The sequence below is a fragment of the Saccopteryx leptura genome, chromosome 1 (assembly GCF_036850995.1).
Source record: "Saccopteryx leptura isolate mSacLep1 chromosome 1, mSacLep1_pri_phased_curated, whole genome shotgun sequence".
NCBI lineage: Eukaryota > Metazoa > Chordata > Mammalia > Chiroptera > Emballonuridae > Saccopteryx > Saccopteryx leptura.
The window spans coordinates 373,399,596-373,684,225 of record NC_089503.1 but is presented as its reverse complement, the minus strand read 5'-3'; the positions used below and the strand labels follow the sequence as shown (position 1 = coordinate 373,684,225).

The window sequence follows — 284,630 nt, the reverse complement described above, 5'->3', positions numbered from 1 at the left end:
TTTACCTCTTTTTTGCAGTTGAATTCTAGTTTCAAGGCTTTATGATCAGAGAATATGCTTGGTATAATCTCAATCTTTCTAAATTTGTTAATGTTATTTTTGTGGCCCAACATATGGTCAATTCTTGAGAATGTTCCATGTACACTAGAGAAAAATGTATACTCTGGCACTATGGAATGTAGATATCTATCATATTCAATTGTTCTAGTGTTTTGTTTAAGGCCAATATTTCTTTATTGAGTTTCTGTTGGGATGAATGATCTAGAGCCATCAGCAGTGTATTGAGGTCTCCAAGTATGATTGTATTTTTGTCAGTTTTTGTTTTTAGATCACTCAGTAGTTGTCTTATATATTTTGGTGCTCCTTGGTTTGGTGCATCTATATTAAGAAGTGTTATGTCTTCTTGATTCAATGTCCCCTTTATCATTATAAAATGACTGTTTTTGTCTCTGATTACCTTTGCTGTCTTGTAGTCAGCATTGTTAGATATGAGTATTGCTACACCTGCTTTTTTTGGATGTTAATTGCTTGGAGTATTGTTTTCTAGCCTTTCACTTTGAATTTGTTTTTATCCTTGTAGCTTAGATGGGTTTCATGTAGGCAGCATACAGTTGGATTTTCTTTTTTAATCCATTCTGCTACTCTGTGTCTTTTTATTAGTGAGTTTAATCCATTTACATTTAGTGTAATTATTGACACTTGAGGGTTTCCTATTGGCATTTTATATATTGCTTTCTCTTAGTTTTGTATCTTGTTTGATTCTTCTCTTTTGTTTTTTTATCATTTGTTTTTGTTTGGTTGTAATCCATACTTTTTTCCTCTGTTACTTCTTTTTTCAAGTCATGTGCTTCTGTGGTGGTTTTTTTCAGGGGTGGTTACCATTAAGTAATGGAAAGGATACCTATCATATTTGTTGTAGTACATTATCTCATGAGTGCTTCTGCACTCCATCCTTCTTTGCTACTGTTAATCTTCATCCTCTCCCCTTTTTTGTTTTTGTTGTCTCAGATTAAATTTGATTTTATTGTGTTCTTGATGGAGCCTTTACTTGTGGTTTTGTTTGTTTTGTTTTGGTCTTTGTATCTGGTTGGAAAACTTCCTTTAGTATTTCCTGAAGTGGGAGTTTTCTGGTGATAAATTCCCTCATCTTTTCTGTATCTGTTAATGTTTTTATTTCTCCTTCATATTTGAAGGATAGCTTTAATGAGTATAGTATTCTTGGCTGGAAGTTCCTCTCTTTCAGAAGTTTAAATATTGGGGTCCACTCTCTTGTAGCTTGTAGAGTTTCTGCTGAGAAATCTGATGATAATCTAATTGTCCTTCCTTTATATGTTGTATTCTTCTTTTTCCTGGCTGCCTTGAGAAGTTTTTCTTTGTCATTGTTTTGTGCCAATTTCATTATGATGTGCCTTAGAGTAGGTTTGTTAGGGTTAAGATAACTTGGTGTTCTGTTTGCTTCTTGAATTTGAGGCTTTAGTTTTTTCCACAGGCTTGGGAAGTTCTCGTCTATTATTTGTTTGAATATGCTCTCCATTTCATTTTCTTTCTCTTCTCCTTCTGATATACCTATTATTCTTATGTTGCTCTTCTTGATGGAGTCAGATAATTCCTGTAGGCTTCCTCATTTTTTTAAATTCGTGAGTCTCTCTCCTCTTTTCTTTGTTGTGCCTCTAGTTGCCTGTCTTATATGTCACTAATTCTTTCCTCTATCTGGCCTGTTTTATTAGCTAAGCTTGTTACCTTGTTTTTCAGTTCATGACTTGAGGTTGTTTTTTTTTTTTTTTTTATCTCTGTTGGATTCGTTTTCATAGTTTCAATTTCCTTGGTGATATATTCTTTCTGTTTGTTGAATTGTTTTTTTGAGCTCCCTAAATTGCCTTTCTATGCTTTCTTGTATATCCCTGTGTATTTTTAAGATTTCTGTTTTAAATTCTCTGTAATTTAACTCCAAGGTTTCCACGCTATTGAAATTTTTGTCTATAGATTTTTTCTCACCTTTCTGTGCTACATCTCTGTCTTTTGTATCCATAATATTTGATTTCTCTTCCCTTAATGGTATTTAAGGTTGTTTTTGTTAATATCACTAATAAGAATTGATAAAGAGTAAAATAAAAAATTAAAAAATAATTTTTTGAGAAAATACAGTGAAAAACTGAATATTATATTATGCTAAATGGAATAAAAACTACATAGAACAGAAAGCCTGAGTTGGGGAGAAGTGACAAAGAGGCAAAAAACGAGGTAAGGACACACAAAATGCTACTAGGATAAAATTTGGATCAAGAATAAAATAATTTGTTTGTAAATTATGGTAAAATGAGAGATATAGTGAAAGAGAAAAGAAGAAAAAATACTGTAAAAATTGAAAATTCTATTGTATTAAGTGAAACAAAAACTACATAGAATGGAGAGCCGAAGTTGGGTGGAATGCTAATGAGATTAAAAGCATAGTAAAAAGCACACAAAATGCCACAAAGAAAAAAAAAATTGAATCCAAAATAAAATAATTTGTTTGTGAGTGAGGATCAAATGAGAGGAAAAGTGAAAGAGACTAGAAGAAACCAAAAGAGGGGAGAAGTGAAAAATAAAAGGAGAGAGTTAAGGTTTTCAGAATATAACTCTCATAGAAAAAAAAAGAAAGGAAAATGTAACACCTATGGGTAATGAAGTTCAAAATGCAAAGAAAAGAAAAACCCGGAAAGAGGATAAAAGGACCAAGGTGGAAGAAAAAGAAGATAAAAAATGAAAGAAAAAAAGAATGGAGAAAGTTACAACAAAGACTGTGGATCTTTCTTGATTTTGAGAGGTTATCTTCTTCCTTTTTCTTTCTCTCTCTTTTTTGCCTGTGGTACTGTACCCCAGGTTCTGCCCCTGTGGCAATCTTAGGTAGAGATTTGCAGTTGATGTGTTGCTATGGCGATAACATAAACTAGGCCTCAGTCCCATTGGTAGTCGGGGCTTGTTAGCATTTGCAGGTTCCAACAATGAAAGAGTCCATTTTCCTGGAGCCTGTCCTCCAGTCTCTACTTGCTGAACCAGCAGCTTGGGGACCCAGCTGTGGAGTTGCCCCTGCCACTGCCTGGAGAGCAAGAGGCTCTAAGAACTGCCAAATTCTCCCTCCATCCCTACTCAGTGCAGGGTTCTGGGTAAGGCTTTACCAGCCAGAGCCGCCAGTGTAATCAGGCAGGCTGAAAGTCAGTTGCTCCTTAGGTGTCTTTCTATGAGCCTCCAGGCATGTCTAGTATGCCATAGCACTCCATGGGACCACTCTCTCCAGGTTTTTTGCACTTTGAAACCTGTAATGGCTGGTAGGAGAATGCCCCAGTCACTGCCTGCAGAACAAGAGGTCTTAAAAGCTGCCAAATCCCTCCTCCAGGTCCTTTTAAAGCACAACCCTGGGTATGAAAGCTCTGCTGACCAGAGCCACCAGCTTAAGCAGGCAGGGGGGCGAGCTGACTTCTGGTCAGGCTCCTTTCTAAGGTTCCTTGGGTGTGTCTGATTAAATTTGCCTTAGCACTCTGTGGGACAGCTCTCCACAGGCTTTTCCCTTGTTAGGAAGCCTACAGCCTAGCCTGTCCAACTTCTGCAGTATTCTCTGAGGTTTGTTCCATAGAAATGTGTTTTTTACCCTATACTGGCTGGCAGGAAGTTGCCCAAGCCACTGCCTACAGAGCAAGAGGCCCTAAAAACTATCAAGTCTCTCCTCCAGGTTCTCTAAAATCACAGACCTGGGAAAGAAGACCTTGTCAGCCAGAGCCGCTGCCAGCATAAGCTAGCCGGGCAGTGAGCAGACTGCGGGTTAGGCTCCTTTCAACTATCCAAACTGAGGGTCTGCTCTCTAGAGGCTGTCTGCAAGCTTCCTGTGAGCCCTTCCTCCCAGAACTTCTTATTTTTCTTCCCCAGGAATGTGCTTTGTTAGCCTGTATGGCTGGTGGAGGTGCCCTGCCGGCCCAGTGAGGTCCGGGCGCAGGGAAGCCATTTCGCATACTCCCCACGCGCTGTTGTTCCGGGAGCAGGATTACACAGAGACTCTGGTCACAGCCCATGCAGAAGGCCACTGCTGACAGGCTCCGACCCAGCCCCTCCATCCAGAATCATGGAAACCCACACCCAATGCTCCAGGAGGAACCACTTGTACACCACCTGCGCTTGCAGAACGGGAAACCGGTAGTAAACAAACACAGGCAAGCCACTCGCCCACCTCGGCCGGGGTTTGCTGTGGTGTTAGCTCCTCATGGGCTGAGCCATGGGATCACTGTCTCCTCAACTTGAACGTCTCTGCTCTAGCCAGCTTACTGTCTCCGCTCTAGCCCACCCTTCCTCTCAGTACCAAGTGAAAGCAGACCTTTTTTGGATCAGTGCAGAAAGTGGAATACTCCGTTCTCCATCCTATTTCCTTCAGATTGGTTTATACAGTGTGTCCATAAAGTCATAGTGCACTTTTGACCTGTCACAGGAAAGCAACAAAAGACAATAGAAATGTGAAATCTGCACCAAATAAAAGGAAAACTCTCCCAGTTTCATACCTATTCAGTGCAGTTCGATGTGGGCTCATGCACAGATTTTTTAGGGCTCCTTAGGTAGCTATCCCATATAGCCTCTACAGACTCATCATTGACTGATGGCTTACCGGAACAGGGTTTCTCCACCAAACTGCCGATTTCTTTCAACTGCTTATCCCACCAAGTAATGTTATTCCTATGTGGTGGCGCTTCATTATGAATGCGCCAATATTCACGTTGCACATTGGTCACGGATTTGAACTTAGCAAGCCACAGAACACACTGAACTTTCCTCTGTACCATACACATCGCGACTGGCATGGCCGTGGGCTGCTCCACTGTATACATGGTGTTACATCATCATCTGCTCATGTGCACATGCTGCCACATCATCCTACAGAAACTGGGAGGGTTTTCCTTTTATTTGATGCAGATTTCACATTTCTATCGTCTTTTGTTGCTTTCCTGTGACCGGTCAAAAGTGCACCATGACTTTATGGACACACTTTATATTCAGCCACCTTTTCACCCAATCATACCTTTGTTTGGTGTATGCGTATTTCAGATGCTCTTGGGATTGTTTTCCTGTCTCTGGTTGTTGGATTTGTTGAAATTTCGGGGAGAGGTATCGGGAGTCCCCCTCACAGCGCCACTTCTGTGAAGTCACTCATGTTTGTATTTTTTAAATAGTAATTTTTGAGGGATTTTTGTGGGCAGGAAATGGAACTGTAAATAAAATTGATTTTATTTTTATTCTGAGGACTCAGCAGGAAGAAGGCATGGGTAATATCTCTTTTCACCCGCTTATCAATTAATGCTTTTGAGGAGCCCTGAGGAGCCACTGCGCCACCTCACCCGCAGGTGTTATAAGGTACCAAAAACTACAGAATTAATATTAATATTTTAAGAGGCTTGAAGGACATTTATTAACTTGGGTTAAGGTGTGCAGAGAAATTGTGAGAATAGTCTCTGTACTGTGTGATTGGCATAACCAGGATGGCCCTTGTCATTGTATTGTAAATGCAAAGGGGAGGAAAACATGGATTTCCAGACATTCCACCACACCTATGGGGAAAGGGGTGAATGGCTAGCCAGGTGCAGGAAGAGAAAAGCCAAAATAAACCTTTTCTTATAGCAATGAGCCATTTGCGGGCATTTGTCCCCACGGAAACTACCTCTCCTATGTAAATGCATGTGGTTAATACGAGTGACTCTGGACAGAGAGATGGCGGATGAACACTAGAAAATATAGGAATGCCTTTTAATATGTAAAGAGACATCTTTCTACCATTGTGTTGATTTGTAAATTTTGTTTTCTCCAAAATGATGTATGGCGTGCACATTGAACATGGTCCTATCATGTTAAAGGACATATGACTATAACCAATAGTGGTAAAGGGCTCCTAATTACAATTTTTGCTTCTGTACTTCCCACTTACAAAACAATAAAAACTAGGTAAAACAAAGGACCAGCGCGCTCTCCCTCAGATTTCTGTCAGAGTTGCTGCCATTTGGCCAAGCTAGACAATAAAGCTTTGGTATGTAATCAATGGACCTTGTTCATGTCTTCAATGTTTCGGGTCCCCCCCCCCCCGGATTGGGCTTAACATCTTGGGGGCTCATCCGGGATCGAGGGACTGCTGTCGGTCTGCACACCGGAGCTTTCTTGTTCAAACCCGGGTAAGTAGAACAAGGCCGCGACTGTTTGCCATGCGAACCCTGGCTGACGAGCCGGGAAGGGGCCGGTGGCCATCTCCCCTCGGATGCGAGGTTAGGAGATTTGGGAGGGCATCCTGCTTTTAGGGAACCCCGTTTGAGTTTAGATATTCCGAGCTCAAGGGAAGTGTGGCACTTATTTGTCTATCTGTTTTTGCTGTTTGTCTATCTGTTTTTGCTGTTTGTCTATCTGTTTTTGTCACTGCATTCATCTTGGTTCTATTCTCCCCACAGCCAGACATGGGTGGCAGAAGCAGCAAAGGTCTGCAGTCCCCCCTTGAATGTATGATTTCTCATTTTAAACTGGTTTATGTTCCACAGGAGGATGTGTACGGGAAAAAATTCTCCAAGGGTCACCTTCGCACATTGTGTGAACATGAATGGCCCACATTTGGGGTAAGCTAGCCCACCGAAGGGTCGTTCGACTCAGTCCTGGCCCGGAGGGCATGGTCAGTAATAACAGGCAGGCCTGGGCATCTGGACCAATTCCCCTACATTGACATTTGGGTCGCTCTCTGTGAGCAACTCCCTCCGTGGATGCAGAAATGCTCCCTGAAAAGAAGTAGTAGGGTGTTAGTAACTAGAGTGGCCAGGCCCCTAGAGGAACCTAGGCTGGCAGTCCTGCCAAGTGCACCAGAAGATGAGCTCCTTTTGTAGCCCCCTCCATATCGGGAGCCTCCACCACAGGAAGAAACCCCGAATCCCCCAGATGAGCCAAAGAGGAATCTCCAACTGAGGAGAACAGGGAGCCTTGTCCCAAGCCCCTCTTTTCCCCCCGCGCACACTAGGCAGGGCACCCCTTACCAAGGGGAGGACAGGGACAGTGAGGCAAGCCCTGCCGGGAGGCAGGAGTCCACCCTCCTGCCCCTCAGAGGGGTACCCGGGGGTGCTTTTGTGTATGTGCCTTTCACCACTTCTGACCTGTACAACTGGAAGCACCAAAACCTTTCTTTTGACGAGAAACCCCAAGCATTAACTGCCCTTCTTGAGTCTATTTTTCACACACATAGACCAACATGGGACGATTGCCAGCAGTTGTTGCAGGTCCTGTTCACAACGGAACAGCGGGAGCATATCCGTGCTGAAGCAAGACGCGCTTTCCTGGCAGGCCAGGAAGCCCCAGATACCCCGGCGGGGCGGGCAGCCCTAGAAGCGGCACTCCCCACTGAGAGACCTAACTGGGACCCTAACAACGCAGGAGGTAGGGATGCGCTCACAGCTTACCGCCAGTATCTCCTGGTCCGGAGCCAGCGGCAGCTCGCAAACCCACAAATGACCAAAGTAAGTGAAGTAACGCAGGGACCGCAGGAATCCCCTGCCGCATTCTTAGAGCAGCTACTAGAGGCATACCACACCTGGACTCCCATCGGTCCCGATGCGGAACCCAATAGGCATGCGATTAACCTAGCATTTGTTATGCAGTCGGCCCCAGACATTAGAAAAAAGTTACAGAAATTAGAGGGATTTGATGGGGAAACTAGGGAAAAATTAGTAAGCATAGCCACTCGGGTGTATAACAATAGGGACACTGAAGCAATAAAAGCGGCGAAAGAGACAAGCCAGTCCCTAGTGATGGCCCTACAAGAACAAGGGATTGTAACAAAGCAGGGCAGCAGAAAGCAGCGTAGCCGCGGGAAAACGCATAGCCACCGAGAGCCCCTAGGAAAGGATCAATGTGCCTACTGCCGAGCACGGCCACTTCAAGAGGGATTGCCCCAAGTTGAAAGGAAAAGGAATGGGCAGCCAGGGACAAAAACCCAAAGCCCTTCTGTTTGAGGAAGAGGACCGATAGGGCCGGGGCTCAATTCTGCTAAACCTCCTTGAGCCCATGGTCACAGTCCAAGTAGGGGGAAAACCTGTATCCTTTCTTGTGGACTCGGGGGCGGAACACTCGGTCCTGAAAGAGCCCCTGGGGCCCTCTCCAAAAACACGATCTCCGTGCAAGGGGCGACAGGGAAAGCCGACAGATATCCCTGGACCACGGCCCGGACGGTGGACCTGGGAAGAGGGTTAGTCACTCATTCGTTCATAGTAATGGCCAACTGCCCCTACCCCCTCCTGGGACGAGACCCACTGCGGAAAGTGAGTGCCTCCATCACGTTCCAAGGGGGTACGGGAGCCATCGCTTTCAACAAACCGGAGACAATTGCATTCACCCTGCCGCTGGTGGAGAAGCACCGCCTGAATGAACCGGTAAGGGGGCCCGGACAGGTGGACAGCGGAGGACTCAATTCCCCAAAGTGTGGGCAGACGATAACCTGCCTGGGCTAGTGAACCACCACCCACCCGCCATTGTCATCGTGGCTCTAAAAGCCCAGGCGGTACCGGTGCGAGTACACCAATACCCGATTAGGCCTGAGGCCAGGCGGGGGATAGCCGTCCATATCCGCCAACTGAAAGAGGCGGGGATTTTAACTGAATGCCAATCCCCCTGGAACACTCCGCTGCTGCCAGTATGTAAAGGGGACACAAATGACTACAGGCCGGTCCAGGATCTTAGGGAAATAAATGCCCGGACAGAAACCATTCACCCGGTGGTGCCAAACCTGTACACCCTCCTGGGACAGTTGTCACCCAATTTAGCATGGTTCTCGGTCCTAGATTTAAAGGATGCTTTCTTCACCATAGCCCTGGCTCCACAGAGCCGGGCCCTGTTCGCCTTTGAGTCGGCAGATCCTGACACGGGTGACTCAGGTCAATTAACATGGACCCGGTTGCCTCAAGGGTTCAAGAATTCTTTCACCTTGTTTGGAGAGGCACTAGCGAAAGACTTGGTCCCGGTCCGGGTGGCACACCCTGAAACAATTGTCCTCCAGTATGTAGACGACCTGCTGGTAGCAGCAGCAAGCCTAGAGGGTGGCTACAGAGGGGCTACTGCAGGCCCTGCAGGACCTGGGATAAAGGGTCTCTTGGAAAAAGCCCAGATTTGCCAGAAAACTGTCCGATATTTAGGATAGGTAATCAGCCAAAGGATGCAGGCATTAGCTGAGTCAAGGGACGCGGGCGTTAGCTGAGTCAAGGACTCAAGTCATCCAGGCCCTCCAGGTCCCTGCGAGCAAGCGACAGCTTCGGGAATTCCTGGGCACAGTGGGGTACTGCAGAATCTGGATTCTTGGTTTTGCCCACATAGCAAAACCTCTGTACGAAGCCACGAAAGGGGATGGGCCTCTCCGGTAGAACCCAGAGTGTGCCCAGGCTTTCAAGGATCTGAAAACGGATCTGGTTAGCCCCCCCCCCCCCCCGCTTTGTCACTGCCTAACTTAGAAAAGCCTTTCAATCTCTATGTGACTGAAAAAGGAGGGTCCGCTGTTGGCATGCTTACCCAAAAGCTAGGACCCTGGAGGTATCCCATAGCCTACCTCTCAAAAATGCTCGACCCTGTCGCAAGAGGTTGGCCAACCTGCTTGCAGCATCTAGCCGCGGCGGCAGCCCTGGTGCGAGAGGCGGACAAGTTAACCTTAGGGCAGAGCCTCACAATCATCACTTCCCATTCGCTGGCACCAATTCTCACCCAGGCATCAGGGAAATGGCTCTCAAATTCCCGTCTCATTCATTATCAGGGCTTGCTCCTAGAAATGCCCCGGATCACCTTCGAGACTGTAGGAGGACTGAATCCGGCTACGTTGCTGCCAGAAAGAACAGTGAACCGACCAGAACATGACTGCATAGAGGTACTGAACGGGGCACAGGGAACCAGAGAGGACCTTAAAGATGAGGCTATCCCTGGGGGAAAGGACATTTATACGGATGGCAGCAGCTTTGTCTGGGAGGGCCATCGACTGGCAGGAGCGGCTGTGGTCTCGGGAGATGGGACAATCCTCTGGAGCTCAGCCCTACCCCAGGGTACCTCAGCCCAGAAGGCAGAATTAATTGCCCTGACCAAGGCCTTAGAACTATCACGAGGCAAGGTAGCCAATATCTACATGGACAGCTGACATGCCTTCGCCACAGCCCACGTCCACGGACAAATTTACCAGAACAGAGGGCTTCTCACCTCAGCAGGAAATCAAGAATAAAGAGGAAATCCTCAGCCTGTTAGAAGCCCTCTGGTTCCGAAGTGTGTGGCAATCATCCATTGCCCCGGGCATCAAAAAGGGGACTCCCCTTAAACTCGCGGAAACAGGTATGCAGACTCCGCCACCAGGGAGGTCACCGCTCAACTTCTCCCCCTCGCCGTAGAACCCACCATCCAGGAAAAGCCAGCTTACTCCAAAGAAGAACAAGAGACATACCAATGAGAGGGTTGGACTTTCTCAAGCGGATGGTGGAAGAACTCCCAAGGTAAGGTAGCCCTACCACAGCCCCTAGGTGAAAAGCTTCTCGAGGAAATCCACAGAGCAACGCACCTAAGTGGAAAGAAGCTGCAAACCCTGGTGTCACCCGGTTCCAGATTCCACATGTACGCAGACTGGCCGAACAAGTTGCTCGCCAATGTCAGGCCTGCCTACTGGTCAATGCTGGCAGAGGCCCTGGGACGTCTGGAATCAGGTATCGGGGAACAACCCCGGGGGAACACTGGGAAGAGGACTTTACTGAAATGAAGCCCAGCAAACACGGGTACCGCTACCTACTAGTGCTTACAGGATGGCCAGAAGCCTGCCCAACTCGGAGAGAGAATGCATCCACAGTAGCAAAGGCATTACTACAGGAAATAATCCCCAGATTTGGCCTTCCCTTTTCCTGGGGTCCGACAACGGCCCGGCCTTCACGGCTGAAATATCAAAAGTCCTTGCTAAGGTGTTAGGAATAGATTGGAAATTACACTGTGCATATAGGCCTCAGAGTTCAGGACAGGTAGAGAGGTGGAATAGGACCATAAAGGAAATGATCACAAAAATTCATCTGGAGACTGGCTTAGGTTGGGTGGAAGCGCTTCCCTACGCCCTCCTGAGGGCTCGGTGCACCCTGGGGACACATGGGTTTTCTCCCTACCAAATCCTCTTTGGCAGGGACCCCCCAATTGTCCCTCATATAGGCCTAGAGCTAACTCCAGCACTCACTAAATCACAACTTATTTCTCACTTGAAGGCCTTTGAAGAAGCCCTACAGGAAATCCATGACAAGGTGAGGCGAGCCCGCCCCCTAGGGGCCGCCTCCCGAGCCCATGCAATCCCGGGGATCTTGTCCTCGTCCGCAGGTATGCAGCTTCGAGCCTTGAACCTCGGTGGAAGGGCCCATTCCCGGTGGTCCTCAGTACCCCCACAGCTGTAAAGGTTGCTGGCCACGCAGCGTGGATTCATCAAGCTCACATCAAGCCAGTTCCTGATCAAACTGACACAGCTAAATGGAAGGCTCAACCAGACCCCCAAAATCCACTCAAGGTCAGATTTACTCGTGTCGCACCTACCACATCTGGGTCCTAGCCCTGCTGGTAGCAACAACAACAGGGAGCCCTCATCTCCCCGTCAGACGAGTATGGGAACTAGTAAATCTGGATACTAACCAGGTTGTGAGCTCCATCACCAAGGTGGCTCCAACTGGCCCACTTTTGTTTTTGACTTTTGTTCTCTAGAAGGGGGCAGAATCAGCGGGAAGTTCCAATTTGTTGACTGTGCTGTTGGCTGGAGCTGCACGCCTAACACTTGTGGGCAGAAGAGGCTACAGCACCACTCCTTTTACATTTGCCCTGGGTATGGGTCCCCCTTCCACAAGCTAGCCTGTGGAGGACCTGAGCAGTATTACTGTTATACTCCCAAATGCGCCACAATTGAGACTACCCCCTCCTCCGCCATAATTCATCAACCCGATGGCATAATGATCTGTCGGGGAGCCACCAACTCTGACTATAAGAACGGATGCAATTCCCTTACTCTTAGCATTTCTACAGAGGGGCAACAACTCTCGTGGGCCACACCAAAAACATGGGGTCTCCGAGTACGGCCTGAGAACACGTGGAGAACCATGGGTGGGAAAGGGCATCATTACGGATTCACCTCTAGCATCCGCATGACAGAAACGACTTATGCGCCCCCTTATAGCAATTGGACCAAGCTCTGGCTTGTACCCAGTGAAGCCAAAGCCCCACCCGAAAATAGGAACTCAACCTACTACAGGGCCATCAGCGGGGCCAAAAACAGCAATCCTTCCTTCCCCAGGACCCCTAGCTCCCCTGTCCATTACCCACCTGGCATATGAGGCTCTTAATAACTCCCTGACAAATCTCACCAGCGACTGTTGGCTATGCCTGTCTAGCAGGCCCCCATACTATGAAGGGGTAGGCCTCAATGCCTCCATCAGTACCAGCTCCACTGCAGACAGCTGCCAAGGGAACCCTGCCCGTCTCACCCTGCCTTTAGTCCAGGGACAGGGTACCTGCATTGGCTCTGAAACTGCCAAATTCTCGGAGACTCTTTGCACCAGCCGGCACCCCCTCCAGGAAGATAACTCAACCTACTATCTAGCCCCTACAGGGGCCTGGTGGGCCTGCCCGTAGGGTTTAACCTCCTGCTTGAACCCCCTCATCCTCAAAACCTTAAAGGAGGCTTGCGTTCTAGTCCATATCTTTCCCCGAGTCACCTACCTATCAGAGGAGGACCTAGAGGCTCTCTATGACCAGTCACACTCTGACTCCCCTCACCGAAAAAAAAGGGCTATAGGCCCCACGGCGGTAGTTTTGGCCAGCCTGTTGGGGGCCGCCTCACTAGGAACAGGTATCTCTGCCCTAGTTGTCCAGGACTCCAGTTTCAGGGCTCTTCAGGAACTCATTGACCAGGACATCACTGCCCTTGAGAGCTCAATCCGAGTTCTCGAGAAATCTTTGGGCTCCCTGGCAGAAGTTGCACTGCAGAACCGAAGGGGACTCGGCCTACTGTTCCTGCCCAAGGAGGACTGTGTGCAGCTCTCCAAGAGCAATGCTGTTTCTTCGCCAACCATTCCGGAGTCATCCGCCAATCTCTGGACCTCCTCAGAGACCGCCTGGAGAGACGCCGTTCGGACAGAGAAGCACATGGACTTTGGGTCCCAGGTTTACCTGGCCCTCATGGGCCACTACATTGCTCTCCTCCCTTGCAGGTCCCATTCTGGTGCTCCTTGCCATGCTCCTGATCGGCCCCTGTGTTCTACGCACAGTGGCCACCCTGGTCAAATGCCAGCTAGGGGCCGCCAACCTCCTGGTCCTTCGACCCACGCTTCAGCCCACCTACGAACCTCTCCCCTTGGTAGATACCGTGTCTTATCCTCCCATTCAGAGTGGGGAATGAGGAGCCCTGAGGAGCCACTGCGCCACTTCACCTGCAGGTGTTGTAAGGTACCAAAAACTACAGAATTAATATTAATATTTTAAGAGGCTTGAAGAACATTTTATTAATTTGGGTTAAGGTGTGCAGAGAAATTGTGAGAGTAGTCTCTGTACTATGTGATTGGCATAACCAGGATGGCCCTTGGCATTGTATTGTAAATGCAAAGGGGAAGAAAACATGGATTCCCAGACATTCCACCACACCTGTGGGGAAAGGGGTGAATGGCTAGCCAGGTAGAGGAAGAGAATAAACATTTTCTTATAGCAATGAGCCATTTGTGGGCATTTGTCCCCACGGAAACTACCTCTCCTATGTAAATGCATGTAGTTAACGTGTGACTCTGGACAGAGAGATAGCGGATAAACACTAGAAAATATAGGAATGCCTTTTAATATGTAAAGAGACATCTTTCTACCATTGTGTTGATTTGTAAATTTTGTTTTCTCCAAAATGATGTATGGCTTGCAAATTGAACATGGTCCTATCATGTTAGAGGACATATGACTATAACCAATAGTGGTAAAGGGCTCCTAATTACAATTTTTGCTTCTGTACTTCCCACTTACAAAACTATAAAAACTAGGTAAAACAAAGGGCCAGCGTGCGCTCTCCCTCAGATTTCTGTCGGAGTTGCTGCCGTTTGACCAAGCTAGACAATGAAGCTTTGGTGTGTAATCAACGGACCTTGTTCGTGTCTTCTATGTTTCGGGTCCCCCCGGATTGGGGTTAACATTTTGACCTTGGGTAAATTCTGCTTCTTAGTTTCCTCATCGCTAACACGGAGAGAGTCAAAGTACATTAGTCAGAGGCACCTTGTGAGGATAAGATGGAGATGCATGTGAAACACTTAGGGTGATCTTGGCTCATGGAAAACATTCAACACTGTTATGGAATGTTAATACCTATAAAGAAGCAGGGACTTATATATACCTAAAGGATAAAAAATTTATTACAGTAAAACCATATTAGCCTAATGACATTTTCCTGTACTACCTTAGATGAGCTCTTGTAAAACAAGTTGCCCAGACTATTAATTTAAAAGGGTATGCATAATCTAAAAGACTACCCACTTTTGTAGAATAAGAACATGTGAAAAGAAAGCCTTCACCAAGACAGTGGCTTTCAAGAATGAGTATGAGTTCCTCTGGGATGAAGAGAGGAAGAGACTGCCACAGAATGTGGAACTGCGTGAGCAAAGGCACAGGGACCTACAAGTGAGCCACATACCTTGGGCATGTCAAGCTCTCCATGTGACAGGAGCGTCGCGTATAGAGATAAGATGGGGCAGAAGGTCAGGATATACAGGTGAGCTGTGACTACGGCAGTCTTCTGAGTAAGACAGTAGTTTGTACCGTGAGCTTCTTGACAAGAACTACATCATTTTTATTAGCCAGCATCCAGGTAGGAACCTAGCACGCAGTAGTTGCCCAATAAAGATTTCCTGAATGAATGAAAAATATCTTCAGGGCAGTGAGGTGCCATCAAAAATTTTAAGCAGAGAAGTTGTGTGTCTTATTTTTGGAAGATGATTTTGTACTGAAAAAAGATGAATTGAGATTGGAGAAACCAAACGCAGGAATGGGTCAGGAGGCTGTTAGGAGGAAGGTGATGATGTAAAACAGGATAGTGACTGGGAATTGAGATCAGCACATCTACTCCAAAGATGTTAGCAAAGCAGACATGGGTGTCAGGATCAATAAAAGGAAGGAGTCCAAAATGGCCCTGAGATTTCTAGCTGGGGAAACCAAGTAGGTGATGGACCATTAATTGAGAAAGAGAAATAAGGACAAGAAACAGGTTGGAGAAGTGAGCTAATAAATGCAATTCTGTGTATATTGAGAGTGAAAGAGCTGAGGATAGCATTTTAAAAGTTGTGAGTTTGAAATAATTAATGGCTTATGAAATCTACTTGGTGAACTTAGACAAGTAGTTTTTAATGAAATGGAACATGATAAATTTTAAAGTGTTTCATACATGGTAAAGTTAAGTGTTGTTTCCTAGGTCTTTCATTTGCATATATATAGGTATGTATGTAACTGATGTAAAATATATTTTCACCATATGTCAAAAAAATATTTGAGCCTGACCAGGTGGACAGTGCAGTGGATAGAGCATCAAACTGAGATGCTGAGGACCCAGGTTCAAATCCCTGAGGTCACCAGCTTGAGCATGTGGTCAGTGGCTTGAGTGTGGGACTATAGACATGACCCCATGGTTGCTGGCTTGAGCCCAAAGGTCGCTGGTTTGAGCAAGGGGTCACTGGCTTGGCTAGAACCCCAGCTCAAGGAATATATGAGAAAGCAATCAATGAACAACTAAAGTGTCACAACAATGAGTTGAAGCTTCTCATCTTTCTCCCTTCCTGTCTATCTGTCTGTTTGTCTCTCTTTGTTTCTGTCTCTCTCTCTCTCTCACTTAAAAAAATATATTTGAGGCCCTGGCTGGTTGGCTCAGCAGTAGAGCGTCGGCCTGGCGTGCGGGGGACCCGGTTCGATTCCCGGCCAGGGCACATAGGAGAAGCACCCATTTGCTTCTCCACCCCCCCCCCTTCCTGTCTGTCTTTCTCTTCCCCTCCCGCAGCCGAGGCTCCATTGGAGCAAAGATGGCCCGGGCACTGGGGATGGCTCCTTGGCCTCTGCCCCAGGCGCTAGAGTGGCTCTGGTCACGGCAGAGCGACGCCCCCTGGTGGGCAGAGCGTCGCCCCTGGTGGGCGTGCCGGGTGGATCCCGGTTGGGCGCATGCGGGTGTCTGTCTGACTGTCTCTCCCTGTTTCCAGCTTCAGAAAAATACAATATATATATATAAATATATATATATTTGAGATCCTCTGCCCTTGGATACCAGGTGGAACAAGTGGTGTGTGGTGTAGCCTTATACCTGCTTGAGAGCCACCTGTGCACACTTCTTCCCAGCTCTATTCACATTGACAGCTAGAAATTCATCATTGTGAGGACTTTATGCCACAAAAATCAGCCCTTTCAGAAAATGGGACTTTTCCCCCTGCAATGAGTTGGTACATCTCTGGGTGTGACTATCTCATGGGCAGTTAGTTATGAAGGTCTGAAGTTCAGTATAGAGACCTGGGCGGATGTTATTTAAAAGTGAAAATGCCCAGAGTGCATGAAGTTGGCCATTCAGAGCTTCAGGGAGAGCAGAGTAGATGTCAGAATTCTAAAGAACATCACATCCGGGGAGAGAAGGAGGAAGAGGAGCCAGTGAATGATCGTGAAAGGTTGGTCAAAGTGATGATGGAGGATAGGAGAGGGAAGCCGTACAGAAGTCAAGGGGGAAGAGGAATTAAGTAGAATGCATGAAGGACAAGAGAAAGGGCTATAGGATTTAGCATTTAAGAAAGCAAAAAACCAATTTTAATTTGTAATCCCCCTAATCAATTTATTTCAGTATGATTGAAGGATAAAGGCAGGGAGTCCATAAAGAGTAGAGATGAGGATAAAAACTCTAAGGATAGATTACTTTGAAGACATTTTATGGAGAAGGAAAGGAAAGAGACATGGCTGCCACTTGAGTGAGAAAAAGCAGGGACGTGTGAAAATCTGGGGGGTGGTCATGAGATGTGCCTGAGGATGTCTGAAGCCCCTGAGCCCCATGGTGGCTGGAGTTCGCTCATTAGTAGTAGAGTCCGTCTCTCTGGTGATGTGATACCCGGGAGATGTTTGCCAGTCCGGACACAGGACCAGAGAGGAGAGTTACCTACGCTTGGGGATGAAGACAGTAGATTAGCCAAAGGCAAAACAGAGACAGGAACTGATAGTAATTTGAAAAGATAGATATATTTTTCTAGTTGAGATGTCACACATTTGTATTGTTACTGAACAAAAAAACAACAAAGAAATAAAGATAAAAATGGAAAGTGGGTTTGTTGTATGACCCTGGCCTCATAAGGCAAATAACTATTCAACAATGTGGTACATATCTTCTCGACACTTCTCCAGACTAAAGTATGATAATTAAAAGGGCTGAGTCAGGCAGACCTGGGCTTGCAGCTAGTATAAGTTTACTACCTCGAAGGCCTTGGGGAATTATATAGCATTTTAAACCTAGTTTCCTTATCTGTAAAATAGAAAAAATAATAGCATCTATGTCACAGGGTTGCAGTGAAGAGTAAAAGGATCATGCATGTAAACTGCTTAAAACAATATTTGGTAAGCAGAGTGAACACTTCAGACAGACAGACACACAAACAGACATATATATGTATACACAATCACACCTATGGGAAAGAGAAGTCATAAAAATACACATACATACATAAGATGAATAACCTGAAGAATAAGATAAGAGGAAGACCTGAAAAATATTGGTGATCTGAGTGGGTTGGAAGACCCTACCCTGGGCAGAGTGACAGAATTGGGAGGGTAGAGGGTAAAATGTCATGATCAGAGAGTGGCATTTGAAGTACAGGGCTTCAGAGGTGAAGTCTTCCAGAAGACAGCGGGTCCCACAGGGTCATGCCTCTACGTTTCTAAAGTGGAGAGAAGGTAAAGAATCTTCTAGTCAATATTATAGTCAATTTCAAAATTCATTATTGAGTGCCAGGCTTAGCCTTCATTCCTCTTTGGAATGAAGTCTTTGTGCCTTTTGGAAACTTGGTTTACAGGAAACTATGCGGATGTCGCAATCTACTTAACTGTGTGCATTCAGTACGTTGCTCCTAAGGTCTGGCCTGTCAAACCAGTCTCGAGGATGCTCCTTCTTGCTCAAGCCATTGATAACATCTCTGCTAACCTCAGTCAAGAGGTAGGAGGTTTTGTGCTACGTCCAGGACTCCCAGGTTTCTCTCAGGGGCTCCATGATTCATAGTCACCTGGCTCCTTAATCCAGTCATTCAGTTGTTGATTTCACCTGCACAATGTCATCAATTCCCTCTTCCCCTTCCTACCATTACCATGCCAATCAAGGTCCTCAAAAACTCTACCCTTGACATCTACCAATGTGTTTCTGGTCAGACGAGTTATGCATGCTCATTATAGGTAAAATGTTGTTTAGCTAATACAAATTCAATGTGCAGCCTTTTAAACTCTTCTCCATATAAACAGTTGCATGCATATATGCTAAAATTTTGTTCAGTTTGATAAAATTCTATTCTAATTTAGCAATATAATACAAGTTTTTGCCAAGCCAATAAGCACACATGTGCAGTATCAGTTTAAATGGCTCTACATTTTTGCTTATTAGTAGAAACTTAGGTTTATTTATTAGAAGTTTGGTTATTAACTTTTTTTAGCTTTTAAAAAATAGCACTTCAATGAATATCGTTGCTGTTAAATCTTTGTGGATATTTTAAATTACTTCTTTGTGATAAACCTCTAGAAATGGACTTTATCAGTACAAGTATATGCATTTTTATTGCCTTCTTAGTCTTTTTCTCTCCACCTTTTTCTCTCACGTATCTTCTTCCACCTGCCCCCCACCCCAGAGACTAGCGGTGTCATCTCCTTTCTTTCTCACTTTACCCAGGCCGGTCCCCTCCCTCCGCCCGGACTGCCTTCCCTAGCTCCTCAGAGGCCTGACTTTTCCTATGCCAGGTCTCAGCTCAAATGTTCCCACTTCAGGCATCCGCGTTCACCCTCCTCTCCCATTATTCTCCGCCGTCTCATATTGTCTGTTCACAGCACGTACAGACGCTGTAATTTCACGTGTATCCATTTATGTCTTTTCTTTTTGTCTGTCTTTCTCTCTGAATTTAAGATCAAAAAAGAGAAGAACAATGAGTGCCTTGTTCTCCACAGAGCCCGGTGTCTGGCAGATATAAAGCATTCAATAAATACAGGTGGGGAGAAAAGTAGAAAGAAAATAAAAACATGTGTGGGAGAGCCTGACCAGGCAGTGGTGCAGTGGATAGAGCATCGGACTGGGACACAAAGGACCCAGGTTCGAAACTTCAACGTCACTGGCTTGAGCACAGATTCACCAGCTTAGGCATGGGGTCACTGGCTTGAGCGTGGGTTCATAGACATGACCTCATGCTCACTGGCTTGAGCCCAAGGTCGCTGGCTTGAGCAAGGACTCACTGGCTCAGCGGAGTCCCCTGGTAAAGGCACGTATGAGAAAGCAATCAATGATCAACTAAAGTGCTGCAACTTAACTTGATGCTTCTCATCTCTCTCCCTTTCTATCTCTTGCTAATAATAATAATAATAATAATAATAATAATAATAATAATAGAATTTTAGAATATCTGTAGTAATGGAACCACAATTCTACCATTGGGGGAAACAGCAATATTAAATGTTAGCTCCATGTTTAGGCATTCAGCTGGTACTTTAAATGCATTTTCTTACTTAATCTTCAACTCTATGGTGCATATTAATATTATCTATATTTTATAGGTGACAAAATTGAAACTTTTTAGAGAGGTTAAGTAACTTGGCCAACATCAAAGAGCTAGAGATTTGATCAGACTGGACCTATCTAACATCAAAGTCCATGCTTTTAAAACATTGTTTTCCAATAGTTGGTGGTATGCAAAGTACACTCCTAGCCTAGGGACACAGATCTCATCTTAGTTATGTATTACTTACTATACATGTGACTTAGGCAGTTTACACAATAGAATGCCCTAGAGGCTTGATCTTCCTCATCTGTAAAATGTGGATAACAAAACCTTTCTTGCAGAGTTTTTGAGATTAGAAAGAATCATGGTAAGTGCCTGAAAAGGAGTAGGAATTCAATAAACATTTCCTGTTTCCTTGAACAATGCTCAGAGTGTGCACTAGGCTAGGTGCTTCTTCTTTCAACCTCAGCTCACGGGATCCTGTCAGCATTACCTTCTTTTTGCAGAGGAGGTGCCGCCAAGAAAAGGTGGTGAAGAGGTGCTATTGAACGGGGCATCCACACTTGAAGGGATTATCCATTTCTAAAATGAGGTTCGGTACGTGAGAGTGGGGAAGAGGAGATGTATGTGTAGGAAAAGTGATCAGACCAGTGAGAACTGCGAACCTTAAACTTTGGGTGTGATTTCAACAAGGAGAAAGGAGATGGTTTGTTTTTTTTTAATTATTTATTTATTCATCTTACAGAGGAGAGGGAGAGACAGAGAGAGAGAAGCGGGGAGGAGCTGGAAGCATCAACTCCCATATGTGCCTTGACCAGGCAAGCCCAGGGTTTCGAACCAGCGACCTCAGCATTTCCAGGTCGACGCTTTATCCACTGCGCCACCACAGGTCAGGCAGGAGATGGTTTTGCATTAAACGTAGTTGAGGTAGTAAATTTCTCATAATGAGTTATTTTTGCACGTTCAACATTAAAATAGGCCTGAAGGGCCATTTCAGAACAGTTACCTTATTAACTGGGCAGAAGAGACAGAAATGGAGCAGTCATAGTGCATTGAGCTTGCTTACCAAGTGCTGATTACCCTGTTCACACAGGCTTAATTCACTTAATTACAGAGAAGAGCAACAAGGCCACATTTAGACCACAGTATACTTAACTAATCTGTGGCATCACTTTTCTGTCCCTTGGAAACTTAAAAAACATTTTCCTTGATTCCTGATATATAAGTGCATACTTTTTTTCAGTGTATCTTTTCCCCTTCCATTTACTGTGGTATTGTACTTGCAGTACAACCTACAGAATTAAAAACATTCAGTAAATAAATCTACAGTGGTACTTTGAGATATGAACAGACCAACATACAAACTTTTTAAGATATGAGCTGCTACTCGGTCTGTATTTTTGTTCGAGATCCAAGCAAAATTCTGAGATACGAGTCATGATTCGGAGGCTGCCGCTAGTTGGCACGTTGGTGCATGGGTCCAGTATCGGCAGCTTGATATATGAGTTGACTGACTTACGACCTTGGTTACAGAACGAATTAAATTTGTATCTCAAGGTAACACTGTAATTAGAAAATAAAGCAGTTAAAAGTAATTCTGAATGTTTCCTTGTTGTCCAAGCCTCTGGGTGAATAGCTAATTTAAAATGTTAAATAACTGGAACTTCTGCCCTGTCTTATGCACTTTTCTTTAATAAGTAGAATCCACCAGAAATAAACCATTTAAGTAAATGCAAACAAATTACCCACTTTCTCTCATCTGCTTTAATCTGCTGTCCTTGCTCTGTCTTCAATTGTCTTTCCCTTGTAAACACTCCATTTAGTCATCACATTCAAATCGTATAGTATTGGCCCTGGCCAGTTGGCTCAATGATAGCGTGTCAGCCTGCCTTTGGATGTCTGGGTTCTATTCCTGGTCAGGGCACATAGGAGAAGTGCCCAACTGCTGCTCCACCCCTCTCCTCTCACTTCTCTCTCCCCCATCCTTACAGCCATGGCTCAATTGGAGTGAGTTAGCCCTGGGCTCTGAGGATGGCTCCATGACCTTGGCCTCAGGTGCTAATAAGAGCTTGATTGCTGAGCAATGGAGCAACACCTCAGATAGGCAGCGTATCACCCCCTAGTGGGATGGCTGGGTGGATACCTGTCAGGAGCACGTGGGAGTCTGTTTCTGCCTTCCCTCCTCTGGCTGAACAAATTCTAGTGTCGTTAAACCAGTGGTAAAGCCATGAATTTATTATCTGCTTAATGTAGTTTTTTTTTTACATGACCAAAGAGCAAAAGGAAATGCTGCCAAAATCAACTTAGACTACTATGTTGCCAAAACCCAATTCTGTTGCTCATGACAGAGAAATGAGGCAAGAAAATCTATTATATTTAAGGGAGTGTTATGTCATTGCATGTTTTCATTGGCATTGTGCCCATTTTAATATCATTGTTCATCAAAGTAATTTAGAAAACAGTTATTAAACGGACACTAAAAAAGGACCATTTTAGTAAAAAGTAGAATTATGGCTGGTATGAATTTTATATCCTGCAGTCTTTCTTTACATTTAAAAGAAAAAAAAATTTTAAATCCAAGCTTTAATCACTATTACGGTATAGTTTACAGTTTAAAATAAGACTTCATTTGAGAAAATGCATTAAAGTCATACCATACACACACTTTCAGACACTTCTTTAAAATAAGACTTAAAAAACCACTTTTAATCTAATTCTGTTTCTCTATTCCTGTAGAGTTGTGTAGAGTCACGTGTTGGTGGGTTGTGTCAATATTAGTCCCTGGGATAAGATGATCGTCTTCTCCTTCAACCAAACAATCCCACTTATCAAAATCCTTCTGAAGTCCTGTAAAATAGAAACGTGAATAAACATTCAACTTTCGAGAGCATCTAACAGTGGAGTGCCACTAGGTGGCACCATAGCATCATGAAATGAATTCCATCAGCTGTGTGATGATCAGGGAGGACAGGGTGCCCTGTGCCAGGGTGCCCTGTGCCCAGCCGCCCAGTGGCTACTGCAGCGGCTGCATCTGAGTGAGAAGGGACTGAGGCACACGCGCAGCATCCTCGGAGTGGATGTCCACCCCAGTCTTCTTTGGAAAACCGTTAGCTTTAACAAGTAGACCTACTGCCTAATATCTAGTATACAAAATTTCTCCCATTTTTGTTTCAAACTGACTTTCTGCTATGTTAAGTTGTAAACCACTGGAAACAGTTCACATGAGGTTAGTGCAATAGTAAGACAAGACAGTTTCATCCTAAGAATCAAACAGTTTATGTCTTGAAAAACTATTAATTTCTTACCTAAATGCTTTTGTAAGAATGCCAATGAAGCTTTGTTGGTAAGATCTATAGCCACATATGAATCTATTTCTCCTCTTAAGGTGAGTATGTATCCAGATATTTTACCAGTTGCAAAAGTGAAGTCAGCAAAATTCTGATGGACTGAACCCCTGAAAAATAAATGAGACATTGTTTGATAAGATTATATTTGTAGTTAGGGTGCAGAAATGACACTGGCCTGGATGACTTATTTACTGAAAACCGAGGACACAAAACTTACTGATTTCATCTCTCTAGAGATGAATTTGAGGGTCACAGACTGTTCATTTAGGGATCCTAGAGTATATATTTATCTTCCCTTCTAGATAAACAATTCAAAGATTATTGTTTTGCATGGCATCTTGTCTTTAGAAGAAATGAGTCCAGCTTTGTAGGGGACTAGAATACTCCCAACTAGAGTAGATGGAATGTGTTATACGTTGAACCAGCGCCAGAAGCTTGCTCCGTTACCACCACCATGTACCTTGACAGCTATTTCATGTTAATCAAAAACAATTTGGGTTTTGTAGATTAAGTCGATGAGAAAAACACTTTTTCTTATATTACTTATACTGTAAGCACCTTAGAAAAACCACTCTGCCTCACTTTAAATTTAGCAATAGCTGACCATCAAGTAGAATGACCTTGTTTGCTGTTCATTTTCTATTTCCTCCAGGATGCTTTGACATTTGATTGTCTTGCGGATTTTCTTCTTTCTTTCCCTGACATTGCATCAGTTTTATTTCCCTAAGGTCTGTTCTTTACTGGCTCTTCACCTAAATGTAGGCACTTCTTTTATTATTTGTTTATTTGTTTGTTTGTTTATTTATTTAGAAACCAGAAGGGAGAGGAGAAGCATCAACTCATAGTTGCAGCATTTTAGTTGTTCATTGATTGTTTTGCATATGTACCTTGATCCCGAGGCTCCAGCTGAGCCACTGACCACTTGTTCAAGCTGGCAACCTTGGGCTTCAAGCCAGCGACCACGGGATCATGTTAATGGTCCCACAGTTAAGCCAGTGACACTGCACACAAGCTAGTAAACCTGTGCTCAAGCTGGCGACCTCGGGGTTTTGAACCTGGGACCTCAGCATCCCAGGTTGATGCTCTATCCATTGAGTCTAAATGTAAGTCAGGCTAAATGTAAGCAGTTACCAAAGTTTTATTCTCTGACCAATTCTTTTTCTCACTGTATGGTCTCAACTACTCCAAAGTTTTCATGCATAACATACAAAGTCCACACATTTCCAGTTTGCGACCAGACATCTCTACCCAGATTTTCCAGTCTCAAGCTAAAAAATATCAAGGTCAAGATACATTATTACCAGCCTCACTTGGTGCAATTTTTTTTTTAACTTGGCTGCTGATTATAAGCAAAGCACCATCCTCTCAGTCTCCTCTCCTCAAAACAGCCCCTTGGCCCCAGCGTACTCTTCCCCTCATTCCAATCAGAACCTGAGAGTCAGACTCACAAAGAAGGTAGATAAGGGTCAGGAGAGAGCCGAGAGCAGCCGCCTGGGTGCTACTAACAGTAGAGGAGCGGCCCAGGGGAAGGAGAGGGTGGGGGAGAGGGAGCAGTCTGAATGGCAGGGGAAGCAGGAAAGAGTACGCTGGGGTAGCCAGAGGAAGAGAAATAAAGGCTGTCACCAATATCAAATGGCTGCACAGAGAAAGCATGACACTGCAAATGAGGCTGCCGGGCCTTTCACAGCCTCCGGAGGGCCAGCTTCAGCACACGGTGGGCGTTCAGGAAGCCAGACCACTGGGTTCAAGGGTCCATGGAAGTAAGGACATGAAATATTAAATACAAGTTATTCCTTCCGGGCTCCCAGCAGAGAAGAGAAGATACAGGTACAGAGACTAGTAAGGATGTAGGGTGGAGGAACGGTTAGGTGTTCTGTAGTATTTCTGTTTAGAGTTAAATTTGTACAAACAAATAAGCTAAACTGACATTCTTACCTTATCTAGATCTTTCCTTGCCATCTCTCTAAATGGTCTCGATCTTTCAAAACCCAATTCTACCCCCATCTCTTCCAAGCAGCCTTTTCTGACCACCTCAGCTGGAAGACCTCTCCCCGAATGATCCAAAAGTCTTTATTACCCATACTGTATATCTCTCTCCTGTGTCTCTTCAAAGGGGCGAGCGCTCTCTTTGCTTTGTAACATCCTATTGTGAGTTCAAAACCTTATTGGGATTTCTTTTTCATGTCCACGTATAAGCATATTGCCAACACTAACATGACCCCACTGTAGTTTTGGGAAGTAAATAAATTCATATTCTTTCCAAATAGGTAAACTTGTTGCCCATATCAGCAGATGATCTCATTTTTTTTTCTAAAGAGTGCTTAGTCCTAGCACTGCCTTTGGTAGCTCGCCTGACCAGGCGGTGGCACAGTGGCGAGAGTATCAAACTCTGATGCAGAGGACACAGGTTTGAAACCACTAGGTCGCCAGCTTGAGCACAAGTTGATCTGGCTTGAGCACGGGATCCTGGCTTTAGCAAGGGTTCATTCGGTCTGCTGTAGCCCCTTGTCCAAGGAACATATGGGAAAGCAGTAAATGAACAACTCAGGTGCCACAACAAAGAATTGATACTTCTCATCTCTCTCCCTGTCTGTCTGTTCCTATCTGTCCCTCTTTCTGTCACACACACACAAAAGTTCTTACCACTAGCCTGATGATGGAATACTTCTCCCTACCCCAGCACCCAAAATGTGCAAGCCTGGTCTTGCGTTTTCATGAAAGTGGCATGGATCCTTGTGCACGGTTTAAGTATTCATCTAGAGCAAATTTTAATGATCTATATAGGAGCTACAGATAGTAACACTATTCAAACGTTTGCATTTTAGAAGAGTAGGCCTAAAAGCACTTGGAACCCGAGATTCTCTAACATTCTCGCTTATAAAAAGTCTAAACCACAAATTTAATGATCCTTGCATCGCTGACCTCTGTTGCTGTTTATCCAAGTTCCAAGTTTCTGTTTTAAATGATGACAGTCAGTTACTGTTACCTGATTGTAATCATTTTTCTTTCTTTCCCAGGTAGGTAGCATTTTTTCATTTTTATGATATTCTCAGGGAATTGGAAGTGTTCAGAGTTGATAAAAAAGAGGGGCTGAGAAAACTTGGAATAGACGTCATCATCCAGTGGCAGCATCCACGCGTCCAGGGCAATGCCGCATCTGCAGGTGTTTGGGGACAATAAAAAACGGCTGGTTATGCGCGGCGAGCATATCATATAAGACTTCTGGGCACTAGGAATAATAGACACACACCATGCTGGTTGGTTATGGGTTATGTCACTGGTCTAATATTCATGTCAGAAGGGGATATGACTAGCTTTATAAGGTAGCAGATGTGGAATTATGTAATCCTTTCCTTTTAGAGGCATTTACAAACTGTGACCTTTAGAAGAGTATATAATTTCTTAAAATTTTTATTCCTTTTTATATTATTTTCAAAATAAATGTTTGAGAAGTAGTAATTTCTTCAAAATTGTGGATGTCTGAAACAATTCAGTCCAGGCACTATTACTCCCGTTTCCAGATCAGCCAGATACTCCATAGTCTATTTATTATTCCCTTTTCTAGAGTAACAGCTGGACTCATTGCTTTATATTCAGAGGTTCTTTACCTGCAGAAGTGGGCACTGGAGAAATATATATGGGGCCCATCATCCGAAAATATAACTAATTGTCTTTTTAAAAGTCAGTTGATCCTATGTTTGTTGACCTTTGGGGCACCGTTTTATGTGCCTAATGGACTGAAGAAGAGAATCCCATAAAATGAAACAGATTTTAAGAAACGTAAGATGAAGTTTCACCAATGGTCCTCCCCTTTCTATAGGGGTAAGCTCTATAAGAACGCATCACTCTGTAATGCGGTGATGCAAGAAAGAAAAAAGTAACTATGTAAATTCAGACATCGTTCCAAGTGAAAGATAACAGAAAAAATTAATTAAAAATACCCTGCTTATTAGGGAAATCTAGACTACAAGATGGCAATATTATTATCACAATCTTTATAACACAGATCAAATGTGTACATAAGGATACATTTCCAAGTGAAAATGTTAAGCCCTCAAGCAAATAAGAATGGTGAGGGGAAATTTACAGGGGCAGGGAGAGTTTTTAATGGCAATAAAGGTCAATGGTTTCTTCCTGTGAGAATTCACATAGTACTCAATGGGGGCAAAAGAATAAACTTGTAAGCCTCAAAGGATCCCTTCCTTACTAAGAGTTTGATCGGGTTGTACTTCACATGGGTGTCACTCCCCTGCTTCCAATAATGACTGTGTTCTCTCCGTGCCTCATTCTCTTACCTGAATCGCTGGTCATCATGAAGAGCCTGAATAACTGTGGCTCCACCAAAAGAATGTCCCATGACTGCTATTTTATTCCTATCGATAGAGTCCTATGTGAAAAAGCAAATGAACTCATAACTATCTCACACACTGTTATAAGAACAGACTAAGTGATTCTGTGAATCATAAAATTACCACTCAATTCGTTATGTACCTTGATTTCTTATAAAAAGAAATATACACATATGCAAATATACACATATATAATATACACAGTAAACATTATATACAAATAAATACACACAGAGATATGTTAAGCATTTGTAAAAGGTCAGAAGTGACCTTGATGGTCTTCATAGTTCCCCGCACTTGAAACATCAACATCAGTGCTGACTTGTCCCTCTCCCCAGTTCATATTTATTAGTTAGTTCACTCCATGAGTATTTATTGAGCACCTGCCCTGTACCAGGCACTGAATTCATTGTCAGAGAACTCAGAGTCTACCGGGGAAGAAAGAGATACAGGTGCATGATGCAAGTACAATGGAGTGGTACCAAAGAGTAGATATGATAGACAGCACAGCCCATCTAGGGCCGGGCCGTGGGGTCCAAGAAAGCCTCCCTTGGAGGAGGTGATGCCTGCCTGGAGTAGAAAATTAAGTACACTCAGTCAGGGTGAGGGGTGAGTCAGGCCAAGGGGACAACATACACAAAGGCATGGAGACAGGAGAGAGAGGGGCCCACTGAGGAACAACAAACACTCTTCTGTCTGGACACAGACCATCATCTACGCTTAACCTCCCTGCACTCTACCTTCCAGCCCACTTCGGAGTCTTTGTTTATGCTCTTTACTTGGTCCGATATTCTTCTACCAATTTTGTATCTAAAACTTTCAAACCAACTCTCCAGGATCAAGCTCAAAAACACGCAGAAGCCACCCAAGTAATTACAATACCTCTCCTGGAGGTATGAGGTTGAACCACGTGAAGCTGCTGTTTCTGTAGACTGACTGTTGGCAACTTTGTAGCACACAGAATTCAACCACATGCATCCCTCCTTGCTGTAATACCTTACCTGTAATTTCTTTTGCTGCCCTTGACCATGTCGTGCCTTGTATTACGGCAGAAAAGCAGACAGTGAAGAACAGTAAAGAGCTACGGGACAAGGGAAAGGCTTTGATAGCTCACCTTCAGAGGCTGCATATCAAACTCTAAATCTAGTACGTTCTTCACTGGCTTTCCAGAGAGGATCACATCCAGAGCTTGGGAACACTCCTTTGCTCTTTGCCGCACCTAGCGTTTTTATTAGAAGGGGAAATGAGAAAGTGAAAGTTGTAATACTCATGTTAAAGTCTGTGTAGAGCCTGCATGTGCCTATAAACGGGAAATGTCTAAGCAGTGAGTCATTAGAAGACAACCTTGCCTAACGACATAGGCACCAGCTTGCAGGGTTCCAATCCCAGCTCTACTGTCACCCACCATGTGACCTCAGATGATTTACTTAACCTCTCTGAGCTTTTATTATTGTGCAGTACTGCCTACCTCAGTGAAATGTGGGTGAGATTAAGTGCAATAACTTGTCGCCAATTTTCAACCTTTCTCATCTCATCGCACATTAACTAATTACTCAAATTCTGCTGCTCACCAAAAGATATATTTTCTGCTGATCTGACAGATAAAAAATTAGGTATAATTTTGATTCATTCACATTGGATAGCTCTTTTGTTGGCTGTTGTCATTTTTTTTTTTTTAATTTGACAATCTAAGTAAAAAGAGGACCCATGCTCTTGACTAAATGTTTAGGTACTTCATGTATTAAAATTATTGTGGCCTGACCAGGCGGTGGCGCAGTGGATAGAATGTCGGACTGGGATGCGAAGGACCCAGGTTCGAGACCCTGAGGTTGCCAGCTTGAGTGTGGGCTCATCTGGTTTGAGCAAAAAGCTCACCAGCGTGGAGCCAAGGTCGATGGCTCAAGCAAGGGGTTACTCGGTCTGCTGAAGGCCCATGGTCAAGGCACATGTGAGAAAGCAGTCAATGAGCAACTAAGGTGTCACAACAAAAAAAACTAATGATTGATGCTTCTCATCTCTCTCTGTTCCTGTCTTTCTGTCCCTATATCTATCCCTCTCTCTGACTCTCTCTCTCTGTCTCCGGAAAAAAAAAATTCTTGTGGCACATGGCATGCTGTTGAAAATCGCTGACTTGTGTAAAGCACCTACTAGAAAGCTGTCACAGGTGGAAGCCAGTGTGTCTTATTTCATTTAATGTCCCCAACAGTCCTGTGGGATGGTACTGTCGTTATTTTATTTTATTTTATTTTTTACAGAGACAACATGGAAATTAAACAAAGACAGCAAGTAACTTGTCCAAAGCCACCCCCCTACAAAGTGATAGAGCCAGAATTCACATGTAGAAAGTACGATTCTAAGGCCTAGACTCTTAATACTATTTCATACCCACTGAAAAGCAGTCTTTCTTATGGGACTAGAAATTTATCTTGCTATTTTTTAAATAAGAAGTTCTTTTTTTTTCCTTTTTTTTTTTTTTTTTTTATAGAGGCAGAGAGAGAGAACCAGACAGGAACAGAGAGAGATGAGAATCATCAATCATTAGTTTTTTGTTGTGACGCCTTAGTTGTTCATTGATTGCTTTCTCACATGTGCCTTGAACGTGGGGCTACAGCCCACCGAGTAACCCCTTGCTCAAGCCAGCGACCTTGGGTCCAAGCTGGTGAGCTTTGCTCAAACCAGAAAAGCCCGCGCTCAAGCTGGCAACCTCGGAGTCTCGAACCTGGGTCCTCCACATCCCAGTCTGACGCTCTATACACTGCGTCAGGCTAAAATAAGTTCTAATGCAAAAGAATTTTGAACCTTCACTGTTATCACCCAGAATTTTTGCTTGTCTTTGTTTTCGCTATGAACCCACGCATTTCATTAAGGGGATTTTATTACTCAGAATCTTCTGGCAGATCCTTCGGGAACGGGAAGTTGGAGCGCAAGGAGCATAGCTTGCCGTGGGTAAAATTAAATTAGCAAATGCCACCATGGTGCCTACGCGCATCCGTCACCACCCACCTCTCAGGTCTGAGGTACCTGCGCATTTCGTAGCGGCTTCTCCTCCTCCCCCCGTTGTTTCACGGTTTTCAGGTAGAGCCAAGATTTGTACCCTAGTTCTGCAGCAGCCTCGTCGTTGAAGTAGTAAGTCGCAGAGGCGGACCCATCTCTACAACACACACGGACCCAGTTACTCACACTTCCCCTCTCCCCCGAGCTCCTCATCCCCAGCCTGGACTCCGCTGCTCTTTGAGCTTCTGACTTCTCTTTCTTCCTCCACACTGTGCTTTTGTGTTTTTGTATTCTTTTTTTATCAAAGTGGGACTTCTAAGAAAAAGACCTCTTTGTGATAAACTCAGCCCATTCTATCGTCACAATTTCGAGGCCACGTTGAAAACTCACCCCTGGAATCAAATGCAGCGATGTCACCCCCCAGGCTGTGTGGCTTTGTCGGCCTCCTTCTCCTCCTTAAGACAGTGATCAAGGTAACCTTCTCCTGGGCATGTTATGAAGATCGTGTAATGGTGTGTGATTTTGGCACACAATAAACCCTCTAGAAGTGGAGCTGCTTTTAAAATTTTTATTAATTTAATGGGGTGACACTGGTTAGTAAAATTATAAAGGTTTTAGGGGTACAATTCTACATTACATCATCTGTCTATTGTATTGTGTGTCCACCTCCCCAAGTCAAGTCTCCCTCCATCACCTTTGATCTCCTCTCTGCCCTCCAAAACTTTTGACAATCTAACTCAGTCTTCTCTGTCATGTCGTAATCATAGTCGGCAATCCAACATTTTTCATAAACATTTCAGAAAGTTAGAGCCCAACTCTATGGGTGACATACCTGTGTTCTACGGTAGCAACTATAAACCCATGAGATGCCAACTCCATGCCAATAGCAGAATAAATAGTCCTTCAAACAAAGAGAAAAGCATTAGACTATACCAATGATTACAAGGTAAGGTTCACTAATATACTGGCTCACACTGAGGCCGTTACACACCTGCAGTCGTGCCCTGGGGTAAAACAAAGAGCTGGGTTCTCAGAGGAGGCACTTTTGCCCCTCAGGAGATGTATTGACAATGTCTGTCATCATTTGCATCATCAGGAGTTAGGAGAGGGTGCTACTGACATCTGCTGGGTAGGGTTGCTGCTAAACATGCTACACGCACAGGGCTACCTACCCTCCACAAGAATCACCCAGTGCAAAGCACCCTGGGGCCAAGGCTAAGGAACACAGGGCAATGATTATGAATATTGCCTTTGAGAGTTCTGAGTTTCAATCATGGCTCTGCCACTTACCACTTACATGACTTTAGGTAATTACATTGCTGAATTTTTGTCCTCACCTGTAAAGTGGGACTAATAAAGGCTTTGCTGTGGGAGAGTTACAAGGTTTTAATATGATAACATATGTAGGAAGGCAGAGCAGAGTGGTGCTTAAGAGAACAGGACCTGGAGTTGATCACTGTGTTAAAACCCTGGTTTCGCCTTGTTCTACTATCTACCTTGGGTAAGCCACCTATCTTGCCTCTGCCTTGCTTTCTTTTACTCTGTAAAAGGGTGATGCTATAACAGTATGCTACCTAGTAGGATTATTGTAAGGATTAGTAAGGTAATACATTTTCAGTGCTTTTAATCATGTATAAACCAGGGTCAGTACTATACATGTCAGCTGTTGTTTAAATGATCAGACAGGGTGCAATGTTTAAAAACCACTGGCAAAGCCACTGCATTTGTAACCCTCTTCCAGGTCTTCATCCTGCACAATCTTCTTATATCATGTATTTGGTATAAAGTCTCCATAAGAATAAAGAGGTAGGTAGGACCTATCTTTTCTACTCCTGAAGATGCAGGATCCAGGATCCACTCAGTAAGAGAGAGTAATCTAGTACAAGGATCAGCAAACCTGTCCTGTAAAAGGTCCGATAGTATATGTGTCTAGTTCTGTCGGCCATACATACGTATTGGTCACAACTACTCAACTCTTGTTATAACACAAAAGTAGCCACAATGTGAGAAACAAATGAACAGGACCATGTTCCCATATAACTTTATTTATAGAAATGGGCAGCAGGCTGGATTTGGCTCTTGGAATTCTAATTTGCCAAACACTGGTCTAGTGGGAATCAAGTCACTCTCTAGACTACAATTAAAGGTCCAAAAATAATTTCATGTTATAGTTGCTGCCCAACCCTTTTCTAGCTAAATTCTACCTTTTATACAATATTTTCTGCAAGTTGCATAACTCTCTGAGGTAGACGGAGGGAAAGATGGGAAGATGTGAGAAGACAGTGGAAAGGGGGTGGCGATCATGACAATATGTCCCCCAGAGGCCTTGCTGTAGGGACTGTACTTGACTGAAGAACCGCACACAGCTCCCAACCCTCAGATCCACCAGCCAGTGAAAGCTAAGCTTCCCGGAGGCCACTCCTCCTGACTGGCACAGTGTGGGTCTATGCAGGCCCTTCCTGTGCGATACAGGCTCCTGTGAGGAACCCCTGAGGGTCAAGCACCCCCCATCAGCCTGGCCCAATCTTGCTTAGAACTGGGCTGCAGGCAGCGCCTCTTCATACCCAGTGTTCTTCGTTTCTCATCTTCTTCCCCAGTGTCCACCTGCATCATCTCCCCACCTCTTCCTGACCCTTCTCCTCTCTCCTTCACAGGCACTTCTCTTCAGAAATGGCTTTCTAGGTTATCCCTCAAGGCTAAAGTTGTTCAACCTCTCAAACGTTACCGGAATGCTCCAAGACCATGAGAAAAGATGATTAGTGGGTATTTTTCATCAGTCCTCACAGGGGAATTCCAGCTAGCCGGAATTGTCAAAGAACCTGGACAATGACGGAAGATGATAATTAGTGTTTTCAGCTTGAATATTGCTGGTTAATTTCACCTACATCTCCTTAGTATAAAATCCTGACCCATAGAATTTATGCATTAATAGTAAATTCATCAAAACTTCTCCTATGAGACACTCGCCAACCAAGGACCTGAACCACGTGTTCTGTCCTAAGACCACAGGATTGTTACTTCTCACTTGTCTCTGCCAGCTCTGAGCTTTTGCTGAGACATTTTCCTTCTTACAGGTGTATTCAGGAAGGCTCTTCCTTACTACCAACCCCAGGTTTTGGCAAAACTTCAGAGAATGGTTTTGAAAACAAACTAAACCTCAGGAACATTCCATGGAAAGCCAGAATCTTCCAATAGGAGACTCCTCTTATTTTAACTAGGTCACAATCAAGAGAAAGGTGGAGGGACCATTGACTTCATAGTCAGATGTGGCTTGGGACTCCCTGTGCCACTCTCTAGCTATTGACTTTGGGTCAGTTAAGAGAATGCTCCATTTTCCATAACAGGAAGGAAATGCTATCTACCTCATAGGATTTTTGTGAGAATTCTATTTAAGTAGGTATCATACGTAAAGCACTTAATGCAGTCACTTAGTAAGGGGCACAGAAATGGAAGATGCTGTCTTCTCTCGTTTCACTTCTTAAATGTCACTGTCTTCATTTTCATCAATTATCTGTGTTTCATTTTCTCATCTATAAAATGGTGATGTGATCATGAAGACTGAATGTGATGATTGCTATGGAAGTGGCTTATAAGTTACTTAAGAACCATAAAGATTTATAGTTAAAAAACAAATAAACCAAACTCCAAGATGTTTAAAATAAATGCCAAAAACTATAGGTAGTGTTGAGGGCGAAATCTGAAGATATGGTTAACACCAGCCCGAGGGCAGTGTCTGGTCAAACAGATGAGGAAGGAAAAGTCTGTATTTGTGAAATGTAGACAAATTACGTGAGAATGCACATTGGACTGTCTTAGGAGGAGAGGCTGGTCCCTTGGGGGTGGGAGATGGGAACGAGAACAGTCTCCTCAGGTATGGTAAGGACATTAGCTTTTGCTCCTTTGTTCTGGTTTTGGAGAATCATCGTGGCTGTGCTTCCTGTCTCGTTTGCCTGACATTAGAAGCCATTTAGCACAGAGCACAGAGGACAGCATCCCATCAACGCCACTGCTGTTCTCACCACATCATCACTCCCCACCCTATGTAAGAAGAAAAACTAAACGCCAGCCCCTGAGAGAGGTACGAGCCAGGGTGAGGTCTGATTCTTCTGTTCCCCCCGCCCATCTTATCACATTCAGAACCAGGCAAATCGAGAGCCCTTGATTTGCTGCTAGTTACCTGGTCTTTGGCCTTTTAAGAAATACTCAATTTGTCTTATTACTAGAAGTTTAGACTGGTAAAAATCTACTTTGCTGTCTTCAAAAGTTTCTTATACTCTAGAACGTACAAAGAAGGATCAGCGGAAATCTTACCAAAGAATAAGCTCAGAATTTTGCCCATAAGCCAGTGTGTTCCAAGAAATTTACTAAGACCAAAAAAATACTCTTTGTTTGGGATCCAAATAGTGTCAGGGTGGTCAGCGTCCTTGGATGGGTAGTACAAACGCAGGAAGGTGCTCTGTGGGAAAGAAAGGCACGTGCTTTCAGTCCAGCCGCTTCTCAAACAGATTCCAACAGCTCCTTTAGAGGCACCCAAACGCCTCTGCTGTGCATGAAGGTCCAGAGAGCTCTCTACGCTGCTGTCATGGTTGAACACAGTCAGAAGAGAAGTGGAATAACACTAAGCTTTCTGATTGAAAAGTGAGCCTGGTTTCAGCCATTTAAGGAAGGGAAGAACATTGTGCAGTTATCGATAAGTTAATCAGATGACAGCAATAAGCTAGGGAATGACTCAATAGCAAAAGGCTTCCTATGAAATAATACAAATGGCAAAATGACTCATTCTTGCAGGAGGGCAAGGTCAAGTTTTAAAACCTCTAAGGATTCATCACAACAGTGAATATTACAATAAAAGCAGTGGTGAGATTCAGGTGTTTTGCACTGATTCAGTAGAACCGAGACCTAATTTTTTGTTGAGTTAGGCGACTGGTTGTTAAAATGGCATTGTCATCAGGGTTCTCTCTAGGTGGGCCCCTGGGCAACCGCCCAATGTGGAAATCACAAAATTCCTTACTCTTTTTTAACATTCATCTGTGCAATAGCGTATTCTAAGTGCCCGTAGTGATGTTCATTCCATCCATAGGTGAAAAAAATTGCAAGTGAGGACGCGAATCAAGAAGCAATATGGATACATCTTAAATAACAGTTTTATTGTGTTTTGTCAGTTATTATGTAATATTTTTCCATTAATATTTTAAAACTGTTTCGTACAACATAATCTAGTTTTGTGTACCTCTTTTATTATTCTTATTTAAGTACTGAATGCATGAAATAATAATCTACCTTTCATAATATCGTTTCTTTACACTTAAAACAGTCATTAGGGCAGAGAATCAGTTGTTAAATTATTTCAATCCCACCACTGGAAATAAAGATAAGTGGTATTAAAGCCTCACCTTGTTAGTATATTGAGACATCAAGTCCGTACAGCCGACAGAATAAGGTCCACTTCCTCGGGGGATTTTAGTTTGGCCAAAGACTACAGCAGATAATATGGCCTGTAATTTATTGATCCGTTCTGAAAAACAGGTAAACGTCATCTCACCTGTCATTCCTTACTCCTCAGACTCCGTTATGTAAAGAAATTCCAGTATGTTCCTGCTTCACAGTGTCTGGCCTCCTTCGTGTCTTTACTTCCTAGTAATACACACAGCAATGACTGCGGGCCTGCGGGACAGAAAGGGCTGAGCAGGGAAAGGATGCAGACACAGCCTCCCCGGGACACGGAGGGCTCTCCCCTCCTCACAGCCTCCCCCGGGACACGGAGGGCTCTCCCCTCCTCACAGCCTCCCCCGGGACACGGAGGGCTCTCCCCTCCTAACATGTTCAGCATGCTCTTACCTCCGGCGCCAATCCAGGGCGCATTGAAAACCACTTTCCAAATCTGCTTCGCCTAAACATGAGCTTTATCTCACATTTCTGATTTGTGCTTACACCTTCCCGCTGTGTGTCTTCGCCTGATGTCCTTCCCATGAGAACATCAAAGCCGGTGGTCCAAAGAGAAACTAGATGACCATCTCCCCAACTCCCCCTCCTCATCCTCCAACCAGAAACCTGGGGACCATCCTACACTCCTACCTCTTTCTCACCAGCTCCCAATATACCTGGAGCCTCTTGCTCACCTGCCTCACTTCTCCCTTCACAGTCGTTGACCAGCCAGTTGCCTTCTCTCCTCACTATTCTATTCAGCTTGGAACTTGGCCTTTTCAAGTGCATAGTTCACCCGACTCCTGGAGCGATTTGTAACACAAAGCTCACCAGGCAATTCTTTGTAGAATCCTTCAATGGCTTCCTATCACCACGTGGTTTGTCCTGGAGGGAAATGTACTGGAATCTTTCTGGAAGGCAGTTTGTATGTGGTATTTAAATATACATATACCTTCCTAAGTTATTCCCATCGCCCCTTGGGGCACAGCTGTGGCCTATCCTTCCAGCGTTCTGGGGTTAAAACATGCTCGTAGGCACACAGGTGAAACCCCCAGTTCCTGGCACTGGGAGAAGGACCCTCCTGGAGTTCCACCCTTCTGCTTTCCTTCTCTCCCTCCTGTCCCTGTGCCCCAGGGCTCCTGAACTACACACTGGGTGGTCTGCTGCCTCTGCCCCCACGTAAGTAAATAAACGTTAGTTCCTGGGTTTGAAATCCCCATAGGAAAATCCTATCAGCCTGTACCAGGGGTCCCCAAACTACGGCCCGCGGGCCACATGCGGCCCCCTGAGGCCATTTATCCGCCCCCCGCTGCACTTCTGGAAGGGGCACCTTTTTCATTCGTGGTCAGTGAGAGGAGCATAGTTCCCATTGAAATACTGGTCAGTTTGTTGATTTAAATTTACTTGTTCTTTATTTTAAATATTGTATTTGTTCCCATTTTGTTTTTTTACTTTAAAATAAGATATGTGTAGTGTGCATAGGGGTTTTTTCATAGTTTTTTTTATAGTCTGGCCCTCCAACGGTCTGAGGGATAGTGAACTGGCTCCCCGTGTAAAAAGTTTGGGGACCCCTGGCCTATACCATCTGGATCAGATGTCAGGTCTCAGAAGTCTTCCCCGATTCCCAGGACTTAACCATTTTATCCTCAGTATTAAATCAAATTCCCTGGGTATATTTTTTATCATTCTTCCTGTCATACTATATTAAAGTGGGAGTTCGCACACTCAGTCTCCCACGGTACGCCAGCTCCTAAGAGCGGTTTGTGTGTCCTCAGATCTGCATGGCCAGCGCTCAGTAAATATCTGTGGAAATGAGGTGAAGTGAGCTTTCAATTGCCACTGCTCAGTCACTTCCATCGGATGCCTCACGGCACGCACTCTTGTCTGCACCCACTACTGAAACTTTATCTCTCATTTCAAGACCCTTAAACACCTGCAGTTTCATCTCATCTGTTCTCCTTCTTTCTAAATCCCAATCACGACCCCATTTAATTTCAAGATGGCAGTCTGGCTTTAGCTCAGCGATTTCTTCAAGTTCCCTCATTAATTTTAAGATGGTGAGTCCGAATATCAGTATATCCAGGCTTTTACCTTTCTGGATGCAGCTTGCCCACTCCTTTCCTTCTGCTGGACTGTGAGTTGATTACTCGGCTAGACAGACACCTCAGGCTTTCCCTCACACTCGGCCTCTGCCACAGACACCTAGAACGATGTCAGGAATGGCACCTGCATTGCTATTGTAGGGAATCACCCAGAAACATTTTGAGTCCTAAGAAGAGGCCTATTTATACACTGTACCTTGGTGACTAATGTGGGAAGCACCTGGGCAGAGATGAGCCTTTCGGCACACAAGACCTTACTACTCAGAGTTGGTCCCTGGACCAGCATCGCTGGCATCACCTGGGAGCTTGGAAATGCAGGGCCTCAGGCCTCATCCCAGCTCTACTGAACCAGAAAAGCTGTGCCTATTAAAGTTTAAAGGAGCACTGGCCTAAGGTCCCAGGCAACCTCCCCAGGGAAGGTAGGGCTCAGAGGAATGGAGCCTGGGTCTAGGAGTCAGTGACCCTATTTTGGATTCCAACTGTCCTTCTTTTTTTTTTTTTTGTATTTTTTCGAAGCTGGAAACGGGGAGGCAGTCAGACAGACTCCTGCATGCACCCAACCGGGATCCACCCGGCATGCCCACCAGAGGGTGATGCTCTGCCCATCTTGGGGCGTCGCTCTGCTGCAATCAGAGCCATTCTAGCACCTGAGGCAGAGGCCACAGAGCCATCCTCAGCGCCTGGGCAAACTTTGCTCCAGTGGAGCCTTGGCTGCTGGAGGGGAAGAGAGAGACAGAGAGGGGGAGGGGTGGAGAAGCAGATGGGTGCTTCTCCTGTGTGCGCTGGCCGGGAATCGAACCTGGGACTCCTGCACGCCAGACGACGCTCTACCACTGAGCCAACTGGCCAGGGCCCCAACTGTCCCTCTTGTTAGCTGTGGTGCTCTGGACTAATTGATTTCCTCCCCTCTCTTATCATCACTTGTAAAATGGGGGGTAAAAGCATGTGACTAGCCTACAGGACAGTTGTGAGGATGCTGATTCTTACGTCCAGTACCTAGCACACAACACAACATGTAACAGGAGACAACTGATATCATCTCTGCCTTCCCTAGCGGTGGTTAACTCTGGGTGCCCAAACTCAACCCCCTGCCGGAGTCTTAGTGGATCTCAGGGAAAGCATACCATTGTCCCCTTGGGCAGGTTCAAACCCCAAGGCATGTCCTTAGAGATGTCTTAAGAACACACATAACTTTACCTGAAAGGCTAACATTTTAGGGTCGATTTAGAATGACAAAGGGGTCTTTCTCCTCCATTTGAGACAGTCCACTAAGACTGTGTGGTGTAATAGGGAGCCATCAGGTCCAGAGGACAGCAGGAGAAGCCGCACCAGCTTGTGCTGTTCTGGGCCCCTGCCCACAGGCAGCCATGGTGTGACTCCGCCTGGGCTGAGGGAAGGACTCCGGCTCACAGAGATGGTGAGGAGCCCCAGAGAACCACAGCTGGCTCGGAGCACCACCTCTGGAATTGGGAGTTCAGTCTAGAGCAGGGGTCCCCAAACTACGGCCCGCAGGCCAAATGCGGCCCCCTGAGGCCATTTATCCGGCCCCCGCTGCACTTCCAGAAGGGGCACCTCTTTCATTGGTGGTCAATGAAAGGAGCACATTGACCATCTCATTAGCCAAAAGCAGGCCCATAGTTCCCATTGAAATACTGGTCAGTTTCTTGATTTAAATTTACTTGTTCTTTATTTTAAATATTGTATTTGTTCCCGTTTTGTTTTTTTACTTTAAAATAAGATATGTGCAGTGTGCATAGGGATTTGTTCATAGTTTTTTTTATAGTCCGGCCCTCCAACGGTCTGAGGGACAGTGAACTGGCCCCCTGTGTAAAAGGTTTGGGGACCCCTGGTCTAGAGCCATGGGAGGGTTCCAGGTTACACAAGATTCCCCGTGAGATCTCAGTTCCACCTGTACCCGGGACTCGCTTCCAATCTTCAGGAGTGCCCTGGCTCTCTGTAACCTGTTCTGTCCCCAGACGTCCTCACGCAGCATTCAGGAGCCACAGGTCAAGGGGCAGCTACAGGCTCACTTATCCCAGGACACTGGGTCTCCGGGAAGGTTTTAGGAAACTTCGAACTGGCCCCCAGGTTTGGCTACAGGTCTAAGGGCCCTGCGGCTAGCCAGTGCCAGCAGCCTAATCTGGTCACAGTCCTGGATTTCTTGTTCCCTAACCATCTATGCGGACTCATCATGAAGAAATAGGCAGGGAAGGGGATTTTCAGGTTGAATGGCCACTCTGTAGATGACATCATTTTGGCAGTTCAGAATTTATGTGACTTCTTATTTTTTCAACTTTACTGTATAAAAGCATTGAAACTCTTTGTATGTTATTCATTCTATTTTTCATTTCTGGTGAAATTCACTTGTCCAGTACTCCTGATATTCATTCCTGGGTTTGGAGATGGACAATATACATGCTAGGAACACTGCATTCTCTTACGTGGCTTTATGTCCTCTGTTAGCAAATAGGATATCTCTAGCCCATACTTCTAAACCTTTTACCTACATAACTGTATCTCCTATGTATTTGTTTAGCAAGAAGAATATAAATAATCATCTTTTATTTAATAAGCCATTTCTAATAAATTGAAAAATACATGTGCATTCATTTTTGGAGCATTGAGAATGCGTGGAGCATTAGGTTCAAAGCTGGAACACAGAAACGAATAAGCACTGTTTCCAGGTTCTGCTGGTCCAACGACAGCTTTCCGATGGTTTTCAAACATGAGGGGATAGAACGCATGTTTTGAATTTGCCACCCTGTACCAATAAAAGGTACATGATGTTAATGTCTCCTAGGCGATAATCTGGTCATCATGCAAGATGTTACTTGTTTTCAATCCACGGGAAAGGTAATGGGAAAGCTAATTAGGCTGTAAGCTCCTTGAACTTGACGACAAACTCTTAGACTTAGTCACCAGTGTACCCTGGTGTGCTGTTCAATAGATGGACCTGTGAAATATTGTGCCATTTCCTATGCAAATGTAGATATAAGATGGAGTCCCACTCCCATTGATGCATTCATTTCCCCAACTATGAAGTAGGGAAAAATTGATCTACAAGGTGCTGGGTTATGAAAGGTCTTTTGTACACGCTCCAGCAATGAGTCACCCATCAAGCCTGAATGACTAGATCCAAAGGCACCGTATCTATCCAGGTGCACAGGTCTGTGGGTACGGACATTATGACACCATTCAAAAGCCACCTACCTACACGGCTCACCTGAGGACACTAGCTAATGTACTTCGTGCATCACAACCCTCTGGGATTAACAGGAACTCACAGAGCTCCAGAGGCATTCTCTTTGCAACGAAGGTCCTTCTTAGGAATGGTAGATGTATCTGCCTGGAGATGGCTGTCCCCCTCTGGCCACCCCTCCTGGGTTTGTCTGTGCCTTCCTCTCCTCTCCTTCCCTCCACCATTCCAGTGAACACGCAGTCCCTTCTCATCTGGGCTCCTTACGCAGTCCCTTCTCTTCTGGGCTCCTTAGCACCTACACCTCCCTATCATTGGGTGGGAAAGATTGTTGCCCTCTGGATCTCCACACCCGAAACTGCCATCTTCACGCATCACTGGGACCAGGACTACACCTGCTGAGCACAATGCCATCAGCAGGTTTCGAGGCTCCTTCTGGGGGAGTGGGAGGGGGGAGAGGGTGGTGAGGGAATGAACTTCTCCATGGAGGCTGCAAGCCGAGCCTCCAGTCCGTCCAGTTCTGTCCTGCAGTCATCATATTTGAAGCAGATGGAAGCTTGAAACGAGGAGAAAGTGAGGCCCTCTCCCCTGCCCCGGGAGAACAGAGGGCCTCCATCAGCATCCGCCTCATGAAACTTGCTCAGAGGCCAATGTCTCTGACGTCTCTTTGAGTCTGGCAACAAGTCAGTTGCTCAAGCCTGGAATGAAGGTAACTCTTACCTGAAGGTTTAATATGGGCAACAGGACTGAGGTCTTGACAGTTCAAAGGTCGGGCCAGGGCGAGGCAGCTGCAGAGGCAGAAGAGCGCGTGCCATTTGGGCGACAGCATCTTGGGAGCTGATCAGTGGGTTCAGCTTAACCTACTTCAGGGCAGGTTAGTAAAAAGAAAATAAAAGCATGCAATAAATAGGATTTAAATAGGTTGACATATCAGTGTTATTAGATACTAGTAACATGATTTTTGCTTGTATCAGGGAAGAAGACATTTGGAAAACATGGCATATGCATTTTCAGGGCTGGGATAGATTCTAGCATGACAAAATCCTTGGTGATCTGTTTGTAGAGCATGAATAATGCTTGTAGACTGTTGTGTTAGGTTTTAAGCCACCCGTTCTCTAACTTTGTAGCAGTCTCGTTCAATTATAAAGAAGAGCATCAACATGCAATGATTATAATAATCATCTATCATAATCATAATACTATCCACAGGCATGCCTAGCAAGGAGTAAACATTCAATAAGTTTTGGTTAATATTCCCATCATAACTATAGAATGGTTATATTGCTACAGTCATGGTTGTTTTTGGTGTTGACAATGTTATATTTTTGGTTATCTCTCTATTCCTACCACACTGAAACCTTCCCAAAGGCAGAGGTCAGGTCTTCCTTATTGTCCCCAGTGCCTGACAGAAGGCCTGCCATGCCATTGGTGTTGAATAAATGTTTGTGGAATCCATGAGTAAATGTCTGTGGTCCAACAGATAGGTCCAGGTTCATGGTACTTATAAAGGGTGTTACGACTGGGTTCATGTTAACATCTTAGTAGCAAAAACTATCCCGTATCGTGCAGCACCTCTCCCCTTTAAAAGATTCCCTCAACTTGTTGGGGTGATAGAAATGATCCAAGCCATCGCCGTATCACACTTGACCTTTAGCAATAACCTCTGACAGCTCTCTCTGCTTTTACCCTCGTCCCTATCGTTTATTCCCAACATAGCAGTCAGACTGAACACGTCACTCCTCTGCTCAAAACCCCCAGACGAGTTTACCACACGGAGCAGAAGCCACAGACCTAAAGTCACCGAGCAGGTCCCACAGTCTGTACTCACTGGACCCCAGCCCCGCTCGCATTCCCACTGCAACCACACTGGCCTCCTGGCTCTGCAGAAAATACATCAGGCACTCCCTGCCCACCACAGGGTCGTCACATGTCCCTTCTTCCGGGAAGGCCCTGTGGCCTGATCCTCCAGTGACTGGCTCCCTTGCCCCTAGGTTTTTGCTTCCACGTTTCCTTCTCCGTGAGACTTTCTTGATCAATTTACAATTACAATCCAACCTCCTTCTCCACAGCACTAGTTCCTGCCCTTCCCCCAGCCCCAGGCTTTCTTTATTTGTCTTTATAATGTTTATCACCAAGTGCTATGCGTACTCTGTACATTATTGTGAACTGGTTATCTGCCTCTGTTGGAAAGTCAGATCTGTGACTGTAGGGAATTCTGACTGGTTCTCCCCCTGCTGTGTTAGCAGGACCCAGAAGAGCCCTCGGCGCAGGGTAGGCACTGATACATTGCATGGTGAGTGAACACATTCTGAACCCTAGTAGTTTCTAACACGCCTGGTTACTAGCACAAACTGAGCCAAGTTGAAGGATGCGTGTGAGTGTTGGTCCCATTGACACCAATGGGGTACTAACTAGTTGGCATAGTTATTCTGCAGAAAGACAGAAACAGACAGTGGTGGCACACATGATTAGCTCTCCTGAGTAACAACGTGCTCCCTGACACTTCCTGGCTTTCCTGCGGCTGGACACGGCCCTGGGGCTGATTTCTGACAGATGGGAGTTTGAATGGAAGTGGTCTAGGACAGTGGTCCCCAACCCCCAGGCTGCAGACCAGTACCGGTCCATGGGCCATTTGGTTCCGGTCCACAGAGAAAGAATAAATACCTTACGTTATTTCCATTTTATTTATATTTAAGTCTGAGAGAGAGGGAGAGACAGGGAAAATAAAAATACACGTTATATTTAAGTCTGAACAATGTTTTATTTTTTTTAAATGACCAGATTCCCTCTGTTACATCCGTCTAAGACTCACTCTTGACGCTTGTCTCAGTCACGTGATACATTTATCCATCCCACCTTAAAGGCCGGTCCGTGAAAATATTTTCTGACATTAATCCGGTCCGTGGCCCAAAAACGGTTGGGGACCACTGGTCTAGGACATGTATGAGTCTTCTTTATCCCTTCTTGTCCCTGATACAGCAAACTTAGAAGCCACATGTGGTTCTCAAGAAGGAAGAAGCCTGGGTTCCTGTCACTGAACAGGGAAGAGCCCCTGCTGATTCACAGGGTCTTTCAGGAGAAGGAAATAAATCTCTGTCGAGTGAAGCCACTGAAATCTCCATGTTACACTGTTACTGCATTATCGCAGCCCAGCCTGGCCTATTCTGACTGAGAGCTGGTCTGCCGCCATTCTGTCACCAGGTATTAATTAGCCGAGACTGCATACCCTCTGCTAAGTCAACAACGGTGGACATACTTGAGAATGTGACACAATCCCTGCTCTGTAAGAGCTGATACCAGGTTTTCTGAGATAAGACTAGTCCATTTAAAATGATATGGTGCAAATTCTTAGGGCAACAGGAGTCCAGAGCGAAAGCCTTCATAGGAGATAGGGCTGTAGCAAGGTCCGCTCTTACCACACGGGTTACAAAACTCCAGCTGGGAGGCTGGGAAAACTGTCACTGGAACTGTAAGCTCCTTGGGCTACTTGTAGAATGACTATCCTTATTTTAGATATTATATATATGATCAGAAAAAGATTGCATAATATGACTCTAAATTATAATTTTGGTTGTTATGTTTTATCTTGTTTAAGTATTACTTTTAATTTTATATATGATTATATATGATTTCAAATCATGGTAATGCTTGTTAATACATGACTTCAAAAATCCAAACATGGCAGAATAATGTAAATAAAAAATTGAATTGTCTCTTCAGTTAGATTATTTCTGTATGTATTTCTATTCTTGAATACTGCACTTACATATAATATGCACACACACATACATACACATATATAAATGTACAGTTTAAAAATGTATTTACAAAATTTCATACTATATATTCCACATATATTTGATATTACATTGTAGATAACTTTTCATATGAATACATAGTGCTGGAATATGTCTTTTTATTTTAAAATGGCATGAATTGCTCCAGTAAAGTCTGTTTACTATTTGAATAATAAAACTGTTGACATCCAAAGGCTTCTTATGCCCCAAGCATTTTGCATAGTTTCTGGCACATTATCTTATTCAATCGTGACTAAAACAATCTGTGAGGGGATTTAATTATCCCCGTTCTATTGAGGATATTCAGGCAAGGACAGTTTAATTAATTTGTCCTAATCAGATAACTAGCAGGTGCTGGAGGCAAAGCTTGAACCCAGAATGTCTCAGTCTCTGCTTTAACCACAATGTACCAACTTTGTGTAGAATCAGTTCCTATTCAGTCAAAAACTATAACATTCCAAGTTAGTAAATAGAACAATACTTCCATGATGCTAAGGTGTTTGGGAACTTCTTGGATTGAGAAGATGACTCAACAAATACTTAGAAATTGCCCTCCAAAGAGATGAGACTCTGTCTCATTGTTTTTGCTCTGATATATGTTTGGAGCAACACGCTACAGAGCTGCACAGTACTGTGTATGATGAACCCAAGGAAATAGCTACTGATGTCTCAAGCACAGAGTAGAAGTTGAACTAATGTCAGGCTGTGTGCTGGCTGACTTCCACCACCACCCTTCATTCCTGTTGTCACCACTTGGTTCTTCATCATAGTTAACATCATCCACAGAAAGTATTTATAGGGTCATGAGCAGACAGCTTTAGAAAAGTCATCCCTGATGCTTACGGTCTATAACAGAATAGGGGAGTGTCTTTATCCCATTTGGAAAATTACTGGGGATGAAAACGAGAACAAAGGAAGGCAAAGTGCAATACATAAGGAGTGACTTTTTAGGGACATTCCACTGACCCAAAGAAGGTTAGGTTGCCCACAGCCCCTTGCTAGTGATCACATCTTCCCTGACAATAACCCCAGGAAGAATTAAAGACAGCCAGTTGCTGGCAGGCCTTCCCAAGTCCTCCAAGCAGGACGGGGGCGCTCTGCTCTCCCCATGTTTCCCTGTGGCATTCATGACCATCATCTTTGGCCCTCCGAATGGAACAGGGCACAACGAAGGCCAGATGAAACAGCAGGCGAGAGCTCCCGCCCTGACCACACCCACGCTGCAAAGTGCTCTTGGGGGACCTTTGAATGTACTGATCCCTGAGCCCCACCTCAGGCCTACTGTTTCCGAACCTCCAGGAGGCAAGTCCAGCCATCTGCATTTCAGCTTCCTAACAGTTTTGACAGGGCCAGTCCCAGGGTGTAGTGTTTAGAAACTACTGCAATAGAACAACATACACTAATTGTTGAGAGTTTTTCATCATCCTATCACACGTGCTGTCTTTGCTCATCCTCTCAATCACTTAATGACTGGCTGACTCATTCATTCATTCAGTTGTTTGTTTCCCTTTACTGGATTTTAAGAGGGCCTATGTGTCAGTCACTATGTTTGGACTAGAAATATACAGTGTGTCCGTAAAGTCATGGTGCACTTTTGACCGGTCACAGGAAAGCAACAAAAGACGATAGAAATGTGAAATCTGCACCAAATAAAAGGAAAACCCTCCCAGTTTCTGTAGGATGATGTGGCAGCATGTGCGCATGCGCAGATGATGACGTAATACAGTGTATACAGCGGAGCAGCCCCTGGCCATGCCAGTCAAGATGTGGACGGTACAGAGGAAAGTTCAGTGTGTTCTGTGGCTCACTAAATTCGAATCCATGACCAAAGTGCAACGTGAATATCAGCGCGTTTATAACGAAGCGCCATCACAAAGGAATAACATTACTCGGTGGGATAAGCAGTTGAAGGAAACCTCGTTCTGGCAGGCCATCAGTCAGTGACGAGTCTGTAGAGGCTATACGGGATAGCTACCTAAGGAGCCCTAAAAAATCTGTGCATGAGCCCACAGCGAACTGCACTGAATAGGTATGAAACTGGGCGAGTTTTCCTTTTATCTGGTGCAGATTTCACATTTCTATCGTCTTTTGTTGCTTTCCTGTGACTGGTCAAAAGTGCACCATGACTTTACGGACACACTGTATATATATTTTGCATGCTTAGAGTATTTTATTTAATTAAAAAAATTTAGCCTGACCTGTGGTGGCGCAGTGGATAAAGCGTTGACCTGTGTAAAGCCAGAAGGCACAGCCGTGGCCAGGGCCAGAGCCACCATCAGAGCAGCCCAGCCCATGCAGGTTCGCATTGGATTCGGACAGTCGGTAAAGAAACAATGGAGCCAAGAACTGATGGTCCATAGTCTTTAATTCTAGCTTGCACCCGGCGGGCAAGTAAAAATACACACTGGGCTCCAAAACCCACTCACATTCAGTGCTCACAAAGCCACTGACTTATCCGAGTTTCCTAGAATCAAAGGTTTCTAGCTCACCAGACTTATTCACCTCTGTTCCCCATCTCCTTCCTTATCCCAAATACAAACTCTACACAAACTGGCATCTCACTCAGCACTCCACCATCTTGGCTGCTTCTCCTGGCCTCCTCCACGTGGCCTTTCTCTGCTCTCCTCTGCTCTCTCTTCTAATGATAATCTCAGGAACCAAGAGAGAGCAAGCTCTCATTCCGTCCCCATTTTATAGTGTAGAAATCCAAACCCTTAATCCAATATATAAAATAGGGAAGTCTCTAATACAAAGTCACTTTCTGAGGCATGATTGGATTGTACCACCCCACATCAAAAAGGGTAGGAAAGGCTTAATCCCAAAACCAAGCCCCAGGCTACAAGGATTCTGCCTGCCTTTAGCCCAACCCAACACACATTAATATCACCTGGGCAATGGCCTCCTCGTGTTATCTTTAACAAAGTGAGCATAATACATTTTATCTGCCCAATAACCTGGAACGCTGAGGTCACCAGTTCAAAACCCTGGGCTTGCCTGGTCAAGGCACATATGGGAGTTGATACTTCCTGCTCCTCCCCCCTTTCTCTCTCTCTCTCTCTCTCTCTCTCTCTCTCTCTCTCACTCTAACTCTCCTCTCTAAAATGAATAAATGAATTAAAAACAATTTTTTTTTCAGTTACAGTTGACATACAATATTACATTAGTTTCAGGTATATAACACAATGGTTACACATTTACATAAAGGACGCGATCACCCCGAAAAGTCTAGTACACCCCGACACCGTACACAGTTGCTACCACGTCATTGGCCGTGTTCCCTGTGCTGTACTTCACATCCCCGGGACTGCTCTGTAACTACCACTCTGTACTTCTCTCTCCCTTCACCATCCACCCATCTGGCAAACATCAGTTTATTCTCTGTATCTACAAGTTTCTTTCTCTTCTGTTTGTTCACTTAATTTGTTTTTGGAATTTCACATATGTAAAGCCAGGAGCCAAGGCCAGGGCAACTATCACAGCAGCCTTCTGGCCTATGCAGGTTCACATTGGATTCGGACAGTCGGTAAAGAAACCATGGAGCCAAAAACTGGTGGGCCATAGTCTTTAATCTAGCTTGCACCCGGCGGGCAAGTAAAAATACACACTGGGCTCCAAAACCCAGTCACATTCAGTGCTCACAAAGCTACTGATTTATCCGAGTTTCCTAGAATCAAAGGTTTCTAGCTCACCAGCCTTATTTTCCTCAGTTCCCCATCTCCTTCCTTATCCCAGATACAAACTCTACACAAACTGGCATCTCACTCAGCACTCCACCATCTTGGCTGCTTTTCCTGGCCTCCTCCACGTGGCCGCCTTCTGCTGCTGGCTCTACTTTCTCTGCTCTCTCATGCTAATCTCAGGAACCAAGAGCCAAGTCCCGTTCTGCCCCCATTTTATAGTGTAGCTTCACAACCTTTAATTCAAAATACAAAATAGGGTAGTCTCTAATACAAAGACACTTCTGAGGCATGATTGGATTGTACCGCCCCACATCAGAAAGGGTGGGAAAGGCTTAATCCCAAAACCAAGCCCCAGGCTCCAACAATCCTGCCTGCCCCCAACACACATTAATATCACCTGGGCGATGGCCTCCTTGTGTCATCTTTAACAAAGTGAGCATAATACATTTTATCTGCCCAACAACATATAAATGAAATCACGGTATTTGCCTCTCCTTGTCTGAGTTATTCAAAACAGAGGTGATTATTGTCTTCAGAATCCCTCAGGAAAGAAACTTTTGAATAATCGTAATGAAGACCATAACAGATCATTTATAAGCCTTCGTAAAAATGAAGGTCTAGTGGGCATAAAAGAACGGAAGCAAACCTTAGCACCTCCATTTTTCAGTTTGGGGACTGAAGATCAATGAAGCACAGGAAGGCCTAGTGACCTGCCCGGTGTCACACACTGGGCCTCTGTGTGGGCAGGACCATAGCGGGTCTCCCTTCTTCCACCCCAGTGTACTGAGCGAGAGAAGCACCCAGACCGGGTCCCTCCCCTCTCTCCACCTTCCCAGCGCCTCAAAATGCTCTGCTCCCTGCACTGCCTCTGGGGTGCTCTGTGGATGGAAAGGAATGACAGGACTGTCCCCAGCTGACAGCAAGACAGCTGTGCCAAAGCAGTGGACAACCATCACCAAAGTGTCCCTGAGGTCAGGCAGGGAGGTCCACTGTTGGCCGGCTCCTCGGGAGCACGGAAGGAGGGGACACCTCCCTCCTCACTGAGCAGAGGCTCCCTGTCCGGCAGTCAGGGGCCTGTCGCAGAGCAGAAGGCTGCCTCCTGTCTGCCAGCAGCCTGCTGTCCAGGCCTCCACTCAGCCACTTCCTGCCTCCCCTGCAATGGATGCTCTGTCGCTGGCATTGCTTCAGCCAGGAGCCTGTGAGCTCCTGCAGGGCAGGGATGGGTCTCAGGAGCCTTTTCATTACTACTACTTAAGAAAGGGCTCAGCATATAACAAGCTAGTAAATGCTTCTTGAAGGAGGGTAAAGGATCCTGTCTTCTTTTTGGTGGGGGCTATCAGGTTGTCTAGAAACCCATTTCCAGATGATTTCACTCCAAGCTGTGACTTCTCAGTGTGCCACCGGGGAGGGTGGTGGTCCAGTGCCTGTGCTTTAGTGCCTGGAGCCCAAAGCTTGGTTCTGAACACCAGACTTGCCACCAGCCCTGTGACCTTCTGCAACTATGGAAATATTCTGTGCCTTATTTCCTGACCTGCAAAGTGAGGCAGAGTGAGAGTGATATCACCCAGGGCTAAATGATAAATATATGCAGAAGTGTTTTACATGTAGTTAAATATAAACAGTAGCATATACTCATCTTGCATTCTTAGCCTCACACATTGCTTATTGGTAAGTAGTTGCTCAATAAATGTTAACAAATAAAAGTAAGGTGTCAATCAAGATGGTGAGATAGAAACAGAAAGACTTTTTCTTTGCCCACTGAAGGCAGTTGTTCATTGCCTGCTTTGTCCTTGCTGGCTCTCCGGAATAGATCTGATGGGTTTCATTTCAGGCCTTCTCTTCCTTAACCATTAAGCACTAAAATTAGCACTTTGCCTGCATTCCCTGGGGGACTTTGTGTTCACTGCCCTTCCCTCTTCAGGCTGTTAGTGTCCTGGTAGTGCTGGGGGCATGCCTCCTGGTTTACCCCCAGGGCCTGCTGCTCCGCAACTCACCCAAGCTCCTCGCCCCAGTCTACCCTAGGCTGCCAAGCTCCTTCCTCTGAGCTCACAAGCCTTTCCTCAGTGACTCCCAGACAAGAGCCTGCTCTTTTTCTGTTTTAAGTGAGAGGAGGGGAGACAGTGAGACAGACCCCAGCATGCACCCCGACTGGAATTCATCCATTCTTTTAATCAAGGTCTCTTGTAGGTATCAAGGCCTAGAAAATTTACTCTAAAGCAAAGAATCACATGCTGTTGGAGAGAAATGTTGTGAAGAAAAGAGGGTTTTGAATGTCCTCCAAGTCAGATTCCAGGAGCAGGAATGTGTGACAAGCTTCAGGCACAGTGAGGGTGTGCTCTGTCATCGATGCAGAGTGTAAATGACTCAGAGTGTGGGTTGAGGAGTAGCTGCTGTGTCTGAGGGGGGAGGGGGCAGGTAACAGACCACACAGGGCGGCTGGAGAGGGAAGGAGGACTTCAGAGTCAATAGCTGTTCTTGGAATGCTGCCTGTCCTCATAATCTCAAACAAAAACGTGGCGACAGTTCTGAAAGAAATTTCTCTCTAACTTTGGGAACCACTGGCCTAGTGCCAAGGACAGTTCTGAACGAGAAGTCCTTCTGAAACTAAATTACTGATGCTGTGGCAAAGGCTAGAGAAGTTATCAGACTTAGATGTCAGCCTTTTGAGTACATTTTGAGCATTTTTTCTATCAGTTTGACATTTTCTAAAAACTCAAGTGAGAACTCCTTGGACCAGGAAGAGGACTTGATGAAGCATGCTTCTGGAAGAATCAATAAAATCTCCTGATTTACATATCGCAGGCATCTGAGGAGAGACCCAGGGACTGCTTCCAGAGTCTCGACTTGTTGATTTGGGTTTGGCTTTGCCTTAATACCATCAGAAACTTTTAAAGATAAGCAAAGAAGCACTTTGACAGCAACTCAGACCTTCTGAATCCAAACCTTGATGGCTGGTTTAGTTCAGTTGTTGGAGAAGACAGACCTTGTTGTCTCAGAGGGGACAGACCTCCTTCTTGTCGACCCTCAGGCTGGACCCGGTCCCCTGTCTGCCTCCCCTCACATTCCTGCCCAAAGGCACGTGCATTCTGCTCGCCTTCCTCGCAGCAGAAGCTGCCAACAGACGAGGCCTTAAGAGAGCTCCGTGTTGTTGGGACCATCTGGACAGTCTGTGGGAGGGAGCCCAGTGAAGGCCGCTACGGAAACTTTTAGATTCTTGTGGGCGGGGACTGAAACCTAATCATTTTGTGGCTGTCCAAGACAAACCTCGTATGTCAGCGCCCTGCTTCTCAAACTGCCACCTGCCACCCGGAGTGGGCGGCCTCACTCTTGGGTCTCCTCCCGCCCTCTGCCAGTGTGGGGCCCGGGGTTCAGATTCTACTTGGGAAGCTGTGGACGATGCAAACTAACAGAAAATTTAAAAGGTGATAAGAGGGTATGAGATGGGTACTAAACCTACCAGGGCAGTCACTTTGGAAGTTATATAAATATCTAGGAAAATATATAAGTGTACACCTGAAATGAATACAAGGTTGGGCAAAAGTAGGTTTACAGTTGTTAACATGGAAAATAATATGATAAGTAAATAATAATACAATAAGCTTGTTTCACAAACTCACAATGGTAAACCTACATACTTTTGCTCTACCTCATGTAAGATTGTATTTCAACTGTAGTTGAAAAATAAAATATTCAATCAATAAATAAATACAAATATAAAGGTGATCAGGAATAAATAACTTTTTTATTGACCACCTACTATGTGCAGGCACTGTCTAGCCAGGTGCTTTATGTAATGTCTAGACGTCACAGTAAGGAATAGAGTGGGGCAGGTATTATTACCTTCGTTTACAGTTAGAAACACTGAAGTTTTGAAAGATAGGCTGACTCCTGGCAACTGACAGGTTTCAAAGGCCTGATCCACAATCCCAGCTCTCTGGGGTAAATGAGAAAACCCAGCAGTTGGTATGCTCTTGTTTTTATTTAAATATATACATTTATACACAAATAGGATTAAAAAAATATAGATGAATGTAAAACCAGAATGTTCTCAGTGGTTATTATTTAAATGGTAAGATTATAGGTTATTTTATTTTTTACTGTACTACATTCAGACTCTGCTATTATTTTCTTTTATTTAGAAATTAAATTTAATGGTCTGACAATGGCCCATAAGAACACACAGGTTTCAGATCAACATTATATTTTTTATATTTTTAACAGCTACTTTTAAAATTTGTCAATAATGAACATGGGTCACTTGGGTAGGTAAAAGGGAAAAGAAACAAAACGCTAGCTCTTTTCTTGGACAACGAAATGTAAACAGATGGCTCCGTGTCAGAAAAAGCGAGACCCTGAGATATGGCAGGTCCACTTCAGGGCCAGTGCTAGACCTGAGGATTGGCGTGGGAGAGAGGGTGTCAGGCATCCCACACTCACCCTGCGTCTCATTCTGCAACTAATCTCGTGGGGCTTTCTGCCCTGACGCTCTTGCTAGTTTCAGAGCCAGAAGCATCTGCCCCTTCCCACAATGACCACAGCACTGTTTGTTCCTCTCTTAGAGCACTTACTTTTTTGCACAATACATTCTCCCACAACAGCCTGTACGCCAGACCATCTGATAACATATCCATCCACTCCAACATTTATGAAGCACCATCCATGTGCCACGTAGTGGGTGCTGAATGTATTGCTGGTTTCTACAATAAGCACACTCAGCCCCACGTAGGGAAACAGGGAAGCCCGGGCTCCAAAGCGGTGGGAACAGTTCAGTCTCAATGAATTTACTTAGAAATATTTCAATCACAAAATCTGGAAATGAACTAGTCTAATCAATATATATGAGCGTTTTATGTTGGCCTAGTGTGGGCTTGATCTTGAATTATGCGTAGAGCATGGGCATACTGCAGTATTTGTAGCACCTGTACCTTCTAAAGGTCTTAATTCTGGTTGGGCGAACTACCGAGGAGGCACAGACAGAGGCTCCGGTTTTATTTAATGGCATCTGGAGTTCGAGATGATTTGACAGATGTGACTTTAATGCGAGCACAAAGAATGATCAATTCCGGGGTGGATGGTGCTGGCAGGCATGGAAAGGTCACACTGGTGGTGACTCTCAAAGGAGGAGGAGCATTAGCTGACTGAGTTGCCCTGATGGGAAGAAGAAGGAAGATATGTCACACAAAGGAACGTGGTCTGGAGCCTCAGGCTGTTCGCTGAACCAGGGGTGCACCCAGTCTGTATTTCCACTAGACTTGTGCCCTGGTGACTTCACTGCGGCCCCTTGCTCCAATCCATAGTGCACCTCTGCCCATGACGTTCAAGTCCTCTGCCCTAAATCACCCACACCCACTCTCCTCCACCCTGTTCTCCTCTTTCTGGGGATCTGAAATCCTCAGAGGAGAACAGAGAATACCCGAACTACATTCCATTTGGAAGTCCCTCTCTTTGCCTTCAATTCAGTTTTGGATCACAGGTTACCCTGTGTCTTTATAACCATCTCTGTTCCCCAGGTCTTCAGCTTCACTCACCCTTCCTCAGTCCAGGGGAACATTAGCTTCCCCGGGTGCCTCCTCAGCGCCCATAAACCCTGCTCACTCCACATTATTACTCTGCAATTAATACATGGGTTGCATTTTAAGATTTAAAATATTTTCTTATTTATTTTCTTTCCCCAAATAGATTGAAGCTGCTCCTGAAAAAGATCCAATATTTTAGATTTCCCACCGTTCTACGCTGTACCTGCCGGCCCTTGACAATCCATTCCTCTGGTTTCAGATTCATTTCTCCAGCTCTATTTCTTACATACTCTGCTTTCTTGTCTTGTGATTTCATTATAAGTAACTACCAATCCTCTATGCAAGTATTATACACTTTAGGGGACTATGACCGAACATTTCCCATGTCACGAAAATGAACACAGTGCTTCTCGCTTTTCTGAACAAAGGACTACTAAGTATGGCCACAAGTCGCCATCTACCCTGGACACGAGTCTTTCACCCTCGGATGGTCACTGAGATCTCTGTGAGAATGACCACAAAGGATACTGCATCTGAACACCGGCAATAATTCATAAGAAGTCTTTTAACTCTCAACGTTCCTTTTCCATAGAAAAGTGCCTTTTATTCAACTGAGGGATATGAGTCAGCTAGAAATGTATTTATGTTTGAGACCTAAGACCCTGAAATGCCTAACATTTATTTTAGACATTTAATACTGGAGAATCCAAGGTGACCACACGAAAACCATTAATATAGCAATCTTCATTAACATAATGGATGAAAACCCATTATCGCCATAACCAGCGTATAAAAAATTCTCTAACTGGCCACACAGTGCAGTAATTGGTAACTCAAAGTCCAGAACACAGGACTCACCTATTCTCTCTTTCTGTCATTTTTTAAAAATTTTTAATTCCAGTATATTCAATATTATTTTGTATTAGTTTCAGGAATACAGCAAGTTGGTAGTGTTTATGTTTAATACTTAGTAAAATGTTACAAAGAGTTTTAAGAGAATTATCCACTATCCCAGATACATGAAAGAAAAGGGAAGAGAAAGGGACAAGAAAAGCAAGAACCAAAATAAAGAAATAACAAATATTTACAAAGTGTATCTTCTTTAGAGAGTTTGTATAGTTAAAAACTAAAGGAATTTTTTATCCTCCTTTCTACGTTTCTCTTCCAAAACTTTAAATCAGTGAGAATATGTACTCTTTAAAAAATGACAATTTTTAAATCCTAAAGCCTGAAATCATTTTCTTCGTCTTTGGCTCCTTGACCACTAGATAAAAAATCATCATGGCAGATCAACAAGACCTTTAAATGAGAGCTCAGAGAACACATCCTATTTCAATCCATTTAAAAGTAGGTACCTTTTTGCCTTCCTTCTGTGGACTTCGTATCTACCAATAAACCAGTTTCCTATTTGTGCTCTTTAAATCTCAGCTGAGATCTCCATCCATACTACCACGACCTCTGCTCATCCTGTTGTCCCCATTAGTCTGTCACTGGGAAATCCTCATCAGGCCTCAGTTCCCTTTTGAAATAAATGATGAACCAAGACAGTTGCTAAAATGTCCATTCTCAAGTCCAGAATTTCTGTCAAGAGCTAATACAGTGTCCTGAACTCCGTCCAGGCAACCTAGGGTGTGTGCCTCCACTCCTCTGTTCTTGGTAAAGGGAAGGAAAATGCTCTTGCTCAAGGATCAGTGCTTTCTGTCAAATTCTTCTTAATTAACTTCTGGAATGGGAGTATATGGTGGGCCGAATAATGACACTACTCCTCATCCCCACCCCCCACGAAAAGGTCAACATCCTAAACCCCAGTCCCTGTGAATATGTTAGGTTACAGGGCAAGGGGAAACTAAACTTGCTAATTAGTTGAATTTAGGGAGATTATCCTGGAATAGCCTTGATCAGGCAGGAGTAGGTTTTCCCAAACCCCAATACTGATACAGCTTGGTTGATGCAAACTCTACATATTGTTGCTTTGTGCTGTCTTTGTGACTCAAGGTTGAATCAAAAGCCTGCAAACTGCAAATTTGCTTTCAGTTGACTTGGAGCAAAAAGGTTTCTTTGTATCTAACAACATTCATTTGTGTCTCCTTTATTTTACCTTCAGTTTTAGACCAGGGAACATTAGTCTTTCACTTGTGGGTAAGAAGCAAGGTCCATTTTAGAGTAGTTGAAGAGAATGCATATTTAGTCCTACCATTTCTGTTTACTATATCTTGCTTTTTATTTAACATCTAAATGCTATTGTTTTTAAAACCTTAGGGTGGCTTTGTTCCAGCATGTCAATTACAAAGAACTAAGGTTTCACTACTGGTGTCTAGCCATTTCCTCTCCCACTAAGTGAGAGTTCTTTCCCCTCTGAAATAAGTTTTAGAAAATCCTAAAAGAGGTGTTGGTTTATGTCTTAATACTGGTAAACAGCAACTTTGGCACTGGATTTACTTGATTGCATTAAAATTGCATTGCTACAAAGATAGAAAAAAAATTGTGAAAAATGACACTAGTCTCATGCTGAGTACAAATAACAGTTAAGAGCATGTGAAGATATGATCATTTGTGATGTTACTTTTAAAAAAAAGTATGTATAAATATCTTTTGAAGTGTTGAAAAGAAAATAGTATTTCATATTCTTTTTTTTTTTTTTTTTTTTTTGTATTTTTCTGAAGCTGGAAACGGGGAGGCAGTCAGACAGACTCCCGCATGCACCTGACCGGGATCTACCCGGCACGCCCACCAGGAGGCGATGCTCTGCCCATCCAGGGCGTCGCTCTGTTGCGACCAGAGCCATTCTAGCACCTGAGGCAGAGGCCATGGAGCCATGCCCAGCGCCCAGGCCATCTTTGCTCCAGTGGAGCCTTGGCTGTGGGAGGGGAAGACAGAGACAGAGAGGAAGGAGAGGGGGAGGGGTGGAGAAGCAGATGGGCGCTTCTCCTGTGTGCCCTGGCCAGGAATCGAACCCGGGACTCCTGCATACCAGGCCGACGCTCTACCACTGAGCCAACCAGCCAGGGCACTTCATATTCTTATATCACTTTTCATAAGTGTTGATTATATTCTTGTTTCTTTTTCTATGTTCTGTTTTGTAGCCTTTAGAAGTGTTTCAAATATATCTGAATATATAAGAATAAATGCCCTACATGTTGTGATGCTGAATAATATATAAAACTGTGTGCATATATTAAATACTGTCTGTTGAGAAAGAAATCACAAAGGTTTTTAAAATGGTAGAGTCAATAGAAGAGGAAGTCAGTGATGAGATTTGAGAAATACTCAATCTACAAGTCTTGGTTTTGAAGATAAAAAAATGGGACTGTAAACCAAAGAACATAATATGGGTGGTCTCTGGAATCTAGAAAAGGTAAGGAGACAAAATCTCCCTTAGAGCCGCCAGAGAGAAATACAGCCCTGAGCCACCTGGATTTGAGCCCAGTGAGGCCATTTCAGAAATGTGACCCACAGAACCCTGGAACTGTAAATCTGTGTTGCTTTAAGCCAATAAACTTGTGTTAAGTTATTAGACCAACAGAAAACTAACAGAGAGCCTGGAAAGTGACAGAATGAGACGGAGACCAAATAAGAGACCAATTTACCTTCATCTAAAGTCAAAGAACGTGATTTTAAGCATCTTACAATTGACTGAATACCAACCTGAATGACTACGAACATAACATCTCTGCTTTGGATATTTGAAAATGGGATGATGGAAGGAGATTGTCAATCTTTCAGCCCTGGTTTCTAAACAATTTATCATTACTCCTTTTCTTATTGTAGCATCTTTTGTTATTTTATGTGTTCCATATTCATTGTTTAAAAATTAAAAAATTGCAGAAAGCTGTAACTCTGACGGTCCAAGTTTTTTTATAACTTTATACTCATTCTCTCTCCTAATCAGAAGCAGTTTTGTATTGTGGAAACTCCTGCTCATAATTAGATGTAAATGACCTCAGACATTTTTCTATAACAATATTTTTTTTAAAGCAACTATCTTATCCTTGCTTGATAAGGAAACAGTACTTCATTCTGAAACAGGCAATAGGGAGGCAGATGCCAGGTCAATACCAGGAAGAGCTTTTTGATAATCAGACCATTCGCAATGGATACCTCACTATGGAGAGAGAGTTCTCTGGCCTGACAAGGATTCAAACACTGCTCACGGGTCCCCTGCCAGGCGTGCTGAAAAAGGGATGGGCGCATGTGTCCTACTGGAGTCTGAGGTTCGATCTTTACTGAAGAAATAGGATTCCTTTTAAAAGCATCAACAAAAATGTCCCTTATTCCATACTTTTAACATTGAAGAGAACGAAGAGAAAAAATACCTACTCTCTTATAATAATGTTATTTTCTCTCTACCGTATGAGCTAAGGGATTCAAAATTTAGTCTGGACATTGTCTCAGATGCAAAGCCTTTCAGTGACTTCTGCAAAAGTGTCTTAACGCCTCTGATCTTGGGAAGCAGACACAACTCTTGTGAAATCCTTTCACAACCTAAGAAAAGTGATGAAGATCAAGAAAAAAAAATAGGAAGTAGCTCCCTATTGAGGAAGTAGTTTAACAAAACAGCCATTTATAAGTACAAGCACTTAACCATTGCAATTAAAATAAAATTGATGCATTCTACTCATCAGCATCCAGTCTGCAAATGTCCCGATGTCTGGTGCCCTGCCCAGCTTTAAGGCCATAGACGATAAGGAATTTCTAAGATCACTGAGCGGTTTGATGCCATACTTGGAAGCACACTGGGACCTTCCACACCAGTTCAACGACATCTTATGGAACTGTGGGGGCTTTAGAGCCTTTAACAAATGAAAGTGTAGTCAAGGAAACAATAACTCAACAATAACTAGACTGGTTGAGGGAACAAGGCAGCAAGTCACGTGAGGAGCGATTGAAGGAACCAGGGATGTGACTGGGGGTTGAAGAGGGGGATCCAGATAGTGCATGACAGTTACAGATTCATACAAAAGGGACCTGTTCTACTTGGATCCAGATGGCAGAACGTGGTCAGAAGGAGCTCTATAACAAGTACCATCTCCTGTAACAGCCAGCCAGACAACTTCTATGAGTTAACCACGATCTGCGTAACAGAAAAACCAGTGGTGGGGACAAATGGGAGCATCTAACAGGAGTCACACCACTCTTCAACTGATTGCTATCACGTAGTAATGACAGCTGCATGTTACAAAATCCTATAGTACATTTTTTTGCAGAAAAGCTAGGAAACTATATGTGTATGTAAAATCTACTGATCTATACAGGGTAGCAGCCAATTCAACATTTCAAAACAAATAACTCAAACAGAATAGGTCAGCAGCCTCCAGGAAGAACTTGAACCTCTTCCTTCAAAATGCCCCAACCACCCATAATCCTAAGAGCCTGGATGGGCAAGAAGGCAGAAAAGAAACCGTACAGATCTTGGAATTATTGTCACATTTTCTCTACAATTTGATTCACCAAACTGGCCACTCGATGCGGAAATTCAGACGCACTGACTGATAAATAATGAATGAGGTCTGGCAAGTGATGACCCCGAGAGACCAGTGAGTGAGTTGCTCAGCGCCAACCTTCCCGCACACTGTGGGATTGAGGAAGGGCCTCCATTCGCTTGTCAACAGAGCGTCTGGTGACTTGCATGTCAGAATGAGGCAGGAACAGAGAAATAGGGTTGCTTCACTGTGGCAGTTAGTGGCCCTGTTGCTGACGTCATCTCTCCCCTAGTTGGTAAACAACACTGAAACTCTTCCCTGGGCCTCTACAATCTAGTCAGTGATCAACTAGGGAACATGCCAGAGCTTCTTCTGAGAGCGAATGCTTCACTGAGGGAGGGAAACAGTTTAATTCAACCCTGGTTCACAGCCCTCTCCAGAAAGCCTGTTGTTCCACATACAGGTGTTCAATTATCGGAAGATCTTCTCCCAGCGGAGATCTGTGCACAGTCCTATCCGGAACAAAGGTGAAGCTGCTAACGCTTTCCTGCATTTTTTCCAACTTCCACCTTCAAATACTCTATTTGGATTTTACCTGATCACTTAGAACCTCAAACAAAAGCCGGCTATCAGTTTGGCATTAATATCACGGCATTCTATGATGCTGTGTTCTACAGGTAGCTCTCAGTTAAGGGTTCCCAACACTCTGAACAGAGCAGAACATTATCTTTAATGTATAACAAGTTATATTTATTAAACAAATAAGATAAAAATACATTAAAATTTATTATTAAAATTGTGAGAATGATGCACCAAGAATTCAAAGTAACACAATATTAGCAAATCATGTCACTAGCTTATTTGTTTTTATTAGATGAAGCCGTGCCACCACATTAGGTAGATAGGAAAACGAGAAACATCAGCTTCCCACTCTACCTCCAAAAATAGCTTCTGTCCATCTGCTGCTTCCACCCTGCACCAGACTGCTTCCAATAAACCAGAGCTGGTCTCCTCTCCTCTCCTCTTCCGCCCCGTCATCCATTCCTCACACAGCACCCAGTGCTGCCTCTGAAAACACGAAACTACCTTATCCCACCTCTGCTTCTGGTTTTTATTGCACTTGAGGCTCAGAAGGCTAATCTCAGCCTAGGAGGCTGTGCATGACCTGATCCCGGGCCCTCGACCTCACCTGGTTCTCCCCCTGCCCACACCTACTGCCAGCCACACTGCCTTCCACTGTGCATGTAACTCTCTGAGCTTGTTCCCGGAATTGTACACTTCTGGTTCCGTCCACTGGAACTGTCTGCTTATCTTCTGGGGGCTAATTTGGAGCCATGTCTCAGAAACCCCATCTCTTCAAAACCCAACCCAAAAAGCAGGGCCCTCTTCCACCTGTCTCTCTCTCTCTCTCTCTCTCTCTCTCTCTCTCTCTCTCTCACACACACACACACACACACACACACAAACATACACACACACACACACGGCACAATACTCTACCATAGCACTCTTGTTTTCTTCAAAACATATAGTACTCTCTGAATTTGTTATTCATCCCTCAATTCTAGAATATGAACTGCACGAGAATGGAGCCCTATCTGTCTTAATCACTCTGCTCTACACTCAGTTCCTGGCCCATAGTAGGTGCTCAATAAATAATTCTTGAAATCAGCAAAGGACTGAACAAAGCTTGTACTAGGAATCAACCAGCCACTTAATTCAATCAGTATCTATTCGTATACAAGATTTTTCTTTTCAGATTTTTCTTTCTCCTGAACTGCTAAGTTTGGTTCTTACAAGAAACAATAAGCTTATATATAACTGCTTCTATTAGTGCGTTCTATCTGTAAAATGGAGGCAGGTGGCAGTGAGGGTACCTGACAGGTGCTGGCTTCACAGACAAGGGCAGCCAGAACCCACTGCCCTCCCTTTCTAACCACAAAGCTGCCACAGGATTCCAGAACAAGATGGCTTGACCTCCATGTTTCCCCTTCAGTTCTCGTCACTCGATACCTTCTCTTCAATGCTTCCCTTTTATGGAAACTTCAGATTGTCTCAAGAGGTCAGTGAGGCCAATTATCATGGGTGTTAAAAAGAAATCAGGCTTAGGATGAAACCAAGGCATAAATAACCTGATGACCACCTTCCTTTGCAGGAAACACCCATGCTGGGGGGTATCAGGGAAAGGGATTCAGACAGATACCGAACCCCCAGCTCACTCTCCCAGGTCCCAGTCCAGGAGCACGGTACCCAGTCAGCACCTTCCTTATGCTCTGTGCCCAGAGCCTCCACTGTGTGGGTTCCCAAGTCTGACTGGGAGAGGGACTGTGTATTCCTCGCCACCAGCAGGTACAGGGCACAGACATTAAACGGAGAGGAAGAGGGGAAGCACCTGCCCGAACTTCTGTTTGCAGGGAAACCATCAGGGTGCTGGGCAAGCCCTTTCACACTCAGAAGGGATTTCTCAGCTGTGAGAGCCAGATCTACATCCCTCAGCACTCTGCTGCTCCCTCACTCCCAGGAGCTCTAGGACACTGACAGCCTGGGTGACAGTCTGTGGTGACAGACTGTAGTGTCAGCCTTGAGGACAAAGGACCCATTTCAATGAAGAGCATCCCCACACTGTGCACAGCAGCGTGCCTCACAAACTCCCGGGGAAAGGAGAGAGCCCTCTATGCCCAGGGGCAGTGAGTGGAAGCCTGAGGCATGCCTCACAAACTCCCGGGGAAGGGAGGGAGCCCTCTATGCCCAGGGGCAGTGAGTGGAAGCCTGAGGCATGCCTCACAAACTCCCGGGGAAGGGAGGGAGCCCTTTACGCCCAGGGGCAGTGAGTGGAAGCCTGAAGACTGGACAATGCTGAGCCCAAGGGCTCCCCCACCAGAGCCACCAGCATGCCCTCTGTGAGGAAACCTGTCAGGTCCTGGCAGCTCTCCAGTGCCCCGTGGTGCCCAGAAGGCCACCTCCTTCTTATAGATCAGGACAATACCTAAGGCCCTGATCTCTGACTTCAATGTGAACCCAAGATTTGGTCCTGAGTCTTTTGGGATTGTCAGCACCTTAAAGGACACATTTTCCAGCCCTTACTCCCAGACCAGTCTCCCAGCTCAGCATTCTCATTTGGGCCAAAGGCAATTGGTCAGACTGATTTGTTAACCCAAGTCCCTCCGGAACCTGAAGGGCTTCTGGCTCCCCCTAAAAGCACCCCCACCTCTCCCTCCTCCTGGCACCTCCTCTGCGGCAACCCCAAGAACCACAGGCCTGATGAGAAACCTGACCTTTCCGTGTGTGGAGATAGAAATTTCCAGTAGAAGCTCCAGGGGATGTTGGGGAAGAGATATTCTCTGCCTCCAGATATTCTCTGGGTGGCTGTGTTAGGACCAGAATTGCAGAAAGGAAGCAATGCCTCCGCTCCGCGCCTTACTCCTCCCATCCCAGAGCCTCCCCGCCCCCTCCTGCCCGCCAGCCCCGGGCGATCCCCGCTGTGCTACCCCCTGGAGGGGCTTGTTTGTAAAAGGACAGACACAGGTCAGACAATCTGCCCGCAGATACAGACTGTGGGACCCCAGGCCTGGGGAAGGAGCACCCTCGCGTGCTAAGCTGATTCTGCTTGTGGGAGGCAGGTGGCCACACGCTCCTCTCCATCTCTCCTCCTGTCCGCACCTGTCCCGGGCCCCGCACCTCTCCCCTGGGTCCCTCCTCACCCGGCGCTGCGCGGAGCTGCTTTCAGGAACCAGGGACTCTGAGCGCGATTCGAGGCGCCCGGACGCGACCCGAGCGTGTCAAACCCGACCGTCTTCTCACTGCCGGCAGCTGTCACCGTAGCCGCGGGGCTGCAGGACAAGTCATTGGTACTCAAGTATTCGGCCTTGGTCTGCGCCGCGCGGTCTTACCGCCCGCCCGCCCCGACCCTCCCCCGGAGGCAGGAGGAGGAGAGATGGGGAGGAGCGTGTGGCCACCTGCCTCCCACAAGCAGAATCAGCTTAGCACGCGAGGGTGCTCCTTCCCCAGGCCTGGGGTTCCACAATCTGTATCTGCGGGTACCTTATCCCGCCCTAGGATGGACCCAGACAGCGCCTGGGCCGGTGCTGTGCCCACTACTCCCTTCCATTTCTCAGACTCCATCTGATTCCTATCAGATCTGTTCCCTCTTTAATTCGCCCACATCAAGCCAACCTTGCTTGTTTCGCTGGATTCCCTCTGCTTGCATCTGTAGTCTGCCATACCCGGCGCATTCCGCATTTCAGTATATTGTAGGGTGGACACCAATTCAAAAATTGTGCTGACTGTGCTGTAGATTGGAAGGCCTGTCACCCCGTGGTTTCATTTCTCCGTGGAAATACAATGCAAGGCAGCCAGGAAGAGCGAGCATGACTTGGGGGGAAATGGTGTATGAAGGGCTTATCTCATAGCTTATTTTATTCCAATTATTTGGAGGTTAGTTGAAATTCTCTCCTCTATTTCACAATGCTTTCTCTTCAGTCCACTTTCCCTTTTATTTAATTTATTTATTTTTATGGGGGGGGGGGGAGAAGAGGGAGGGCCAGGAAGCATCAACTCGTAGTTGCTTCTTCTATGTGCCTTGACCTGGCAATTCAGGGGTTTTGAACAGGTGACCTCAGCATTCCAGGCCCACACTTTATGCACTGTGCCACCATGGGTCAGGTGGTCCATTATTCATTGAAAGTTTCAGTTAGAGACTCAGGGAATGTAGTTTGAAATTTATATCTGGTGTTATTAACGTTTGTATTTTTTTAAGTAGTGATTTTTGTGGGTTTTTTGTGGGCAGGTAATGGAACTGTAAATAAAATTGATTTTATTTTTATTCTGAAGACCCAGCAGGAAGAAGTCATGGATTATAGCTCATTTCTCCCACTTACCAATTAATGCTTTGACTTTGGGTAAATTCTGCTTCTCAGTTTCCTCATTACTAATATGGAAATAGTCAAAGTACATTAGTCGGAGTCACCTTGTTAAGATGAAATGGCGATGCATATGAAACACTTAGGGTGATCTTGGCTCATGGGAAACATTCAACACTGTTATGGAATATTAATACTTATAAAGGAGCAGTGACTTATATAAACCTAAAGGATAAAAATATTAAATACACTACAACCATATTAGCCTAATGACATTTTCCTGTACTACCTGAGATGAGCTCTTGTAAAACAAGTTGCCCAGACTATTAATTTAAAATGGTATGCATAATCTAAAAGACTACCCACTTTTGAATAATAAGAACTTGTGAAAAGAAAGCCTTCACCAAGACAGTGGCTTTCAAGAATGAGTATGAGGCCCTGGCCGGTTGGCTCAGCGGTAGTGCGTCGGCCTGGCATGCGGGGGACCCGGGTTCGATTCCCGGCCAGGGCACATAGGAGAAGCGCCCATTTGCTTCTCCACCCCTCCCCCTCTCTTTCCTCTCTGTCTCTCTCTTCCCCTCCCGCAGCCAAGATTCCATTGGAGCAAGGATGGCCTGGGCGCTGGGGATGGCTCCTTGGCCTCTGCCCCAGGCGCTAGAGTGGCTCTGGTCACGGCAGAGCGACGCCCCGGAGGGGCAGAGCATCGCCCCCTGGTGGGCAGAGCTTCGCCCCTGGTGGGCGTGCCGGGTGGATCCCGGTCGGGCGCATGCAGGAGTCTGTCTGACTGTCTCTCCCCTGTTTCCAGCTTCAGAAAAATGCAAAAAAAAAAAAAAAAAGAATGAGTACGAGTTCCTCTGGGATGAAGAGAGGAAGAGACTACCACAGAATGTGGAACTGCGTGAGCAAAGGCACAGGGACCTACAAGTGAGCCACATACCTTGGGCATGTCAAGTTCTCCATGTGGCAGGAGCGTCGCGTATAGAGATAAGATGGGGCAGAAGGTCAGGATATAAAGGTGAGCTGTGACTACGGCAGTCTTCTGAGTAAGACAGTAGTTTGTACCGTGAGCTTCTTGAGGACAAGAACTACATCATTTTTATTAGCCGGCATCCAAGTAGGAACCTAGCACACAGTAGTTGCCCAATAAAGATTTCCTGAATGAATGGAAAATATCTTTGGGGCAGTGAGGAGGCACCAAATTTTTAAGTAGAAGAGTCATGTTTCTTATTTTTGGAAGATAATTTTGTACGGAAAAAAGATGAATTGAGATTGGAGAAACCAAACACAGGAGTGGATCAGGAGGCTGTTAGGAGGAAGGTGATGATGTAAAACAGGATAGTGACTGGGAATTGAGATCAGCACATCTACTCCAAAGATGTTAGCAAAGCAGACATGGTGTCAGGATCAATAACAGGAAGGAGTCCAAAATGGTCCTGAGATTTCTAGCTGGGGAAACCAAGTAGGAGATGGACCATTAATTGAGAAAGAGAAATAGGACAAGAAACAGGTTGGAGAAGTGAGCTAATAAATGCAATTCTGTGTACACTGAGAGTGAAAGAGCTGAGGATAGTGTTTTAAAAATTGTGAGTCTGGAATAATTAATGGCTTATGAAATCTACTTAGTAAACTTAGACAAGTAGTTTTTAATGAAATGAAACATGATAAATTTTAAAGTGTTTCATACATGGTAAAGTTAAGTGTTGTTTACTAGGATTTTCATTTGCATATATATAGGTATGTATGTGACTGATGTAAAATAAATTTTCACCATATGTCAAAAAAATATTTGAGCCTGATCAGGTGGACAATTCGGTGGATAGAGCATCGACCTGAGATACTGAAGACCCATGTTCAAAACCCTGAGGTCACCAGCTTGAGCATGAGGTCAGTGCCTTGAATGTGGGATCATAGACATGACCTCATGGTTGCTGGCTTAAGTTCAAAAGTTGCTGGTTTGAGCAAGGAGTCACTCTGTCCTCTGTAGACGCTTGGTCAAGTCACATATGAGAAAGCAATCAATGAACAACTAAGGTGCTGCAACAAAGAATTGATGCTTCTCATCTCTCTCCCTTCTTGTCTGTCTGTCCCTATCTGTCCTTCTCTCTGTCTCTCTCTGACCATGTCGCAAAACAAACAAACAAAAACAAAACCCTAAATGTAGATTTCTTTGAAGACATTTTATGGAGAAGGAAAGGAAAAAAACATGGCTGCCACTTGAGTGAGAAAAAGCAGAGAAGAGTGACAATCTGGGGGGGGGGGGTGGTGGTCATGAGATGTGCCTGAGGATGTCTGAGGTCCCTGAGCCCCATGGTGGCTGGAATTCGCTCATCAGTGGTGGAGTCAATCTGTTTGGTGATGTGAGTTCCCGGGAGATGTTTGCCAGTCTGGACACAGGACCAGAGAGGAGCATTACCTACGCTTGGGGATGAAGACAGTAGATTGGCCAAAGGCAAAACAAATACAGGAACTGATAGTAATCTGAAAAGATAGACATATATTTTCTAGTTAAGATGTAATACATTTGTATTGTTAGTGATCAAAACAACAACAAAGAAATAAAAATAAAAATTGAAAAGTGGGGGTGCTGCTATCACCCTGGCCTCATAAGGTAATTATTCAACAGTGTGGTACATATCTTCCAGACACTGCTCCAGACTAAAGTATGATAATTAAAAAGAGCTGAGTCAGGCAGACCTGGGCTTGTAGCCAGTACAACTTTACTACCTTGAAGGCCTTCGGAAGTTACATCGCATTTTAACGCCTAGTTTCCTAATCTGTAAAATAGAAATAATAATAGCATCTATATCACAGGGTTGCAGTGAAGAGTAAATGGATCATGCATGTAAATTGCTTAAAACAATATTTGGTAAGCAGCCTGACCAGGCGGTGGCGCAGTGGATAGAGCATCGGACTAGGATGCGAAGAACCCAGGTTTGAGACCCTGAGGTCACCAGTTTGAGTGCGGGCTCATCTGGTTTGAGCAAAGCTCACCAGCTTGGACCCAAGGTCGCTGGCTCAAGCAAGGGGTTACTCTGTCTGCTGAAGGCCCACGGTCAAGGCACATATGAGAAAGCAATCAATGAACAACTAAGGTGTTGCAATGAAAAACTGATGATTGATGCTTCTCATCTCTCTTCGTTCCTGTCTGTCTGTCCCTACTTATCCCTCTCTCTGACTCTGTCTCTGTAAAAAAAAAAATTTGGTAAGCAGAGCGAACACTTGATATACCTCGGTTTTCGTTGACTTTGGTTATTGTCTGTTTCGATTTTCGTTGATTTCTTCTGTGAAAAATTTGTCTCCCTTTTTGTTGGTTACCCACATGACCTCGCTGCTATTTTTGCAAAAACAAAGGGCGACCCATGCATTCTCCTGCTCAGTGTGGAGTTGTTTCTCATTGTGGGAACATCATCCCACGCATCTAGCCAAACAATCCCATTGCTTTCCAGTCTTTTTGTGATTTTTGTATTGATTGCAAGTGCAAATACTACAATTACATGTAAGTAATTACTGCGTATATAGTATTTAGTGTAATGTGTTTTATGTATGTATTTTAGAATGTCTAGAACAAATTAATAGGATTTACATTTATTCATATAGTTTCAGATTTTGCCAATTGTTTTCAGACAGATTATTGATGAAAACCAATGTGTCACTGTGTGTTTATATACATACATATATATATACACACACACAGACACACACATACACACACATATATATACACACACACACTTATGGGAAAGAGAATTCATAGAAATACTCACATACATAACATAAATAAACAGGAAGAACTGAAAAATATTGGTGATCTGAGTGTGCTGGAAGAAACTACGTTTCTAAAGTGGAGAGAAAATAAAGAATCTTCTAGTCAATATTTTAGCCAATTCCAAAATTCATTATTGAGTGCCAGGCTTAGCCTTCATTCCTCTTTGGAAGGAAGTCTTTGTGCCTTTTGGAAACTTGGTTTACAAGAAACTCTGCGGATGTCGCAATCTACTTAACTGTGTGCATTCAGTACGTTGGCTCCTAAGGTCTGGCCTGTCAAACCAGTCTCGAGGATGCTCCTTCTTGCTCAAGCCATTGATAACATCTCTGCTAACCTCAGTCAAGAGGTAGGAGGTTTTGTGCTACGTCCAGGACTCCCAGGTTTCTCTCAGGGGCTCCATGATTCATAGTCACCTGGCTCCTTAATCCAGTCATTCAGTTGTTGATTTCACCTGCACAATGTCATCAATTCCCTCTTCCCCTTCCTACCATTACCATGCCAATCAAGGTCCTAAAAAACTCTACCCTTGACATCTACACAATGTGTTTCTGGTCAGACGAGTTATGCATGCTCATTATAGGAAAAATTCAGTTTAGCTAATACAAATTCCATGTGCAGCCTTTTAAACTCTTCTCCATATAAACAGGTGCATGCATATATGCTAAAATTTTGGTCAGTTTGATTAAATTCTATTTTAACTTAGCAATATAACACTAAGTTTTTGCTAAGCCAATAAGCACACATGTGCAGTATCAGTTTAAATCGCTCTACATTTTTGCTTATTAGTAGAAATTTAGGTTTATTTATTAGAAATTTGGATATTTAAAATTTTTAGTTTTTTTTTAATTTTTTTTTTTTACAGAGACCGAGAGAGTCAGAGAGAGGGATAGATAGGGACAGATAGACAGGAATGGAGAGAGATGAGAAGCATCAATCATCAGTTTTTCATTGCAACACCCTAGTTGTTCATTGATTGCTTTCTCATATGTGCCTTGACTGCGGGCATTCAGCAGACCGAGTGACCTCTTGCTTGAGCCAGTGACCTTGGATCCTAACTGGTGAGCTTTGCTTAAACCAGATGAGCTCAGGCTCAAGCTGGCGACCTCAGGGTCTCAAACCTGGGTCCTCCGCATCCCAGTTCGATGCTCTATCCACTGCACCACTGCCTGGTCAGGCTAAAATTTTTAGGTTTTAAAATAGCACTTCGGTGAATAACATTGCAGTTAAATCTTGGTGTATGTTTTTTTTGTTGTTGTTTGTTTGTTTTGTTTTTTTTTGTTTTTGTATTTTTCTGAAGTTGGAAACGGGGAGGCAGTCTGACAGACTCCTGCATGCGCCTGACCGGGATCCACTGGCATGCCCACCAGGGGGCAATGCTCTGCCCCTCTGGGGCGTTGCTCTGTTGCAACCAGAGGCATTCTAGCGCCTGAGGCAGAGGCCGTAGAGCCATCCTCAGTGCCTGGGCCAACTTTGCTCCAATGGAGCCCTGGCTGCAGGAGGGGAAGAGACAGACAGAGAGGAAGGAGAGGGGGAGGGGTGGAGAAGCAAATGGGTGCTTCTCCTGTGTGCCCTGGCCGGGAATCGAACCTGGGACTCCTGCATACCAGGCCGACGCTCTACCACTGAGCCAACCGGCCAGGGCAGACTTGGTGCATGTTTTAAATTACTTCTTTGTGATAAACCTCTAGAAATGAATTTTCTGAGTCTAAGTTTATGCATTTTTATTGCCTTCTTAGTCTTTTTCTCTCCAACATCAGTGTCCCTCACCCTTGTATAACTTCTTGTGGCAAATTACTCCTCTGAACATGGTGGACTTGTAACCATTTCACTTCCTCATTCAGAAACTGTCACAGGGAAAAATAAAGTTAGATATCTTGCAATGGCATCTGAGGCCTTAAGGATCTGGCCTCAACCTTTTCTAATTTAGATTTTCCCTGTTCAACTCACTCCACACTCATTCAGTCTGGACTCCATGCTGGGGTAGCCCCTTTTACTTATAAAGTTCCTACTTTGTCGTCCGATCCTGAGAAGGAGCATGTGGCATCCTCAAACTGGATGATTGAATGAGTGTTGGATTGGTTGATGACTGTTTACGAAGATGAGAGTAGAATTTAGTGAATCCCTCAAGGCATAGTGCAGTACCTCTGGGCAATGACACTAGGGACCCTTACTAGCCAGGGGGCCTGATGGAGCAAGGGGAGAGAGACAGCAGTGACTGGGCCCTGGTGATTATAATTCCATAGAGTGGGCCACCTGACAGGAGGTGTGACCTCTGCAGCAAGCCCCTGACAACCAGGCAGAAAATTGCAGGATTTAATACCCCAGCCCTACCTTCCATCCACCCACAGATGTCCTTCTGGGGACTGGCCAGGCCTCGCTGGAAGCCAGAGAGCACTGGAGCCCCTGGATACTGTCCCTGCAGGTAACCTTCCCTGATTAATAGTAGAGAACGGATCTGCTGGGACAAACAGCAGATTTCCAGCATCTTCTAAAGATTCCTACATGTTATGTTTGCAAGTAACAAGAAGCTTTAGTGCTCATTGCTGGACTTTTAACACAGCCTCCATTATATTTTATTTGTGCAAGATCTTATCTCTAAATGAGAACAATAACCCTTTAAGGATAGATATGGCCTTTTCACATGTGTGATCAGAGACTCAGGGAAATTTTGTTGTGAATTCATCCCCTGCAGAGGGACTTCCTTAAGGCAGTTGAGGCACAGGCAACACTCCACGGAAGAAAATAGAAAAGGTGAAATGTTTGGACACGGCTTCTACGTACAAGGGATATTAGACACAAAGACAGTAACACAGAGCCCAAACCAAATCCTAAAGTCAGCATGTGAGGGAGCTATGTAGACCTACCTTCAGGTTGTGCAGCACCCAGGGGCAGCTAAGAGAAGAACTGCAGCTGTGTGTCTGAAGGATACAAGATGACAAAGTAACACCTTAGGGAAAATGTGGCCACCTGGAAATCCTGACTCCCCAGAACAAGATTCCACAAGCCTCCGGCTGGACAGGCACACATCTCCCATTCGTGCTGCTCATCAGCGATGCTGGAATCCCAGCCCACCCTCCCTTTTCTCCTGTCTGATCCCAGGGATGGTCTGAGATGTCAACCAAAGTCCTCCTTCCTGAGTAGGAGGCCCAGTGAAAGCTGCCACAGATGTGTATGAGGAAGAAGGGAGCAGAAGACTCGGAAGTCACAAATGGAAGCGGACTCTCCCCTTCCCAGTCCCAGATGCGGGGACCGAGTGTGATCAGTTCTCCCACTCTCCACAGGAAGTAAGCATCCCTGGTCTAAGCAAGCTTAAGCCCTCAGCCTCCATTTCTTTGCTCATAAACTATCTATATCTGCAACTTAGGACTGATGAGTTAACACCCATAGAACACCTAGAACAATGCCCGGTGCACAAAGCATTCGACAAATATGTCATTCCCTTCTCACCACTCCCAGTTCCTATGTCACCATTCTGTCCACCTCACTGCCTTGCCTCTTTCACAAGTATTGGTTTGAAATTGAAACTATATTCTTTCCCAGGTGCAGAAGCCTTATTTTAATTACTCTTGCATGATGAATGGCTTTCATTTATCTCTGAAGAGGCAAAGCAGCAGAATAGATAAGATCATAGTAGTTACCGAAGGACCTGGGTTGTCTGGTGATTAGCTTTGCTACCTTAAGCCATACTTGATTCCTCTGTGCCTTACTTCACTCTTCTGTAAAGTAGGGATAATACTTGTACCTGCCCACATGATTAAACTTGTTAAAATATGTTAAAGCATTGAGAACAGAGCCTATATGGGCTTGTTATTATCACCTTCTTTAAAACTGAAGGGAGGTAGAAGAGAATCATTCAGTGTCCTGAGCAGGGCTCAACAGTAAACAATAAATATTCAAAGGAAGAGCAAAGCCGCCCAGCCCAGCTTGAACTTGCTATCACTGTTCAGCTACTCTGCATGCGGAGCTTACCCAGGGTGGGGGAAGTTGTACGAGATGAATTAAAACCCAGTAGCAGTGTGACTCATTAAGTAAGTTCATGTCAGTAGGTCTTAATATTCTCATCTAGTAAACAAATTTTGACTCATGATTTCTAGAGTTCTTTCCTGGTTTAAAAATGGCTTTGATTCTGTGGGGCAAAAGACTTTACCTATGTCACTTAGTCAAGAAGAGTGTTAGTCTCAGTGCTTGAGTCGATATGACAGAAGGTCACTGACCCCAGATGAAATGATTCACCAGCCACAAAGTTACACTGACAACATTGAAAAGCATTTACCACACAAATTCAGTATCGCATTATCTGCTCCTATTACTTGTAGTGTACAAAGAATTACTGGTTTTGTAAGATCAGAATTTATCTTTATCTTATGTTTATATAGCCTTGTTCAGGCCAAAAATTTAAATATTTTAGATAAAAATACTCCTTTTTAGTTATTTCTCCATCACTTTTCTCTTTACTCATCAGGAGTCCTGGGGCTTCTCCCTGTGACTGCTTCACTTCCTGGCCAGCTAATCACTTGTCAAGATCTGGGAGTCAGAAACCTATTATAGATTCCCCCACTATGCAAAACTAGTCCTTCCTATGAAACTTTTAATAAGCTGAAATGGCATAAAGCAAAGGCATAATTACCATTAATCTGTATAGAGAAAAATTTGAGCGTTCTCCGGCCCCAAAATAACCTACTAAGTCATAACAAATATGCTTAATTACATCTGGTTGTACACTAAACAACACTCTCACAGCTCTCTTAGGTTTTTCTGGTACCTTACAATTTATCTTGCTAACAGATGCACACAATACATTGCGATAACGCAGCAGCTCACAGACACAGCTCAGAGAGGCTTGATGCTGAGATGTGGGTGTGGTTGGCAGGGGCGGAGCTCGGTGGGGCTGCTCTCACTGTTTGGGACCTGCTCTGCCACTATAAAGGTTGCTGCAAAACCAATGCTGAACTATTTTCGCCTTTTGCCATAAAACTGAGAAGCGCCTTTGGATTTCTTTTGAGTAGCAAAAGATAGGTTCTAATAAACGTAAGTTTTCATAAGAGCGAAATGATAGAATGCGAACTTTCAAGAAGTGAGGGACACACGTATTAATAAAGGAACTCCTTAAGAATTGTGGCCCCCGACCCATGCAGTTTGCACGTGGCAACAGCTCCACTTGTCACCTGGATCCTTATTAGACCGCAGATTTCTTGAAAGTAGGGCTCTGTCCTTGTATCCCTGCATCATTCCACAGTTATTAGTTGCTTATCAAATATGTACTTGTTGAATAAAACCAAGCTGACCAGGAACTGTCCTGAAGTTTAGGATAGGTAATAAGACACTGAGCTCTCTGAGGGTGGGCGTGGGGTCGCTATTAAACTCAGGTATTTTCTCCCACCTGCCCCCCACCCCAGAGACCAGCGGTGTCATCTCCTTTCTTTCTCACTTTACCCAGGCCGGTCCCCTCCCTCCGCCCGGATGCCTTCCCTAGCTCCTCAGAGGCCTGGCTTCTCCTATGTCAGGTCTCAGCTCACATGTTCCCACTTCAGGGCATCTGCGTTCACCCTCCTCTCCCATTATTCTCCGACCTCGCATGTTGTCTGTTCACAACACGTACAGACGCTGTAATTTCACGTGTATCCATTTATGTCTTTTCTTTTTTTTTTGTCTTTATTTTTCTCTGAACTTAAAGCTCAAAGAAGAGAGGAAGAATGAATGCCTTGTTCTCCACAGAGCCCGGTGTCTGGCAGATATAAAGCACTCAATAAATACAGGTGGGGAGAAAGTTAGAAAGAAAATAAGAATATGTGTAGGAGAGCCTGACCAGGCAGTGGTACAGTGGATAGAGCGTTGAACTGGGACGTGGAGGACCCAGGTTCGAGACTCTAAGTCACAGGCTTGAGCACGGGGTTGCTGGCTTGAGCGTGGGATCATAGACATGACCCCATGGTCACTGGCTGAAGCTCAAGGTCTCTGACTTGAGCAAGGGGTCACTCGCTCTGCTGTAGCCCCCATCAAGGCACATATGAGAAAGCAATCAATGAACAACTAAGATGCCTCAACGAAGAACTGATTCTTTTCATCTCTTTCCCTTTCTGTCTGTCAATCCCTATATGTTCCTCTTTCTGACTCTATGTCTCTTTTAAAAAGAAAACATGTGGGGAGAAAGAAAACAGATACAGAAATACATGTAAGAAGGAAGAGGTAATAAGAAAGAAAGAGAAAGGAGGAGGAGGAAGAGGAGGAGGAGGAGAGAAGGGAGGAATAAAGTATGGGATAGAGGGATTAAAGGAAAGAGAGGAGGGAGGGAGGAAGGAGGAAAGAAGAAAGTCTTTCAGATCAGCATCGTAATAAAGATGGTAGATGCTTAGAGTAAGGGAGCAGAAAAACGAGGCAAGGAAAAAGCACCTCATTTTTCCTCCCTCCTTCCCTCCTCCTTCCCTCCTTCCCTCCCTTCCTCCCTTCCTCCCTCCCTCCTTCCTTCCCTCCTTCCCTCCCTTCTTCCCTCCCTCCCTCCCTCTCTCCTTCTCTCCCTCTCTCTACCTGTGCCAGGTGCTTCATATATTATATCAGCTACTCATCTTTCTCAGCCCCAGGGAAAGGTGTTGAAACTTCATGACACTGATGAGAAGAAAAAGAGGCTCGGCAGAGAGAAGAGCCTTGCCCACAATCTCCCAGCTGAGCGTGAGAGGAGCACCTTGTCCCCACGGCTCCGCGGGGTCTTGTGGACTATCATTGGCTTATTCCGTTTTCATGTACGTTTTTCCTTGAATGCTATTTGAAAGAAACCTGTTAGGGACCGTACTTGGACGACAGAAGCAGACCGGAGCTGCTGGCCAGTCTCACTGTGAATAGAGGGGCAGTCTCCGTCTACTAGCCAGTCACTGCCTAGTGAAGCTGAGGTTGGTTGACCAGCTTTGATCAGGAAGGAGGGGTTGGTTTCCATGGTGTGAAACAACAAGACTTTGGCAGCTCAGACTCCCTGTGGGCACCAAGCACCTCAGTTTCAAACAAGACAGTAAGTATTTTTATATTACCCTTGTTTTTAGATGTTTACTACAGTTATTTCCAAACATTCATGTTTGTGAGAGCTTATATTTACTGGCAAAATTTTTAAAAAAATATTTTATTGATTGATTTTACAAAGAGAGGGGAGAGGGAAGGAGAAGTATCAACTCATAGTTGCTTCACTTTAGTTGTTCATTGATTGCTTGTCCTATGTGCCTTGACCGGGCAAACTCAGGGCTTTGAACTGGCCACTTTATCAGTCCAGATCGACGCTTTATCCACTGTGGCATCGCAGGCCAGACTACTGGCGACATTTTTACATTGAGACACCTGTGCCAGGAAGGGAAATTCAAGTGCACTTAAATACACAGGGATTCATGGGAAGGAAAAGTTGCTAAATTTTAGTAGTCAGTGGTAGGCTAGTAAACTCTGTATGTTTTGTACAATAAATATTTGGGGTTATTTTTTAAAAGTAAGCATCTTATTTATAGTATTGTTTATTTTTCAAACAGCTTTGTTGAGATATAGTTTACATGCCATAAAATACACGTATTTAAAGTACACGACTCAGTGTGTTTTTTAATATAGTCAGAGTTGTGAAAGCATCACCCTCCGCTATTTAACTTTAGAATATTTCCTCACCACAAAGGGAGACTGTCTCCTTAGCAGTCACTTCCCATCCCCCCACCTCATTCCAGCCCCTGGCAACCAATAATCTACATTCTATCTTTATAGATTTGCCTATTCCGGACATTTCACGTAAATGGAATGACACAATATGTAGTCTTTTGTGACTGGCTTCTTTCGCTTAGCCTGTTTTCAGGCTTCATCAGCATTGTAGCATGTATCAGTCAGCACCTCATTTCTTTTTTATTGTCAAATAATGTTTCATTGTGTGAACGTCTCAGATTTTATTTATGCATGCATCATTAATAGACATGTGGATTGTTTCCACTCTGAGACTATTATGAGCAATACAGCTGTGAACATTTGCGTACTAGTTTTCATGTGGACATGTGTTTTCATTTTTTTAGGTAATCTTATACCTAAGATTGGAGTGACTGGTCATATAATAACAACTCTGTTTAACTTTTTGGAGAACAACCAAACTGCTTTCCAAAGTGTCTGCATCATTTTAATATTCCCACCGCAGGGTATGTGGGTTCCAATTTCTCCGCACCTTATTAACACTTGTTATTATTTGTCTTTTTAATTGTAGTTATTCTAGTGGATATGACGGGGTGTCTCATTGATTTTGATTGTCATTTCCCTAATGACTAATAAGGTTGAGCACCTGTTCAGGTGCTTATTGGCTATGTGCATATTTGTTTTGGAGAAACTTCTGTTTATATTCTTTGACCATTTTTGATTGAGTTATTATTATTTTTGCAAGACAGAGAGAGAGAGAGAAAACAGGAAGGGAGAGAAATGAGGAGTATCAACTTGTAGTTGTGGCACTGTTTTAAAGTTTATTTTTATTTATTTATTCATTTTTAGAGAGGAGAGAGAGGGGGAGAGAGAGAGACAGAGAGGGAGAGAGAGGAGACAGGAGGAACTGGAAGCATCAACTCCCATATGTGCCTTGACCAGGCAAGCCCAGGGTTTCAAACCGGCGACCTCAGCATTTCCAGGTCGACGCTTTATCCACTGCGCCACCACAGGTCAGGCCTGTGGCACTGTTTTAGTTGTTCATTGACTGCTTCTCATACGTGCCTTGATGGGGGTGGGGGGCTCAAACCAAGCCAGTGACCCCTTGCTCAAGACAACGACCTTGGGTTTCAAGCTGGCACACTAGCTGGTGAGCCTACGCTCAAGCCGGATGAGCCTGTGCTCAAGCTGGCGATCTTGGGGTCTCAAACCTGAGTTGTCAGCATCCTAGGTCAATGCTCTGTCCACTGTGCCACCACCAGTCAGGCTGTTTTTTGTGTTGTTTTTTTTAATTAAGTTGTAATAGTACTTTATATAATTTGGATGCAAATTTCTTATCACATATTTGATTTACAATTATTTTCTCTCATTCTGTAGTTGCTTTAAACTTTCTCAAAGGTATCATTTATAGAACAAAAGTTTTTAATTTTAGTGAAATATAATTTATTTAATGTTTTTTTGTTGCTTGTTGTTTTGTTGCCTAACCTAATGTGATAAAGATTTATCTTTATGCTTTCTCCTAACAGTTTTAGTTTTAGGACATATATTTAGGTGCGTGAAGTTAAGTTTTATATATGGGTGGGTAGAGCAGTGTTTCTCAACTACCAATTTGCAGACTGCTGGTGATCCACCAGAAATATCGTGCTGGTCAGCGAAAGGTTAATCACCCTGATGTTGAATGAAGACTCTAGGGACTGGCGGTTGAAAAACCCTGAGGTAGAGGACCAACTTCATTCTTTTGTATGTGGATATCCAATGTAGAGACTATTTATTCCCCATTGAATTTTCCTGGCATCTTTGAAGAAAATCAATTGACCAATGCGCTGGCTGGATGGTTCAGTTGGTTAGAGGATTGTCCCAATACACCAAGGTTGTGGGTTCGACCCTCAGACAGGTCACATAGAGTCAATCAATAAATACATAAATAAATGGAACAACAAATCGATCTCTCTCCCTCTCTTTTTCTCCCTTCTTCTCTTTCTAAAATCAGTCAATAAATTAAAAAATAATTTAAGAAAAAATTAATTGACCACAAATGTAAAGGCTTATTTCAGGACTCAGTTCTATTCTATTGCTCTGTGTGTGTATCTGTATGCCACACAGGGTGCCTTGTACCACACTGTCGTGATTACTGTATCTCTGCAGTGAATTCAGACGTCAGGAAGTGCGTATCCCACTTTGTTCTTCCTTCTCAATACTGCTGTGGTGATTCTGAGTCCCTTACATTTCCGTATGAATTTTTAGGATCGGTTCATCAATTTCTCTGCAAATATATGTATTTATACAGTAAGAAGATCTACTTAAACTACAATGTATCCATGGGAAGTTATGGAACTTCCTTGGTATGAACTCAAATGTGGATCGTATAGGGTTAATTTAAATGTAAACCTGCTTGAAGTTCTGTGTGAATGGCAAAGAGGCTTCCATGCCCTGATTCTATAAATTTTGTAATACCTGCAGGTGAGAAACCATCTAGGACCTTTTTTTTAACCACTTTATCATTGATTGAATGCTCCGGTATAAGGATTTTCTACTAAAACAAACAAGCCACAAAGATAACGTCCTGTGCCATGTTCTGTTACCTGCAAATACACTGAGCACCCACGTCGTGCACAAAGGCAGGTCCCCGTCCCACACACTCGGAGCTGCTCAACCACTTTGGGGTGAGACCCAGGCATCTGTTGTGTACGCTGCCCCTACCTTACTTCAGGGCTCTCCTCCACCTTGCTGCTAGCGACATCGCTGTTCAAAGTGTGGTCTGTAAACTAGTGGTTGCTGTGGGGACTCGTTACAGATGCAGGATCTCGGTGCTACTGAATAAGAATCTGCATTTTAACGAGATCCCAGATGCTTTATGTACACCAGAGGTTGTTAACTGTAACCTACGGGCCAAATCTGGCTCCCTTCCTGGTTTGGTTTGGTTTTTTTTTTTTTTTTGGTTCATGGTCAGCACTTGTGGAGGCAAGTACTGTGATGTTGTAGAGCCAGCTGTCGTCACTCTCTGCGTCCCCAGCCCCCAACCTGTTCCTAGCACTGGCCTCCTGAGCTCACTGCTGTGTCTGGCCCCTGCCCAGGGCCCTGCTGGTCACCACCAACGCCTTGAGGACTCCGCGGTTAGCAACTACAGGGCACTGAGCAGTGGAATCATAGTCCAGTCACATCACCTTGCCTCCTGCCAGCTGTCACCTTGTGAGAGCTGGGCTCTTAGAGAGGAGACAGAGCATGCTGGGACCTGGGTGTCACTGGGGCAGAGTGAAAGTGACCCCCCCCACGGGCTAGGCCCCTCCCACTCAGACAGGTTGCTCTTTGTTCCGGGGCTGAGGGCTACTGGTCAAAAGCAAACTCACCCACTCACCCACCATGGCAAGCCCTTTCTCCCCCAGCATGGTCCACCCCCACTAAGCAGGTGGGGGTTCTTGTCACAGAACGGCCATCATGTTGCCTCTTGACCCACAAAACCTAAAACATGTCCTATCCAGCCTTTGCGCCTTATGTTACCTCCTTCCCGTCTCTCCCAGTCTGGACGGCCCTCTGATGTTCACGTCTGTCGGACTCACGTGGAGGACTGACTGTAACACAGATTGCCCCTCCCACCTTAGCGTCTGATTCAGAGCCCGCTAGTTCGCATTTCTAACCTGTCCCGGGTGCTGCTGCTGTAGCTGGAGCTCCGTGTGCATGGTTGACCTCACTTCCTGAGATCTGAACCTCCCTGCTGAGATCAGAGCCATTTCCAATGGCCCCTTCCAATGCAGCTCTCTTCCTTTTTTCTGTATTTCAGCCCCTTTTCTGTTATATCAGGAATTCTCAAACTTTTCGGTCTCAGGGATCCTTTACTCTTCAAAATTACTGAGAATCCCAGAGAGAGAGATTTTAAAATCTGAATTATAGCTATTAATATTCACCCTATTAGAAATTAAAACTGAGAAAGTGGAAAAGTCTATATTAATTCATTTATAAAAATCACAATAAACCTAATAAACAATAATATGAATATTTTTAATAAACAATAACTATTTTTCTAAAACAAAAAAATGTGAGAAGAAGGGTGTTGTTTTAGTTTGTCGTCAAGTCTCTTTGATGTGTGACTTAACAGAAGACAGCTGAAGTCTCATACCTGCTTTTGCATTCAATTAGTTTTTCTGGTTGAGGTATATAAAGAAAATCTGGCTCTATATGTATATGAAGTTGGAAAAGGGAGTATTTTATACCTTTTTTCATATATTGTTAATAGTTTTCTTTGATACAACACCAACACTGGACAAGTGTTAGGGCTTTAAATGTTAGTCAGAATCTGAAATGATCGCAGTGTGCTTTTTCATACTCTAAATTAAAATTCATTAAACTAAAATCCATCGGCCTATTCTGAATGGATCCCTTTCCCTATGCATGATTTTGTAGCATCTTACACTTGTCATACAGAAAGTACTGGCTCACGGAGTTAGCCAGGCATTTCAAATATTGATATATTTCATTATTTTAAAATCCCTTTTACTAAGTCATGTAATCAAGGATAAAAATTTGATAAAAAGTAATCATTCTTACTGCTTTAGTTTTCTTATTAAAACTAGCTTTTTTTTTTTTTTCTTTTCATTGAGCATATGTGGTGGTTAAGGCTACCATGCCTGCTAGTCCAGTTTGGGGTCACTGCCCACACTGCTGCCTTTCTTCATATCAAATCACCAGCAGCTTTTCAACACCTTTGCTTGCGAACCATGAGGACATTATCAGCACAGTGTACAAGGCCAATGACATGTTAATATTATCAGGAATGCAGTTTGACCTCACAAATCTCCTGAAAGACTCTCAGGAATTCCTAAGCATCTATAGACTATGGTTTGGAAAATGGTTGATGTCTTAATGATGTACATAATTTTAAAGCCATTTCATCTGTGTGTTTATATTTTGTCCATCTCTTGTACTGATGTAGCAATAGTATTTCATTTCCATGACGTATATGTTCTCTATCCAGTATAAACTTTTCACGTGGTTTGCATTGTAGCCTCACAACACCCTGACAAATTATACCCATTCTACAGAAGGGAAACATAAGGCACAGCATCGCACAGCTGTCTCAGAGCCACACTGCTAGCACTGGAAAGTGGTTTGAGGCCAAATAACCAGTGCTGGCCCATGCCTATAGCCTGTTGTCCTGAAGGCAGAGGGGAGCCATTGAAAGACTCAGGGAGGCAACTGGCACGCACGGACCACAGTAGCTAAGATACAAATATACGCTGAGCAGAGCGCACACCTGAAGCAACCCGGATGCAGATTTCCAATGAAGAATCCTCACTAGGAATAAAGGGTGGTAGAGAATATCCTAAGTGACATGTTTTTTTTTTTCCCCACAGCTGGTTTTTGCCATGGAATTGGCCAAAATGTCAGACATGACAAAGCTCCATCAAGCTGTGGCCATAGGAAACCACCATTTAGTGAAAAAGATTTTAAAGAAAGGTCTCTGTGACCCAAACTACAAGGACGTGGACTGGAATGACCGGACCCCACTTCACTGGGCTGCAATCAAAGGTGAAGGGGCAAGGCCTAGGTAGACTCCATCCCCTCGAATCCATCATTCGTCAAGATAGCAGTTAGTAGTCTGTGAGGGGTGGAAAGAACATTTCTTGGGAGCCAGATGGATCATTACAATGCCAGCACCATCACTTACTGTTTGTAGCACCTTAATAAGTTATTTAATGTCTCTAGGCCTTAGTTTATTCACCTACATAATGGAAATAATAATGCTACCTCGGAGTCTTGTAGTGAGGACTCTGAAATATAATGGGTGTACAATGCCTAGCATATAGTCAGCTCTCAGTTAATATTAGTCTTCTGCCCTCTTGATCTTGAACGTGACTGGAGCATTATCACTGTAGTAGGAAGGGACTTTGTCTTGTTCATTGCTGTACCCCCCATGCCTAACATGGCTTAGTTATGGAATTGGAGGAAGATAGTGGCAAAAATTCAGCCAATGGATTTGCCAAGGCCTTTTGCAATAAAAGACCATTAAAGAATGTTAAGTAAGGCAGTGGAATAGTCCTTTGTTTTCTAAATCTTTGTTTTGGCTCCTGTATGGAGAATGGATTAGCAGGAAGCAAGATCGGCTGCAGAGAAATCAGCTGGGAAGAGTTTGCAGAAATTTAAGTACAGTGTCATGGACACTATTCTAGAGCACCTTTTAGTAAACATTTGCTATATGCTGGGTGCTATAACATGTGTTTTATTTCTCTGACTTATTTGGACTTCACAAGAACTCAGTGAGGTAAGTGATGACATCCTTAATTTACAAATGAGAAAACTGAGCCTTAGACATTTGTCCCTTGTCCGGGGTGCCATTAGTTAGCAAGTGGTATTTATTGTCAGGGATGAACCCCCATCTATCTGGCAAAAAGCCTGTGCAATTAAGCTTTGCTAGCTATCATGTAAATGGGACTTCACATATATATTTTTTCAATTGAGGTATAATTGACTTATTATATTAGTTTCAGATGTATAAGATAACAATTTGATTTTTGTATATGTTGTGAAATGATCACCACAAAAAGTCTAGTTAATATTCATCACCATACATAGTTAAAAATACTTTATTTATTTATTTATTTTTATTTTTAGATTTTATTTATTAATTTTAGAGAAAGGAGACAGAGAGAGAGAGAGAGAGAGAGAGAGAGAGAGAGAGAAGGGAGGGAGGAGCAGAAAGCATCAACTCCCATATGTGCCTTGACCAAGAAAGTCCAGGGTTTCGAACCGGCAACCTCAGTGTTCCAGGTCGATGCTTTTATCCACTGCGCCACCGCAGGTCAGGCTCTTATCATAACTTTTAAGATCAATTCTCATAGCAATTTTCAAATATGCAACACAGTATTATTAACTATAACCTCCATGCTGTACATTACATCCTCATGACTTATTTATTTTATGCCTGAAAGTTTGTGCCTTTTGACCAACCTCACGCATTTCACTCCCCCCACACCCCACCTCTAGAACCCACCAATGTAATCCGTTCTCTGTAGCTACGACCTTGGTTTTCATGTTTTGCATTCCACATGAAAGTGAGGTCATCCAGTATCTGTCTTTCTCTGTCTGACTTGGCTTCATGCCCTCAAAGTCCATCCATGCTGGAGCGAAATACTGTTTTTGAAATCAGCCTTGAGACTTGGGGGAGAGAGCCAGGTCTCCAGGCAGGGTTGAGGGAATGGACCTGGCCTCAGACCGCCAGACACATTTTATTTTTAGCCTTGTCCTGTGTTGTCTTTGATGCCTCTCAGGGCATATGCAGGTGCTGCAGCTACTTATACAGCACGGAGCCAGACCCTGCCTGGTAACCGATGTGGGCTGGACCCCAGCTCATTTTGCAGCTGAGTCAGGCCATCTGAACGTGCTCAAGACTCTCCATGCACTGCACGCCGCCATCGATGCCCCCGACTTCTTTGGAGACACCCCAAAGAGGATCGCACAGATCTACGGGCAGAAAGCCTGTGTGGCGTTCCTGGAGAAGTGAGTTCCATCTATGTCCACCTATAGAGCGGGCAGAGAAACAGGAGCCCGTGACCACGGTCTTTGCTGACTCAGGGATCTCAGGTCGATGAAAATGAAGTGAGGAAATCCAGGCAACGATCGTCAGAGTTTTTATTAGTTTTTCACTGAAATGACTAATTTGGTGTGGAAACTCTAGTGCATTAGGTTATGTACATTCTATTATTTTTAAATTATACAAAATTGTAACTTATAATTATATATTATTACAATTGTAATACCATAGCACATAATTATTATAATTATTGTTTTAGATTATACAAAAATGTTCTCAGATAAGAGAGTAGGACGCCAGGTCTGAAAATGGGACACGGTGTAAGATTTATCACTGTGTGGCATCAGCTCCCATCCAAGTTACCAGGGAGTCCTGTTGCAGAATCAATGGCCTTTTCTCAATTCACATCTCACCTCCACTTCATCTGATAGCTGACATTCTTGAAACTTCTCTCTTGCTTTGTCTGATACTACTCTCTTCTAATTCTCCTTCCAACCTGACTATTCCTTCTCATCATTTTGTCTAGGCTCCTATTTTTACATGCTTTGCGGATGTCGAAATTCCTCAGGGTCCTGTCCGTGGCTCTCGTCCACTGACTTGGAGTAATCCCAGCCCCTCCCCAGTGATCAGTGGGTGGCTGGGCATGAGAGGCACCCCAGAATAACTGACGTGGGGGAGGAGTGCTTCCCCCAAATAGTCTGGAGTGCTGTGACCAGGAGCAGTGGGCAGATCGTGCTGAGCAGGCAAAAAGCGCATCATGTGTAAGTAAGTCAGCTCTCCTTCCCACATCTCCCGTGAGGAACTTCCCTCTGATGGTCACGGGGATCAGAGAGAAAGAATCTGTTAAAGGGAAATTAATCTGGACCTTGAAGATGGGTAAGACCTGCCAAATGAAGGAAGAAGAAAGATAAAAAGATTCTTTTTTTCTTTTTTTTTTTTTTTTTTTTTGAGAGAGAAACAGAAAGGAAGAGAGATGAGAAGCATCAACTTGTAGTTGTGCCACTGTAGTTGTTCATTGATTGCTTCTCATATGTGCCTTGAGTGGGGAGGGGGAGGCTCAAGCTGAGCCAGTGACCCCTTGCTCAAGCCAGAGACCATGGGATCATGTCAGTAATTCCGTGTTCAAGCCAGCCACCCTGTGTTCAAGCTGGTGAGCCTGCGCTCTAGCCAGAGAGCTTAGGGTTTTGAACCTGGGACCTCAGCATCCCAGGTCCATGCTTTATCCACTGTACTATCACCGGTCAGGCTGGAGGAAGAGAGATTCTTCACTGGGAGGAAAGACACCAAATTGAAAATGTGCATAAGATGAGTGTATATGTGAGGAGGTGGAGGGATAGAGGAAAAATAAGTGGCCTGGCTACGTAGAGCATTACACTGGAGAGAAGTGGAGAATAAGGTCAGGTGGGCAGGTGGAGGACCATAGTGAGTTGGGAAAACCTATAAGTGTGAGCTCATTAGGGAACTGACAGGCTGAAACAGATGCTGCAGCAACGTAAATCCTGTCTGTAGTGGAAGAGGCAGGGCATTGTGCAGATAGGATTGGAGACACTTTGTCCATAGGCACAAAGATCACATAAAGAATTTCTTAAAAATTCATGTTGCAGGTAGGTGAGCTCCTAGGCGAAGACGATGTAGAGGAAGGTAAGAGTTTTGAAAGAAGCCTAGGCAGTAGTTGATAATTTTCTCAATATCCTAGGGATCCTAGTAGAACAATTCAACTTTTAATCCAGCTTCACTAAATAGTACATCTGTCATTCAGCAAACACATTGGAGCCCTACTATGTGCATCACATTGAACTGGATATGAAAAAGAAAGATAAATCAGGTACAGTGCTGGAACATCAAGCACTCCCTGTCCGGGAGAAGCAATAACTTGTTTACATAAATGACAGATAGGAAGTGACAAAGGCCATAAAAGCAGAGCAACAAGAGGGACACTGAATGTTGAGAGAGACACAGTGTGTGTGGTCAGCTTGTTGGGAGAATAGGGACTGAGGAACATGCAGATCTGTCCTCTGAACGAACTGTACTCTGTATAATGCTTAGCATTTAAAATCCTGTATGCCCGGCCTCTACCATCTATTTCCTCTCAGCTTTCAGTGGTCCTAGATTGGCTCAAATTTCATCTTTGTGAAGTGGCTTTCCCCAATGTCTTTAAGCAAGTCACATACTTACCTTTGGCCTCATGTACAAAATAGCATACATGTAGGCTTCTCATTGTCCATGTATATGTGTATGTGACTATCACCTATCCGTCTATTTGTCTATCTATCTGTCTCTCTATCTATCTATCTATCTATCTATCTATCTATCTGCCGACCTATCATCTATAACTATTCTTTACATGAATCCATCTATACATACAGTACATAAGCAATTCTGTCATTTTTATTTTCTTTCTTATGTGTTTCTATACTTTTCAACTTTTTGCCACGAACAGATATAGCTTTCCTAATTAGGAAACAATAAATCAGGGGAAACAGCGTCCTAATAATATGCTGGCTGCCGTATACATGTGAGCCCTTTGAGGACCAGCAGCTTTCCTTCCAGCTCAGTGTCTAATTGTCTGATGCTGTTAACCCCTCACTCCAGCTCACCGGTTTTCTCCACCTCTAAGGGGTCTCTTAGTGCCTGAGACCTTCCTCACTGTGTGCTTGGAAATTCTTGAACTCGGCCTCCTTCCTTTGGACTGAGGCTCGGAGGGGCCCAGGCTGAGTGCAGAGGGCGGGAGGAGGGGCGACCTGGAAGCCTAGCTAGGGCTCTCCCCTCTCTCTGACACCTGGTGCCCCCCCCACCCAGGGCCGAGCCCGAGTGCCGGAACCACCGCTGCACCGCCAGGCAGACGGGGCTGCCGCTGGACGAGCGGGACCCAGACTGGGACGCCAAGAAAAGGGAGATGGAGCTGTCTCTTCCTTCCTGGAATGAAAACACGAATAAGAAAAAGCATAATAAGAAAAGTCGAGGCCCCGCCAGGCTTAGCAATGCCAAGGAGATGACAGTGTAAGGAGGCGGGGCCAAAGGGACTGGGACCTCTGGGGCACTTTCCCTGGCACCGGATTAGAGCTTCTTAGGCGTGTGCTGTCTTTACCTGATTTCACTGAGAGACTGTGATCCAGATGGCTTCTACCAAGACCTGTCACTCAGCCTGGCAGTCTTGCCTCGGTGCACTCCACACGGACGATGGTCTCCGTGCTGATACCTGCTGTCCACAAGAATTACCAGCAGGAGACAATGGCAACTCCATGCGTTTTGTCATCAGTGATTTGCATTTGTCAGTGTGTCTTCACCCCACAGGCAATTATAGAATTTCAGAAGAGCCCCTCCCATAGAAACTGGACTGTTTATATGCAAAAAAAACAAAAACAAACAAACAGAAAACCCTCAAGAATCACCAAAATACTGTCTAGTCAGCTATGAAAAAAATTACTTGTTGTCACATAGACGAAGCAAAAAAGGTGAACAAATGTATCTTCCAGTTTTCAGCTGTTTGTTTTGTTGTTGGTGGGGCAGAGGCCCACAGTCTCAGCCTGGACACTTTAGTAATGATCACTTTGGGAGGAACAGTCAAGCAATAGACCAGCTCAGTGGGAAAAGCCCGACACAGATGGATTTTGTCCTATGTAATTAGGGAGAGAGAGTATAAAATAATGGAACGTGATTACAACTCACGCTTATTTAACTGTGTGTTTTAGGAAGTCTATAAAGATCAGGTATTTTCAATGAAATTGTATCCAAATTGAGATGTGCTATAAATATAAAATCCACATCAGATTTTTGAAGACTTAATACAAAAATGTAGAATAGCTCGTTAATATTATTAAATATTGATTACATGTTGAAAGGATAATATGTTGGATATTGGGTTAAATAAGAGATATTATTAACATGAATTTACCTCATTTATTTCACTTTTTAAAAAAGGTGGCTACTAGGCCCTGGCTGGTAGCTCAATGGATAGTGCATTGGCCCAGCGTATGGACATCCTGGGTTCGATTCCCGGCCAGGGCATACAAGAAAAGTGACAATCGGCCCTGGCCGGTTGGTTCAGTGGTAGAGCGTCGGCCTGGCGTGCAGAAGTCCCGGGTTCGATTCCCGGCCAGGGCACACAGGGGAGGCCCCTCCCCCTCTCCCTCCTCTCTGTCTCTCTCTTCCCCTCCCGCAGCCGTGGCTCCACTGGAGCAGGGTTGGCCCAGGCACTGGAGATGGCTCCTTGGCCTCTGCCTCAGGCGCTAGAGTGGCTCTGGTCGCAACAGAGCGACGCCCCCTGGTGGGCGTGCCGGGTGGATCCCAGTCGGGCGCATGCGGGAGTCTGTCTGACTGCCTCCCCATTTCCAGCTTCAGAAAAAAAAAAAAAAAAGAAAGAAAAGTGACAATCTGCTTCCCCCTACCCCTTTCTCTCCCTCTTCCACTCCTGAAGTCAGTGGCTCAATTGGATAGAGCATGGCCTCAGGCGCTGAGGATGGCTCAATTGATTCAAGCATTGGCCCCAGATGGGGTTGCTGGGTGGTTCCTGGTCTGGGCAAATGCAGGAGTCTGCCTCACTATCTCTCCTCCTCTCACCTGAAGAAAATAAAAATAAAAAAGACATGTGTTGGAAAAAAAAAAGGTGCCTACTAAAATGTTTAAAATATGTATGTGGCTCACTTTTCCCCACATCATACAGCACTGCCATAGAAGCCAAAAATATTTAAGTCTGGCAACTGGCCTGGTGGACGTTAATCGGCTACCCCACATTCTATGTTTGCTAATTTCTCTGCATAAAGCAATTGTCTTTGGGTACCTAACAGTTTTATTACGCATTCCTCAATTAATGCTTGTAATAATACAGGACATGTTAGGTTTCAATTTTCTTACATGAATAAATGCTTGACTATCTTATTAGAAAGTAGTATAGCTAGGAGGATACCTTCTCAGTGTTCACCCACCCTGGGCATCAATCTGCTTTCTCTCTGCCCTGCATTTCCCAGGGGTGGTTCCTGCTTGCCATGTTTGTACTGGTCCCCAACCAGCACACACATTAGAAGACACCCAACTCAAGCTGGACCAGTATGATTCTCCTGGGAACTTGAAAAGGGTCCTCGTAAGAAAATGGGTCAGAAGTATGGAGCGGCTGATTCCACAATAGGACCAAAGAAGTGGAAACACATTCTGCAAAGAGAAAGAGAAGACTGAGGGCAGAGATGAAGAGAGAGAGAGAGAGAAAGAGAGAGAACAACTTTCTGGTTTCCACTTATGTTTCCCCACTCAGGAAATCTGAAATATACTTTTGCTTTTTTTCTCCCTTGCAATCAGTCGTTTCTAATAAGTACAGTTTTAAGATCATGGGGTTAAGGGTCAAGCAGACTTAGGTTTGTATCCTCATCTATAGAATAAGCAAAATAATCCTTCCCCTGGCATTGTCGGGAGGGTGAGACGAGAGGGTGTGTGGGGTGCCGGCGTTGGCATTCTGTAACTGGTGCGTGGCATGGCTATTGTCTTACTACAGAAGTGAGCTCGCGTTCTCACTGGGAATCCCAGAGGGGCCCAGGAATAATTCCTTTTACTTAATCAAGTAAGGCTTGCCATTGTTCAGTTCAGAAATATCCCGTCTCATTTTATGACATGGATAATAGCCTGTCTTCCATTGACCCTCAGGCTTAGACTAAACTATAATAATATTCTTAGGGTCCTCTACTGTGTCCATAACCCCACGGCCTTCCAGGATTGTTCTCACTGAGTCCTCTTATTCCTATTCTCATCGAAGCATTAAGAGAAGGAATATGCTTATTCTCCCATGAGTTTTTGTATAACAAACAAGAACAACAGGAAGAGGGCACTAAAATCCTTTCTTTCTTTCTTTTTATTTTACAGAGACAGAGAGAGAGTCAGAGAGAGGGATAGATAGGGACAGACAGACAGGAACAGAGAGAGATGAGAAGCATCAATCATTAGTTTTTCGTTGCGACACCCTAGCTGTTCATTGATTGCTTTCTCATATGTGCCTTGACCGTGGGGCTACAGCAGACTGAGTGACCCCTTGCTCAAGCCAGTGATCCTGGGTCCAAGCTGGTGAGCTTTGCTCAAACCGGATGAGCCCACGCTCAAGCTGGCGACCTCGGGGTCTCAAACCTGGGTCCTTTGCATCCCAGTCTGACGCTCTATCCACTGCGCCACTGCCTGCTCAGGCAAATCCTTTCTTGTTTGAAGAATTTGTTATACCTAATCTGCATGACATACCTGCGAGGCAAGTATCACGATCCCCTGCTGACACCCCAAACTGAAGTCCTGAGAGGTGAGTGACTTGCCCTAGGCCACCAGGCTGATGCTCCTACGACCTCAGAAGCCTGCCTGGATGAGATGGAGCTCTGGTTCCTTTGACTGTGGGACCTTGGGTGGGGTGCTTTATTTGTCTAGTTTTCCCATCTGTAAATTGGGGAGACTGCCAGAGCCTCTGCCACAGAGTCATGGTGAGAACTAACTAAATGAGGTAATGCGTGTCAAGCATTTAGGACAATACCCTCCACATGGTAATGTCAGTTGTTGGGACGGTTATTGTTTTCAGGGTCTTAGATAGGTAACAAAGAAGAATGGCTTGCTAGCAAGCATTAGCAACAGCAGTCCAGAGGAGGAATTTGAGGAAAGTGTTCTCTCTAAGCCCTGAATGAAGACACCTATTTTCTAGTCCCTAAGGTTAAGATCTCAACCAAGTAGCCTCATGACTGAGGTTACTTCACGCTCACCATAGGCTCATCCCTCACGAGGTATGTGGATCACAATAAATGAACTTCACTTGTCCTGTAACCCGAGGTGACACCCAGTCTATTTCAGTGAGACCTATGTCAGGATTTGCAATATTGGGAGGGTCTGGTATTTGGAGTATTCATTTGCTTTCTCCTACCTTTATTGGTAGGGAAGAGCTAGCAATTTATGTTATTGTGTAAAAAGCAGGGGCAGCATCATGATACAATGAGGACAGGGGAAGAGGGAGAAGCTTGATCTATCAGGGAACCGGCTGTGTGACTGTGGGCGGGGCCTCTTATCTGTAAACCGACAGGGTAGAGCCAGATCTCCAAGATCACATCTCATGCTTGTAAACCAAAGTTCCACGGGGCTCTTCTAAGAAATTAAGCAGTGTTTTATTCTGATATGATTTGTAAATCAAAGAACGTAGCCTTCAGCATGAATTGAAAACAGACTCTGAGGTGGACGGAATCAGGAGAGGATTTTAAAAGCAGGAATCAAAGGGATGGGTTGCTGGGGAAACTAGAACACAAACTTACATCACTCATTTTCTGATTGGTGGGGACAACTGGACTCTTAGGAGTCCGCTGACCCAGTGGTCAGCAAGTGGAATTGTGAGATAAGAACCTTGGCTCTGGTAGAGCGTTGGCCTGGCGTGCAGGAGTCCCGGGTTTGATTCCCAGCCAGGGCACACAGGAGAAGTGCCCATCTGCTTCTCCACCCCTCCCCCTCTCCTTCCTCTCTGTCTCTCTCTTCCCCTCCCGCAGCCAAGGCTCCATTGGAGCAAAGTTGGCCCGGGTGCTGAGGATGGCTCTGTGGCCTCTGCCTCAGGCGCTAGAATTGCTCTGATTGCAACAAAGCGACGCCCCAGATGGGCAGAGCATCGCCCCCTGGTGGGCATGCCGGGTGGATCCCGGTAGGGCGCATGCGGGAGTCTGTCTGACTGCCTCCCTGTTTCCAACTTCAGAAAAATACAAAAACAAAAAACAAACAAAAAACCACCCAAAAACAAAAAAAAAGAACCATGGGTAGTTCTGGTTGACTCATGCGCAGCGGGTAGAGTCATGGGATTTGGCCAACAGTTGGAGCCATCATACGTGGTCAGCAGTGCAGGAGGGATCACAAGGAATGAGCCAACACATCAGTTCCCCTTGGAGTCTGCAAAATAAACTAGTAACACTGAGACAGAATAGTGAGATGCTAGGAAAATTTCATGGCCAGTAGAAAGGGGAAACTGAGACAAACGGCTCAATGAACTGGCTGAGCAATTTACAGCTAGATCCAGAAGATCACCTCCTTAAATATAACATCTAGGCCTCAGTTATATTTAAGCTCCAGGCCCAGGTAGACTACGGCAGGATCCGCTACAAGACTAATGACCCCTGTCCTGGGGCTGACAAATCAACCCTGAAAGAGCACACCTGGAAAGGCTAATGAATATTCTCTTGAAATCTTCCCCTAAACTCCCAGTCTTTTTTTTGTATTTTTCTGAAGCTGGAAACGGGGAGAGACAGTCAGACAGACTCCCGCATGCGCCCGACCGGGATCCACCCGGCACGCCCACCAGGGGCAACGCTCTGCCCACCAGGGGGCGATGCTCTGCCCCTCCGGAGTGTCGCTCTGCCGCGACCAGAGCCACTCTAGCACCTGGGGCAGAGGCCAAGGAGCCATCCTCAGCGCCCGGGCCATCTTTGCTCCAATGGAGCCTTGGCTGTGGGAGGGGAAGAGAGAGACAGAGAGGAAGGAGGGGGGGGGGTGGAGAAGCAAATGGGCGCTTCTCCTATGTGCCCTGGCCGGGAATCGAACCCGGGTCCCCCGCATGCCAGGTCGACGCTCTACCGCTGAGCCAACAGGCCAGGGCCAAAACTCCCAGTCTTTAAAACACTCGAAACAAAGGACCCAGAGTGCTCTGCCTCCTGGAAACACCCCCTTCCCCTCCCATTTCCCCTCTTCTTCCCCCACATGCGTGCATCTCCTAAACTCTAAGGCTCCTCACCAGACTTGCAACCAGGGGAGCAGTGGGCAGAGGCAGCTCGTCGCAGGCTGACCCTGAACCCGTCTCCAGGGCCCCCTGTCCTCTGACCCCAGTACAGGCTCGTTTCTTTCCCACGAGGTTGCTAGGGAACCATGGCAGCCCTGCCCAGGCTCCCCCGTTGCTTTTTCTTTTCTAGTCGAGGCCCTTCCTTGTTTCACTGTCCCCTGCTTTAATAAACTTACTTTCAAAATCACCTGACACCCACACACTACCAGCATGTCCTAGGCCGACGGGAAGGGCCAGGACCCTGTCCGTTACCAAAATAAGTTTTGTGGTGAAACGGACAATGCAGGTAGACAGAGAAGTTAGACAGCAAAATGACTGTGTCCAGCAAGGTCGGAGACCAAAGTAAAAAAGGGCCTGGATGTTTAGTCACAAAATGATGATATTAGAATCCTCATGCTGGCCTGATCAGGCGGTGGTGCAATGGATAGAGCACCGGACTGGGATGCAGAGGACCCAGGTTCAAAACCCTGAGGTCTCCAGCTTGAGTGCAGGCTCATCCAATTTGAGAATGCACCCACCAGCTTGAGTGTGGGGTCACTGGCTTGAGCATGGGATCATAGACATGACCTCATGGTCTCTGGCTTGAGCTCAAAGGTCACTGGCTTGAAGCCCAAGGTCTCTGGATTGAACAAGGGGTCACTCGCTCTGCTGTAGCCCCCCAGTTAAGGCACTTATGAGAAAGCGATCAATGAATAACTAAGGTGCTGCAGTGAAGAATTGATGCTTCTCATCTCTCTCCCTTCCTGTCTGTGTGTCCCTATCAGTCCCTCTCTCTGTCTCTGTCACTTACACAAAAAAACCTAATACAAAAATCCAAGTTATGAAGAATAATAGAATGTTTATTATCTGACTCTTTCTCCTGGTACAGCCCTGGTGCCGGCCAAGCTGGGCTGCTTTCTGCCTGGTGGTCCCGACACTATGTACTAACCAATGGCCCAGACCTGGTGCTATGTCCACTCAATAATTCTTTGAAGTAGATATTATTACAAGTGAGGACACAGAGGCTGACAGAGGTTAGGTAATCTGTCCAGGTCCAATAGCTAGCAGGGCTGAAACTGGGACTTAAGCAAGGTAGCTTCCAGCCTGGCTTCATGCCCGCTGCTCTAACCTCCCTCTGTGCATGGGGCCCTGGTTCTTGTCTCTGCTAGATACCATCCATGTTCCCTCCTGTCTCTCCAGATCTTGTTCCTTCCTCAGTGTCTATCCCCACCAGGAAACTGTCTCAGGTGATAAGGGCCATACCATCCAGCCCTTTGAGTTTCAATTGAATTGATAATAGTATAGTTTTCTTTTTGTCTTAATTGGTTCATGGATATCACTTTCCTCTACTTTAATCTTGTTTCTACTTTAAACTCTAAAAAGCAAGGGCTCAGCATATGCTTATTTGGTTCCCCCTACAGGCCTAAACACGGTGCTAGTTACATGCACTGCTCAGGCTAAATTGGAGTCACTGGTATTTCCTAGATGAGAGTACAGAATTCCCCACAAACACTGAAAATGACTTCAAAGAAGCTAGGCTGGAGTATGTAAGAAATTAAGGATGGTTTTCCCCGTGACATAGAGGAACTTGCCCTGTCTTCTACACCTAATCTTTAGAAACTGGCGCAAGTTTAATGTTAATCCACATTATGGAGCTGGTTGCCATGGCAACCAATAGACGCTTCTGTTTAGTGGGCCTTGACCGTGAGCCAGATGTTTCGTGTCAGTCTCTTCAAAACGTCACACTGACTCAACGAGTTAAGTATTTTTAGAGCTAAAGAAAGGAAAATTTAGGAAAGTTATTTGTCTAAACTCCAACAACAATAAATAAATGACTAGCGGAGAGTCGCAAACCGTAGCTGCTACACTTGAACCTTTCAGCCGCTCTATTAGAGTTCTCCCAGCTGCCATTCATGGATTTAGCTAAGTTCTTGGTTTTTAACCTTCATCCAAACTGCTCCTTGGCAAACTGTTTAGCATGGCCGATCTCAGTTTTCTCTTTGATAAAGATGGCATTCATAGTTGACATAATCATTTACTCAGAAAATGTCAAAGAATCTGGAAAAAAGCTATAGAGCTGATAAGGTCACTGGATTGAAAACATGCTAATGAGGACGCTAAAAGAGCAATATTTCAAAATGGCTAACAGAAATCAATTTTCCTTACAAATAAGACAGACCTACCTAGTTCAAACATCCAATTTTGCTTTGGTTTGGAATTATGTCAATTAAGTGAGATAACCCTAGTTTCTTTACGCTGGACCAATCATGTAACTGAAAATTTGATAGTTTTTAATTAATGAAAAGGGGATAACCCTATAGAATTTTAAAATTTTATGCAATGCTTGATATTTCTATACAAAAGTGAATGTGGCTTTGGGTTGAACAAATACACATTACATGTGACAGTGAAAACATGATTTATAATAGAAAATATAGCATGTTAGAAATTCTACTATTCAAAAAATACTAGTTTATTCAAACTTGGAGAAGGTCCTTGCAAAATATATATGTGATCAAAGATTTGAAGCTAGAATATTTTTTTTAAAGTCTCAAATTCAGCAATATAAAAACAACCCAATATACAAAATGGGCAAAGGATGTGAATAGGTAACTCACCAAAGGAAACACACAGATGAAAAACAAACACATGAAAAGGTGTCTGGCCTCATTAGCTAAAAGAAAAACGCCAATTAAAACCACAATCAGCCCTGGCCGGTTGGCTCAGCGGTAAAGCATCGGCCTGGCGTGCGGGGGACCCAGGTTCGATTCCCGGCCAGGGCATATAGGAGAAGCGCCCATTTGCTTCTCCCCCCCCCTTCCTCTCTGTCTCACTCTTCCCCTCCCGCAGCCAAGGCTCCATTGGAGCAAAGATGGCCCGGGCGCTGGGGATGGCTCCTTGGCCTCTGCCCCAGGCGCTGGAGTGGCTCTTGTCGTGGCAGAGCGACACCCCGGAGGGGCAGAGCATCGCCCCCTGGTGGGCAGAACGTCGCCCCTGGTGGGCGTGCCAGGTGGATCCTGGTCGGGCGCATGTGGGAGTCTGTCTGACTGTCTCTCCCCGTTTCCAGCTTCAGAAAACAAACAAACAAACAAACAAAAAAACCACAATCAGATACATTACACAACTATTAGAAAAGAAGAAAAAATGTAAAGAGATAATACCAAGTGATGACAAAGAACACAGCACAACTAGAATTCTCATTCATTGCTCACGGGAGTGCAAAATGGTCCAGACTCTTTGGAAAATCATTGGGCAGTTTCTTATATAGTTAAGGATACACTTACTGTATGACCTCCACTCCTAGCTATATACCAAATGAAATGAATCTTTCATAAAAATTCCTGTTTATGAATATTCACAGCAGTTTTATTCACAATTGCCAAAGATCATGAAAACAATCCAAATGTCCTCGACTGGTGAATGAATAAACAAACAACACATCAATACCGTGAAATAAATATTTCTTAGAAATAAAAGAAATGAACTACTGATATACCCAACAATATGCACAAATCTCAAACACATTACGCTAAAAACTACAAATTTTATTATATGTAAATTATACCTTAAGTACCTTTTATAAGAGGAAAAAATGAGTAATTACTTAACTCATACACTGAGACAAAGCCTTTCAAATGACCAGGTTCATGAGAGTTAAGGGTGAGAAAGGAACTATACCCCAGAATTTATTGGAGTAATTTTTTGGAAATACTAGGAGTTAGTGAATTCCCTAATTGGCTGTGCATCAAAATCACATTTGGAATTTGTCAAATTACACAGATTTTATCTCAGAGATTCTAGTTCATTAAGTCATGGCTACCTCCCAAGAATTTCTATTTTTCCAGTATTCACTATATTATTTTGAAGCCCATTCAGGTTTAGAACCCATAGACACGTACTGGCTGAATTTCTTTCCAAACTAAACATTCATGTGCCTGTCAACTTCTCTGGGAGAAAAAGAAATCTACTTTTATTAACCCAAACTGAAATTTAGCATTTCCTTCAACTATAAATTTGAGTAACAAAACTCAGAAATATTAGCAGTTCCTGTGACTCTGGGACACACAGAAATATTTTGATCATAAATTTTAGATATCTTGAGAAATATTAATATTAATCATTAGCTGGAAGTTATGGTAACTATTGGAATTATTCTTGTGTCTAGTTATATAATACATTAATAAACATAAATATATCATAAATGGTTATTTTTAACATTTTGATTATCTCTTTTTAATAAAATCGGTTTCCTATGTAATCTTTTGCATTTTATTTTGTTAATTTAAAAACACTTTCTCTAGAAGAGGTCCAGTGCTTCACTAGATGGCCAGAGATGCCAATGGGACAAAAACATTTAAGCCCGTTCATGGTAAGTCTCCTTGGTTTGAAATACAGGGGCTCCCCATACTGCAGACATGCGCATATTTAAGAGAATACGGAGGGGAGAAAACTAGTCTAAAATACAAATGGTGACTGGGTTTTGGATCATCTGTAGTTCTGGTGAACAGTACCCCTCTACTCAATCAGGTTTGAGCTGGGCTGATAGGTAGAGGGTAATAAGCTTGGGTCTAGAGAGAAAGGTCGATTAATAATGTGTGTGTGTGTGTGTGTGTGTGTGTGTGTGTGTGTGGGTGTGTGTGTGTATGTGTGTGTGTAATGAGCAATACCATATCACACACACAATGCACCCTGGTGTAACTTCCTCCTATTATTTCAAGAGCATGACAAACAAAATAAAACAAAACAAAAAATAAAAAGAAAAAAGAAACAGCCAACGTTGTGAACTGAGTTCAAAGGCATTGGTTTGTAAAAAGAACAGATATTATGAAATACACACAAGTACACACACACACACACACACACACACGCAAAAACACATGCTCAAAACCAAACCATAAATGTTAAGCCCTACAGCAGAAGGGCCACATAATTTAGGTATTCTCTTCTAAGATAACTGTATTTGATGTTCTGGTCATAGCAGAGTGAATAAACCCTGAGCTGTCTTTGTTTTGTTTCATTGGGCTGTGAAAGATGTCAGTTGCCTGTGGAAAAAGTGCCCAGTAGAAATAAAGGAAGATTGGTCAAAGTGAAGGCATAATGCCTGTGCTTTGGAAAAGGGCCAAGTCAGAGGGCAGGGGAGCACAGGGGTGAGAGTCTAGGCTGTAGCCCGAGAGGAATACAGTGGGATCTCATGCTTCCCAGCAATGGACATAAGCCAGCTGCTGGCCTTTGTGAGCCTGTTTCTTCATCCATAAGGCAAGATCCCACCTATGGCAATGGCATGAGATGACTAACTGACATGTGGCCAGGGGGAAGGATTGAGAAAGCTTGATGGGAGAAACCTTTCCCCAAATTAATCAAAACCAAGTGATTCTACCAAAATAAGGTAGATTGTTGGAGGAATATAGGCATGGCTAAATGACTTGATACGTGACAAAGCAAGTAGTAAGATCCGGTAGAATAGGTGTAATGGTATTGTTCGCTGCAAAATTCTCTGTTTTTCCGTGTGATTGAAAGTTTTCTAAATACAATGTTGGGGGGAAATCTAAAGGCTGTTCGATAGCAGTGGGTGGCCTTGTGGGTTTAAATATAATTGTTCTAATAAAAATGTTAAACTACTACATAAGATTTTAAGATTTTTTTCTACTGTCATAGAAACTTCCGTAACTGGATGGCAAGAAGACAGCAGACATTCGATGGGCTCTACCTTTCTAACCAGTTTTATTGATTGATTTTAGAGAGAGGATGAGGAGAGAGAGAGAGAAAGAGAGAGGGAAACAACAATTTAGTGTTCCACTTATTTATGCATTCATTGGTTGATTCTTTTTTGCTTTCTGTCCAGAGATTCCACCTGCAACCTTGGCGTATCAGGACAACGCTCTAGCCCACTGAGCTACCCAGCCAGGGAGGTTCTTCTTCATTTTTAAACAAATTCACTAAGGTACAATTTACATGCAATACAATGCTCTCATTAAGTGTATAACTTAATGTTTTTTAGTAAACTTACAGAGTTGTACAATTACCACCATGATCTAATTTCAGAACACTTTTTATCATGCCAAAGAGATTCCCGCCTACCCATTTGACCCAGAAAAATGCTTGGCCAAATATATATATATGTGCACCTTGTGGTCCAGTTCACTTGACACATGAAATTAGCCATCACCGGGGTTAACAGGAAAGGTAACTCCTGGGGTGCCACTTTATAAAAGGGGGAGGTCAGAAACGGCTTCTCCAGGGAGAGGCCATGTGAACAGTGACGTAAATGAAGTAAAAGTGAGAAGCTGTGGAGGAAGATCATCCCAGGCAGGAGGGGACAGCAAGTGCAAAGCCCTGTACCCAGGACAAGGTTAGGATATTGGAGCTGCAGTAAGAAGCCGCTACGATGAAAGCAGGATGCAGGGGAGAGGAGGCGGGCTACGGGCAGGGGGCGAGGTTGGGGAGATGGGCAGCAGGAGGCTCGTGGAAGCCTTGTGGCCCAGGGCGAGAAGTGGGCACTTGGTTTTAAGGGTTGTGGGAAACTACTGGAGTTCTAACCACATCTCTCTGGCCACTGTGCTGTGAATAGGCTGTAGAGGGGCCAGGTGGAAGCAGGGACACCATGACTGATGTCACTGATGTAACCAGGCTGGAGACGATGCTGGCTTGGGCTGTGATCGCTACAATGAAGGGTGTGAGTGGTGGCCAGCTTGTGAACATACTCTGGAGAAAGAGCAGATGTCCGCTTGTCGGGTGAATGGACAAATTAATAGACACAGTAATAGAAAATTGACAAACACTCTAGATGTGCCCCATCAACCCTTTTCATAGACCTTGATCGTGTCTGATGACAACCCCGCTTTCACAGAGGGAGCCCTTCTGCTGGGTGGCCTCCGTCCGCTGGCTTTTTCTGAGAGGTATGGATGCATCTGCTCTTCTGGAAGGCTGCTCTTGCTTTATGCCTCACTCCACGCATCTGTCTGTTTGCCAGGACGCTGCCTGTGTGCACGCTGCCTTCATTAGATCCAGGAAGCTCTGCTTTGCTTTGTGAGCTCTTCATGGCTAGTTAACTAGCATAGATGTGTCTGTTTGGTTTTGTCTTATTTTTCTCAAAGAACTGAAATGTTATTGGGGCATAATTTACATAAGTCAAATATGCAAAACTTAAGTGAAAAGTTTCATACATATACCTGTGAAATCTACACCCCCGAATAGAATGAAAACGTTGCTATAGTTCGTGACTGTTCCCACACACCGTCTTCCAGTCATTCTCTACCGTCCCTGTCCCGCCTCACCTCTGCTCTGTTTCCTGTCACCATAATTTTGTTTGGTTTCTTCTTGAATATCAAGTAAGAAAATCATTAGTGTGCATTCTTTAGTGTCTGGCCTCTTTCAGTCAACAGAACGTATTTGAGATTCAACGCTATGTGATTGACTGTGTCACTAGTTTGTCTCCTGGATGAATATAGCACAATTTGTTTATTAATGCGCCATTTGACGGACATTTGTGTTGCTTCCGGTTTGAGGCCATTATGATTAAAATTGCTTTATTTACAAAATTCAAGATGTGGAAACAACCTAAATGTCCATCAATAGATGAATAGGTAAACAAAATATGGTATATCCACACAATGGAATAGTATCCAGTCTTAAAAAAGAAGAAAATCCTGCCACATGTGACAATATGCATGAACTTGGAAGATATTATGTTAAGGGGAATAAGCTAGTCACAGAAAGATAAATACTGCATAATTCTCACTTACATGAGATATCCAAGACAGTCAAACTCATAAAAGCAAAGAATGGAATGGTGGCTGTCCAGGAAGGTGGAGAGGGGGAATGGGAATTTGCTATTCAAAAAGAATAGAGTTTCTTTTATGCAAAATGAGTGAATTCTGGAAAGATCTGTAGTGCATCGTGCCTGTAGTTAGCAATACTGTATTTTATATTCAAACTTGTTAAAAGGTTAATCTAATGTTAAATGTTACTATTACAATAAAATACCTGCAATGAACATTGAGTATATGACTTCTTATTTACACATATTTTCATTTCTCTTTGGTAAATACTTACGAGTATAATTGCTTGGTTACAGGGTAGGTGCATGATACACTTTTTCAAGAGTTTTGTTTTTATTTAGTTCTCATGCATGGGAAGCTACAAAAACCTTTAGCTAAGAATGTCTGCTCAGAACTTTCATCATTAGGCCATAGAAAGACAAGCAGCGTTTGGTGATAATGATGACAATACAGATGACGAAGAGAAGGAGGACAGCAAGATCATGATGGTCATGGTATGGTAGTAACTGCCAGGGTCAACTTTATATGAATTAATTTATTAGTCCTTAATACAATACACAGAAGTGGGCATTACTACCTTTATTTCACAGTTGAAGACACCGAGGCTCAGAGAAGTTAATTAGTGTTCTCAAGGTCACTCACACCCATACTGAAGAAGCCCATGCATTCTTTCTATGAACTCCACAACCTCACATAAGAAGTCCTTCTCTTGGACATCATCTCGCATCCCATGGTGGCCTGACCAGTCTTCTGGGTGGCTGTTTTGTCTTTCGTGAGACTTTTGGAGTCCTCCTGGCGTCCAATTTGTTTGACAGATGCTCTCTGGTGTCTGAAGTGCTGCCCTCATCTTTGCCTGCTTACAAGGTCCCTTCAGCTATCAATTTGCTCATCCTTCCCCAAGACCCTCCCAACCCCTTTCTCTACCTTTCGTTTATTCCTACTAACTTTGTTCCACCCCCTTCTTTTCTACCATCCCCATCACCAAACCCCATTAGAGTTTACCGAGCTTATGAATGGGCATCCTTGAATCAGCTTTCCTCAGTCAGTGGTTAGAAGAATCTCTCAGTGTTGCTTATTTGTTCTCCAAAGTATTTTTGTTGTTGTTTTTGCGAAAAAATTGTACATGGAGTCATTTTTTTTCTTAAGCGAGAAGTAGGGAGGCAGAAAGACAGACTCCCACATGCACCCTGACTGGGATTCACCTGGCAAGCCCCCTACGGGACAATGGTCTCCCCATCTGGGGCCATTGCTCTATTGCTCAGCAACGAAGCTATTTTAGTGCCTGAGGCAAGGTCATAGAGCCATCCTCAGTGCTTGGGGCCAACTTGCTATAATCAAGCCATTGTTGTGGGAAGGAAAGAGAGAGAGAGAAAGGGAGGGAGAGAGAAGGGGGAGGGGGACGGTTGGAGAAACAGATAGTCCTGTGTGCCCTGACTAGGAATCGAACCTGGGACATCCGCAAGCTGGGCGACACTTTCTGCTCAGCCAACTGGCCAGGGTCAGAGTCATTTTTATAATGAAAATGTTTGACTAGCGGCCTTATCTTTATAAAGCTACCATATATCATAAAAGGAATAAGGCAGTTGAGTGCAGACATGCTATTTATGTGGGTATCTTTCTTCTACTGGATGGAGAGTTCAAGTAAATACATTTCAAGCAAAAAAGTGTACTTTTATGATTCATTTTACCCATTCCTAAAAATATCTAATTATAATTAACACATGTCCTGACTCCTGACTTTTCAGAAATAAAGTTCTAATAACAATAGCTTATATTCCGATAGTGTTTCAAATCATTTCCATATACTTTTAATTTCTTTCCATAAAGCCCTCTGAGGTAAATCAAGCAGAAGGAATTGAGAAGTACAGCCATAAAGTAGGAATTTGATCAGTTAAGTAATTGAGGATTCTTCATAGTGTTGAATAGAACCTTAAGTCTAGCGCCATACAAATTTCATACATTTCATTACTGTAATGTAATATCATGAGTAAAATCACAAATTTACCTCTTGTGGAGATACTCCTTTTTTTTTTTTTTTTTGTATTTTTCTGAAGCTGGAAACGGGGAGAGACAGTCAGACTCCTGCATGTGCCCGACCGGGATCCACCCTGCACGCCCACCAGGGGCGACGCTCTGCCCACCAGGGGGTGATGCTCTGTCCCTCCGGGGCGTCACTCTGCCACGACCAGAGCCACTCTAGCACCTGGGGCAGAAGCCAAGGAGCCATCCCCAGCGCCCGGGCCATCTTTGCTCCAATGGAGCCTTGGCTGCGGGAGGGGAAGAGAGAGACAGAGAGGAAGGAGGGGGGTGGTGAAGAAGCAAATGGGCGCTTCTCCTATGTGCCCTGGCTGGGAATCGAACCCGGGTCCCCCGCACGCCAGGCCGACGCTCTACCGCTGAGCCAACCGGCCAGGGCGAGATACTCCTTTTTAAAAAATTAAAACTAATTTGTACTAACAATTAGTTTTTGAAATATCTAAAGAAGTTACAGGGGGAATTTTAAATTGCTTATAATCTGTGCTGGCTGGAATTTCCCTGAGATTTAAGAGTATCTTTTCTGTGACACCAGGATATGTATCAATGTCTAACTTGCTAGACATTGCTAGTGGGCGCCCTCTTGTGGACCATATAATACCAAAGAAAGACAGATTTGACTCAGGAAGAAGTAATAGGAAGTCTAAATACAATATCCTTCCCCAGTGTACACACTGAATCCCTAGCTTTGAGTTGTGAGAGCAAATAAAACCTAAAAAGTGGATGGTAATTTTATTCAAGACATCAGAGAACCTTAGAATTTGAGATGTTATAACATCAAGGTGTGACATTTTACAGATAATGAAACCAACGCTCAAAGAAGTTAAGTGAGTTAGTTGTTCTCAAGTCATAAACATCACCAATCTGAGGTCCTGCTAAAAATGTAAGACTTTTGGTTAAAACAGCATTAACATGCTAACTATACATAAAAAGCCATTTAGAGATACATGTCAAGAGAAACACATACATATAGTATGGTAAATATAAAACATCCCTTACTGTTGTGCATTCCTTAAACATTCTTAAAGTTTCTTACCCAACACAGAGTATATATCTGGGGAGATTAGTTAGGAGGCTGGTACAGTCCTAGAAGGGAGTGTTAATACTGACCAGTGATGGGATGGGGGCTCCTGGGAAGTGAACTGTTTTCTTTTTTGTTGCTTTTTGTTTTGACAGAGACAGAGAGAGAGTCAGAGAGTCAGAGAGTCAGAGGGACAGATAGGGACAGACAGACAGGAAGGGAGAGAGATGAGAAGCATCAATTCTTAGTTGCAGCACCTTAGTTGTTCATTGATTGCTTTCTTATATGTGCCTTGACCGGGGGGTTACAGCAGAGTGAGTGACACCTTGCTCAAGCTAGAGACCTTGGGCTTCAAGCCAGTAACCTTTGGGTTCAAACCAGGGTCCATGGGGTAATGTCTATGATCTCATGCTCAAGCCAATGACCCCACCCTCAAGCTGGCAAGCCTGTGCTCAAGTCAGAGACCTCAGGGTTTCCAACCTGGTTTCTCCACGTCCCAGTCTGATGCTCTATCCACTGTGATACCATCTGGTCAGGCAGGAAGTGAACTGTTTTGAGAGATGTTTATGAGGGTGAATCCAGGTTGAGATTGATTGTTATGAGAGGAAGAAGCAAGAACAATTCCTAATTTTTCAGTTTGGGGCAGTTAGGTGAATGGTAACTGGGGTAGGGAATGTTAGTACAAGGGCAGTCTCGAGTGAATACATGATGGCCTAAAAACTTAATAACTGGGTTCTCTACATGCTTGTTTCTTTGTTTGTTTTAGGTTTGGGACACATACCTGTAGTTGAAATAACGCATGTGTTTCCACATGGGTATTTATTTAATAGTAAGGGGATTAGAGAGAGTCCATGCCTGGCTCACAAGTGTTGGAGAGACTTAAACATGAAAAATTCAAAGAGGGCACTGGCTGGTTAGCTCAGTTGGTTGGAGTATTATTCCCATTCACCAAGGGTTTGATCCCTGGCAAGGCACATACAAGAATCAACCATGAATGTATAAATAAGTGGGGGGGGGAAATCAATATTTTTCTATCTCTCCCTCTTTAAAATCAATTAAAATTTTTTAAAATTCCAAGGCATATGGAGGCTTTGTTCTACTCTACCTTATTTTGCCACTAAATGTTCATAATGCCCCAGTTTTAAGACATAATTACAATAGAATTCAGTATTTAATATATATATAATAAGTACATTTAGTTTTAATTACAATCATTTATTGTTCCTTGTTTGATCTTTGTAACATAACTAACTGCATTGCTGGACAAGTGATTAGGTCTGCTTTGTCTCTTTATTCAAAGTCTAGGTAATTAGACTCGTGTTCTTAAAATTTCAGGTGGGTTATATTTTTTTGGGTGGGGGCTATCTGTCAGATCCCTTGGCTTAAAATATAATTCTTTCTAGGACTTTCAGAATTTTAGAAGGGGTTCCAAAAATATAGAAGACTTTAGAACATTGGGCAAAGATTATATAATGTTGGATTTTCCAGAACTGAGACAGATGCTAAAGACCATGCCGTGGAGCCTGGAAGGGCTGAATAGAGCGTCTCAAGTCACGCTTAAGAGACAGCCTCAGCCCTGGCCGGTTGGCTCAGCGGTAGAGCGTCGGCCCGGCGTGCGGGGGACCTGGGTTCGATTCCCGGCCAGGGCACATAGGAGAAGCGCCCATCTGCTTCTCCACCCCCCCCCCTCCTTCCTCTCTGTCTCTCTCTTCCCCTCCCGCAGCCAAGGCTCCATTGGAGCAAAGATGACCCGGGCGCTGGGGATGGCTCCTTGGCCTCTGCCCCAGGCGCTAGAGTGGCTCTGGTCTTGGCAGAGCGATGCCCCGGAGGGGCAGAGCATCGCCCCCTGTTGGGCAGAGCGTCGCCCCTGGTGTGCGTGCCGGGTGGATCCCGATCGGGCGATGTGGGAGTCTGTCTGACTGTCTCTCCCCATTTCCAGCTTCAGAAAAATACAAAAAAAAAAAAAAAAAAAAAGACAGCCTCTAATTTTCTCTTCTGTAGAGTCAGGGGGGATAAAACTGCCATGAAATAGGTTGTGACAGAAGGCGGAAGTAAATTGAAATGTTAATTACCACATACAGTGTGACCTTGTACAACTTATTAACTTTTCTCAGTGAAAGTTTTCTCATCTATATAACATAGATAATGGTGATGCTACCCATGTGGTACGAGCCTGCTCGAGTGGCTGTAACAAAATACCACAAACCAGATGGTGTAAATAACACCACAGTTCTGGAGCCTGGGAAGTCTAAGATCAAGATGTTGGCAAATTCAGTGTATAGTAAGAGCCCTTTTCTCGTCTCATAGATAGCTGCCTCTTGCTGTGGCCTCACATGGCTTTCCCTGCATTCATGCCTGTGGAGGGAGAGAGTGAGCTCCCTGATGCCTCTTCTCATAAGGATCTGGGCCCCCCTTATAACCTCATTTAACCTTAATTATTTATTTAGCGGCCCAGTCCTCAAATGTAGTCACTCTGATGGTTAGGGCTTCAACATATGAATTTGGTGGCGGGGCAAGTGGGGTGTGGAACAGAATTATTCAGACCGTAACCTGCAACAAAGGGCTTGAGCAAAGACTGAGCAATATAATGATGCTAAAAACAGGCTCTGTTATGGTTGTGACATACAGATAACAAAAGTCAACTTCCTTTGTCCTTTAAGAGACCTGTCAGGTTTGCTGTTTTGTAACCATGACTCCATTTCAAGGGTCTACTATAGGAAATTTATATTTTGTCACTCTTGCTAAGTGTATTATTATTTGTATCACAGCATTCTAACCATGAATGAAAGAATGGACATTGCTTTCCACATGTTATTATTCTAAATATTCCTCATTGTTGTATTGTTTTGTCTTTTGTAAGCCACCAAAACCATAGTACCATACTTATTTTCCTCTTAAAAAGTTTATTCCTGCATAATTACTGTCTTTGGCTAAAGGAACTCAAACTGCCTTTACATTTCTGTAACATGCTTTTGGAAGGCAGGAGAATTGAAGATCTTTTGTAATTGCATTTCTTCAGTATATTTTGATTGAGCAGTTCTACTTACTGGCATTTGTTCTAAGGCAATAACCTGAGATACATATAATTGCAAACACAATATATTTACTGTAGCATTGCCTATGCTGAGCAACATCAACTGAAATCAACCTTACGTCCACAACACAGGCGTGGTTAGTTAAACTCAGCATATTCATTGAATGGAATTATATGTTGTCTCTGATAAGCACATTGTTGAGGAATATTTATCAACATGGAGAAAACATTTGTAAGCCAGGCTATAAACCTAATGTAACTAACATTTTTAGGAAGAAAAATAAGCATAGGGGGAAAATCTAGGACATATATCAAGAGGCAAGCTGTGGTTATCTTGCGTAGTAGGAATTAAAACTGGCATTTTTCTGCTGTATTTTCCAATGGGTTTCTTTCTTTCTTTCTTTCTTTCTTTCTTTCTTTCTTTCTTTCTTTCTTTCTTTCTTTCTTTCTTTCTTTCTTTCTTTCTTTCTTTCTTTCTTCCTTCCTTCCTTCCTTCCTTCCTTTCTCTCTCTCTCTCTCTCTCCCTCCCTCCCTCCCTCCCTCCCTCCCTCCCTCCCTCCCTTCCTTCCTTCCCTCCTTCCTTCCTTTCTTTCTTTCTTTTTTTCTTTCTCTTGTTCTTCCTTGTATTGAATAATTATTCACTGTGAATATTGAAACACTTAATAAACACTATTTTAAAAAAAATGAGGCATCTAAGGACCTACCATGTTTTGGGTGGGATTCTGCATTGGCGAAAGCCTCCTGGGGGAGAGCTGAGTACTGATGAGCATTCCCAAGAGGAATAATAAATGATATTTATTATTATGTGAAATATAGGAATTTATTATTATAGGAAATGTAGGAAAAAGTAAATGACATTCCATGTCAATGGCTCTATGAAAGCTCCAGTAATTAAAATTTCAGTGGATAAAAATGTTCACTACTATAAACGATCGTACACATAAATAAAAAAAGGAAGGACACTGTGTATGTCAGGAATGGAATTCATGGTAATTCTTCTTTTATGTTTTTAAATTCTAAGAATATTTCATAGTGGAAATGTTATAATGTTATAAACATTGTTTTTCCCCTGACCCTGTAATTGAAGAGACTGAACTCACAGGAAAATTTAAGTTTTAAGGCCTTGAGGACAAATAGCGCGTCCCCTCCTTGGCTCCTCCTTCAGCATCCAGCATGGGCTCAAGGGCGTGTTGGTGATTGGCTAGAATGCTGGCTGGACAGCTAACATGTCAAGGTAGATTATCGGTGTTACTCATATTTCTTCTTAGTGTGACCAGTCTCAAAATTGGTAACATATTGAACTGGAAAATAAATAAAATGAAATGAAAATTGGTGGCATAGGAATTGCTTTCAGAATTAGGACGAGAACGTTTCTGCTTCCTCAGGAAAACAGCCAAGCACCACAGAGATCAGTCCTGGATGGGAACCAAGGGGCTTTTCTAAACACAAGCCAGCCATCAGCTGCTTCTTTTGTTCTGTGACCAGGCTGCCTGGATCCGCCCTCGGCATTTGTCTCTCATCCGGCCCCACAGGGGACATGGCCTTCTTAATTATGTAGAAATGTGAGGTCATTGGCAAAAAGCTTCAGAGAGGATGTTTCCATCTGCTCAACCACTTGATGCTATAAATCCAAAGCAGATGGTCGGGTCTTTTCTGAAACATGCTGACCAGGGCTCCGGTGCCCTGTCTTAGCTTCCAAGGCTGCCCTTCTTCCACGAAGATCAAAACCCAAAATGTTATGAAACCTATCAAACTGAATTCACTCTAGGCCTCTAAGAATTGAGATGGAATGGTTCTCAGCGAGGGAACAATAACAATGAAATTACATATTTACATAACATTTAATACAGGGTCAAGTTTTTCTCCAGCACTTCTGAAATTCTCTGAACCTAGTAATAAAAGAAGCAAGGAGTTCTCATTAACCTCATATTATAAAAGAAGAAACCTAAACATCCATTCAGTGTTAGGCCAATGTCACCTGACTTGTCAGTAGAAATGGTGGGATGTGGACCCCAGGGTTACTGATTTTTAAAGTCAGCTTTATTGAGGTGTAACTTACATAGGATAAAATTTACCAATTTTGAATATACAATTCCTTGAGTGTTGACAAATTTATACAGTTACATAACCACCAACTCAATCAAGATATAGAATATTTCCATTACCTCCTGGAAGTTTCCTCTTATTCTTTGTAGTCAGTTTCTTTCCACTCCCCACTCTGGGCCTTGGCAACTGTTGACCTGGATTCTACTATTACAGTTTTGCCTTTCTCTAGTGTTCTATATAAGTGGAATCACATAGCATATAGTTTTGTATCTGGCTTCTCTCACTTAGCGTAATGCTTTTGAGATTTGTCCATGCTGTTGTGTGTATTATTAGCTAAATTCTTTTTTTATTGCTCAGCAGTATTCCATGGTGATAGTATTTTAAGGTGTATTCTAGTCTAATAGGAGTCTGTTGTGATCTGTGACTATATCACAATTTATTGCTCTACTTACCTGTTGATCCATCTTTACTTCAAAATCTACTAAAATGCTGACGGGTGCTTGCCTTTCCATGATGTTCTCCTCTGTCCAAGATCCACGAGGGGAAGAGCAGTATTTGTCCAGTTCCCAGTTGTTTCCCCATTGCCTACCCCCAATGCTTGGCCCAAAGGGTGGACTCAATAAAAATGTTACAGATTGATTCATAGATGAACAAGTGAATGAATGAACATGCTATGTCAGTCTAACTAAACAACTAAGAATACACAGCCTGTTCTTAGAACATCATCAGGCTAATTTCTCCATTTCAGTATTTAAGTTCAGGACACTATACTATATAACCTTGCTAAGCTAAATCTTTTATAAAATGAGGGCAACAATTTTTACATTATGGGATTGTTATAGAAATGAAAGGAAATAGCTTTCATAGAGCATGTTATACAGTTCTTCCAGGTAATAAGTGCCTAAGAAATCATCTGGTTGTTACCATATAATTGCTATTATTTGAATAAGAAGAAATTCCATTCAAGGTAGGGAGCTTTTTAAGGGGTTAGCAAAGAGCTCTTCTCAGAAATTCAACTGAAAAATCAAGATGTGGCTAGTTTCCTTTCTTTCCTATTATGTAGGGTCATTTAGCCCTTCTAGTCACAGGTCATCAGTGACTGACTTTCTCGCTTGCACGTTTATACAAAGCCATCATATGTGGTGCTGTTTTGGAGGGTGGCTGCCATGGTTTCCTACCTACTCTCACATTGATATTATCAAATGAACTTAAGTTTAAAAATTTGATCCACCATGTGAATGACTATAAACAGACCTGTTACTAATTCAGGAAGCCTTAGCTAGTCTACTTCCTTTGACCAATTATCCTTGGAATTTCCAACAGTGGCCCCATCCTGGCTGTTCTGTTATTTTGCCCTGTGCTAACTCAGAGTCCTGTTGGAGCATCAGCTAATGCACTTGGCCCTGAATGAAGCTGCTGGCCACATGCAGAGAAGAATCCGCTGTACCAAAAACAATCTTGCAGTTTTCAAATGGAAATGAGCTTACAATCCGTATTTGTTTCCTAAGAGGGCTGAGCCTCTTGTTCTCTGGATCAAGTTATCTGTGTGACTTACCATCATCTTGCTTCCATTAAATGACCTCCAAACTGAATGACTTCTCCCAGGAAAAAGAACATTTCCCAAACCAAGCAACACTCATGCTTTCTCCAACACCACCTCTTTCTGAAGAATTTCATCTGCCCATGCTTGCCTCACTAGCCCTCACAACTGTAGCTTTGGCATTATTACCTATGACTAACACTGTCACCATCCTTAAAACACTTTTAGGATCAAAGAATCCTTAGATGATCAAAAAGGTCTTTGTATCTAAATTTAAGTGTCCCTTTAGCAAATTAAGCTTGTTACCTTCTACCTTTATTTCAGGGGCAGTTAGTGTTGAAATACATTTCTAGGCCCAAGATAGAGCCACTCCTACCCAGAGTGCCATATCAGCAAAATGAAGCTTTATGATCCTGTAAATGCCCTGCTTGACCAGAAAGGAAATCTATCCAGTCAGCCAATTCCCAAATACTGAGACAACTCCGGGATTGATACAGTGCTAATTTCCTTGTTCCTTCATCTTTTTAAGAAAGATTAAACACACAACCCCAGCCAGTTGTGCCCTGTGCCATGTTGCTGCTTCTAACGTTCTATATAAAACTCACTCTTATCCAAAATTCCTCAGAAAGAGTTCTCCACTGTGGTGAGGCATGGCCCTTCCCCAATCCTTGGGTGGTTTTCCCACGGGTGGTTTTCCCATGGGTACAAAACATCAGTCTCGTTACTCAATTGTGTTAGTTTTGTTATCTGATAGTAGAAAACACCTTGACCGCTTCCAATTGTGTCTTCCTCCTGCTCAACAACCCCCAGATGCTGTGGTCCAACTTGGCCTCTTGGACATTGATGACCTCTGTAATTAGCAGAGGTTAGAGACTTTTCCTGAAATCAGAGAATCTCATAGCTCTGAGATGAGTCAGCTTCAGTTTCATTACTTTATGAGGGTTCAAGAAGTAGGAAAAGGATTGGTAAAAAAAAAAAAACCCACAAAAAACACACACACACAAAACACAACAACAACAGTGTAAGCCTCTTGTCTGATTCCTCCCCCATACCACGAAAGATGGGCAGACTGAGGCACATACGGAAAACAAAGCGTGGACCTTGCCCAGCGAAATGCATAATCTACCTTTTATCTGAAAAGCTATAAACCCTTCAAACCTAGGACTTAAGGTTCCAGTCTCATTCACTTGATATCCTGGGACATAAAGTACAAATAACTTGTAACTAATTAACACCTACAATCAAGATCATGAAAGGAAATCACCAGGGGCAAGCTGTGTCTGCTGAGGACCTGTGGTCCGGGCAGCAGAGGTTCCGCCAAGCAAGGGGGCGCTGCGGGGCTCTGAACTCTTGCTGCCTTTTGCCAGGAGGCAGTGTGCATGCACCTAAAGAGCCTGAGTTTACTGAGTGCTTCCTTTGTTTCCAGCACCTGTGCTGCACATACTTGATCCCATTGAATCCTCACATTAGTAAGGTGACCAACTTTTTGACAATGATGAAATGGAGGACAAAAATAAATTGAAGAAAATAGCGTAAATAAAAGAAACATTTTATTCATTGCAACAAAAAATACTACAATATAAATGCATAATAAAAATATTTATAATATTTTATATTGTAATTATGCTTACATGCCTATTAATTTTTAATAATCAGTGTAAGAAAAAAGTACTCATTTAGATACTGATACTTGACAAATCATCATGTAAAATACAAATACGTCACATCCCACACAATGGACCAACTCTACATCAATCGAATATGGATATTTACAGATTAGTCTTCCAATATCAAAAAGGAGGACATGTAGGAGGACATTTTTTGAGGGAGAACGGAACTTACAAAAGAAGGACTGTTCTCCCTAAAGGAGGACAATTGGTCACTTTAACATTAGTCCCATGACATAAGCAACACTATCCATTGTCCACATGGAAAGCAGATGCTCAAAATGCCACAGCTAGCCAATCGTAGAGGTGGGATTCAAATCTGTCATCTGACTCCAAAGGCATCATTACAGTATATTGTTCAGATGTGTTTTAGAAGAAAAGGGAAGATAAAAGTACACCTGGAGGCAGGGGAAATGGAGAGAATTAAGCAGCCCCACTACTGCCTATTTGAAATACTAATACCTGAGATCTAGCAGGGAGCAGCACCAAAACAAGTGTGGGGGAGGAAGAAATGTTCCTTCACCCTCCTACGTTCCTTGGGCTGGTTTAATAATTAAATCTACACAAAACAGATTAACAAGAGAACCAAATTTAATGACATATGCACACACGGTAACCCTGCATACATGGACAAGTCAGAGACTCTACACACACAGGAGAGGTTCCAAGACAGAAAGGGAAGTGAAGTACACGTCTATCCTGAGCGAGGGGTGAGGTAAGGCACTTCAGGGGCTCAGAGGGTCATTGTAGGACAGTAAGAAGAGCAGACGTCCAGTAAATAGTGTTTGTCCTGCCATATAGATAAGCCAAAAATGTTTCTCAGATCCTCTCTTATGATATAATGGGCACAGCCCCTAATTGAAATTCTTTAAGGGAGAGGTAAAAGTTTGTGAGCCTGCAAGTTTTTGATTGCCTTCAGCTCAAAATAATTGACATGCTGAAGTGGTGCATTTGGGGGAGGATTCTTTCAAATCTCCACACAAGTATAATGCATTTTTTCTTTAGAAAAGAACATAGAGCGGCAAGATGGCAATGGAGTAGGCGGACGTACCAACTTCCACCTCCCAGAACCAAAGTGGATTACAACTTAATTTTAAGAACCATCATCTGGAAAAACCAACTTTGGACTAAACTAAGAGAACTCTTCAACCAAGGAACACTGAAGAAGCCACACTGCGACTGGTAAGAAAAGCGAAGAAACAGAGAGGGCTTCCCAGCTCCCTAGAGCAAATGGCAGCCCGGAGAGACTCATGTGGTGGAAAGTGAGTTTAGCTGAGAGAGGAGGGTCCTGAGCCCCAGGAACAAAGCCCCAGCCTGAAGCCCCAGAAGAGGCATATAAATAGTATTTAGCTGCGAAACAAGTCAGAATACTGTTTTTGAGAAAGAGATAGATTTTCAGACCCAGTATTCTTCTTAAAGGGTCTGTGCAGAAAACCTCTCTCACAACCACTCACCTGGGGCTCCAGGGGACAGGGAAAGAGGAGAGGACTGGAGCAGTGGGAAGAGAGTGTAATCTAGGAGGCACAGGGAGAAACACTTTGAGGGACAGCCACCCTAACCACTGGGCTGAGTCACTCCCCAAATCTGAAGCAAATATTTCCCCTGGAACAGCAATATGAGCAAAGGGAAGCAGGACAGCAGCCAAACAAGCTCTCCCAGGGCACTCAGAGCAGAGTTGTTTAGAAGGAGGGAGCTTTCGGGACTACAGTAGTGAGTCTTAGGGTCTGAGCTGTAGCGCTCCCACCCACATGGCTGAGGGCTCGCCGGAGGGCGGGTGGTGGCAGGACATGGAAGCGCAGTTCCGTCAGCAAGTGCGGAAGCCGGCAGGCCATGAAAGAGTCCCATGTGTGAGCTCAGTCTTGCCTGGCAGGGGTGGAGGGGAATTGCGAATGTGTTCAGGCCCAGCTGTGGGCCCGCCTGCAATCCCGCCTGTGGGGGGAAGGGCAGGAGCTCCAGAAGGGTCAGAGACCCGCCTCTGAGCAAGGGCACACGGGTGTATAACCTCCCCTAGCCTGCAGAACTGAGGCTTGCAGCCAACCCATGAGCAGGCTCCTTCTGCGGGAGCAGGGTGAAAGCCTAGAATCAGGCGGAGACCCACAGATGAGCAAAGGTGCTCACCCCTGCCTGCGGTGCTAAGGCTTGCAGCCTGGGCTTGGTACATAACCCCACCTGTGGGGGAGGGGTGAAGTCTGAGGCCACTGAGGCTTGTAGACCCAGGCATGTGATCACAGCCCCTCTGCGGAGAAGAGGCAGAAACCGCAGTGACAGCCCCAGTGGGCTGGCACTGGAAACCCCCATACCCAAACACTCTAGGCAGCAGCAGCAGAGGGGGTGGCAGGCTTGCAGACAGACCACACCTAGGGAAGACAGAGGCTACACCCATTGGACTCAAGTGACCAAAACCTTCTTATACACAGACAAAATGAGAAGGCAGAGAAATGTAACACAAATGAATCAAGAGAAATCCCCAGAAAAGGACCTGAATGAGTCAAATATAACCAAATTACCAGATGCAGAGTTTAAAATAACAATTGTTAGGATGCTCAAAGATCTTAGAACAACAATAGATGGTCATTACAAACACCTAAATAAAGAGATAGCAAATATAAAAAAGGACATTGAAATAATAAAAAAGAATCAGTCAGAAATGACAAATACAATATCAGAAATGAAGACCACAATGGAAGGAATTAAAAGCAGAATGAATAAAGCTGAGGATCAAATCAATGAGTTAGAGGACAAGATAAATGAAGGCATGGAAGCAGAGCAGAAAAAAGAAGAGACTCAAAAAGTCTGAGTAAACTCTAAGAGAGCTCTGTGACAACATGAAGAGAAATAACATCCGCATCATAGGGGTTCCTGAAGAAGAAGAGAAAGAACAAGGGATAGAGATTTTGTTCAATCATATCATAGCTGAAAAATTCCCCAAATTAATGCAGAAAAAACTCTCACAAGTTCAAGAAGCACAGAGAAATCCATGAAAGAGAAACCCAAAGAACTCTACACCAAGACACATCATAATTAAAATACCAAAGCTAAGTGATAAAGAGAAAATATTAAAAGCTGCTAGAGAAAAAAAGGCTATCACCTACAAAGGAGCCCTCATAAGGAAGACCTCTGACTTCTCAACAGAAACACTTGAGGCCAGAAGGGAATGGCAAGAAATATTCAAAGTAATGCAGAACAAGACTACTTTATCCAGCAAGGCTATTGTTTAAAATTGAATGAGAAATAAAAAGCTTCCTAGACAAAAAAAACCCTCAAGGAATTCACTACATCCAAACCAATGCTGCAAGAAATGCTAAGGGGCCTGTTGTAAACAAAGCAAAAGGGAAAAATTGTCAGCTTTAAGAATAAACTGACAATAAACAACTACATATCAATAAATGTAAATGGATTAAATGATCCAATCAAAAGACATAGAGTAGCTGCATGGATAAGAAAACAGAACCCAAACATATGCTGTCTACAAGAGACATACCAAAAAGAAAAGATGCACATAGACTGAAGGAAAAAGGATGGAAAAATATTTCATGCAAATGGAAATGAAAAAAAAGCTGGGGTAGCAATACTTGTATCAGACAAAATGAACTTTAAAACAAAGGCTATAGTAAGAGATAAAGAAGGTCACTACATAACGATAAAGGGAGCAATCCAACAGGAAGATATAACCATTATAAATATCTACGCACCTAATATAGGAGCACCTAAATATATAAAGCAGACTTTGATGTATATAAGGGTGAGATCAACAGCAATACTATAATAGTAGGGAATTTCAATACCCCACTAACATCACTAGATAAATCCTCAAGAAAGAAAATTAACCAAGAAACAGCAGACTTAAAGAACACACTAGATCAGTTGGATTTAATAGATATTTTCAGAACCTTTCACCCTAAAACAGCAGAATATACATTCTTTTCAAGTGCTCATCATGCATTCTCTAGGATAGACCACATGTTAGGGCGCAAAAGTAGTCTCAACAAATTTAAGAAGATTGAAATCATATCAAGCATTTTCTCTGATCATAATGGCATGAAACTAGAAATCAACCACAACAGAAAAACTGAAAAATACTGAAACACTTGGAAAGTAAATAGCATGTTATTAAATAACAAATGGGTTAACAATGAGATCAAAGAAGAAATAAAAATATTCCTAGAAACAAATGATAATGAACATACATCAACTCAAAATTTATGGGACACAGCAAAAGCAGCCCTGAGAGGAAAGTTCATAGCATTACAGAAATACCGTTAGAAGTTAGAAAAACCTCAAATAAAAAACTTGACCCTGCATTTAAAATAACTAGAAAAAGAACAGCAAGTAAAGCCCAGAGGTAGTAGAAGGAAGAAATAATAAAGATCAGAGCAGAAATAAATGACATAGAGGCTAAAGAAAGAATACAGAGGATCAATAAAACCAGGAGCTGGTTCTTTGAAAAGGTAAACAAGATCAATGAACCTTTAACCAGACTCACCAAGAAAAAAAAGAGAGAGGACTCAAATAAATAAAATTAGAAAAGAGAGTGGAGAAATAACAACTGACACAACAGAAATACAAAATATTGTAAGAAAATACTATGAAGAACTGTATACCAAAAAACTAGACAACCTAGATGAAATGGACAAATTCCTTGAAACATATAATCTTCCAAAAATCAATCTGGAAGAATCAGAAAACCTAAACTGACCGATTACAACAAATGAGATCAAGACAGTTATAAAAAAACTCCCAACAAAGATAAGTCCTGGGCCTGATGGCTTCACAAGTGAATTCTACCAAATATTCAAAGAAGAACTAATTCCTATCCTTCTCAAGCTATTTCAAAAAATTCAAGAGGAAGGAAGACTTCCAAACTCCTTTTATGAGGTGAGCATAATTCTGATTTGAAACCAGGCAAAGACAACACAAAGAAAGAAAATTATAGGCCAATATCCGTAATGAATTCAGATGCTAAAATCCTCAACAAAAAATTAGCAAACCATATCCAGCAATAAATGAAAAAAATCATACATCATGATCAAGTGGGATTTATTCTCAGGATGCAAGGCTGGTACAATATTTGCAAATCAATCAATGTGATTCATAAACAAAAGGAAGGAGAAAACCACATGATAATTTCAATAGATGCAGAAAAAGCATTTGATAAAATCCAGCACCCATTCATGATCAAAACTCTCAGCAAAGTGGGAATTCGGGAACATACCTCAACATGATAAAGGCCATCTATGACAAACCCACAGCCAACATCATACTCAATGTGCAAAAATTAAAAGCAATCCCCTTAAGATCAGGAACAAGGCAAGGATGCCCCCTTTCACCATTCTTATTCAATATAGTTCTGGAAGTCCTAGCCACAGCAATCAGACAAGAAGAAGAAATAAAAGGCATCCAAATTGGAAAAGAAGTAAAACTATCATTATTTGCAGATTATATGATATTTTATAGAGAAAACCCTAAAATCTCAGTAAAAAAACTACTGGTCCTGATAAATGAATTCAGCAAGGTGGCAGGATATAAAATTAATACTCAGAAATCAGAGACATTTTTATACACTAACAATGAACTGTCAGAAAGAGAAATTAAGGAAACAATCCCCTTCAGTATTGCAACCAAAATATAAAGTATCTAGGAGTAAATTTAACCAAGGAGATTAAGGACTTATACTCAGAAAATTATAAAACATTGATAAAAGAAATCAAGGAAGATACAAACAAGTGGAAGCATATACCATGCTCATGGTTAGAATGAATAAACATCATTAAAATGTCTATATTACCCAAAGTAATTTATAAATTCAATGCAATACCAATTAAAATACCAATGACATACTTTAAAGATATAGAACACATATTCCAAAATTTGTGTTCCAAGAACACGAATAGCCTCAGCAATCTTGAAAAGGAAGAATAAAGTGGGAGGTATCACACTTCCTGATATCTAGTTATACTACAAGGCCATTGTACTCAAAACAGCTTGGTACTGGCATAAGAACAGGCATATAGATCAATGGAACAGAGCAGAGAACCCAGAAATAAACACACACCTTTATGCACAACTGATACTTGAGAAAGGAGGTAAGAGCATACAATGGAGTAAAGACAGTCTCTAACAAATGGTGTTGGAAAAATTGGACATCTACCTGCAGAAAAATGAAACTAGACCACCAACTTACACCATTCACAAAAATAAACTCAAAATGGATAAAAGACTTAAATGTAAGCCATGAAACCATAAACATCTTAGAAGAAAACATAGGCAGTAAGCTCTCTGACTTCTCTTGCAGCAATATTTGCCGATTTATCTCCACGGGCAAGTGAAATAAAAGACAGGATAAACAAATGGGACTATATCAAACTAAAAAGCTTTTGCACAGCTAAAGACAATAAGAACAGAATAAGAAGACAAACTACACAATGGGAGAAAATATTCGACAATACATCTGATAAGGTGTTAATAACCAAAATTTATAAAGAACTTGTAAAACTCAACACCAGGAAGACAAACAATCCAATCCAAAAATGGGCAAAAGAAATGAATAGACACTTCTTCAAAGAGGACATACAGATGGCCAATAGGCATATGAAACAGTGCTCAACATCACTAATCATTAGAGAAATGCAAATTAAAACCACAATGAGATATCAACCCACACCAGTCAGAATGGCGCTCATCAACAAAACAACACAGAATAAGTGCTGGCGAGGATGTGGAGAAAAGGGAACCCTCCTGCACTGCTGATGGGAATGCAGACTGATGCAGCCACTATGGAAAACAGTATGGAGATTTCTCAAAAAATTAAAAATCGAACTGCCTTTTGATCCAGCTATCCCACTTTTAGGAATATACCCCAAGAACACCATAGTACTGTTTCAAAAGGAGAAATGCACCTCATGTTTATGGCAGCATTGTTCACAATAGCGAAGATCTGGAAATAGCCCAAGTGTCCATCAGAGGATGAGTGGATTAAAAAGCTTTGGTACATATATACTATGGAATACTACTCAGTCATAAGAAATGATGACATCGGATCATTTACAATAACATGGATGGACCTTGATAACATTATACAGAGTGAAATAAGTAAATCAGAAAAAACTAAGAACTATATGATTCCATACATAGGTGGGACATAAAAATGAGACTCAGAGACATGGACAAGAGGGTGGTGGTTGCCCGGGGTAGGGATGGGGGGAGTAAAGGGGGGGAAGAGAGGGGCACAAAGAAAACCAGTTAGAAGGTGACGGAAGATAATTTGACTTTGGGTGATGGGTATGCAATGTAATCAAATGTCAGAATAACTTGGAGATGTTTTCTCTGAACATATGTACCCTGATTTATCAATGTCACCCCATTAAAATTAATTTTAAAAAAAAGAACATAAACAGTGTTAAATCCTCCTCTCTGATCTCCAGAATGAACATATATTCATTTTTGTCACTTATTTCAGAATTTGAAAAAAATTAAATAATACAGTTAAGAAATAAAACTCCTGTTTTACTGTTTTTAGAGCCAGTTATTCTCATTCAGGTTGATGTTTATCAAGTCCCTCCCCACCCATATTTTTAATCATAAAGATCATATTTGGGAAATTAAGCCTAAACCACATTAGCTGCCCAGCAAGTTTTTCTTTTGGAAAACCCTGGGGGCCTCCAGAGAGTCGGGAGGCTGGGCTGTGATTCCCCGCCCCCTCTTCCACAACCTCACCAACAATAGCTGGGATGGAACGCAGTCAGTCGAAGCCCTCCTATGCCCATCAGGACAGCCCAGCTGTCCTGCCTCCTGTTTCAGCCCCACTCTCATTTCCAGAAATGCTTTTCCGACAGGAAATGCTCTTTGACAACAGAATGGGCTCACCTGCCCTGGTAATAGGTGTGGAGGTGCAGACCGTAGGGATTGCTCTGGCAGCGAAGATTCTTATACCTCATGCAGGTAAGAGCAGGAGTGTGTGTAGATAGATGGATGCAGTCCTGTGCTGGGGCAGGTGGAGCCACGGTGCACATCTCTTCCCAATACTGAGTTCAGTGGCATAGTGTGGGTAGCTTGAAATCGACCATGGTGGGAGTATTTACACCCTGGGAATCAGCAAACACTAATAACTGTTGTCTCATAGAGCTGGTGGTTAAACATTTATCTGCACATGACTGAATATACCCCATATTATTTTTTCTAGAATAAATACATTTTTCCAGTAATTTACTATTACAGAAAAATGAAAAACAACAACAAAACCTCAATAAATATATCCTCTTTTGTGTACCTGTGCGTGAATCTCTTTAGGATATACACCTGAAAGTGGAATTTCTAGCTTATAAACTATGCACATTTCAATTTATTAGATAGCTTCTCATTTCATCCCACTAGCAGTAGAAGATTTCCTGTTTCCTCACAGTCTTGTCACTACTTGGCATTGTCAGCCTTCTTCCTTTATGCCAATCTGAGGTTAAGCTTATTTCATTTTTATTTCAACTGATGTATTTCTGATTACCTGTGAGGTCGAACATCTTTTCGTATGTTTATTGGCCATTGAGTTTTCACTTTTGTGAATTTTGTGTTCATATTTTCCCCATTATTCTTTTAGATAATCTCTCTCTCTCTTTTTAAATTGATATGTAGGGCCTGACCAGGCGATGGCACAGTGGATGGAGCATTGGACTGGGGTGTGGAGGACCCAGGTTCGAGACCCCGGGGTCGCCAGCTTGAGTGCGGGCTCATCTGGTTTGAGCAAAAAGCTCACCGGCTTGGACCCATGGTCGCTAGCTCGAGCGGGAGGTTACTTGGTCTGCTGTGACCCCACAGTCAAGGCACATGTGAGGGATCGGTAGACGAGCAACTAAGGTGTTGCAGCGAAAAACTAATGATTAATGCTTCTCATCTCTCTCCATTCCTGTCTGTCTGTCCCTATCTGTCCCTTTCTCTGACTCTCTCTGTCACTGAAAAAAAAAAAATTGATATGTAGGAATTTTTTTCCATACCCTGAATAGCTAACTCTTGTTCAATTATATGCAACATCAATATATCTCTTCTCACCTGTGGCTTGTCTTTTACCTATATTGTTGTTTTCTTCATAAAGAAATTTACATTATGAGATAGTCAAATATATTATGATTTCTATGTTTTTTTTTTTCATGTTTAAACAATCTTATTTGTCCTTAAGGTTAAAGGTATTTTTTAATATATTTTTTATAGTTCAGACTTTGATATATACATCTTTAATCCATTCAGAATTTTTTTTTGTTTGTTTGTTTTTTTTCTGAAGCTGGAAACGGGGACAGTCAGACAGACTCCCGCATGCGCCCGACAGGGATCCACCTGGCACACCCACCAGGGGGCGACGCTCTGCCCACCAGGGGGCGATGCTCTGCCCCTCCGGGGCGTTGCTCTGTTGCGACCAGAGCCACTCTAGCGCCTGGGGCAGAGGCCAAGGAGCCATCCCCAGCGCCCGGGCCATCTTTGCTCCAATGGAGCCTCGGCTGCAGGAGGGGAAGAGAGAGACAGAGAGGAAGGAGAGGGGGAGGGGTGGAGAAGCAGATGGGCACTTCTCCTGTGTGTCCTGGCCGGGAATCGAACCCGGGACTTCTGCACGCCAGGCCGACGCTCTACCACTGAGCCAACCGGCCAGGGCCCATTCAGAATTTATTTTTGTGAATAATGTGAGAATTTAATTTTTTCTTATAGGGAAATGTGTGGTGGTTTCTTCCACTGTCTTTATCAGGAAAAAGCCCCACAAATTTTCCCTATTGATTTTTTTGGTTTCTCTCATATAAGAAGTCGTCATACATAGTCTTGCATCCATTTTGATATTCTCTATTCCATCCTATAGACCCATATTTTTGACAATATCACACTCTCTACCATAACTTTATAAAAATATTTTCTATACTGTTAGGGCAGTTCTTTTCTCTTTGTTTTTCCTTTTTACAGTTTTCTTATATATATTTGGAGGTTTACTCTTTCATGTGAATTTTAGAAACTTTTAGAAAAAAGCTCAGTTTGTCAAATTCCAAAAAGACCCTGTTAATATTTCATTGGAATAACATTGAATTTAGACTAATATTAAAACAATGATCACCTTTATTATACTGAATCTTCTCATCCATAAATGTTTATATATATATAAATATACATGTATATGTTGTATATAGAGAGATCAATCGATCATTTTTATGTCCTTCGATAATTGCTTTATGACACTTCCATAAAAATTGAATTCCTTTTTTATTATACTTAAGTACTTTAAAATCATTTTATATGTTATTTTTTATTTCTACTATGAAATTGTTCTTTTATCTGTCATATTTTACAGTTATTGGTGGTCTATAGGAACATTATTGATTTTTCCATGTTCATCTCACTATTAACTTTTTCAAACTTTTTTCAGTCTCTGGAGCTTGAGCTTTTATATTAAACTTAGTCCCTATCCTCAAAAGGGTCAATGACATTTTCATCGACTACTTTTTTTTAGCACTATAGTGCATATGGAAAGGTCAAAGTTTCTAATATGACAACCAGGGCAAAGTCCAAGAGGCATTTATCACAAGGTATCTTTGCTAAGATCTGTTCACTTGCAACAATGGTTTGGATGAGATCCACTTGTGTTCTCTCTTGCATCTTGGTTTCTGCTCACATAGCAGCTGTATCGGTAAGTCAAATTCTGCTCTTCTGGGTGCTTAGATATATTCATTCTAGTATATGTCACCCATTTTCTGTATATTTATTTGCTTTCAGATTAAGCATCATTCTAAAGGAATGGGTAAGGCTCAACTGAAATGCATAGTGTTTCTGAACTTTCTCTCTTTTGTTCAGCAAGACTAGTAACAATTTTCCCCTTACTTTTAACAGTGCATGATGGAGATTTTGATGAACAGAAGGATATCTCAGATATCAATTTAGGTGAGTTAAATATCTGCATTATTGATTTCCTGAAATAATTTTGAATCCTGTGATAGAATTACTGAAAAGCTATTACCTTCATAATTTGGTATTCGGTAATTTGGGGGGAGAATTATTTCTTGGTGCTTCCTTAGAATTTGCAGAGTTTCTATAAAATGGAAATGTGAAAAGGGAGTGATGATCAGAGTAAATTTTCTGGGAGAAATAATTTCTTAACAGATCTAGAAATATGTAACAAGATTGTTATTTATAAATATTTTATTTTGCCAGTTATCATTTTGCAAAAAAAGAAAAGAAAATGGCTGATTATTTTGCTTGCTATAGGAAAATATAAGGAGTATGCCTAAGGTTTATATTCAGTGTGTGTGTGGAGGGGGGGACCCAGCCCTTCTACTGGGCCACCGTATTCACTAACAACTGTTTACTCAGGACTTAGAGAAGAGTGCAAAGGTGTTTCCGTTTCAACATCTTGTCTACAAACACATTTCTTAAAGAAATCCCTCAGTCTCATTGATTACTGAGAGGAGGGGGAAGCTAGCTGAGTTATAATCTCTTTCTTCCCCTTTTTGTCCTGCTTCTAAAATAAGAGAGAAGCCTCTACATCCTGGGTGTTTCTGTTTAGGGTTGGTGAGAAACAGAGGTGTTGTATTTATGGTCATAGACACCTATAGTTTACAACAGCTTTCATATCTAATATCACATTTATTTGTCAGATCCTCTAGTGGAGTACAGTGCTATGTTCATTTTGCAGGACAGCCGGCTCCTTGGGGTTGAGGTGACTCACCCAAGATCACAGATGGAAGTGATCTGTGATCACTCCAGGTCTTCTGACTCATAGCTTAGTGCTATTTGAAGACTATAAAACTAGAATACCCCATACCCAGAGGTTAAATTTCTCTGACCTTATCCCATTTACAAGGAAGGCAGGCCAGTCAATATTTATTTAGAAAAATCTGAGAATGGCTGCATGGGCAAAATAGAAATAGTCCAGTAAGGTAATGGGTGTACGGGGTCCAGGACTGCAGAGTCAGGTGACAAATGATCTCTCGTCAGAGTCCGGTAGTCAGCATCTAGTGACTGAGGTCTGCTCTGCTCTGAAACAGGCTGGGATTAGAGGCAGTTTCCTGATCTTAGCCTTATTTACCCAGTAAAAAATAGTTCTTTTTTCTTAGAGCTATTTCTCCCTCCTCATCTCCACCACCACCTCTGAACTATGACCCCAAAGGAGAAATTTTCCCGTGTGTGCCCTTTCTCTTTCGAGGTCATTCCGACCATGTTATCAGGAATGACTGGGTTAGCCGAAGAGCCAGAAATCACAAATGTTTGAGAGAACCATACAGAGAAAATGGTTACCTCTTTACTGTCTTCTCTCTATGTCCCCTGATGCTGATGTAACCTTTTTTTTTTTATCCCAAAACTTGCTCCTGTCAGTCTTTTTCCTTTCAATAAATCCATTTCCCTCCTTCTAGGTCAGGGGTCGGGAATCTATGGCTCGCAAGCCAGATGTGGCTCTTTTGATGACTGCATCTGGCTCACAGACAAGTCTTTAATAAAAAAAATAAAAACGTTAAAAATATAAAACATTCTCATGTATTAACAATCCTTTCATTTCCTACCGCTCCTGTTCATGGTTGAGGGTGGCTGGAGCCAATTATAGCTGTCCTCTGGGACAACACCAAATTTTTATTGGATAATGCGTAATGTACACGGGTCGTTGTATGGCTCTCACGGAATTACATTTTAAAACATGTGGCATTCATGGCTCTCTCAGCCAAAAAGCTTCCCGACCCCTGCTCTAGGTCATTAGGTGCAGAGCTTCAGTGTTTCCCTAGTCTTGTCTTTCTCTCACACCTTACACACCACCTGTGTGCAAATGCTATTAGGTCTACCATCAAATTATGTCATAACTTGTGACTTTTCTGTACTTTCTCTTTTCCTGTCCTGCATCACGCCGTCCCATCTCTGGCCCTTGCAGTGGCCTGAGAACTGCTCTTCCCTTTCTGCCCTCATTCCTTCCAGGCTATTCCTCCCAAAGTGACAGGGATCTCCTACTGTCAATCAGGCCCATTGTTTCTCCCATCCAGCCTCCAGCGGGAAGATTCCAGTCTCTCAATCTTCCAACACTGACTCGTGTTGGCCGGCTTCTTATCCAGCACCCACTAAGGGCCCTGAAGTCTTGATTCTCAAAGGGCAACAGGCGAATGTCACCCATATCACCTGAGAGCTTTCTTAGAAATGCAGCACCTAAAAAAAAAAAAAAAAAATGCAGCACCTTGCGCCCCACCCAGACCTGCAGAATGAGCGTCTCCCCTTTGACAGACCCCAGACGACTCCTCAGCATACTAATGCTTGAGGTGACTGCACGGTGCCAGCTTTCTCAGTCCATTTGCTACTACTGCCCCCTGCCCACGCCCCCAGTTACTTCCTTGTGCCCCCCATCCCCCAGACCTGTAGCTATCCCTCTATAAAATGTTTGTGGTCCCCCAACCAGCAGCCTCGGCACCACCAGGGAACTTGTTAGAAATGAACATTCTCAAGCCCCACCCCAGATTTGCTGACTCAGAAAGCCCGGGAGTGGCCTCAGCAAGCTGTGTCTCCACAGCCCTCCAGGGGAGTCTGACGCTGACATTTGGGTACCTCTGCTCTAAGACAGCAGGGATTCCTATTTGCTGTTGCCTTTGCCTTCGGTGCTCTTCCTTCGCTCCCCACTCCGTCAGATTTCTGCCGAAATGCCACCTCCTCAGGGAGGTCTTCCCTGACCACTCTTTATAAAATACCAGCTCTCCCTGACTTCAGCACTCTTTTCCTCCTTACTCCATTTCTTGTTTGTTTGTTTTTTTTGCTATTGCCATACTCTACATTTTTATTTATTCATTCATCCCCCCCCAGACAAGAATGTTGTCTCCCTGAAGGTTTCTTTTGTCCTCTGCTGTATCCGCAGCACCTAGAACAAGGCCTAGGCTGCGACAGGCACTTAGGAAGCGTGTGCTACAGTGAACAAAGTGGGTAGTGAGTAGACTGAGGCTCGCTGTCAGTGGGTGTGTACGTCTTTGGGAACAGGTCCTCTTGACAGACACACTCTCTCACCCCTCTGCGACCCATCTATGCTGACCAGCCATTGAGGCCTCTCCCCCCACTCCTGATCCAGCCCAGGTGTCAGGAAATGCACTCTGCGGCTCATGACAAGCCAAGGGGCGAGTGTGGCTACACCAGCACACAGTACCCCTCCTGGAAGGGAACCCAGGCCCTGGGTCCTTCTGCAGGTGGGGCGATGGTGCCAGTGCGCCCTGTCATTGGGGGGGGGGGGCTGCTGTCACGTATGGGGGTTAGGGTGATGGAGATTAAGAAAATCTAGGAAATGAGAAAAGGGGTGATGCTGGGGGCAGCCCTATTTGCTTGGCTTTGGTGGGTACCACTGTTTGGGAAACAGCAGAACCAACCCACTTACCTGGGGTGGGGAAGAAGCGTGGTGTGATAACAGAAGGGGCCCCGGCTGGGAAGGCAGGATTTCACAGCTCAGGCAGTGCTGGCCACTGGGGACATCACTTTCCGTCTCAGGAATCCCTTTTGCCCACTGAAGTCGGAGAGGTTTGGAGTCAGCAGTCCAAAAGATCTCTTCTTACTTACTCATCTTTTACTTTTAAAGTTCTTGGATGAAGTTTCTCGTTCTACAAATGAAAACAGAGGATATATGAGATTTATTTGCTATATACATCTGCTCCATTTTGCATTGTTTCAAAAAGAGTTTCACCACATAAAGATGAATAATTAAAGATGTACAATGAGGTGGGACATAAAAGCAAGACTAAGAGACATGGGCAGGAGTGTGGTGGTTACGGGGGGGTAGGGGGAGGGAAGGGGGAGAGGGGGAAGGGTACAAAGAAAACTGGATAGAGGGTGACGGAGGACGATCTCTCTTTGGGTGATGGGTATGCAAAGGAACTAAATGACAAGATAACCTGGAAATGTTTTCTTTGAATATATGTACCCTGATTTATTGATGTCATCCCATTAAAATAAAAATTTATTTATTAAAAAAAAAAGATGTACAATGAAAAAGATGCATGATGTGATGAGAGATGCCTTTTAGTAGTACTCATTCAAATATTTCTTTCTTTCTTTTCCAAATCTACATCTAGCGTCAGGGTTGGACCTGTTCCAAGGGGACATCCTCCTGCGGGTGAGCACCTGCCCGTGACACACAGGTCCCCCAGGACTGACCGTGATGTGCTGGGAGCCTCCTCTCTGTGACCCTGTGATGACGGTGCAGTGGGCGGGATGAGAGTCTTTTATCTCCAATCTGTACCCACAAGGGCTTCTGGTGTGGTTGTCGGGGACAGAAACAGACAAAAACGTCAGCAAACATCCCAAAAAGAGTCTATACTTTATTATTAAGTTTACAATTAAATTAAAATTTTAATTTAAAACTTTAATTTAAAACTTAAACTTAATTTTAATTTAATTTACAATTAAAAAATTTTAAATTAAGATTTAATTCTAAAGTTGCTTTGTGCAACTTTTCTAATAAGTGAAAAACAAGAGAGAAGAAACTGCACCTATATGTTTGGTGTTTTTTTTTGTATTTTTCTGAAGCTAGATACAGGGAGAGACAGTCAGACAGACTCCCGCATGCGCCCGACCGGGATCCACCGGCATGCCCACCAGGGGGCGATGCTCTGCCCACCAGGAGGCAATGCTCTGCCCTTCCAGGGCGTCGCTCTGCCGCGACCAGAGCCACTCTAGCGCCTGAGGCAGAGGCCAAGGAGCCATCCCCAGCGCCCGGGCCATCTTTGCTCCAATGGAGCCTTGGCTGTGGGAGGGGAAGAGAGAGACAGAGAGGAAGGAGAGGGGGAGAGGTGGAGAAGCAGATGGGCGCTTCTCCTGTGTGCCCTGGCCAGGAATCGAACCCGGGACTTCTGCACGCCAGGCCGACACTCTACCACTGAGCCAACCGGCCAGGGCTGCACCCATATGTTTAAAGGGGCTATTTTGGTCTGGGGGGAAATTGCAGGTCTCCTTTATTTTGTTCTTGTTAATTTCTCTGAATTTTCTAAATTGTCCGTAATGAATTTTCATCTTTGTAGCCAGGAGACACCTGCTACTGAATCTCTGACTGTGTGACAGATTATTTGTGAGTTTCGTGAAGGCAGAGCCCTGGAGGACATGCCCTCCCAGTGATCCTTGCCTTTGTGTTTTTCACAGAACTCCAGAAATGGCCTGAGAGACCCCAACGCCAGGTGGACGTTCCCCATTCCTTACATTCTGGCGGACAATCTGGGTAATGCTAATTGTTCTTAATTTAAGAGCTTTGTTTCTAACTCTTCTCCCACCCCCTTCTCCCATTCATCAGCTTCAGATGGGGAGTAGCTGGCAGTGCTCAAGGGGGTTGCGAAGCCCGAGGATTCTTCATCTCCCGGTTGAAAGACAGACATTACATCAGCATTGCTTCACCAGTCTGAGACACAGAGTATCAGATAATTATTTTGAAAAAGGTGGAAGACATGACCATGTTTTTGGTTTTTTTTCTTTTCCTTTTTTGTGACACAGAGAGAGAGAGAGAGAGAGAGAGAGGAACAGATAAGGACAGACAGGAAGAGAGAGAGATGAGAAGCATCAATTATTTGTTGTGGCATCTTAGTTGTTCATTGATTGCTTTTTCATATGTGCCTTGACCAGGGGCTACAGCAGACTGAGTGACCCCTTGATCAAGCCAGTAACCTTGGGCTTCAAGCCATGACCTTTGGGCTCAAACCAGTGACCATGGGGTTATGTCTATGATCCCATGCTCAAGGCAGTGACCCTGCACTCAAGCTGGTGAGCCCATGCTCAAGCCAGCAACTTTGGGGTTTTGAACCTGGGTCCTCTGTGTCCTAGTCTGTCGCTCTATCCACTGTGCCACTGCCTGGTCAGGCAACATGAACATGTTAATAATGCCAGAAGCGCCATTGAGGACGAAAACACAATGAAATACAATTTGGCATCGCAGCCATGAAAAATTTGCACTTTAAATAATAATTAGCTTAGGTGAATCTAACTATGGTATCAAGATACAATTTTCAGCATACTGATCCTCCCTTTTTGTTACAAGACAAAACATGCCATGTTTTTGAGAAACAGAGTCTAGAATTCCACACTTCATCATCCCCACTCCTCAACGTTAATATTATAAATTCTATTATTTTTTTCTGTCTTAAGATAAAGGACTGAGTGATATTTCATTCACTGTTGGAAATAATACTTGGTGGAAGTATTAGAAGCCACGTGTGGACATGGGCTGACCTCTAGCCGCTGACTGCTCTCTGAGCAGCCAATGGGAGGCGATACCTATGAGGCTCATGGGGGAGACAGCGGAAGATCAGAGAGACACGGGGAAGCCAGGAAAACCTTGCTCAATCCCAATGGGCTGCTGGGCTGCTCCTGCTCTCAAGTGTGACTGTGTTTCAGAGTATTCATCACTATTATCAGGGCTGCCTCCCATCCCATTCCCAGAGGAAAAGCGAGATATAAACAAAGGCTGTTGTTCTCATTTTATAGAGAAGTGAGCTGAGTGGTGTTCCCCAGTGTTTGCCGACACACTTGCAGATTCACAGAGCACTCGTACTTATTGGAACATGGTCTCAGAAACAGCAACTTTAAAGGGTATTTTCCCATGACAGTTTTTCTTCCTGTTTGTCACACCTGAGCTACCCCCTTCTCATTAAAACATAGACGTAGTGCCTGACCAGGCGGTGGCGCAGTGGATAGAGCATCAGACTTGAATGCGGAAAACCCAGGTTCAGGACCCCAAGGTCATCAGCTTGAGCACGGGCTCATCTGGTTTGAGCAAGGTTCACCAGCTTGGACCCAAGGTCTCTGGCCTGAGTAAGGGGTCACTCAGTCTGCTGTAGCCCCAAGGTCAAGGCACATATGAGAAAGCAATTAATGAACAACTAAGGAGCAGCAACAAAGAATTGATGTTTCTCCCTTCCCGTCTGTCCCTAGGTGTCTCTCTCTGTGACTCTCTCTGTCTCTATAACAAAAACAAAACAAAACAAAACAAAAAAAGAACACACATAGACATAGTTATTGAACCTCTATTTTGTGCCCCAAACCACTGCCTTCACCTGTTATTTTATTTACCCATCCCCACGCCTCTGTGGGGTGTTGGTGTTTCTCAGGCTTTAAAGTTAGGGTCCCCTGAGGGGCTTGTTAAAATGCAGAGGAGGTCCAGGTGGGGCCCAAGACTCTGCAGGTCTAATGCTCCTCCTGTGATGCTGATGCTCTTGATGTGCTGGCCATGCCTTGAGTAGCAAGGTCACCTTAGCTGCAAGGTAGGTGACAAATGGGAAAACTGAATGTGCTCCTTGGGGCTCAAGCTTTGTTCACAGTCCCTTATTAAATTCCCACAGAATGAAATACATGAATCAGTGTACAAGTCCATGGCTTTTTTTTTTTTTGTATTTTTCTGAAGTTGGAAACGGGGAGGCAGTCAGACAGACTCCCACATGTGCCAGACTGGGATCCACCCGGCACGCCCACCAGGGGGTGATGCTCTGCCCATCTGGGGCATCGCTCTGTTGCAACCAGAGCCATTCTAGCACCTGAGGCAGAGGCCATGGAGCCATCCTCAGCGCCTGGGCCAACTTTGCTCCAATGGAGCGTTGGCTGTGGAAGGGGAAGAGAGAGACAGAGAGGAAGGAGAGGAGGAAGGGTGGAGAAGCAGATGGGTGCCTCTCCTGTGTGCCCTGGCCGGGAATTGAACCCGGGACTCCTGCACGCCAGGCCAACGCTCTACCACTGAGACAACCAGCCAGGGCCAAGTCCATGGCTTTTGATGAATGCATAAACTAAGGTAACACCCACTTCCATCACTCCAGAAAGTTCTGCGTGCTCATCTCCACCCAATCCCCATCTCCAGTCTCCAATCCCCAATCCCCAATCTCCAGGGACAGCTACCATTCTAATTTCTTTCCTATAGATTAGTTTGCCTGATTTACAACTGATTTACAGGTAAATGGAATCACATAGTATTTCCTCTATTGTGTCTGGCTTCTTTTGCTCAACATGTTTTTTAAAGTTATTGGAAAATGTCCAACTCTTTCATGATTTTTTTTTATTGTATTAGTTGTCTTTTCATTATTTGTAGAAAAAAAGAAAAACTTTATATATTATAAAGTCCTTTGTCAGATTTAATGAATATTTTCTCTCAGTCTGTGATTTGACCTTTTTAAAACAATGTATTAATTTTATCACTATTTTATTTTTTTTATTTAGAAATTAAATTTAATGGGGTAACATTGATCAATAAGAATACATAGATTTCAGGTGAACATCTCTATAGCGTTTGAACTGTTGACTGTGTTGAGTGCCCATCATTCAGAGTCAACTCATTTTCTGTCGCCATATATTTGTCCCTCTTCACCTCCCTCCTTCCACCTTCTCCCCCAGGCATCGCTTCACTTTTGTCTATGTCCATGAGTCTCAGTTTTATATCCCGCTAGTGTGTGAAATCATATAGCTTTTAACTTTTTCTGATTTACTTATTTCACTTAATATAATGTTCTCAAGGTCCATCCATGTCATCATAAATGGCAATATATGATTGTTTCTTATGGCTAATGATAAGCTATATCACATCTTCTTTATCCAATCCTCTATTGAGGGACACTTTGGTTGTTTTTGTTCTAGCCAATGTAAATAATGCTGTGATGAACATGGGGGTGCATGTGTCCTTGTATACCAATGTTTTTGAGTTTTTCGGGGAGATACCTGGCAGAGGCATTGCTGGGTCATATGGTAGCTCTGTTCTAATTTTTGAGGAACTGTCATACTATCTTCCGTCATGGCTGTACCAGTTTACATTCCCACCAGTAGTGCAGGAGGGTTCCCTAAACGCAAACTTTTGACTTGTTCATTTTCTCTTGTTCCTCTGCTTTCTGTTTTATTGCTTTCTTCTCTTCTCTTTATTATTTTATTCCCTTTGTTCTACTTACATTAGATATAATTTGTGCTCCCTTTTTATCTTTAAGGTGGCAATTTATATCACTAACTTTAAATCTTCATTTAAAAAATATAGTACTTTATAATATGGCATCTAAAGCTATAAATTTTATTTGAATCCCAGTTTTACTGCTTTCTACATATTTTGATATGCTGTATCTTTATTAAAGTTTACTTTAATATTTTCTAATTTCTGTTGTAATTTTTAAAGAGTCCATGGGTCAATTAGCAGTGTGTTTTTAAATTTCAAAATATTCAGTCCTGGCCGGATAGCTCAATAGATTAGAGCTTCATCCCAAAGTGCAGAGGTTGCCAGTTCAATCCCCAGTCAGAGCACATACATATGCATATGTGTATTTTTATTCTGTATTTAAAATATGATTTTTAGGTCCATTCCTAATTTTTCAGTTTTAGTTTTCAAGAAATTGATTTACTACCAAAATATATCTATAATAGGCTTCTGTGGATTTCATATGGTGGCATGATTTTCTCAAAACTATGTTATGAACATTGTCCAAGATATCAATAATGCTCATTGATATTTCCTCCGACTTCTGTAGAGCTAAACGCCAAAGGAGCCATTCTCTATGCCTTTGAAATGTTCCGGCTCAAGTCTTGCGTGGACTTCAAGCCCTATGAAGGGGAGAGCTCATACATCATCTTTCAGCAGTTTGATGGGTCAGTATAAATTTTATTTCCTTTCCAAATGAGAGAAGGGGAGATAGAGAGACAGACTCCCACATGCGTCGCACCTGGGATCCACTCAGTAATCCCTGTCTGGGGCCAATGTGACCATCTGGGCCCATGCTCATATCCGAGGTATTTTTAGTGCCTGAGGTGGAGGCTCCATGGAGCCATCCTCAGTGCCTGGGGTGATGCACTCAACCCAATTGAGCCATGACTGCAGGAGAGGAGGAAAGAAAGATTGAAAAAAGGGGAGGGGGCAGGGTGGGAGGGGTGGAGAAGCAGATGTGTGCCCTGACTGGGAATCAAACCTGTACTATCCATAGGCCGGGCCGATGCTCTACCACTGAACCAAATGGCAAGGCCATGAAATTTTATAGAGTGTGAAAATCATGCATGTGTCAGTTTACAAAAAGTGACATATCTTTTTCAAAGGCTAAAAAGAAAAAATTGGAAAGAAACTAAAAGCAAATTCTAATCTTTCACTGTGAATTTTTAAATTAAACATCATTTTTAACATATTATGAAGAGAATGAGCTGTTTAGATACCTCCGGGCCGAGTAAGATTTATCTCAATTCTTTTCTTAGGTTTAGGTCATGTATTAAGTTCCATTACTCTTTTAAAATCAAGTTTATTAAAGTATAAATTATACCCTTGTTATAGTACTGTTTTAAATGGTGCTAGACCTCTTTGAAAAATTCTGATGTAAATTTGCCCTTCATATTTATTTCTAAGAAGAAGTAAATGGCACAGCAAATAAAATATTCCATATACTTTGGTGGTGTGTATGTCAACCAACATGGGCTAGAGGAGGTTGGGAAACAGAGCTGCCACCTGCTGTGACTGTGTCTTTAAGCCCAGCAAGATATTAGCTCATGCTGCAGTTCCCATAACTGCCTCTAGGTGTCGCCTGGATTTGGTTGTCTAGTTCTGCTGGTGGGGTTTCTGTTAATCATGGATGGGTGACATAGATGAAGAAGCGAGTTAGCACATGATATAGCCTCTTAAAGAAAAAAAATAATAATGCAGGCTCTGGCCCAGTAGCTCAGTTGATTGGATCGTCATCCCAACATGCTGAGGTTGTGCGTTGCATTCATGGTCCGGGCACATACAAAAGTCAACTAATGATGTCATGAATAAGTGGAACAATGAATCACTGTTTCTCTCTCTCTCTCTCTCTCTCTCTCTCTCTCTCTCTCTCTCTCTCTCATTTATCTCTCCCTCCTTTCTTTTCTCTCTAAAAATCAATTTTAAAAAAGAACCATACATTAGTAGAATAACAAATCAGTGTTTTTCTCTCTCCCCCTTTCTCTCTCTCTAAACCCCCCCCCCAAACACAAAATCAATAAATTTTAAAAAAATTTTAAAAAAAGGAAAAAAGTATATGAAAAATAATGGTAAAAAGAATGTAAAATTCTGATCACTGCTTAGATACAAGTTAAGTACCTTACTGAGTAGTTCTTTCTTAGTTCATTCTTTTATTAAAAAATGAAATACATATAAACAAAACCTGTATTATGTACCAGGAAGTATGTTAGTCTATAGGTACAAAGAAGTGTGAGACACAGTCTTAGACCTCACAAGGTTTACAGTCGGCAGCTGGTGGTGGTGGAGACGCAACAGGTAAGTATTATAGTTCTGGTACGCTGTGCCGAGTGCCATGGGCGATAGGAGGGCAGATGTCGCGGGAGCTGACCTTTCAGGGAGAGCCAGGCTGAGCGCTGGAGGAAGAAGAAAGGACATAGAGACAGGAGAGAGGGGAGGACCAGTGGGGCATGGGAAGAGAGCACGAGTGAGAGAAGGGGGAAAGAGGAGGACAGGATGACGGAGAAGGAGGGGAAGAGAGCAAACGTGAGCAGAAATACGGCTCACTTGGGGAACTCAGTAAGCTCAGAATGTCTGAAGCTTTGCATGTAAAGGGCAGAGGGAGGCGCGATGAGCCCGGAAGACAAGCAGGAGACTGGTAAGAGAGCTACGTGCGAGGGAATCGGCCCTTATGTAGAAATACGTTTGATTTCTCATTTTAGAAAGATTACTGTAGCAACAGTGGGTAAAGAATGGAAGTGGGGCAAGACCGGGGGCAGGAGATAAAGAAGTTGTTTCCCTTAAAATAAAGCAAAGTCAAAATCTTCTAAAAGATTTTCTTTTCTCACTAGATTCTCTTGGCTTCTTCTCAGTCTGTAAGTCCGTCCCCAGGTACCTGATGAAAGGGTGGGTCAGCTTTGAGGGACATGCTCAGTAAAACTTGAATCTGGGGGACTTTTTGTGTGTGACCAGAAGATGTCTGTTACAGTTAGATTAGAGGAAGGGCAAAGGGTGGAAAAGGTCTGGACAAGGGGCTGGCCGGACGTGTTCCAATTCCTTCAGGGTCCTGATCCCTTGACGCTAGAGGTTAACTGGGTTCCGTCAAAATGACAAGGTCAAAGATCCAGAGTGGTGGAGTTACAGTATTTTTGCAACTTACACTTTTCTGTGGGGGAATGGATATTTAAAAAAAGAGATAAAAAATAAATGGTTCCTCTGGTTTGTAGATATTTTGCAGAGTAAGCTGATTTGGTAGTGGAATTCTATTGTCAGAAAAACAAGATCCTTGTACAATTCAGTAAATTTACTAAAGACCATTGAAATGTGCACTTAAAATTGGTGAATTTTAGGATATGTAAAGTATGCCTTAATAAAGTCGTCATAACATAGTTAAGATTCATCTCTGAGAAGGAACAAATCCTTTAACATTTGAAGGTATATGATATTAGCAATCTCATGAGACACAGCCTTAGACCTCACAAAGTTTACAGTCGGCAGGTGGTGGTGGTGGAGACGCAACAGGTAAGTATTATAGTTCTGGTACGCTGTGCCGAGGGCCATGGGCGAGAGGAGGCGGATGTCTCGGGAGTTGACCTATCAGGGAGAGCCAGGCTGAGCGCTGGAGGAAGAAGAAAGGACATAGAGACAGGAGAGAGGGGAGGTACCAGTGGGGCATGGGAAGAGAGCACGAGTGAGAGAAGGGGGAAAGAGGAGGACAGGATGACGGAGAAGGAGGGGAAGAGAGAAAACAATAGCAGGTAAGACAATGTGACTGTCACCAAGGAACTTGCAATCTGTTGGCAGTATTTATTTTTTTTAAGATTTTATTTATTCATTTTAGAAAGGAGAGAGAGAGAAGGAGGTAGGAGCAGAAAGCATCAACTCCCATATGTGCCTTGCACACAAGCCCAGGGTTTCAAACTGGCGACCTCAAGTGTTGCAAGTCGAACCTTTATCCGCTAAACCACCATAGGCCAGACCTGTAGGCAGCATTTAAAACTATTGGCAGATTTTTTTTTCTATTGAGGATTGAATGAAGTATAGATTCTTGCTCCTCAGCTTAAAGCAGGTAGAAAGACAATTTGTGGAAAGCTTCGAGTTTGCTAAAAGAGATAGAAAATCAGGATAATGACAAAAGACTAAAATAATTGGGGAAAAAATGGGCCAAAGGCTATATAGCATGAGGGATTTAGAGTATCTGCCAGCAGTTGCTGAGTTCATTGTTTTCTGAGCAAAGTTTTGGGTCCCACTTGTCTAGAGTTCTTCAGCAATAATTAGGCAGCCTGTTCCGTGGTGTCAATAATGAGGCTCTTTTTCATGATTATAAAATTTACACCTGCTCATTATAGGAAATTTGGAAATTCATTAGAATATAAAGGAGAATATTAAAATCAACAATAGCCATCACTCAGAGACAGTGTTTTGGTAAAAAAGTTATAGTACTATGCTTTGGAATACTGTGTGGGTTTGTGGGGGTGAGGGAGAATGCTCATTTTTACTTCTTGCTCCCTGATGCCTTATTAGGATTAATTTGACACTTTTATAGTTGACCATCATTTTTGAAACCTGCATAACATATCTCCAGGAAATGTTTCTTATTCAACCAATCTCTTATTATTGAACTATTAGAATATATGAGACTACTATTGATCATTTCTTTTAAAACCTCAAACCTAACTTCCTTCTAATTTGTATTCTGAAATCTTAAGAAATACAGCCACTGAAGAATTATCTAGGAGAAAATTTTCCTCTTCTTTTTAAGGTGCTGGTCTGAGGTTGGCAACCAACACGTGGGACAGAACCTTTCCATTGGTCCAGGGTGTGACTATAAGGCCATCATCGAACATGAGATCCTTCATGCTCTGGGATTTTACCACGAGCAGTCACGGACTGACCGGGATGACTATGTAAAAATCTGGTGGGATGAAATTCGCCCAGGTATGTACGAGCCCAAGGTAGATGGGTGGGATGTGCTATTATTATCTTTATCATTTGCTGAGACCAAACATTTGGGATGAGCAGGTCAAATTGGGGTGTGGGAAGGTGCTTCAGATTCTCTAGTGGTAGCACAAAATATGATTTGTTGACCTGTCCCATGGTCAGAGGAGGATTTGACGGCGGGTGCACCAGGCACATGCCCTGGGCCCCGACTTCTGAAGGGCCCCACAAAACCCCAACTTTACACATTTTTTCTACTGTAAGGAGCCCAATATTTTTTTTTTTTTTTGCCTGGGGCCTCAACTAGCCTTAATCCACCTCTGCCTGTGGTCTGTGCTGACCTGACTGTAACTCATCCCATACAAGGATCTCAGGGAAAGGTGTATGTTAAATAACTTTAAATAGGGGTCGATTGAAACTTAATCAGAAGCCTTTGCTTAGTTTCAGTGTTTTTGTTGAAAATCCATCTAAAACGCTGTCTATTCTCCTGTCTCAGTGAGTAAAGTGAATTAGATCTCCCAGGATGTCAGGGTCATTTTTATGGACATGAAATCTTATATATAGCTCTAGGAGCCCTGATAAGGTTTAGTCAAATATGTTGACCATATGAAATACTCAAGAATTTTTTTTTTTTGGTGACTTACAAGTCAATGATAGATGTTTATTTTTTAAATTTTTTTTATTAATTTTAATGGGGTGACATCAATAAATCAAGGTACATATGTTCAAATAAAACATGTTCAGGTTATCTTGTCATTCAATTATATTGCATACCCATCACCCAAAGTCAGATTGTCCTCCATCACCTTCTATCTAGTTTTCTTTGTGCCCCTCCCCTTCCCTTTCCCCTCTCCCTCCCTCTCCTCCCCCTCTCCAACCACCACACTCTTATCAATGTCTCTTAGTCTCGTTTTTATGTCCCACCTACATATGGAATAATACAGTTCTTGTTTTTTTCTGATTTACTTATTTCACTCTGTATAAGGTTATCAAGATCCCACCATTTTGTTGTAAATGATCCAATGTCATCATTTCTTATGGCTGAGTAGTATTTCATAGTGTATATGTGCCACATCTTCTTTATCCAGAATGATAGGTGTTTAAAAACAAAGCAAAATAACAAAAATGAAACTTTTTCTCTGAAATTGCACCCTCAATCCTGTTCATTGTGGCCAGTAGTCGGGGTTCTGGTTCATCAAAATGTGCTGGTCTTCCTTTCTCTTTCTCAGCACCTCCCTTCTGCTGGTTCAAGCTCAGACTATACACAGGATAATGCTGTTTTATTTCAAGAATATCATCCAGTTATGTTGTTCTAACAGTTTCAGTGTTCTTTAATTTTGTTAGCCTTCCTTGGACATTACCTCCCTTAATTGATTGAGATAACTAAGTAGAGAGCTTTTAGTAAACTAAGACATAAATAATCGAACAGTTTCCCTATGTGCTGGGGAAAAGAGTCAATGCTGTGTTTTTGGAAACACCCAGTTTTTCATAAGGACCTAGGAGAGGGAGTGGGAAAGCATAATTTTTGTCAGTCACAGATCAATTAAACTTTAATACATTAGAAACATCCACTATTATTACCACACGTGGTTTTTATGAAACAAAATAACTGCCTTGTAATTAGTTACTTTTCTTATATCCCAGTTTCATATATGAGTTAATATATTGAAATGACTCTCTAATAATTTTACTTTTCTTTACTTAGAAGAACTTTAAAATTAAATAGGACTCCCCAGAAGACTTCTGCAAAACTAGCTCATTTTGGAGTAAGGCAGATTGGTGGTTCTTACGTGAGGTTGGGAAAAGATGGATAGTCAACTCAAAGTTACCTATGGGGTTTTTTAATCTGTGTGACTCCTGGTACCCCTATTCTGGTGTTTCTTTGCATGTGGAGTGCTGGTGGAAGGAGGGAAGTGGGTGTGGTTTGTCAACACCAGATAGGCTCTCAGCTTTGCCCAGCACACAGTCAGCCATCTTACTACCCAACTGCTGAGTGAGAGACTGGGGGGTATTCTCCCCTGCCTCCCATTCAATCTGGGGAAGTGTTAGAGAGCGTTCACCCGGATAGGAAGTAACAGATGAGGTTGAATATATTTGTCTCTCAGGGTAATTGGATTATCACAGTGTAGAGGGGGAAAGGAAAGTGAGGTTTATAGGGCAAAGGACCGACTCTCTGCTTGCGAGACTCAGGGCACTGTTAGATTTTGTCTGTTTGCGTAGAGGTCTGAATTTCTTACCTTCTTAGGCATATACTTGACTCAGCTGAGGAATGCTGAAGTATACAGGGAAGAAGCAGAAAACACATGTTCAAGTCTTGAAGAATATAATGTTTAGTGCTTTTTAAGATGGCTTTAGGCCAAAAGAAGTCCCCTTTGTCAGAAGGAGTCGACACAATGCCAGGGTGATTTGCAGACTTGCTCTGTTCTAGTTTGAGCACAGGTTACTCAACTGTTTACTCATCTCCTATCTCTATTTCCATCAGGTATAATTCCATATGTCGAAATCGCCCGCAAGAACTGCTCTCAAATGAGAGATCAAATCGAATAGGATCATAAACAAGGGCAGTATTATCACTCAGGGTAATTTATGAATTTTATTGAATCTCATCTTCAGTTGATGACAATCTTATTTAATCTAAGAAGACACTGTACTGGTGATGGAGTTCTTGCCCCAGATCTAACTCCATTTCTTAAGTCAGAACAGTGTTTTCTGGGTCTGTTTTCATTCATTATGGAAAAGCCTTTTGAGATCTATGTCTACTAGGAATTCGCCAACCACATACCTAGTTACAGTTCCCAGTAGACAGGGGCATGACAAAAAGTGTTAAATAAAATTTTAAATTATTCAAAACATTTATCTTGTAAAGCATTCCAATAAGAATCCTTGAATAATAAAGAAGAAAAAAGATCTAGTCTATCCTGACAATTTTATTAAAAGTTTAGGAAAACCTACCCAGTGAATCAAGAGTGCCTTGCTTAAGAGTTTCCAGGAGAGCCTGACCGGGCGGTGGCGCAGTGGATAGAGCGTCGGACTGGGATGCGGAGGACCCAAGTTCAAGATCCCGAGGTCACCAGCTTGAGCACAGGCTCATCTGGTTTGAGCAAAAAGCTCACCAGCTTGGACCCAAGGTTGCTGACTTGAGCAAGAGGTTACTCAGTCTGCTGTAGCCCCAAGGTCAAGGCACATATGAGAAAGCAATCAATGAACAACTAAGGTGCCACAATGAAAACTGATGATTGATGCTTCTCATCTCTCTCAGTCCCTGTCTGTCTGTCCCTACCTATCCCTCTCTCTGACTCTCTCTCTGTCTCTGTAAAAACAACAACAACAAGAAAACAGTTTCCAGGAGATCCAAGACCCAATCACACCACCTTGATGTTCTTTACAATTCTACCGACTCAACCGATATCTAGGACCAAGTGCTCTGAAAGAAGTTAATTGCCTTTTTCCTTGGGTCATTTATTTCTTGCAGTCTTATCTCACCATTGAGGATGCTTTGATCTCTTTTAAATTAAGTTCCCATAAAATCCCTGTGAGTTGAAAGGATGAAACATCAGTATTCTCATTCTGTATGGTCTTGATCAAAGGGGTTCATTGGTTTCTCCAAAAGCTTTTGGAAACTCCCTCCAGCACCTGCTGGACCAGCCACCAGGTTGTGCCACACTTCTGCAATCCTAAATGCGCCTGTGTGGATGTCTTTGAATGACGGTTACATTCTCTTCTCTCTGTTAAAGCCTCTGGAGGGGAAGCTAGAAAAGGAGAACATGAAGGTGGGAAGTTATGAGCATTTTCATTTCTTTCTTTTTTTTTTTTTTCCCTTTTCCAAGTGAGAGGAGGGGAGATAGTGAGATAGACTCCCTCATGTGTCCTGACCAGGATCCACCCAGCAACCCCATCTGGGGCTGACACTTGAACCAATTGCACCACTGGCTGCAGGAAGGGAAGAGGGAAAGAAGGGAGTATGGAAGGGGGAGAGAAGCAGATGGTCGCCTTTCTCGCGTGCCCTGACCGGGAATCACACCCAGGACACCCACACACTGGGCCGATGCTCTATTCACTGAGCCACTGGCCAGGGTCTCATTCAGGTTTTCTATCATTGCCAGAGAAGGAAATTAAAAATCTGCAGTTGAAACAGCAAATTTCTGGTGGCTAGCGCATTAAAAGAAGGTTTCTCATTTCAGCATTTCACATTGAAGTACATTTCATCTTGCTTGGGCTAATCTCATAAGAAGGTTTTCCTTTCTCATTCTGAAAGGAAAGTCAAATTTTTTTCTTCGTATTTTATTTTTCTTTCTGTAACAGAAGGCTATGAGCTTTGATGAAAAGGATGTCCTTTTCCAGAAAGCTGCTTACCTTTCCCTTGGCCCTTGAATTTTCTTGCGCTAACCTGCGGGGGAGCTGGCCAGGCACAGCTCTTGGTAGATGAGGCACTTAGCTGTGAGCAAGATGCAGTCTGCTCACTGTGTGCATCCTGAATACTTTCCTGAATTCAGAAATGCTGTTTCCTGCCATTCGGAATACCTTCTCCTCTTTGACAGTTTATCTTCTCTTTCTTAAACTCTTATACATATGCATATACACACACACACACACACACACACACACACACACACACATTTATTTATTTATTTATTTATTTATTTATTTATGAAAAGAGTCTTTGATTTAAATATATACATGTATTTAATAACATATGCATATATTGATTATAATTATAATATGCACATATTAATTGTGTGTCTGATATTCATTATAATTTTGCATACTATTATATAATATGTGGTTATCAATTGATGTTAATCAATACTGTATATTAATTTTATATTGCTATTCTAATTGTAAAATACGTATATATAGATGCATTATTTCCCTTTTTTTCCTTGAGTATTTTGTCAAAGAAGGTAGGACAGGAAAATGATATGACCAAACAGGACCTGTGAATTCTCTCACTGACAGGTTTCCAGCACAACTTTAACACCTACAGAGACGACTTCATCACAGACCTCAACACGCCCTATGATTATGAGTCCCTGATGCACTACGCACCTTTCTCATTTAACAAGAATGAGAGTGTCCCTACCATCACGGCTAAGATCCCCGAGTTTAACTCCATCATTGGGCAGCGCCTGGATTTCAGCACCATCGATTTGGAGAGGCTGAACCGAATGTACAATTGCAGTGAGTACCTCTGGGGCTGAGGACTAGGTCAACGAGCCCCAACAGAGAGTCTCGGGCCTACAGATTTCTTATGCATTTTCTTTTATTCTTCTTTCATGTTTTAGCTAAAGAAAATGGACAACTACATAACCTTACATCTCTAGAGTAGAAAAAATTAGAACACCTATATTACAAGATGGTTATGAAAATTATGTGGTTGTGTTTTGTAAAGTGCAAGTACTGGAGAGATTTAAGAAGTTATAATTGTCTACCTTCTATAGCTTCCTTTTGAAGGGTCCATCATTATATAAAGCTCAAGATACGTAGTAAGTAAGCTTGAAAGTACTTTGTATCCTGAAAAACTCTTTACCAGGGTAGTTGTCCCTAGAGTATTCTAATGCTCAGAGATGAGATATTTTCTAAAACTAACCCTACTGGTCTTCTGAGAAACAATCTTTCATTCTCTTCTATATATACATAGAGAGGCTCTACTAAGTACAAAGTCCAGTGATGTAAGTACCTCATTCTTGACCTCAAGGAGTTTGAGTTGGACTTTATAGAAAAGCACAATGAGAGGCCTTTTTATTATTTAACTAAGACTCTGTGTGGTGGGTAATACTGCATGTATGTTGACAAGTTCTAAGATTTAAGGGGTGACAGAAGGGTTTGCATTTGAGAAAAAGTCAAGACAATGAAAGGCTCATGATCCTGCTGTAACTAAACAATGAGGTCTCCGTAGCCTAAGACATCAGGTATTTGGAATGAGATGCCTTTAATTTTTAACCAGCTGACAAAAATGTCATTTGCAGCCACAACTCACACCCTTTTGGACCACTGTGCTTTTGAAAAGGCAAACATCTGTGGGATGATTCAGGGTACCAGAAATGACGTTGACTGGGTTCGGGAGGACAGCACTCAGCCTGGACAAGTGGACCACACCTTGGTGGGACAGTGCAGAGGTGGGTGAAGGGGGAAGGTGATCACCTGAGGTCTTCATCGGGTTCCTTTGGTAACGGCGGCCGGCGCGCTCTGTCTCAGCTGGAATGTTACTCATCAAACCTGGAATTCTAAACGCGGCCAAAGAACATTTCTCTTATCTTTATTATTGGCTCAATAAAAAGCATAGAGGGTTTGGTCATGCAAAAGAAAGGTACATTTAAGTGATGACAAAACTCATATGGTTGTTAAGACATGACCTTGTAAATATGGAATACGGGCAATGTCTCCAGAGCTGTGCCCTCCACTAGAACTGTAATGGGAGCTACATATCTAATGTAAAGATTTCTACTAGTCAGATAAGAAAGAAACAAGGGAAAGTCTCTCTAATATTATATTTTATTTAATCCCACATAGCTGAGATATTAACATTTCAATGTGTAATCAATATAAAGGTCCTCCCACTTTTCTCTCCTGGGCATTGGAAGGCTGCTGTGTGTTTTACCCTCCCAGCCACAGTTCAAGTGCTGAATAGCCACGTGTATTTGGGCGCCACCATATTGGATAGCACAGCTGCAGAGAGTTTCCGTATTTGGTTTGTGTGTGAAAAAGCCAACAGTCAGGCAGACCTGGGCATGAAATCTGGCTCCACCACTTGTTAACTGTGACCACAAGAAGTTGTGTTTTTTTCTTTTTTGTAAGTCTTTAATTTTTTTTAATTTTGGGTTTTTCCCTTTATTTTTATTTTACATTAAATTTAATTAGGGTGATATTGGGTAATAAGATATAACACAGGGTTCAGGTGCACCATTCCATAATCCATCATCTGTCCCCTGCACCACGCATTCCCCACCCCAGTCAGTCTCCTTCTGGCCCCATTCATCCCCCCCACCCTCTCTCCCTCCCCCACCCCCTTTCCCTCCCGTAACCACCACGCTGTGTCTGTGCCCAGAGAAAACATCTAGAAGAGCTTTATCAGGTTAAGGGGAGCCATTGTGCCTCTTCCACAGGATGCACTTCATGGGGTCCCATCCCCTCTGCTAGCGAGCCCTGGCATTGCTCAGGTCGAGGCATAGGCTCAACGAGCTTACAAGGTAGAAGCCATCTCCCATTCAAAACTCAGAAAAATGAATGAACACCCAGTCAATGGCAGAGCCAAGACAAGAATTCAGGCCTCCTGACTCCCCGGCCCGTATTAGTGAATTTTCACCTCACACTTCTGAGCACACCTGGGCGGAATTCCTAAGCAAGGACCACCTGGAGACCTTCTTAGCCACGTGAATTCTTGTGATCCTCAATGCAAGCACTCAGTAATCCATAATGCAGAGGACTTAGGCTAGTAAGTTCAAGTATTGAGAAGAATATATGAGAAAACACAGTTTTTCCTGGTGGAATAATAAAGCCATTATCACATTTTTAAACAACGTGGAAAGCTTATTTAAACATAGATGCTCACTGCCACCTGAAAGACACATGCCCCGTGTCGGAGGCAGGAAACCCTATCGCCACAGTTCCTACAACAGTTCTAGATGCTGGCTTTGTCTTTACTTTGTGGGCTGTCTTTACTTGAGTGGAGCCTTTGGTAAGAGGGTGAATTCTGGAGTACAATGCAAATGACTTCCTTATATGCCAAAATTGTTCAGTGCACCTGACTTTGAAAAGTGTGCTGGTTTTTAAGTGACACATTTTTTTTTAAGCTGTGTGCTTATTTGGAGGAGAAAGTTTTACAGTATCTGACTTGGGCAAACCCCAGTTTTGACACAAATGTGACATCTTCACCCCTCTGCTCTGGCGCTCTTTCAAAGTTTTCTTTATATACAAGAAAAATCTTCATTTAGTCCCTAATATACTTTGAATGCTTCTTTTTATAACACAGTGAAGATGATTCCTTATGACTGCTGACACACCCAGGTATTAGGCTAGACACAGGTGAGACAACTGAATCCTTAACGATGTAAATATTTAAAATCCAATCCCTAAACCTTTGAATCCCAGTTTCTTATCCAACTAGGAGGCCAATGTTTTTCCTTGGAATGAATCTGTAATTTAAACAATGAAGTCAACGAGGAAAATAGAATTCCTCTCACAGACACTAAATTGCATCCAACTCTGCTTAAAGCCCATATTTTCTTATGTCGAAGGAGTACATCTCACCAGCTTGGGGACAAAGTCAATCAGAAGAAGCAGTGGAGGGCTGCAACTTTGGCCAGCGAGTCTGTCCGTGGAGACAGATGAAATATACAGTGTGTCCGTAAAGTCATGGTGCACTTTTGACCGGTCACAGGAAAGCAACAAAAGACAATAGAAATGTGAAATCTGCACCAAATAAAAGGAAAACTCTCCCAGTTTCATACCTATTCAGTGCAGTTCGATGTGGGCTCACGCACAGATTTTTTAGGGCTCCTTAGGTAGCTATCCCGTATAGCCCCTACAGACTTGTCACTGACTGGTGGCCTACCAGAATGGGTTTCTCCACCAAACTGCCGGTTTCCTTCAACTGCTTATCCCACCGAGTAATGTTATTCCTATGTGGTGGCGCTTCGTTATAAACATGCCGATATTCACGTTGCACTTTGATCACGGATTTGAATTTAGCGAGCCACAGTACACACTGAACTTTCCTCTGTACCGTCCACATCTCAACTGGCATGGCTGTGGGCTGCTCTGCTGTATACACGATGTTATGTCATCATCTGCGCATGCGCACATGCTGCCATATCATCCTACAGAAACTGGGAGGGTTTTCCTTTTATTTGATGCAGATTTCACATTTCTATTGTCTTTTGTTGCTTTCCTGTGACCGGTCAAAAGTGCACCATGACTTTACGGACACACTGTATACTAACAAACAACCTTTGATTTTCCCCAGAAGAGTTCTAGCTTCTGTTGCTGGGATAATGGCTATTGTTCTTTATTTCACTCGGCGGGGGTAGAGGGCGCTCTGGGGTATGCACAGTCAGAGATGGGACGATGGGTGTTCCCTTCGCAGGTGCCGGCTACTTCATGCTCCTCAACACCAGCTCGGGGTTGGCAGAAGAGGCAGCCTTGCTAGAGTCCCGGATTCTTTACCCAAAGAGGAAGCAGCAGTGTCTGCAGTTCTTCTATAAGATGACAGGAAGCCCTTTGGACAGACTGGTCATCTGGGTCAGGAGGGATGACAGCACAGGCAACGTTCGCAAGCTGGTCAAGGTGAAGACCTTCCAAGGTACCTGGAGGCATTCACGCAAGGACTGATGTGGCTTAAAATGGGGGTCCTGGTTTTTATGTTATTTTATTTTTTGCTTTCCTTTCCTTTTCACCTTCTCTCCCTTCTCTTTGTTTCTTTTCTGCCTTCTCTTTCTCTTCTTCCTGTTTCCTCCACCCTGCTTCTAAATGTCTACCACAATGCCTGGCATGTTTCAACCATGCAGTGAATGTTTCAACCACTCAGAAATTGGAAGCAGTAACAAGGGGTTGGCTGAGGCTGAGATATACACTTTTGTAAGAGGCCAATCAGAATATATAAATCCAATTTTTTGCTAGGACTTTGGAGAAAGCCAAGGCAGAGGAGACTGGTGATTTCGGGGTGAAGACTGGCAGGGGAAGCAGGAATTGAGGCTGCTGGAGAGAGAGTGGTTAAAGAGTTGAGCGTTCATGTTTTTCCATGTTTCAGAAACTGAGTGATACAACTATTTAATGTGCTGAAGTAACTTGAGCCTACTTGTGATGTTGAGAAATAAACCATCTGTATATATTAACTTCATTATAATTATCCATGTATTACTAAGGGATGCTCTATATTTTTTCTACAAGAGGGTCAGCATGGAAGTCTTAAAAGGCTAAGGCAGTCAGTTGGCTGTCGGGATTGTCTGGCCATAAGTCATACCCAGGCTTACAAAGCTAAGTGTTTATATCGTTTTATTGTGGTGGTTGGGGTCCATTCGTAACTAGGGAAAAAGAGACACTCTTTCCTATTTTTTCATTCAACAAAAAGTTTCTCACTTAGAGTGAGTCCAAATAAAGGAGGAATTCTTTGTGTACTTCTAGGAGCTTCCGGAAGGTCACTCCTGAGAACAGGGGCCCACGTCACCTCTACCCAGGCCACTCTGGGCCACCTGAGAATGCTACAGATAACGCTTTTGAAAGGTTTACTTTTCTGGCTGAATTTACAAAGCATCTTTGTCAAATGGAGGGATGACAGCTAGGTGCCCTTTAAGAGCTGAGAACTGGCTGTTACCAAGGATTGTAAATTTTCAGTGAGAAGATGAATTAGAGCCTCATTAACGTTGGTGGGACCTATTATCCCTCACTTGTGGGTGAAGCTGAAAGTGTTATCCTCATAAGCATGAAATCAACCAAGCAACTTTTTCATGTTTAATTTAGTTCCTTACACTTTACCCATCAAATTGCACTGAATTCAAAGAGTGTCTCTGTAAGTTCCCTGGAAGTGTCATCCGAATTGATTTTTAAAGTAGTTCATTCATTCTGATACTGACTTGTCAATGAAACTTTTCTAAAATATTGGTTGAATATCATTTAGTGTGTATGTGGTAATAACTTAAGGTAGCTACACCATTTTGAATAGTTTTTAACTTTGTGCAAAATGTGTTTTTTCACCAAAGTACTTGTGTACAAAATATGTCTCTGTCTCTGCCTTTCTCTCTCTCTTACATATGTGTCTATATGTAATGTTTTTATACAAACATACATGGAAAATACTGAGGTTTTTACAAAGGCCAGGGTCCCCTTGTAGACGACAATTGTAAACTGACCAGGATGACGGTGTCTGTCTCAAACAATCTTAGTCCTGTCTGTTGACTGCCTGATTCAGGGCAGCTCGATGGACGCATTTCGGTGAAACAGTCTTAGAGGTTTCATAGATGAGCCACTGCCCCCTTGGTTGTGGCTCCTCCGGTCTCCCCCTGGAACCGTGTCCTACATTTCAGTCTCATGGTAACCACCTATATGAAGAGAATAAAAAATACCGTCATTAGCAAGAAAGGGATCCTTTTTTTTTTTTTTTTTTGTATTTTTCTGAAGCTGGAAATGGGGAGAGACAGTCAGATAGACTCCCGCATGCGCCCGACCGGGATCCACCCGGCACGCCCACCAGGGGCGACGCTCTGCCCACCAGGGGGCGATGCTCTGCCCCTCCAGCGCGTCACTCTGCCGCGACCAGAGCCACTCTAGCGCCTGGGGCAGAGGCCAAGGAGCCATCCCCAGCACCCGGGCCATCTTTGCTCCAATGGAGCCTTGGCTGCGGGAGGGGAAGAGAGAGACAGAGAGGAAGGAGTGGGGGGGTGGAGAAGCAAATGGACGCTTCTCCTATGTGCCCTGGCCGGGAATCGAACCCGGGTCCCCCACACGCCAGGCCGACGCTCTACCGCTGAGCCAACCGGCCAGGGCCAAGAAAGGGATCCTTATTATCCCTCCCCCCCCCTCCACCGAATTCTGATGATCCAATCCTCCTGGATAAATAGTTCAAATCTTATATCTCTTTCCCTTTTTTGGACTTTCTGAGCCTATTACATTCCACAGCCAAGTGTCCTACACTCGCCCACAGCCCTGTTACAGGTGTGGTCTTTGTGCCCTCTTCCCCTTCTCCTATGTACACAGCTCCACTTCAGAAAACAGAGCATGGTTAGACCTGTTTCTGGAAGTTATCCTTAGCAAGAACGAGTGAGAGCAAAGGTAGATGAAAGGGCTCTTAATCTGGGGGGAAGTAGAGCTCTAAGGAAGATCTCTGGTTACAACACACAGAAGGAGGAAAAGACACCTGCAAAGCCTTCCAGCCAATTGTACTTCAGGTTCAACTGCTGTAACACTCATCTGTATAAATTCATTTTAGCTGAGGTGATTCCTGCTCGTGATGTCGCATTCTACACCTCCTTTCTACGCCCAATGCTAGGGGACACCCCTGGGCACAGAATCCAAGAAGGTGCAGAGCTGTGGTTATTCTGAATCGCTCCAGCCTGGCAGCTTCCTCTCCCTAGAGCCTCAGACTCTTTTTCTGGCTTCTGATGCTGCCTGGCCCGGGACCCCATGCTCCAGAACAGCCTTCTCACTTCTTACCTCAGCTCTTTATTCAAAATTCCCACTTCCCGTTCAAGCTCAGGAAAAAAAAAAAAAAAAAGACCCAGTCTGCACTAGAATGTGGGAATCTGGATCGTGGTTACTCTTTTTAGATTAGTTGTTTTTTAAAAGAGGATAGATTCCCTACTTGGGGGAACTTCAGCTATTACGAGGAGGATGGGAAAAATGGATGTTCAGGAGCGAGTCAGTTTTACACAGGGGAGCTGCAGCGTACCCCGGAAGTTACCGTCTGCTCTAGTGCCTTCCATTTATCTCGCTGGCATGGAGTCACAGGCTGGACCACAGGAAATAGCCGTTGTTTGAATTTTGGATGATAAAATGACTCTTTTATAAGACGTAGGCTAACACTTGGGTATTCAGTGCTAACATTAGGAGGTGGGCGTGTATATATACCATCAAACCCACGGGAAACCAGAACCTGTGAGACGGAATGATAATGAAAAAGAATATCGTGATCAAGATTTTAATATAAATTTTAAAATAAATCATCATGTGTCTTTTATAAGCTACGTTCCCTTCCTAGATATGTAGCTTTGGAAAGGTTCTGAACCAGTTTAGAACAGTACCAATCTTGTAAGGCTGTTGTGAGGTTTCAGTAAGATAATTCACGTAATGTAATTGGCAAAGCATCAGGGTCATAGTTGGTGCTCAATTAACGTTGGCCACAGTGGTCACCAATCTTATTCTCTGTCCCCAGGAGATATTGACCACAACTGGAAAATTGCCCATGTGACACTCAGAGAGGAGAAGAAGTTTCGCTACCTTTTCCAGGGTACAAAAGGTGACCCCCAGAACTCGAATGGGGGAATTTACCTGGATGACATCACACTAACAGAAACCCCATGCCCCACAGGGGTTTGGACAGTACGGAATTTCTCCCAGGTCCTTGAGAACACGGTTAAAGGGGACAAGATCTTTAGCCCTAGATTCTACAACTCAGAGGGATATGGTTTGGGGTTGACCTTGTACCCACATGGTAGAATGAACTCCGGTAGCACCGGCTACTTAGGACTAGCTTTTCACCTGTGCAGTGGCGAGAATGATGCCATGCTGGACTGGCCAGCGGAGAACAGACAGGTGATAATGACCATACTCGACCAGGAACCGGACGTCAGGGATAGAATGTCCTCAAGCATGGTGTTCACTACCTCTGAGTTCCAGACGTCTGCAGGTATGTGGCTCCCCTCAACCCGGAAGGGCCAACAGATATGATTGTCATCTGTGCAAGAGAGTTTATCATTCCTCTCATACTTCCTTCTTGGGCATATTAATAACATATTTGCACTGGAGTATTAAGTTAAAAATGTCAATGTCATCTCATCTTCCTTCTTTCTGAATTCACTCATCAAGTATCTATTACGGGCTTGCAATGCGCCATACTCTGTGGTAGGTCCTTAGAAGGCAAGCTGATCAGGCAGTTCCTGCTACATGGAGCTCAGGCTAAGTGAGAAGGCAGACACTGCTAGTCACTTATCAGATACTCAGAATTTGCTAGGCTCTGTGCAGAACTAATGCACTGATTCCTAAAATATTTCTGAGCATCAGTATATTCATAAAACAAACTTGTCCCAATACACAGATGAGAAAATATTTTTTTTTATTCAAATGAAGAGCCTTAAGCCTTAAAAGGAAGAAGCTATAGCTGTTCCTCCCTCTTCGTTAAGGAACTCGCTCTCAATAGTGGACAACTGACCATTCAGAGCTGTGGTTCTCTGCCCTTCCCCCCTTCTAATTCTGAAAAGAATAAATAACCTGATTTTTTGACTTATTATTTTTTCTGATGAACAAAGCTCCATATACTCAGTAAACACAGGTTGGAAAGTGCAGCACAAGGAGGTAATGTGATTTTGTGTTACCTCTAACTGCAGCGATCAATGACTCGGTCATCTGGGACAGACCTTCCATTGTGGGGTCTTACGATCAGGACTGTAAGTGTTATAGAAGCATCGACTGGGGCTGGAGCGCCTTCATCTCCCACCAGATGCTGAAGAGGAGGAGTTTCCTTAAAAATGATGATCTCATCATTTTTGTGGACTTCGAAGGTATTTTTACTGATCTTTGGGACCCTCTGAGTGTTCTACTGATTTTTATGAATCTCATGGAGGGTGGGAATTTCTTTTCCTTCTTTCCTTCTTTCCTTCTTTCCTTCCTCCCTCCCTCCCTCCCTCCCTTCCTTCCTTCCTTCTTCCCTTCCTTCCTTCCTTCCCTCCTCCTCCTCTTCCTTCCTTCCTTCCTTCCTTCCTTCCTTCTTTCCTTCCTTCCTTCCTTCCTTCCTTCCTTCCTTCCTTCCTTCCTTCCTTCCTTCCTTCCTTCCTTCCTCCCTTCCTTCCTTCTTCCTCCTTTCTTCCTTCCTTCTTCTTCCTTCCTCCCTTCCTTCCTTCCTTTCTTTTTTAGGACTAGGAAAGTGTGTTCTGAGAGAACCACACTTTATTGCAAAAGGGCTCTCATCTTTAATTTAACTGTCCTTGGGAGAAACTAACATTTTAGCGTCACCTTTTCTTGATAACATTAAACATGATAGTTCACTGATTTCATTTTAGTTTCAATCAGTCTATTCGTGCTAACTTCATTTTTTTTTTTCAAGTCAAATGAAATTGTGATTGGACTACTTTAAAAATAGAAATAACTAGCATTGTGAATGTCAGCTGGGGTTAAAGCCACTTTTCATGTCACTAAAAGGGATGTCCATGAGAGACAGAGGCCACCCAGGGGACTTTCTCCAGGAGTGGAAGTCAGTGGTAGTCACACACTCATTGTAGGTCTTCCTCCTCAGATATCACCCACCTTAACCAGACTGAAGTCCCCATTCAAGACACAAGGCAGACCCCCCGAGGCCTCGTTCTCCACGGTCAAGAGCAGCAAGACTCAGAAGGTTCAAGACAGGCTTTGTTAGAGAAAGCCCCAGCCCGCAGCCCGGGCAAAGGGCAGCCCAGCCGGCAGAAGCGGTCAGCAGAGAGTGAGAACACGGGGCCCATGGAAGACCACAACTGGCCGCAGTACTTCCGAGACCCGTGTGAGCCGAATCCTTGCCAAAACGAAGGCATCTGTGTGAACGTGAAGGGGATGGCGAGCTGCAGGTAGGCTTTGTGGCTGGGAGGCAGGTGGTGGGTCAGCCGAGGTGAGCCGAATGCCTACCCTGTAAAACGCACTGTTCTGAGCTCAGGGCGGGAACCCCATCAGCTGGGCAAGTGGACGCAGCTGTGTGAACGTGAAGGGGATGGCGAGCTGCAGGTGGGCTTTGTGGCTGGGAGGCAGGTGGTGGGTCAGCAGAGGTGAGCAGAGTGCCTACCCTGTAAAACGCACTGTTCTGAGGTCAGGGTGGGAACCCCATCAGCTGGGCAAGAGGACGCAGCTGTCCTTGACGCCACAAGGCTGTGAATCGGTGGGCTTATGCTGTCAGGGCAGGGCAGGGCAGGGGACTGGCCAGGGCAGAGGAGTCCCAAATCTCCTATCTCTTCACTTCACTCACTTTCCCACCTCTGGGGCATTGTCAACACCATCTTGAATGTTGTTGGGATTTTAAAACCTCACCACAGTCTCACAGATAACCCAGAACTCTTAGGCCCGGGGCTTCCTGCTCCATGACCTGCCACATTGGGACTCAGGACCAAGCTGACATCTTCCATGACTGCCAGTGTTTCTATTGGCTATGACTATTATTTCCATTGTCTATTATTTATGTTGTACTATTATTATAGCTATGTTTTTTAAGAATAGGAGTAAGATCAACTTGCTTCAAACCAGCATGGCTCGTAATTGTCCAGGTCCTGAGTGAGAAGTGTAGAATGAAGAAATAAACTCAAAGAGAAAAAGGATGGAATTGGGAGGTCTCTTTGCAGCCTTTAGCTTGCCAAGAGCAAGTCTTTACCCACAAATCGCTTTATTTATAGGGCAGGGTAAAGTCATTAGCAAATCAAAGAGATCTCTGATACAAAGTCACATTTTCAAGGCAACCCAAGAATTCTCCCAAGTGCAGAAAACCCTCCACCCTGCATAACATCTTAACTTCACAAAACAAAGGAAAAAAAGAAAACTGCTTCCAGTCTCTCCAAGGGACAGGGGGGATAGGACGAGTAGGAACAATCCAGCCTCACAGCTAACATGGAGATGGGGGAAGAACTTAACTTTTAGCAACTTAATCAAACAAGTGAGGTGGGGGTTGGGCAGGCTGTCAGCTTACTGCCTGTCCCCCACACCTCTGTTCCCCAAAATCTAAACCGCAAGGACCCTGTCGGCTTGCGGTCCCAACACAAGCTGATATTTATGGACTGCTTGCTATGTGTCACACGCTTTCCTAAGCAGTATATACAGGCCTCACCTAAATTGTTCCTCAGTCACCCGGTGACATGCTGGCCCTTGTTGTATCCATTTAGTGCATAAGGAACTGGAGGCTTAGAGAGGTTAAGTGATTTGTCCAAAACTATCCAGATGGGAAATGCTAGAGCTGGGACTTGTACCCACATCTGTGTTTGCACAGTTTGCTATATTTCATAGTTCTTTTTTTGTAATGGTTGTTATTTGCATTAAAATATTTCATGAAAGGATTCATCTGATGACAGAAGTATCAGTTTCATTTGACAGAGTAGCCGCAGGTGTAGGAACCGTTCTATGTGGCTCAGAGTACCTGCATTTCTTCTGAGTCCTTTTCCATTTCCCGTTGTTGCTTCTATTTCTGGCTTTTATTTTGAAATAATTTTTAGACTTACAAATACACTGCAGAAATACTACAGAGTTCCCCGAAGGTTACCATCTTATCTCACAGAACCACAGGACAATTTGCAAAGCCAAGAAATAAATGAACATTAATGAAACTATAGGCTATTAACAATAGTATTAACTAAACTATAGGTCACATTAAGATTTTCTAGTTTTTCCTCCAATGTCATTTTTTTTTCTTCCAGGACCCAATTCAGGATCCCACCTTACATTTAGTTTTCATGTCTGCTTAGCCTGCTTAGGGCAACACTTCAGTCTTTGTTTTTCATGACCTTGATACTTTTAAGGGGTACCGGTCAGTTATTTTGTAAGCTGTTCCTCAATTTGGGTTTATCTGATGCTTTCTCATGGTTTTATGGAGGTTGTACCTTTTGGGCGAGAACAACTTGCCCAAAGAATAGCTTGCTATTCACTGATTTAAAAACAATTTTATCCCCATTGATTTGAGAGAGAAAAAGAGAGGAAGGAAGGAGGTAAGGGAGAAAGAGGAGAAAGAAGGAGAGGAAGAGGAAGGAGGAGAGAGATGCAGGGGGGAGAGAGGGAGAGAGAGAAAGAGAGAGATAAGGCCTTCTCAGTGCCTCAGGTGGGCGGTACCCGATGTTCATATAGGTTACTGCTGGTGATGCCGACCTTGATCACCTGGCCAGCAGCATGTCCACTTGGCTACTCTGCTGAACACTGACCATCCCTCACTCTGTTACATCTATCTTGGGAGAGACACTCTGAGACCATGCAGACAACCTACTTTGTTTCAAATTTGCAGCCACTCATTTCAGCATTGATTTCTGGAGCCAGTGGGAATAATCACTACTCTATTTTTTTTTTCTTTTTCTTTCTCTTCTTTTCCAAGTGAGAGGAGGGGAGATGGAGAGACAGACTCCTGCATGCGCCCTGACCGGGATCCACACTGCAGTGCCCTTCTAGAGCTAATGCTCTGCCCATCTGGGGCCATGCTCACACAACCAAGCTTTTTTTTTTTTTTAGTGCCTGAAGTGGAGGTTCCATGGAGCCATCCTCAACACCCCGGCAGCTGCGCTCGAAACAATTGAGCCATGGCTGTGGAAGGGGAAGAGAGAGAGAGAGAGAGAGAGAGAGAGAGAGAAAGTGGGTGGGGAAGGGTGGGGAAGCATGTGGTCACTTCTCCTGTGTGCCCTGACCGGAATCGAACTTGGGACCACTGTAATATTTTCATGGTGATTTTCTATTGTTTCCATCCTCTCTGCATTAATTAAGTGAAATTTTTCTGTAAAGAACTGTCTCCTCGTCCCCATTTATTTATCTATACGATGGTTTTTTCCATCCCTAAGGATTCATAACTATTTATTTTATTCTATGGGCTCTGCTTCAGCCTTTATTTTGTGGCTTTTGGATTCTCTCCCAGATGGGCTTCTGTGTCCTTCAACAGACCCTTTTCATGAGCATGACGTGACTTTCTGGCCCCATGGGATGTCCAGGCTCATCTTTAATTGCCCTGCCCCCGCCCTGGAATCGGTCCCTTTTCCAAAGAGCCAAGCTCTGTTTACTGGGGAAAGCCCACCTTGTTTCCTGAGGGCTCCACAGCTGTGGGGCGGTTCCTCTTTGCTGATAGGTCTTCGGTGGCCAGACTTCAATACGCAGCCGGCTGGCTTCACCCCTCTGGGCAAGGAGGGTCAGGGGTTCCCTCTTATGTGGCAGCCTCTCATCAGCCACACAGTTCCTCTCCCACAAGTCCGCACCTCGGAGCTTGTGGAGTAAGCTCTTCTGAGTCCATACTAGACAGTAGTATTCGACTGTACTTAGAGGGAACTGGGCTGGAGAAAAGTTGTGCAAACTTGCTGTTTACTGATTAAAAAAAAAATGTTTCCCATTGATTTGAGAGAGAAAAAGAGAGAAAGGGAGGAGGTGAGTTGGAGGAGAGAGAGAGATGGAGTGAAAGGAAGGGGGAAAGAGAGGAGGGAAGAAGAGAGGGAGAGAGAGAAGGAGAAAGAGAGAGAAATACCAACTCATTGTTCCACTTAGTTTTCCATTTAGTTGTGCACTCACAGATGGCTTCTTGTGTGTGCCCTGACCAGCAATAGAACCCATGACCTCAGGGCATGGGGATAACACTCTATCCACTGAGCAACCCGTCTAGGGCCATATTCACTGATTTTTTTTTTTTTAAAGCCAATTTCTAGGCTAGAGATGAGGCCTTTAAAGGTAAAATAGTTCTAGGAATAATAAAGGCCTTAACTTTTGATCCCTCATTCTGCTCTGGTAGTAGGCTTTGTATGTTTGTTTTGGTTTTTTTTTTTGTATTTTTCTGAAGTAAGAAGCAGAGGGAGGCAGACAGACAGACTCCCGCATGCACCCATTTGGGATCCACCTGGGATGCCCACTAGGGAGCAATGCTCTGCCCATCCAGGGCATTGCTCTGCTGCAACCGGAGCCATTCTAGCACCTGAGGCAGAGGCCATGGAGCCATACTCAGCGTCTGGGCCAACTTTGCTCCAAGTCCAATGGAGCCTTGGCTGCAGGAGGGGAAGAGAGAGACAGAGAGGAAGTAGGGGGGAGGGGTGGAGAGCAGATGGGCGTTTCTCCTGTGTGCCCTGGCCAGGAATCGAACCCGGGACATCCACACGCTCAGCCGATGCTCTACTGCTGAGCCAACCGGCCAGGACCTTCTGATAGTAGGTTTTGAGATAGGAATGTTCTTTAACACAAAGGCTAAAATTGTTCTAATGGGAGAGATGAACTACCTTTAACACTTTGGTTTTGAGATGAGTTCATCTTTATAACAAATAACAACAACAAGAACACCAAGGAAGGCATGACCATTCTGTGCTTACTGTGTACCAACCACTTCACCTTACACTCACCCTTTAATGTGCATCGTCTACAAGTTTCCAGGGTCCAGTTAACGCACTGAGACTCCACCTGGGGAATTTCCCTGGTAGCTTCTGGCCTGAGCCAGGGTCAGGTTCTATTATCACCCTTACCCTTCCCCTGAACTTTGCACGTGCAGGCCGAGAGCACTGGGTCTGGAGACAGACCTTCAGGACTAGACTCTCGTGTGACCTTGAGCAAGTTATTAAACTTTCTGTAAAGTGAGGCTGGTGGAAGGCCTGCTAATAGCGGCCATCTCAAAGGATTGTTACAGGAGTCAGCGCACTGACTCATCTGAAGCACTTTGAATGGGGCTGGGCGCGTAGAATGGCGCAGTAAACATTCACCACCGTTTTCGATGTGTTGGTGCTTGTCGCTGGGAGGTGCTGGAGGCTCCAGTGGCTCCCACATGAACCTATGTCCTGTTCCCCAGGTGTGTCTCCAGTCACGCCTTCTTCTACACGGGAGAGCGCTGTCAGGCCTTGCAGGTGCACGGCGGCATCCTGGGCCTGGTCATCGGGGGCACGGCCAGTGTGATCTTCTTGACCTTCACCGTCATCTCCCTCCTTTCCCAAAGAGCGAGGCAGTCACCCACCCGCTGACTCAGCCAGACCAAAGAAGCTCCTTCTCACGCCATCTGTTCCTGTGCTGGGAGCAGTTTGGGGTGGTTTCCATCAGCCTTGTTTTGAATAGGCCTCCGAGGACCAAGGCCTCCAGCCTCCTGTGTGACCAGCATGGTTTTTCTGCCCCCAGCCTTCCCATTGTTCTGTTACCCAGCTCTGTGCCCTGCCTGTATCTAGTGTGTCCTGTGACAGCACTCGCCACACTTCTGCGTAACTCGCTTGTTTCATTGACTGTCTGTCCCGTAGACTGTAAGCTCCGTGCGGCAGGCCCTCAATTACCGCGCTAGCTCCCAGGACTGCAAGCGTGGGGGCTGGCCCGCGGTGGGCAGGCAGGAAAGTGAATGAATGAACCAGTAACTGCATGGATAATGAAGATGCTTATGCTCTCTCATTCCTTTGGCAGCTGAGCTACAGACAATAAAACTCACATGTCATTTGTATGAGAACCAAATACTTTAACACGTACTTTTCATCAGACACAATAGCCTTATTACTCTTTTAAGGTTTCCTGTGTTAAACAATATCAAACAAAGATTCCTCCTGGCTGCAGGGCTCCTCGGCGTTGGCTTTCCTCCCGATTCTGAGGAAAGGTTTGAACAAATTCAATAAACATGTGGTCAGTTCCTTCTATGTGTTCAGCATTGAGTGTGTGTGTTTGTGTGTGTGTATGGGGGGAGAATTGACCCAAAGCTCTTTCTCAGATCCTTTTAAATGTTCAAGTATATTTTATATGCTACTCATATATAAAATTATTGCACGAACCAACTGAAAGTATCAGGTAGAAGAGACACGAAAAGAAGTATTTTAAGATACACTTGCTTTCCACTGCTACTAAGGAGATAAGAGTCTAGCCGGGGCAGGGAAGATCCAAGACGGATCAAGTCCACAGAAAGCTGAGGCTCCCTGTCCTGCCGGCACGGGACAGAGCTGACTCCGGGACTTTACTCAAAGGGAATGTTTTAAGGAGCCTGAATAGTCCAGCCGTTCGGCTGCCAGGTTCCCTAAGTCTATACAGAGTTTATGGGCAGTCTGGAAAGAAACACGAGGATTTAAGGAGAGTCCCTTTAATGCAGAGATGAGAAGAGTTTGCAGCAGGTGCTAAAGGCACCCTTCAGGTGCTGACTTCCAGGCTGGGGTGCATCAGGGTCCCCTGGTTAGAACACAGAGGGACGGCCCCACCCCCAGAGGTTCTGAGTCAGTGGGCCTGGGGTGGGGTCTGAGAATGTGCATTTCTAACAAGTTCCCAGGCAATGCTGCTGCTGCTGGTCTGAGGCCACACTCAGAACCGCTGCTTCAGTGGATGGAAGATGGCTGTGGGAATTGGGCGCCCCGGCTGCAGGCTTGGGTTGACCGTCTAACTAGCTGGGCCGTTTTAGTGAAATCACTGCAGCCCTTGGACTCACTCATCTGTCGAATGGACATAATAATAGCGGACTACTTTCTTGCACCGCAGTGTAACACCTACAGGGCTTCAGAGGTAGGGTGATAGGTAAGAACATATTTTAGAGTTAAAACTGCATGCAAATCATGCTGTTCAGTTTTCAGACTAGATAGGAAGCTCTCCAGCCACCTGCCCAGGCTTCTGTCTCCAAAGATCACATTGGAACCCAACTCCCACTTTGCTCTGCTTGGACCGCACGGCCTGCAGAAGCACACTGACGTCACAGCGAGGCCCCGAGAAGGCCGTTCCCCCCACACTCTGTCAGCGTCCTCCCCAGAAAGGGGGCTCTGGGCATGGTTGTCCCTGCTGTCATTTCTCTTATTTTATTAGAAGGCCACGTGCTCTGGGCCATACCTGGTGTGGACCTGGTCCAGCTCAGAGGGACAGACCTCATTCCAGAGCAAGGATGACATTTCTTTGCACGGGAGTTCTCTCCGGAGGAAGCCGAAGCCTGAACTTCAAGGGTTACCTGGCATTTTGATCTAATACCACCAATTCAAAGGGTGAAGTCAAAATAGCGATCGGGAGGGAGCAGGCTGAGGTATGACATTTTGATGTTCTCTGTAGGTTCTCGGCTCCAGCGCTACGACCCAGTCCCTAGGTGTCTCTGTGTTGACGATGATCATCTCCGTTGGTGGATTAAGAATCTGGCTCATCGTAGATCTGACGTTGTATCCAGCTTCTCTTTGAGCCCGAAGCCCTGGATCATTCCAGGAGGGTCAGCAGATATTTTATTCCTCTGAGGTGTTGGGGTACTGACAGGAGAGTGGAGTGTGTGCGGGGAGGGAATAGAGAAATGGCATTTTGTTCTCTCTAGGCAGTGTGGAATTTGGGGTTAGATGAGCAAAGTGAAAACGAGAGAAATTCTCTCTGCAGCTGGTGTGTGGGTTCCTTGGTTTTACGCAGCGGAGTGGAGCCAGAATAGTGTGAAAGCCTGAAAATGACTTGCCCTCCCCCACTCTCTCTCTTGTCCTTTCTCCTCTGGTTCATTTCCATCTGTGAACTGACCTGAGCCAACCTGGCCATACACAGACATCGGTGCTTTAAGTAATAATACCTGGAGCCTCTCTGGTTAGAAGTGGGTGGGAAATATAACCCCTCCCCCACAATGTTAAAGTGAATCAACGTTCTAAATTCTGCCACACGTTCACATGTCTATCAGCTACCAAGCCCCTCAAAGGCTTCCAATCTGTTTTGCAAATGTACAAAAGCCCCTATTTGTGATTTTAAGCTCTCCAGCCAACATCTTAGATGAAAGGCTTATTCTGGGCATGTGCAACCAAATAGTCTGAAGGCCAGGATCAGACAACTGTCTACTCCAGGGTCTCTCAACACCGTTGATTTTGAATACGCTACTTTTTGTTGTAGGGGCTTTTTGCGCATTGTAGGATGTCAGCAGCATCGTGACCTCTGATCACTAGGTGCCAGTAGCACCGCCTCCCCACTGTGACAGCCAAAAATGTCTCTGGATGTTGCCGATGTCCCTGGGAGGCAAAGTCATCCCTGCTTGAGAAGCACTGGTCTAATTGGATAGCTAATGGAATATTCTGTTAAGTGAGGAGGGTCAGGATCAAATAGAGTTCAGTTTAAGATCCTACCCCCAAATTTAGTCCACTGGGCCTGCCAGAGTGTTGCACCTGTAGCTGTTTGAGCATTCCATTGTCCTAATGCAAAGATGATTTCTAACATCATTCATACAATAACAAACATGCGGGCGTGGCTCGAGATAGCAATATTTAGAAGTGTTTGTCATAGGTATTTCTTCAGTAACTCTTGATAAAGATCCTTCAGTGCTAATTAACTACCTTTGTTGTGTTTTGGTGTACTTAGACCGTTATCTAACCTCCTCCAGGTGTGAAGTATCATCAACCCGCCCACAGTATCCAAGGTCACATTGACAGTCGCAAACAATCTAACACCCCCCCACCTTCCCCAGCTCCTTCTTCCTGATGGACTGTCATCCACTCTGTGACTTGAAGGAAATCTAGGGATCCTGAACTTCAACTCTGGTATTTGAGTAAACTGAAGAGATTCTAGAGAGAACACGCGCCGTAGTCAGGTCAAAAGTCACTAAACAGCAAAATCTTTTATCCTTTTTTTGGCTGCCAGGGAAGCTTAATAAAATCAGTGGTTTGGTGGGTGGAGGGGAGAGCTATCTATGTAGGTTAATCTACACCTAACACTTTGTAAGGACAGTTTGTGCTTGGTTCTCTTTATTTTTGGATATTATTTTATATCTAATTAGTCACCTACTCAAGCCTTAATGGATGGGGAATGGGAGGTAGTAGAGGGCGCTGGTGGTACCCTGTAATGTGTACTGACATGGAAAAAATGACAGAACGAGTTGACATGGGTGGGGAGGCCAAAAGAGTTTGTGTGTGTGTGTGTGTGTGTGTGTGTGTGTGTGTGTGTGTGTGTGTACATGTGAATGTGTGTAAGAGATGGGGTTAAAAGTGAGATGGGACAAGACACATCTCTCTCCATCTTTCACATTTTGCCAAGTGCTGGTCCTGGAATCTCAGAATAGATTGAGACATGGCCTCATCTGGGTCACAGCTTCCCTTAGGACCTAGACAAATTGACCCATGTGTGACTCAACAGCTCAATGGAAATCATCAGTAACATTTAAAGAATTCTGTCTGGTCAAGCTATTAAAAAGAGAGCAGAAAGTGGGGTCATGAAAATGATCTGAGGAAAGAGTGGGAGGCAAGAGAGACAGCTGACTAGCCCTGGGAAAAAACAGTCACCAACATCCATTTCCTCTCTAGCCGCTCTTTGACTAGAATCTCTAAATCCCTGCTGGTCAAATGGCTACTCAGAGTATACGGTAGTTGACATTCTTCCTTCCACTTGCAGGTAGGTGGGGCTGTGTGATCAAGTTCTGGCCAATGGGATGGAAGCAGAAATGTTGAATGACAGTTTCTAAGAACTTTCTTTAGGAAGCTTTGGTGCACATACCTTTAGTTTCTTCTCTGGTTCTCATGACCGAGGGCAGAGTGGGAACTGCCACGTGGGGCTATGATGTGACCTTGGGAAGAATGGAACAACAAAAACAACAACATCAAATATACTGGATCCTTGACATGTGGAGCCAAGTCTACCTACCATACCAGTCTCGGAATGCTGTTTCCACATTTTTATGTGCTAAAGAATTACACTTGTAGTTTAAATCCCTGTGATTTTGAACCCTTGTAGCTCACAGGAAACACACTCCTCACTGATCTGCTGGCTCCTCCAGGGTCAGCACGTGAACTCAGGCCAAACCCATCGTGACGCCTCGCACTGCCGTGATGCGTGGACAGATGGGGAAGAAAAGAGTGGGCTTCCCCTTCCTGATCTCAGCCTATGGTCCACAGCCTCATAGATGTCTTCCCTCAAAGATCCGTCTCAGGCTGAGTAAACACAGGGCGGGAGGCAGAGCCTCCAAAGGGAGCAGGCGCACTGGAGAGCATGGTTGGAGCTCCCGAATCCAGCTGTATCTGAAGGTGTGCTGGTCTGGTATCTTTCCCAGTCACATGAGCTGATAGATGTCCGTTCTTGCTGAAACTAGTTTGAGCTGTGATTCTGCTTCCTTTAGTAGAAGAGCCTCAATGGAGTCTACTGCTGTAGCACATAATTGGATCAACAGCAGGGGAGATGATGAGATTCATTTAAGGATGAAATAAAAATCTGTGTTAGGTAAGATGACCAAAGCAGAACTGAGATGCAGATACTGGAAAGTGAACCAGACGCCCTCGTGTGCTAAGTGACGCATCTCCTTCCGGCATCGTCATGGGTATGAGCCTAGGTAAGGTGATGACTTAAGGTGTTATATATCTTCAGGGCTCCTTTCAAAGACTCCTGCCCATGAATTAAATGCAAAAATATGGAGGGGATATGTATTGTGATTCTGAGTAGAGACTGTGTTTAAATCTGGGTTCTGTGATAAGAGTATAATAATAATGGATAACTTCGTTCAATAACTACTGTGGGCTTTTATAAGGACAACTTTTCACAGCAACTCGTATCATGTTTATCCCCTTTGATGTTGTGGATATCGAGTCACAAGACAGTTACTTCATTCAAGATCCCAAACCAAGGAATGGTGGACCGACAGTCGGAGAGCTCAGGGTCCAGGCTCTGAACCTCCCCTGTCTACTGGCTTCCTGTCTGTCAATCAGCCCTAAAGACAGCCCACCGGGCCCCACCATGCAAAAGTGAAGCAGAGACTCCCAAATAATTCAAGTAGCGAATCGGCAGCTGCTTCAGTCCATGTATCACAAGGGAAATCACAAAGTAGCCAAGTTTATTAGGACAAACATCTCAATTCCCCACTTGTATTTAAACCGCCTTGGGGACACTTAATTTCTGGGAAATCATATTTTCCTCCTTTGTGTCTACACGACATCCAGCAGCCTGAGAATGCTTGCTAGGTCTCTGGCAAGAACAAACATAATACCACCGGCGATCGGAACCTCATGGAAGCTCATTTGGATGAAGACTAAAGATGAAAATGGCATGCAGGGTCAAGGCGCTCCATTTGGGGAGTCAGCTAGGTGGCCGATGAGAGGCGTGCTTTCCATAAAGACATGCAACGGGAGTCCTTTCACGCACGCTCCATCAGAGACAGAAATGGAAGCGGGCCGACTACACAGTTTGCCCAGAATGCTAGTCGCCATGTTCTGGGCTGCCCTTAGGAGAAATTATAAAGTGAGATTAAGGTTAGAGATGCCTTAACTTCTCCACCCTGTCTCTCACCATTGTTCTTTCTCTGTGATTCTATATACTCGGAACCCACCCCACTATGGGAGCCTACATGCATCAGGCTGCGTTGAGGAGCGAGAGACTGTGGTGATGACGTGCAGGTGTTCAAGGTCAGACACTCTGCATTCAACACCTGGCTCTACCATTCGTGACCCTGGGCAAATGATTCACCTCTCTGGGCTTAGTTTATTCAGCTCTAAAATAAAGAAAAAAAGGAAATTTTTTCAATCCAGGGTTGCTGTGAGGCTTAAATGAGATTATATGCCTAAAGAGCTGAGGATGGTATCAAACACATGGTCAGAATGTTATAAATATATAGTTAAATAATCATCAGCAATTTGCGTTTGCATTTCACTTGCCATGTACCTATCCCAGACGTCTTTGCGTGGGAAGTCCCGTCTCACCCTGAAATTTTGTTTTCTGTCAAAGGCATGTCCACCATAAGGGGACAGGTGTGAGAGATATTCTGAGGGTTTTGAGCAATATCCTGAGGCACATGACATTCCCCTGCAGACAGACGCTGCCCGCCTCATTACTCAAGGCCATCTTGTCCCTCTGTCCACAGGGCCCGCCCTCTCAGCAGTTGGTACTGTTTAGTCCTCCCGGGCTCCGTGGATCGCACTTTGGCTGGTATGCCTGTGGTAAGGCCAGACCTACCAGCTGGCCTCAGCTGCAGCTGGCTGGCGTGTCAGATAGCCCCAGGACAGCTGCAGATCCAGCCTCCATTGCAGCAGTCACCCCAGCCTACGCGGGAACCAGAGGAGTCAGACCGCCCTCCTTCCATTCCTCCTTTGGAAGGTGCACTGATGGGAAAAGCGTTCAAGTCCCATGAAACACGGGAGGGTCGGACTACATGCCTCACTCCTTGCCTGGCCAGGGGACCAGCGGGTTCCCGCAGCTGCTTTTAGCCTTGCCTTTGGTTCTAATAATAAGATTCGGTCAGCGAGGAAGGGAAGAAACAGGCGGAGGGAACCACCTCGGCTGGAATATCTCAGAAATGCCTGGGGATCCATCTTGTTCGCGGGAACTAGGGGACCGGAAGGCTTTCCGTCTCATACCTCTAACCTCCCTTCTTGACTTCTTTTTCTCTTGGAAAGGTCGTAATGTAAAAGGGTTAAGAGGCGGGGAGTGACAGCGATTCTTTGATGCCTGGGTTCGGCCGCCTAGCAGGCCTCGACCCCACCTTGACTGTTCATACGCCAGAAATTTCCCTGCACGTTTCTCATTGAGCCTGTCGGCCACAGGACCAACGCCGCACGCCTTTGAGGTTCTACCCAGGGGGACCCAGAGGACGCACCTGCTCTTAACAACCACCAGGTGGCGCTCAAGCCCCAGGAGAAACCCGCGGGAGTAGCGACGCGGCGCTGGAGGCCAGCTGTCGCTCATTAGCACAGGGGACATTCCTGTTCAGGACCACTCTGGCTAGAATGGCTGTGAGAGAGCCTCGGGGACATGGGAAACTCAGGGGTCCAGAAGAGCAACAAGTGGATGCACGTTTCTCCTCGGTGAACCAAGTATCAAACACCTCTTTTCACCCGTACTGGGGGTAGGGGGCGTCTTTGGGCAGAATGGACGACAGAGGAAGATGGTACCGGTCAAAAGTGGTAATTCCCAAAGCCCCTCTTGGTTGTGCTGTTGACCGTCGGAAGTGATCTGTAACTGCAGACTTCCCGTGACTTCCCAATCAGTTCCTGTTGCTTTTCATGCTGAGAAAAAGCCTTTTTTTTTTTCTTTCTTCTTCTTTTTTTACTTTTCTGGAATCCTGGGTTTGTCTGTTTAGATTTGAATAGTCACCAGCATAATTCATTGGGGACTTGGCTCTGTATTAAAGAATAAAGAGTTCAGGGTGTAAAAAGGCCCAGGACATCTTTACCTGTGGCCATTTCTGCAGAGTGAACACTCATGCCCTTTAACCCTTCATCTCAAAGTTTATGGGTAAAAGGGAAAAGACAGACTCTAGGAACTCATTTTTAAAATACACAAGAGGACTGTGTCTAACTGTCGGCGACATGCAGGAAAGGGTATCTGGAGATGAAGACCAGGGCTCCGTGGCACAGAGAGGGCTCCAGCGCTGTGTCCATTCCTCCTTCTTCCTTTCTCTGCTCTGCATTCGCCAAGACTTACGGTAACCGTTTCCTCTCTAGAATGTGCTTGAGGATAAACTCAGGTATCCATCCATACAGGACAGAAGGAAAGGTTGCAGGCAGAGGGGAACCCTAGCCTTCCGAGATTGGTGACTGGGCAGTCTCCGGTGCTTCATGGCCGCCCCCACCTTCAGTGCCACTGATGGGAACAGAGAGAGAGTGGATCACCCCAGGCCCCGTCCCAGAGGCCAGTTCTGCTCTCTTATTTGGACCCACTGCCCGGCATCTGCGGGGGTGAGGAAAGATTTGATATGAGTCTCTGAGGACCACAGTGGTATTTGAATGCAACTGCTGCTGGTTGCCACTGGAAGTCGGCCTTCTGGACCCATTCGGTGCTGGGGAGGCGTCACCCAGAGCAGGCCTCCCCTGGGAACCCACCAATCACAACTGTGAGGCTTCCCCACTTCCCACGTTTCCATCCTCTGGGGCCACCAGGTCTCTGGCCTGAGCTCAAAGGGCAGTGAAAAGTCACAGCCCAAAGTCGGTCCTCAGGAGCTCCCCGCCCTCAGAGGGGTTCTGAAGGCATCTGGGGTGTGGGACAGGCCCTGGCCTCTGACTGCCTTCCCTATCGCTTTCCCTATCGGGTTGGGCAACAGGGATCCAATCTGTGTCCTCAGGGCAGTGCAGCTAGAAGCTGAGTCAAGCCCCATGACTCAGCATTCCGCGGCAAGGGAGAGGGGCTGGACTCTTCTGGGAAGCACAAAAGGTCAGTGTGAAGGCAACCCTTTGGGTAATGTTACTAAAACACTGCCAATTTACGTATGTGCTTTGGGACCTTGTAAGAAAAGTCTGTCACATACAGAATTAACTTGAAGTAACTCTTCAGAGTCAGTCATTTCTCCAGCACTCCCTCACTCCCCATGGAGGGGACCTACACTTCCTGATCCAGTGCCCTCCTCCAGACGCAGGGTCTTATGATGCCCCAGGAACCTCATTAGAGTCATGGTGTGTGTGTGTGTGTGTGTGTGTGTGTGTTAATGTCCCTTCTCCATAGCTCCCCTGGGGCCAGCTTCTCTCTGTTTGCAACCAGATTTGGCAATAATCTTCCGTTTGCACAACACTTGATTATTTGCACAACAAAACATGTCTGTATAAACTCTGCTTTTTGAGCCTGACCGCAGCCCTGAGCGGTAATTAGAAAGATCCTTACTTTTCAGAGCAAACCAAGGGCGGGAGAACTTGAGCGAAGGGCCCTACCTGAGGGAGGAAAGGCGTTGTCTTCCTTCTGCCCCTGGCCTGCAGCCACATGAACGACACAGCCAGCTGGTCCCGCAGGACAGAGAGCCGGTGGGATACCCGGCACTCCCCGCCTCCCGGGGAAAGACGCGAGGCTGTGATCTTCCGGGGCAATGCTCTGTGTGTGTCAGCGGTCTCCCGGGAGCCTTGCTCTCAGCGTGGCTCTCTGGCCAGCTCGGCGGGACAGGGGTTCCGTGGGCAGAGCCTGTGCATGTCCCAGCCCGGATGGTGTGGTGAGGGCCTGTTTTCATTGCATTTTTCTACTCTGCTGTCCAGTGTCCAGAGGCAGCAGGAGCAGCGGAAAGGCTTTGTCTCTGGAGCTGTCCTGTCCAGTGCGGCCGCCTTGGATAGGGGACTGTTGAGCAACAAGCGAGGCTGTGACACCCGAGCTGTGCTTTAAGTGTAACGTGCATTCTGGGTGTAGTTTAAAAAAATGTAAACAATCCCATCAATGAAGGTGCATTAATCACACCTTGGAATCATGACTTGGATAGAGTGGGTTAAATAAGATGCATTATGGAAATTAATTTTCCCTACTTTTTAAAATGTGGCTACTAAAAAAATGACAATACGTGTGGCTCACTTTCTAGTTCCATTAGATAGTGCAGCTCTCTAGGCCTCAGCGACCGGTTCGAAGAAAGCTGCATTCGTGCTCATATAAAGTGTTCGTAAGAAGCACACTTTTCTCCCTATTTCTGTGAGTCAAGTAGAAGCTTTGTCAAGCCAGGGGAAAAGTCTTCCAAATACATAAATACACAGCTTCCTTCTAAATGATGTCACATGATTAATAAAGAAGTGAGCTCAAACGAGCAGAGAACTCTAGACAAGCTGCTGGGAGCCAGGCCAGCACAGGGTGGCGGAGGTCCAGCCCCAGGAGAGATCCGCACGCGGCCCATGGAGGTGAGAACACTTCCCCAGTGGTGGGCATGAAATGCAGGCGGCAGGGGGCAGCACTTCCCAGGGAGGTCTGCAGGCTGAGAGGTCCCCAGCAGGGGAGGGGCATTTTTACTTTAATTTGAAAGACTGGGATGTCAGATGCATAAAAGTTCAAAGGCCTGGTTGGCACTGTGTTCTTAACAGAAGTCTCTGATCTGTTGGCCTAAAAGTCATGAGCATGTGAGCTCCTGGGCTCACTCTGCCCGGCACACCAGACACTCACCCCCCTGGGGACGGAGGTCAGCGCCTGCCTGAGCTGCTGTGGCTCTTTTCCTGGGGCCACTGGAGCTTCCCCGGCTTTCCACACAGCTGGATGCCATCCCTGTAGGGAAGGGGACTGCCTGCACATTTGCATATTCAGCAGACAGACTATTTGCAGCCTGAGAGCATCATTACTGATCCTTGCAGAGAGACCTTTCTAAGTGTGGTTACCATCGTGGAGAAAGAAGCCTTTACAGGCCACGTGTTCACTCACAGCTGATGCCTCCCACCGGCTCTGCAGAGCAATTTGTTTAAACAATCTGCTGAAATATCCTGTATAAATGATCTCCCCTTGATTGTGGACAGGACCTCTGACGATGATATCACTCCCATGAGCAGATTGCATTCATTGAATGGCAAAGGTGAAGGGATTGTTGCCGATGTAATTAGGGTCCCTAATCATCTGACTTTGAGTTGATCACAGGGGAGATTATCCTGGATGGACCCAACCTGCTCGGGTGAGTCCAGAGACCAGAGTCTGAAGAAGTCAGAGACATTCCCATTAACCCAGAAGCTCTCCTTCTGACTTTGAAGAAGCACACCGCCATGTTGTGGAGAGGGACCCGGGGCGGGAGACACCAGTGCACCTCTAGGAGCTGAGAGCCTCAGTCCTACTACCATAAGGAATGGAATTCTGCCAAAGAGCAGTGAGCTTGGAGGAGGACCCCCTGGCGAGACCCTGAGCAAAGAGCCCAGTGCAGCCACGCCCCGACCTCTGACCCACAGACACAGGGCAGTCACAGACGAGTGTTGTATTAAGCCTGTAAGTTCATGGCAACGTGCCACACAGCAATAGAAAACTAATAATACGGGAGCTATGGGGCCGTGCTGCAGACATATCTTTGGCTAACAACTCCCGGGTCTTCATTTTCAGCTGTCCATGAGAATTCCAACCAAGCCACACACAAATGTTAGAACAAGCATTGTTTGTTTGTCTCCCAGGAAGGCAGGTCCTAAAGCGCTTTTACTTCAAGGAGCCCTGTTTAAACCCTCTGTGAGCGGCTGTGCTCTGCATGCCGAGTGGGGGTGTGCAGGGGGTGTGCATGGTGTGAGGAAGGCATCCGGCTGTCCATCAACTGAGCTCAGCTGTGAGTTCTGGCACCACCCACCCCCCACCCCCCAGCCCAGAAAATGGAAGGGTCCATTCACTGTTTGGATAATGGAGTTAAGTTGTGGTTGACGTGGGAGAAGCCCGAAACAGCAACTGAAAGAGATCGCAAGAGAACAGACAACATATATTTTACCAGATCTTGTAAAATATTTTATTGTTATAAGTGTGGAAACAGTTGCATAGTGGCTGCTGAGACACGATTTTTAAATGCTAAATTCTAATTCTGGAAACCTATAGCATCTCAGACACTGTTTTTTTTTTTTTTGACTTTTAAAAATGCATCAGAAAGAAATACCTGCCTTAAGCCCTTCCTTTACTTTGCTCCCTCAGGGACACCCGCTCCTGTCACCCTGGGTTACAGACTCTCTCTTTAGGGTGCAGAATCCCCATCTGACGTCCCCATCACATGCCACAAATAAAGCGCAACCCACCTACATGACATTTCTACACCACAGTTCCTCTTGTCCTCTCACATGGTTGGGACTTCCGGTTCCGCTCCCCTCGGAATGACTCCGCCCAGGCTCCTGCACTTATTGGTTGCTATAATCTTTCTCATCTCTAGGTAGCTTTTTCTTTCACTTCCCGACTCAGCCCCTCTACACAAACCACAAACCGTGGTGACTTCCCATGGTGTTTCTTCATTTCTGGTTTGAACAACCGACATCCTGAAAAATCCGTGAATCTTGATGAACCTCTTTTCTCCACACAAGCAGTAAGAAATAGGGAACACACATCACTCATTCAAGAGCTGATGGGTTCCACTGGGCTTACAGTCTCCCAGAGGATGTTTCTGGAGTTTACATGAATTGTTCAATGGTGGACACTTCAACCTCACCAACCTCTGAAGCATTAACACAGACCCCTTTGCAAGAGGGGGGTGGTCCCTTCATGCAAGAATGTTTTGGCGGAGGGAACTAACTGACTCTATGCCCTGAGAGATGTGAGGAGCTTGGGGACGCTTGGGGCACTTTGTACGTGGAGTAGACCACACATCTCAGTTTGCACCCAACACCAGAGTAGAGGTCTGTCCTTCTTCCTCCTTCCCTCGGAAATCTGCCACGAAAGCTGTGTAACCATGGCTGATTGAGAACTGGAGACCTCAGGGCCAAGAGGGGGCTCCTGGTTTTATGAAATTCACAGCATCCTGGATGCTCTTCTTTACAGTTTGAATTCTACTGCCGAGTTTAGGCTTTTCTTGGCAAAGAGCAAGGGCTGACCTAAGTATCTTGTAGGTGGGCAACCCCCCCCCCCCCACAAATATCTCTCTGATTTTCTGTTTTCATAGCTTTTTTGGAATTTGCACCCAGAGCTGTGGTTTGTAAAGTGGGAGGCACACACATTCCTGTGTGTGTGTGTGTGTGTGTGTGTAGCAAGGGAACGTGCCTCAGTTAATGAATGTGGGCAGAGAGCCAGATCCACATTCTGTGAAACTCTGCCGAAGGTCCCTGCCATGACAGAAGTTCCTGCTACAACATCAAACACAGTGACTCCCAAAGGACCCCTACCGAAGTGGGTGGAAGTTCAGTGTGTCTTGCCCCATTGTGTTTTTGAACATGAGAACCACGACCTCCCCCTGAGCCCTGTGCTTTCCTTGGCTGCTCCTGTCAGGGCGGCCCTGCTGACATTGTGCCACCACCCTGCCTCTCTCCTCCCTGATATAAGCCCAGGAACCAGATGGGCCAAAGCCAATCTTTCCCGAATGTGTAATTCTACCTCATGGAGCCTCCAATTTTTCCGGATTGCGCTAAGCACAGATCACGCCCTGGAGAGTTTTATAGCCTCATTTCCTTTAGGCACATTCCATAATGAACTATTCAGTTATAAGAGTGAAGTGACAATTTGCAGGCAAACATGGGAGTCTGCATGTCTATGTCATCTGTAAATACGTAAAAATAGAGTTCATTTACTTTAAACATTATTAATATTTTTATCTGTTCCACATGTACCCCACCCCCACGAAGAAAAGAGAACCAGGGTAGAATTAAAAAAAAAATCAAAGGGAGAGATTTTTTTAAAGATGAAAGTATTAAAAGAAAACTCTCTCAAGCCTCAATAAATCAGTGCTTGCTGAATCTCAGCCTCCTTCGCCCCCCCTTCCTCAGTGCCTGAGGGGTGGGTCCTCAGTGCCTGAGGGGTGGGTCCTCAGTCCCTGTGGAGATCACTGGGCACACACTGCCCGAGGAGTCCACATTCCCACTGTCTCCTTAGGGCTTTGGCTGGGAACGTATGGTGGCTGTAGCTGCAGGACATGGTTATCTTTAAGAAGGACGCAATTTTAATAAATATTTGTATTTGTATGAAAGGTACTCACACACACAAATCACAGATAATCAAATTCTTGGGAAAACCTCCACCATCTGTTTATCAAGGGACAGTGCCCTTGAGAGCACAGACTAGCCAGCTGTAAAACTACTTTCTGGAAGATTTCCAAGTGGTTGGAATAAACACAAATTAGACCATACCGCACTCGACATGTATATTGGCCTGGGAACTTCAGGATTGGAAGAGCTAATACACAGAGAGCTATACAACCCACCAAGGCCCACTAAGTCCACAGCACAACAAGAGTAATATACAGGGCAGTGGATTATTGAAATCTTGTCTAAAATGCACAGAGAAGTACCTGGTTAAAGCTGTTAAATATATAATACTATACGACAGTTGGAGATCTGTTTTCAGTGCAATATATCACATTTGGCAAATAATGGATATAAAAATATGTGTTTTTTTGCTTTCAAAACACTGAACAAACCAACATAGAAGGGTTTTCTGATAAACTATACAAATGTAATCTGCAGACAAGCTTGCTTGGGTCTTATGAAAGGTGGTTACTACATTCCCTTCGCTGATTTGTTCCACTTAGCTCAGGCCTTATATGCAAAAATAACACACGTGTGTGTTCAATATCTGTAGAATTATGTCCCCTTCATGCATTTCTGGTAAATATTATTATCTATTCACCTTGAAAAAGTATCCTGATGATGTAATATTCTCCCTATTTTTTCCCCACTGCTAAACCCCTTCTCTTTGCTAAGAAAAGACCAGGAGAATATTGAACTTTCCCCATGGCTTACTTTCAGTTTCTATTTTTAGGCCACTTTTTAATACTCAGTGTTGCATTATCTGAGTCATTGTATTTGATCATGAACATAGAAATCTTAAAATGTGGTCTTTACTGTTGTTTTTCTCTATTTTCTTTCTTCCTTTCTTCCTTCCTTCCTTCCTTCCTTCCTTCCTTCCTTCCTTCCTTCCTTCCTTCCTTCCTCCCTCCCTCCCTCCCTCCTTCCCTCCTTCCCTCCCTCATTCCCTCCCTCCCTCCCTTCCTCCCTCCCTCATTCCCTTCCTTCCTTCCTTCCTTCCTTCCTTCCTTCCTTCCTTCCTTCCTTCCTTCCTTCCTTCCTTCTTCTCTTCCTTGAATTCACTGATATATTTTCTAGGTACTAGCTTTTTACTTATTATTTTAATTAAAGCTTATCTTTGTGCCCAACATATGAAAAGTGAAAGTGTCTCTATGAAATTCTATTTTACAATATAGACAGATAAGTTGGGCCTTGGGAAACTTGAGTGTCACTTAAATACTATACACATTTGGTATCACACCAAGGGCGGGAATGGGGCAGCAAAATAAATGGAACAATTACTCTTAGTCTGTCTTTACAAGAGAAAGCCTCTTTCCTAATGAAAAAGTCTCTTCAGCATCTGCTCCCAGAAGACTGTGGAGAAAGTATTTTACCCAGGGCTTTGAAAGAATCTCTTTTTCAGAACATATCCACTGTTCCCCAAGAGTCACATGGGTTGGATTTTCCTGTCCTTAGTTGAGCAATGAGTAACCACTGGATGTGTTTTCCAAGGATGAGCTGGTTGTCTCTGGGGTGGAAACATTGTATGTTCCTGAAAAACAGAACAGCAGCTTAGCTTAAAAGATCAACGGGCATGGTCACTGGGGTGTGACTCTGCTAAAGGCCTAAGGGGAGCTCTAGCATGTCCAAGAGCCAGGTAAGCTCGCCATGCCTGGAATCACACTCATGCCTGCCCCCCTCCCGAAACCCAGAAGTGCCGGAGCATGCGCGGCAGCCGACAAGACAAGCACTGATTACTTCCCATCAAACCAACAGCCAGATTTCTACAAAGGACAGAGAGATTTTGACATGGGCATCCCTCCACATGCCACCACATGCATGGGTTTGGGGACGTTCATACGAGGAAACTGCCCCGGGCCCCTTGGGTTGGGGTGATTTGGAACAGCTCTTGGGGAAGGCTCTGGACGCTGATCTGAAGGTGAGGGGGTGGGGAGGGAGAGATGGAAAGAAAAGAGAAAGTTACAGGAGAAGAAAAGGCCGGACCAGACAAGAAGCGGGAGTCAGAGGATGCCAACCAGAGTGCCGAGAGCCGGGGCAGCAGGGAAGGCAGCCCGGAGCTTCCGGGCTGTGTCAACGGGGAGGCGGGTCTCAGCAAGGGGAGAACAGGGAGACTGCAAGGGAAGGGACACAGTGGCCACCCTACCATCAGATTGGTGAGCTGCCACAGCTAACAAGGTTTTCATCTTTGCCTGGGGGGCCCTGCGGGGCTGCTGCCAACATAAACCAAAGTTACAGTGATTCCAGAGCCCTCAAAGAGGCCCGTGGGGAGCTGCCTTAAGGATCCCGCCAGGCTCTCACATGGCAGTGACCGGGGTCTCAGGCCCTGGCACCTCAGGACCAGAGCCCCAGCGCCAACTTGTATCTGAGTGCATAGCGCGCAGAATCATTTCATGGAGTTTTTGCTTTAATGCAAACGATAAACACATTCCAGTGACAATGATGGTCAAATGCAATAGTTGTGACACACCCCGAAGATCCCATTTCACAACTGATCCAATCCGTGACTTTCACAATCAAAAGTGAACAACCCCGCCCCATCCCCCAGTTCATGTTCAACGCTCCAAACACCAAGTCCTCTGGAGTTAAACAACAAAGAGGCCTTTCCTTAAAGCTTTGCTCTGGAATGCTGACATTCTACGTTTCTGGATTCTACATTGGTGAGATCTGTTTGGTTTCAAAAAGCTGAAAGGAATCGTGCTGCTTCTTTTCTTGGAGATGGTAGTGGCAAGGGACATGGTCTCAGCTTGCTAGAACGCTGTGACTCACTGCCCAAAGCCATTAATATTTACATATTTTTTACCTTCTCCAAGGCGGACATTTTAACTGTGCATTTCTCTGATAGGAAGCTAGCTAACAGGTGAGCCCTCAACATGCAAAATAAGCAAACTAAAAAAAAAAAAAAAAGAGGAGGGGAGGAAAGGGAAAAGAAACCGGGAGCATGGACTCCTGTGGCATGCTTTTCTAAACACACTCTTCCCTGCACCATAACCCAGAAACGTGACCCACCAAATCATGTTCCACATGAGCAGAAAAGGGCTCTGTGTCGGACAGGTTCTCAGTTTCCCTTTCTGGTTGATACCATTCTGACAGACAGCTCTCTTTCTCGGCTAGATTCTCCAGTTTGTATTCTTTATAAGTCACCAGCTGTCCAAGGAGGGCAGTTACCCTCTGCCCCAACCTCATGGTGGGTTGGGAAGATGAAAGCAAGTCCCAGTATTTAACCTCTGCCCCAATGAGGCCATTGTAGGTAAATGCCATGAAGTGGGGGTTGGGGATTTGAGACTCCCTATCTGGGCAATTTGGTGGGGGGGGGGGGGGGAGGTCAACCCAGAGAGCATCTAGGGGTCGCTACATACCTGTTTTACCAAACAAATTGTTAAATCTTCTTGATATTGGAGAACTCATAGAAAATACGGGTGTAGATGAACCTAGAGATGTTGACTAGAAAAGAGAAAAGAAGACAAATAAGTGCAGAGGTGTTAGACCAAGGCCCTGCATGACCTCTCGTTTCATTAGTTTCCCTTTAGTGGCCAATGGCCTGAGTCACGCTCATCCCGTTTCGAGGTGAGAGCTTGGAGAAGCATGAATTTCTATGTCAGACACATCAAGCAGGAGCACCTTGAAATGTTGGAATCTCACCATCAGTATGGAGAAAATAACCTTGAATTATTTTTGTACTGTCAAAAAGTTCAGTATCTTCTGATATGTAAAAACAGTGAAATATACTTGAGAGCAAATACAGTTATTTTCCAAAACGAATAACAGAATTTCTCTGTTCATCATTATTTCTCAAATTGTGTTCCCTACCACCTTGAGTTTCATCAGAAACTTTTTGTCTATTTCTCATTGAAATTTGATTTTAACCCCCAGGTAACATTATCTGTGCTATTTGACCCCTGTTAAAAGATGTGGGGGGAACATATTAATGGTAGTTCCGTGGCTGTGTTTAGGCTGAATCAGGTGAGAGGCAAAAACATTGGAACAATTTATGCTAAACCTAGTGGTGGGTGGTGGGGAGAGAGAGGTTTTCAAATGGAAAGGGTTACCTTTGAGTGCTGTGAAGACCATCTCGACAGTGAAAACTTTTTCAGCAAAGCTTCCTGTACCTGCATTGTTTAAAAAAAAAAAAAAAGCCATCATAAATTCAACATGCCGTGAGCACTTCAGAGTTTTCTGGGAGCATGAAACTGCCATGTCCTTACCTTCTGATCCCAGAGGCATCCAAAGAGTAAAATGAATAATCCCTGAAAAAGAGAATTGGGAAGAAGCGCATTATGATCACATTCTGTTATTCACCAGAATAGGAAGTGTTGTTACCCTGGCATTGAATTTGAACTATCTCTTCCCCTAACTGTGTTTGTGGAATGAGCCCAGTAGACTATATTGAAAGGAACACAGTCGGTTCACACCAAGGGACTTTCAATGTTCTAATGTTACAAAGATATCTTCTGTTTCTCTGTTTCCTCCCACCCGTGAAGTGAGGGCCCTGCTGATTATGCTATTAGACATACACCTCTTATGCCTACAGTAGCCCTCACATAGTTGGGCTGAGGACCTGGGCCACAGGGTTGAACAATCAGATCCTCCTAGTCAAGGCTTGTTATAAATGGCATTAGACATGAGCCCTTTAGTTTGGAGCCATGAGCCCAGCAGAAATGAGAATTCGCATGGTCTTGGTGTGAGCATCCATAGGGCGATGTCTCAACGTCACCTCTTCTCCTCCAGACCCCCTGCCTTCTCCCCAGTTCATGGTGTGGTCCATGTTCACTGCCCATCCACTGGCTAAATCAGAACTAAGCACTCCCTTCCTGCATTCCAAAGGCTTGTTGTACCTCGGCTAAAGCTTTTTTTTTTTTTTTTTTTTTTTAACAAACCGGCTTGTGCTACAATGAGCTAGGTTCTGCAAGGGAACAGACGGACATCTGTCCACGTTAGTAGAATAGAGCAGAATGTCCACCTTACAAAGAACAATCATTCTTTCGTTCTTCAGCAAATGCTTCCAGAGAACACACTACGTGGTGCGCGACATTCGTTTGATTCATCAAGCGGTTACTGAGCACCTGCTTTGTGCCAAGGTCATTTATAGACACGAGGGATCTGGGGGGTATAAATGAGACAGACGCTGGCTCTGACCTCTCGAAGGCAGACAGCGCTCATTTATTCAATGCTTGTGGAAATTAACTGGATGAATGACTTGGCTTTAATGGGGGACTTTTTTTTTTTTTTTAAATATAGGAGATAAGTGATGGCATCAAGATAATGGTGGGTAAATAGCGAAATCCAGGGTAGGGAAGGGACTCGCCTCCTACCTGTCTTATCAGGGCATTTAGAAGGGAGTTGCGTGTGCCACTGAATGATAATGCAGGTGATAAGAGGCATGAGTTTCCGTGGGAACAGAGGCCCGCACCCTTTCTACCTCACTGAGTGTTTGTGATTACTGCTCTTGAAGGCTAGGTCCTCCTCTGAACTAAAATCCTTCCCCATTCCCACTCCTGTTTGTGTTTCTATCATTAATTTTTCCCACCTGCACAGATACGGCCTGCGTGACCGGCACTACAGAACTCACCTGGAAGGCATTGAGGAGGGTAAATACAATATGGAACACGGCGCTGCTTCCCTGGAACACAGTGGCCAGACCAAAACCCCAGGTGAGCCCCAAGAGTGGCGTGAGGACCCCGAGGCCCTTGGTGATCTGAAACAGGCTGCTCTTCTCCTGCTTGTTGGGCTTGTCGCCAATGGAAGGTCTGAGGATCTTGGTGATGACCACAAACGTGATGGTCATGTTGACCACCACGATGGTCAGTGCTGGGATGACGAAGGCCAACAGGGCCTTGGTATCATCCCAGTTGAGCCAACAGGCATTCTTCCTCGTGTAGACTTCCTGGGGCTGGGTGGCCCCCACCGTGATGACTGAGATGACAAGCGGGCAGCCATAGCCAAGAGAAAAGGCAATGGTCTTCTGCACCGACTTGCTCGGCTCATGCAGGATGAAAACCAGGCGGTAGAAGAGCATGAGGCCCAGGGTCAGCATCCAGAAAAAGACGCTGAGGTAGAAGAAGTGGATGAAGAAGGTGGCGGCCACGCAGGCTGTCTCATTGAGCACGTAGTGATGGTCCCGGATGGTGGAGGCCACGATGAACCAGATGTCTGCGACCAGGAGGGAGGCGGCAATGTTCACGATGCAGGTGTGACGCATATAGGAAGTCCGGTTCTTGGTCACTGACTTCCACACCACAGCTTCCACAACTAGACAGGCCGCTAAGCTCAGGATGGAAAAGCACAACCCGATGTAGGAGATGATATCCAATAAGATTTTGAGGAGAGAATCAGGGTCTGGGGAGTCGGGGGACATGAGGATGGAGAACGACGTGAGGTGGTCACAAGTGCAGGAGACGCTGTCCCCGGTGACTTCCGTCGAGCACCCGCTGCCGTCCCACGCGCCGGTGTAGTTGGCGAGGGTGAAGTTCCAGAAGACACACTGCGGCGTCCCACCCAAGGAGCTGTTGTTCTTAAAAGTCATCGAAATCCTGAACGGCGTGGTTATCTTGTGGCTGACAGTGGTTGTCATCACTAAGCTGGTGGCAACGTCCTTTCCCTGAGCGTCCTGGGCGAGGATGGTTTTGAGAGTCGGGAAAGCCACGGTGACCACAGACGCGTCTGGCTGCAGGCTTCCCAGCTGGCACTCGTCAATGGTCACGTTGCCCCAGAGGTCGGAGTCAGAGAACACAAACGTCTGCTTGTAGGGCTTGGGGGTGCCGGGCTTTATCACCATGCTCCTCATCTGCACATTCGTCTGGGAGATGGACACAGCAGCGCGGTCTTCCGACTGCAACGCTCGGGAGAACCTCTCCACAGAGTCCAGGAGCTGCGAGCTGTGGTTGGTCTGTTGCTGTTGTAACACCTCCCACGTACTCAGGATGGTTTTGTTGAGGATGACGTTAACCGTGGAGAGAATGTGCTGTGAGTGACATGACAGGGGATCAAACCAAACAGATTCTTTCAATCATAAGAGAGAGAAAAAAAAATAACATCTCCCTGGAAACTGATTGAGTGGGTCCAGGTTAGAGGAAAAGAGAAAAGATAAAAGAGGCTTCGTAGTCTATGGGAACCTTCTTATGTCAGGGAGTTAGCTTAGGATTGGGTTGGTCCCCAAGATGGTGAGACTTCATTAAACATTTAGCAATAGTGACAGTGAGGACCACTCCTGACCACTCACCAAGGCCAGTTCAGGAGGCTGGCAGAGACCTTCATTAACTGTTTTATTTTCTTTTTTTAAAGATTCTATTTATTCATTTTAGAGAGCAGAGAGAGAGAGAAAGAAAGAGTACGTGGGGGAAGGAGCAGGAAGCATCAACTCCCATATGTGTGGTTTTTTTTGTTTGTTTTTGTTTTGTATTTTTCTGAAGCTGGAAACAGAGAGGAAGTCAGACAGACTCCCGCATACGCCCGACCGGAATCCACCCGGCACGCCCACCAGGGGGCGATGCTCTGCCCATCCAGGGCGTCGCTCTGTCGCGACCAGAGCCACTCTAGCGCCTGGGGCAGAGGCCAAGGAGCCATCCCCAGCGCCCGGGCCATCTTTTTGCTCCAATGGAGCCTCGGCTGCGGGAGGGGAAGAGAGAGACAGAGAGGAAGGAGAGGGTGAGGGGTGGAGAAGCAGATGGGCGCTGTGTGCCCTGGCCAGGAATCGAAACTGGGACTTCCGCACACCAGGCCGATGCTCTACCACTGAGCCAACCGGCCAGGGCCTCCCATATGTGTCTTGACCAGGCAAACCCAGGGTTTTGAACCAGTGACCTCAGTGTTCCAGGTCAATGCTTTGTTCACTGTGCCACCACAGGTCAGAATTTTTTCACTTTACTTTTAATCTCAAGCTTGTAAAGGCTTTTGGGTGTCTGGAATCTCACTCACAAGCTGGTCACAAAAAACTTTCTCAAATGCTGAACATCAAATGAGCAATGCTATTGTTGTCAAAAGCATTTTTCCTTTTTGCTAAACATTTTGATTTTTTCATAAACTTGGGCTTCTCATTTGCCCTTTGTGCCTTCTCTCAATGTAATTTCTCTACCCTTTTTGCTTTGTTTGAGTCTCTAAAATTGAGCCCTCTAGTTAGTTGAATGGTGCTTGCCCCAAATAACATGTTCTATATTCAAACCCGGTGAATGTGACCTATTTGGGAAAAGGGTCTTTGTAGACGTAATTAAGTGAAGAATCTTGAGAGAAAATCGTCCTGGATGACCTAGATGAGCCTTAAATCCAATGATGATTATCCTTATAGGAGACAAGAAAGGGAAAGATCAAAGAAAGATTCTCCCTTGGAGCCTTTGGAGGGAACATAGCCCTGAGTACACCTTGACCACACGTCCCGAGGGATGAAAAGATGAGACCCACCTCCCCCCAAACTCCGCAAAGGCTTAAACAAACTCACCTCCATCATTTCTGAATTCACATGGACTGGAACTGTTGAGAGCAAATCAAGGATGTTAATAATGGCTCCCAGGTTCCCAGGAAATGAGCTGACTTCATTTGCCACCTTGTCTGTGTTAATAGAAAGGTCCCTCAGGTATGTAGGCAGCTTCTTGTCTTGAGAGGGGCTCTTAATCAAAGCCTAGTAACACAAAGTCAACACAAATGAACAAAAACCTTGCCAATGAATCCAATCAGCAAATCCTGCTGATCCATCCGTAACAAAATCTGTTATATCTGTCATTTCCTTTTTTATTCATTCCTGTATGTCCCATAAAATAATTGACTTTTTTCTTCAACTGTGTGTGCCCTTCAGAATGGAATAGTACATAAGATCTCACACATAGGAAAACAGAAAAACGTATGTCATCCTGATAAATAATAATAATAAAAAGAAAGTAAAGTAGATGTAATTGCTAGAGAGCTAGATTAAAGTTCAGTAAAACTGATACAGTACTGGAATATCTGTCCTTAACCAGCCCTTCCTTATGGAAGCATGTTTGCTACTCATTCTTTTCTACTATCACTTACTTTGTTGGTAATTAGGGTGACTGTCCCAATTTCCCTGGGACAGTCCTAGCATATATCTGCTGTCCCCGTGTAATTATTAACAGTACCCTCTTTTATTTTCACAAAGTGTCCTGCTTTCCATGATAAATGATAACGTCACCCTATCTATAATGATCATAGTTGTTTTTAAACTACCTAACTCATACTTAAAATTAAAAAGCCAACTCAAGTTTGATCTTTTCTATGAAGAGCTTTGATGAGTGCTCCAACCCAGGGAATTTTATTCCTTCTGGAAGCATAAATATTCATTTTATTTAACACGCTTCATGTTTGTGATAACTCTACCCATGTCATCTTGTGCTCTAATTTCAGTGTCTCCAATTAAATTATAAGCTCCTTAACAATGTGAATCATGTGCTATATCTGTATTTTTCTTATATCCCATAATAGCTAACAAGTACAAATCATCTAACCTGGCACATAGTAGGTGTTCAACAGTATATATGTTGAATGGATAAATATCAAGTGGAGAATGATAGGCCAGCCTGCCTCTTTTCCATTGAAAATGTATCTAGGTATCTAGAATTGGGACCATGGCCAAACACTGAATTCAAATTATAATTCCTATCCTTCTCAATTAGGATAATTTATATCCCTAATGCTTTGTCTATTATGGTCCAACTCAGATGCCAGGCTTTTCAAGAACTGCCTGATTATATTAGCCAAAATTAATGTGTATGCAATAGCTATATTCTCTATCAAATCAGATTTGGCCTTTTTACCCTGATAGCATTTATAATAATGTTTTGCCCAGAGTAGGCACTTTATAATGAATTTGATATAAGACAAGAGGAGAGAGAGAAGATAATTAGATAAAACACAAATCAGCATCACCTCTTTCCCTCAATTCTTCCTCCAAAGGTGAGGAGATATGGAACCAGTTGTCTGAGGATGTCTCCACCTGCTATAACCCCACTGGTGGCCTCATCAGTAATTGTTTAATGTAACTCATGGAGTTTGAGGAGTCTCTTTCAGTGACTTAAATATCAGGTGGAATTCATCTATTTTGATGGAAAGAAAGGCATTTCCCTTAACCACGTAACAGTAGCCTCTATTCTAGGTTAACAGAGACAGGCTAGTCCCTTCTGTTACTATAGGTGACCTCTGAGGAGGGAGGGACTCTCAGACCTATAAAACCCAACTCTTTTTTCTTTTTTTGCACTGATGAACCTTATTTCTTTATATTGTTCCTTTCTGAAAAGATTATAGCTATTTGCTTGATACAAAAATTATTCAAATGGAGCACGTATAGAGGGCACTACAGCCTGCCCTTGCAGGGAATGGATTTGTGGTACTGAGCAGAAAAGATAAAGTTCTACAGCTGATTTTAGAGCAAAACACGTATTTTGTTACCTTCGTGTTTGCATTTAAGCACATTTTAAAGCATTTCTTGGGTTGCATCTTTTTTTTTTTTTGTCAATAAATGAATAAAAGTAGTTTTGAGAGCAACACAAACCAGCTCACGGCTCATTGTCCCGAGCGCTGAGAAGTAAGTGAAGCCAGACAGCCCATCCCAGCACGAGCTCCGAGTCAGGAGCTTGAGGCTCACCTCGGCCAGGCGCAGCAGCCCGTTGATCGGGGCCGAGATGCAGGCGTTCCTCTGCAGCCTCCACCCGGAGCCCGTGCATTTGTAAGTCACCACCCCACCGATGAGACTCCCGGGACTGCGGGGAAGGTCTGAGAACTGGCAGAGTTTCTGGATGACTTTCCCGGGTTCCCCAACACCTATTATGGGGTCTTGGCATGTGACGGTCTCACCTGCATCGGAAACATGGAAATCAAAGGGACAATTGAAAGGAGGAGAAGGGACCATGCTCAGGAGGTCGAGCCGAGGTGGAATTTTGATGCTTGCGATCCTTTGGCTTGCAGGGAACTTTTTTGGAGATAGCCAATTTCCTTATTTTGCTCCTGATTTTCCAGAGCCTTTTAGTGCTTTCCATATGTGTCTGACTTCAATCCGCACTTGCTTTTTCTAACAGAATTTATTTCCCACTTCCAATCCCCAGAAATCTTCTCTCTGCTGACTGGAATATGTAAGCCATGGAGAAGAATGAGAGCTTAATATCCCCTCATCCATATAAGAGACATTCAGATTGCCAAGAGTCAGAGTTCCCCATGTATAAGATGCTCCCATGTGTAAGAGGCACCTTAATTTTGGGACCCGAAATTTGAAATAAAATGTATTACATAAAGTTATTGAACTCAAATTTTATTCATCATAAAATGCATACAATTCCCCATCACTGTCAAAACTCCCATCCATTAGCTTGTCCTCATCTGTGTCTGATGACGAATCCCTGTCTTCAACAATGAGCTCAAAAACAAGTGCAAAAAAGTGGGAAATGCAAGTAAAAAAAAATCTACAACCACTGTATAAGACGCACCGTTTTTAGACCCCAAATTTTCCTCAAAAGGCTGAGTCTTATACATGGGGAAATACGGTAATGCCTCAATTCAAGGGATTTTCAGCTCTGGTGTATCAGAATCACCTGGGAAGCTTAGACCATACCAACGTCCAGGCTGACTCCAGTCCAAGTGAACCACAAGGCTTTTCTTGACCATTTCCTCCCCATTTATCTATCACCTGAGGAGTCCTGCCCCCCACCAAGTCTCTGCGTTACCACTTACCCTATTCTAGTTGATAACACTCTTTCTGTGTGTGCGTGTGTGTGTGTGTGTGTGTGTATTTTTCTGGAGTGGGAAGCGGGGGGGGGTGGTGGTCAGAGAAACAGACTCCCGCATGCACCTGATCGGGATCCACCCAGCAAGCCTGCTAGGGGGCAATGCTCAGCCCATCTGGGGCATTGCTCCAGTTGCAACCAGGGCCATTCAAGTGCATGAGGTGGAGGCCATAGAGCCATCCTCAGTGCCCAGGCCAACTTTGCTCCAATGGAGCCTTGGCTGCGGGAGGGGAAGAGGGAGATAGAGAGAATGGAGAGGGGAAAGGGTGGAGAAGCAGTTGGTCGCTTCTACTGTGTGCCCTGGCCAGGAATCAAATCCAAGACTTCCACACTCCAGGCTTATGCTCTACCACTGAGCTAACCGGCCAGGGCCTCTCACAGCTATTTCTCCCCTAGCTTGGGGCTAGGAAATGTAGCTTATTTCTTCTCAAATACCCCATGCCTAAGGCATGCCAATATGAAGGTGCTTACCATATATTACTGAACGGATGAATGAAGGAGTGAACGAATAAATAAATTACTGCTCGTGATTCTAACATTTAAAAGTAATTGAAAATGCTCTCACCAGGCACCAGATGAAGCTTCATAGACGGACTCAGGACTGAATTATTAGCGGCGTTGGTAAAGTGACAGAACACGTCAACATTTTTTGGACACCAGGAAACAATTGAGTTTGCCATGAAACTGAATTTGTAGCATACTTGTTTTCCATTAACTTCTTTTGCTAAGACAGAATTGTTGAAAAGATTAAGTCACAACACGATTATCTGAAGCACCAATTTTGTTAAAATGATCCACTGTGGGTAACACTGGTCGAAACTTTTCCCAGGAATGTGCCACAATCATTTTTTTTTTTTTTGGTATTTTTCTGAAGCTGGAAACGGAGAGAGACAGTCAGACAGACTCTCGCATGTGCCCGACCGGGATCCACCTGGCACGCCCACCAGGGGCGATGGTCTGCCCACCAGGGGGCGATGCTCTGCCCCTCCGGGGTGTTGCTCTGCCGTGACCAGAGCCACTCTAGCGCCTGGGGCAGAGGCCAAGGAGCCATCCCCAGCGCCCAGGCCATCTTTGCTCCAATGGAGCCTTGGCTGCGGGAGGGGAAGAGAGAGACAGAGAGGAAGGAGAGGGTGGGGGTGGAGAAGCAAATGGGCGCTTCTCCTATGTGCCCTGGATGGGAATTGAACCCGGGTCCCCCGCACGCCAGGCCGACGCTCTACCACTGAGCCAACCAGCCAGGGCCCGCAATCATTTTTAATGTGGTTTTCTAAATGCCTCCAGCCTAGAAGTCAGTAAGCCCACATCTGCACACAGGCTAGCCCAAACTTCACTATCCGTGACTCCAAATCTGAACCCACACCGTTTTAGACAGAGGCCTTTTGGAGTGCCCTCTACCCCTCTGAAGCCCATCTGTCCTGTCTTGCCTTCACCGCATTGGTTGAGAGTTACCTCTTTACGGCTCTGTCTCCTCCACTAGACCATAAGGGTTTGGAGAGAAGGTAGCTAGTCTCATATCTCTTTCCACCTCCCAGCGTCTCGTGCAGTGTTTGGCCCATTGAGAGAGCACTGAATGCATGCATGCTGAACACAGAATGTTGAAACATTATGAATGTTTCCATCTTCAGATTGACTCCGGATGGATACTATGCAACCTTATCTAAACTCTCTGGGTCCCTACTTTTCTGAACTTCCGGTGTTCTTTTGATCAGTATTGCTCATTTGAGATGTTTGTGATATGCTTTGCCTTTTATGACATGAACCTTTCTTCATATTCATATATGTGCCCTCACTCCTCTCTCTCCTTTTCGTTGCCTGCTTTGAGGTTTTGCATGGACTAGGTCTTCAAGAATAGTTCTGGAAGAAATGAATGAGCGTGTAGACTGCTCACGACCATGTCTGTGTTTTGACATGTGGGGGTGTGAGCTCATGTTCGGTTGCCCTTACACTGTCGGAACCCTGATAGATCTGGAGTGATGGTATATTCCAACAGAGAGGATTTGAATTTATTTTCCCAAGCGCCATTGAGTTCTACCAGTGGATGACTTTAACCCTCAATATGGAGTTCTGGACCACATAGGTAGTAGAAATTCAAACCCCAAACCTGAATGAGGGCACAACAGTTATAATTCTCAGGGAACATTTTTGTCCACCCAGAGATGAGGACAAACTTTTAACTCGGGCAGGTGGATTTTGCTTTTCTAGCCTTTTTTTTTTAATGAGCATATCACCTTTTGAGGGTTCACATTGTGCTGGTGGGGTGGGGATGACTTAGTTACTACTGCATAGGGAGCAAGGCCTTTTCTTCCATGGTCTTCAGAGACTTAAAACCCAAGGTTCTGGGTTTCTTATATTGGCAGATGTTCTCAGGGAAGCCCCAGCATTAGCTAAAACATTATCTCTACTTTTCTTTTCCTCTGTGTTTGCCACTTGGTTTTCTTTTACTTTCTCGCACACTCAGTTGTGCTTTAAGAGGATTTGTGTAGTGCTTTTATACTGCAGTATGTTGATTCATAACTTGGAGGGAGGACCTACCAGCGTAACTCCACTGAGGAAGTAGTAGACCCGTGAAGGTGTTGAAATACTGTCTTCAGAGCTCCACCCTCACATATTTTCAAAATTTTGCCACAAGCCAAGTGAGGCACAATAGAAAGTAATGATGGCTTGTGGGAGTCGTTCTGTTACACTCTGTCTCTGCAGAAATCCCTGTGTCTACTTAAAGAGTGGGTGTTTAGACTTCACCCATAGGAAATACTGTGTCCTAACAATCCAGCAGTTGGCGCCTTACCAGCAGGAAAGGATAGGGAATCCACATGGAAAGTCACTCTGTAGTCTTCGTCCCCCTCGACGCAGCACTTGAAGGGATGGGAACCTTCGCAGGGAATCGCAGTTTCCAGGGGATCGACCATGATGTTCGGCTCTAGAGGCAGTGGGTGCACAGTGACGTCCTTGGTCGCAACACTGTATGAGTTCTTGTATCTAAATATGCAGTGATAGGTTCCTGGGTGGAAGGAAGCAGAAAGGAGATGAGACTGAGTGATCACTCCAACAGAAGCATTTGCTGGGAGGTGAAGAAGAGGCTCAGTGGTCCCCGTCAAGCTTGGACAAGGGCACACCACAGCTCCTTGGACAGTGGGTAAGACAGTGCTCACTACACTTCCCTCCTGGGTGCTCTGTGTATCTGAAGGACTAACCAAGAGCCATCTAACTATTCATGGATTTTCAAATAAAGTTAAGCGGCTTATCCGAAGTCATACAGTCTGTTAGGGTGGAACTGGATTTCAAAACGGGTTTCGAGTACCTACTCCGAGGCTCTTCCGTTAACCAGGGACTAGATGGGAATTTCTGTGTATGCTGGGAAGGGAAGTTTTTTGAAGAGAGATGTCACCCAAGTGGAACACTGTGATGTAGTGATGACCCATCTTTTTATCTCGAAGTGAGTAGGCTCTTCAGTGTCCAGGACACTATGGCACCACCAAGGAGTGTGTGTGGGAGACAGCGGGAGGGAGAGAGAGAGAGAGGAAAGAAAGAAAGAAAGAACGAAAGAAAGAAAGAAAGAAAGAAAGAAAGAAAGAAAGAAAGAAAGAAAGAAAGAAAGGAAGGAAGGAAGGAAGAAAGAAAGAAAGAAAGAAAGAAAGAAAGAAAGAAAGAAAGAAAGAAAGAAAGAAAGAAAGTAAGTTATGGAAACTACTTAGGTTGAGCCACTTAATTTTATTTGAAAATAAATGAATAGTTAGATGGCTCTTGGTAAGTCTCTTTTCCCAGAGAACATTATGCCAGAGCTCATCAGAGGATGAGCCACCATTCGAGCACCTGCCGTCATGCAGACAGGACAGGAAGATGACAACAGTACCTACAATATAGTAAGACCCTTTGATTTTTTTCCATTTCTTCTCTTTGCCCCAACTCTGGAGAAGCCAGAGGGCAGCTAGCCAGAGGGGCACCAGGCCCAACTCTGGAGAAGCCAGAGGGCAGCTAGCCAGAGGGACACCAGGTAGAACCAAAACAGACCAGCAACTCCTTCCGATTCTGTTGGGAGGGAAGTAAAATTCAAATTCAGTCCAAAATGAAAGTGTAGCTGGTTTAGATGAGGCTAGACTATTTCAGTACTCGAGTCTGAGAAAGTTTAATAGGTGACTGTGACTGGAAAAGCTATGGCCCCTCTGAGGCTGTTGCCAGCAGGGAAGAGCAATTCGGAGAGAGTTAGGTGTGAGTTCAGCACGAGAGGAAAGTGCTCTCATTCCCTGATTTTCCTTTTTAACTACCAAGTCCAGCCAAACAATAACTCCTTATTTCTACCAAGTGTCTGGTCTTTACATGAAAAAAAAATGGAGAAGACTTGGAATTCACCAAATTGAACTGATTAACCTTACAATTAATGAAAGACTTCGGAGTCAGGTGGTTCAGAGGTGGCCACTAGAGCCAGACAGTCTCGGCTTCACCCTGGAGCTGCCATTTAGGAGATGTATAATCTCACGTAGTTTACTGAACCAGACAGTCTCGGCTTCACCCTGGAGCTGCCATTTAGGAGATGTATAATCTCACGTAGTTTACTGAACCAGACAGTCTCAGGTTCACCCTGGAGCTGCCATTTAGGAGATGTATAATCTCACGTAGTTTACTTAACCTCAATGAGCCTCCGTTTCCTCATCTGTAAAATGAGGATAACAATAGCATTCTCCTCTCAGTTTATTGCTTTAAATGAATTAAGACACTTGAATACTTAGCACAGTGTCTATCACATAGTAAGTGCTCAATAAATATCAGTTGTTATTGTAGCAGTTTGGTCAAATTTTCTTTTCTTTCCCCAAGGATTTGCATTTTTCTTCCCAACATGAATAATATTATATAGAGAGATGAGTGGAAATATGCATTTGTCTTCCTTTGGAACTAGGCATATGCTTTATTTCCCCATGTATAAGACTCATCTTTTTAAGAAAAAATTGAGGTCTAAAAACTGGGTGTGTCTTATACAGTGGTTGTAGACTTTTTTATTTGCATTTCCCGCTTTTTCACACTTGTTTTTGTGCTCATTGTTGAAGACAGTGATTTGTTATCAGACACAGATGAGGACAAGCTAATGAGAGGTTTTGTGTGTGTGTGTGTGTGTGTGTGTGTGTGTGTGTGTGTGTGTGTTTTCTGTAGTTTTCTGAAGTGAGAAGTGGAGAGGCTGAGAGACAGACTCCAACATGTACCCGACTAGGATATACCTGGCACATGCCGACTAGGGGGTGATGCTCTGCCCATCTGGGGTGTTGCTCCATTGCAATTGGAGCCATTCTAGCGCCTGAGGCAGAGGCCATGGAACCATCCTCAGTGCCCGGGCCAACTTTGCTCCAATGGAGCCTTGGCTGTGTGAGAGAAAGAGAGAGATAGGAAGAAAGAAGAGGGGGAAGGGTGGAGAAGCAGATGGGTGCTTCTCCCTTATGCCCTGACCAGGAATCGAACCTGGGATATCCATATACTGGGTCAATGTTCTACCACTGAGCCAACTGGCCAGGGCATGGATAGGAGTTTGACAGTGATGAGGAGTTGTATGAATTTTATGATGAATAAAACTTGAGTTCAATAACTTTATGTAATACATGTTTTCTTTTCAAATTTCAAGCCTCAAAATTAAAGTGCATCTTATACATGGGGAAATATAGTAAATCCTTTACCTAGATTTTTTTGATACCACAATTGGTGAAACACTTCCAAAAGTCTGATAAAAGTACTCTCCCCCTTTTTTTAATTTTTAAATTTTATTTAGAAAATCTAACAGGGTGACTCAAAAATCCTGTTAATTTCATGGCCAGAGCACAGTCTCTACAATGAGAAACACAACATTTCAGTCCTGGCTTTACAACCTAAGGCAGGGGTCCCCAAAATTTTTACACAGGGGCCCAGTTCACTGTCCCTCAGATTGTTGGAGGGCCGGACTATAAAAAAAACTATGAACAAATCCCTATGCACACTGCACATATCTTATTTTAAAGTAAAAAAACAAAACGGGAACAAATACAATATTTAAAATAAAGAACAAGTAAATTTAAATCAACAAACTGACCAGTATTTCAATGGGAACTATGCTCCTCTCACTGACCACCAATGAAAGAAGTGCTCCTTCTGGAAGTGCAGCGGGGGCCAGATAAATGGCCTCAGGGGGCCGCATGCGGCCCGTGGACCGTAATTTGGGGACCCTGACCTAAGGTCTAGATGCTTAGGTGTATTAGCCTCTCTGAGCCTCAGTTTCCACATCTGTAAAGTGGGTATCATGACACCTTCCCCGAAAGAGCTATTGCATGAAACGTGATGATGCATTTCATGTAAAGTGGCTGGCACAGACACGTCCCAGGACGGGCCCACCCTGGATGGAACTGCTGTAGCATGTTTGCGAGGCTCTGGGCCACGGAGCAGGGGCTGGGCCTTCCCCTCACCGTTCCACTCCCTCGTCGAGGTCGTCACCGTGAGCACGGACTCCGCTCCGTCAGGGTACTTCCTTGTGGTGTAGAACCTTTGGTATATTTTAATTCCAGCAGAAGTGTTCCAGTACACCTCATCATAGTTACTCACATCACTGATGCACTTTATAGAGAAGTTTTGTCCCTCAGAAACAGAAATTGGGTCCGGGGTTATTGTTATGTTGGCTGAAAGAATGCAAACAAAACAGACAAAAAAAAAACAAACCGACAACAAGTATAATGTTTAGTCTTTCTGGTGCCATCGACACAGGAGTGAAATTCAAGACAGAGACAGAAAGCGCGGACCGTCCTGACTACTGTGTCAATGCGGGATTGGTACCTGGCCGCTCCTGGGCTTTACTTGTCTCTAGGCTGCTGCCGGTGGTGCTTTGAACTGTACTCATTTCCATCACATGCCTTAGGAACTCGTGCACTTCCCCTTTGTGGCGGGATTTATCTCCTGATGATCAGCAGGGCGAAAGGTTGCAAACTTAGGGATGGTGACTTAACCCGAGCTCCCCTCCAATCTCTTCCGTGACGCCCCCAGCCAGGGCCACTAAATGGCTCAGTCCTTATAACAACATCAATCTCCAGTCTTTTAAAATACTTAAAAAAAAATTTATACTGCATTGTGTTTTAATTTCTCTCGTTCTCTATTTCTTCTCCATAAAAGCAGGAGCCCCTTATGAGAGGACTCTCTCTTCTGGGTCTTTGCATCAGCACCTAGCACCTGGGTCTGGTACTTACTAAGTACAACCAGCACTCCCTAAGCGGAGCGACCTCCGGCACTGCATTTTAAGCAGGGGGGTCATAGAGTTTATTGCCCCAATAATTACACCTGCACTATCGCAGGTGAACTAGGCTGTTCAGCTAGCCCAACTCTGCGTCTCTCTACATTTACTCCTCTTTCTGACAATTTCCGTGTAGGTTCATGAATATTTATTCACTGAGAACGTTAACAAGACCTTTACAAATATAAACACTTACATGAACAGCCCACTATTTTTGCCTCTGGCTATTTCTTTCCAATCCCCGTTGGAGCATGTGTTTTACACAGCTGACATTTCAAAATGCGTTCACTTTTGTCTTCTACAACTGAACAAGTTCATGCCTTGAGCCTACTGAGGCTAGTCTGTTCTTCCAATCAATGTAAAATATGTTCCTTAGTTATAACCAGAAAGAAACCAAACAGGGTTTTCCATAGTGCTCTTTAGAAGCTGGAATTTAAATGTTCAGATACAGCTCCAAACCCATATAAACAAGGGATCAAAGTGTCCCTTGCATTGCCCTTCTTGGCTGTAGGGACATTGAGGTGGTTTTCTGAGCTTTAGTGGATTCTGAGATAGAGAGACGAGGAAAAGGCTGCTGGACCCATGAATCACATTCTCTTGATTCTGAGGTGAGGTTCCAAACTACCAGACCAGGGCTTGACTGCGAAGGCTAAACGTGTCCCCAAGGCAAGGGTCCACCTAAGGACGCAGCTCTCAGAGTGGACATTTGCCGTATACAACTGCGCTCACCAGACAACTGTGAGTTGCTCAAAGGACCCATGATCCTAAGGTAATCGGCAATCACATTTTCAAATAAACCTAACCTTGCTCTTTGTAAAAATACCAATTCACGATAATAAGAAATGTGAACAATAGTAACAAATATAATTATATAAAGTCTACCGGAAAGTTCTGTCCGTTTCTATCACAATAAGTTTCAACACGTAAGCGCATGTTTATTTGGCGCATATGTGCCTCTCTATTTTTATCACTTAATGTATACATACTGACGTAGCAAATTAACTAAAACAAAGTTGATTCACGTTAGTCTTATGTGTGAAGCGATAGTGTACCATGGCTACTGATAGAGTTCATTTATGCCACTGTATTGTATACGAATTTCAACAAGGAAGAAATGCTACAGAAGCATGTAGAAATTTATTGAAAGTGTTTGGTGAAGGTACAGTTTCTGATAGGACATGCATAAGATGGTTCAAAAAATTCAAAACAGGTGATTTCGACCTTTCTGATAAGCCACGTTCTGGGCGACCATCTTTGATCGATGACGATGTTGTTAAGACCATGTTGGAGCAAGATCCTTTTCTGACAACATCAGAGATCGCAGAAAGGCTTAAATCAGCTCAGCAAACCATTTTGGACCATATTCGGAAGATAGGATTGGTATAGAAATGTATTATTTAATAAAGTTTATTGACGGTAAGAAAAATTTGTATTTTGTTTTATTCCAGAAATGGACAGAACTTTCTGGTAGACCTTATATTAGTCCTTTCTCCAACTTGTTTGGGGGTGGGGTTGGGGGTGGGGTGGGAGGGGTGTTTCATGATTTACCTATATAGTTTATTTTTATAAGATGGGCAGAAAAACAAGTTTGATCACCTTATTTTTGCAGACAAAGTTAGTTATGAGGAGAAGAAATGCTATTTTTAAGGGTACTAAGTAGGCTGAATTCATTGAAATATCTCCGCCACTTGTTACAACTGTAAAATAACCACAAAGTATCAGATTGTTCAAGCTGTCTGGGGCCTCTTCCTAGAACAGGTGAAATGGGAGGGAGGTAAAGCATGGTGGGGAATGAGTCAGACTATTGTAGTTCAAGGGAGGGAGAATGAAATTATGGGAGGAAAAGGGGGGACATTTGGGCTGTTCTCCTTATTATATTATAAACCCAAGATTAAATAGGTCTAATCTGAGTGTGAAACTACTTCCCCGTCCACTTTCTGCCCTATCAGCACAGGGCAGGCTCTTCCTGCCCCTCCCCCCCCCCCCCACAAAGGTTCTCACCCTTCCCTGCTCTAAAGACTTCATCTGAACTTAATGGCAGAGAGGGAAATCCTCTACTGCGTTCCATTCTGTGACCCACCCCACCTGCACTCCCAGCACCAGGGAAGGCCCTGCTTTCTGGCTCATGGACATCCCCAGTTGATTGGCAGCCCTGGGTTTGAGGGGCAAGGCTGAAACTTCCAGTTAGAGTCCTTACCCACAGACGTGAATGTCACTTCTATGCTCTTACTGCCTCGGGCACCGTGGGCACTGATGAACTCACACGTGTAGACGACTCGGCTCCCCGCGGAGCCGCTGGGACACTGCGTTCCGTTGGCCTGGAGGGTATACCTGCTGCAGCTGGGCTCTGAGTCTGTTTCGGGGACTCCTGCAATGACATAAGCAGTTCTTCCTCTGTCACGGCTGGCTGATGCTCTGAGTGAGTAGCAGCCGAGAGGCCAAATCAGTGAAAAAGAGGGATTGATTAAATTAGATTTCTTCTCTTTGAATGGAGAGGTGGCAGGGTAGTGCACTGGTTAGGTCTGCAGACTCAAAAGGCAGGTGGCCTGGCTACAGAATCCAAAGTCAACCAAATACTGGCAGTGGGTTGAGAAAGTCACTAAACTGTTCTGTGCCTCAGTTTCTCTTGATGTAAAGTGAGGAGGAATAATAATAGCTACAGCCCAGGGCTGTAGGCAGGTAAAATGTGTTAATACATAAAAACACTTAGAGCAACACCTGGCTGGGGTCTGCCCCGTTAGTGATGGTCATCAGAATGTGAAAAGGGGAAAAGCAGGGTCTTTGGACATGATTTCCACTGGAAAGGGAGAAAAAAGTAAGATTATTACTATTATTAAAAGGAGAAAGAAGAAAAATGGGAATATCTGATAGGCATCTCATTTGAGAAACGTTTTCATAACTTGTTTCCCCATATTAGTCTTTATCATTTTTTTGGACACTTCAACGTCATGCTTTCTCGGGTTACCAACTATTTCTCCTTCAAAATAGCTCTCCCAATACCTTGTTTTTCATTTCCCGGATGCCCTGCCCTCCCAGTCCCCTGTGCGTCCTGCCTGTGGCTCTATAACACCCTCCTGGTGAACGTTTTCTAGTCCGGTCCCTCTGGCCTCTAACGTGGCCCATTGCCATGAATGCCTCGGCATCCCTCCAGCACTGTCAGTCTTCCAAACATTAAAGAAGATGAATAAACCCTCTGATGGGCTCCCGCAGAAATGCATCCTTTTCAACCTTGGCCGGCTAATCTGTGATCTTTGAACTATTTTGATATGTAACCATCTTTTTTCCCCAGTCCCCAAAATGGTTGTTCAAAACACAACATTGACTTCCATCTTCACCCCCTTGACTATAAACTACCTCCTCGCTCATAGGCACAAGTGTCCCAACGTATCTCTACAGCTCATCCCCTCCACTTATTTTCTGCAAAGCCCCTTGCCCCAGTGCCTCTAGGCCCTGTTCTATGCTCTGTCTTCCCTCTCCTGTGTCTTTCATCTTCCCATGGGCTCTTTCCTGGTTAACTACTGGCTATATTTGTCTTCCTTTCCTAAAAGCATCTTAATCTGGAAGCTTCTTTCGCCACCACTCCATTATCTTCCTCTCTTCATAGCACAGCGTTTCTGCATTCACCACCTGTAGTCTTTCACAACGATTTTTATCAAACAGCTGTAACTGACCGTTCCCCTGTACTCCGCCCTAGTGTCCCTTTAAGGTCAGCTGTGGTTTCCTCTTTCCCACCCCAGGGGCTTCTTCCCCTGCTCCCTGGGCTTCAGTGTCCACTCTGCGGACTGCCTTCTCTGTGACATGGCCCGCTCAGTCCCACAGGCCTCTCCTGCCTCTCTCCGTCTTCACCCCTCCTTCTGGGCATCCCTTCTGCTCCCCAAGACCTTCGCCTTGCCCCAAGCACTCTGATACTGGCCTTTTCTTACCTTTTTCTCTTCTGTCTCACTGGGAAATGTATCTTATGCGCTCCTGTAAATGGATAACCCTCCACTCTATCTCCAAGAAAAACACTCTTGATGGAAACTCTGGAAGCAGATTCCCAAGTGCCAACTTGATACTGGAGATACCTCCAACCCAACACGTCCAAGTGCAACTCATCTCCTTCCTCCCCAGACAAAGCCTGCACGCCTGCCAATGTTTCTTTTCTTTGCCGTTGGCAGTTCACAAAATTAAAAATCAACCAGGGGTGACTTTGCTTTTTAGGGGGACATTCAGCAATACTTGGGGACCATTTTGGCTCTCACACCTAAGGGTGCTACTAGCATCTATCTGGACAGTAGAGACCGGCAATGCTGATCAACATCCCGCAATGCATAGGACAGCTACCCTCAGCAGAGTGATTTGTCCCAAAATGCCCCTAGGGCCGAGGTTGGTAAACCCTGCCTTGGACACACACACACTGATTTTGCATGAAGAAAAGATTCTGCAGTTAGATCAGAAACTGCTGGTGGAAACCAAAGCTCAGAAGCAGCAGCCTACCGGTCTTGTTCGGGGAGAAGCAGCAGTTCTGTGGGGCTGATACCTGGAGGGGAGGGGGGGAGGTTAGGCTCCAAAGAGATGGTAAACAGCAAAAGTGGGGGCTCTGAACGGACAGGTTCACACTGTGGTTCATACAACACCGCTGGTGCTGCGCACGCACCGGCAGGTTACTAAGCTGGGGCCGCACTGTCTGGAAAAGAGATCGTACGCAATTACAAGTTTGCTGCCCCGGGTTTAGATCAGATCCTGTGAAAATCTCCCACCAACCACATTGAGGAAAATTGAGGGGCTGGCTTTCAAAGCTATTGTCCAAAGTAGTTATTGTGGCAGATTCAATATATTCAGCTCTGTTTTAAATATTTACATTTATCGTCTCAGTTTTTTTCTCCCCGCAAAAGTCTTGTAAAGTGGGTACCATTATCACTTTTTTAATGGACGGGGTCTGGGAGTCAGTGAGGTGACCCCACCTGCCTTGCCGCAGGACAAGGGTGTGTGGCTGGGCTAGGACCACAGCTTTCCAAGACTAGATACTGTCTTACTGAAAAGCCAAGGCTGTAAAGATAATTTTTTCAGGACAGAAGACTTGGTGCCGGTTCTTTCTCTCTCTCTCTCTCTTTCTTTTTTTTAAATCCAATTTGTGGGCACTCCTTCCAGTAAGAGGAATCACTATTTAAAATCGAATTTGTCTGTGGTTGTCGTTAGCAACCTAGGGAGAGACGTGGAGAAGGAAAAAGCAGTGAGCCAGGAGGGGGCGCCCTTTGCCACTGCCCTGACGTCATCTCCTCCTGCGCAAATGAGGGAGTGGACTAAATTCATGGCTCTCACTGCCCCGCCCAGTGAAATCTGTGACAGTGAAGGGCACACGCCACTGCCTGGAGCTCAGACCCGGAGATTCTGATCTAGTTGTGAAGCCCTGAAACCTGACCCCTGGGTGCAGTCAGGAAGGAGAATGCGGCCTCCAGCAATGCTGCTTGCTACTTCTCCTTGCTTCCTCACTCAGGTCTCAGTCCCCGAGGCACCCCGCTTCTAGTGGCACTTTATAAAGTGACTTGAAAGCCACAAGATTGATTTCTGTTTAATGAGGGGAAATGGCGGGCTCACTTTTCCTCTCTTACTCATACTTTGTTTGGCTGCAAAAATGACACGTGGGTCAGCACACAGGCGTGCACAATAACACCAGCTTCGAGACTCAAGCGGGGCCATCGGGAAGAAAAGGCGCAAAAAAGGAACGCCTGGCGTTTGAGGCTGGTCCTCCGTCACAGGTCACTCGTGTGCGGCTCCATGATGCCACACGCCTTAGCAGTCCGCCAGGAAGGGGCTGACACCCTTTTGCAAAGATTCATTTGTTTTATGAGTGATTGGCATGATGTCGGGCGGAAGACATCTATCTGGTGGGCGGGGCCAAGAACAAGTTTATGGACACATTTGGGAAACGTTCTAGCTTGTGGGCAAAAAAGGGAATTAAGACTTCAATAGTTTGTGTCATCATCATGCCACATAAGCAGTGCTATGGTGACACGATAAACCCTGTTGCCTTTAAATTCTCCCAACTTGTCAATTCGTCGTTCTTACACCGTCTAAAGAGAGATGCAGAAAAACGAGAGGCTGCACTAATAATAGGAACTGTTGGTACCTCTACTATGACTACTAGAGGTCCTGCTATTTCAGTTACCACAGTCAACTGTGGTCTGAAACTATTAAATGGAAAATTCCAGAAATAAACGATTCACAAGTTTTAAAGCTCACACCATTTTGAGTAGTGCGATGAAATTTTGTTCCATCTCTCCGTCCCACTCTGGATGTGAACCATCCTTCTGTCCAGAGTATCCGTGCTGTATTATTAGTTATTATTGCTAATCTCTTATTGTGCCTAATTTATAAATCAAACTTTATCATAAGTGTGTATGTATAGGAAAAACTGTATATCTAGGGTTCAGTACGATCCGTGGTTGCAGGCGCCCACTGGGCATCTTGGAACGTACACCCCGTGAATAAGGGGGACCATTGTATTACTTCTGCCAGGAATTCTACTATTGCTGATTACTTCTTTCTGTCTTATTTCTTGCCAGACTGTTTTGAAAATGAAGTGCGTCTGTTTCTGAGACAAAGTGACACCTTCAGTTCCAGATGTTTTGGGGTGATTGATTTAGCCGGATGGATCCTTACTGACCTGGAAATATGGGTGCTAGGGCACCTGAGGAATTAGGAGGAAGACTGCAGCAGAGAGGGGGCAGCAGGGAGGGGGAGGAAGGGCCCGGTGCCCAGAGCAAAGACTAATTTTCATCAGAGAAATGGTTTCTGCAGGTCCCCCGGCGGCCAGCCCTGTGACAGGAAACCCATTGTTCTGAGGTCGGCTCAGCCCGCACCAGGCATCAGGAATGTCTGAAGAAGTGGTGGCCGCGGAGAAATCTGTGAGCATCCGCGCGGCAGGCTTCCTGGCTCCCTGCCAGACCGCGAGGTTTCTCACCTCCCAGAGTTGAAAGCTTGTAAGCTTTCACGGGAACTTTGCAAGGTCTTTCTCTCCTCTGGCGGTTCCTTCAGGATGCCTACACCTCCTCTCCCTTAAAAATCAAGGAAGTGACTAAGCGGACCATGTGTCAACATTTTCAGCAGTTACCAGATGCCTTTCCCGTTCTCCTGAGCTCTTTAAAGTCAAATACAAACGCTGCGGCTGAAACGCTGAAACGTGTTTTGCACAATAGATGTGCTCAGTAAAAGGTTCAGGCAAATTGATCATTATTTTGTTTTTTTTATATAATTTAATATAGTCTGAGAGCAAAGGTTTTGTAAAATAAAGTCTTCACCATTGCTAATGTATTTTGAGTAAAGCCACATTTTATTTTAATGACTGTTTTTTTAAAGATAAAGATGGACACTTAACACTAATCATTTCTTTTTTTTAAAGTTTAATGATTTCTCTTTTTCTTTTTAAATATTTTATTTATTGATTTTTTTAGAGAGAGAGGAGTGAGAGAGAGAGACAGAGAGAGAGAGAAGGGGGAGGAGCAGGAAGCATCAACTCCCATATGTGCCTTGACCAGGCAAGCCCAGGGTTTCGAACCGGCGACCTCAGTGTTCCAGGTCGACGCTTTATCCCACTGCGCCACCACAGGTCAGGCCAACACTAATCATTTCTTAAGGGAAAGACTGGGCCTTGTTATATGTGGTTTCTAGGCAGAAGACAATGTTCTGCTTCTGTACAAACTCCGCCAGATCGGCTCATTCTGGTGCTGGCCCACTGGGCATGGTGATACAGTTCGGCCAAGATAAACACCCGTCTTATCTTGAAGTGAGTCCCAATTCTTTTTCTTTTTCTATTGTGACAACCTTCAGTAAATCATTTAATTTGGACCTCAGTTTCTTTCTGCAGATTAGATGGGAAAAACTGCCAGCCTCAAACTTGTGGTCAAGTTTAAATGTGATTAAGATAATGTATTTTTTAAAAATTGGTTGATCATGAACCATTGTACCAATTAGTGTTGCCATTTTAATTTATTGTTATTATTATTAATTGTTATTATTTCCATTTATCAGTATCAAGTGGAGGGCGTGGTGGAGAACTTCAAGTAAGAGCTCAGATCTAAAATGAAAGGCCAAGGGGATCGGAAATTGATGCGAGACAAGTACGAGGCAAACGGGTCTACACAGGGAGGTAAAATCACAGAGACACGGGATTCGCTAACAGAGGAAAGTGTGGACACCAAAGCGGAGAAGTGAAGACAGACGCCAAGAGGAGAGACACAGAAATGAGAAATTCCAAGTCAGACTTCGAGGCAAAGGCGATGACCTCATCCTCAGCTCTTTGCTGGAGTGGAAAAGGGTAGGAAGTGGCCACGAGCTTTTCTGGAGGCAGGAGACACCATGGACCTAAGTCAGAAGATCACTCCCTCTTGGGTCTGCTCTGCCGGGATCTCGTCTACCATCTACACACGACACTTGCATGTATGTATTTTTGGAATTTTGTTCTGGAGTGGCTAAAAGGGGAACTGACATCCAATCGAGTACTTTTTCACAGAATGAAGTCTAAAAAGAACAGCCATCGGACATTTCCTCTTTCACCCTACAGCCTCTCCCATATTTACGTGGCCAAGAGGCCAAGAGGCCAAGACTTGTTTGCGAAAGGGCGTCTGGGATTCTTACCTGGGATGCTTATCTCCCCTTCTTGCTTCCACTCTATGGTACTCCAGTTCACGTTAATCTCACTGCAGCAGTTCAGAGATACGGGGCTGTTGTCACACGTCACCTTCACTTCTTCATTTGCCAAAATTTGGATGGGTGTGACATTGATTCTTTTTCTGGACTCATATTCAAAAATATCTAATGTCAGTTTGCAAATGTATTCACCTGTATAGAATACACAGAAGCATTTGTCATCACTACATGTATGTATCGCCTTAGAAGAACGAGAGCCTCATCTCATGTGTCATGACAGTGCTTCAAGAAATATCATTTTCAAAAGCATCTGAGACTGGGTCTGAACAACCCTAAAGGCACACCCAGGGAGTGGGAAGTTCAGTGCAGAAGTTTCTGATGTCACAAGGTCAAGAGTAAACATGTTCTAAGGAAGGAGCAGAAATCTCAGAATCTTCGCCGGTAAGTAAAGAGGCTGGGGATGAAAGAGATGGAAAGGAAAAACTGGAAAGCCTTGGAGAATTAGAAGGTTGTAGATAATTCTGGCATTCTACTTAACCCTGTGGCAAAGTCAGAATGAGCAAAGGTTGCCAGAACCCATACATCTACAACCTAACCTATTCAGAGAAAAACATATGCCTGTTGACCTCCAGCTTATATCAAAACTTATTAGATTTTACACTTTGTTTTATAGATACACACACTTTATTTATTTATTTATTTATTTATTTATTTTTATTAAGTGAGAGGTGGGGAGGCGGGGAGGCAGAGAGACAGCTTCTTACATGTGCCCCAACTGGGATCTACCTGGCAAGCCCCCTACAGGACAATGCTCTGCCCATCTGGAGCTGCTGCTTCGATGCTCGGCAACTGAGCTATTTTAGCACCTGAGGCAAGGCCATGGAGCCATCCTCAGTGCCTGTGGCCAACTTGCTCAAACCATTGGCTTCGGGAGGAGGAGAGAGAGAAAGAGAGAGAGAGAGAGAGAAAGAGCAGAGGGGGAGGGGTAGATAAGCAGTTGGTCGCTTTACCTGTGGGGGAATCAAACCCGAGACTTCCACATGCCAGGCCGATGCCCTATCACTGAGCCAAATGGCCAGGGCTAAATATGCACACTTTAAATATCACATGTCTATTCTACTTCAACATTGGTATTTAAAAATTTTTAAAAATAAAAAGCACAAGTCTGCTTTCTGTCTCAGGTTCCAGCTCATCAGCTTCAGAAACATGTGGAAAATTTTATTTGTCTCCCAAAGCTAATTTGCTTGGCTGATACACCTTAATTTTCAACTTGGAAAAGCTGAGCCTCGTGACTTCTTCATGAAGAAGAAAAGGCCATATACACATTCTGTGGTCTGCTTCCTTTCCTCCCCCCAGGCACTGGACGGACACCCACCCGCGTCAGCCTGGGTGATGTTGTACACGGTGAGGCGCGACACGGAGGTCATGTTGTTGAGCACGGCGGTGTAAACCCAGAAGCGGCTGCTGTTCTGGATGTCGGTGCGCCTCTCCACGTGGTGCCAGGACACGTTGGAGGACAGAACCTCGGTCTCACACAGTAGAGTTACCGTATCCCCTTCAAAGATGATTTCTGGTATGACAGAGAACTTGGTTTCATCTGGGAACCCAAAGAAAAAGATTATTAGAATTCCAAAGAAAATAAAGTGCAATTGATGCTACTCACGAGACAACTGCCAGCATCAGGGTTCTCTAGACGTCACCACAGTGACACTCTATCTACCACTGAGCCAACTGGCCAGAGCCAACTAAGATTTTTCAAAATCACGTTCAACTCTTAGGAATCAAGTCCACCTGTGAATAGTTAATGTAATGAACTGACTTTGAAGTCACACAAACTTGTGTTATTTACTATGTGTTCTTAAACAAATTATCTACCCTCTCCTCTGAGCCTCCATTTCCTCACCTGTAAAATGGAGATGACGACTTCTACCTCACGGAATATGTGAAGATGAATTATGTGAACATACTGGACTCAACACCGAGAAGGTACAATAAGAGTGCCCTATTTTCCTCACTGTTGTTGCTAGTAACTACGACTAATAAAACTGCCAGCATCATATATATGGTTGTATGGAATGGATCATAAATTAATTGGCAGTGATGAAAGAAAGAGCGATCCGGTTTAGGGAACCTGCTGATTCATCAGGTGTCTCCAGAGGATTAACAGATGACCAGATCAGTGAGTGGAACGTTCTGCAGATGGCCAGGTGCCCTCTGTGTTTCACAAAGATGAATTTCAAAATCTGTTCATGACACCAACACACCCATGCAGCATTTTTCTTTCTTGTTCTCGTCCTCTCTCCTCTGCCTCTCAAATATAATTTTTAAAAAATACTCAGCCACTTGAATGTTTTGAATACCATTTGTATTCTGGGCAAACACTACCAGCACTATGGAGGGCAGGGTGGTGACCGAGTCCGCAGTGAAATAGCACAAGACAAGGTTCATGTTTCGTGGTTTAAGGCCGAGTACCACACAGAACCACGTTCTGGTCTTTGAAGGAGCACAGAGATGAATGTGGATCCTCAGTGGAAAGGGAGGGGGAGGTGAGCACCAGTCACAATGACTTCATCATTCTTTGGCAGAGTAAACCCCGGACACTGAGGCACTGTTGTGAGCTACCCCGTCAGCACCATTATTCCTGGACTGACAGCCACCGACCAGTAAAACTGCTGGATACTTATGCGTTTAAATATCTATCCTCAGCACAACTGAAATTTTGGGGGAAGAGTAATCATAATGGAAACTTCTCTATGCTAGAAACTGCTACTCTCCCATGCCCTCATGACGACATATAAAAAGAAGTTTTCGGGGCAAACAAAGCATCTGTTGGCGGGTGGGGTGGTGGAAGGGGTGAGCGTGTGGCTTTGCCGAAACTGTTTCTGGGCGCGTCCACCCCTTTAGGTCAGTGATTCCCCTTTCTTTAACTTTCCAGTTTTCATCAGTTTGTTACTGCCTTATTTATTCTGAATTTTTATTTTGCCATTTTATCTTGCTTCTGTTACAGCACTTTCTTACGACTGTGTATATCTTTGCTAGTATTTTATTTTTAAAAAGATCTGCTATCTAACAATACTAGCTGAGAATGTAAAGAGAAAGAGCCCAAAGCTGCTGTGAGGACAGCCCACCTGCTGAGAAGGGTGCCCTTTCTCCCAGCTGTGCCCGCTATAGTCCTGGCTGTGTCCTCCCTGACGGTGGCCCGCGTTGCTCCAGAGAGGAACCACCTTTCCTCGGGGACCTCCGGCCTGGGTTATCCAGGACATCTGCCAGCCCCCCAAATCTCTGCCTAGACAGCTGCCCTTACCATCCCTTGAGCAATAATACAGGTCCACCCACCTACTAACACAACAGAGCCCGAGCCTGTACCCCATTTGTAAAACCGGGGAGAACATCTAAATTCCAAGGATTCTTACCACTGTTCAGTGGGATCCAAAGCAGTGATTCTCCCACTTTCCCGGGCATCAGATCACCCAGAGGGCTTGTTGACACACATTGGCCCTGCTAGGTCTGGGATGGTCCCAAGCATGTGCATATCTAAGAAGTCCCCGATGGTGCTAGTGTTGGTCTGGGACTCCACGTAGAACCACTGCTCTGAGTAATGATGACTCCCTATCTGAGACCAGTGCATTTCATGACTATCCCAACCTCCACCACAATGCTGGTTTTACTTGGGGTTTTTTTGTGTGTGTGTATGTTTTGGGCCTATTAAAGTAAAAAAAGTCCATAAACCCAGATGGCTCCATGACCCCCTTGCAAAATCTCTCCCTAGCCGCTCCTCCCCCACCCGCAGGGACATTAGCCCTGTTGGGAGGCTCTGCACCAGCCTAAGCTGGGCACAGGAGACTCTCTCCACTGGGGTCATCGTTCTGTAGTTTCTTAGGTTTAAGCATAACAGTCCACACCATTGCCACATCTCAATGGAATCTGTGCATAGGAAAAATGTAGCCATATCCTACTTACTACTAGTAACTGCTTGAAAGGAAGGGTAGTCCATCTTGTAGGTCTGGTTAAGGTTCTGCATTACGTGCTCATTGGCTCTATGCAGTAGTTCAGTTGACGGTGTTGTCGTCTTGACTTCATACGTCACAACCACACTTCCAGGCCTGGATGGAGACCACTCAGTTCAGTAAAGCAGTAAACTGACCCGGAAGAGTCTAGATCCTTAGCGTTTATTTGTACAGGAAAACAAAACGGCAGGAAGTGTTCGCCAACATCAATGTGCTTTCCAGATCTAGCTGAAAGCCAGAGGCAGGGCTTGCTCGCTCAAATGGATGCGGACAGGTAACGTAAATGAACAAAACAGCCAGACTGGGACGAGCGAACCAATCACGTCAGCTGGCCTTAGGGGGGCAGCCGCAATGCGGACTCCTGTCACACAGCCCTGCTGGCCTAGGGCTACCAGATCAGCTTACTGTCAAACAAAGTCATATCCTGACTGTTTCTGTAAATATATATTTTTTTCTGTAAACATTCTTAATTTTTAACATTGGCTACCAGCTTTTCGAAACACGGCGTAAACCCTCTCAGGTCGGCCAGGGTGCCCAACACCAGGGGGACTCATCCACGTTGCAGCCTGTACCTGTGGTCCTGGCTGGCCAACCTCTTCTTGAATAAAGGCCTCATTGCATTATTTCACTTTTATATCTCTGAACGCCCTAAACTACAAACTTACCCCATATCTTTGCTTGCAAAATGCCTGTGTGCATAGAATAAACACGAGCTTTTTCTCACTTTTCTTCTAAGTAGGTATCTCTGCAAGGAGTGAGCTCTGACTGTCAGTATTTCAGCTGCTTTAGCCCCCAACAATCTGCCCCTGTTGAGGGTCCCAAAAGACACCCCTCTAAGGGCTTCTCCTCCCTCACAATTGTGCTGATCGGGGCACTGGACAGAAATGACCCTTTGCAGCATTCTTACCTGAATCCTGTCACGGTCACCATTCTGAAGCCAGGTAAAATGCTGTAACCTTTCCTGAACTGGAAAATAATAAAGCAAGACAAGTGTCAAGTATCAAGGTCCAATAAGAGAGGTGTCAAAGATTAGAAACAGAGTTAAAAAAAAATGAAAAAGGAAAAGAGCATATTCCTTATCACCCTACGTAAAACAGGAGAGAAGCAGCGGAGCAGCAGGAAGGCAGAGAAAGCCCTCTGACCCCAGGTGGGAGAGAGAAAGAATGAAGATTGGATGGAATCATCTCAAACTGAGGCTGGGGAGGTTCGGGAAGGCCTTCCAAGGAGTCCCATGTCTGCCAGCCCCAGACCTGCCGAGCTCACGTATTAGAAGCAGGCAGCGAGCACGGTCACGGCCCTCAGGGGCAGCCGCTGGGCCCTGGGTCAACCACCTTTCCTGTGGTTGGAGACCTTGTAGGCGCACCCTATGGCCTCCACACTACCTCGTGCCCCGCTTAACATATTGCAGCTCTGGTTGAGCCCCTGGGGTTTTCGATGCTGTTTTTTATACCTGCTTGTTTCTCTGAATGCCAACCTTACAGAAAATTCTATTGGACTCCAGTCACATTTACGGGGCAGATGCAATGTGCAAAGCATTGTGTACCAGGTACCTGGATGGGTGGGATCTGAAGATTCATATGTAACTCTCCTGAAAAGTACGTAGTTTTGTGTGTGGTTGTGTGTAAGGATAGGGCTTCCGTGCTGTGCAGAATGATTAATCCCAGACATGTAAATCAGATGTCCAAGAACTCGACTGCATCAGCCCTGCATCCTGGCACCCACGGAAAATGATAGATGTGTGTGGCACACTTGGGCAAGCACCTGGCTTGCTCTTGGCCTGAGGCAGGGGCTCCACTGCCCAGAGAACTAAGGAAGTCGTTAGCTCAGCCTACCTGTAACAATTTGTGCCACACCACTTGAGAAGGTCGTATTCCAAATAACTTAATTCAAGGAAAGCATTTAGGTTTAGAAGAATTCATCCAATAGTGTTTGGCGCATAGTTAACACTTATGGAACATTCTCTATTTTTACACGAGTAAGTTGAAATCTGCCTTAAGTGTGAATGCCTAGGAACTGCTAGTGTGGAGTGATTTGGAACCCTCTGTGCCAGCATTGGGCTGGTTTGCCCAGAAGATGTTAGGAGTTTCATCTGGGTGCAATGTGAAGACAGATAGAAGGGTCCCATCTGGTGTTTCCAGATCAAGTTCTTGGGCCTCTGAAATAGGTTTCAGTGAGTTTATGTCACCAAGTATTATCTGCATCAATTCTATCCTGGGAAGAAGTCTCATCTGTAGGTAAAGATGATGTCAACCTATCCCCTGAACACTGTTGGATTTGAGTACTTTTTAATTCATCATTCCAGAAGTTTAGGAATAATTTTGACATCCACATTTGTAAATTCTGACAGTTCCAAGCAAACTACCCACTAATGCAACAGATTTAGTTCAGCCCAAAGTCTTTGCTTAAGAAGCTCCCAAGGCCAAAACCTACCGCTGTTTCCAAGTCAGTCTTGTAGGACCGATAGAGGGCAGAGGAAGTGTTTCTGAGGTCTTCTTGAAAGCCCACATTGAGTCTGACTGACATTCTCAGGGTTATGGCTGAAAAAAGGGGGCAGTGTTTAAAAGTCTCATGTTAGCATTTAAGTATATACAGGTCAGAGAAACATTTGCTTGATCTAAGATCAAATAGCCATTCAACAAATGAACATTTAATGAGCAGTCACTTACCTCCCTGGAGCTGGCAAAAAGGTCCCTTGGGAGGCAGCCCTTTAAGGCAATTGCAACGATGCCCTGCAGGGGAGTTGTTCTGCTGTTGACAAGTGAGACTGTGAAGGCATTGTTCTTGAGGCCACCGATAGCCGGTCTCACAGGAGCACCAGACTTCATTTCCAGTAGGTCTGCAGACTACCATCAACCAGAACAGTGAGGAGAGAGAAGGAGGTCACCACTTTTGCAATTAAAGGCCATAAGTATTATTTATAGACGACCTCAACTCCATATTGCCCTCTTGGGAAGGGGAAGTTCAGTAGGAATGCATGAGAGTCCCATGATTCCCGTATACATCACCATGCTAAAAGAGGACTACTCCAGCTAGCCTGGGAGATGCTTACAATGCTAATGTGATAAACAGATTTCTGGGCATACCATGCATGGTAGGCAGCGTCCAAGATGGCCCCTGACCATCCTTGCCTCTGGGTATGCACACCCTTTTGTAGTTCCCTCTCATATTGTACTGGGGTTGGTTTGTGTGACCAACAGACGATAACAGAAGTAATGATACATCACTCCTGAGATTAGGTTATAAAAGACACTGGCTTCCATTTTGGTAGCTCTCTTTTATTCTCTCTGGCATCACTTGCTCTGGGGGAGGCCAGCTGTCGTTATACGAGAACACGTCATAGTGAGGCCCACAGAGTGAGGAATTAAAGTAGGTCTCCAGACAGTAGCTAGTGAGGAACTGAGTTCCGCCGATAATCACAGGAGTGAGCTTAGAGGGCAATTTCCCACCCCAGTTGAGCCTTCAGATGGCCGACAGCTTGACAACCTCGTGTAAGACCTTGAGCCAGAGCCAGCCAAACTTCTCTCAGGTTTCTGCCCTCAGAAGCTGTGTGACATGATAAATGCTCACTGTTTGAATGCTAACTTTTGGGGTAATTTATTATACAGCAGTTGATAACAAATATAGAGTACAAGTAAAATTGTGCCTTTCACATGTTAAGTCAAACGTGAGCAGCCCAAACAGACTCTGATCCCACAGGGACAGTGGTGGGATTTAGCCAGTTCATACCAGTTCAAGAGAACCGATACCTAAAGTTTTGTTGAGTTCAGTGAACTGGTTACTGGAATGGCACTTGTAATCGGGGTTCTCTCCAAGGTGGGCACCTGGGCAGCCACCTAATGTGGAAATCACAAATTTACCTGCCATACCCTTTTTTAACGTGCATCTGCACAACAGAGTATTCTAAGCTCCTGTAGTCATGTTCATTCCGTCCATAGGAGAAAAGCATTGCAAGTGAGGATGCCAATCAAGAAGCAATATGGGAATATCTTAAATAACAGTTTTATTATTTTTGTCAGATATTACTTAATATTTTGTCATTAATATTTTAAAATTCTTATAACATAATCTAGTTTTGTGTACCTCTTTTTTTTTTTTTTCATTTTTCCGAAGCTGGAAACGGGGAGGCAGTCAGACAGACTCCCACATGCGCCTGACCGGGATCCACCTGGCATGCCCACCAGGGGGCGATGCTCTGCCCCTCTGGGGTGTTGCTCTGTTGCAACCAGAGCCATTCTAGCGCCTGAGGCAGAGGCCACAGAGGCATCCCCAGCGCCCGGGCCATCTCCACTCCAATAGAGCCTTGGCTGCGGGAGGGGAAGAGAGAGACAGAGAGGAAGGAGAGGGGGAGGGGTGGAGAAGCAGATGGGCACTTCTCCTGTGTGCCCTGGCCAGGAATCGAACCCAGGACTCCCACATGCCAGGCCGATGCTCTACCACTGAGCCAACCAGCCAGGGCCCTTGTGTACCTCTTTTACTGTTCTTATTTAAGTACTAAATGCATGAAACAATAAACTACCTTTTGATATATCTTTTCTTAATACTTTAATGGTCATTAGGGCAGGGAACTGGCTGTTAAAATATTTGAATCCCACCGCTTCATGGGTACATTAAAAAAAATGCTCTGAAAACAGAAGGTTTTGAATTTATTTGTAAAACCAAACCAAAGTCACATCAGCGGGAGCTGTTTGTTCTGCTGATGGGTGCCTGGGAGAGGGCTTAACAGAGTGACTCTCCAAAGGGAAGCCATCAAGCCATTGTTCCTGAAGGGGGAGGAACAACTGAGTTCCCAGGGCTTCCTGGACACCGATGCGGTCCTGTGCCCCCGAAGTCGGTGCGGGTAGAGCAGACGCATCAGGAACAGAGGAACCCAGGCTGCTAGTGAGGGCGGTGAACACTGGTGGGGAAACTGGAAGGGAGATAACAAGAACCCCCATGTCGGAATCTCTCTCCTACCGACCTGAAATCCTACCGTTAAAGCATTTTTTGTTTTGTTTTGTTTTGTTTGTCCATTTTGGAGAGGGATGTGGGGGGGAGTACTTGAAGAACTCTTGACCCCCATGTAAAATACGACCATGCTTTAAAGGGTGACAAAAAGCTATCATCACGAAGCCACCTGCCGTATTCCAAGTATTATTTGGTGGTTTATAACACTGTCTGGCCCTTAGTTTTTGTTTTCTATTGTTTAAAATATCTTTCTTGGAAAGATCATAAGGTAAGCTGTTGGAAGAATGGGCAGGGGGAAGCATGGGAAGAGGAGAAGAGAGAAAACTTGGGGTTGCTTAGACATTAGCGTCACGGTTCGTAAGACTAATTACATTGCCCATTGATCCCATCCATTCCTCCCCGAGGTCAGCTCTCCCCAGCCTTCTCACAGGTCCTGAGGGTCGTGAGCCTGAAGCTCTCTCAGTTAGCTATCAGGAAGGTTCCACCCTTTCACCCTGTGAGTGACTGCTCTTGCTGGCAGAATAGATTAGACTTTCCTAGGGCATTTGTTGCAGGGTGTGTGTGTGTGTGGGGGGGGGGAAGGTTGGATGAAAGAAGGTGAAGGGATTAACCAAAAAACATACCTACATAACACATAGACACAGTCACTAGAGTGGTGATGGCCAGAGGGAAAGGGGTGGGGGCTAGATGGAGGTGGGCAGGGCAGGGAAAATGGGGACAGAAGGGACATTCCTGGGGGCAGAGTGCACTCCACATGCTAGGCAGAGGGTGGTTTGTTGAGTTGTGTGCGTGACACCTGTATAGTTTTGTCATCCCAATAAATTCAATAACACAAAATAAATACATAAATAAATTATAATTTTTTTTAAAAGAGAGAAACTTGTTAACCCAATTCGTAAACTCGAGTTAACAAGTTTCTAAAATGGCATGAATAGCGGCGCCCCTGATATTAGGCCTCCTCCAATAGAAACGAAAGAAACCAGGGATAACGTGTGAATATGTTTATATTGAGTGCATAGAACATCAACTCACTACTACAAGTCAGGCATTAATAATCACAAGCTGTTCAACAAAAACAAATGCCTTATTTATTTGATACTTATTGGTCTGTTTCATTTACTAGATTTGCTTTCTAGAACCAAATAGATACCAAAGGTTTCCATTAAAAAAAAAAAAAAAGAAAGAGGCTCTGGCCAGTTGGCTCAGTGGTAGAGTGTCAGCCCAGCATGTGGAAGTTCCATGTTCAGTTCCTGGCCAGGGCACACAGGAGAAGCACCCATCCGCTTCTCTACCTTTCCCCATCTCCTTTCTCCCTAGCTCTCTCTTCTCTCCTGCAGCCAAGGCTCCATTGGTGCGAAATTGGCCCTGGGCACTGAGGATGGCTCTATGGCCTCTGCCTCAGGTGCTAGAATGGCTCTGGTTGCAACAGAGCGATGCCCCAGATGGGCAGAGCATCTCTCCCTGGTGGACATGCCAGGTGGATCCTGGTCGGGCACATGCGGAGTCTGTCTCTCTGCCTCAGCATTTCTCACTTCAGAAAAATACAAAAAAGGAAAGAAGGAAGGAAGAAAGGAGGGAGGGAAGGAAGGAAGGAAGGAAGGAAGGAAGGAAGGAAGAAAGGAAGGAAGGGAGGGAGGGAGGGAGGGAGTGAGGGAGGGGAAAGAAAGAAAGAAACTACTGGGAAGCAAAATAAAATTGATGAAAACTCTATCAAATTATTAATTTTTTCCCATAAACAGGGAAATAATTTTAGATGCAGAGTGCTTAAGTGGTGAGTGGAGACATAGAAAGGTGTTTCCTATGTTGCTCCAACATAACTAGTTTTGTGAAATGTTCCATGGAAGTGTTCTGTGCACAGATACATTCGAGGAAGGTTGAGGACGACTCACAACACCCATTGGTGTTAGATCGGAGAACCTCGCGGTAACTGAAGAAGATTCATGCTAATGTAGAATTTGGTGGGGAATGGAATCCGAAGGGAGCGAGAGGGTAGCTATCTCAGGTTCGAGCAGCATCTATTTAAGAACTAAAAATTAAGATGCATAGACCGATATTGTGATAGACTATATAAAGTAGAGGAATTCAGAAAGATTTTGGAAAATAAGAATTTCATTCCTGACACCATTTTAGAATAATAAAGCCCAACATCTTAGCGCTTTGCAATTGACAAAGCAGTCACCTTTAGAGGACCAGGGGCAGTCCCATCTCACAGCTGCTATGGAATAGAGGTGATGGTCCCCTGAGACATAATAGGGTGATGGTCCCCTGAGCATGATGTTGAAAGGAAGTCAGTGACCAGAAAATCCAACCCCATAGTCCTGGAGGTTCTGCTAATGCCAAGCATCAAGCATGCACCTGGTTCCTACTTCCTGACCTATGATGCCGAAAAGAAGGGGACTCGTTACTCACTAGTATCCCAAACCAATACCTGTTATACTCATTGACTATGCAGGGTAAGAGTACCCACTAGTTTATCGTGGCCGTATCTTGGGACCACTTTGTGACAATCAACAAACAAACCACCAAGTAAACATTTGGCCACCATTTAAAATAAGCAAACTGGCTGTAGAGTTTACCCATAGGATCTTCATCTGGAAGGCTACGAAGTCATAAAGTCACACATCAGGCCCGTTGGGTCATTTCACTTGCCTACTAAGTATGATCTGCTCTCATTGTCAGGAGGAGCTCAGACAGTCTTCTGATTTTCCCAGTCCTCCATTCCAACGCAATGGGTCTTTTACTCACCTGTTGTCACCTCTATGCTCAGAATGTTGGCAGCCTGGTCGGTGTCATTGCCTTGAATTGGGAAACTGAGGCTGTTCAAGTAAGCTCTGATAGGTTCCAGGAAGGAGGCATTTTCAAAACTGATCTCAACATCAACAGTGTACTCTACAGGACGACTCGTGGCAACTGAAATGAAAGCACACGAAGGCGGTGAGAACTTACCCATCCGCGGTGGAGGGAGGACACGATAGACATTTTAGCACTTGAAAGTAATGACAGGAATATATGGATGCTGGACACATCGGCCTGGAAGATTTTCTAATGAACCTTGTCAGAGGAAAAGAAGAGTGTGTGTACTGACCACCTCCAAGTCCCCCTTCATGGTGTTTCCTCTCTACGACTTAACTGCTCACAAAAATTAGGGGATCAGGCAATGTGCAGACACTCCAGCACTTTCAGCCTTTTGGATAGTGCATTTTCACCAATGACATAAAAGTTGGTTTTGCATCTCATCTGCATAATCAAACAACTTTCAAACGATTTGACTTATCGTTTGCTTTTCTGATGTTCTTCTTTAATAAAAAAAATCAAATGCTGCTTTTTTTTATCGCTTCATATTCATTCTGAAACATCCTCTAATTTTTGTGAGCAGTGTATTTAACAGGGAAAGGCAACTGATCTGTCCGGTCTCAGCGTGTGGTCTCTGGCCATTGGAGAGATTCACAGGCTAAGCTCAGGACTCGTCCTTCCTCTCCGTTCCCCCACCCTCCTTGGCCTCCAAGGCCCAGGACCTCTATGTGGAGGATAGACTATAATGGGACAAGAATAGAAGCAGAGAGACCTAGCAGGAAGGCTTTGGCAATGATCTAGACAATAAATGTCCTGACTCAGTAGGATGTCTCAGCATGCTTCAAACACCACTCAACTGACATGTACGTATGTTGAGAGCTGGACTGTGCAAGCTTGACGATCTCTGGGAAAAGTCATCTGGTCAGTTCCCTTAGTTCCAATGCACAGAATGTGACTCTTCGTTTACACTCTGTATCTCTGGTGTCCGGAACAGGATAGGTACTCAACAGCGGTGAAACTGGCAACTTGGAAAGTAAAATAAAAGCGGTCTTCAGCTCTCCATTGCTTTTCCAAATTGTCTCCAGTCTGGTTGACTGGCTATCATTCTAGATGCATCTATCTGCTCCCCAGCATATGCCCACTGCAGGCTGGGCAGAATATATATATATATATATATATATATATATATATATATACACATATATATATATATTAATATTCTTTCATTGTTTTCTATATTACATCATGTCTGGCCCACTAGATGTAACTTCTCAAAGGCAGGAACTCTTTCTTTTTTCTCTCATGACCTTACTCACTCCATCTGGCCTGGAGCTCACTGCATAGTAAGTGGGTATGGGTGTCCTAGCAATTCTTGTTAAACCTGTGACTCTCTTGAGTTGAGTCACAGATTCCCCTCTCTGTCACAGCCAGAATCCCTGGCTCATTCTTGGCTGAAATATATAACTGGAGCAGAAGACGCAGACTTGGTTTGTGGGTAATGAACAATCTTCAAAAATTGGGAAAATTTTTTACAGAGATGCATTCAGAAGGCAAGTTGTGGGCTATTTTATTTTGTCAGTTAAATAGGGAAAAGGTAAGTGAATACCTACAAAACTATCACCTTAAAATTTGAGTAAAATCTGGATCTATGATACATATTTTACTATACAATTAAAATTCTATGTCTTTTTTTAAAAAGGGCAAAGAATGTCTCCCATAATATTGCAATATTTGTTTTAAATGTTCCACAGATTATTTATATGAAACACTAAAATAGAGCAAATTTACTATGGGAAATTCCAATTGATAAATGTTTATGGTAGAAAGCTGTGATGTTTGTTCATTTAGAGTTGCAAACTATGTTTGTCTTAGGATGTTGGTTTAACTCATTAACATTGTTGAGAATTATTTCATTTTTGGCATCATTCAACTTAATGTCAAACTGTAAAAATATCTGTTGATTTGTTTATATTAAGATACATTTTAGGCCCTGGCTGGTTGGCTCAGTGGTAGAGCATCGGCCCAGAATGCAGATGTCCTGGGTTCAATTCCCAGCCAGGGCACACAGGAGAAGTGCCCATCTGCTTCTCCACTCTTCCCCCTCTCACTTCTTTCTATCTCTCTCTTCCCCTTCCACAGCCAAGGCTCCACTGGAACAAAAACTTGGCCCGGGCACTGGGGATGGCTCCATGGCCTCTGCCTCAGGCACTAGAATGGCTCTGGCTGCAACAGAGCAACGCCTCAGATGGGCAGAGCATCGCCCTCTAGTGGGCATGCTGGGTGGATCCTGGTCAGGCGCATGCGAGAGTCTGTCTGACTGCCTCCCCGTTTCCAACTTCAGAAAATACACAAACACACACACACACACACACACACACACACACAAAGAATGCATTTTAAGTTGTATTTTCTCTTTATATATAAAAAAAGATACAATACTATAGAATAAGTGACTTTCACTACCCAGTACAGAATCTCAGTCTGTCATGGTACTATGCAGTTACTCCATATTTTCTGTTTTGTTTGTTTGTTTTTCCTGTTTCCCAAAGAATTTTTGATGAAAACAAGCTTCTTGGGGCAGGGGAGAGTGTGGAGTGGGGGGCAGGGGGTGGAAGGGGATGGAATGCTTATATTAATTTGTGTGATCCAAACTCTCGATATAATGTGCCCACTGGGAACATCTGCGAGGAGAGTGGGTGCCTGCAGGATATTTACAAGGTCTGCCTTAGAGTACATTTTTTTTTTTTCCTGAAAAGTAATGCAGCAATGTTTATACCCTGAGGAGGATTCCGAGCTCCAAGAATTCCTTTGCTGTGCTCAGTCTACTCTCCTCCCATGAACGTAAACAGGATTTCCTGGACGGGAACACTGTTTTGAGACGAGTGAGGTCTATAACAATCCCCTATCACCCACTTCATCAATCGCATTGCTGTATCCCAAGGTCTGATCACAGTATAATATTCATGCCTGCCGGAGGGCCACGTCTATCACCCATCCCTAAGCCCACCACTCTGCGCTCTTCACAGACGTAATTGCGGAACAAGCGTGTGCCTGGAAACCGCATGGTGAGTCATGGATGCCGCCATTCCCCCCCTAACCCCACCCCCTGAAGTCAAGGCAGTTCCTTCTTCCGCTGAGATCTTCCAAGGAGTTGAGCCAAAAGTTTAGAAGACTAAGGGGCAAGTTCCTGTGACTTTAGCGAGTTCCATTCTATGGGATTTGTGTGACTATTAAGAAAAGCACCCGCCTGTAAGGCCCTCTCTTCCTTATCTACCTTTTATGATCTTCAATAACTTCTAAAGGAGTTTCAGAGCAACCCTTAGCCTGAGTGCCACTTCTCCCTAGAGACCGATAAGAACCGGAATCTCTAATAAAGTAGGAAACGTCTCTTCCTTTAAAAGCGGTCCGTTCTTCCAAATAGGCTCAAAAAAGACACCGTTGCAACTCATTGGGACTCATCCACTGCAGCAGTGCCCACCCTTGACTGCTGACTGTACACGCCTAGGATGTTCTGCCCACACAGATGTTTTGGAGCTTTAACCCACGTGAGCCAAAGCAGAATCTTTACGGGTTAGGCTCAGAAATCAGTATCTTTTTCGATTCCCACTGGTGCTTCTGGTGATCAAGCAGGTTGGGGATTTAACACTGTAATCCCGACGAGGACGCTGAGAAGGCAGTCTTGGAGAACCAACACCAGCACACCATTCTGGCTTCAGCTTTGATCTTTGGTTTCAATGCCATGTGCTGGTGCTCCTGTTGCGGGAGACAGCCACGCGTCTCATTCCCCCTCTTTTGCCCTGAGTGAGCTGACACCTGCTCACCTCTTCCGTCAGGGATACCGGATACCGAATGGCTCCCAGGTGATCATAATGAAAGTAACAATAATAATAGCAGCTGCCATTTATCCAGTACGAGGTCGGTTCCAGGGCTTTGAGGACAGTATGGGGACTCCCATTTTGCAGATAACAAAACTGAGGTCAAAGCAAATGTCAGAGCTGGGATTTGAAGCCACATTGTTCGGAGTCCAGAGTCCATTTTACTATAACCACACCCTGCCCTGACTCAGATAGAAGAAGACAATGAAAGTGAGCACTTTGTAAATGCTGAACTATGGTAAACACGTAAGGTGTTCTTGTTAAATGTCTTTGGAACACGGTGAGCAACTCCCGAAGTACATTTCCAAATAAAATTAAATTCAAGGGTGAAATTATTAATGATAAATAGAAGAGTTATCTAAAACTTTTGTCCAATTTGATTCAACATAATACATATCTTAGAACTTCACAGTGAGGAATAACCCAATGACCCGCTGCCGTTGACATTCATGGATTTTGACACTAATCCTTGCTTTGTTTGTTCTTTACTTGATTTATGTAAAGCCAGCAGCCAGGGCCAGGGCTGCCATCACAGCTGCCCAGCCCATGCAGGTTCGCATTGGATTCGGACAGTCGGTAAAGCAACAACGGAGCCAAAAGCTGATGGGCCATAGTCTTTAATCCTAGCTTGCACTCGGCGGGCAAGCAAAAACACTCACTGGGCTCCAAAACCCACTCACATTCAGTGCTCACAAAGCTACTGACTTATCCGAGTTTCCTAGAATCAAAGGTTTCTAGCTCACCAGCCTTATTCTCTTTAGTTCCCCATCTCCTTCTCTCTGCACAAACTCTACACAAACTGGCATCTCACTCAGCACTCCGCCATCTTGGCTGCTTCTCCTGGCCACATGGCCTCTTTCTGCTGCTCTCTGCTCTGCTCCCTCTGCTCTCTCATGTTAATCATCCCAGGAACCAAGAGAGCAAGCTCCTATTCTGCCCCTATTTTATAGTGTAGCTTCACAACCTTTAATCCAATATACAAAATAGGGAAGTCTCTAATACAAAGTCACTTATCTGGGGCATGATGGGATTGTACCACCCCACATCAAAACGGGTAGGAAAGGCTTAATCCCAAAACCAAGCCCCAGGCTACAAGGATTCTGCCTACCCACAGCCCACAGAGACACATTAATATCACCTGGGCAACGGCCTCCATGTGGGCAGTGCCACTTTAACAAAGTGAGCATAATACATTTTATCTGCCCAACAATTTATAAGTAACTTTCCTACTTGTCGAATGTCTGCTTCCCAGGCACTGTGCTCAGTGCCGGGGACACGGGCATACCCTGCTCATAGCCTCAGACAGACCTACTGTTTGTAATAGAAACGCCAAACTCTGCCCCCTCCCCTCTCCTAAACCTGAGGACTTCAGAGCTTGGGAAAGTGCTACTCCTTGTCCTGCCACAGGCTACAAGGGACCTAGGAAGGACAGAGGACTGCTCCCGCACCTCTCTGTGAGTGTGTACGTTAGAGGCCCACCCATATTCCGCTGTTGCCTCTGGACCATCTGATTCCAGACGGTTCAATGAGTTTTCTCTTTTCTCAGGCCCTTTGTCCTGGTGTTGTTTGTCTGAATTTTTCTGACTCACCGATGTCCTGGTGGAAGGTGGCACATTCCAGGTGTCATCCGTGTCACAGATGGAGGCCTATCTGCAGGCCCAGCAGGCACAAGCCAGCCAGGATTTCCCCTCTCCTTTCCCATAAATCACTGCCCGCCACACAGCACTTATCTTAAAGGACATTTCTGGAAAGTTGGCCACAAGCTGCGACAAGCAGCCCTGTCTTTATCACAGCTGTTAAAGCAAACAATACGACTTTCTGCCTGGCAGCTCTAATAAAAATTATGGCTTCTCCAAAGTCAAAGCCTGAGTAGATCCATAAATTAGCCTCTCCCTAAAAAAGAATGAAGGCCGCTAACTCTACTCAGGAGAAATGAGGTCGAGGGTAGCTTTCTTTGGATCGAAGGGCTCAAATGCTTTTTTTAAATCGTGAGATCGGTCTCTCCTGCCCTGTAGCTCTGTAGCAGGTAAATATACTTGTTCTTCTGTTTTCCTGGCATGCTCTAGCAGGTAGCCATTTGGCATCATCGTTGAAGGGTCCTGTTCTCCCTTTAGGTTTTAGGAAAGTTTGTTCGCACAGGGTAAAATAAACCACCAGAAGAACGCTGGCCGTGGCTTGCCAGACAGGTGTGGGCGGAGGAGGGGTAGGAAGCACTGTGTCATAACACGCTGGGCTGAGAAGTCTGGGGAAAGAATCAGCTCCAGTGACTCGTCATATACCCGCAAAACCAAAGGCAGCCCCATAGAAAGTTCTTTTCTGAGTACGATGAAGACAGTGGTCAGTGTTCCCTTGTGCTACAGAGCCGCTCTGAGAATCACGGGGTGGAATCTCACAGGCCAGAGACACACACGTGTAGAAAACTATGACTTCTGCTGCGAGCATGGACGCTGAGCCAGCGAGAGATGGGGTGGGGGGGATGCCTGCCTACTGGCCAGACCGCGGAGCTCTGTGAGCCACACTTGGCTCATCCATAAATCAGGGGTGATATGCTCTCGGCGGAATTGTTGTGAAGGAGCTGGGATGCTGTACACAGGCTCCTAGCAAGTTCTCTGGCGTTCAGTACCCACTCTGAAGCAACAGGTAGAGATAATACTGCTGATAATTAAAAATGTCATGATTGCATTCTTTGCCAATGTCTCTGGAAGGTAAAAAAAAATCAATGCTGTTTCAGTCGAGTCTCAGCTTTGAGGGTGTTACTCAAACAACACTAATTAGAAACCAAAAGAACAAAGCACTCCCGATGAGGAAGGTCAACCCTGAAACAAAACTCGAACGCCAGGCCGACAGCACGCAGCCCCTCAGCTCACTCCGCCGCCACCACCATGGCCTGCTGGGAGCCCTAAGTGTCACACACTACTACAAGGAAGAGCGGAGCCATGAAAACCCTCAAATCTGTTTCTCAGCCTGGAAAGCGGATCACATTTCCTGGACCCCAATCAAAACAAGGACAGCACCTCTAGGCGGCCAGGCCTGCACACAGGTCTGGGTCTGGGTGTCTTCCCTGGCGGCCAGGCCTGCACACGGGTCTGGGTCTGGGTGTCTTCCCTGGCAGCCAGGCCTGCACACGGGTCCGGGTCCGGGTGTCTTCCCTGGTGGGCAGGCCTGCACACGGGTCCAGGTGTGGGTGTCTTCCGTGGCGGCCAGGCCTTTACACGGGTCCAGGTGTGGGTGTCTTCCCTGGCGGCCAGGCCTGCACACGGGTCCAGGTGTGGGTGTATTCCCTGGTGGCCAGGCCTGCACATGGGTCCGGGTGTGGGTGTATTCCCTGGCGGCCAGGCCTGCACACGGGTCCAGGTCTGGGTGTCTTCCCTGGTGGCCAGGCCTGCACATGGGTCCGGGTGTGGGTGTCTTCCCTGGCGGCCAGGCCTGCACACGGGTCCGGGTCTGGGTGTCTTCCGTGGCGGCCAGGCCTGCACATGGGTCCGGGTGTGGGTGTCTTCCCTGGCGGCCAGGCCTGCACATGGGTCCGGGTGTGGGTGTCTTCCCTGGCGGCCAGGCCTTTACACGGGTCCAGGTGTGGGTGTCTTCCCTGGCGGCCAGGCCTGCACACGGGTCCAGGTGTGGGTGTATTCCCTGGCGGCCAGGCCTGCACACAGGTCCGGGTCTGGGTGTCTTCCGTGGCGACCAGGCCTGCACACGGGTCCGGGTCTGGGTGTCTTCCGTGGCGGCCAGGCCTGCACACGGGTCTGGGTGTCTTCCCTGGTGGCCGGGCCTGCACACGGGTCCGGGTCTGGGTGTCTTCCGTGGCGACCAGGCCTGCACACGGGTCCAGGTCTGGGTGTCTTCCGTGGCGGCCAGGCCTGCACACGGGTCCAGGTGTGGGTGTCTTCCCTGGCGGCCAGGCCTGCACACGGGTCCGGGTGTGGGTGTATTCCCTGGCGGCCAGGCCTGCACACGGGTCTGGGTGTCTTCCCTGGCGGCCAGGCCTGCACACGGGTCCAGGTGTGGGTGTCTTCCGTGGCGGCCAGGCCTGCACACGGGTCCGGGTCTGGGTGTCTTCCCTGGTTGCCAGGCCTGCACACGGGTCTGGGTGTTCACCCGGGTGGCCAGGCCTGCACACGGGTCTGGGTGTCTTCCCTGGCGGCCAGGCCTGCACACGGGTCTGGGTGCTGGTGTCTTCCCTGGCGGCCAAGCCTGCACACGGGTCTGGGTCTGGGTGTCTTCCCTGGCGGCCAGGCCTGCACACGGGTCTGGGTGCTGGTGTCTTCCCTGGCGGCCAAGCCTGCACACGGGTCTGGGTCTGGGTGTCTTCCCTGGCGGCCAGGCCTGCACACGGGTCTGGGTGTCTTCCCTGGTGGCCAGGCCTGCACACGGGTCTGGGTCTGGGTGTCTTCCCTGGTGGCTGGGCCTGCACACAAGTCTGGGTGTTCACCCGGGTGGCCAGCATCCTGACCTGATGGGAGCCTCGCTCTCGCTCGGTGGGTGTGGAAATGTAAGTACCTCTTGTGCGGGGTTAGGACAGCCTGGCTCTCCGTTTTTGAAAGTTTGTCTCCTACTGATCATTCCTTTTGAAGTTGAAGAAAAACCAATGGGGACACCAGCCCAGGGCCAAAGTCAAGTTCTCAGTCAAGCTTAGAAACCTGGGGTGGACAGCTTCACAAATGGACAGAGGTGACATAGTTGTGTGACTTCTAACCGTAACTTCGATGTTCAGTCCCCTATAACGATTCCTCCTGAGACTGATTTTCAAGCTTATCGGCAAACCTCCAAGCTATTTTCACCCCAACTCTGGCTTCCACGCGTGGCCTCCCCGTCCCCCAGCACCCTGCTGTGTGCGTTCCCGGAATGTCACCCGGACATCACTCCCCTCCTTCCCCAGGTCCAATCTGCCTCCAGGCCCTTTTGCTCCACATCTCAGAACACTGCTCACAGGCCTCCCCTCGGCTCCCTTCCTGGTTCACGCCCCGGGCGAACCCACACTGCTGAGCCTGCCCCTGGCCTCCCGGTCCTGGTTCACGCCCCGGGCGAACCCACACTGCTGAGCCTCCCCTCGGCTCCCTTCCTGGTTCACACCCCGGGTGAACCCACACTGCTGAGCCTGCCCCTGGCCTCCCGGTCCCGGTTCACGCCCCGGGTGAACCCACACTGCTGAGCCTGCCCCTGGCCTCCCGGTCCCGGTTCACGCCCCGGGCGAACCCACACTGCTGAGCCTGCCCCTGGCCTCCCGGTCCCGGTTCACGCCCCGGGTGAACCCACACTGCTGAGCCTGCGCCTGGCCTCCCGGTCCCGGTTCACGCCCCGGGCGGACCCACACTGCTGAGCCTGCCCCTGGCCTCCCGGTCCCGGTTCACGCCCCGGGCGGACCCACACTGCTGAGCCTCCCCTGGCCTCCCGGCCCTGACCTCCTCCTCTAACTCCCCAGCCATGCGCAGCGGGCCAGCGGCACTTCAGGCAGCTCCTGGCAGTCCCTCCTCTGGGCCAGCCTCTCAGTGACCTAGAGTCTGCTTCCCCGTGTCGTCAGGACACACTCTGGACGCTTCAGCCCTTCCTTATCGGCCCCTGTCCCCCCACAGCCCCTCCGCCCTCCAGGCAGACCGCACGTGTTCTTGGCCCTGGGGTTTTGTGCAGGCTTCTCTTGCCCAGCAGAGGTTTGAAACAGGGTTCCTAAAATGCTAACTCCTGTATCCTGGCCTCCCTCCTCCTGCCTTTGGTAGCTACCTGGGAACTTCTCTGTACCAGGGATATTTCAGGCTCTTTCAAATACAGTACTAATTCTGTAAATAAATCAACCGACTTCATTTTTAATTTAAAAATATATATATTAAAACAGAAACCATGAAACTCCCAGATAACCCCATTAACATTTTTAAAAGTAATATGTATACATTACTATTTAATCCTCCAAACAACCCAGTGACGTGTACTACAGGGGTCCCCAAACTACGGCCCGCGGGCCTCATGCGGCCCCCTGAGGTCATTTATCCGGCCCCCGCCGCACTTCCGGAAGGGGCACCTCTTTCATTGGTGGTCAGTGAGAGGAGCATAGTTCCCATTGAAATACTGGTCAGTTTGTTGATTTAAATTTACTTGTTCTTTATTTTAAATATTGTATTTGTTCCCGTTTCGTTTTTTTACTTAAAAATAAGATATGTGCAGTGTGCATAGGGATTTGTTCATAGTTTTTTTTTTATAGTCTGGCCCTCCAACGGTCTGAAGGACAGTGAACTGGCCCCCTGTGTAAAAAGTTTGGGAACCCCTGGTGTACTATATATGGAATATATTACTTTGGTACATATATATTTATATGTATACTTGTGGTTGTGTGATGTGATATACCTGTGTATAAGTATATCTATATGTGTGTGTTATATATACATATATATCTGCATGTATATATACACACAGATATAAATATATATCGAGGGCCCAAGCAGCTATATAACTGAGCCAAGTGACTTAGAAAGAAGTCCATAGTGCTCTGAGAGTGAATATGAGCATTAATCCTACCTTTAAAAACAATTCTATCCCAAACCCTAAAGACTTGGTCCAGTGTCTCAAAAAACAAATTCCTTTTGAGAATCTCTTTCTCTGGGAACCGCCGTGTCACCCTTTCTGGTGTTCAGGCTCCCAGAGCATGGAAGAGAGCTCCACTCTGAAGATCAGGGTCCACTGCCGTCACCTCACGGACGCAGCACACCGAGCAGAACACAGACACCTCCGTGTGGCCTCAGCTGCACCTAACCTCTCTGTTGCTCCCTCTCAAATTTTCCTGTACAGTGACGCTCTCAGCTGCAACTCCCGTTCCGGGTCCCTGCAGCCCGGTGCCCAGACCTTTCCAGGCCGTTCCTTACTGCAGTAATCTTGTAAAAGTACCAAGGCCCATCCATCTTCTGCGGGTGGTGTGTTGAGTGATTAACACGTTCAACATGACTCTGGAGGGGCGAGGGCACAGAGGATCACATATAATAAACGGAAAACAAGCTTTCACAGTGATTTATCACCGTCGTGATTGTTTTCCATGAAAGCACGTCTGGAAAAATTTTGGAACGTGAAATCCCTAGATGGAGAAGCGCTTTCCTCCCTGCGGGCTCACCTCCCGTGCTGTTGCCATGGGTGACACACAGCCCGGCTGGGAAGTGCAGGAAGACGTCACTTTTCCAGCCTCGCCGGCAGCCCGAGCCCTGGAGGAGGCTGGCGGAAACCTGGGAGCTAGAATTCACCCAGCAACCATTTGATTTTAAAAAGAAAAGTCTTGCAAAATACTGCATGGGAACACCGCTCGCCCTAATCCTGTCACAGGTGCAGAGAAGGGATGGGGGAGATAGAGTGATGCTTGTCTTAAAGTGCAGAAGGTGCCCTCCGGGCTACCGACCACTTCAAGCAAGGAGGGACGATGAGGGGAGAGTGGGTCCCATGAGGATAGGAAACAAGGCTGAGCCAGAAGCAGAAGCAGAAGACAGGAGACAGGAAAAGAAAAAAGGAAAGGAAAATAGAGGAGGAGGAGGATAATAATCAGTGGTATGACCTTCCAGCGAGGATCCTGAGAGCTCAGTAAAATGGGGTCAAGGTCTCGTGTCCCAGTAGGAGGGTCTGGTTGCCGGGCGGCGAGGGGCTCTGACCGATGCCGCGACCCTGACCTCGGGGCAAGCCCACGCTGCTGGGCGGCCCAGCCTCTCTTTCAAGCCACGAGACTGAGCGGACCAGGTCACAGCACACCTGGAAAGCGATTCAGTCGCGAGGCTGTCGTTAAGGAGTTCTACCTTCTACATAGTTGGGACAGCTGTGAGGCCAGCAGACTCTTAACAACAGGAACGTGCCCTCTGGACTCACCAAGGGGCAGCTATGACAAAGACACGAACTCCTTTCGTCCGTTCACTCATTTATTGAGAGACTGGGCTAGAAGCCAGGCTGGGGAGAGGAAGAGGGTTCGAGGGAGCTCATGTCTACTGGGGATGACAAACAGGAAGCAAAATAATGACAATGCCGTGAGACACACGCTGTGCTGTGGAATGTGTCAAGGGCAGTGGGAACCCAGAAGCACAGCCCCACCCTGTCCGGGGGTTCGATGAAAGGCCTTCCATGGCAGGAGCCCATGCGAATGGAGGCGGAAGTCAGAGCCCTTCGGACAAGCAAAGGGGGATGGTGAGCAGGGCGCTGACTGTGTGCAAGGGAACGGAAGGGAACACGTGGGAAAAGCACGCAGGGTCCGGTGGGACTCAAGCAGGTGACTGGATTTTATTGTCGAGGCAACTGAGAGCCTAGGAAGACTTTCAGGCCAGGAAATACAAGCATCAGATCGATGCTTCTGAAAGGATCCGATGAGGGGAGTAGCTGGGCCTGGGAAGAACCGGCCTGCCAACGTACGCTGACACCTGCCCCGAGTCCTGAGTCCTGCACGCAGCGTGGGACACTGAGGAGCCCTGAGTCCTGCCCGCGACACGGGACACCGAGGAGCCCTGAGTCCTGCCCGCGGCGCGGGACACCGAGGAGCCCTGAGTCCTGCCCGCGGCGCGGGACACCGAGGAGCCCTGAGTCCTGCCCGCGGCGCGGGACACCGAGGAGCCCTGAGTCCTGCCCGCGGCACGGGACACCGAGGGTCACGCGCAGCGAGTGCTCACAGCCCTCGCCTGCCCTCAACCCTCCCCAGGGCAGAGCCCTGCATTTTCCAGACCACTTTTTGAAATGCGATGGGAAAATGAGAAGGGGAGTCAGGGGGGAGGGACTTGAGTCTAGTGGTTAAGCCGATCCACAAAATACAGTGACAAGTGAGAACAGAAAAGGTTAAAAAAATAAAAATAAAAAGGCAAAAAAGAAAGGCTGCTGGGTGGAGAGTAGAGAAGCAGGCTTTTTTTTTTGTGGCTGGAAGGTAGCCGAGGAGACAGGCACAGGCAATGGACGGGAGAGGAGACTCACCATCTGGCCAGGATGCGTTCAGTGCCACTTGGTAGAGTGGAGAATGGAGCTCCTTCGTAATTACTTCTAGACAGTGAGCCCTGATGTGCTCGGGGACCGAGTGACGTGGACCACAGTGTTTTCAAAAGTCAGAGTAAAGGTCATTTGAGTGGACTCACTACAAGTGATTGATAAGCAAAGAGTTTACATACCCGCTCGCTTCTGCCTTAGCGACTCCTCCTCGGCTAGTTCTTGTTCATGGAGATTCTGAAAGAACATTTTAGGAAATTGTCAGTTAGTGGTAGAGGTGTCTTCCCACCACGGCTTTCTGCGCTCGTGCCCCAAAATGTTAGAGCTGAGTTTCGGGCTGCAGATTTGGGGTGAGGACCTTCAGCCCAGTAGGTGCTGGGCGGACAGCAACTCAGGGGTCGGGAAAGTGACATGGAGCCGTCGCTGTACCGTGACCTTGGAGTTCACTTTTAGTCTCTAGATCCAGGGGCAGAAGAGTTATCTGAGTTTCCCAGAGTTCCTGCAGTTTGAGGCCTGTCAAGAAGAATGAATTATGGTGTTCTCAACTTGTGCTTTCTGCTTACGACTTGAACCTGACTCATTCCAGGGACCTGGAATTTGACAAGTCTCACGACCTCATCTCAGCACTCAGCCTGTCCACGCACCAGTATTTCCGCAGCATTAGGAGCATTTGGGAATGATTTTCCCCTTCGCCGCTCCTTTTTCTCCTGGATGGCTGCTTCCTGTGGCAAAGGCTATGAAAGCCAGCTCTAGCGTCAGACTGCCTGGCTACGACGCTGTGCTAGTTACTAACTCTGTGACTTGGAGGAATTTATTTATCCTTTCTGAGGCTCAGTTTCCTTCTCTATAAAATTGAATAATAATGGTACTGACCTTATAAAATTGTTTTGAGAATTAAGCAAACTGCAATGTGGCACATAGTAAGCTCTGAATGTTAGTTATATCAGATAATACAATAGTTACTACCAAGGACGCTGCAGACATTGAGTTCAGATTCAAGCCCTGCGATAAAATGGCTGTGTGACCTTGGGGAAGTTTCTTAACCTCTCTGTGCTTTAGTATTCACCTACAGTACAGGGATAAAAATAACTTGCCTCAGGAGATTGGCAAATGCTTCATAAATGTAAAGCACTGAAAACTAGTTATGCTGACATAGCCAATGTTATTCCAAGAGGGCTGCCAATTATTCTGGGGGCACATCCACATGGACTCCTCTTTCTGCACTCTGCCTCTTGCTTCATCTCCACAAAGCTCATCTCCTGTCATCAGGTGGTTTCTTGTTTAAGAACCGACACTGATTGGCTTTGAGGCTGGGATCACTGCCGGCTTCACAGGTGGTACCCTCACCTGGGTCTGAAACGTGTTTCCTGGCTCGCCCTGGCCACCAGGTGGCTTCCTGGGAGGTACTTCTCAATCCAAACTCCCTTCATGGCTCAAGAGAAGAGCCCCACTGTTATAAGTCTCCCCAGGTAACTCCTGCCCACAGAGCTGTGACCCACACCTATGACCTTCACGAGGCAGAGCTCACTCTACTATCTGTGGGGTCTACTATTATTTTCCAGTTATCTCAGATCATAACAATAACAAAAATAATAGTTCCTAAGATGTATTCAATGCCCTGTGTCAGACACTGTTAAGTAATTAATGCGTGCTAACTTATTTAATGCTCATGACAACCTAAGATGCAGATACTGTTACCCACATTTCATTGATTAAAAAAAACACAGACACAGAGAGGTCAAATAATTTGGTGAAGGTTACACAGCCTTTAAATAGCAGAGCCAGGATTTGAACCAGCTAGCCTGGCTCCAAAGTCTGCAGCTGTCCACACAAGCATCATTTAATCAGGAGATACCTTGAGAAACTGTGGGTTTGTCAGGGACCCAAGTCTCTCTTTATCTTGCATTTTTTCTCTTTCTTTCTCTATGCCTCCTCTTATCTCTTCCTTCTTTTCAATGACTAGTCTTAACATCTATAGGAATTGGGGAGAAACTGTAGACCTGATCATTTGTAAATGTTCTTGAAGAAATAAACGAATAGCGCAGTGATGGATGATAATTGGCATCTATCTCAAAAGCCCAGTTGCTACTCCGTTTGCAGTAAGGTTATTTCAGCTGTACTGAAATATGCAGGGACCAAGCCACGAAGCAGCCAAGTCAACGCACAGGACTGATTCCTGCCCAGCTTCCTTCCCCTGGAGCCTGCTTTGGCTTTGTGCCCTGGCGAAAAGGAAGGTTCTTCCGCTACATTCCTGCCTCCATCCTCCCAGGGGCCTGGGGGTAGGGGGGTGGGAGCCATCGAAAGCTCTGTCTGTCCACTCTTCCCAGGCTGCAGTTGGGTAGTCAGCCCCAGAGGAGGAGACCACTGGAAGTCACTTTGATCAGCTCTGACGGGTTGAGATTTTATTTGCTCTGTCTTCCAGTGGGGTCAAGAGCTAAGGACTTGCCGCTGGCGGCTGTGCACTGAAATTAAGATACCTATCCGTTCTCTCGTGCGAACTATTTGAAATCTTTGTGAGCGTAAGGGTAACCTGCTTCTCCTCCTCACAATCTGACTTAGCAGGTTTGGGGAGGGGAGCGTTTAAGAAACTGTCTTTTCAATCCCTTAATGTGAGACCCTCTTTTGAGAAATGCTGCTTCTTAATAATTTCCTGAATCTTGATGGTGACTTTCTGGAACTTCTAGGGAGCATCTTTGCAAAGTGCAGCTCCCACAGCTCTGTAACCTACTGCCTCTGTATTGTCCAATGAAGAGTCAGAAGTTTTTGTGAGAATAACCTGTTTTATTTTGAGCCCAGCAATCTTAGGGGGAAATAGAGGGAAAACACACAGAAAGCAATAGAACCTCTGAGGCGTTCCCCAGCAGTGGTGGTGACTGCCCTTGGCTCTCCCAGATCTGAGAAGGGACAAGGAGACAAGTCATGGGACTTGGACATCAATGAGGCAAATGCCGGAGTCACACCAAGAACTGAACCTGCCGCTGTTGCTCTTCCTGCCTAGAAAAGCCGTGCGCTCACGCCAAGCCTCGGTCTCCTGCATTGTGGACAGTGATGTGCTGAGGCTCACCGAATGCTTGTGCAGTCTCTAGCTGTAGTGTGTCCGTGTGCACAGCTGGCCTGGGGCTCACGGGGCACCGGCTTTGCCCTCCTGAGTCCTCACGTCACCCCATTCTAGGAACTCTGAGACTCCAGAACTTGCCTGGAGCACAGATCCTGCCAGGGGCTTCCAAGGCCCTGCTAAATATTTACTTGAGACAAGAGAACAGAGCCTCCAGCTGGCCCTTCCTGCGCTTGCCCATGCACAAGTACCCGGCTGAGTGTCGAGCGACATGGCCGGCTCTGTCCAGAGGGAATTTCCTGATGGCCAAGCTTCAGCAGGAAGATTCAAGGTCGCTAATTCCAGGAAACGCCCCACCTGTTGGACATGATGACTTTACCAATAACCAAGAAGGTGGGGACAGTGGCCTAAGTGGGTGTGGACAATCAGTCAGGAATAAGAGGTGACATTTTATGTGTAGAAAAGAAAATTCCCGTAAACCCCGATGACTAGGTGGCCCTCAAAGGTCCCAGCTGTTGCCAGAACTGAGGCCTCCTTGTCAAGGCCCTGTCACTCACTTCTCTGTATCTTGACCTGGAATCCCAGACAGTTAAATCCTGAGTCAGTTATTTAACTGTCTCAGCAAGGGTCCTGATGGGATGTCACCTTGCACGGGCATATTAATAACAGAGGTATATTTGTACTACAATAATAAAAATAACGACCAAACCTTAAGCACTTGCTCTGCTCTGTGCTAGTCATTGTACCAAGACATACATGTATGGGAATCTTCAATTCGCCCAACAAACTGATGAGGAGACACTACCTGTTCTCATATGACCTAGAGGAAACAGGTTAAGGGAGATGAAGAAATTTGACTAAGTTTCCAAAACTGGTGAGGGTCAGAGCTGGGCTTCAGACTCAAGGCTGAGGCCAAACTCCAGAGCTTACAGCTTTGCTGCTGAAAGTGTGGTCTTTGGGACAGGAATAAGGGCTCCTTGTCAGAAATGCGACATCCGGGGCCTCACTTCCTGAGCTGAAATGGAAGCGTGAGAAGCTACGTCATCACATTTTAAAACCTCACCACTCCCCATTTGCACACCCATGTATGTTCATAGCCACATTAGTCACAATGACCAAGAGGCGAAAGCAACCCGCGTGTCCACTGAGGGATAAATGAATAAAGGAAATGTAGGATATACATACAATGGCTCATTATTCAGTTTCAAGAAGGGAAGGAAATGCTGATGCATACTACTACATAGATATATTTTTAGGACATTTTTCTTAGTGAAATAAGCTAGTCACCAAAAGACAAATACTATGCGATTCTACTTATATGAAGTACTTAGAATAGTCAACATCGTAGAGACGGGAAGTGGGATGGCAGCTGCCAGGTGCTGGGGAAGGAGGCAATGGGGAGTTGCTCTTTAATAGATATGGATTTTCAGTTTTGCAAGATGAAAACGTGCTGCAGATCGGTTGCACGACAATGTGAGCGTATTTAACACTACTGAACTTGACAGTTAAAAATTGTCAAAATGGTAAACTTTATTTTAAAAGCTACCAGGTTTTTTTTTTGTTTTTTTTTAGAAGAAGCGCATTACTACGTATTGCAGTTAGCGGAGCAGTCGCTTAGGACACCGTGAGCTGTTAGGGCATGCTCAGGTGCACCTCTGCAGGGGGGTCTTTGGCCTTTGGGTTGTATGAAGGGATGATCTTGAATGCAGATCTATGGAGAAAAAGTAGGGTCTTTTAATGGTGGTGTTGGAACCTTCATGGAACACCAATTTCAAATTCTACTAGCAAATCTGAGAGGTGAGTCATTTAGGCCCCTGACACCTGACAGCCTAGGCCACCAGGCAGATGGGAGAGCTTTGTTAGGGCCCTGTGATGAGGGCCAGCCTGGCACAGCGGGAGGGCACAGGGAGGGCACTGCTGCAGTCAGTGAGCAAACACTAAGTCATTCTGGAGCAGAGGCAAAGATAACCCCATCGCTGAAATCAGCTCACACTTCAGCTTTCTCCCCATTGGCCTGGGATAACCAGAGCTCCGCCCTGACCCTGTGAATCCACAGGAGCCATAAGCATCTCCCCCCCCCCCCCAGCCGCCCTCCCCTACCCCGTGTCTGAGCAAGCTGCTGCCTGTGATTGTACAGGTTTCACCAGTGCTGGAGTCGAGAAGAAGAAACACAAAGCATACGCCCAAGTGATGAGACATATAAAGAAAAAGACAAAACCTAGGTGAAACAATAAAGACACAAAAACAGAAAGTAAGAAGGAAGTGAATAAGTCACAAAACAAAATCCTGTCAGTAGGATCAAGCATTTAAAATATGACATTAGGCCCTGGCCGGTTGGCTCAGCGGTAGAGCGTCGGCCTGGTGTGCAGGAGTCCCGGGTTCGATTCCCGGCCAGGGCACACAGGAGAAGCACCCATATGCTTCTCCACCCCTCCCCCTCTCCTTCCTCTCTGTCTCTCTCTTCCCCTCCCGCAGCCAAGGCTCCATTGGAGCAAAGATGGCCCGGGCGCTGAGGATGGCTCTGTGGCCTCTGCCTCAGGCGCTAGAGTGGCTCTGGTCGCAACAGAGTGGTGCCCCAGAGGGGCAGGGCATCGCCCCCTGGTGGGCATGCCAGGTGGATCCCGGTCAGGAGCATGCGGGAGTCTGTCTGACTGCCTCCCCGTTTCCAGCTTCGGAAAAATGAAAAAGAAATTAAAAAACAAAAACAAAAACAAAAAAAAAACGACATTAAATGTGGATAAATTATACTCCACAATCAAAGTGAGGTTTACTCAGATTTGATTTACAAGAAAAAATAAAGCCTTAAACACATGTTGTTTATAAAGGAATTATTAAAGCAAAGTCATACATTAAAGACTAAACAAAAAATAAAAGACAAAGATCAGGCAAACACAAACACAAAAACAGGATTGACAGTTGGAATGGAAGATAGAGAATAAAAATTAAAAGTACCAAGCATGGCAAAAAAAGACACTGCAATGCTGGAATCAACCGACGAAGCAATCACAGCGGTGACACACTAAATAAAGTAGCATTAAAATATCTTTTATAAAAAACAATCAAGAAAAAATTGCAGTAGGAGAAATAATAATAGCTAACAGTGATACAGCATTTAATATGCGCCAGGTACTGGTTAGAACTATCAGCTAATTTAATTCTCATACCAATCACAGGAAATCAGTACTGTCGTCTTTGTTTCAGAAAAGAAGAAACTAAGACCGAGAGGATTACTGTATTTTTCGATCCATAAGATGTGCCTGACCATAAGACACACCTAAGGTTTTAAGGAGGAAAATAAGAGAAAAAATATTCTGAACAAAATGGTGTGTTAAAATATTTAATAAAATTCCATATTTTTTGCTCCATAAGATGCATGGGCCTTTTCCCCTCCACTTTTTTTTGGGGAAAAGTGTGTCTTATGGAACAAAAAATACGATACTTCAGTCTCCCAAGATTTCACAGCCTCTCACACACTCTGCCTCTGGTACATGGAGTAGGCTAAGGAAGGAATAACCCAATAACTCCCATAAAAAACAAGGGAGTACTTATCATCCCTTTACTGAAGGCAAACTACCACTTATTTCCCAAAGACAAACTGACCTGGGTAATATGTCAGCAGAAAGCTTAGACGACATCTATGGCACCTTCAACCATCCCAATCTGTGTGATTATCCTACACACACACAGTTAACACCTTTTGAAATGTGTTCTAGTCTGATGCTCAGGGTAAAAGGAATCCTTTGAGAACGCCTGTCCTTCTCAAACCTCAAAATCTTCCTTTGGTCATTCAGTTTCACAGAGTAGAGCTTCAGGCCAAGAGTGGGCCGTCTTGTTACGGAGGGAAGCCTGGGGGATGTGCCTTTGATTTCAAAGCATGACAAGTTGTAACCCAGTAGACACACTAATATCTATGCTTACCACTCCTTACCCTCATTCACAACATTTTCTCAAAAGCCCTTAAAAATTTTTTTAAAGGAATTTCCGTCTGTGACATTCCCAGGAGATCAGAAAAACGAGACAAAGAAGAATGTAGCAGATGTGGATTTACTCACCGAAGGATGAACAATAGACTCTAAATTCAAGGTTGTTGTGACTTGGGAAGAATAAACCACAATGATCATGAAGCACAACGTGGTTCTCCTTGAATGTTTCATCTCTTCAAGTTTGAAGCGCTTTGCCTGAAATGGAAATGCGATGGCTTAGAGCAGGGGTAGTCAACCTTTTTATACCTACTGCCCACTTTTGTATCTCTGTTAGTAGTAACAGTTTCTAACTGCCCACCAGTTCCACAGTGATGGTGACTTATAAAGTAGGGAAGTAACTTTACTTTATAAAATTTATAAAGCAGAGCTACAGCAAGTTAAAGCATATAATAATAATTACTTACCAAGTACTTTATGTTGGATTTTCGTTAAGTTTGGCAGAATAAATCTTTATAAAACAACTTACTATAGTTAAATCTATCTTTTTATTTATACTTTGGTTGCTCTGCTACTGCCCACCATGAAAGCTGGAATGCCCACTAGTGGGCGGTAGGGACCGGGTTGACTACCACTGGCTTAGAGAAAGAGCAAGTTATTCACAAAACATGGAGAGAACTTGCAAACCCGATCTCGAAGGCCACACTACAAAAGGACCTTGTCAACAGAGGAGGGAAGGAGCATAAAGGTGTCAATTCTAGAGAACAGTCTCTGCTTCAGACCCTTGGGCGGCGAAATGTCAGGAAAGATGAGGGTTGGGGAGGATGGGGGACGGTACCTGGAAATAGGACAAGGGTGGCAGACTTTGGGGGACCTTTCCTATACACATGGAGAAGAAGAGAGAAAAGGAATGAGAAAACAGGAAAAGGAACAAGAGGGAAAATAAGATGAAAGGGAATAACTGTTCAGTAAGAAATACTTTATCATTGGGATCCAGTATACATAATATATGAACACAAGGATTCGGAGATTAATACTAACCTTTGCTACATGCAACACACTCGGATATTTTCAACTCTGGTCTATCCTATCTTACCCTATATTTTCTTTTAATTCTCGTAGCAACCTATTAAAGTGACTCTGTGACTCATATTAATGGGCTCTGACCCATATGTATGGAAAATCCTGGATGTAAGTCATAAAATTTTAAGTAGTATTTGAAAGTCTTATATTATAATATGTAAAGTAGAACGTAATGTCATTTTATATCCCATCCTATGTATTGATTTGTGAGAGTTATCATTTTGTAATGACGATGATGAAAACAAACTCTTTTGGTGACCAGACTACTCATTGTGGCATTTAAAAAGTAGAGTAGCAGATGGAAGAATCCCAACCCTCGTGGGTCCAGGGATCAGGACAAACTGTCTTGTTTAAATTCCTTTCCTTCTTGACTTTTCTATGTCCATGGGTTCTGAAAAGACCAGTAGACTAAGAGATGGGTGGGGATTAGGATCCAGAATTACTAGAGACTGACTGTGTTTTCTCCAAGTCACTTGTCTGAACCCAATTCCTCCAGCTGTGAAATAGGGATAATTATATGTCCTCGAAGTCATGCAGTTCAAAGCCGTGGAGAGCTCCAGGGATGCAGTCTGCAATGGTTTCCTCCTGCTGGCCAGAGGAATGCAGAGGGCAACCCTCAGGAAGGGCTGTCCTTTGCCCAGGCACTGCAGAGAGCGCCAGGGGGCCCTGGCCAGGTCAACACAGAAATGACAGCCAAGACTTACATGCCGGGGGGGCTTGTGTTTCAATCACCAGCTGCTGGCCGCCTCCTTTTCCTTTTCCCCGGTAGAAAAGACAGAAGGATAAGGCCCTGGAAAACTGACCCAATTGGCAAACTTGGCAATCAAATACATTTTTTAAATTCTGCAACTCAATGGTTTTGGGAAAATACAAGTTAGGTTACAGGACAGATGTTTAAGGGCAGATGCATCTGCTGCAGGGAAATTATAGCAAATCATTGCTTAATTCTGTCAGAGGGGTTTTTTTCTCCCTTGTTGAAAGGGAGTGGGCTTTCGTGGATGTCAGGCAGACTGATAGCCTAGTGATAGCACCTGCTCCTGGGATGAAGTGAGCATTTAGGAGGCCACAGTTTTTTTCAGGCCCCAAGTCAGTGCACTGTACTAGCTGGTTCCATACTGAGGCAGTTAACCAGGGAATGAGACTCCGTATCTGAATGGTTAATGAGTCTCCCTTGTATGTGACACCCAGGGAGGGGCTCAGGCATTAGAGGGACTCATGCTAATGCCATATCTGTCCACCGTTTCCCAACGTTGGTCTTTTGTCGAGTTAGCAAGAATTATAATGTGGCTAAATGTTGACACCGGGTCCTTTTGTACAGGCCGCCACTAACTCCTACCGTCCACTGTCCCTAGCTCCCCCCAGCTCCTTCCGGAACAGGTTGTTGATTAAATCAACATTCTTTTCCCAATGGATGTATTCGGTGACAACACAATCAGAAATCAACAGAAATAGAGATGTAGGGAAGACCCCACAGTGGGGGGAGGGGTCCTCAGATACAGAAGAATGATGACGGCAACGGACGGTCATCAGTTACGCAGCAAGGGCGGGTGTTCGCCCCCTGAGAGGAGGATGCCACCCTTTTGAGAGAGAGGTTATTTCAAAGTATTTGACAACCAGTATGTCTCAAGCTTGCCTGCCTGGCACAGTGAGACCAGCTGAAGACCAGTTCAGCTTTTGAGGTGGCTACTACATTTGGGAGGGGAGACCCAAAGTCAGGCTTTTCTAACCTAACCCTGCGGCTCACAGCTGTTCTCGTCTGTGGAAGTTGTTTAACTGGGCTAAGCGGGGCAAAAAGTCCAATTTGTCTAGTGAAAAGCAAAGAGCATTATTGCACACTCAAGGTCATGTGTCTCCAGCAGGGCTCTCTTAAGCATAAATCCCCTAGGTCATGTTTCTTCCAAATTCCTGGGGTAAGGGATAGACACTGGCTGAGACACAGAGACAGAGCCAGACAGAGAGACAGAGCTAGAGAACCTGATCTGATACTATTCCCAATTTCTTCCCCTTTTAAAATGGTAAGTCTTAAACGCTCTGCTAAAACACCAAACTTAGACGCTGGGAAATATGATCTCATGCCTAGAACTAACCCTGTGGTGATGACCAACTTCCTGGCCTCCTCTGACTCTACTTTCCCGTCTGTGAAGTTAGAAGAGAGGGAGGGGGAGTGAGCACCCTGACATCGTGTGCCCGGAATAGGTCGCGAGGATTCTCAGGCATTTGGAGGATGAGGCTCTGGGTTCCGTGAAGTGGTCTATGAGGACATTCTCCTGCGTGGTGACTATGTGCCAGGGGCCGTTGTTGTGAAATGAGCCTGAAACACATCAGGAAGCCATTCTCCCAGATCTTAGAAACAACCAGCGCTTCAGATCGACTGCTCTTCTGGAAACCCTTCGCCAGCCTGACCTACCCAGACTTGTAGTAGGAAGAGCAATAGATGGGCTTATGTACCTGGTGAGTTCGAAGCACGTCCCTCTGTGAGGTCACCATCAAACTATGAGTCCCAAGCTCTTTCCAAATAGGGCAACAGTGCGATTCTTTTTGGAAATGATTTATTTCCAAAGCTCTGCACAGCTCAATGTTTCCGTGCCTCTCCTGGGGTCCTCGGCCCCTGTCCCCTGGGGAGCCCAGCCTTGGTACTCTGCTTGGCTCCTCTTAGGGAGGAGGAAGGTACGAGGTGGAAGTGAGCCCACATTTGCTCAGCCTCTGCTCAGATGCCTCCTTCTTCCTCCCGCCCAGGGCTCTGCTCCTGGCAGTAGCCCTTCTGCACACACTGTCAGGCGCCACCGCCCTGTAAGGAAGTTTCCTGGAGCATTTGTGTATCATCTGCTTCAGCGGTTTATATCCCTGACTATGCATCAGAGCCATCCTCTAGGGAGTTTCTTCTGTTTGTTGTTTCATATCATCCCAGAGCAATTAAGTCAGAATTTCAGGGCGTGGCAGGGGGCGCGGCACTGTGAGAGCTGAGAGTCTGTACCCACCTCTCGCTGCCTCCGTTGCTGAGGTCTCCAGACCCCACCTTCAGTTCTCTGTTGCCCTGTGCACGTTCCTCCGCACGCTCCTGGTCCTCTCCCTCACCTGCCGAAAGCTCTCCCTCCACTAGAGGAACTATGTAGACACAGAATCTTCAAGGGGGAGGGTGCATTTAGGAGGCAGTTAATCAACAGTGAATAAGTGAATGGATTAATGGCAGTATGGACTCACAGGTGATCTACCCAATCGTTTTTGTTGTTGTTGTTTTGTGTTTGTGACAGAGAGAGACAGGGACAGATAAGGACAGACAGACAGGAAAGGAGAGAGATGAGAAGCATCAAATTTTTGTTGCAGCACCTTAGCTGTTCATTGATTGCTTTCTCATATGTGCCTTGACCAGGGGGCTACAGCAGACCTAGTGACCCCTTGCTCAAGCCAGTGACCTTGGGCTCAAGCTGGTGAACCTTGCTCAAACCAGATGAATTCTCACTCAAGCTGGTGACATTGGGGTTTTGAACCTGGGTCTTCTGCATCCCTGTCTGATGCTCTATCCACTGTGCCACCCAATCATTTTGAAGCAATTGAATAGCCTAGAGGAGATGTATAGCAGAAATCACACAGGGCTCTGTTAAACATCACCCTCTGGGCTACTTTATTCTCTTTGGAGCAGAGACAGCTGCCTTTGCTTATGCAGCTCTCCTTTGCCTGAAATTCTCTTTTCTGAGCTTGTGTTATATATCTCACATGGTGTCAAATGTGTTGTGCACCGATAGACTAACAAATACAGGCTCCCCTTTTATTGGCCCAAAATTGTGTTCTGCATTCACAAATTGAAAGGAGTCATGGTCCTTGCCCCCGAGAAGCTCTCAGTTTTGTTGGGAGGGCATGAAACATACAGACTAAAAGGAAAACATAAGTTTGAAAGACACACATTTACTAAATACATACTATGCACCAGACACAGCGCTAAGGACAATAAATACGTTAATTCCCTTAGTCACCCTCACAATAACCAAGGTGAATATTTTAATCCTAATTCACAGATGATGAAATAAAGGCCCAGAGAGGTTACAGAACTTACCCAGCTAGTAAGTAGCACAGTCAGATCCGCCCCCAAGTTGGCCTGTGGCCAAAGTGACTTCTCGTGTGCAGGTGATAAGCATGACAGGAATTGAGGGCAGAGGGAAGTTGGAGGAGCTTTGGAGTGACCAGGGTCACTGGCCAGACCCTGAAGGACGGGAAATGGTCCAAGGTCTAATGCAGAAAGAAAAGAGAATTTCAGGCAAAGGAGAGAGGGCGGCAGAGGCAGGGGCAGCTGTCTCTTTCAGAGGGAGCCGAGCAGCCCGGAGGGGAACAATGTTCGGCAGCCCCCTGAGCCACTTGTGGAAGTTCCCTTGAGCGGCTTTTCCAACCACGGTGACACAGGCTCAGCCATGGTTCTAGGAGGGTGTTGTCCTCCTGAATAATCACCGTCACCAAGAAAAGGCAGAGCTATTATAGCTCGAACTTGGAAAGAGAATGAATTTGGTGGCCTTAGCTTGGATGACTCCCTCCCTCCTGCAGTGGGAAGACCAGCAGCTTCGAAGCGGAACAGGTTTGTGTTCTGATTCCGGCTCCATTGCTTACTAACTACGGGCGGGACACTTCACCGCTGAGCCTCAATGTCCTGACATGGATGAAGAGGGTCATGGTACCTGTCTTACAGCATTGCTTTAAGGCAGGGGTCGAGAACCTATGGCTCGTGAGCCAGATGTGGCTCTTTTGATGGCTGCATCTGGCTCACAGACAAATCCTTAATAAAAATAATAATAACGTTAAAAATATAAAACATACTCATGTATTACAATCCATTCATTTCCTACCGCTCATGTTCATGGTTGTGGGTGGCTGGAGCCAATCACAGCTGTCCTCCAGGACAACACCAAATTTTTATTGGATAATGCGCAACGTATACAGGTCGTTGTATGGCTCTCACAGAATTACATTTTAAAATATGTGGCATTCATGGCTCTCTTAGTCAAAAAGGTTCCTGACCCCTGCTTTAAGGATTAAAGATCATGCCCAGAAAGCACCAAAGCTTGGTCATAGTTAGAATTTGTTGTGAGCTGAGTTGTGTCCATATGAATTTGATATGTTAAATCCTAATCCCCAATACCCCAGAATGTGACCTTATTCAGAGACAGGGTCTTTAATAAGATAATTGAGTTAAAATGAGGTCATCAGGGTGGACCTTAATCCAATATAACCAGTGACCTTATTATAAGAAGAGGAAATTGGCCCTGGCCAGTTGGCTCAGTGGTAGAACATTGGCCTGGCGTGCAGGAGCCCTGAGTTCGATTCCTGGCCAGGGCACACAGGAGAGGCACCCATCTACTTCTCCACCCCTCCCCCTCTCCTTCCTCTCTGTCTCTCTCTTCCCCTCCCGCAGCCAAGGCTCCATTGGAGCAAAGTTGGCCTGGGCACTGAGGATGGCTCTGTGGCCTCTGCCTCAGGCGCTAGAATGGCTCTGGTTGCAACAGAGCAACGCCCAAGATGAGCAGAGCATCGCCCCCTGGTGGGCATGGCGGGTGGATCCCGGTTGGGCGCAGGCAGGAGTCTGTTTGACTGCCTCCTGGTTTCCAACTTCAGAAAAAAAAAAAAAAAAAAAAAAAAGAAGAGGAAATTAAGAAGAAAATAATACACAGAGGAAGGACCATGTGAAGACACCAGAGAAAGATGAGCATCTACAGCCAAGGAGAGAGGCTACTGAAGGGCTTTGTTATGGCAGTCTAGCAAACTCACACAGAATTTTGAAAAATATTACCTCTCCTAATATTTTATCCTTTAAAAAGGCTAAACATGACCCTCTGCTCTGCTACTCAATATTTATTATTTATTCTGGGTGTTTTATTAAAATTGAAAAATGATTTCTTGGGCCTGACCAGTGGTTGCACAATGGATAGAGAGTCAACCCAGAATGCTGAGGTCTCTGGTTTGAAACCCCAAGGTCGCCAGGTTGAACGTGCGTGCCTCTCTTTGAGCACAGGCTTGCCAACTTGAGCACAGAGTCACCAGCTTGAGCGTGGGATCATTGACATCATCCCAAGGTCATTGGTTTAAGCCCAAAGGTTGCTGGCTTGAAGAAGGGGTCACTGGCTCAGCTGGAGCCCCCAGTCAAGGCACATATGAGAAGCAATTAATGAACAACTAAGGTGTCGAAAATATGAGTTGATGCGTCTCATCTCTCTCCTCTTGCTCTATCTCTCTCCTTTTCTGTCTCTCTCTCTTTCTAATATCAATAATTTTTAAAAATAGATTCTTGGTATGTCTGGATAAAGTGTAAAAATATATAGTCAAAATTGGAAAACAAGTTAGAATTCATTTCTAGTTCAAGATCCTCAAGCCCCTGACACACATACACACTTGAGTTTTTCAGATGAGAAAAAGAAGGCCTAGCAAGGTCCTTGTGTATCAAATGCCTTTAGGTGTGAAGTCAATCTGGACTCCAGAGATCCACCAAGTTTTCTTAAAATTCTAGACAATAATATTATCTTACAGTCAGGCAAGCCATTTATGATAGAATTCTGGTTAGTAAATGTCAGTGATGTTGATGATGATAATGATTATGATCATGGCGATGATGATGAAGATGAAGAAGATGGCCCCTATCATTTACTGGGTGCTCCTTATTATGCCCCAGGCATGGTGATAAGCTCTCTCCAAGGCTTCTGTCACTTAAGCCTCTCAGTGATCCTAAGGTATCACTAAATTATTGCTACTTTTTAGACATGGAGATATGGAAATGGAAGTTTAGAAGGCAGAGTAACTCTTCAAAGCCACACAGGTGATACATGGTAGTGGCCAAATTATAAAGTAAGCAGCCTAGTCTCCTGGCAGGAAGGCATCACCTGGACTACGAGATCTTCTTGGTGGGCATCAGTAAGAATAAACAGAAAACTTTCTCTATATGGATACTAGGACAGGCGACTGGGTCCATGAGTGCTAGCCTCCCTTTGCCATTAATTAGCTGTGTGACTTAGGGTAAGTCACTTTACCTCTCTGAGTCTGTTTTCTTGTCTGCAAAGTCAGGGAGTTGATTGCATTCAGTGATTTCAAAATTGGGGTGTAGGAGCTGGCCTATGAAGACCCCACTACAGTTCAAAGAGTCTAAAATTCCTCACAAACTTTCAGATCCAGTGTAACCTCACTTAGGCTTCTGAGCCTCATTGTAACTACTGCATTGATCCAACTGACCTTTGACAAACTCTCTGATTTACTACACAGCTCCGGCCTTCTCCACCTGCCACGTGCCCCATTGCAATGGCCTCCGTTCTCTCCCTCCAGCCCCCTTGTCAACGTGAAGGCAAGGCTGATCTTCCAGAAATACTCTTCTCGTGGCTTATCCACTGCTTTCAGAATAAAGGCAATCACTGATACTCAAGGCCCTCCTTGACCTGAATTTTATTTTTCAGAGCTGGTATATTTAACAAGCATCTATCATATTTTCATTACTGAAGCTGGTTGCTTTTTCATCACTTAAAACAGTGCAAGAGATTTTCTAGTGTTCATGCGAAAACAAAAACTGATACTTGAGAATTAATTAGGGTCGGCGTGGGGTGGGTAGTAATAATTATTATTGTCAAACTATTTTTCAGTGTTTGTCAAAACCAAAATAATTCTTGCATTCCCATGATTTGTTCATCCCCACCTTTTCCTGCCCCTTAGTTCCAGGATAATTGTTGCATATTCAGATTCCATTTGCCCTTCCATGCACAGGCAGAAGTCGTCCTCCGGGTAGGAGGCTCCCTGACCTGCTCAGCTAGAAACAGTACCGACTTCGTCTGAGCATCCACACTTAATCTAGGTTCTTAGCTTCCCTCCTTGTTTTATATTTGTGGTTGTAAGTATGATATGAAGCATTTCTATTTATCCCCTCACCCAAGTATTCATTTGTGTACTAATTCACTGGACAAACATTTGTCACATCCTTCTAAGTGCCAAGGTGCTCTGCTGGGTGCATAGGAAAAAAGCAGAAAATAAGAGAATACTCCCTGTCCCCACGGAGCTTAGAGTCTAATGGAGAAGATGAGCTTTATTAAAGACCAGAGACCCACACTATCAATTACTCAATTTATTGTGTAACTATGACTGAGAAAGTGTTACCAAGGAAAATAATCATAACACTGATAGTTGTAAAGCATTTACTGTGTGCCAGGTACTGATTGGAGCACTGATTAGATTAAAATTTTAAATCCTCATGACAATTCCAATGAAGGGGTTCTGGAATGATATATAATTAATAGTATGATATCAGATTAACTGAGCCACAAAGTGGTTAAATAAATTGCCCCAAATCACACAGCTGATAAGAGGCAAATCCAAAATTTGAACCTTGGAAGTTTAAGTCCAGAGGCCATCATTTTAACCACTGTGCTGAACTGTCTAATAATGCCTATGAAGAGAAGAACATAAGGTAGTCTTGGGAATTTGTGGAAAGTGTCCCAGAGGAAGTCTTTAATTGAGCTGAAATCTGAAGTATGAGTTGGAATTCGCTAAACACAAAAAAAAGGAGGTTGGAGGAAAAAGATTCTAGGCAGAAGAAGATCATGTGCAAAGGCCCTGAAGTAGAAAAACATGTGGCATAATCAAAGAACTACAAGCAGACCAGAGTGGTTAGGACACCAAGAGAAAGCAGAACATGGTATGAGATGGGGCTAATGAGGTGACCAGGAACCAGGAAGACAATCCTTGTAACTGCAATCACAGGAGAGGGTAAGATTGATTAGGAAGACAGTACAGAGAGAAGAGAAGATCCACAACCAAGACCCAGAGAATTTAAACAATCAAAGGCCTATTCAAGGTAGATGACCAAGCCAAGATGTTTGGGAATGAGAGACCAGAGAGGCAGGATGGAACCAAGGCTAGAAGAGAGTCTGAAACCAGGGAAGGTCAAGTTTCAAGAAGCAGACTATATCCAAGGATGCTGAGAGGTCTGCTAAGGGGAGGAATGAGATTGCCCATTGGATTTGGAGAAATGACATGTTCTTAGTAAGGAGGATCTCACTGGGGTGATGGGGGAGAGAATTATATTGGTAAGAGTTGTAGAGTGTAGGAGGTGAGAATTCAAAGAGGGTGAGCACATAAAACTCAAGAAATTTGTTTGCAAGTTGGAAGGGAGAATAAAGATTCATCCTATATGTAAAACTGCTTAACTTTGATGTCACACACAGTTATATGCATGGCTTTCTTTTCAAAGGAACTAATTGCATTACATGCTAGGACAATTTCAAAAGGAGCCATGCCTCTTACTAAACATTGGCCCATGGCTGGCTAACCAGGCAAGTTATTGTATTCTTTGCAACAAGCCAAGGGCATATTTGCCTATGCCCTGCTGTTCCATGTTCTAGGGGTATATAGACTGTGTACTTGAGTGGCTATATGCTAAACATGTTCTTCTGAATCCAAACAGAGATTAGTGGAAAGACTGAACTTAGATATGAACATATACCATTCTACTACTAGAGAATAATTCAAAGCAGATGGTAAATGATCGATAGCAATACCGAATTTCAAGAGAATTTCCATTGCAAATTTTAATATGATTCTTCTTTGCTCGTCTCCACGAGGCATAGGGTGGCAATAAAGATAGAATGTCATCAGGAGCCACCCTTCTGAATTGTAGAAATACTGACTAAAAATCCTGAAGTATAACTTTAAGAGCCTGTCTTCATAGCTCTGTATTTTCAGCAGCAGAAGTGATAAGACTTATCTTTGTGGACCTTATTTAATTAGATGATTCATCCCTCACACATGCAGAACTATAAGCTAAACATTTATTTAACACAAACACGAAACACAATACCACCTTGAAAAAGTGTTTTTCTATTTCATTTTCCTCTGCCTTGAACTAAGGGCCTGCAGCAGCATTGTGTGGGGCAGCTCAGTCCTATCAGATTACAGAGGAACGTTTGTTTGTACACAATGGGGTCAAGTTTTCCAAAACGCACCGCACATGTGTGCAGCCTTGATAACCTTTTATCTTTCTTCCCTTGTTGTAAATCTCTGGAAGATTTAACCTTTAAGCAAGAGATTGCCATCTGGATGAAAACAGTAAGTTCCTAACTCCGCTCTTATCTCATGGATCTAGAGACTTTCCTTAACGCGGAGGGGTATCCCCGAGGCTTGGTGAGACAATGCGGGGGTGCGTTCCAGTGGCCGTGGAGGGGAGCCCCGGGGTTGGCCGCAGTAGCTGCAAAGAGCATCAGAGGCCTGGGCTGGGAGTCCAAGCCTTACAGTCCCGTGTTTCTATCCTTTATTAGGTGAGATTCCAAATGACACTGGAGTATTTTCATAATAATCATAACGGACCAATCAGCGCTGTCTCTGTGCAGTGGAGAGGTCTGTGGGAGGGTCCAAGATGGCTGAAACAGAGGTGTGAAGGGCACTGTGGGCACGCCAGGGGCTCGGGCAGCAGTAACCTCGTGGTTTAAAATATGCCAATGTTTTAATAATTAGCAGGGCTATCTGAGCCTTCTGACTCTCCCTTTCCCAGCACTGATCCACCCCACCTCCCTAAGACCAGGCATCGGAGTCTCTGGCCATTGACTTCACATCTCTGAAATTTTCTTTTCCCTCTCTAGAGATTTTCTTTGACTTTAAGAATGATGTGCGTGTGCTGCTCAAAATGAAGAGCATACTACTACTTTTCTCCCCCAAATACGGTTCCCTGAGAAATCATGGCCATTCTAAGATTTCCTTATTCTAGACAGTCTGACTTTAGTCTTCACCTCACTATGAAAGTATTTGCGGCAAACCCAATAGCATTCTTCACCACTCCTCGTCCTCCCTGGAGTCGGGTTGGCCTCTGACAGCCGTTATTGCCTTCTCCTTCCCAGTGACCCCTTCCCCTCTCCTGGTCTCTCTTCGCTGCACTTTCTGCTCCTTTCCTGCCTGCTCTGTGGCTCCATCCTCCTCATTCTACCACCGCCTCACTGTTGGCCTGCCAAGACCTCTCCTGGGTCCTCAGCTCACCTCTCTGGATACCCTTGTCCCAGGGAGCTTGTCCACTTCTTCCGTTTTAAGGATCAATTGATGTGACAATTCCCAATACTTCATTTTTACCCTGATCTCGTTACTAAATACACTGCTCACTAAAATTAGGGGATCAGGGAATGTGCAGACACTCCAGTACTTTCAGCCTTTTGTACAGTGCATTTTCACCAAGGAAATAAAAGTTGGTTTTGCATCTCGTTTGCATAATCAAACAACTTTCATTGACTTGTCGTTTGCTTTTCTGATGTTCTTGTTTAATTTTTAAAAAAATCAAATGCTTCTTTTTTTTTATCGCTTCATATTCATTTTGAAATATCCCCTAATTTTTGTGAGCAGTCTATTAGGAGATTTTGTCCAACGGTGCTCTTTCCAGCTGGGTCTAAATTCAACTCATCTAGCACTGAGCACATGTTCTTCTCTCCACTGCTCTCTCCTAAACCACGTCTTCTCGGTTCTCCAGCGGCTGGCTGCATTCTCCTGTTTCCTGGCTCTCAGCCCACCAGGTGTTCTTGGACACAAGACTCGAGGGCACGAGTTGGGACAATAAATCAACCGGTCACTAAGTCCTGTTCATGACTCTGCCACTGGTTTGCTTTTCCTCGGCCATGACATCGGTTTGGACATTATCTCTGACACCGGACGACTGCAGGAATCTCTTCCGTGGACCCCTCCCTCCTTTCTTCCCTGCCCAGTAACCCAGCGGACCACCAGCTGATTCATTAGTCTAGAACACTCTTTCTTATAGACTGCCACTGATCCACAATCAGACGCTCTAAACCTTCTCAAATGCCCGCAGAATCTCTGGGCTCGTTCACCTGGCATGTGCGATCACCACAACCTCATATAAACCCAGATGTGCCACATTTTCCTTCCCTCACTTGGAGAGCAGGCTGACCTACGCACAAGCTTGTATTGTACCTTCCTTTGCCACATACGTTATAAATATTAATAATCAATATTGGTTGAATGGATCGCTACTGCTCAGCCTCTTCTTTCACTGTTCTTGGCAACTGAAATGATCTGTTTCTCCTTTTTCAGCCTTACCTTTCTCACCATTGCAGGTCCTGCTTACTCTTGGTAACAGCAATTACTATCATTTATCAGGCCCTTGCTGTGTGTCAGGCATTAGGCTCAGCACTCTGTGTGCACTAGGCTCATTTAATCCTGCCTATCCTATACTGTTCTCCACTTTAGAGAGGAAGAAACTGAGGTTTGGGTAAATACAATAACATATCTGGGTCACACAGTAAGCAGCTGAGTTTGCTGCCAAAGTCTGAACTCTTCCCCTTCATGGCATGCCGCCTCTCCCCTCGTCCCCCCCAGAGATACATCTTTCCCCTGAACACACTGCCTTTCCCTCCCTCCATGCCCTCCCTGCCCGGCCGTGTGGGTGTTTCTGCAGTACTGTTGTGGTTTTTATAGCACAACATGGTAGTTAGGCGTAGGCACGCAAGCCAGACTGAGCTGGGATCCTGACTTCCACTGCTTGCTGGCTCTGTGTGCCTTCAGGCAACCTACTCAAAAGGACGTGTCCTCTCACCTATAAAATAGGGATTGTCGTAGCACTTGAGTCATAGGATGATTTGAATAACTAAATGTGTTCCTCTGCGTAGAACTCTGAACACACAGTAAGCACTCAAGAATTATTACCTGTTATTAAACTTTTCAATGTCTGTCCCTTGCCTTCCATTAAGAGTAGAAGCTAATTCAAAGGAAGGATTCTTTCTTTGCCTTTTCCATTCTGCAAGCTTTAGCAGGTCTCTCCAGAGTAGGCGCCTCCACTAAGCTGTGATTTTCAAGGTTTCACTGTTGTGATGACCTTTCAGGAAACAGGCAGGATTCTGATTGTTTTAACCATCATGGCCGGAGTCATATACAATGTGGGCTGAAATGCCCAGCTGGTAAATAACTCACGAATGTATAATGTACCTACAGCCGACACAGATAGTTAACTCAAGGAGGCTTTCTTGCAGCACCTGTTTGGTGCCAAAACTCACAGGCATTGGGGGAAACTTGGGGAAACCGAGGGGGCCTCCCTCTTGGTGCTTCTATAACGGAGGCAGAGATTACACCGATGAACCATACTAATGTGGGCACTAGCAAGAAATGCCGGGGCAGGAAGGTTCTAGGAGCACATTTTATGATGAAAACACAGCCTTGATTTATTGTCTATTCACATTTAGATCAACCCAGAAAGTGGCAGATCAGCAAAGCATTAATTAGTATTTCTTTTCCCCCCTTTTCCTTGGAACGGGGACAAAAGCGTGCTACAGCAACATTAAGTAAAATCTATAGTCTTCCTCCCACAGCCATTTGGCAAGAGAAGAGCACATCCTGTTTACCTAGAACATTTCATCTGATTTTCTAAAATCCGCCAGTCACAGCAGCCGAAGGATCTGCAGTGAGGTCGGTAGGGTTGTTCCAGTTTAGACTCAACAGGAGGGGCCGTGGTCGGGGGGAGCTGGGAAACTCCCCCTTGCCCTCACATGCAGTTGTGAGGTGTGCCTGCTTTGCTCACAACAAACAGCAGCAGCCAGACCCCTAGGACATGATGCTTATAGCTGCCGCCACTCCTGGTCCCAACTTCTAGGCTACGTGAGCGGGCACTGCTTCTGCTTCTCAGTTTAGCTGTTTTTACCTCCTACCGTTAAGACTCAATGGTTCGCATCCTTACTGCATAAAAGCATCACATCAGAGATGAAAGTAAAGAATAATTCCATTCCCACACCCATGCCCCTTCCTCAGGTTCTGATCAGACTGTTCCAGGGAAGGGTCGGGCGCCCTTCTCTTCAGGGGGTTTCCGTTTCAGTGCTGATACAGACCCATAGCGGGGGTTAAAAGCCACTACAGGCCCTGGCCGGTTGGCTCAGTGGTAGAGCATCGGCCTGGCGTGCAGGAGTCCCAGGTTCGAATCCCGGCCAGGGCACATAGGAGAAGCGCCCATTTGCTTCTCCACCCCTCCACCGCGCCTTCCTCTCTGTCTCTCTCTTCCCCTCCCGCAGCCAAGGCTCCATTGGAGCAAAGATGGCCTGGGCGCTGGGGATGGCTCCTTGGCCTCTGCCTCAGGCGCTAGAGTGGCTCTGGTCACGACAGAGCGATGCCCCGGAGGGGCAGAGCATCACCCCCTGGTGGGCAGAGCGTTGCCCCTGGTGGGCGTGCCGGGTGGATCCCGGTCGGGCGCATGCGAGAGTCTGTCTGACTGTCTCTCCCCGTTTCCAGCTTCAGAAAAATTAAAAAAAATACAAAAAAAAAAAATACAAAAAAATAAAGCCACTACAATCTGGACCAGACAGCGGCTTCATCTAGCTCCTGGTTCCTGGCAAAATTGGAGTGCAGGTTGCTACGAAGCTGCCAGAATCCAGTCAAATCACATTAATTCCACAGGGCTTTTACCCTCAGATCGCTGACCAAGAATGGGACTGCGAAGCCAGAGATCTGGGTCTCCTTTCATCTCGCTGCCCCAGAAAGATTCCTTGTATGTTCCTGGTCAAACAATGTCTGAACGTCATGTCCCATTTATTATTATTATTATCCCATAAAATGGGAACGAGATCCCTGCTTCACCCATGACGTGGGAAAGACGACGTCTCCTTCTAGGGCTAGATCTCTGCAGGAAGGTGAGTGACTAATCTTAACGGGCAGGGACCGGGGGAAGCACCAAGCCAGCAGGTGTAACGGGACAGGCAGGCAAGCACCACCGACTGTCCAAAACCAGCAGGGCCAAGTGACCCTCCAGTTTGGGGTGAAAAACCTTGATAAGGACAAGAAAATAACAAATAGCAACGGAAAACATTTTGTAATTATTCTTGGATTTGACGTTGCTCTTTTGTGAGCCATATGGACTTGTTAATAGTGACTTTTTTCTTACGCACTTATCTTATAACAAAGTATGGCGGGAGGGGGGTACAAAGGCCATCTTTTTTTGTGTGTATTTTTCTGAAGTTGGAAACGGGGAGGCAGTCAGATAGACTCCCCGCATGCGCCTAACTGGGATCCACCGGGCATGCCCACCAGGGGGCGATGCTCTGCCCATCTGGCATTGTTGCTCTGCCACAATCAGAGCCATCCTAGCGCCTGGGGCAGAGGCCAAGGAGCCATCCCCAGCGCCCGGGCCAACTCTGCTCCAATGGAGCCTGGGCTGCGGGAGGGGAAGAGAGAGACAGAGAGGAAGGAGAGGGGGAGGGGTGGAGAAGCAGATGGGCACTTTTCCTGTGTGCCCTGGCCAGGAATCGAACCCAGGACTTCTGCACGCCAGGCCGACGCTCTACCACTGAGCCAACCGCCAGGGCCAAAAGACCACCTTTTTACAGAAAGGGATAAAAAGAACCCATCTGTTACACACATTTATTATCTATTAAATTAAAAAGGAGTGTCTCTCACACTCATCTTCCCTGAGCCAACCATTTAATCTAAGGATCTATATCTATCTATCTATCTATCTATCATCTATCTATCCAGTTCATTTTCTTTTCTTTTATTCTTTTTCATTTCCAGAACAAAATTGCCTTTGATAGTCTTCAAAGAGAAACTCAAACTTCAAGTCAGTAACTCTAAAGTTTAGTCCATGGAAAGTTGTTATCAATATAATAGTATAAATTGCCAAAGCCAACACAAAAATAATAACAGTAAAAATGAGTAAAAGTCCTTCAGACTTTTCTAAGTGTTAAAATAACTGTTCACACTACTACTCATGTATCGTTTAATCTTTCCAGAGAGAAAAAGGTGTTGTTAAGGATCAGTATATGGATTTGACGATGACAATGCATTGTTCCCCTATGTGTCCTGGCTTGTCTGAACAGCTTGGAAGAGAGAAAATAAGTCATTTAACTGATAAAGATACACAGAAAACTACTGTTGGACTGATTTGGGGGAGGGGGAAAAGCAATGCAGATTGGGGGGTTAGAGGCTTGAAAAGTTGTTAGACTCCATTCCAGCACAAATACATTCATGTATTACTTGTATAATTCAAAAGACCGAAACACTAGCCCTTCACGAAGGGACAAACTGAGCTGCAGTGAGGTCGTGTGGCCTGGCTTTCCACAATGGATAAGTGAACACGGCTTAAGCAAGCCACACGTTGTAGAGCGTTCCCTCCCGTCTAGAACGCTCGGGGCACTCTGCCCAGCGCTCACTCCCAACACTCGTCCTGACTTCCTTCGCAGCGCTAACTGCACACCCCACTTACGTCTGTCATTTTAGAGAACACCCTGTGCCCGGGGACAGAGCTGGCAGGCTACCCCCAGCTCTGGTTCTACGCAGGGGCAGGCTCCCCCCTCGTCAGCACCACAGCAGCATGGCTGCCTGGCCGTGGGACCGCTCACATAGCAAATGCTCTGGGAGTCATGGTATTTTCTGGTTCAGAGATGGAAAAATTTATTAACCAACAAAGAAAAGGGGGGGGGAGGAGCAGGGAGAAAACCCTATGCTAGAGGAAAAAACCCTACAAAGATCCCAGCTAACTGCCTGATACTCAGTCTCCCTAAACACAGTCTCGACCTAAACAACGGGCTACACAATGCATCTGATCACACATGCTTCATGCTCCCAACATCCATGCCCCGGCAGTGCATATCCCACAAAACAGATCATCAGGCGAAGAGGTTCCTAACTGGAAGATGCACTAAAAGGAGTGACCTCAGAGTGACTGAGGTGTCGCCGTGGCCTTGCTGCAAAGGGAGACAGACCCAGAAGGAGAAATATCTGTTACCTACCTATCCAGCGCCGAAGACCCCAGACCAGCTCCTGCTATAACCAGCTGCCTAAAAGCTCCCAGGTCTCCACTGCGAGATCATTGGCTCCTCAGCCTCCTCGAAGGCCTCACGCCGGCTACAGAAAGAGCCGAGCAGGACTCATCGCGAGGCTCCAGCAGCGCCGCGCCAAGCTCGACCTCCCTGCTGGCCGAGGCCTCCCTCCTGGGTCCTCCGAGCCTCACAGAGCCATTCCTGAGAGCCTGCTGCTGTTTGAAAAACAAGAAGTGATTTCCTGGTCCTCTTCCCCGGATGGCGTGTGCAATTTCCCTCACGCCCATAGGAAGTCCTTCAGATCCTTCTTATCTGGAAACTTCTCCACTGAGTGGCCGAACTTGTTTGGCCAATGCCCCCAGTTCTTGCTTTTCTTTCTCTCAAGAAAAAAAAAAAAAAAAGTCATGAAACTGAAACCAAAGCAAACCCAGATGGGTTAGAGCTGATGACAGGTGTAGGATGCCTGGCTTAAACCTTGGTAAGATGTCCACCTAATTAGACTGTGACCTGAGAGGAGAAAAATAATTACAATGATTGATGAGTTCTTTGTACCTAGCAGTGCCTAAAAGTCAGAGAACAAAAAGCTCCTAGGGATACAACAAGACCTAATACATTGGTTTAGTCCCAGCCCAGGGCTTTAGGGATGGCTGAACTTCCGATATGCCACAGGAAGAAACAACTAGTTCTTTCAGATTTCTGAGAAGTGTTTGTGCATCAAAGTATAAAGTCTGTGACACTTTAAAATATCATCTTGGTAACATTAATGTATAAAGATAAGATCCGTGGAGAAGAATCAGTTGGCAGGCTGGAGTCAGGTTGTTGGGTTTAAAGATGAATGCTAATCAGAGTTTTTGGAGCTGGAAGTAACTATGTACCCTTGTTTTACAAGTGAGCAAACTGAGGCCCAAGGAGAAACAAGGACATGCCAAAGGTCAGGGCGCTGATGGGAAGTAATAGATGATCATCCACTTGTTCTTCCACCTGAGTGTGGGGTCTGCTGGTCAGTTGCCCGCCCTTGAGCCTTGTCCAGAGAACGCTGGATGACCGAGACCTGGCCTGGAGCCAGGAATCTGCTGTGTAAGTAAGTGCCCCAGGAGGGTCTGATGCAGATAGCTCCCTGGCTGGATTTAGGGGAAACCATCAGTGTCAAAGCAGCGGCACCAGAATCAGACTGTGGTGATTCAAACCATAGTCCCACCGACTTCTCTCCTCACTGAGACTCAGCTTTATTATATACAATACAAGAGTGGATAATGATACTGTTGAGCTTAGAGGCACCAATGAGAGCTGACAAAGAAGAAGAGCTCCAGAACAGTCCATCACGCTCCGGAGACCCAGCTCTCATCCCCTACATTCTCAAGGCTTCCTTGGTCCACACGGTCTCCCTCTCTCCTCGCCCGTCTTCCCTTCTGGCTGAAGCTATCGCACTTAGACAAGCCGGCAACCACCAACAGAATTCAGGCTTGAGATAAAAGTTAAGTATTTTGATTAAAAGAGAATGAACTTGGCCCTAGATGGGAGGCTTAGTGGATAGAGAGCTGTCCCATCCTCGCCAAGGTCACGGGTTCAATCCCCAGTCAGGGCACATACGAGAAGCAACAAATTAGTACACAACTAAATGGAACAACTAAGTAGAACAGTGAGTTGATGCTTCTCTCTCTCTCTCCTCTCTCTACCTCTCTCCCTCTTCCTCTCTCTTTCTCTCTCAAATCAATGGAAAAATTAAAATTAAAAAAAAAGAGGATGGACCTTCAAAATATGACTCTTCTAGTTCTTGGTACTGATTCTCAGTTGTGTTCTCCAGCCTCCTTCACGCAGCCCCTGGGAGGCACACAGTGGCGTTTGCCCACCCACAGGTGACCCCCTTCTGCTGTCCCCCCAGGTCTGGCTGGAAGTGCCCAGGTCACTGGTCTGTGAGCTCAGGGGATAACTGACACTGGTTCAAGGCATGATGATCCCATTCTCCTTGAGGACTCCGGGGTAAGCCTACCCGTGTGGCTGACTACAGGTGCACGTTACCTCTGGATTTACTGTGAATGACACAGTCGAGGTTCTTTGCATTATTCCAGCTCAAATAAGGGTTTCTGTTACTTGTAGCTAAAAGCCACTATAATAAAGTGGTGAATCACTATAAAAAAAATAATAGAATCTTTTGATTCTATGTAAAATTCTACCTTTGGCCTAAAAAATAGGGAAAGAAATAAAAACACATAGAGTCAAATAGGTTAATTAAGTCATATTCTGAAATACTCCAAGTTAACTTCTTATGCTAAATATAAATAGTATTGACATGTTCCACAGGAAATGGGCTAAAGATTCTTTCTTACACTAAAAATCTATAATATTGAATGTAAGTACTGGAAAAACACCTGGGTCTTGAAAACCCAGAATAGCCTAGAAGTCAAGAGTAGCTATATACTACTCCATATCTGTCAAATGGAAGCTCCATGGAAACTTAGATTAGTTACTCTTTCCAGACCTCAGTTTCCTTATCTGTAAAATAATAATAATACTTACCTCGTGGTTGTCGTGAGGATTAAATGAGTAAAAATGTTTAGAACAGTGCCTGGCACATAGTGAGCAAGCGTGTTCGCTCTTAGAATTTTTGCAGAGAAGAGATTTTTGTTGTAATAATAGTTGCATATGGACTTGCTATTATCTTTGCCTTTGTTTTATGCTAGCTTTGCCTCAGGCGCAGCATGGATTGATTGGCACTTTGCAGATGTTTCTGAAATATATCTTATTGTCTCCGTCATGAGATTTGCTTCCTTTGGGAGGTAACCTGAGCGCATTGGTATAAACGTAGATGGATATGGCAGCTATGTTGGGGAGGAAGGAAGAAATCATAGGAGGACACTGGGCATTAACATAAAAACAACATTGTGGCTCTGGCCAGCAGTAGAGCATCCGCCCAGTGTATGGAAGTCCTGGGTTCAATTCCCAGTCAGGGCACATAGAAGAAGCGTCCATCTGCTTCTCCACCTTATCCCTCCTCTTTCTCTCTCTCCTTCTCTCCCACAGCCATAGCTCCAGTGTTTTGAGCAATTTGGTCCCAGGCACTGAGGATGGCTCCAAGGCTTTGCCTCAGGTGCTGAAATAGCCCAGTTGCCAAGCAACGGAGAGCGGCCCCAGATGGGCAGAGCATCACCCTGTAGGGGGCTTGCTGGGTGGATCCTGGTTGGGGCACACGCAGGAATCTGCCTCCCTGCCTCCCTGCCTCCCACCTCTCACTTAATTAAAAAAAAGAAAAAGAACTTTGCAGGCTGACAGCTTTGGGAAGCAAATGTCTAATGGCTGAGCTAGCCCACAACTGGAGAAAAGGGAGCCGCAGACCTTGATACTTACAAAAAGATGAACAATATCGAGGAACTTGGATATTGCCTTAGGAAACACCTTGCTGTCAGTGAGCGCCTGAGGACAGGCTTTCTTTACAACTGCTCTTCCCCCGCCCCGCTAGCTTTGTGCTGTCAGGTGCTTTTTGGCAGTCTGATGTGGAAAGGGGCGCGGTCCAAGTGGCTGTCCCTCTGATTCCCTGAGGAGCAATTCTTCTCTCACCCACAGTCCCGTCTGTTGCTAGGAACACTCTGTGCTTGTCGCACTCACTTTACAATAAAAACAAAGACCAATAAAAAATGGAACCACCATATGGTCTGGGCTGCAACCCAGAATTAACCGCTGATGGGGAGACTTTGCCCTGCAGCAGCTCCAAATGTATGGGCTGTGACAGAGGCCCCTTCTGCATTTGAAGACGTTGAAGTTGATGGCGAATTGATCCCAGACATCTTCCACCAGACTGCAGGGGTATAGCCAGAGTAACTAATGTGACAGCTGTGTTATCTATGTTTGTGTTAGTATGAAGTGTCTCTTAGGACCTGAGGGCATAACCTCATTAGAGACAGAGCTATTTTCACAGGCATAGATGTCGGCACCGAATAGATGTGTATTTCTTAGATGGGTATTTCTCAGCGTGTTCCAGGCTGCTTCACCCTTCTGCCCTCCCCCCTTCCTCACCTAGCTAACTTTTGGTGACTCTTAAAGTTACAAGTGTTACTTTTTCCAGTGACCCTTGTAGCCTTTCCAGCCTGGGCCAAGAGTTCCTTCTTCCTGGTTTCATATGACCAGATGCGTATCTTTTTGCCATTACCACACTGCAATCAACGGATTCTTTTAATGCACTGACTGTGAGCTCCTTGAGGGCGGGAACTGCTCTCATTAATTGTATGCCCAGCTGCTAGCATAGCGCTGCATTTTGCTGGTCATCAATAAGAGCAGACAAAGGAAACTGATCCATCTCACTCCATTGCTGGTTCCTCCTCTCAACCTTAGAATGCCCCATGGCTCAGTCACTGGGACTCTTCTCTATGGACGCTTATTCCCCAGGTGATCCCCATGAGTTTTGTGCTTTAAATCCTTGGGCTGATGACCTCCTAATGTATATCTTTATCATGGACCTTTAACCTGAATTCCTGACCCATGTGTCGAACTTCCTACTTAATACCTCCATTTTTTTTAGATGCTCAATAGGATCTCACACTGAGTGAGTCTAAAACTAAAATTCTGACTTTCTTTCCCGAACAATTCCAATAGTCTCTCCTATCTTAGTAAATGGTGTCTTTATCATTCCAGGTAACTCAGACCAAAACCTTTGAGTCTTCCCTTGGACTCTTTATGTTTAATTTGTCATCAAATCCTGTTAGCTCTACCTTCAACATATTTACATATTCAGGCATCTCTCATCTCTTCCATGCTATCATTCCCGTTCAAGCCATCATTATCTCTTGACTGGATCCTTATCGCCTCTATTCGGTGTTTGTGTAAGACCGTGGTTAGATGGTCCTCATAAAACATACGTTATATTGTATAATGCCACCACCCATGCTCAACCCTCTGGCCCTCCCGTCTCACACAGTCAAGGCGAATGTCCTTTCGATGGTCTGGAAGCCTTATACTATCCCATCGTCATCCCTGCTCCTCCCACCTCTTCTTCCCTCAATTCCTCTCTTCCTTTGCTTCCCTCCACTCATGTCGCTCCATCACGCTGACCTTCCTGTGAGCTGGACACATTTCCAGCTCAGTCTTCGCACTTTGCTCTTCTCCCTGCCTGCAACGCTCTTTGCCTAGATATCCTTGTCTCACTCCTGATCTCCTTCCCATCATTTTCTTAATACGGGCTTAGCTGACTGCCATATTTCACAGTCCAGCCCTCACATGCCCTTTTCCTTGATTATATTGTTCCATATCATATACCATCTCAAATATACTATCATGTACTTATTTATTTTATTCACTGGCTATCTCCATCTTCCATCCCTCCACTAAAATGTAAGCTCTCTGAGGGCAGAGATGCCTCTTTGATTTACTAAAGAAGGCTGTTTAGAAGTGTAGCACACAAGCAAAGTTCTGAATGTCACAGCTTTAGCATATAGATAGCAGAAGGATATGCAAATGTATACGATAACTCAACTTTCAAAGCACTCTGACTTCCATTCATTGACAGGTTAAGGGTTAAGTCCTGCCTGGCTTTATTTTCTTCAAGCCACAACCAGATGTTGGTAATCCTTTTGACCCGATGTGGCCCAGGGTCAGTTCTCCTTCAGTATTTCTATTTCCAAGCCAGCCAAGTTCCCCTCTGGCACTGACCTGTCCTTATGCAAGGAAGGAACCAACAAATAATTGGGTAGTTTTATAGTATACAAACGGTCTTGTTCTTATCTTTTGTGTGTATATCTTGGCAGAGTCTCTGCTAATTGGAGTTGGTAGCACTTGGGCTCGGCTGCAGCCTCTCGAGTTTTATTTGCATTTGCTGTTACTGGACTCATTCCTCCCACAGACAGACAGAGTTATTATATCTTCTTAGTGTACATCTCTCTCAGATAACTGTGTTACTTTTCTAGGGAAGAGCCCAAAGCTTCCATCTTTTGAACTCATTGGATACAGTTCACAACCCCATTCTGCTCACCTTCTTCTGCCTCCAAGATGTCCCCAGCTTCCGGCAGAAACCCAAAGCATCTTCCAGCTGGTCTTCTGTCTGTGTTGGACTCTACTCCTAGCACTACCTTCCTTGCCTTCTCCCAGAAGAGGGAAGCACAGCATATGGAGGAATGGAGGCAGATTTAGGACATGGTTCTGTGGAGGTATCATCAATAGTCCTTTGTTGATCTTTTATTGAGGAGGACTGACCATAAGTAGCCTGTAGGCCATTTCCAGCCTCAGGTTCCACCTTTAGTCCTCACAGGTAAAATGCCACCCGTGTAGAAGCGTGTACTGGTGCCCACAGCATGACATAGTCACCTACAGGCTGTAGCGTGCTGAACATGATGTCAGAGTTATTGATTACAAAATGTGTCATTGACTTCTTCTTCTTCACTCCTCCCTTCATCAGTATTATGGAGAAGGGCAGGATGTTTGAAGACATGGGCATTTTCCCCCGTCTTGGTCTGGGAAGGAATCTATTTAGAATGAATCTGCATTTCCTCTAAAGTACATGTGTTCTTTTGCCCGTGAACTAGGATAGTCCTTCCTATTCTAACCTCTGTGCCTTTATTGTTCATCTTGAGTGCAGGTGCTCTGCACTGGTACATATGCAGACCATGGGAAACAGTGAGGGTGGTCTGTAAACATCTGGCAGATCCTAGTGTGGGCCTGCAAAGCCCTGCCCCCATGAGGGCACCTCCCATTTAGATTTCATTGTTCTCTACTGCAGTGGTCCCCAACCCCTGGGCCACGGACTGGTACCGGTCCATGGGCCATTTGGTACCGGTCCGCAGAGAAAGAATAAATAACTTAGATTATTTCCGTTTTATTTATATTTAAGTCTGAACCATGTTTTATTTTTTTTAAATGACCAGATTCCCTCTGTTACATCTGTCTAAGACTCACTCTTAACGCTTGTCTTGGTCACGTGATACATTTAATCCATCCCACCCTAAAGGCCAGTCCATGAAAATATTTTTCTGACATTAAACTGGTCCGTGGCCCAAAAAAAGTTGGGGACCACTGCTCTACTGTCTTCAGGTTCTTCACCATATCCTTTGACCTCAAAAGAAAGTTCTCCCCCCATTTTTGTTTCTGATTATAGAGATAATTTTATCAGAATTTATCAAGTTGATTAGTGAACATCCATGATGCTAAAACCACAAGGCAAATATGAGCTGAAGAGTTATCCATGCCAGGAGGAATCAAAATGGAGGAGTCAGAGTAAAGAGGCCTCTGCTAATTCTTTCCAGCTACCTTGTGTGAGAGGGAATGGAGGGGCTTGGCCAGGCCACAACACCCATCAGTGTGAGCACCGGAATTAGAATGTAGATGGCCTGTCCTCCCACTCAGCACTCTTAACATATGCTCTGGTGTCTGCCCTGCCCCCTGCCCTCCTGTGACCCCAGGATACTATTAAGATACTTTTCCTCTTACCTCTAAATTGAGACAATTCCAACAGGTACTAGTAGGGTGTTTATCTCTATACTTAATGTCTAAGATGGTGTAATGATTTCTGAGTAGAGAATTAGACGACATTAAGCTTGTGTTAAACTCATCTTTTCTTTAGGATGCTTGCTTCACAGTTTCATTAGCGCTGAAAATGATGCTCTAAATGAATTAGCCCAACTTTTCCAGCACCTAAATTCTTTTATGGAAGAATGTTCAACAATTCTTTCTAACATGTTAGAATACAGCTGAACCAACACTGTGGCGAATGGCACCAGGGTAGTCTGAAAAACATGGTTCCAGGTGACATAAGTAATATAAACTGTCACCCCTGTGGCAGGATTTGAGAAGCCACAACAACAAATAGAAAAACGTGTCCACCTGCCACCAATTCCTAAAATTACACTTTGAGAAACAAATTGCTTTAAGTGAAGGAACAGCCTGGACTCTGACTCAAATACCTTTGGAAGGTTGACATACTGTGCATTTCCAACGAGTTGTATCTAAGCCTGAATCAGCCATCAGAGAAGCTTTCCTATGGGAGGGAGTAGAGCCGGCAGGGGGCGCTGAGGTGAGAGGGCAGTGCGGGGAAAACAGAGAGGGGGTGGTGTTTTGGAGCACTCTTAACTGAGCCCCAGGGCAGACAGGGCAGCTGGTTCATCAAAATCATCCTGCTGATGGCTGGTGGGATCGGAGGCGCAGAGCCTGACAATTATTCCCATTATTCTAGTTTTCTCCTCAGAACGCCCACTTCACACCTCCTCGTCTCTCCTCAGTCCTAGCAGCAGCCGCCGTTCTTCACTGAGACAACAGCAGCCATGGCCCGGGGGTGCCCGCGCTCCTGCGCAGGAACTGCCGCCTCTTACGCCTGCGCCGCCGCCCTTTGTGCCCTCCCGCCAGTTTGAGAGGGTGACAGGACCTGGCCAGCTCCTCCCGAGGGCTTGCCTCTTCCTCCGCTTGGCCCTGGGTCTTGATTCCTCTTGCTCCCTCAGCGCTGGGTCGGTCACATCAGCATATCGACCTGTTCTAGAACGTCTCCTTAAAAGCCTTTGACCTGCTTCTTTCTCTCTCCCCGTTGGCTGCAACAGCTTCGGCTCCCCTTCACAACGAATCTTGAACAAAGAGCTGCACACACTTGTCTCCACTATCTTAGCCCTCTTCTCTGGCCTCAGAGTCAGTCAATCCATGTTCCTTCCCTGGTATTGCCAAAGCTGCTCTCCTGGTGGTCACCACGGCTTCCATGTCACCAGAGCCCATGGTGCATTTTCTGTCCTTATCGCCCTTGATCCTGCGGTGCCCTGAGACAGACTTGGCTACTCCCTTCTTCTTAGAGCCCCATATTCTTCTGGCTTCTGTGACACCTGCTCTTCTGATGTCCTTCCTTCCCCGCCAGTCTCTCCTCTTAGTCTTTCCAGTGGCCGTTCTTCCTCTGCCTGACCCTTAAAATTTGGTGTGCCCCAGGCTTGGTCCAGGGTCTCACTGTCCTTTTTCACGTAGTTTATTCCAGGGTGACCTCATCTGGTCCCCTGCTTGAAAGAACATTCACGGATGGGAGCAAAATAAAGACATTTTCAGGAATAAAAAGCCTGAGAAGGTTTGTATTTCACGGACCCTGGCTGAAAGGGTACCGAGGAGAACTTTTTGTGTCATAGACTCCTGTGGCCATCTGGTAGACCCTATCAACGCCGTCTCAGAATAGCGTTTTTAAATGCATAAAGCAAAATACATAAGATTACACTCTACTGACACATAGTTACTGAAATATTAAAACATGATGTGATTTAGTGTTTGCTTCTTTATTAAGCTAGTCAACTACTGAGTGAGGCAAGTTTAATAACGATTATGAATTTTAAGTGGTGATGGGAAGGAACTACATTTCTGAGGATCTATAATATAGTAATGTGAAAGAAAAATATCTTCGATTTCTATTGGAAGCAAATCATGGGCACCGCTAATACTTTTCTGGTTTATTGCCTGTGTTCCTGATTAAAGGAAATTCTAAATTTCATTTAGAGGTTAGCGAAAACACAGGTGTATTTTTTTTCCAGTTCACTCCCGGACCGCTTGAATTTTTTGTTCATAAAGTGTCCATGAACTTAGCTTAAAGACATATTTAAGAAAGAAGGCAATCAAACACTCGAGAACCAATCATTTAAAAACTATTCTTTAACGATTAATTTTGAAATGACTAGCTCTTTAAATTATTAGTTAAAAATGACTAATTTGGAGGTAGGATTATAAAATAAAATACGGACTAAAATACTAAGTAACTGTGAAAAAGGGCATAGTCGGCATGTAATTAGTACTTTTTTAATGAATAGGTGAATCGAGGAGAAGTTTTGCTTTCCCTGTCCTCTCGTTTCCAGCTGCCTGGGGTCTAGACACCACCAGGGGAAGCCAGTGCTTCCGAAAGCACAGTCACAGCACGGTTTTTATTGTGAACACGCTGTACACACCAATGTCCCTGCACACGGGAGCCCCCCTACCTATCCTGCTCACAAAAATTAGGGGATATTTAGTAGCTTCATATTCCTTTTGAAATATCCCCTAATTTTTGTGAGCAGTATACATAGGGTCACAATTCCACCATTTTAGTCAGAGTAGAAGTAATTTCTGAAGTAGAGCTAGATAGATATCCCCCAGTACATAATAGAGGCTTGATAAATTTTCCAAGACCAACAATATGAAGGAAATACTAATAGGCCAATATCACCTTCAGGTCAACCAGAGGAGGCCATCCCTGGGTAAAAACTGCCAACCCCTTCCCCCCGTATGCATCTCACCTCCTTACAAAGTCACCACTCCTTGGTTCCTGCTGTACGTTTAGCAGTTATGTCCCTGAACTAACCCTTCTCTCTGTTCTTCGGAGGAATGATGTACTCTGTTTAAAATGCCCTCTCAAGAATACGTGGTATGCCAGGCACAATGACAAGGTTTGCTTGAGAATAAATTCAGGAAAAGACCGGCTGACGCCCGTGTCTGTCAAGAACCACAAAGGCTCTGAAATTGAGCTCCAAGAAAGGGCCTAAAATAAGCCCGCTGAGGAGAAGTAGAAAGCTGGGGGCAGTGGTGGTGAGAATGGAAAATGAAGCACAAGTGAAAATTAATCAAAATTTCTGAAGTTCAACTCCTCGGGGAGAAGGAAGAATGTGTCTTTTGAAAGCACAGAGATATGGAATGTTGAAAAACAACAGAGCTTGTGACTTAGCTTTTGGGGAAATTAAATATTTGAGAGCTAGCAAGATCTTGTTAGACCACAAACACCACTTTTTATTTTACCTGTAGTACGTTACTCAGCAAACTAGCTCCTCCTGTTCAAAACAAGTTGCGTGCTTTCTTAGTGGGGAGAAGCATTTGTTGTTCACTTTGAATGGCTTACCTGTAGGTTTACTGAATTCCCCATCTTCCCAAATCCGAGCCATGGGTAAGCCATTGCTTTGGTACTCTCTTTATTCACTGCTCTATTCTGCTTCATTCTCTAATGGCCAACTCTGAGAGTCTGTCTGACTGCATAGTCAGCCAGGTGACCAGGTTGGTAAACCCAAAGGCTGGTTGCCCTGGGTTCTGTACTTCTTGAGTTTTTCAGAAATAGACAGAGTTCAAGATGAAGGGGAATGTACTCACAGAGGCTGCAACTGCCCTTTGAAATGGCCCAGCATTGTGCAGACTGTCACCATGGTGCAGGGAAGTTGCCTGGCCCTCCACACCGCCCCCCTCCAAAGAATCCCAGGACAATGAGGAGTCTAGTTTTCTAAGTTCAAGACCATTACAAATGACATTGCCTTCCATAATTCAAAGTTTGCCTTTCAGGACCTCTAAACTATTTTTAGACCTGAGACGTAGTACACAAAACACAGCTACATATCAACAATACATGATTTTCCAGGCCCACACCCCTTGACTTTGCCTCATGTGACCCGAAACATGAAGAGGAAAAACCACATATATTTTTAGTCTCTTCCTAAATTCCTCAAATGTCATTCCATTCTCCATTTTATTTGGAATCATTAAGTGCTGGCCTTTGTGTTTGATGGCAGTATATGCACAGTTCATAGATACCTCTCTGCCTGGCACCCTTTATTTGAATCTGCTGGGCTCTCACTCAATATGGGCACCCTTATGAATGACCTCTGGCCCTCGGATCACGTACTAGTCTAAATTAGAAACGTTCTCACATCATCCCTGCCTAAGCGCCAGCCTCACTTTCCATTCAGGTGCCCAGGGATTATTGATATGTACTAACAAGAGCAGCATAGCAGTATACTTCTATGTTTAAAATCATAGACTTTTTCCAGGAAGCACGTAATGACTTAAAGAAAGACACTGGTTTCTTAAATCCACGAATACACACATATACGCATGTGTACACTTATAATACCCATGTCCGCTCGCACGTCTCTGCATTGCAGAATCCGAGGGATGAGGAAGGCCGCAACCGGCCCACGTAATTCTGGACCCTGGAGACATCTAGCGTTTTTAACATCTGGACCACATCTTTTATTAACTTCCCTCTCTTTCTTTTTTTAATCGGAAAACACTGTTTTCAGTGATAATCCTTATTTTTTTGAGTAAGCGTTCCATTTAAAAAAAAACTAAAAATAATAAAGCATTTCACTTTGAGATATTATTAAAACTCAGGAAGACATTTCACTGTAAACTGAAACGTGTACTTGCCACATACAAAGAGTGCGCCTGGCAGGTTGCACTTTCCTTCCCTGTTTTAAATTTGAAACACAAATAAAAGTTCTATGTGGCCCCACAGAATGACAGAAGTGAAGCGATTTCTTTGTCTTGACAACCACCTGCCGACAGTGCTTATGATGAATCTTCTGTTCAAGGGTCAAGGTCAAGGTCATACCAGGGGGTATGATGATACCCCAGGGGCTAGAGCCACTTAGAGCAAGCTCACACAGTTCCAGGCCCTTAGGAGACTCAGTCTTGAATGGAGCCCGTGCAGCTCAGGCCCTCTGTGTCAGGAGCCAGGATATCGCTGAGTTGTCTGATTTAACTTCTATGAAGAGTACAACATTCATTAAAAGATAAGTAATAAAAAAATATTAATTATAAGCTTACGTTGTATTACTGAAACTCACCAGTGCGCGCAACAGTTGTTGAGAACTTAGATCAACAGAACTATTTTTAGGAACAGCATGTTATTGCTGACATTGTTCGGCACTGCCATCACGTGATAATTTTTTTTTAAAGGATATTTAACAGAGATGGAGATGATAGCACAGGGGATGTAGTCAATAACATTGTAATAACTATGTAGGGGGGCAGGTGGGTCCTCTGTAAAATACACAGCTGTCTAACCACTATGCTGTACATCTGAAACTGATCCAGAGTAATACTGAACGTAAACTGTTTGAAAAGTAAAATTACATAAATAGAAAAAAGGACATTTCATTGGTATTATTATTGCAAGTACCACTTACTGCCTGCACCCAGGGGGGGCTCTTCCCCCAACCAGCGCTCCCTGCCACTGTCCCCAGAATGTCTTAGCTAAGGTTGTCACTCCAGCATGGGAGACCTCTGGGTTGGAGAGTCACCCCACCTCTCTCTACAGTCGCCCACTCATTGTAGCTCAGAGCAGTCCTTCAGGGACACAGACCCAAAGAGGGGAGAGGAAGGACTTCTTCCCACCAGCAAGGTGGAGTGGAGGTGTGAGCGCTTGAAAAGGCAGCCACGTGAACGCTCAAACTCACTAATGCATTTCCCATCTTCACGAGGGAGGTTCACCATGCTTTCCGCCTCCCCAAGTCCCACACCTGCCCCTCCCTCATTCCAGCTCCTTCTGGAAGCATCTCCCTGACCAGAGGAAGGAAATGCTGCACAGTTCTCTCTCTCTCTCTCTCTCTCTCTCTCTCTCTCTCTCTCTCTCTCTCTCTCCCCGTCTAGGCCGAGGCCCACCAGGCCCCCCGAAAGAAAAATAACAAGTGTGCTGTGTGGAGCGGACCGGGGATCGGAAGGGAAACCAGCCTTCCTTCCACTTGACCCTGAAGGAAGGAAGCAGGAAGCCCTGCTTGGGGACGGGCTGTGCTATTACCTCCTGACCCTGTCCCTAAGCGAGGACGCGGAGGGCTACGGACCGCAGCGCCTCCTCGGCGCTGTCCACACCTCTCTCAAGATTAGACCTCGTCTCGTACAAGAAACAGTCCATATGGCTACTAGGAAGGGTCTGCACCACGCCAGGCAGTGGGACAGGTCCGGACCGAGCCTCACAGCTCCGTCTCCCCCCCACCCCCGGCTTTATAGACAGGAAGCTCAGTCTCAGAGCGGCTGACTTGGGCAGGATGGGACCCAGGGCTGCCTCATGTCTGCGCCCTGTGTCCTGCCTGGGCTGGGCTGGGCTGGGTAGAGCCCTTCCATGGCTGCAGCACCCTCAGACCACTGCGGTCCCGCCGTTGCACACGCGGCATTTGGGGCCCATCTATCGCTAATCAAGTCCTGCTGCTCATAGAGCAAGAACTAGAAACTTGTGGAGTGAGTGCCCAGATAACTGATTTGCATAATACGTGTAATCAGATGCCAGCTCTCTTCTCATTCTTTTCACCAGGTCTGCCAGCTGTGCCTGCCCCTCAGAATAATCCCTTCTCGTGAAAGCAGTAACGAGAAGGATGCCTTTAGTGCAAGACTAAATAACCGGGACAGTGGGTGGGCTGGCATCCTGTCACCTACCCAACTGCTTAAATCCTTGTTTTAAATATGTCTCTTCATCCACACCACACATCGTTCATTTTTTTCACCAAATATTTATTGAAAATCGATGCACCAGGCACTAATCTAGTTCCTGGAGTAAGCAGTAACTAAAACGACTGGGCCCAGGATTTACATTCTAGTTGGGGGAGAGTGCTGGCTGGTGCCCAGGTCCCTCTCCGCCCTTGTCTGCCCTGCTCTGTGTCCCGGGAGGCCGGCCCCACACCCTTGTTACCCGGGAAGGCAACGGGAAGAAAGGGCGGTGGGAGACCCCAGTGTCCCAGTGGGGGACGAGGATGAAGGAGAGGGAGCCAGGCATGTACTCCCCACCCCTCTGTGTCAGGCTACGCTTGGGCCATGCTGTGTTCCTCCATCCTCAGCCGCAGATCCTGGGGGTCCCCCTCTCCCACATCCACAGGGCTTGCCGGGCCCCTCTGACCCCCCGCCCAAACCTCCCGTCCCTTTCTGCCCTAGGGCGGCGGTCAAGGGCTTCTCGGTGCTGACAATCCCCGATTGCCTTCGCTGTCTACACCATTTCAGTCAGCCTTCGGAGTGTCATTCTCTTCTGCCAAGGTCTTAACTGATCCAGTAATAAAGGCAATAAACAAACAAATAAGTTGTATATCAGGTGAGCAAAACTGCTATGTAGCAACATACAGTGGAGTCAGGGCTATAAGGAGTGTGTGAGTGTGTGTGTGTGTGTGTGTGTGTGTGCGCACACACGTGCTGCTAAGGTGGCATCATGCCCCTCTTTCTTTCAGGGTACTGAAAACCCCCTTTCCGACCCTTCCACCACCCCAACTGTCCTCACTAGCTTAGATCTCGCGTTATTGGGCTTTCCACTGGGTCCTCAGTTTTTCTTATCTGTGTTAAGCAGAACAGTCCAGGCCAACTGTGGCTCCTGCCTTCGACTGTGTGTCTCCATCTCCCAAGCAGAGTGTCCTCCATGCCCCACCATCCTAACTGCAAGAGGGCAGTAGGAGCTATCAACAACCAGAAACATTTCCACTGTGTGTAGTGTGTGAAGAATTATGAATGGCAGTTTAACCTTGTGTGTTTGGGAAGCATGCACACTTTTTGAGCATGGACAGCCTGCAGAAGGAGTTCCCGTGTATGCTCTGCAAATCCTCTGCTGGGAAAAGGACAAGGCTCTGGTGTCTTCTGAAGCGTCGCCCTCTTCCCAGCCCGGGCCCTCCATCTGCCGGCTCACAAGCAGAAAATCAGAGCTGAGAGGGATGGCTTCCCTCCCACGTACCTCACACCCTTAATAAACACTGCTGACTGGCCAATAACGCTTGTCTATTTCAGTATTTTTGTTGTTGTTGCTCTGTCAAGCACCTAGGAGGCCACCGATCATGAGAAATTTGGGGGATTCTTGTCAAAAAGGAAAGTGAGGTTCTTGCAGATGGGGCCACTGGAGGTGACTTGTTCTCTGACGAGATTCAGGACTGCTACCCCAAAACATGGCCCCTTGGCATTTTTGATATTTGCAGCTGAAGGAGTTTGAGCAAATGACAGAAACGAGAAGGTCTCTCTCTGACCTTCCCCCCCTTCTCCCCTGAAGCTGACCGTAAGACCTGCAGGTGAGAGGTGCCCTCCCTACACCCGGAGGAGAAGAGCCTCTTATTTCCGAGACAGAGAGATGCCAAGAAGAATCTGAACGGGTGTGGCGCTCTTTCCCCAGTTCACTATACCCACCAAGTGCTCCTTGTCCTACTGTAGCTTTTCTCGACTCTCTACTCTTTGTCAAACCTCGAATAAAAAGACTCAGCCTTAACTGTTTCCTCAGGCCCTCCTTTCTTTATAAAGTCTGCTGTATCGTGTAAAGCTTAGACTAAATAAATGTGTGTGCTTTTCTGCTGTCGACCAACTTTTATCAGTCTAATGTTCAGACCCTGCCAGGGACCCTTAGAGGGTGGAGGGAAACCTTTTCCTTCTTGTCCCTTCCATGCCACTGATGATCCTAGCTGTTCCACCTGTGAGGATTCTCACCATGGGAGAGACGAGACCCTGTGAGTCTCACAGGTAAGGTGCTTGATAGCCCGACAGGTGTCCACTGACCAGGACTTTCAAGGCTGTGACCTTCTTACTAGCGTCTCAGGGTGGGGACCAAATCTCTGTTTGTTTAGAAGCCCTCTTGTGTAAACTAAACTCTAGAAACTGCTGTTCTAGAGACTGCCGTCCATGTTCCACTCCACCGCGCTTCTCAGAGCCCTCACCTCTGCCCAGAATCCTCCTCGTTTTTTAACTGTATCCCATTTTTCTGACTATGTCACATCAAAAGCGTCAAGGACTCATTGCTCCCTCTTTTATGTGATTCTCTTCCAACTGTATGAATGGGAATCTTGCTTTTAAACATGGACAGGTGAGTAGCCACGTTCAAGGTACCTGACTTGAGTATGGGCAGGGATGAGCTGGGCTTGGAACCCACTGGGCTCAGAGTTGAAGAGGGGACATCAGAAACTGGGAGGTATGGGCTGCCCCGTGAGCTGGAGGAGGCATATAGTCAATAAACAGATTACCAGATTGGTGTAATGGAGGACTTCAAGTAAAATCCCCGAGTGGAAATTAAACAAATGAGGGGAAAGAGCAAGTGAATAAGAGTTGATTGTTTCTTGAGCTCAATGAAAGTAGTTTTCTGCTTATTTCCTTTTTATACAATCACTGCTAATTCTAATTATTTTTAGTAACTTCCCTTTGAACCCATTGTTTCAAAACTCAAAAGTCACTTTCAGTAAAGGTTGAATTTTGTTACGAGGCTACAGTATGGGGGGGGGGGGTCCCACTAATAAATTTTGCTGGTAAACTAAGGAAAAAAAAAAATTGTGGACTATGGAGAAATCCTAAAACATATACGTACTTAGCCCATTCCCTCTCTGTGAAGAGGAGAGTTAATGGAATTGAATCTACTTTGGGTGAATGAGGACCTCCGGATGCTTCTAGCTCTGCAGGATCATTTGTATCTCAATGCCACAGACACAGGTGGTTAAGTTTCCCTCACAGGAACGTGGTTTTGATGACCTGCAGTTATTTCTGCTCCCTGAAGCCGGGCCTTGATTCATCACTCATGGCGCTGAAGAATGTTAATTTGGCCACTTGCTGTTTTTCCCATGACTCTTTTTCTTCTGGATCTTTGGTATGAGAAATTGTGATCCTGACATGAAAAAGGTAGATCTTGTTTTAAGCAAAGGGAAGCATTAAACACCTAACATCTTTTCTTTCCATCCACTCTTCCAACTACTCCCTTGTTCAAGGAGCCTTTGGCCTTCCAGCCGCTTCCTACTTTATCTGTTGAAGAGGAAATGACAACCACAGGGATACCGTTTGGCCTCCACCACCAGGCCACACTCCAAGGCACCCATCACCTATTTCCACATTCACAGTCCTTTCTCTAAAGGCTCAGATTCAAACTGTCCCGAAATGTCGAGAAACTTGCTCAAAAGCCCACAGCTCTACAGCCCTCCAAAGAGGCAAACCCTTGACTCAAGTGTTTGCTCGGGATAACGTGACTTCCTGCTTCACAAACAGAAGTTGCAAAGGGCTGATATTGAAAGTCCCAAAGAACCTTACAAGTCACCATATTTTGACCACTGCCAGGCCCAAGTGCAACAGAATCTCATGGGGTTGGATTTTCTGAGACTACATAAATATTGAAAAATTAAAGGAGCATTCCAGTAAAGAAGGTAAGATGGTCATTCTTCCTCCCAGGAGTTTGCAAATTTTAGTGCAACTCAAGAATCACCTAAATAATTTTGGCTCAATTCCTGGCCTCACTCTCAGGGATCCTGCTCTGTGAGAGGCCTTCAGACCAGCACGAGCACTGCCTGGGAACTTGTTAGAATTTCAAATTCGTGGGCATGCCCAGATCTCTAGAATCTAAAACACTGTGGGGTAGGCCCAGTTATCAGTGTATAAATAAGCTCTCCAGAGGTGATTACGATGCACACGAAGTTTAATAACCACTGATATATATATATATGATATATCATATATATATCATATATATATATATCATATATATATCATATATCTATATATCATATATATATGGCATGATTGTTCTTTTAAAATAGGGTTCTTACTTTGAAAGACCAGCAGCTGCATCAGAAGATCTGCATACAGTTAGGAAAACCCTGGCAGAGAGATGAGCCGCTGCGGTCGCTCATGGGGAGCCTGTCCCGTCTCCAAAGTGACACAGTTATCTTCAGCTAAAACCCTTAATCATCAGGGCTTCTGCTGACACATCCAGCTCCTCTGCTCCCTCCCTCCTTCTTCTCACCTTACTCTCTCCTCTCTGAACCCTGGTGCCCTGCAAACATCGCATTCTCCAGCCTCTGCCTGGAACTGCCTCCTTCCTCCATTGTCCTGCGTCTAACTCCCAGTGTCCTTCGGGGCCCAGGCCAAGGTCACTCCCTTCAAGAAGCTGCCTTTGACTCACTCTAGTTGTGCGTACACATCCACTCCTCACTTCCCTCTGTCGAAGCACCTGCTGAACTGTGTTATGATGCTCCCTTTACGAACTCTTCCGCTCTCCTGTGACCGCCCCACTCCCGACTCTCACCCTCCAGAGCAGGACCTCGTTTGTCTACTCTTCTGTGCCCTGTACCTCGCTCCATCTCAGGCACAGGTAGGTGCTCAGTCAATGGTTGTTATGAATCAGTCCTCGAGGTGGCACATTATTAGAGGTGCGATGAGAGAAGAAGGGCATGGGCCATGACACCAGACCGCCTGGGTTCAAGTCTTAGTTCTACCAACTACTAGTTATGAATGTTCGGGCAAGTTACTTGATCTCTCTGTTCCTCAGTTTTCTCATGTATAAAATTGAGACAGTGGTATAGTTATCTCATAGAACTGTTGTTTCACGGGCCTAGAGCAGGACCCAATGCAATTGAAGCCTCAGGGCTTCGATGCTAGCAGCAGAAAGGGTCAAAGAGGGTCCCGAGCCACTTCTGCTGTTAAGAAATCATCCCTCCCCCCCTCGCATTTTTCTCCACATTTTCTTATTTCTTCTCTGGCTGCTACTATTTCTTTCTCCTTTTTCTTTGATACAGTGCTCTGTAAGTCTACAATGCCACCCACATTTATAACCTTTGGAAGTGTGTGTGTGTGTGTGTGTGTGTACATGGAGTTTGTTGGTTTAGTTTCTGAAGTTATAAACAGAACTAAGGTAATCAGGAAATAGGAAATAGAGATTAGCCAACCCCAGAATTAGAGGTCTTATTTTTGAAGTATAATTCATAACAAGAAAGAACAGCCACATGTTCTTGAAATTGTCATTTATGAAATTATTGACTACAGTGGGTCTCAAGTAAAAGAGAAAAAAAACAGATTTAGTCATTTCTAGCAGATATGAAACTTAAACACACAAGCAATGGGCAGAATTGCCTGATGAAGTAAGGTGAACTTACAGACAGCATGTAAGAAAGCAGATTATTTTTGCACAAAAGTATTTGTTTTATCAAGAGCAGCCCAAGTTTGATCTCCAGTCACATATACCATTACATTAGTAGTTTACTTACATATTGACATTTTCAAAATCTTATTTTTACCAATAAATGACGACATACTCATTTACCGGACAAATATTTTTGAGCCCCTTTTGTACAGGATACTGTTTAAGGTTCTCTAAAAACAAATCATTCACAGGTTTCTCAAACTCACAAAGTTTATTATCATGATTGTTAGTGTTGATGATACTTTTGTTGTTAATATTAATTGCTATCTCTTGTCAATAGTTAATTTCATCACTGGGTCTCTGTACTGAGTGCTTCTTAAAAAATTATTTATGTTCAATGGCATTTAATTTTCACAGTAATCTATGGACTAATTAGCTATTCAAATTTTAGAAAAGGCTTAGAAAGGTTGAGCAACTTGCCAACCCCACTTAAAAAAAAAATCTCCCCAAACCCATCTCTAACCGCCATGTTATACGGCACTCCGAGATAAGCTGTTAAGACGTAAGCAAACAAAAAGTTAAACACGTGACGATGAGAGAAATGGCACAAAGCAGTATAGGGTTCTCTTCCCAACCTGTGACCCAGAGAGGGTTGCAAATTCAGCAGGAAGAATGTCCCTGCAAACAGGAGCCCAGATGGCAAAATCATTCATCTACCAGAGGAATGCAAGGAGGGGCCCCTTAAGCCACCAGTGTAAACACTTTTCTAAACACAAACTGGCAGATATTGTCTAAATATGGTTACTTATGCATAATTAAATGTACATCAGACTTTGGAAGAAACATCTAAGGTGCTGGTTGGAAAATGTGGACCCCGCAGCCTGGCTTCCTTTCCCTGCCCCCATCCCCAGGAAGGGGAGAGCCTGGGAATCTGCATTTTGACCAGCGTTCCAGCCAATTTGTCCACTGGTGCTTTTGACCCATGCATGGTCTCTCCAGTATTTTATGTATTATTTTACTGTTCTCTGGTACTAAAATTTTACACTCATTATTACAAAAACCCAAAATAGAAATTTTAAAGGGATGAGAATTTTTCAAAATAAATAGCGGTTCATATATTTTGTCCTGTAGCCCAACGGAGGATGCGGTGTGCCGGCACCCCCCCCCCACCCCCGCCCCCGCCCCCGCCCCCAGGGTTGGGTGAGCTTCTGGCTCCGCCCTCTGAAACCCCTCCCTGCCCTGCACACTCCAGGAGACAGGAGATGGTTGAGTGCGCACTGTCTCCTCCTGGGGTCCCCACGGGTCTCCTCCAAACAACTCAGCAAATCGGCCTCTGTCTCTGTGAATTCAGAAGGTCTGCAAGTGCAGCAGTGGAGGGTTTATGCAACGCCAGCTCCAGGGTGAAGTGGCGACCTTGGCAAAATATTAGTTCTGCTCCGCCATGGCAACCCTGCTTCAGGTGCCCGAGAATACAATGTCATTGATGACGCATTCAGAAATTCTCCCTGAGCGGAAATATAAACTCACTGTGAAGTCAGAGTTGCCATTTCTTTTGGCTTTTAAATGGGGATTGAAAACTAAAATAGGAAGTGTTGAGAATTGTGATTTTGGTTTTGAGTTGAAGGTATTGTTAGTATTCTAAATGTGAGTAGTTTAAATTATATTAAAATTTAAAAAGTACTAATATATGTATCTATCCCTATACAGTAAGGATTTGATTTAAGCTCAGGGATAAGTTCACCAAAATGTCTGTTTGTTAAATGACAGTTATATTACCCCTACACTCTTTATTAAACACTTATTAAAAACTTAATGTGCCAAGTTCTAAGCTAGGGGCTAGAAATACAGAGAAGAATAAGATGGCAACCGTGTAACCCAGGAAAGAAGTGGCTGTGAACAATTACTGAGAATGCAAATACAAAGGGCACCATGCCAGAGGCTGGTTCAAGTGCTGTGAGGTCACCTAGGTGAGAGATCAGTTCTGCACAGGGACGGGGAGGTGTGAAAGAAGGAACTCATTTGAAGGCATTAAAATGGGCTTTGGAGGCCCTGGCCAATCAGCTCAATGGTAGAGCATTAGCCTGGCATGTGGATGTCTTATATTTGATTTCCAGTCACGACACACAGGAGAAGCCATCGTTTGCTTCTATACCCCTTCCCGCTCCCCCTTCTTTCTCTCTCTCTCTCTCTTCCCCTCCCAAAGCCATGGCTCGATTGGTTCAAGCACATCAGCCCTCCACCTCAGGCGCTAAAAAAAAAAGTAGCTTGGTTACGAGCATGGCTTCAGATGGGCAGAGCATCGGCCCCACATGGGGGTCACTGGCTGATCCCAATCGGGGCACATGTGGGAGTTCATCTATCTCCCCTCCTCTCACTTAAAAAAGAAAAGTAAGAATGCTCTAAGAGAATCAGTAGCTTCCTTGTCAGAAAGGGGAGAAAAGAGACCTCTAGATGGAGAAGTGACCTGTGGCAGGCAAGCGGGTATACATGGAGAAGAGAAGGTGGTCCGGGTCATGGCCATCAGGAAGTTAAGGGGACAGCAGATGGAAAAGAGCCTGCAAAGAAAACTGAGAAGGTGCGGCCAGAGGGTAGGAGGGAAACCGGAAACCGGGGACACTGTGGTGTCCCCGAAGGCAGGGGCAAGAGAAGAGGAGGTAAGCAGTCAACAATATCAAATGCTGTAGATGGTAGAGATGGCTTCGGGCACACAGAGATCATCAAGAAGTTTGCCAAGAGCATTCACTAAGGTGCATGGCAGGGTCGGGGTGGGGCAGACAGGGAAACAAAACAGCATGGTTTGCAGGGTGCATGGTTAGTGATGGCATGAAGACACAAATATCCATAATTATTTCAAGAATTTCTTGGTGAGGAGGAAGAGTAACTGCGAGGCTGGGAAAGAGCTGCTGTTCCTGTTGTTTGGGATGAGAAGGACGTACACAGAATTAGGTGATAATGGGACAGAGCCAATCAGAAAGGAGAGGTGAGGCCATTGGGCCATTGGGAGTGAGCGAGCAGGTGGGTGCTGAGCTCTGGATGCAGAGCAGGGCTGTCCCTTCCCCGGAGACAGGGACGGGGGAGAGAGGTGGGTATTGAGGCAGATCCTTTCTTGGAGTTGGGGGTGTGAGACCAAGAGAGCTCTTTCCTCTGAGAAGGCAAAACAGTCTCATGAGACGAGGGTTGTGTGCATGTGTGCACACATATGTCCATGTGCATGCATGCACTTGGCCACACTAATGTTTGCACATTTGAGGACAGTGAAGACACCATGGAAACGTCTCTGGATATAATTAGTCTCCAGCTGGGTGGGGTTCCTGTGCCTCTTCCGATCTTCCTGAGATTAAAGTGCACAGTTATCTGGCATCTTTGCATTCTTGTTTACAATGCATGCGAGCATGTGTGTGTGTTTATGTAAACCTATCATATGCTCTGAGTTTCTTGCAGGCTCCCCCTCAACGCCTAGCAGAGCATACGTAGCATACACTCAATAAATAACTTCGTTGACTGAAAGATCTTTCAACTCATCATGTTCTGGCTTAGACAATAAAAGCAGACTCCACTGGGGAAAAGCAACTGTCATTCTAGGCATGTCCTGCCCTGGGGACAGGGAACCGGAACTGGATCAGCAATTTTGGTAGGAAAGCATATTATGGTAAAGAATATAGAAATTTTACCTGGTCTGAACAGTGATGGGGTGCATGTTATGATATTGAACGTATGCTCTATTATCTATTTCCTCACCACACGTGCGCGCGCTCACAGACAGGCACACATAGACGCAAAGCTGCTGGCGCACACACACGACCCAAGTCCGAAATCCTTCTACTCCTTAGAGGCCAGATGTACGATTTTTGTGCAATGTGGGGATGGACCCAGGAGCGCTGGACAGGAGAAAGGGTTAACTAAGGATCCCTAGTAAAGCTTCCACTTGTTCTCTGCAGAGGAACAAAGAGAGGAAGCGCAGTCCTTGTGGAAGGAAATTCCCAGGCCCCACTTCGGACATTCGCAACCTGCCCTGTGAACCCCTGAGGGGTATCTGATGATAAACACTTGCAAACAAAACAGTCTTTAAAAGCAATTTTACTAACATTCATGCATTTTCACCAAAGGGCTAGAGCACCTTTCCTGCACGTGTGGCCTTGGAGGAGACTTGGACATCCACCTGCAGGCCGAGCTCAGCAGTCCTGTCCCGGTTCAGGGGCGGCGTCTGGACGTGCCAGTCCCCTTGCTTCTTGGGTCTCTGACTGTGCAGGAACCCCCGGCTCACGTGGGGCTGCAGATTGCAGACCCCTCACCCCGCGGATGGAGACGGCTGCGCGCACCTTCTGTAAGGATTCCTAGACATGACCTGCAGCTTTGTAATCTTGAATAACAATGCAGTGACCTTCCCCAGGAGTGGGAAGGCTTGACCAAGGTGTGACGAGGTCTGCTAATAAAGTGTGCTAGTTAAGTAACAAATTAAGCTTCTCTCTCTGAAGTGGCAAACACATGCACACGCGCGAGCACACACACACACACACACACACACACACACACACACACTCCCCAAAACAAAAACAACAATAAAACTCTGTGCAGTCTGGGTGAATATTTTCACAGAAATTTCTCATAAGGAACCCAAAGCATTTTAGAACCAACATTTAAAATCTTCAGCAGAAATCTAGTGTGAGTTATTTTACTTGGTAATGTACCTTATTTATGCCCAAACTAATTAGGATGTGAGGTTGGTTGTGCCCATGCTGTAGATAAATAAATCAAGGATCAGAAACTGGCCTAGAAAACATTAATAGCAAAGATCAGGGTGATTGAGGCGTCTTATAGCTGCTCATGGGAGTGTGGTGTGTGTGCACATGGTGTGTATGTATGATGTGTGTACAGTGTGCTGTGTGTGGTGTGTGTATGGTATATGTCATGTGAGTGATATGTGTGGCGTGTGTGGTATGTGTGGTGTGTGTGTGTGTGTGTGTGTGTGTGTGTGTGTGTGTGGTGTGTCGGGGCTGTATGCACGTACATGCATGCTTTTATTACTATACAATGCTTAACCACCCTTTACTAATTACAGTCTATTCCAGGATCTTCAGATGAAATGCCCATTTCTGGGCTGGACCAGGATCCACTTCACAGCACGGGTGAACATTAGATCCTCAACTACCAATAGAAAGCTGAACCTTTATATCTGAAATGCCATCGTGGGTCTCTGGGATATTTTTAGAAGAAATAATCATACATGTTCACTCATTTGCATCTGCCCAGAGCTGGTAGGTGACCTCCATCTTGACCCCACACTCAGGACCATGCAGACTGAGGGAATGACAGGTTCCAGATTTCAGTCTAGGTGGGGTCCCCATGAGCCTTCCCCTCAGACCTCCTCCTGCCCTTTGTACCGTAACAATGCCCGGAAACACAGGCTTGTTAGAGGAAATTCCCAGGGCCGTAGTTTGCTATGCTGGGCAGGCTGGTGCACACCTAAAAATAAACATGCTGGTCTGCGTGGCTTTCTATGATTCTGCCCTGCACAGTGGATTATGTTTCAAAGGGAGGGGTTTTTAAAAATGTTTTTAAGAAAGCAAGCGTAGGTAAACATGAAGAATAAAATATGCCATGGTTTTCTTCCAATTTGACAAAATGTCCCATTAGCTGACACCCATTTCTTTGAAAGGGCTTCTGCACTTTTTTGGCCGTAGGATTTCAAAACAAGTTTCAAGAAAACAAAGGCACGCTGAAATGCTGCCCAAGCTACTGCAGAAAGATGTGAGCATTCAAAACCACAAGGCCAGCCGGTTCTTCCTAGTGCAGGAAGAGTAAAGTATTAGCAAAGGACCCCAGAGCAGCCTGGAGCAGGGGGTGATGTGTGTGGGACCCACTGTAACAAAATTCTCCCTTCCCTAAGTCTCCAGGTCCGTAGCTGGCAGAAAGGATGTTACTATTTTTTTTAAGTGAGAGGAGGGCAGAGAAAGAAACTCCCGCATACACCCCAGCCAGGATCCACCCGGAAACCCCGTCTGGGGCTGATATTCAAGTCAATCGAGCTATCCTCAGTGCCCAGGGCTGACATTCAGACCAATCAAGCCTCTTGCTGCAGGAGGGGAAGGGGGAGAAAAGGGGGTGAGGGAGGGGGAGAGAAGCAGATGGTCACTTATCTTGTGTGCCCTGACTGAAATCAAACCTGGGCAGTCCATACACTGGACCGACACTCTATCCACTGAGCCAACCAGCCAGGGTTGAGGCTATTATTAATGTGGCTCATTTAATAGAAAAGGAAAGGCAGATGAACAGTGGCTGATGATGAACTTGACTCAGAGCAGGTAGACAGCTCCAACCAATTCTCTCCTCAAAACAGCAAACATCTCACTCACCGTCCTTGCAATTTAGAAGATGGTAGAACCATATATTTTGCATTTTTTAAAACTGGGTTTTTGAATGGCTAAGAATACATAGGCCTATAGTAGTGTTTCCATGTTATAGATAGAACAGAAATCAGGGACATAGCTCTGAGTCTTGCTGCTACTTGCCTGACCCTAGTTTGGCTGAAAATGTGTCAAATTGTGGCCATTTTCTTTCTAATAAGAATGTGTTTGCAGCACAGCAAGTAACCCACAATCTAGTTAAAGGGTAACCTAAGAAGAGTGGTTTGGAGCGAACTTTTCCTGCCTCATTGTTCCCATTTCTTCTTTGCTTTTTCCTGGAAGTCCAGGCTAACTCTATTGTTGTTGCAAAAGACCCTGATTTTAAAATAGTCAAAGCAGATAGGCAGGGCTAGTTAGTAAAAAAAAAAAAAAAGGCAGCTATGGTCACTCTTCAGCCTGATTTTTTTTTTTTTTTTTTGCAGACCTTCATTTGGTGGCTTGGATCGGGGGCCTGACATCACAGGATTCTCATGACTTTGAGCGGGAAGGACCTGAGGTCACCACCCGGGCCCCACCCAGGGTGGGCATCCCTCTGGGAACACCCGGCCATGCTCTTCAGGGTGCTGGCTCACCGCCCAGGACAGGACGTCCACCACAGCACAAGGCAATTTTAGACCATTCTGATGGTGGGTAAATTCTTCCGCACATCGAGCTAAAACCTGTTACCCTATAATTTCCATTCATCAATGCTCTGTTGACCTCTTTCCCCACAGAGAGCAATCTTGAAATACTCGAGGGAGCCTTCGCGTGCCACCAGACTGCCTTCTCGCTTCAAGCGTCTCCTGGTTCCCTCCAACTATTCTGACAATTTTCTCATTTTCACCATCTCAGCCAGCCTCTTCTTTTAAGATCTGATGTACTTCTTGAGACAACATATTAACTACTTTAACTAATTAATCTTTTCTATAACCTTGTGAGCTAAATATTAGCTGCATTTCCAGAAAGAAAAAACAACAACAACTAAGACTTGGCAAGATACAATTACTTATTCAAAGAAGTGGCAGATAGGGGGTTCAAAACCAGGTCTGCCTCTTTCTAGCCCATCACAAGATTCTGATTAAAAAAGAAATGTTATTTGGCCCTGGCCAGTTGGCTCAGTGGATAGAGTGTCGGCCTGGCATGTGGATGTCCTGGGTTCAACTCCCAGTCAGAGCACACAGGAGAAGCGATCATCTGCTTTTCTCCCCCTCCCTCTCTCTGTTCTCTCCCTCTTTCTCACCTGAAGCCAGTAGCTTGATTGCTTCAAGCATTGGCCCAGGTGCTGAGGATAACTAGTTGTTCTGAATGGCAGCCTCAGGCACTAAAAATAGCTTGGTTGATTTAGCATTGGCTCCAGTCAGAGGTTTCCAGGTGGATCCCAGTTGGGGCACATGTAGGAGTCTGTCTCACTATCTCTGCTCCTCTTAATTCAAAAATAAAACATAAAAAAATAATAATGATAAATGTTGAACCAGGTGTAACCAAGGTTGATCTCAGATACATTTTGAGATTTGTATGGCTGCTAGAAACCTCCCATACATATTAACTTTGTTTATTTTTTTATTAACAAGAGAGAAGGACAGACAAGGACAGACAGACAGGAAGGCAGAGAGAGACGAGAAGCATCAACTCATAGTTGCAGCACCTTAGTTGTTCATTGTTTGCTTTCTCAGATATGCTTTGCCTTGACTGGGAGGCTCCAGCCAAGCCAGTGACCCTTTGCTCAAGCCAGTGACTTTGGGCTCAAGCCAACAACCTTGGGTTCAAGCCAGTGACCTTTGGGCTCAAGCCAGAGACCACAAGGTCATGTCTATGATCCCACACTCAAGCTGGCAACCCTTCTCTTATGCTGGTGAGCCCATGTTCAGGTCGGATTAGCCTGTGCACAAGTCTGTAACCTTGGGGTTTCAAATCTGGGTCTTCAGTGTCCCAGGTTGTCACTCTATCCACTGCACCCCCTCCTGGTCAGGCATGTTAACATTCTTTTTGCTGCTACAATTATGCTACTAATAGAGGTTAATGGGTTTTTCAATTTTTATTGGGGTATAAATAACATATAACATACTATTAGTTTCAGGTGTTCAATGTAATGATTCAATAGTTGTATACAGTGGGAAGTGATCATTGCGGTAAGTCTAGTTACCATACAAAATTATAGAATTCCTTTTGTGTGTGTGCTGATGAGAACTTTCAAGAGTTTCTCCCAGCAGCTTTCAACTCTGCATTACAATATTACTGCCTGCAGTCGCCGTGCTGTGCATGACATACCCATGACTTACTGTTTTATAACTGAAAGTAATTCCTCTGACCCCGTCCCCCACTTCTCCCAACCCTCAAGCCCTCTTCCCTCTAGCAGTCACTCCTATGTTCTCTGTATCTTTGAGCTTTGTTTTTTTTCGTTTAGATTCCACAAATTAGTGACATCATATAGTATTTGTCTGTCTCTGTCTGACTTATTTCATTTAGCACAATCCCCTCAAGGAATCCATGTTGTCGCAAATGGCAAGCTTGCATTCTTCTTTATGGCTGAGTCATATTCCGTTGTATAAATGTACACATCCTCCTATCCTTCCTCTGTGGAGCGACACCGAGGTTGCTTCTGCATCTTGGCTATTATAAATAATATTTATATAAATGAACATAAGAATGCATACATCTTTTGGAAGAAGCTTTTCCCTTTTCTTTGGATAAATACCTAGTAATAGTAGACTTGCTAGGTCATACGCTGGCTTTATTTTTAGTTGTTTTAGGAGCCTTTATACTGTTTTCCAAAGTGGCTGCACCAATTTACATCCCCACCAACAGTGCACCCGTGTTCCTTTTTCTCCACTTCTTCGCCAGCACGTGACCTCTTACCTTTCTGATAAAAGCCAGAAATTAGCCCTGGCCGGTTGGCTCAGTGGTAGAGCGTCGGCGTGGCGTGCGGGGGACCCGGGTTTGATTCCCGGCCAGGGCACAGAGGAGAAGCGCCCATTTGCTTCTCCACCCCTCCCCCTCTCCTTCCTCTCTGTCTCTCTCTTCCCCTCCCGCAGCCGAGGCTCCATTGGAGCAAAGATGGCCCAGGCACTGGGGATGGCTCCTTGGCCTCTGCCCCAGGCACTAGAGTGGCTCTGGTCAAGGCAGAGCGACGCCCCAGAGGGGCAGAGCATCGCCCCTTGGTGGGCAGAGCGTCGCCCCTGGTGGGTGTGCCGGGTGGATCCCGGTCGGGCGCATGCGGGAGTCTGTCTGTCTCTCCCCGTTTCCAGCTTCAGAAAAATACAAAAAAAAAAAAAAAAAGCCAGAAATTAATGTTCATTTGAGCAGTTAGGAAGTGACCAAAAAAACAAACAAACAAAAAAAAAACACCCTGTTCTGGCTGCTGAAGGGCAAATATCGACAAGGTAGGTGTGCAGAAGGTACGGAAGTCAAGAGAACCGTGAGGAACAGGAAGCAAGAAGGAATTCAGAAGGTCCAGGGGGCAGGTTGTTATGGAAACCTCAGGGGACAGGGGAGCTCGATAGCAGTGCTCAGAGCGTGCCTGCGCAGCGTGCTGGAGCCTGAGCCCCATGGTCATGTCTACAGTGTACATAGAAAATATCTGTTTTCTCCCGGCTAACTATGCACCTGAGCGGAGTGCCCAGGCTGGGGACAAAGGATGCTATGCCCTGCCTGAACATCTCATTCTTAACAAATCTGGTGAAGCCACACATCTTTGAGGTAGTCAGAAAGAGAGTCCTCGCAGCTCTGCCACAGTGAGGGTCAGCTCTGCCTCTCTGTCCACAGGCTTCTAGATTTTTCCTGCACTACGTGGTAGAGCTACTTGCTTCCTTTCTCCTGGCTGCGTCCCAAAAGCAGAGCTCGCCTGGGGATGACACTGCTCCGTCCTCAGCTGCCCCACTGCAAAGCAGCTCCACTCCTGATAGTGATAGCTCCACTCCTGTCATCGTATCCCTAGCCAAGTGAATTAACGTAAGCCGCAGGGCACTCCGCCTAGGAGCCACTGCCACCCGGTGCTGGACGGGCGGAAGGCCCCGAAGGACAGTGGTCACGTCCATGGCAGGGCACATGGCGCGGTGGTAAAATGACTCCCTTAAGATCTCTTTGCCAGTTTGACTCAGAGAACTCCAGAACAATGTCCTTCAGATAATCACACGGCCCGACAGAAGGTGAGTGCGGTGGCTCCCAGGCCACCCCTCCTCTGCGCCCTCCTCACGTCAGGGGCTCCTGGAGCTCTGTGTCATGCTCACCGCTTGAGAAGAATCAAGGTTTAGAAGAGGGAGATGGACTCCCCCAAGTTCACATGGCCAATGAGTTACGGGTGCAGGACTCAGTCAGGACCCCAAAGCACAGCAGCGGGCTCTTCACTAAACGCACTTCGAGCTCCTGATGTCTGAACGTGGATGGGCCAACATGTATTAGAGATCAGACTTCCTTCAGTTTTATCTAAAGGTGTTTAGGGACAAGCAGGACAGAGGGTGAGAGAAGGTATGTCTTGTCTATGTGAACTTGCAGGGAGGCAGGACTCACACCTGTGTCGTTTGTCATCGTATCCCTAGCACATAGCACAGAACACGGTGTGGGAAGGTATGTGTTTACTAAAAAATGCATGTCTCTGACATGGAGAGGTGGAGAATGAGGAGCAGTAATAGAGAAACACCTTCTGGGAGAGGTTTCCATCGAGACAGAGAGAGATCGATTCTAAAAGTCATTTCACAAGAAGGTACTCAAAACATTTGGTGAAAGACAAATGAATCTAGCAAAGTCTCATAAAGGAGAGTGTGAGAAAAGGTTATAGGAATTGGCCATCTTCCTTGGAATGCTTCAAACTGTGGTTCTCAATCTGGTAATACACTTGGGTTCTTCAGACGGTGGATCCATTCATTTGTTCATTCATTCGTTCATAGATTCAATAAATGTTGATTGAGCACAGACTGTGCACCTGGCATTATCTCAAGTGCTATGGATTCAGAGACCAAAGACTGATAACTTCACAAGGGTGGAAACAAATGGAGCAACCAGCATTTGAAGTGCTAATAGCGATGCCAGAGCATTTCACGAAGTGCCATAAACTCACTGACCGGAGGGACCCTCAGTGTGAGGCGGGCTGGGTGAGGGGTGAGAATGGGGAAGAGATCGCGCCGCAGTGGGCAGCTGGGTGGAGAAGATGATCGGCAGGAGCCTGGACAGCACACAGAGATGGAGGTGGGCACAGAGCTACGTCCTGGAGAGACGGGAGGTAGTCAGTGCAGCCAGAAACTCAGGTGGAGAGAGGTGAAGTCAGGGCGACAAGGAGCGGACCTTGAGGGTCTGGTTTACTTGCCTGATGTTGGAGTTTCTCAAAGTTTAATGGGCAGATGGATCACCCAGGGACCTGGTTAGAATGCAGATTCAGGAAGTCTGAGGAGGGGATGGAGAATCTGCAGCTCGGATAGCTCCCAAGTGACGCCTGATGCAGCTGGTTCCAGTCCGCCCTTTAGGCAGCAAGGCCGCGAGCAGAGGTGGAAACAGTGCACTGAGGACAGGGACACGATCAGAACTGCATTTTCCCAAGGACCCTGTTGCAGGACATGGGGGAATCACACAGAGGGAGACTGTGCTGAGGCCACTTACAGGAGCAGCAGGAAGTGTTGAGCACCTGAACTAAACGGGCAAAGGGAGGACGGTCTATGTTCAATAAACAAGTGTGAATCGGCCAACATTCTGTGAAGTTGCTATGAACTATTTCTCCCAGAGGAGAGACTGATTGAGAAGACAACAATTAAACAAACAAACAAAAAACCCGTAAGAGACACACACAAAGAAAAAACTTCATAAAAATATGTAATGTTATTCGAACGTCTTGACCCCACTCCAGGGAGTTGACACATTATCTTGAGCCCGAATAGTGACCTCGCTAACCCAGCTCTGGGTTGAGCGCCATCCCTGCAGACAATGATCAGAGCAGAGTAAATAAAATCAATCTTCTCAGATACCACTTGATATGTGTTGTCACCACGTGCATTTAATTTCAGGAAACTTCAGGAAGAGCAATTGTTTCATAGCTAATTCTGAAAAGTGACATGGAAGTCCACCGTATCCTGAGCAGAGTGCCCGTTCGTTTATTTATAACTCAAAGGTATCCTGAATTAGAAATACCTATTTCTATCCCTTTTAGAAAATCCTCTGTTGGTTCGAGTATATCTTTAACTGACAGGAAAAAAAAAACTCAAAAAGGAGTAAAAAAAAAAAAAAATTCAAGGGAGGGATCTACACTGTTGATAAGAAAAGGTGGGTAGTAAACTTTTTCCCCCATATTCAGAAACAGACAAGCAACTTCTAGTGAGCTTTGCCCTCCAAAGAGAATACTAGTCAGCTTCATGTTCTATTTACTATGCTGGTTGACATTCCTTATCCAAAGACGTACAAACTCAAAGAAACCCAGATGTCATCTCCCCTCTCACTATTTTCCTCACAATCTCGTAAATCAGTAAATCTCAATAAGACACAGGCTGAAACATGCAGCCAACGCGGAAAGCCATGTGGACAGACACATCTGCTTCAGAACAGCTCAAGTCACTTCCAACAAGACACAGCAGAATAATGTAGGGACCTACCTTTCTCCTCTGTGGTTTGCAGGCTCCTGAAATCGAACCCTGTCCTGGAGATCTTCCTAAGGTCCCTCTTCTGGGAGATGGAATTTAAGGGCCCCCCATTCAATCACACAGCCACGGGGATGGTAGGGTTTCACAGAACCAGACTGCAGGTCTCAGGGCTCCCACAGACCTCAGGGAGCAGAGGTGAACTGTTTTCTGTTCTCTGCTGCAGGAAAAGCTGGGACACCCAGCGCGGCTGGAGGTGGGGGCGGAGGCTGGGGGAAGGGAAGTGATATGGGAACCGTGGACCGTCATAAATAAGAGATCCTCTCCACATGATTTCCTGTATTTGGTGCCTGTTGCCTCTCTCCGGGCTCCCTAGGGGAAATAAGAAATTTAAACTTGTCCTTTGGCCACTATAAAGAAGAGAATAAACATGCTAAGAACCATGAAAATGAGAATGAGCAGGGTGGCCAGCGGGAAGCAGACCAGCCAGCCAGCTCCACCTTTCCCCCAGTGCTTTCTTTCTGAAGTTCTTCTAAAGTGTTTAACCTGCAAAAGTCAAGAGCTCCCTCATCCTCTTTCTCTGAGCTGAAGAATTGGCTGGCCACTGTCCAGGTGTCCCGCCACAGAGGTGCTGGAGAGAGGCAAGTCAGAACAGGTCTGAGAAATTCTGTTTGCCAGCGTGGGGCAGGACCCTCTGGGTCCTGTCTTTGGCACCGCTGATGACCTGTGTGTAATCTTGGATCAGCTCTTAAAGTCATCAGGCCATTTTACCCTAGGGTTTAAAGAATTACCTTCAGGCTACCATCTATAGATTGCCGGAAGCAGGACCCCCTATGTAATTTGTGGGGTTCAGTGCAAAATGAAGAACACAAGGTCACTCATTCAGACATTAAGGATTTCAAGATGGTGACCCCAGAACATGAAAATCAGGAGTTGGGGACCCTTCTTCCTCATAGGGGACTATATGCAACTGTACAATTTGTATATCCACGAAGCCCATCCTGGCTAGGGTAAGGAGGGTGGAACTGTGGGTGTGTTGGTTTTAACCCGCTGAGGTGTCAGGAGGTCTGGACTATTGTCATTTTGTTCTGCTGGGGTGCGGCCATCTCCTGAACAGCAGTGCGTTCTCCAGCTGATGGAATGCTGGGTTGGAGGTGTGAGCAGGCGCAGGCCCCAGCCAGATCACTGACTTAAAATCACGCCAGCTGCATTGACTAAGGATCTTCTCCCCCCAGCCCACCCCCTCCCTGCACTGGAGCTGACTAGGCAGTGGAGCCCGGGACCCTGAAAGGACACACCTGGAAAGCTGGTGAATATTCTATTGAGATCTTCCCAAGGGACTGCCCCTAAAACCCCCACCCTTAAAAGCCCTTAGGATGGAGGACCCAGTGTGCCTCCCTTCCATGTGCCTCCCCACCCTCCTTGCAGATAAATTGATAAGGAAATTGACAGATCAATGGATAAGGCAAATCTGGTATATGCATATAATGGCGTATTGTTCACACTTAAAAAAAGCAGGAAATTCTGCTGTATGTGACAACATGAGTGAAGCTTCAGGACCTTACACTAAGAGAAACAAGCCAGTCCTTCTCGCTTTCTCCTAAGCTCCCCCTCCTTTTCCTCTGTAACTCGTTTCCTATAGCTCATTTCTCCTACCTCCGTGGCTTCCTATGTAAACTTTACCTTGCAAAAGAAAAAATCATACCTACAGTCTGCTTGCAGATTTTCCACTCATCTTCAATATATTCTCCTCCCCACAGGACAATCGCTGTCCAATGCAATCATCACGACAGGATTCGCATGCTGGAACACTTCCCGTAGCTAAGAATCAAGGCCAAACCCTTGGACGTGGCTTCCAGCCCCTTCAGGACCTGGCACTGGCTTTGGACTCCCACTTTACCTTGAAGCCCACCTCCACCCGCTCTCCCCTCACCCCCCTTCTCCTTCTCTCTGTCCCCACCTTTCTCACTCCTGGGAAAGGTTCTGTGAGCAGTGCCCTCCCTCAGCCCCCAAACCTCCAAACCTCGCATCCTCCAGAAAATACTTTTCAGATTCCTGGGCCCCTTTGGTGTTGCTCCTCAGCAAGGCATGCTTATCTCTCTCTCTTTTAACACTCATTAACTCAAAGCAGTGGAAACCAGCTCACTGTCCTCATCACCTTTGGGGCTAGAAACTCCCAACACTCATGGACCTTGTCTGTTTCAACATGAGGTCCCCTAGGTCTAGGACCCAGGAGCGTGTGGTTGGTATAAGGTGAGCGTTAGTAGCAGGGACATTAATTACAGTTATCCCCTGTGAGAGGAAACGTATCTCCTGAAAGGGGAAAACATGTGACTCCAAGAAAAACGTAAGATTGTTGGTAAAGTTTACAGTTTAAACTCTGGCAGGCAGTAAAGCAATTACACCGACAATATTGCAAATGATTCTTATCCATAGAGACACAAATGAAATTTCCCCAGTGGAGATATACCATTGATTTCCACCCTGTAGCAATGATTATCCCGAACAGTACATTTCAGTGCTCTGTATGATATTAGACTATATATTTGCATATTAACAAAAACTACAAAGCATTGTTAAGGGAAATTGAAAAAGATACAATGAGATGGAAAAATATTCCTTGTTCTTGGATAGGAAGAATAAATATAATCAAAATGGCCATATTACCCAAAGCAATTTATAAATTTAATGCAATTTCCATCAAAATTATTATGACATTCTTTAAAGAAATGGAACAAAAAATCATCAGATTTATATGGAACTATAAAAAACCCCGAATAGCCAAAGCAATCCTAAGGAAAAGGAATGAAGCTGGGGGCATTACAATACCTGACTTCAAACTCTATTATAGGGCCACGACAATCAAAACAGCATGGTATTGGCAGAAAAATAGACACTCAGACCAATGGAACAGAATAGAAAGTCCAGAAATAAAACCACATATATATGGTCGAATAATTTTTGATAAAGGGGCCAACAACACACAATGGAGAAAAGAAAACCTCTTCAACAAATGGTGCTGGGAAAACTGGAAAGCCACATGCAAAAGAATGAAACTGGACTACAGTTTGTCCCCCTGTACTAAAATTAATTCAAAATGGATCAAAGACCTAAATATAAGACCTGAAACAATAAAGTACATAGAAGAAGACATAGGTACTAAACTCATGGACCTGGGTTTTAAAGAGCATTTTATGAATTTGACTCCAAAGGCAAGAGAAGTAAAGGCAAAGATAAATGAATGAGACTACATCAGACTAAAAAGTTTTTTCTCAGCAAGAGAAACTGACAACAAAATAGACAGCCAACTAAATGGGAAATTATATTTTCAAATAACAGCTCAGATAAGAGCCTAATACCCAAATTTACAAAGAACTCATAAAACTCAACAACAAACAAACAAACAATCCAATAAAAAAATGGGAAGAGGACATGAACAGACACTTCTCTCAGGAAGAAATACAAATGGCCAACAGATATATGCAAAGATGCTCATCTTCATTAGTTATTAGAGAAATGCAAATCAAAACTACAATGAGATAATATCTCACACCTGTTAGATTAGCTATTATCAACAAGACAGGTAATAGCAAATGCTGGAGAGGCTGTGGAGAAAAAGGAACCCCCATTCACTGTTGGTGGGAATGTAAAGTGGTACAACCATTATGGAAGAAAGTATGATGGTTCCTCAAAAAACTGAAAATAGAACTACCTTATGACCCAGCAATCCCTCTAGTAGGTATATACCCCAAAAACTCAGAAACATTGATACGTAAAGACACATGTAGCCCCATGTTCATTGCAGCATTGTTCACAGTGGCCAAGACATGGAAACAACCAAAAAGCCCTTCAAAAACAATAGAAGACTGGATAAAGAAGATGTGGCACATATACACTATGGAATACTACTCAGCCATAAGAAATGATGACATTGGATCATTTACAACAAAATGGTGGGATCTTGATAACATTATACGGAGTGAAATAAGTAAATCAGAAAAAAACAAGAACTACATGATTCCATACATTGGTGGGACATAAAAACGAGACTAAGAGACATGGATAAGAGTGTGGTGGTTGGGGGGGGGGGGGGGGCGTGGGAGGGGAAGGTGGTTCCCGGGAGGGGGGGGGGAGGGGGAGGGGCACAAAGAAAATTAGATAGAGGGTGATGGAGGACAATCTGACTTTTGGTGATGCAACATAATTGAATGACAAGATAACCTGGACATGTTTTCTTTGAATATATGTACCCTGATTTATTGATGTCACCCCATTAACATTAATAAAAATTTATAAAAAAAACTTCAATTCAGCAGTCCCAATTGCCTGTATAAATGTCTGCCCCTGAGATTTTCCTTGATCTAGTGTTAACATCTTATCTTCCCTTCATTAATTGATGAGTTAAATAAAATCTCTATTCCATGTTCATTTTGTATTTGCATGACAGTGATGGTTTCACCTTTCTGACAACGATTTTTAAACAGAAATCAGGGGATAAACAGTAAATAAGGGGATTGGTAGTGGGAATTTGCTGGAGCGGAACTCTGTTTTCTCCAATATTTTGCTTAGTTTCTTTAAGTTCCCTGAGTATGTAAAATAAAAACAAGAGACAAAGGAAGCGCGGTGATTATCAAAGTCAACCACAAACGGC

General features: G+C 45.0%; 4 protein-coding genes and 1 non-coding gene across 14 annotated transcripts; 3 read left to right on the top strand and 2 right to left on the bottom strand.

The window, feature by feature from the left end:
* Window positions 1–20,506: 20,506 nt before the first annotated feature.
* PLA2G7 (phospholipase A2 group VII) lies at window positions 20,507–63,888 on the bottom strand. Of its 6 annotated transcripts, none has more exons than XM_066359261.1 (12): window positions 63,750–63,888; window positions 41,884–42,026; window positions 35,835–35,956; window positions 34,753–34,897; window positions 33,167–33,260; window positions 31,274–31,342; window positions 30,469–30,598; window positions 28,562–28,666; window positions 27,394–27,485; window positions 26,085–26,255; window positions 23,057–23,205; window positions 20,507–22,598 (listed from the first exon to the last, which is right to left on the bottom strand). In XM_066359261.1, the coding sequence occupies exons 2-12, from the start codon at window positions 41,990–41,992 to the stop codon at window positions 22,462–22,464; spliced, it is 1,323 nt and encodes a 440-aa protein (XP_066215358.1). In that variant the 5' UTR covers window positions 41,993–42,026; window positions 63,750–63,888; the 3' UTR covers window positions 20,507–22,461. The 6 variants fall into 6 exon arrangements, with proteins under 6 accessions (XP_066215358.1, XP_066215360.1, XP_066215356.1 ...); XM_066359263.1 differs by lacking the exon at window positions 63,750–63,888 and adding an exon at window positions 63,255–63,486 and having other exon boundaries at window positions 41,884–42,023; XM_066359259.1 differs by lacking the exon at window positions 63,750–63,888 and adding an exon at window positions 63,278–63,486.
* An 11,240-nt stretch (window positions 63,889–75,128) lies between these two features.
* On the top strand, window positions 75,129–87,203 carry ANKRD66 (ankyrin repeat domain 66). Of its 2 annotated transcripts, XM_066361400.1 has the most exons (5): window positions 75,165–75,201; window positions 76,226–76,345; window positions 81,188–81,362; window positions 83,102–83,330; window positions 86,164–87,203. In XM_066361400.1, exons 3-5 carry the CDS (start codon window positions 81,200–81,202, stop codon window positions 86,366–86,368), a joined length of 597 nt encoding a protein of 198 aa, XP_066217497.1. In that variant the 5' UTR covers window positions 75,165–75,201; window positions 76,226–76,345; window positions 81,188–81,199; the 3' UTR covers window positions 86,369–87,203. The 2 variants fall into 2 exon arrangements, with proteins under 2 accessions (XP_066217496.1, XP_066217497.1); XM_066361399.1 differs by lacking the exon at window positions 76,226–76,345 and having other exon boundaries at window positions 75,129–75,201.
* A 34,562-nt stretch (window positions 87,204–121,765) lies between these two features.
* Window positions 121,766–157,007, top strand: MEP1A (meprin A subunit alpha). The gene is made up of 14 exons (XM_066359254.1): window positions 121,766–121,872; window positions 121,959–121,983; window positions 122,073–122,123; window positions 126,263–126,303; window positions 127,326–127,401; window positions 131,663–131,780; window positions 135,854–136,029; window positions 140,986–141,207; window positions 141,996–142,145; window positions 145,112–145,327; window positions 148,892–149,365; window positions 150,063–150,236; window positions 150,968–151,271; window positions 156,188–157,007. Exons 1-14 carry the CDS (start codon window positions 121,804–121,806, stop codon window positions 156,354–156,356), a joined length of 2,265 nt encoding a protein of 754 aa, XP_066215351.1. The 5' UTR covers window positions 121,766–121,803; the 3' UTR covers window positions 156,357–157,007.
* A 14,568-nt stretch (window positions 157,008–171,575) lies between these two features.
* Window positions 171,576–281,800, bottom strand: ADGRF5 (adhesion G protein-coupled receptor F5). Of its 4 annotated transcripts, none has more exons than XM_066359248.1 (23): window positions 281,685–281,800; window positions 279,995–280,351; window positions 229,834–229,959; window positions 222,909–222,963; window positions 209,882–210,046; window positions 204,859–205,035; window positions 204,623–204,729; window positions 203,100–203,158; window positions 202,146–202,288; window positions 199,561–199,782; window positions 198,174–198,377; window positions 191,755–191,925; window positions 189,107–189,226; window positions 188,743–188,952; window positions 185,112–185,324; window positions 182,892–183,050; window positions 181,195–181,403; window positions 179,038–179,217; window positions 176,176–177,567; window positions 174,812–174,853; window positions 174,656–174,715; window positions 173,966–174,050; window positions 171,576–172,140 (listed from the first exon to the last, which is right to left on the bottom strand). In XM_066359248.1, exons 3-23 carry the CDS (start codon window positions 229,933–229,935, stop codon window positions 172,061–172,063), a joined length of 4,155 nt encoding a protein of 1,384 aa, XP_066215345.1. In that variant the 5' UTR covers window positions 229,936–229,959; window positions 279,995–280,351; window positions 281,685–281,800; the 3' UTR covers window positions 171,576–172,060. The 4 variants fall into 4 exon arrangements, with proteins under 4 accessions (XP_066215345.1, XP_066215344.1, XP_066215346.1 ...); XM_066359247.1 differs by lacking the exon at window positions 279,995–280,351 and adding an exon at window positions 247,497–247,741 and having other exon boundaries at window positions 281,689–281,736; XM_066359249.1 differs by lacking the exons at window positions 279,995–280,351; window positions 281,685–281,800 and adding exons at window positions 172,753–172,819; window positions 247,497–247,844.
* TRNAS-AGA (transfer RNA serine (anticodon AGA)) lies at window positions 211,917–211,992 on the top strand. Its single transcript has one exon. It is a non-coding gene; the product is annotated as a tRNA-Ser (tRNA).
* Window positions 281,801–284,630: the final 2,830 nt, after the last annotated feature.

What these genes read in the sequence shown, in the direction of transcription:
- MEP1A (XM_066359254.1), top strand. Translation starts at nt 121,804, where the DNA reads ATGGTTTGGATGAGATCCACTTGTGTTCTCTCTTGCATCTTGGTTTCT. An exon ending in TGAGTTCCAGACGTCTGCAG is followed by an intron (nt 149,366 to 150,062) that starts GTATGTGGCTCC and finishes CTCTAACTGCAG; the next exon opens with CGATCAATGACTCGGTCATC. An exon ending in AAGGGGATGGCGAGCTGCAG is followed by an intron (nt 151,272 to 156,187) that starts GTAGGCTTTGTG and finishes CCTGTTCCCCAG; the next exon opens with GTGTGTCTCCAGTCACGCCT.
- ANKRD66 (XM_066361399.1), top strand. Translation starts at nt 81,200, where the DNA reads ATGGAATTGGCCAAAATGTCAGACATGACAAAGCTCCATCAAGCTGTG. An exon ending in TCACTGGGCTGCAATCAAAG is followed by an intron (nt 81,363 to 83,101) that starts GTGAAGGGGCAA and finishes GATGCCTCTCAG; the next exon opens with GGCATATGCAGGTGCTGCAG. An exon ending in TGTGTGGCGTTCCTGGAGAA is followed by an intron (nt 83,331 to 86,163) that starts GTGAGTTCCATC and finishes CCCCCCACCCAG; the next exon opens with GGCCGAGCCCGAGTGCCGGA.
- PLA2G7 (XM_066359261.1), bottom strand. Translation starts at nt 41,992, where the DNA reads ATGCTGTCGCCCAAATGGCACGCGCTCTTCTGCCTCTGCAGCTGCCTC. An exon ending in GTTGCTACCGTAGAACACAG is followed by an intron (nt 30,599 to 31,273) that starts GTATGTCACCCA and finishes TGTGTGTTGTAG; the next exon opens with AGATGGGTCCGCCTCTGCGA. An exon ending in AGAAAAATGATTACAATCAG is followed by an intron (nt 23,206 to 26,084) that starts GTAACAGTAACT and finishes TTTATTTTTCAG; the next exon opens with GGGTTCAGTCCATCAGAATT.
- ADGRF5 (XM_066359248.1), bottom strand. Translation starts at nt 229,935, where the DNA reads ATGAAACATTCAAGGAGAACCACGTTGTGCTTCATGATCATTGTGGTT. An exon ending in GTGACCGTGACAGGATTCAG is followed by an intron (nt 202,289 to 203,099) that starts GTAAGAATGCTG and finishes GTCTCCATCCAG; the next exon opens with GCCTGGAAGTGTGGTTGTGA. An exon ending in CTTTCAAGCAGTTACTAGTA is followed by an intron (nt 199,783 to 202,145) that starts GTAAGTAGGATA and finishes TTGGGTTCCCAG; the next exon opens with ATGAAACCAAGTTCTCTGTC.